Genomic DNA, 288,358 nt, shown 5'->3' with positions numbered 1-288,358 from the left:
ATTTAGTCCTGTTGTTATAAGTATTATTAGTTAATTACTTTTTATTGCTGAGTGGTCGTTTATTTTATAAATACACCACAATTTGCTTATCCAGTGTCCCATGATGGACAGTCAGAAATTTTCTCAGTTTGGGGCTATAATCAATAGGCTCCTATAAAAATTCTTGTTCAAGTACATGTTTTTATTTATCTTGGATAAATACTTAAGAGTAAAATTGATGCTTAATAGGGAAGGCTTTTGCTTAATTTTACCAATTTGGGTAAAATTATATTTTATTTGGGTAAAATTATTATATTATATTATAATATAATATAATATTATATTAATTATATTCTTATATCATATTATGGTAAAATTATTATATTTTTTGCTGAGATTTCTTATCTTCTGATGCATTTTCACCATATTTTCCTTTATGACACTGAGCATAGTTATAACATCTGTTTAAAATCCTTGTTTGCTAATTCCAGTATCTGGGTCTGTTAGGATTGGGATCAGAGATTTTCTATTATATTAAGAACTGATCACATCTTCTGGTTCTTTTGTGTACAGGTAATTTTGGATAGCATCCTGAACATTGCAAATGTTATGTATAGTTCACACCGAATTCTATAATATTCCTCCTAGGAATGTTTTAATGTTTGTCTTTGTTTTACCAGCAATGAGGTCGGTTGAGCTCACGCCGCAAGCTGCCTCTCTATCGGCAACTCGCCTGCCAGCTCAGATCTGCGTCCCTGGCGGCGCTGCCCGGGAGCCTGCAGGCGGAGGGCGCGGAGCCGGGCAGAGCGATGCCAGCAGCCGGCGCTGTCCCTCTCGGGCTCTCCCCTTCCCGCCACCGCCCCTCAGGTTTCAGTGGCCATGGTTGTCCCAAACTCTGTCCTCTGGTTCTTTAGACTAGAGGCTAATGGCGTGTCCGCTCTCTATTGTAAGCTCTTCTGGGACTAAAAGCACCCCCGCCCCAAATGGAAATTCTCCCCCTGCCATTCCCATTGTCCAAGCGTTGAGCCCCTAGCAGCGTCGGCCCGTGATCCTCTGCGGGCTTGTCACTGTCCAGGGTTTATACCCGCTGTTCATAGGCGGTCAGCCTGTCAGAGCTCAGTGACCACACCGAAACCAGAAGCACCACCTCTAAATTTTGAGAAACTGCCACGAGTTGGAAAGAGTTCGGCCCATGTCCGGCCGCCCCACAGCGTGTGGCAGGTCCAGCCCTGTAGGGACTGTGCCGGCCACGGCAGGCCCGCTGGTGGCTGCAGAGCTCCGGACAGGGCAGGGTAACATGCGCCTCCCTGGTAACAAGTTGTGTTGACTATTCTTACATTTTCCTTTGTGAATGTCTTTTAATTTTTAATTTGGCTGTTCATACTTTTATTGTCTATTGTAAAATATATTTATATATTTTGAATGAGTCCTTTGGTCAGACATAAATACACATCTTCCCAGTCTGTGTTTTATCTACTTTCTTAATGGTGTCTTTTGATAAGAGGACATTTTAAATTATGATAGAGTTAAATTTATTATTCTATTCCTTTGTGGATAGTGCTCTTTGTGTTCTATCCAAGAGATTTTGCTTTCCCCAGAGTCACTAGGGCATTCACCTATGTATTTTCTTAGAAGTTATATATTTCTGACTGCTGTTTTTAAAACTATAATTCACCTGAAATAATTTTGTATGGAATGACAAAGGGGTTATTTTTCATTTTTTCCTATACCTATATCTAGCTGCTCCAGCATAATTTGTTAAAAATCTTTCCCATTCACCATTAAATTGACCTGGTGCTTTCGCCAGCGAGCAGGTTCCCACATGCGGGCCGGTTCCTGGACTCGGTCCGTTTCACTACTCTGTCCATTCTCCTGCCGGTGCTCTGCTCCCTCGATTACTGTAGCTTTGTGCTGGGTCTCAAAGTCAGGTAGTGCGCATCCCCCGGCTTTGCTTTTGTTTTCTAAAGATTCTTCAGGCTGTCCTAAATTCCTTGGATTTCCATGTAAATTTTAGAGTCAGTTTATTGATGTCCTTTAAGAAATCTGATGACATTTTGATGGAGATCCTCCCAATCTGAGGAGAATGAACAGCTTACCATTATTTTCTTCCAGCCCATGAACATATTACATGATCTAAGATATCTTTTTTCCTTGCCAATGCTTTATAATTTTCATTGTAGGTATCTCATACCTATTTTATAACATTTGTTCTCATATATTCGCTAGTTTTAATAAAATCTAAATGGTGTTTTTAAATGTTTTCATTGTTGTTGCTAAAATATATACAATCATCAACTTTTCATATATTGGCCTTGTAGATTGCAACCTCGCTAGATTCACTAATTAGTTATATTAGATTTATTTGTAGATTCAATAAACTTTCAACATATAGAACTATGTTATCTGGGAATAAAGACACTTTTACATTTCCTTTTGCAATGTTTTTCTCCACACCCCTGCAGTTTTCACTGGTTAAAACTTCTGTTTTAGTGATGGAGAATTATGGTGGGAGGGGACACCTTGCCTTTTTCTTTATCTTAGAAGAAAAGGGTTTAACATCTCACAATGAAGCATGATGTCAACAACATGTTTTCTATAGATGTTCTTTATCTGGTTAAGTTGCATTTAATTTTACTTTGCTCAGAGTTGGTTTTGTTTTGGTTTTGTTTTTTAATCATTAATGGGTGTTGAATCCTATCAAATATAATTTCTACCTCTAGAAAATGATATGATTTTATTCCTTTATTTTGTTAATGTAAATTACATTGATAAATTATCAAACTATTAAACCAATGTTACATTTCTGGGATTAGACCTCACTCGTACATAATGTGTTATCATTTTTATATATTGTTTATATATATATGTTTGCTAATATTTTATCAGGACATGTTTAATCTATGTTTATGAAGAATATTGGTTTATAATTGCCTTTTCTTGGAACAGTTTTTGTGATCAGGCTAATGCTGTCCTTAAAATTTTATTTTTAAGTATCCCTTATCCTCTGTTTTTGAAGAGTTTGCATACAATTGCTACTATTTCTTCCTTAAATGTGGTAGGGTTCATCAATGGATCCATGTGAGCCTGCAAGGTTTCTCTTTTTTTGCAGGAATATTATTCTTAATTACAAATTTAATTCCTTTAATAAATATAGAGCTATTTAGAGTTTCTATTTATTGTGTGTCAGTTTGATATATTTTGTTTATCAAGGAATTTTTCAATTTCATCAAAGTTGTTTAATTTATTGACATAGCTATGTTCATAATGTCTCCCTGTTATCTTTGAGTGTTTGTGGGATCTGAAGTAGTGTCCTTTCATTCCTCTTGATCTTGGTAATTTGTATTTTCTCACTCTTTTTTGGGGACCTTTAATTATTTTCATTTTTTAAAAATAAAAATAACATTTTACTTTATTTTTTATATTATTTGTTTTGTTTTTATTGCTTTCTGTTTTTATTTTTATCATTTTTCTTTCTTTTTTAAAAACATCTTTATTGTTGAAAGTATTACAGATGTCCCCTTTTTTCCCCCCGTTGGTCATTTTTTCTATTCTACTTTTGGTCTCATTACATCTTTTCTAGGTCTTTGAAATTAAAACTCTCATCATTTATTTTAGATCTTCTTTTGTAAGTGTTTAAAACTGTAATCTTTTCTTCTAAGTATTATATTCACTGCATCTCACAAATTCGATGTTGTATTTTGATTATTGCAGTTCAGAATGTTTTCTAATATGTCTTGTAATTTCTTCTTCGACCTTTGGTTATTTAAGAGTGTGTTGTTTAATTTGCGAATAGTTTGGATTTTAAAATTATTTTATGTTACTGATTTCTTAATTTAATACCATTGTGATCAGATAATATATTCCTATGAGACTGTTTCGTGGGCAGCATCTGGAAGAGATTTGCTGTGCGGGAACAGGTGTGCTCTGGGGCTAGGGCTCCTCGGGGATCTAATTCGTTGCTCACTGCACACATCCCTGTTGAGAGTATTTAAAAACTTCAGTTAGATTATATGGGGCATTTCTTCCCCTATCACTGGTCTGCCAGGCATGAGAACAGCGTCTTTTTCTACAAAGAGATTGTCACTTTCTGAAGTTTAGTTCACTTAATTTTCTCAGCTCTTTGACTTTTTCAGGAAAACAACCCCCTGTAACTGACAGCTTATGCGGTGGTTTGGTCATTAGGTGAGAGGTAGTCCTTGTAGCCTGACACACCTCAGCTGGGAGTGGGCTCCCCTCAGGGGCAGGGGTGGAACTTAGAGATGGTTCTTTCTTTTTATTGTAGTAAACATAACATAAAACGTATCATTTTAACCATTTTGAAGTGTAGAGTTCAGTAGCTTTAAGTACATTCAAACTGTTGTGCACCCATCACCACCATCTATTTCTAGAAATTTTCTATCTTCCGGAACTGAAGCTCTGTCCCCCTTAAACAGTCACTCCCCCACCCCCCCAGTCCCTGGAAACCACCCTTCTTTGTCTCCATGAATCAGACTGCTCTAGGTACCTCCTATTCATGGGCTCGTACAGAATCAGTCTTTTTTGGCTGGCGTATTTCATTTAGCATACAGTGCCCTCAAGGTTGGTCCACGTGAGGGCGTGTGTCAGAATTCCCCTCCTTCTATTTAAGGCTGAGTAATATTCCTTTGTATGTATATACCGCGTTTTGTTTACCCAGGCATCTGTTTTGGGGTGCCTCCATCTCCGATGTTGATGGTGGTGTTAACGCTGCCGTAAATACGGGTCTACAAATATCTATCTGTTCAGATCTCCAATTTTAATTTTGGGGAGTATAAATCTAGAAGTAGCCCGGCCGGGCGTGGCTCAGCAGTTGAGCGTCGACCTAGGATCCAGGCGATCAGGGTTCGATTCCCAGTCAGGGCACATGCCCGGGTTGCGGGCTGCAGCCGATCAATGACTATCATCATTGATGTTTCTGTCTCTCTCTCTCCCTCTCTTTTCCTCTCTCTGAGATCAATAAAGATATATTTAAAAAAAAAAATAAAAATCTAGAAGTAGAATTGCTGAACCATACAGTGATTCTATTTTTAATTTTTTGAGGAATTGTCATACTGTTTCCCATAGAGGCTTCACATCGGGGTTTTCTTAAAAGCAGTATAAAGTTTAATTTTAGCTGGAAGACCTTGAATGTGTGATAGGAGGAGTAGACATTTGGACAGACAGAGCACCTTGTTTTTTTGCAGCCATTTTTGTAGACCGGTGGCTCAAAAACTAAGACAAATGTGTGATTGCATTTTCTAAGTCACACATTGCTAATTGAGTTTCTATTAATCTGCAAGCAATAAGCTCATGTCATTTCAAAGTAGGTGATCGATCTGAGACCACAGGGACATCCTTTCAAAGGGAAAGGATATATTACCCCAACTTGGCAGAGATGATGACTTGTGACATAGTTACATAAGATAGAGAAGAAAAAGCTCTTAATGACAAAGTTACTCAGCTTCTAGGACCCCCCCCCCCCCCCCGCCTCTAGGCTACAGAAATTCTCCGCCTCCCGGGGAACACTGCGCGAGGCTTCGCTCTGTCCCCGTGAGCATTTTCGGAGGAAGCCCGGGCAGCAGGGCCGACGCCCGGAGCAAACCACCTGCGCCGTTGGCTGTGGGCAGCAAGGCTGCCAGGCCGCATCCGGTCAAACCGAGCAAACCAGACACAGACAGACGCGGTGAGAGGCTGGTACAAACTCTCAGGCGCAAAAGGGGAGTAAGCACGAGCTGCCGGGGCGGGCGAAGGGGGTGCTTCTGGACAGAACTTATTTCCAGGGCTGCAAGGATGATTACAATATTTGATCTCTCAATAATCAAAACTGGGTGTTGTGAAACAAGGAATGAAGGCGACAAGAGGAAGCCCTGGGAGCGGAGGAGGGAACCGACTGCGCTCAGGGAAGGAGGGCGCCGGGGACGCAGGAAATCGTAGAGAGCACAGGCCGGGGCGGACGAGGGGTCCTGTGCGGCTGCTGAGAACAAATAAGAAGGAAATAAAGGAGACGCAGGGGCCGTCGGGCAGCACAGTGCTTCCTGAATAATTATTGATAAGCCCGAAGGCAGGACAGGCAACGTTATTGGAGTAAGGTGACTAAACCCAAGATACATCTTGGTGAACGCACTGCGTTTTAAGAATGAATTCTGCAGGCGCCGAGAGCAGGGCGCCTCCACCTCACAGCAGGTACACTGTGGACCAGACGGTTCTCCGATGTGGGGACCGTCCTGTGCGTTGTAGGGGGGCTAACAGCTTCCCTGGCCAGGAGCACCTCCTCCCCGCGTTAAGAGATCCAAAAGTGTCCCCCGAGGGACAAAATCAGCTGGTCGCGAACCACTATAGCAGGGTTAATATGTCACCAAAATGACAGAGTTGGGCTGTTGACCACGTTGACACCATGGCGCCCGCAAGGCCTGGAAAGCGAGGTCCCCTGGATTTCAAGGAGAGAGAATGTGGCCCAAGGACTCTCTGCTCCGTCCAGTCGAGCTGCTCTCATGGCTGTTTTGCCGCCTTAACAACCAGCATAGAAACAGGAGCTCCGCAGTCCTGCAGGAGCAGAAAATCCTCACGGAAAACACAAAGGCCCCGAACACGAGAAGTTCCGCCTCGTCGACGGGAAGCAGCTGAGACGACGACACCCAGGGGCCCGCGGTCCCCAGACGCCCCTCGCGCCCCAGAAACCCCACCGCGCTCATTGCATAGGCCTGAAACCTTAGGACTGTCTTAAACTAACCGTGGGTGAGTGGAAATAGTTATCCAAAATATTTATTGCACTGTTGCTTGTAACGGGAAAACTGAATTGAGCATAAATGTATTAGGATAGAGGACTGATGAATACACTTGTGTGATGGTCGAGTCGTTTTGAGTAGAGTTCTTACTGGTATGGGTAAAACTCTGAGTGTGCTAAAAGAGCAATGTTAAGGCACACACACAGAGGACAGGACGGACGTAAGGTGACTACACCAAAAAGCCACAGTAGCTCTCACTGGGTAGTAGAGGTGTTTTCTTTCCCTTTTCTGTGATTTTTCTGTATTTAACATTTTCCATATTCTGTATTTACCATATTTACTATTACTTTTATAATTTAAAAAACATTTTGAAATAAAAGTATAAACTAAAGAGAGGTTTTCATTGAACATTTACTCTGAATTTGGGGGTAAAATTAAATCCACTCCTATGGCCTATTAGAGTAAATAAAATATTTGCATCGGACCCCCTCTGCCAGTTCCGCTGTTCTCATCTGGGCTGACGCTGGGCATAAGAGCCGGATTCTGCAGAATCACCATGTCACGTTATCACAGTAGTCATGATCATTACGAGCAGAATCCAGAGACTCCAGGACATGCCAGGGAGGCCAGCTGACAGCGACTCCTGCCGCTTTAGAGGGTGGAGCACAGTGATCCCCCGAAGCCCTGGGCTCCTCTGTCTGATTCGACAGCTCACTTGAAAAAAACTTCTCAGCTGCACAGGGAAATCTAAAGCACTGGAAGATGATTTACAACAATTAAATTGGCAAGGAATGTGGCAATAAAGTTGTCTAATGTGTTCCAGGGTGACGGTTCCAGGGAGAGGGTTTAAAATAGCCAAGGGCAAGAAGGACTTGATGCTGAGGGGGAAGGTTCCCGAGCACGGGTCTCGGGTGGGGTGCGCAGGGCGGTCCGCTCCAGGGGCCGACAGGGAGACGGGAGGGGCCGGCTGAATCCCTGCCAGAGGATACAACAGGGAATTCAGACTCCCGTGCCCAGCCCTGCCCACACTCCTTCACAACAATGGTTCTTTCTTCTGCGTTTGAAATGCACACCGGTCGCTTTTCTGCTTCTGCAGATGTAACTAATGAGATCATCTTTGCAGGGCCCTAAGGACGGGTTGCCTTTCTGGGGCTGGGTTGCCCTTTTCTTGTTACTCTTGCTTTCTCTTTTCCCCAGAGCTCGGGCCTCTAAGACTAGTTCCAGTGGCTGGAAACACCATGCCCAGGGCACACTGACCCTGGTCTCCTAATTAGCCTGGGTTCTTGAGTAAGGTGTAAAGGACACAACATGGAGCAGAGGCAAGAGACGTAGCATGGGTGAGAACGACACCTCTATGTTTTAAGCCAGTTACCTGAAGCTGTTGCTGCAGCGGGATCTAAGCAAAGCTGACTGATAAAGGGGGGCTGCGCCTATTGCTGGACTCACGACTCACAGGTCCAGATATGCTCCGATCCTAATGAACTATCTGGAACGCAGCTGGCACTCAACAGATGTTTGAAAGAATTAATGCAGGGAAAACATTGTGTTTCTGGTACCATTTTTGTCATTTGTAGACTGTGAGACCATCCGTCAATTTTGCTGTTTGCCACGGGCATTGTTGTGATGAGTGTTTGTTAAAGCCCAGAATAAGCTATAAAACACTGTATGGATGAACCTACCTATCTAAGTCAGTAAGAACAAGTGTTATTTCTATCCCATTTATTTGAGGGGGGAGGTTAGTTGTTTATTTTCAATATATGCACGAATTGAAATTTTTCTCTTGCCTCTAAAGAAGGCAGGGAGTAGATAAATGGAAGAAAGTGTAACGGAAGTCAAGATGACTAGTGTCTACATCCGGGTCATTTATCAAGCAGCTTTGTGTCCTTAGCCAAGACACATCCCTTCTACGGACCCCAGTTTCTTTATCTATAAAATAAGAGCTATAGTACATTGCAGAGGAGCTGTCTTTCACTCTAACTCTCGGAGGGATTTCATAGTCATGGTCATAGGCATGAGGTTGGGAGCCACAAGACTGATGGTGAATTGATCTGCAGCTTCTCCATGTGGGGGGACTACAGCTATGTCCTGCATGGCCACGTCTTGATCAACGACTGGCCACATATAAAACGGAGGCCCCGTAAGATTATAATGGGGCTGAAAAATTCTTGTGGCCTAGAGACATCCTAGCGAACATAATGTCGTAGTGTAACTCGCTGCTTACATGTTACACCCACCGTGCTGCCAGGCGTGTAAAGGGATAGCACATACAGTTAGGAAACAGTGAATACTTAATAATAAATGACTATGTTATGAGTTTATAGAGTGTATTCTTTCTGCTTATAAAAAAAGTTCGCTAATAACCAGTTTGCCTGCTCGCCTGGCAGCAGCCCCGCACATCTCACAGTTACCATGTCTTGTGATTGCACCATTTTCCTTTGTTTCGCTTTAATCTCTCCTTGTTCTGTTCAACGTGGCCCCTCAGCATAGGAAATCCAACGCTACTGCTGCAGTCAGAGCCCACGGTCAGTGATTGACCTGGGAGCAAAATTAAGCGGTCAAGGGCGACAGAGGTGGAAAAGCGGCGGCGGTTATTGCTCACCAAGCAGGCACAGCCCGTTTCATCGCAGCGACGCTCCTGGGGAACAAGGTCAAGGTGCCGGAAGCTGTTAGAGGACCCGCCTCGTCGAAGACAGTGATACTTACAGAAAGCCAAGAAGGTCCTGTAGCAGACACGGAGAAACTTCCAGTGGCCTGGCCTGAACACAGCACAGAAGCGGATCCTTCTTGGCACAAGGACAATCACAGCCAAAGCGAAGAGTGTGTGTGTGATATTAAAACAAAAGGCCGGGCCCAGCTGCAATGTTGAATTTACTGCCAGCTCTGGGTGGTTTAAATGATTCGAGAATCATTATTTATTACATAATGTGAAAGTGCGGGTGAGTAGTGAGTGCTGATGTGAAGGCAGCTGAGGAATTTCTGGAAACTCTAGATGTGCTGATTGTGAAGGAAAATTACTTTGCAGAGCAGATATTCAATATGGAAACCTCCCTATTCTGGAAAGGGATGCCTGAAGGCCTTTCATCCATAAAGAAGCCAATTCAATGCCAGGTTGCCAGGCTTTTAAGAACAGAATAACAGTCTTGCTTGGGGCCAGGTTGAAGGCTACAGATTGAAACTTTCTGACCTGGCACAGTGAGAACCCAGGGCCCTCATGCAGATCAATAAGCTCACATGGCCTGTGCACCGCAGGAGCAGCGAGATGTCATGGGTGACCCAGCTCCTCCTCCAAGACGCCCTCCTAAATTGCTATGCCAGTAAAATGGAGAAGTGCTGTTTGGAGAACATTACCCTTCAAGATTTTGCTTATTGTGGATAACACTCCCGAATATCCTCATTTTCACAGTGACCTTCATCCTGATATCAAAGTGGTATTTCTCCTTCCAAACACCACCTCTTTGATCCAACCAGTGGCTCAAGGAGTTACAGCAGCTTGTGAGACCTACAGTCTGAGGAGGACCTTTGCCCAGGCTGCTGCTGGAACCGAGGAGGACACTGATGCAATTCCCGAAGGATTACACCCCTGTGACTGCATCAAGAACCTTGTGTGGGCTTCGATGGTGTTGCCAAGTAGTGTAGGAATGGCATCTGGAGGGAGACACTCAAAAGGTTCATCCAGGACTTCAGAGGATTTACCATGGGGGGAGGCAGCGAAAATCAGCAAGGCTGTGGCTGAGATGGCAAACGGCTTTAACCTGGGTGGCGAGGCTGACGCTGGGGGTCCAAGAAATGGTTCCCAAGGCTAATGAGGAGTTCTAGGAACTGGACTAGGAAGGCAACGCTGAGGAAAAGAGAGGGGAGAGAGACTGCGGGAGAAGAAAATAAGAGCCTCCAGGGACACTCACAGTGAAGGCCTAGCAGCTCTGGTGGACCTCAGCAGGCTCTTTAAAGATTTGAAAACACGGACCCCTGTTAACAAAAGGTTTTCATTAACAAAGAAGACTGTTCATGGTTCAGTATCTGCTTACAAGCAAATCTACGATTTAAAAAAAGGTAGCAAACCAAGCAGATCACCATGGACATGTTTCTGAAAAGAGTGACACCTCCTCCAAGAGAGACCGAGGCAGGTCCTTCGGAAGGTATTTCAGAAGAAGGAGATGGTATCATAAGAGATGAGAGCTCCGTGTGAGTTATTTCTCCTGAAGATGCTCCCATGGGACGAGCTGTGGAGGTAGAAGACAGTGATGTTGATGGTCCTGACCTTGCGTAGGCTGATGTGTGTGTTTGTGTCTTAGTTTTGAACAATAAAGTTTAAAAAGTAAAAAAATATATATATATATAATTTTTAACATAGAAAAAAGCTTATAGAATAACGATATAAAGAAAGAAAATTGTTTTGTGCAACTGTACAATGGGCTGTGTTTTAAGCTGTGTTATTAAAAAAGAGTCAAAAAGTTAAAAAAGTTCAAAGTTTATAAAGCAAAAAACTTACTGTAAGCTAAGTAATTTATTACTGAAGAAAGAAAAAAAATTGTTTTATAAACTGAGTAGGGCCTAAGCGTACAGTGTTTATACAGACTACAGTGGTGCTCGGTGGCGTCCTTGCCCCACACTCACCACTCGCTCACTGACTCACCCAGAGCAGGCCCCGCTCGGTGAGTGCCCCGGGCAGGTGCACCATCATCATCTTTTATACCATATTTTTACTGTACCTTTTCTATGTTTAGATATGTTTAGTTACACAAATAATTACCATTGTGTTAGCTATGGTATTTAGCTCAGTAACATGCTCTACAGGCCTGTAGCCTGGAAGCAACAGGCTACACCATGCAGCCTGGGTGTGCAGTGGGCTAGACCATCCAGGTTTGTGCTAAGTGCCTCTGTGATGTTCACACCATGAGGAAATCACTTAACAACACCTTTCTCAGAACATAGCCCTGAAGTTAGGTAAAACATGTCTGTACATCCGCCAAAATCTCTAAATAAAAAGCCCACAACGGTTAATTGCCCAGATGCTTCCAAATGTCCAGATGTTTGGCATGAGACCCAGCATGTGAGTGATTGACTAAATTGCTCCATTTTTCATCCAGACATTTTGGCTTGCTTCAGACACAACGTCTCTCTCCAGACCTGGAAGAGAATTCTACCCAAGTGTCAGAGCCTAAAGTGAAGACCAAGAGAAAAGTATGGAATCCGAGCTCTTTTTCACACACAGACAAAAGCTACCTCGGACTTACGGAGAAGAGAGGCGAAGGTGCGCTCAGTCATCTCTTCCATTACCCCGCTTTGATCTCTCAGCCCAAATATAAGATTCGTGACTCTAGGTGTTTAGGCCCCAAGGAAACGCGGTGAGTAATGAGATCAACAGGCAGATTCACTTCAGTCCAGCCGCCAGTAAGTCAAAGTTACAGACAGAAGCGCTCATCTGAAGGCAGCCTCTCCTCTGCCTGCTTGCTCTAGAAACTGAGCTGTGAGCACGCCTCAGGGCTCATTCGCTTATCCACCATGTACAGAAAAATACCCACATTCATAACATCAGTGTTCACCCAAACGTAAATGGAGAGGGAGGGTGGGGACGAACCCAGGCTGCCCAGCACCCCAAAGCAATGTCCTCATGTCCTAGTGGGGGGACACACTGCAAGTGTTAAAGATGTGAGGTGACTTCCAAACGCCCACAAGAACAGTTCCATACACTGTGAAACGTAATGTGGTTGTATTTACTAGGTGAAAGTAAATATTGTAAAATTATGTTGGAAATAAATAATGGCCATTCATTAATTTTGTCAAGTACTCTCTGAGCGCTGTGCCGGTGCTCCCTGTGAGCAATCTAGTACTGTAATGCTAAGTAACAAACTACCCCAAACCCCTTTGTATCCTGGTGGTAAAGTCAAATTAGTCCCGATACAAGAAATAAGAAAATAGACCCAACTTTTAGATGGGAGAAGCTGCACAATCAAGTTGCAAAGAGCATGGAAACACAGATACGTAGCACCTGGGACATTCTTACAAGCCACCCACCGCATGCCTCCGGATAGTTGCTCGGCCCTCACACTCTCTAATTTCTGTGTGAACTACAGGAATGGAGCCCCAAGCCCATCATCTCCTGGCCGGTATAGCTAATGAGAAGTCAGATTCAGGGAAGATGTTAGCAAGACGGGAGGCAGTGAGTTTGTGCCCTGGCTTCCCCACGCTGGCTGTTTACCTCGATCTAAGGTTAGTCTTCCCCTAAGTGCTCGCACGAGGCAGACCACGTGCCAGATGGGGCCCCGGTCAGCGGGGGGTGTGGGGTTGTAGTGTATTATTCCAGTGGGTGTGGTCAGGCAAGATCTTTTGGCGGAGGGGAGTTTTTACATAAATCTGGAGGATATGAAGGAATGACGTCTGGAGGAAAACAAAGGTGTCGGGTACAGCGATTCAGGCAGAGGGACCTCTGCGCTATAGACAAGACCCTTCCACATGCCACCAGCTCTCCATGCACAGCTGCTCGCAGCGTGAGTGCTCCCGACAAATACGCTGCCACAACCGCCAGCTCAACAGCTCCTGAAGTAAAATGCTCATCTTTCCAACCTCCTGTAATTCTCAGGAACCTCCCTCACCTTATCTGAATGAAATAGCCATACGGGGTCATAATACGAGTTAAATGAGACAACATCTTTTCTTGTGTGGATACCTAAGAAATTTTAAAACATATTTTGCTACATTATGTTTGCTTATTTTTGATTCAAAGTAATATGCACACATGGCAAGTGTAGCAGACACACCATCAGTGCCCCTCCCACATCCCTGGCCTCTGGTCCCCGTGGCTGCCCTGAGGCATCTGCATGCTGTGCCCGAGGCCTTCCCTCCAGAACCGCAGCAGGCCGCTCTGCCCCCTCCTGAACCGTGGGCCAGGGTGTTGGGAAACTCGCACCACCCTGGAGCAGCCATCAGCCTCTGACTGCTGGGGCCTGGTGCCTACGTAACCCCCACTGCCTTGCTTCTCGGGAGATAACTAGGCGGGTGGATTATGCTATTTTAGTTTTCCCTTGGAATTAGCTCCACGGAGCTGGTTTAATGCCCTAGTCTTCGTTGGTTCTCTTTCTTCCCTATATCGTTCCCCCCACTACCTCCCAGTAGACAACGTGCCTTCAAGTCCTGGTTCAAGGTCTACTTCTGTGGGAAATGGAACTAACACGAGAGCAGCTGAAGAGCATAGAATAGTCTCCAATAAAAGCTAAGGATCCCATCCCTCTAAGTCCCACTTCTCAAGGGGAAATGTTTGTTATTGCCTCCTTCAGCTTGTGGTTCTTTATTGGTACCTTCATAACTGTAGATAAAATGCCAATATCTGTGTGTGTGTTTAATTTGATTAGTGTAGATAGTATCTATAGACTCCTTGATATGAAAGATGAATAGTCACTTTATCGATCCCACCCTCGCTCTTCAATACTTGACATGTATATTTCTTATTTCGTTCTGTTATTGGCTAAATTTAATTTTAAAATAATATATTTAAACCCTTAGTTCTCAATAAATCAACTTCTGACAGTATATATTGACACCCCGCTAAGGTGAAAATAGCCCCACGATCTTCTCCGTGCCACACGTCGATGACCTAACCTCCATCAGCTACACTTCACTTCCTGAGTCGAGGTCATCAATAGTCACCTCCTGCTGTGTCCCTCAACCTTCCCTGCTTTGTTGATTTTAAAAGTCAAAAAAACTGTACTACATAAAATTTTTGATACTGAAAGTTGAGAAACTATGTCTACACCGTGGTTTTGCCTTACCCAGTTTTGCTTCCCACAGTTTCAGTTATCTGCAGTCAACCGCAGTCCAAAAATACTCAATGGAAAATTCCAGAAATAAAACAATGCATCAGTTTTAAAATACGGAAATCATGATCCATCCTGCTAGGTTTCACCTGTGATGCGAATCACCTGTGTTCACCTCTCCACACCACGTACAGGACAGCAGGTGTTTTGAGAAAGACAGAGAGACCACATTCACATAACTTATATTATAGTATATTGTTATAATGTCCCTAACTGCGCCTAATTTATAAATTAAGCTTTATCACAGGTACGTATGTATAGAAAAAACACACACATACTATATATAGGGTTTGATACTATCCAGGATTTCAGGCATCCATGGGGGTCTTGGAACATATCCCTGAGGGTAAGGGGGGATGACAATATATATACATATGTCCCAATAATGCACCTGTGTATGTTTTGCAACTTTTAGAATATACTTCAAAATGCTGTGTTTATTTCAATATTATTGATTATATTCCTTATGTTAGGCTTTTTATATCCCTGTGACTATTTTGTAATTACCAATGTGTACTTCTTAATCCCTTACCTTATCGGGGGATTACTCTGTAAGTTTTATATCTAACCACTATGCTGTACACATGAAACTAATATAATATTGAATGTCAACTGCAATTAAATTTTGTTTAAATTTTAATTGTTGTTTGTTTTGTTAATAGTTGTTAAACTCCTACGCGTGCCAGGTGTAGCTAAGTGCTGAGGACACAGCCATGAGCAGAAGACTCGGAGTCGCTGGCCTCAGAAGAACCAGCGGGAAAGGTGAAGCCGAGCGGGTGAAGAACCACCACAGGCCCGCGGTGCAGGTGCCTGGGAGCTGGCAGTGCAGAAGCCTGCTCGGCACAGGAGGCAGGGGGGCCTCTCTGCAGCGGGCGTTTACTCTGGGACTGGAAGGATGGGCACGCGTTAGTCGGCAGGCAGCAGTGGTAAGGTGATGTGTGTGTCGGGGGTGTCTGGGGAGAGAGGAGAGCAGTGTGAAGGGAGTGGGCAGGAAGGAGGTTGTCATCGGGAACCGGCCGGTGGGAAGCCTTGGCCACTGCCCTGAGGACTCCAGCTTTTATTCTAAGCACAGGGAACCCCCCGAAGGGTAAGGCAGGAGTCCAATGATGCCAGGAGGTAGGGCCAACCAGGACGACTTTGTGGCCAATAAATGAGGTCATGGAGATTCAGTTCTCAGCACGGTATCTGGTACATAAGAAGTGTTTAATAAATATTTAGCATTTTTATTTTAATTATAATAATTGGAAAATGATTAAAACTCTCTGAGCTTCATCTGCCTTCCCTGTAACGTGACGGTAATGTCCATCCCAAAGAGCAGATACAACGGAGGGGCCGTGTAATGAACTACGAAGCATAAACAACCTTTGTTAACGGATGGATGTGGGCAGGGTAGGGGCCTCACTTCGCTTTCATCTTGAGGATATTTTTGTAAGTGTGGAAATTGCTGTTGGCTCTGGGAAAACAGACCTGTGCCTGGAGTGCGAGCGGCCCAGCTATGGAGGTGCCGCTGGCTCCTCTGCTGTGGCACAAGTGCTCTTCCTCCTGACGCTCCCCAGCCTTTGCGTGGGAGAGGGGTGCCCGCCAGGGGCCGGGAGGTGAGCACACAGCCGCACGTGGGCCTTGGCACGCTCCCTGCCACCGCCGCCAAAGTACCCAAACCTGAGACCAGCAGCACTGCGGGCGCGGCCCGCGATGGAGGCCCTTAGAAACCCGTGGTTTCTGTTTGTGCCAACGGGGTGTTTCTCCTCTGGTCCCCATTTTCTGCAGGTGGTCCGTTTAATTTCACTTCCAGCCACTACCTTCTGCTTTGATTCAGGGAAGTGCTTGCCTTTCCCATACATTTCAAATTCCAGAGCCCTTTCCACTTCCTGCGCTTTCCGTTTCTCCCTCATTCCCACCACCCTCAAACTCCAGTGCAAAAAATAAAAATAAAAAATACTACAGAATAAAAAATATCCGTGAGTCGGAACCAAATCTGGCATCATTTATACCTGAGCAGGCATTTGACTCTGTGGCCGGAAATGGTTTGCTTCAACACCTGAAGTTTTTTTTTTAATGACCTTATTTTAATGGTTTGATTTTGACAAATCCTGGGCTCCTGCTGAAAGGGATACGTGAGACACCTCATTTCTCTAACTGGTGACAGCAGTTTATGAAGTCTAGGCTAGTTCAAGGAGGCGGAGGTAAAGGCAGTTCTAAGAAATGAATGAGTTTCCAGTTTGGGCAGGCCCAGACGGGGTGAAGGCCGGGGCACATCCCTGAGTCAGGAGAGGAAGGCTTCCCGGAGGAGGTGATGCTTCGCAGCAGCAGCTTAGAGGACGAGAAGGCATGCATCCCGGAGGACTTCCAGGTGGAGGCGGAAGCCCTGAGGCAGGGCTGTAATGAGCAGACAAAGGAGGCTTTGAGTAGTTTTTTTCTAGAAGGAGGCAAAAGAAACACTGAATATAGAGGAACCTGGGCAGCATGCAGGCCCCTGGCCTGACAGAGGGTCGGAAACAGGTGGGGGTCCGCCCAGCACGGCTTGGGTGTGCACTTGGGCGTTTGCCTGTGTGTGCAGATGCTAGTAAGCCGCTTAAGTCTTATGCTCCTCAGGAGGCAGCCACAGTCATCTCATTATCTGGAGGGCTGAAGGGTGCCCTGACACCACGATCTGGGGGCTGTTAGGAAGGAAACCAGGAATTAACAGTAAGGCAGTAAGAACCTCTGAGCTGAGACACCCTGTCCTGTCCATCGAGGGGCCTCAGTTTCCCTGGGAAGCAGTGGGCTGTGGTGACTGAGTCAGACAGGCTGTGTGACCAGGACACAAACCAAAAAACACAACATCTCGGTGCCTTATTTTCCTCATCTGAGAAGTGGGTGTTTTCGAGTGCCTTCAATCAGAATGGGGGTGCCCTCAGTTTCCCACTTGAGGTTAGGAGTCTGAACTCTCAATTACTCTGATGATATACGCAGCCTGAGTCCCCTGCCCACATCTGCTCACCTGTTATTTCGGGCCACAGAGTGATAGCCCCTCTGCCCCTGACCGCGCATAGCCCTCCCCGTCTGCTGGTCGCCTCACTCTGATTTGAGGGCGTCGGCTGCGGACCTTCTAATGCTAACCCTGGGACAAAGGTGTGTCTAGGGAGGCAGGGGCCCTGGCGTTTGCATGTGGACATCAGCGCATCTGATCAGAGGGGAGTGGGCGGCTCCCGAGGGCCAAGGCTGAGGTCTGCTTGGGCGCTGTGCTGGGGCTGGAGAGGGGGGAGGCGCTGCGTCGGGCTGTCGGGCTGTGACGGAGGTTTGGCTTTGTTCCATCTGTAGCTCGTGTAAGTCATGGTCAAGTACGTAAAGCTTTCAGGCAGGTGTAAAGTACAATGTGGCTTATTTGTGTATGAGACCGAGGCCTCAGAAGAATAGTAAAAGTTCATGTTCAAGTCCAGCTGCTCGGCGGCTCGGCGCTTCCTTTCGGTTACTCTCCCACCTCCAAGAGCTGCTCATGCCGCAGGGCGCACTGACTAGGTGCACGGGCCACTGACCCCGCGGCCGTGTGGAGGGTTACATGGAACGTGGGTTTCAGCGGGGAGCCCAGAAACAAAGATGCTCGCGGAGTTGAGCTGTCTCTGTGTCCCGGGCTGGAGCCGAGCCTCCCTCCCGTGCGGACGGGGTGCTCCAGGCTGGGGACGGATAGTCCCCTGCTTCATGCTTGTCAGCCCCCACAGGACCGAAAGCCCTTGAGAGCTGGGGTCAGGTCTTATTCTATAACCTTCAAAACCAAACGTATCCGAACAGCAGGAGGGGAAAGGGCCCCATCACTAGGGCCACTTCTTCTAAGAACTTTCGGGCTTTAACAAGTCCTCACTGCTTCTCCGGTTTTGAAGCTTTGCTTTATTTCCATCCTTCCTCCGGACCTCTCTATGTAATAGACCCTGTAGGCTTAGTTCCTAATTTAAATTCAGATGAACTTGGCTTTGACCACGGGGCTGTGAGCCCTTGGTGGTGGGGTCCTGACAGAGCTGTGGCCCATCACAATGGCCCTGGACCAGCAGAGAGGAGACGCCCCCGTCAGCCTCCAGCGCAGGCATTAGCCCCCCTCCTGCTCAGGACAGAGGCACCCCCTCACACAGCTGGGCTGCACCCCTCTGCTTCTCCTGCACAGAGCTTCTCAAAGGGTCGTCGCCCAACCAGCAGCACCAGCATCGGCTTGGAACTTGGTAGAAATGCAAATTCTCTATATCTCCCGAGACCTCCTGAATTAGGAACTTGGGGGGAGGGGGCAGCGATACACATTTTAATAAGCTCCCGGGGTACTCTGCAGAGCCCTGGAGACTGAGAACCACCATCGATCTCCCAGCACCGCTAGGGCCCGGGCCAGGACCTGCACGCGGGTCCCTTCTGAAGAGCGTGGAGGGGCGAGGAGGCTGTGCGTCCGTCAGTTTGCTGGCAGGACTGACTCTGAGCGAGCTCCTGGCCTCTCCCAGGCCCTCTCTGCAAAGTCCGAGTTTCCTTTTCTTTTCCTGACTTTTGCCTTAAACCTCTGGAGCCATGATTTCAATGAAATGTTGGCGGAATGAGAGGAGGGGCGCAGTCAGCCTCAGGCGGGCACGTGCTCTCTGCTGCTCGGGGGCCGCCCCTCCTTGGGGGAGAGGAAGGGCCTGTGTGCTCACGTGTTTCTTATCAGCCCCACGCAAGACTGTGGGTGACAGAAAACTGTGAAAAGCAAACAGGCCTGACTGCAAACCCGCCTCCTTCCCACGCGTCCGGCTGCTTTCAGCGAACTTTGTGGGTAGAGGTTGAAGATGATGGGGGGAGTTAGAGCGAGTGTGGGAGGGATGCTCCAAGTTCGCCGGGGTGGCTTAGGGGGAGCCTTGCGCCTTGTTCCCCCCTCTGAACTTCCTCAGGCCCCGATCAGGCACCCGGCTGGCCTGGCACCTCGCTGCCACTCACGCGCACCTGGGCAGGGACTCAGGCGGGGCAGTGCCGCACAGCCTGTCCCGCAGGAGAGAGGGCGGCATGCACGGGCGCGGACACAGACCAGCCCGGGGACCCAGCCCGGCCCCCGGCAGTGGCCGTCTCTGAGGAAACGGACAGGGGTCAGGCAACCAGAAACATCACGCACATCGCTCACACTAGCCCTGTGTAGGAGCGTTTAGGCCCCCAAGCCAGTCTGAGAGGGGCCTGTGAATGCTTCCCAAAGGAAGTGAGCAGAATTTCAGGAATAAGCAAAAAGCTGGTGAACAGTCGATTGGGAGACGGGAGTGGACGGGTGCTGGGTGAGAGTGTAACAGGCACAACTAAGGGCGCTGTGCACTGAAGACGGCTCAGGAGGTCGGGCGCAGAGGCCAGGAGGGGCGGGGAGAAGAGGTGTCATGGGCCCCACGGAGGGGCGGGGAGAAGGGACGTCAGATAGGACCCAGGGAGGGACAGGGAGAAGGGACGTCCGATGGGACCCAGGGAGGGACAGGGAGAAGGGACGTCCGATGGGACCCAGGGAGGGACAGGGAGAAGGGATGTCAGATGGGACCCAGGGAGGGACAGGGAGAAGGGACGTCCGATGGGACCCACGGAGGGACAGGGAGAAGGGATGTCCGATGGGACCCAGGGAGGGACAGGGAGAAGGGACGTCAGATGGGACCCAGGGAGGGACAGGGAGAAGGGACGTCAGATGGGACCCACGGAGGGACAGGGAGAAGGGACGTCAGATGGGACCCAGGGAGGGACAGGGAGAAGGGACGTCAGATGGGACCCACGGAGGGACAGGGAGAAGGGACGTCAGATGGGCCCCACGGAGGGACAGGGAGAAGGGACGTCAGATGGGACCCACGGAGGGACAGGGAGAAGGGACGTCAGATGGGACCCAGGGAGGGACAGGGAGAAGGGACGTCAGATGGGACCCAGGGAGGGACAGGGAGAAGGGACGTCAGATGGGACCCAGGGAGGGACAGGGAGAAGGGACGTCAGATGGGACCCAGGGAGGGACAGGGAGAAGGGACGTCAGATGGGACCCAGGGAGGGACAGGGAGAAGGGACGTCAGATGGGACCCAGGGAGGGACAGGGAGAAGGGACGTCAGATGGGACCCAGGGAGGGACAGGGAGAAGGGACGTCAGATGGGACCCAGGGAGGGACAGGGAGAAGAGACATCAGATGGGCCCCACATAAGCCACTGTTGCGACGTTTCAGTCGAATGGACAGTATAGACTTACGACGGCACTTTAGCTGGAGTAGATACTTGATTTGAATGCAGTATTCCTCACTCATCTGTGGGGCACACTTTCTGAGACCCCCAGTGGATGCCTGAAACCATGGCTGGCACCCAGCAGTTTACATACTATGTTTTTCCTATACAAACATACAAACATACATACATTTTTCTTCTTCTCTGGCAGACCCACATGGCCGGCATCACTACTCTTGCGCTTTGGGACCCTTATCAAGTAAATAAGGGTGACCTGAACACAAGCACTGTGATGCCACCATGACCACGGGTCTGATGGCTGAGAGGGCCCCTACGTGACTAAGGGGTGGGTGGGAGCGTGTAAATCACAGAGACTCTGGACAAAGCGAGGACGCTGGCTCAGGGAGCGGTGGAGCCGGCAGCTCAAGATTTCATCACGCTTCTTAGAGTGGCCCACCATTTAAAGCTTACATATTGTTTAGTTTTGGAGTTATCCTTTTAATATTCTCAGGTCACTATTAACAGGGGTAACAAACCACAGAAAGCCACTACTTACAGGTAAAATTGGATGACAGCCAGGAGATCTGCAGTTGGAACAGCTATCCAAAGATAAACTAGACTTCATGGGAATCAAAAAGTTTCTGCTCTGTGAAAGACAGTATCCAGAGAATAAAAAGGCAGGCCAGACTGGGAGAATACATTTGTAAAAGATGTATCTGATACAGGACTATTACACAAAATACCCCAAAAAACTCTTAAAAGTCAATAATATGAGAACATTAATACAGAACTACTGTGGACCCTGATTTGCCAAAGCAATTTTGAGAACAAAAAAACAAAACTGGAGGCCTCGGACTTCCTGATTTCAAACTATATTACAAAGCTCTAGTAATCAAAACAGTATGGTACTTGGCATTAAATGTACATGCTAGGACAACCTGTGGCACCAGAAAAATAAGAAAGCTAACAAAATTTACTGGGGTCATATTGAAAGGATTCAAAAACCAATTTGAATAGCTTCCATGGTCCCTAAGATGGGACAATTTGAACATCAAAAATAATAATAACTATAATGGATTCAAGAATGCCAAATACATTCCAATTTATGAGTTCATATTGATACTAAAGAAATTGGTCATTTTTCCTCCCCATTATTTAGAAAATTTGTAAATAAAACAAAATGATCATGCATTTAACTTGCCTTTTCTATATAATTTGTAGCACTGGATAATTAATTAATGATGAAACAGTGATCTTTTAAGAAATATTCCAGCTAATGAATAAAGAAAGAGTGATAAGATTTGAGTATCACCATTTTGCAAACACTAATGAGTTAATTTGGATTCAGGTTAGAATCAGGGGTGGGGAACATCAGAACTCATTCGGTCTGGCCCTGCCAAGGCAACCACAGGTGGGACTCAAAATTCAATAAGTTCAATGAAATGTCTGACCAAATATAGCAGGCTAACTTTTAAGTTGATAATTTTATATGGCCTGCAAATGATGTTATAAATTTCTAAATGGCCCTGGACAGAAAAAAGGTTCCCCACCCCTGGGTTAGATTCACCTCTTCAGATTTAATTGTCCATTTACAGAAAATAAAAGACTCATGTTAAATCACACTATGGGAAACTCCACAGCCTGAATCTCCAACATTCAAACTATGGGAATTTCCACAGGACAAATAACCTGGTCCCTTCAATACAAATTTGCAAGAAGAAAGATTTGGAAGGAGACTCTTTGAACCTAAGGAGACATATCAACCAGATATCTTGGTCTCAAACTCAAAACAACTTTAAAAAATCATATAAGACATCTGAAAAAATATGAACAATATGGTAAAAATTATTGTACACTTTAAGGGTGATAGTAGTATTATGATTATGCTTTTAAAAACCGATTTTTAAAGGGGAACATTGAAATATTTATAAATAATTTATAAATGATCAATGTCTGGAATTTGCTTCAAAGTATCCAGAGATAGAGAGAAGTGAATAAGGGTAGAGATGAAACAAGATTGGGCAGGTTTTGATAACTTTTGAAGTTAGGTAACAGATACTTTAAATTCATCATAGTTTTCTGTCTACTTTTCAATATGTTTTAAATTTTCTGTAGTAAAAGGTTAAGAAAAACTTGGAAGCAACAAAGATGTCCTTCAGTAGGCGAGTGGATAAATAAAATGTGTAACATTCGGACAATGGAATATTATTTAGCACTAAAAAGAAGTGAGCTACCAAGCCATGAAAAAAACGAAGAGGAAACTTACATGCATATTACTAAGTGTGAGAAACCAATATGAAAAGGCTGTATACTGTATGATTCCAACTATATGAAATTCTGGAAAAGGAAAACTAAGGAGACAGTAAAAAGATCATTGGTTGCCAGGGATTAGCGGGGAGGGGGAGGGAGGGAAGGAGGGAGGGAGGCAGGGAGGGAGGGAGGCAGGGAGGGAGGAATATGTAGGTAGAGGACAGAGGAATTTTAGGGCAGTGAATGTACTCTGTACAATACTTAATGGTGGGTACATGTCATATTATACATTTGTCTAATCCCGTAGAATGTAAAAGACAAGGGTGAACCCCAGTGTAAACTGCAGACTTGGAGAGATAATGATGTGTTAATGTAGGCCAATCAATGGCAACGAAGGTCTCACTCTGGGGAATGTTGATGATAGGGGAGGCCGTACATGTGTAGGAACAGGGGGCATTAGGGAAATTCCTATACCATCTTTTCTGTGAACCTAAAACTACTCTGAAAAATAAATAACTTCTTAAAATACATGCATACAAAAGCAACATCATCAGTCATTAAGGAAATACTAACAAAAACCATCACCAGATACTGCCACATACCTGTTAGAAGGGCAAATAATAACAATAAAAGACAACCAGACTGTGGAGCCACAGGAACTCTCATCGGTCCCTGGAGGAATGCAACAGTGATACAGTTACTTTGGAGAACAGTTTGGCTGTTTCTATAAAGTTAAACATGCACTTACCATATGATGACTAATCCCATTCCTGGGCATTTACCCAAAAGAAATAAAAACATATGTTCACACAAAAACCTGTATGCAAATGTTTATAGTGACTTTATTCAAAATTTCCCAAAACTGGAAACAATCCAAATGTCCTTCAGCTGATGAATGAACAAACCAAATGTACTGCTTCCCTACAATAACAACTATTCACCAATAAAAAGGAATGAAATACTGATCCACAGGACAGCAGGGATAAATCTCAGAAGCATTATGCTAAATGAAGGGAGCCCAGCTTCATTTTTATGACATTCTAGAAAAGGCAGAACTATGGGGCCAGTGGGGTAGGGGGATGCTGACTATAGAGAGACCCGAGGGACTTTTAGGGGTGAAGGAACAGTTCTATATCTTGATTTGCGGTTACAACACGGTATGATTTGTTAAAACTCACAGAACTGCCCCATTTTAAAAGAGTGAATTTGATCCATGTAAATTATACCGGAATTTTTTCAAGTTAAAAATGCAAATGACTGTGAGAGATAACAGGAGGCTAAAAGCCCAATGACATTAAAATGAGGTGCAGGAGCCAAGGTGCCAGGGCGCTGTAGGTGGTGTGACCCTGCTGATTTCGGAGGACAGATGTTAAGGACTGTGGAGTGCTGGGGGCGGGGAAGGAAAGGGAGGCTGAAGGGAGGCTGGCAGGAGACCAGCGGGGCGCGCCGCGGCGACAGGGCCGGCCCTTCCCCGCGCGTCTGGGCACCCCTGAACCACACCATTCATTGGCTAAGGATCCCCGCGCAGCTCATCAGGAGCACCGCGCCCAGCCCCCAGACCCGCAGACCTCCGTGCGCAACATTCTTTCCCTGACTGGCCAGGAAAATGTTGCGAAACCTAAATGCTACATGGGGACATTCGGAGCCCTGCAGCTAAGTCCTGCTTAGTGAAAAGCCTTCCACAGGCCCGTCCCCAGGTTCCTCCCGCGCTCCTGCTCGCGGGGGCCGTGCGGGGAGAACGGGAGCGTGAGAGTCTGACGCTGGGGCTGGGTCCCGGCCGCACCACGGATGGGCTGTGGCTCGTCGTGACGTGTTGGCGAGTCTGTTTCACCACCTGTCAAGTGGAAATATTAGTTGTTTTGAGCAACAAAGCACATTCTGTATTTGAAGGCGTTTTGTAAACTGAGAAATGTTACTTCTGCGGGGCAGGAGGGGCCAGGCGAATCCTCTCGGACCTGACCCCGGGCTCCCCGCCCTCCTTTGGCCGGTGAGACGCTTTGTTCCATCATTTTTACATCGGAGATAAGATCCCGCGCCTCCTCCGGGGACCGGGCTCCCGCGAATGCAGCCCTAACAATGGCCTCGATGGAACAGATAAGCGAGGAGGCCAGCGGGTCTGGGAAGAAAGGGAGCTTGTAGCTTTTCAAGTTCAATGAGGCTTAGGAGGCTGGAGAGCTCGCCACAGAGAGGCCTGTGGAGATGGGCGCCCGGGGCTCAGAGCCCGCGCTCCCCGCGCGCCCCGCGCTCCCCGGGCTCCGACCGCCTTCAGGCGGCCTGGCAGCGCCCCCCGCCCGGCTCGCGCCTTCCTCCAGCCGCTGTTCCCCTCCCGAGCCGGGGTCCTGGGTCTGCGGACCCCAGGGGAGTCACCTGGGCGGGCCCAGCGGGTCAGCCCCGGCCCCGGGCGTCCCCAGCGCGAGGGGTGTGTGCAGACGCCGGGCCTCGGGGGACAGAGCGCCCCAGGCCCCGGGGGAGGCGCAGCCCCGGCCACGCGCCCTCGCCCAGCCTCTGCGGGGCGGATCTTCCCCCACCCGGGACTCTTTCTCCCCCACCCGGGACTCTTTCTCCCCCCACCCGGGACTCTTTCTCCCCCACCCGGGACTCTCTCTCCCCCACCCGGGACTCTCTTCCCCCACCCGGGACTCTCTCTCCCCCCACCCGGGACTCTTTCTTCCCCCACCCGGGACTCTCTCTCCCCCACCCGGGACTCTCTCTCCCTCCACCCGGGACTCTCTCTCCCCCACCCGGGACTCCTTCTTGCCTGCGGTCTGGAGGGCTCGCGGGCGCGCGGGGAGTTTGTAGCGCGCCCGGCTCAGCAGGGGCTCAGCGGGGCTTCGGGGCTGTGAAGGGACCTTCGGGCACCTGCTCCTCAGGAAACAGAAAGGAGCAGGGGGGCTGGAGGTCAGGGTCTGATCAGGCTGCGCAGGCATCGCCTCAAAGCGACATTTACTTAGGATTTTTTCGACCTAAGCACAGAACTTGACCCCCGCCCCCTTACCCTGCGGGGCATTGTACCCTCCTGGCTGAAGGGAAGTCACTGTCCCCTGGGGCCCGAGGCAGCCCTGCCTCCTGGAAACCCTCAGCGCCAGGAGGGTGGCTTCTGTCTGCCTGTCTGTCTGCCTGTCTGCGGGCCTGGATGAAGTCTCCGCCCCCCCTGAGGACCGGGGTTCTGTCCAGAGGCGGCGGTGGGAGCCTGTCTCTCCGTCCCCTCTCTCAGCTGCGGGGACCCCCCTTTGCTAGGCGTGGGGGTGCGTGAGCTGGAGAGCGCTAGACCTTGATATCCCCAAACTGTGCCCCTCCCAGCCCCTCTCACCCCGCAGGGCAAGGAACCTTCCAGGTGCACCCCTTTGACCCTCCTGAAAGACAAGGCACAACGCGCCCGCACTCCAGTTGGGAAGCTTGGGACCCTGGTCTCACGGTCTGGTTTTGCCAATGTTTCCAGTCCTCGGTCTCCCTCCTCCCAGACACTGTGAAGGGCCATTTTCCCACTAAACTCCTGTGATCGATGCTCAGCCCAGGTGGCTGTGCTCTTCCCAGAATTTCCCTGGGGCTAGTGCCCCTGTTCTGGCCACACAGCTGGTTTTAAAACCGAGGAAGTGGCATCAGGTAAACACGGGGCTCCTTCCAGGTCTGAGATTGGGCCCCGGAAACCTCACAGAGCCCTGTGCAGCCGAGGTGTGGGTGTGGGGTATGGTATCCGACCTCTGCTTTGCCCCAGGGACAGAAGCGGAATGAGCATTTATGCCTTTTGAACTAGGAGGCTGAATGCCCCCCCCCCCCAGTGCCTTTTTATCTCCGGGAACTCGTGCTTCCTAGACACTACCACTTGACACGAACTGTGGCCAGAGGAAGCTCAGGGCTTGCCAGGGCCCTGGCACTGGGTGTGGGACCTCGGGACCCTCTCGGACCTCTAGGCTGCGCCTGAGCTTGAGCCACAGCCCATCCGGGGCCTCCTCGTGGGGCTCCTGGGCCTGTGCAGCTATTCCTCTGGGGAAAGCTGCAGAGACACCGGAGGCCACAGCCCGCTTGCCTGTCTGCTACTAGGAGAATCAGCTTTACTATCTTCCAACATGTTCAAATTCAAGTGACCCTGTACGTTAGAGATAAGAAATCGCCATTAGGTCCCTCTCCTATCCTCTTAGGGGCTAAAGTGGAATCAATGGATGTTGCCCAGGTCTTTGCTCTCCTGGAGTTAAATAATGTTAGAAACAAACAGGGCTTCTATTCTTGAGAGAGTGTTACATTTGCTAATAGGTTTTCACAGTTAAGAAGGCTTTTCCCCTTCGGCCCAAAGTTTCCTTTCTTTAAGTTCATTGTATCAGTTTACTCTTTGGATCTCTCTTTACTGTGGCCTGTCCCCTTTGGGCTTAAACCCTAAAGACTCAGTTCTTAGAATTGGTTCTCTGAGCCAGACACGGGAGCCCAGCCCGCCTGGAAGGGGAAACGAGTCCAACCAGGCCAAATCTTTCCTCCTGCACAAACGGGACGAATCCCGGACACTAAGGAGGGTGCCAGCCCGGACCCTGGGCTGTGGGGGGTGAGAGAGAACACTGGAGGTTTTCTCTAGGTATTTATGATCTGAACAATACAAGTCGTTCTGTCCCGTTCATAAGAGTCCAGCACACTCAGAAACACCTCTCTCCCCTGTCCCGCTTCACAGCCATGGTCTCTCCCACCAATACCGCCTGTTCCACTTGGGGATGAAGGTGGTGGCGGAAACCGAAGGCTCGTCGGGGCTGCACTTCCTGAAGCCGTAGGGAGGGGTTTTCTCACCGAGGTCTCCTGGATGTAGCCTTTCCAGCCCCTCTTCAGGGACCAGAAAAAAATCGTTTCATTTTTCAAAGGCATCCTTGGAGTATCGGCTTGTAAGAGGCTGTAGATACTTGGTTCAGCTCCGTGCTTCTGCTGGTTGTACAGAAACGGGGAAACCACTCGCAGACTTGGCCAGAACTCTTTTTGGAGTCTCCTGCCAGCCCTTTCCTTGTACCAGGGCAGCCTTGCTCTCAACCCTTGTACCTCAGAGCCCCCCCTCCCCCCCAGCTCCTGCTCTCAGCACCTCCCTTTAGACTTTATTCCTTTCTTGGCATTTGACTTCTAAGACTTGGAAGGGATGCTGGTAAATTAATTTAACATCAGGTTCCCCTGGAGGGACAGGCGTGGTTACTGTTCATCCCCAGGCTTGCACAAGACTTGTCTGTGCAAAGTCGGTGCTCACTCGACGTATGCTAATGAGAAGCGGCCCTGCTGTTTCAGGAAAGGATGCTGAAGAGGAGGGTCATCTGGTCGCCCTCTCTTCTTCCCTCCCTCCTTCCCTCCTTCCCTCCCTCCCTCCCTCCCTCCTTCCCTCCCTCCCTCCCTCCCTCCCTCCCTCCCTCCCTCCCTCCCTCCCTCCCTCCTCCCTCCCTCCCTCTTTCCTTCCTTCTTTCCATCCTTCATTGGGAATATTACTGAGCATCTGACCACAGAAAACACATGTTTACCTTCCAGAGAAGCAGAAGAAAATGAGACAAACAAGATACTTTTATGAGAATTGCATTCTATTGGGCAAATACAGTAACCAAGACAACAGAGCAATAAATATGTTCAGAGAGTGAGTGCTGTGGAGATCAGCGGGGGTGGCATGCCAAGTGACAGGCCTGCGGTGGGCGGGAGGGGCAGGAGGGGGAGGGCGCTCTCTTAGAACTGTTAGCCCTGGAAGCCTCTCCCGGGTCACCCTGAGCAGAGTGTTGAGGAAGAAGGACCCACCTGCGTGAGGACCTGGGGGTGGGCGGGGCTGCCGAGCAGAAGCCCTTGGCAGGGACATCGCTGAGAAGTCAATAGGCCAGTGTGGCTGGGGACTAACTGGTCGGGACCAACTGCGTCAAGACGAAGCCTTGCAGGCCACAAACACAAGTCTGGACTTTAATGAGTGAGCTAATCCTTCACCGTTGTCCCTTTGAATCTGTCCTGTCACTGCTTTCGGTTTTGTATTAATTATTGTAGCTGTGTAACAGATTGCCCCAAGCCTTAGTGCCTCAATAATAAGAAGAATCATACAGGCATTTAGGATGGAGTCTCCAGCTCCCCTCATCGGAAGGTCTGCGGGGCAGGGTGATGTCCCCAGGCGCCCGCTCCCGTGCTGGGCAAGCAGTTGCTGGAGCCTGTGGGGAGGGGGCGCAGTCCCTATTCTCAGGAGCCTCTCTCAGGGCTGCTGGAGTGTCCTCAGGACATGGAGGCTGCTTTCCTTCCGAGCGAGGGACCCGAGAGAGCAGGCTAAGCTGCAGTGTCTCAGCAGCCACACACCATTGTTTCTGCCATGTCCTGCCAGTTACCCAGGTCAGCCTTGGGGCCTAAAAAGGCTGGGAGGCGAGGATCACTGAGGACAGCCATCGTTCAAACTGGGTGATTTCTGAGCCTCTCCCAGCCTGCTGTCCTGTGGTGATAACGCCCATGGGTGCCCGTGTTCTCAGAGGGACTCCAGTGTTAAGTATGTCACCACGCTGCCGTGAGCGAAGGGCCTGAGGAGGTGAGTGAGAGGAGGACCATGAATCTCACGTCCCCGTAAACCAGACCACAAAAGGTGCTGCTGGGCTTACACCGCAGTGGACTCAGCCCTGACCAGGGGCAGGAAAGGAAAGCTGCCGAGCTCCGTGACTCACGCGGCTGCGACGGCCTTCGCAAGACTGAGCTCGCTGGACGTTCGCCACCCAGCGCTGTCTTCTCTGTTGCCGCTGGGACTTCTCCAAGCCACACGCATACCAGCATTATCAGCGGGGAGATGTCATGAGGGGGCAGGCTGACAGTCTGGCATTGTCCTGTGGGATTTATGACCCTTCTCTCGTTTGTTTTTCCCTGGGGCGGCCGCTACGCCTCAGCGCAGGCTCGTGGGGGACGCTCGGGAGCACCTGCTCTCGGATTGCTGTTCGGTCTCGTCGCCGGCATTTCTGGGCACTTCTTTCCGCTCTTGACTGGCACTGCCCTGGCAGAGTCCCGCGGGTGGAATGCTGTTTTAGGGAAGCCCTGCGGGGCTGGCAGTGAAGTCCTTGTGAGGAGCAGCTGTGATTTGTGGCAAAAAATGTTTCATAGTTGAATTTGCCCCAACACAACTCTTTCTACACCTCAGCTTGGGAGGGAAAACACTGTGAAACCTGGGGAAGGAGAAGAGGGCATTGCGTGCCAGGCACCATTAACAAGTTACAAAAACATTTTTAAGGAAAGACATCATTGAATCACTCACGACTTGTCAGAAAGCCTGGGTTCAAATCCTGGTGTCTGACTCTCTCTGTCTTAGACGGGGCAGCACCTCCATGCTTCGGTTTTCTCACCTATTAAACAGAGGCGAACATCTTTATTGCCTCACACAGTTGCTGTGAGGATCAGATGATAGTTATTTAAAAGCACTTTCAAATGCAGTAAGAGCTGTGGAGGGGAGGCCATATCGGAGATTTGGGACCTTCCCAGGAGATGGGCCATGGACCTAAGTGGCATGGGGCAGGTGAGCATGGGGTGGACCACGTGGGGCCCTGGGGGTCACCTCAGGACGGTGGGTTTCCCTGTGTGCACTAAGCATGAGGATTTTGAGCAGAGGAGTGACATATCCTGATTTATATTTTAACCCTGCCGCACTCCCACTCTGGTGGTGGGGCAAGAAAGAGGTGCTGCCAGTCTGGGTGGCGGGCTGCAGGGGGGGGCGAGGGCACCTGACTGAGTCCGTGGTGTGAGCTGTCCCGTGTGAGCTGCGCCCGCCTCTCCCTCCACAGACTCATCCCCAGGGTGCTGCCGACGTTCCCAGCTGCATCTCAGAAGGTCAGTGGCCCACAGTGTCCCGCCAGGACCACCATTCGGGACTCACTGAGTGTTTGATTCATTGTCCTAGGGCCCCACCTAACATGGCTTCAGACCAAGGGACCCACTTTCCAGTAACGAGAGAGTGACGGGGCACAGGGCTGTGGAAACACACACCACGTTGTCAGGCAGGTGGAACAGTCGGGTGCCGCTTACCGAGCACAGCCGGATCCCCAGCACAGAGCTGACACTCTGCGGAGTGGGGAGCCCTGCCCTTCCAGGCGTGGACTGTGCTCCAGGGAGCCTCAAACTGTGGTCTCTGGGCCAGGAACGTCAGCACACCTGTGAGCACGTTAGAAATGCAGGATCCCAGGCCCTGCCTCAGCCTTCTGTGTTGGGTGCTCCATGGTGGGCCCGGAAGTCATGTCTGGCAAGCTTTCTGGATGATTCGGATGCTCGGATGCTCGCAGAGTTACAGGGGGGCACCTGGTGTCAGATCAGCAACTGGTAGGATACGCAGGGACAAAACCCGGGGGGTGGAAGCAAGAGGGGCTTCTCCTACCCATCCTCCCAGTGACTCACTTGGGAATTTAACTTCCTGTCCCTGGGTCTCCAGGTTCTCCTGGATTCGGGTCCTGGGTCCCGAGGAGGAGGAATGGCTCCCCCAGGGGCCCATGGAAGCACCCAGCAAACTTACAGCTCTGGCTGCCTCCTGGCAGTTTTGGACTTTTTATTCCAGTAGATCAACAGGTGAAGAAATAGTGACTACTGACCCTAACTATTTTGAGGAAACGGGCCTGCCGTTATATAATGGGGGTGCGGGAATTTGTTGGGAACACCAGAGAATCAGAGAAGACCAGCCTGAGGGGAGCAGGAGCACAGGGGCTCAGGCTCCATGGGGGAGAGGGTCTGGGCCACCCTCAGGCCCACCAGGGAAGCCTCCTAAACAGCAGACGCTGGTGGACAGTGAGGAGAGACTAGAGTGGTGCAATGGGACAGGAATGTCACTTAGTATCAGGAGCCTCACCTGCACTGGCAGAGACGACGTGTCCCTTTGTTCCCCTGCTGTCTTCTTCTCTTGTATGTTTGGAAAAGAAAGTGGGACCAGTCACCACCCTGAAGACATAGTGGCAAGGCAGAATGAACTGCACACGAGGCAGGCTGAGTGGGGCCTGGTGGGCTGTAACAGACTGTCAGTGGCCCAGCCGCCACCATGGAGCCCGCTGCCTCAGTGTGCTCCACACGACTGACTGACTTCCACACCCAGCGTCTGTGCCTGTGCCCGGGTATTTTTCTGGAACAGTGGGAAGTCACTCTGCTGTGTGTGAGAAAGGTGGGACGTGCTGGGAATTAGCTCCCCCCGCAGCCACTCCCGATCAGTGACTGATGAGAGTGGGTGTATGACTGTCACAGCCTCCTCGCCGCTCTAGTGGGGTAATATTTGTCAGAATTTCCGTATGGAATTAAGCTCTAGTTGTCCACCAAAGCAGCTGGGTTAGTAAGGCATGTGCATCAGCCAAATTCAAATCAGAAGACAGAGCCACACCGCTGTTTGAGCATGGAAAGTTCACTATAAATGATTAGTAACTATAAGGCGGGGTTTGGAATAGCAGGGACCGAACTATAAAATATAAAGAGATCTCTAAAGAATATAGGAAAAGCAGAAGAAGGGACAACACCTACCCTTAGGGCTGAGGCTGAGCCCCCAAAGAAGGAAGACTCTGGAATGAGAGCCCCTCCCACCACCCGCGCTCACCGGGCGGTGAGGTCTCTGAGGTCCTATGCCATGGAACTTTCTGAAGATTTGCCAGGGAACCCGTCCAAGAGAGGTGCATCCCTCAGAACGCACCTGAAGATTGTCCTGGAGGCTGCCAGGGGGTAGCCAGAGGGAGGTGCTCGATGGGGGTATTCCTCTCCAAAGCTGTGCCAGGGCGTCCCGGGGAGCTTCTGGGCTCTGGGCACCACTGGGCTCTGGGGAAGCTGCCGGTGCTGCAGGAGCCTGGAGAGCGGGGCGCCCGCGCCTGGCGAGCAGACCTCCGCGCCCTCCTCTGCGGCCTCTCACAGGGTGCCTGCTGGCACCCGGAAAACGCGCGGGGCCCAGAGCCTGCGCAGCAGGCAACGACGCGGGTGTGGGGCCCGGGACAGGACGCGGACCGGGCCATCTCCGCGACCACCCCCTTCCTCCCTTCCCGGCCTCACCGCCCCATGCCCCCACCTTCCCTAGATTCCAAATGAAACGCTTGGACTCACGGTTCACTTTTAGGAAAATGGAAACTGTATTTTGAAAATAAAGCTACAAAAGAGAATGCAAATTTTAAAACTTGAAGAAAGCCAAGAGGATTATGTAGTGGATTGGATTTGGAAGGTGAGGGAAACAGAGGCTGCACGAACAGCTCCGATGTTTTTGGCCAAAATGGGAAAAAGTTCATTTTTACAGAGGTCTTTTGATTTATGCTAGACATAGCATAGTTTTGATAATATTGTACACAGTGTAATTCTTTGTTATTTTCTGATTGTTTGTTATTGGTATGAAGAACTACAATTCACTTTTTATATCCAGCCATCTTGTTAATTTAATAATTTATGGCCATATTTGTTTTTAGACTAGTTATGCAATCATACTATCTGTGAAAAATGAGATTTTCTCTTCCTTTACAATCTCTGTTTTATTTATTTTCCTTGCCCTTTTCAAGGTAACGAGATGTCCCCGCTGGTGGTGTAGATAAGTAGTAATTGTATCCCTATTTTGTTCTCAATTTCAGAGAAGAGCTTTTATTATTTTGTTATTGAATATAAATCTTACTGTAGGTTAATTGTACACACTCTTTGTATTATTAAATATGTTTCTATTGCTAGTTTGCTAAGATATATATTTATATATTTTTCCATTGATTTTTTTTTAAAAAAACATGCTTTTATTGATTTGAGACAGAGAAGAAGGGAGAGGGAGAGAGAGAAACATCGATGTGAGAGAGAAACATCAATCGGCTGCCTCCTGCACGCCCCCTACTGGGGATGGTGCCTGCAGCCTGGGCATGTGCCCTGACCCGGAATCGACCGGGGGCCTCTTGGTTCATGGGTTGATGCTCAACCACTGAGCCACACCATCCGGGCTGCTAAGATATTTTTTAACCTCAAACAGATGATTAATGTTATCATATGGCTGTTTTGTCTTTTTGAGATGATCACATGATTTTTCTTCTTTGCTAATTTTCTCTCCAGGGTCTTTCTAAATAAAAACCCTCCATATGTATCTTGAAATCTTCCTGGAATATATCCTAGAAAGTGATGAATCTTCCACTGGGATCTCCTCAAAATTATCTGGAGTTTTTATCATTTGCCTCACTTTTCTCTCTCTTTGTCTCCCTCTTCTAGACCCTCTGCATTCCTCAGTCTTTGGAGAGAACTGGCTCTTACGTGGTGACGTATTGGTGATGTGCTCTTCCCGATCTCAGTGTCTACTGTGTTAACTTTATGTTCTCAGCCCTTCAGTTTCTGAGCCTTTGAGGACTCAACGCACCTTCTTAGCAGAAAAGCCCTTGCTTAAAAACATAATTTTAATTTAAAAGTTATCATACCATTTTATAATTTCATGAACCAATTTTAAAAGTAAAAAGTGAAGTCTTTGATTTCATTTTTAGAGTTTTGGCCTCTATTGGACCATCAAGCCTCAGCCTCAAGATGTGCTATTTCTAATGTAAGTGCCAGAATGCAAAAATGAATCACTAAGGGCAAAACACAGTCAGCTATTTATTTCAAAATATTGTACTGCTATTTGTTGGCTGACGTCAATGGGAATAAATACAGGAGGGGGCTCCAGGTAGGAATCAACTGCACTTCTCCAGGTGGCAAATGATGATGGCTTGGTCCAGACCAGAGAGATAACACTGAGGAGAAGAGCAATAAATGGTTTGAAGGGCTATTTAGGAAGTTGAATTATTTAAACACAGTCCTTGATTAGATTATGGAAAGAACAGAAGACGAGGAAGGGGTCAAGAATAGTGCTTGAGATTCTGAATGGAAAGTGGTCGCATTTTCTCAGAGTTGGAAGAAGAAGCTCATGAGTTTAGTTTTGGACATGCTGACACTGAAGTGCCTAGAGAGACATCTACATGGAGATGTCTGATAATCAGATACTCTGATAATCGTACACAGAAGGCTACACCTCGAGGAAGAAACCTGGCTATGGGCAAAATCTGGCAATGAACCCATGTGGAGGTGCTGACTGAAGTAGATGGATGGTCACTGGGAAGAGCACAGGGTGAAAAGAACAGAACACGGGGCTGAACCTGTTAGCTTGATGTAATCCCATTTGTTTATTTTTTTCTTTTGTTTCCCTGCTTGAGGAAATGCATCCAAAAAGATATTGCTAAGAGTGGTGTCTAAGAGTTTGCTGCCTGTATATTTTTCTAGGAAGTGACCAATAGTGTAACAGTCAACAAACCTTGGTTAGTGCCCATACTATAACTGAATTTTGAATATAATTTGTTTATACATTTTCTAAAGACTAAAAGTATAAACAGTAGTTCTCTCTCCCTGGTAGGATTAAGGATAGCCTTTCTGTTTTTATTTTTCTTTGTAATTTCTAGAATTTCTGCCAAGAACATATTTTTAGAACTTTGTTTCTAGGATTTGACTTTAGTGCTAAGATGATGAATGTCTATTCTGTGTCAATTACAGTAAGTTAAAACACTCTAATAAGATGGCTCAAGAAATAAACAAAAAAATCCAAAAAGAGAGCAGCCATTTCGGCTGGATGGGTACAGAGCTTGAGGGTGAGACTCACGGACTCCGGGTGCACATTAGCATTACCTGGGCAGCTTTCCGGGAGTCTCCCCCGATCCATTAAGTCAGAACTTCAAGCTTAAAAGCCTTAGCATTAGATTGGTTTAAAGTCCCCCAGGTTATATTAGCAGCAGTGAGAACTGAGAATCTCTGAACCTAAATGTACTTTCAGTTGGATACTGTCCCATATTTTGCCTCCCGATTCCACCGTTTCTAGAGTTCCTCCCTGTCCCTTGGTAGCAGAGTGAGGCCTGGGTCTAAGGGGCTGGGGCGGGAGCCAAGGACAGCTCCTTGGGGTGTGACCTGTGCTGTCCCACAGGCCCTCTGCTCAGCAGGGCCTCACACTTGGCTTAATACTCTGGCGCTCTCATCTGGAAATTCCTAATCATTTTATCTTTGAACTCCTGTTTTGTAAATAAAGTTCTGTGGGACCATGGAGCATGCTTGCGAGCAGAAGACACTAGCAGTACACTGCTCCGTTTCCGTGGGACATTCACGATGAGCACAGGCTTCTGGCAGACCCGGGACGCATGGGCTACAGGGACTCAGCCGAGCACCAGCACAACATGCTCTCCATTGAAGCCCGAACTTGTTTCCGCTGCAGAAAGCCAGCAGTGGCCTTGTAAGTGGCACGGGAACTAGGGAACCCTATTACACCCTTTCTTATTCATTTAACTTTCCGGCAGTAGCCACCTATTTACACTGGAAATGACGACTCAGAAGGAAAGAGAAAGTTCCTTTCCTCTGTCCTTTGTTTTTCATCAGTTAGCCCAAAACAGAATTGATACAACCTACAGGTATCAAGAAGTGAACTAAAAGCAGCTGGGTTCCCTGTGCGTGTCCCCACTGTTTGGCAGGGATGACACATATACGCATGTGTGAGCTGCGGTGTCCATGCAGCTCAGCCTTTGCGTCTGCTCTTAAAGCCCAGTACCGAGGTGAATGGTAACATTTATGCTCATTTAAAGGTTTAATATTTTTTACTTAGCACAGTAAGTAGCAAACAACATAGCAAACAACACCATGAGAAGTAGACAAAAACTTCAGGGAAAAGGAACAGGCACTTTTTTTCCTGCTTTTTTGAACAAAGGGCCCCACATTTTCATTTCATGCCAGGCTCTGAAAATTATGCAGCTGGCCCTGGTAGGGGCTGTGGGAAGTCAACCTTAAACAGAAGCCCCCTACCTACGCCCCCCACAGCTCCCACGACCCGACCTGACAGGGGGGCCACAGGCCAGGCCCCGCAGCTGAGGTTGCCCCCGGTGGAGATCTGTCCCGGCGGAAGATGCAGGGACTTCCCTCCACCGCGGAATCCTGCCGGCCGTCTCCAGACAGCCCTGCTGCAGTCAGGGAAGGTAATGAGCGGTTCCCTCCCGAGGATGAGCTGAGGGCGCGGGAAGGGTAGTCATTAGCGGCTCTCTTGTGGATACACTGAGGCCAGCAAAAATGTCTGCAGACAAGTAATTTGACCGGGCGTGTTTTGACAATAAACTCAAAGCAGACAGAAGTGGGGTAGAGAGGGAGGGGAAATGTGGAGGGAGAAGCCATGAACTTCCCATCAGAAAATAACTAGGTTCCTCCTGCTCACTGCCCGGAGCTGCGCTGCAAGAGCCACCCCCCTGGGGAGACAGTGCGCTCCTGGAGAGCCCTGGGCGCACGGCAGGCCCGGGACCCGCCCAGCTCCGCTGCAGGCCAGCTCGGTGAGCCGCAGGCTAGCAGCCTTGCTCAGCTCCTGCTAGCACCCCTCTACGGCTTCCATAGCCTTGAACGTATCCGTAAGCTTAGGAGGGAGTTACTGGAAGGGAGACAGGAGCATCGGCCACCACCTTCCCTCAGACTGGAGGGCGGCCAGGGTAGCGGCCCTCAGTTTGGGCATAAATGGGGGAATGTGTAGACCAGTGAGACTGAGGCGGCGAGCTCTGCCCCAGGGCCAGGTGCCATCTGCAGGTCCCTCAGGCACCTGCTGTGGGTCCTGAAAACCTGAGGCTCGGTTCAGGAGCTCCAGCAGCCTGAGCTAATTATCATCGTCGGTTAGGTATCCGCAGATTAGCTAGAGCAGTAAGACCTGCCGCGCAGGCATAGGAAGGCCCGTCACCAGGGAACTGAAGAGTGTAAACTAATACTTGTCATCACAGTTACTGGCAGGTGGCAGTCCCGGCAGCTGCCTTCGGATCCCCCTTCCTAAGGGCGTGCTCACAGGGGTGTCTGCGCCTTGGGTCTTTGCGAGGACTTAACTTGCTGTGGAGCCCAGGGCACCACTTGGGCTTGTGTACTTATTTATTTCTGTAGCTACTATTTTCTAAGTGGAGGTTTGAACCGCGTGCATGAGAATTTATCAAACAGTGTTAACTAAAAACCCTCCATGTCCTGGGACGTTACTTTTGAAGACTGCGGGCCATCGAGACATTAGAAATGGCCTGTGTCATGAAGCAGCGCTTCTCAACTTGCTTTCATTATTGCTCCTTAAAGAGACAAATTTAAGTTCTCCCTAACAAAAGAAATTAAAAGGATTTTGTCAGGTAAAGTGGAGGCTTGGAGGACCACACCGCTTTGCACTAAGATTTTCCCACGCTCCTGGGGCAGTGCGGTCCCGAGAGCAGAAAGGAGCCAGCGCAGCATCTGGGCCGCAGAGCGATGCGGGAGGCAGGAGAGCGTGAGTCTGGAATGATAAAGTTTGAAATCAGGTTTCCTACGCTCGAAATAAATGTTTCAGTCCTCAGTTTCGTCACCTGTAAATGGTAGGACAATGGCTCCTTCCTCAGTGTTAATGGGGATTAGATTAGACGGTGCTTGTAGCACTGAGTCAGTGCCTGCATGAGGCAAGCGCTAAGTAAATGGTCGCTTGGAACCAAAACCTACATTCGTTATCTATCGCAACATCGTAAACTGCGGATGCTGCGGTTAGAAACAGCAAACATGCTCTCCCGGGCAGTTTCTGCGGGCAGAGATCCGGGGGGGCTGGGCGCTGTGCCTCTGGCTGGGGTGTCTCCTGAGGTGCCGTCAAGTGTCACTGCCTCGGAGGCGTCTTTCGGTGCTGCTTTCCCATATTCTAAGTGACGTAAGAAACAGCACGTGGACACAGCATAACTCCCACAAAGCCAGCGTCAAGGACCTTATTTGTTGTATTACATTAGGTTCTATCCTGTTTTTGAGGACTTGTTGGAGGAAAGTATAAGAAATATCTGTGATACCTGGTGTGGGGGGTTGTTTGTCACTTAAGGATGCTCTACAATGTGTAATAATCAGATGCCCCTTTTCACACTGGGAAAAGTGAATGTAGGATGGTTGTTTCCTATCTCTGGGCATTAGCCTCATGCCTGGCTCTACCATAGGCCCCTGTTTCTCTTTCCCACTCTCTCTGTTCTCTTGGCTTTTTATTTTCTATGTTCTTGTAGACTTCCCTAAAGCCTTTGGGAATGAAACAGCATATGTTAACAAAACAATAGCTATACAATTATACATACACAAGTACATAAAATATAGATGACCTAAGAAGAATACATTTTAAAATTATGTTGCTTAAATTAAATAGAAATAAAAGCAATGCCACTTACAGTATGTGAAACGGGCAAATTTTAGACAATATGTGCAAAAATTTATGAAACACAGCTGAGAGAAAATAAAGAAGACATGGTCTAGAAGACTCAAGATTATTAAGATGGCAATGACCTCCACAAGATTCCAATCAAAATTATATCAAGAATTTTTGGCAAAAATTGACATGCTGATTTAATTTTATGTTAAAATAGAACAGTCAAAAGAATTTTGAAAAATAATGCACTCCTGGATTTCAATTTTTACTATAAAAGCTGCAGTAAGCAAGACAGCGTGGTATCGGTGAAAAGGTAGAAATGTTGATCGGTGAGACAGAATAGAGTCCCAAATAGGCTCGAATGAAGGGGGCCAATCAATTTTAGTAAAACTACCAAGATAATTCATTGGGAAAAGAGAGTCTTTCCAACAAGTGGTGCTGCAACAATTGGCTATCCATATGCCAATAAATAAATAGGTAGATTGATAGGTAGATGGGTAGACAGATAGATAAATGTCAACCCTTACTGCAAGCATACTTAAAAATGAACTCAGAAATGAGAGAGCTAAAACAAACCTGAGAAAAAATAGGCGAATATCTTTGTGAGAAAAATCACATAAGGAAATGCGCTGATAAACTGAACTTCATCATTTAAAACTTCTGCTCTTCAAAACATACTGTTAAGAAAATAAAAATGCAAACCACAGGCTTTTTTGTTTTTGTTTGTTTAGTTACATTTGTACACTCAGACTTTGCTGGTAGGAATGTGAAATGGTATAGCTGGCTTTGGAAAACAGTCAGTTTCCTATAAAGTTAAACAAACACTTACCAGTCTACCCAGCAATTCCTCTCCTTGGCATCTACCCAGGAGAAATGAAAACATATATACACAAAAATCCATGAGTGCCCAAAACAGCTCTATTTGTAATAGCCCATCGCTGGAGAGAACCAAATGCTCACCAGCTGGTGAACGGATGGACAAAGTGAGGGAATGAGCACCCCATGGCCTGACTTTAGAGTCGGACAAGCCTGAGGTTCGATCCGCTCCGTCTTCCTGCTGTCCCCAGTGGGACAAAGCCCCCACTGTCTGCATAGGAGCCCAAATAAACTACTTAGACTCTTGTCTTGCGATCGGGGGGCAATTCAGCCCAAGACAGTTGTACATGGTTGGGAGCTACGATTTGGTTTCAAAGCAATCTTCATCCCATAACTATCCCTAATGGAAATTTGTGGTTGAGAATCTCCAATAACTTTTCTTTTTCTGCTTTTGTTATTTTATTTATTGGGCTTTTTTTTAAAAAAATTTCAATTACAGTTGACATTCAGTATTATTCTAAATCAGTTTCAGGTGTACAGCATAGTGGTTAGACAATCATAACTCTCTAAAGTGGTCACCCTGATATTTCAAGTACTGACCTGGCCCCATACATACTTATTACAATATTATTGACTATATTCCCTATGCTGTACTTTACATCCCTGTGACTGTTTTGAAACTACCAATTTGTACTTCTCTATCCCTTCACCTTTTCACCCAGTCCCCTCAACCACTCTCCTCTGACAAGCATCAATCTGTTCTCTGTATCTATGAATCTGTTTCTATTTTGGTTTTTTGCTTATTTTGTTCTTTAGATTCCACATATAAATGAGATCATATGGCACTTTTCTTTCTCTGTCTGACTCATTCCACTGAGCAAAATACCCTCTAGGTCGATTCATGCGGTCACAAAAGGTAAGAATTCATTCTTTTTGTGGCCGCGTAGTATTCCATGGTGTGCATGCACCACCACTTTTTCATTCACTCATCTGTTAAAGGGTACTTGGGTTGCTTCCATATCTTGGCTATTGTAAATAATGTGGCAGTCAACATGGGGGTGCATATGTTCTTTTGTATTAGCATTTTGGGTTTCTTTGGATATATTCCCAGAAATGGAATCGCTGGGTCCAAGGCTGTTCTATTTTTACATTTCTGAAGAGGTTCCACACTGTTTTCCTTAGGGACTGCACCAATCTGCATTCACACGAACAGTGCACGAGGGCTCCCCTTTCTCCACACCCTTACTAACACGTGTTTGTTGATATATTGATGGCAGTCATTCTGACGGTGTGAGATGGCATCTCACTGTGGTGTTGATTTGCATCTCTCTGATCATTAGTGATGTTGAACAACTTTTCACGTGTCTATTGACCACTTCTAAAGAGGTTTATTCAGGCCTTCTGCCCACTTTTAAATTGGGTAGTATGTTATTTTCCTGTTGAGTTGTGGAAGTTCTTTATAAATTTTGAATATTAACCTGTTATTGGATGTATCATTGTCGACTATCTTCTATTCAGTTGGCTGTCCTTTCAATTTGTGCATGGTTTTCCTTGTTGTGCAAAAGCTTTTTAGTTTGATGTAGTTCCATTTGTTTACTTTTCCTTCTGTTTCCCTTTCCCAAAGATATATCAGAAAAAATACTGCTAAAATAAATGTCTGAGATTTTACTGCCTGTTTTTTTCTAGGAGTTTTATGGTTTCAGGTCTCACATTTAAGTCTTTGATCCATTTTTTTAGTGTATTATTGTATATGGTGTAAAAAGATGATCTAGTTTTATTTTTTACATGTATCTATCCAACTTGCCCAACTAACCACATAGGTGTAGGTTTAGTTCTGGGCTCTCTATTTGGTTCCATTGATTTATGTGTCTGTTCTTATGCCAGTACCATGCTGTTTTGAATACTATAGGATTGTAGTTAGATATCAGGTAGTGTGATACCTCCCCCTTTGTTTTGCATTTTTAAGGTTGCTATCACTGTTCGGGGTCCAAATTTTTGAATTAGCCATTCCTGATCTCTGAAAAACGCCATTGGTATTTTGATAGGAATTATGCTGTATCTGTAGATTGCTTTGGGTTATGAACATTTTAATGATAGTAATTCTTCCTATCCATGAACATGGTATATGCTTCTATTTCTTAATATCTTCTTCAATTTTTTCTTCAGTGTCTTATAATTTTCTGAGTACAGGTTTTTCACCTCCTTGGTTAAATTTATTCCCAGGTTGTTGCTGTTTTATACAATTACACATGGGATTGTTTTCTTAATTCCACTTTATGATACTTCCTTATCAATGTATAAATTGCAACCAATTTACAAATAATTACTTTGTATACTGCTACTTTATTGCATTCATTTATTAGTTCTACTAGTTTTTTGGCGGAATCTTTAAGGTGGTCTATATACAGAATCATGTCATCTGCAAATAATGAGTTTTACCTCTTTTCAATTTGGATACATTTTATTTCTTTTTCTTATCTGATGGCTGTGGCTAAGATCCAGTATTATGTAGAATAGAAGTGGTGAAAGTAAACATCCTGTCTTCTTCCTGATCTTAAGGGGAACAATTATAGTTTTTCCCCCTTGAATATGATGTTGGCTGTGGGTTTGGCATATATGGCTTTTATTATGTTGAGGTATGTTCTTTCTATTCCCACTGTCCTGAAAGGTTTTATCATAAATGGGTGCTGGATTTTGCCAAATGCTTTTCCTGCATTTATTGATATGATCATATGATTTTTATCCTTCGTTTTTTTAAATGCAGTGTATAGCGTTAATTGATTCATTGATGTTGAAAAATCTTTGCATGTGAGGAATAAATCTCAATTGATTATGGTGTGTAATCTTTTTAATGGACTGCTGAATTTGTTTGGCTAATATATATATATATTTTATGTTTTTTAATCCTCACCCAAGGAAATTTTTTTTATTGATTAGACAGAGAGGAAGGGAGAGGGAAAGAGAGAGAAATATCGTTGTGAGAGAGAAACGTTGATCAGTTGCCTCCTGTATGTGCCCCAACTAGAAATTGAACCCATGACCCTTTGGTGCACAGGACAATGCTCCAACCGAGACATTTTGGCCAGGGCTGTTTTGCTAATATTTTGTTGAGGGTTTTTGCATGTATGTTCACCAGCGATATTGGCCTGTAATTCTCTTTCTTTGTGGTGTCTTTATCTGGTTTTGGAATCATGATAATGCTGGTCTTGTAAAATGAACTTGGAAGTGTTCCCTACTCTTGTATTTTTTGGAAGAGTTTGAAAAGGACAGCTGTTTGCTAAAATTTACCTGTGAAGCTATCTGATCCAGAACTTTTGTTTGTTGGGAGTTTTTTATTGCTGCTTTGGATGTAATTTGTCTGTTCAGATTTTCTGATTTCTCTTGATTCAGTCTCGGAAGCTTGAATGTTTCTAAGAATTTTTCAATTTCTTTCAGGTTGCCCAATTTGTTGGCATATAATTATCCATAGCATTTTCTTTTTTTATTTTTAAATCCTCACCTGAGTATATTTTTTCCTGTACTTTTCAAAGAGTAGAAGGGAGAGACAGAGAGAGAGAGGGAAACATCAATGTGAGAGAGACACATTGGTTGGTTGCCTCCAGCATGTGGCCTGATCCAGGCCAGGGATGGAGCCAGCCTGAAACTGAGGTACGTGCCCTTGGCCGGAACTGAACCTGGGACCCCTCAGTCCAAGGATCAACACTCTAAGCACTGAGCCAAACCGGCCAGGGCCGTAGTATTTTCTTACAGTCCTTTGTATTTCCATTATGTCAGTTGTTACTTCTCTTCCATTTCTAGTTTTATTTACTTGGGTCCTTTCTCTTTTTTTCTAGATGAGTCTGATTAAAGTTTTAATAATCTTGTTTATCTTTTCAAAAACCCCTCCTCTTGGTTTCATCTATCTTTTGTATTTTTTATTTTTTTTTAGAATCTATTTTATTTATTTCTACTTTGATCTTTTCCCCCCTTCCTTCTACTCACATTGGAACTCAAGTTCTTTATCTAGTACTTTTAGATGAGAGGTTAGGTAGTTAATTTGAGATTGTTCTTGTTTCTTGAGGCAGGCCTGTATTTTCTATGGATTTCCCTCTTAGAATGGCTTTTGCTGTGTCCCATGGTTTTGGGTTGTCATGTACTTATTTTATACTTAGTTACACATTCACTGCTTGCTTCTTGTATGTGCCCTGACCAGGGATCAAACTCACAACCTTCACGTATTAGAACGACACTCTAACCAACTAAGCTACCCAGTCAGGGCCCTCATGTACTCATTGTCATTTGTCTCAAGGTATCTTTGGATTCCTTTCTTGATTTTATTGTTAACCCATTCATTGTTAATCAACATGTTATTTAGCCTATGTGTGTTTGTATGTTTTTGTTTTTTTCTTGTAATTAATTTTTAGATTTATACCACTGTGATCAGAGAAACTTTTGAAATCCTTTCAATCTTCTTAAATTTATTCACACTATTTTTAAGGCCTAATATGTGGGCTATCACAGAAAATGTTCCATGTGCACTTGAAAAATATGTATATCCTGCAGTTTTAGGATGTAATGTTCTGAATATATCAATTAACTCCACTTGGTCTAATGTTTCATTTAAGGTCACTGTTTCCATGTCGTTGTTTTTTTTCTGGAAGATCTACCCATTGATGTCCACTGTGTATTAAATTACTGTTGATATCTCCATTTATGTCTATCAATATATATTTTTTTAATATTTAGGTGTTCCTAGGTTGGGTACGTAAATGATTCCAAGGGTTATTTCCTCTTGTTAGATGGATCCCTTTATTATTATGTAAGAACTTTCTTGTTTTTATTACAAGCTTTGTTTTAAAGTCTATTTTGTCTGATATAAGTATTGCTATCCCAGCTTTTTGTTGTTGCTGTTTCCGTTTGCGTAGAATATCTTTTTTTATTCTTTTATTTTTAGTTTGTTTGTATCTTTTGTCCTGAGGTGGGTCTCTTGTAGACAGCATACATATGGGTTTTGTTTTCTTATCCATTCAGTTACCTTATGTCCTTTGATGGGAGCATTTAATCCATTTACATTTACTTGAAGTGCTTATTGATAGGTACATATTCATTGCCATTTTATTCTTCTTTTTCTTTTTCTATTTCATCTTATAGAAATCCGTTAACATTTCTTGTAATACTGGTTTGTTGGTGACAGTCTCCTTAGCTTTTTCTTGTCAGGGAAGCTATTTCTCCTTCAGTTTTAATGATAGCCTTGCTGGGTATAGTAGTCTTGATTGTAGGTCATTATTTTTCATCACTTTGAATATTTCATGCCAATCCCTTCTGGCCTGAAATGTTTCTGTTGAGAAATAAGCTGATAGTATTTTTTAGTTTTTTTGTTAATCCACACATGAGGATATTTTTTCCATTACTTTTCAGAGACTGGAAGGGAGGGAGAGAGGGGAAGAGAGAGAGAAACATCAATGTGAGAGACACATAGACTGGTTGCCTCCCACAAGCTCCCCAACTGGGGACAAGGATCAGACTCACAACAGAGATACATGCCCTTGACTAGGAATCGAACCCATGAACTTTTGGTGTGCAGGCCAATGCTCTAACCACTGAGAAACACTAGCCAGGGCCAGCTGACAGTCTTATGGGAGCTCCCTTGTAGGCAACTAACTGTCTTTCTCTTGCTGCTTTTAAGATTCTCTTTGTCTTTAACCTTTTGCATATTAATTATGATGTGTCTTGGTGTGGGCCTCTTTGGGACCCTCTTGTTTGAGATTCTCTGCACTTCCTTGACTTGTGTGTCTTTTTCCTTCACCAGGTTCAATCATTATTTATTCAAACAGGTTCTCAATCCCTTGTTCTCTCCCTTCTCTTTCTGATAGTCCTATAATGTGGATGCTGTTACTCTTGATGTTGTCCCAGAGGTCCCTTAGACTTTCCTCATTTTTTCAAATTCTCTTTTCTCCTTTGTTTGGGTGTTCTCTGCTATCTCTTCCCCACATCATTGAGTCACTCCTCTGTTTCATTTAACCTGCTGTTGACTCCTTCTAGTGTATTCTTCATTTCAGATATTGCATTCTTCATTTCTGACTTTTTTTTTTTTTTATGGTTTCTAAGTCCTTTTTTATACTTACTACCTCTTTGTTTAAATTCTCACTGAATTCACCCATTTTTCCCCTAAGATGCTTGAGCATCCTTATAACCATTGTTCTGAAATCTGCATCTGGTAGCTTGGTTTCCCCCATTCCATTTAGTCTTTTTTCTTGGGATTACTCCTGCTCTTTCATTTGGGGGCTGGTTCCATAAAATGGAGTTGGCCCCAGCAGGGTCTGGTGCCTTCCAGAATCTCCCTTCTGAGTGTGCTGCTTGTGGAGGTAATTGGGTCATGCTATGGTGTAGTCTTAAGCCCATCACCCTGTGTGTTTCTTCTGGGGCTTCTTGAGAGGGACTTCAGTGCAAGTCAATGTCAGACACTGCTTGCAAATGGCTCTGGGCATCCTGTCTGGAGCTACCAGGTGATCTACATTTTATGGCTGCTGTTGCTGGGCCAGGATGTGCATAGGAGGAGCCCAACTGTGTGCCAAGGCTGGCTTCCACCAGGTCCAAGCCCGGGGCAGATCAGCAAAAGGTTCAAGGTACTCTGAGATCTTCCTCCACCTGCTGGCCACCTGTTAGGTGAAGTCACTGGAAGAACCTCTGGCAGTTTGCAAGTTGCGTGAGAAATATTCCCAGTGAGTCACCAGGTAGAGGCAAGTGGTGGTCACTAGACTGACACATATTTAAACTCAGTGCCACTGCTGGGTCTGAGGCCACTCAGGAAAAGTCTCAGGATACACCAAGGCAAGCTGCCACCTGCCTGGGATCCTCCTGTCTTTGTGGTGGTGCGAGGTCTCAGAGAGTCATCAGGGTGAGGCCAGAAGAGTTCACCCAGCTAAAACAGATCAATATTTGGCTGTGTGGAGAGAGGGCCTTAACCACAGGAGTGAAACTGTCCCTCAAGCACAGGGGAGAAAGTGGCCCTCCCTCCAGTCTGCCAGTCTCTTCCCCTGTGACTCTGGCACTGATAGAGCCTCCCTAAGCCTCCTTAACAAGGGCTGCCCTCGGTCCACCAGAAACCTCTGCATTGGGGACCAGTGGTTTTTCAAATGGCGTGTGCCTTTGTTCACAGTAAAGACTGGAGTGCCCTGATGGCATGTGGAAGCAGTAGTTTACAGGCTTTGCTCTAGATGGAAATCTGCCACTGTGACTCTTACTTTGGAGCCCTTCCCTATGATCCCTGTGCATGTGACATGAGACACGTCAAGACTAAAACTGGGAAGGAGCAGTCTCTACACTTCACCCTCTCCTGGACAAAAGCAGCTGTCTGCCAAGGGTACAGTTATAGACAAGTATCTATCATGACACATTTTAAAAATTATTTTTCAATTACGGTTCACATACAATATTATATTAGTTTCAGGTATAAAACATAGTGATTAAACATTTTTATACCTTTTGAAGTGATCATACATAGTTATCACAGTGTTATTGACTGTATTCCCTATGTTGTACTTTACATTCCTATGAATGTTTTTATTTATTTTTTTAAATATATTTTTATTGATTTCAGAGAGAAAGAGAGGGGGAGAGACAGAAACATCAACCATGAGAGAGTCATTGATCGGCTGCCTCCAGCACACCCCCTGCTGGGGATCAAGCCCACAACCCCAAGCATGTGCCCTGACCGGGAATCGAACTGTGACCTCTTGGTTCCTCCAACCACTGAGCCAAGAGGGCTGGGCCCCTGAATATTTTCATTACTGACAATGTGTGCTTCTTAATCTCTTTCAGCTTTTCACCGCCCCCCCCCCCCCGGCCCCCTTCCATCTGGTGACCATCAATTTGTTCTCTGTGGCTATGAGTTTATTTTTGTTTTGTTTAAGTATTTAAAATTTGTCGAGCATCTATGTGCCTGACACTTTACTAGGCACTGTGAGACTAAGAAACAGAAGAGGAGACATGAGTCTAGTAGGAGAGACAAATAAAGAAAATCCAAATATGGAGCCTATAGAGAGGATACCGGGTACTAAGCTAAGTTTGAAGGGGAGAATTGGGGAGGGCTTCAGAGGGCTCTTAAGAGAAGCTTAAGCTGAATTTAGAAGGGTAACAGGAGCTTGCCAGGTAGAGAAAGGGGAGTCAGGGCAGCTGTGTGGAAGAAATCATGAGCACAGAGGCAAGGTCGCCAAGAGCAGACCACACTCAGCCATGCAAACCCCATAGACCGGCTGCGGGGAGAGCTTTGCTATAACCAGCCAGTGGGAGAGGAGAATGAGGGGTGGCTGGGGCCCAGATAGTGCCACCAGTCTGTGCTCCAGAGGTGATCCTGTACAGATGGGTGACACCTGTAGTCACTGAGAGGCCGAGTGGAAACAGGAATTTTCCAACGAGCAGTGGAGGAACCAAAGGAGCCGTGTCCTTGGAGCTGAAGAAGTGTGGAGAAACCCATGCCCACTGCCATCCTTTCTCTCAGTCCCGCCAGCACCATCCACCTTCAGCTGCCCCCAGAGAGCTGCGGCTCCTTCCCTCTGCGCAGGCCTCAGGGACCCCCAGCGGCCGCGGGCCTGGCTGCCTCCGTCTGGGCTGCCAGGCCGCACACCCTCTCCGCACGGGGAGGGCTGTACAGACGGCTTCCACGTTCCTTCCATCTCCCTTTCCTTCTGACAACGTCAGTAGTTTCTGCCAGATGGCCACGATATGTTTTACAAGATCATAGGCAGTTTTACCTGCCAAAGAACTTAGATTTAGTATTTATGGTGTTGAGGAGATTAGCTCCCGAATGCTAATGTTAGGCAGACACCAGCGCTCCCAATCCAGCTCCTTGGTGTGGGTGCAGCTCCTGGAAGGCGCTCTGCTGGGACCCAGAGGCCCCCTGGCCTTTTCTCTGTGTTAGACGGTGTCTTCACTCGCTGCGCTTGTGTTTTGAGAAACGAGGTGCCAAACAGGAGCGGGAGCTCAGGCAGCTGCAAACCTCCCTAATTTATCTCTGTTTTGACTTTGAAAAATTATAAAGTAGTTTCAGGGTTTGTTTTGGTTTGTTTATTTTGTTTGGTTTTTGCATTGAGGTAAAAGTGACGGTCAGGACACTGGTCGTGAACAACTCATCTCACTTCTCTGCTCAAAAAGGCAGATGCCTCCCTGGCAGGTGTGGCTCAGTGGGTTGGGCTTCGTCCAGTGCACAGAAAGACCACTGGTTCCATTCCCAGTCAGGGCACATGCCGGGGTTGTGGGCTCATCCTTGGTAGGGGGCATGCAGGAGGCAGCTGATAGATGTTACACTCTCACATCAATGTTTCTCTCTTCTCCCTTTCCTTCCTCTCTGAAAATTAGTAAACTATTCTTTTAAAAAATATATGTGTATATTTTATTGATTTCAGAGAGAGGAAGGAGAGGGAGAGAGAGAGATAGAAACATTAATGATGACTCCCGCACACGCCCTGCTGGGGATCGAGCCCGCAACCCGGGCCTGTGTCCTGACCGGGAATCGAATGGCCATCTCTGGATCCTAGGTCAAAGCTTAACAGCTACGGGCTAGTAACTATTCTTTACAAAGAGGAGAGGATGCTAATGAAAAGATGCTTCCTTTCTCTCCTCCCTCTTTCCTGCCTTGCCTCCTACCCATGAGCTACTCCTTATATCCAGGAGCATAAAGATGAACCACATGGGGTCCTGCCACCAAAGCTCGCGGTGTCCTCAGGGAGAAAGTCCACACAGGAGCACAGGGGTGGCCGCCGGCCTGGTGGGGACCAGGAGCATCGCTTCCTCACTGCTGGAGACACAGACTCTGGGGCCCACCCACACCCCGCAGCCAGAACCCGCGCTTTAGCCCGACTCCAGGAGCCTTGTGCGAGGCTGCAGATTGAGAAACGCTGCGCTGCGCTCCCAAAGCAGAGGCGAGGCTCCCCGAAGCCTGCCGGCTGGAGAGAGGGGGCGCCTGGGATGCGGGGGCCCACAGCGGGTTCTGCGGGAACAGCAGCCAGCCGTGGCGAAAGCTCAGCGAACACCGAGGGAGCGGAGAAGAGGCTGGAGAGCAGGGCTGGACAGAGTAGGTGGGCCGTAAAGCCAAGGGAGCAAAGGTGAGAAATTCGGGTTCGACCCCAGCGCTCGTGCCTGTGGGTTTCCAGCCCTGTGACGCCGGGGAAGAGCCGCAGCGTTTCATCGGTAAGATGGGGACCTCGACCCCTGCCCTGCTGACCTCCTCAGGCGCTTACACGGATGGACTGTGCTGACATACATGGAGGAGAATTGTAAGTGGCAAAGCACTTACAGGTTTAAGTTTTAATTAAGAAACTAGAAAATGAAAAGCAATCGATGGTAATGCAGCTTAGAAAAGCTGTGCTGGAAGAGAGATCGAGCTGGGTATTGGCCATGCTCTAGAATGGCAGGTCTTAAATCATCTCCAGAGCCCGGGGCACCCCAGGGATTTTCATGCGAACAGGTTGGGCCTTGGCGTTGACGGTGTGCTCGTGACCCAACACTCAGGACCACGGCGCTGGCATGGCCCGGGCTCTGCTGACTGCCGGGTCTGCCTTTCTGCCCCTGAAAATGCCTTTGCCGGTAGTCCTTCACTCTAGCACCAGGCATGGAAGGTGACTTTTTCAGGCCTCTGGGTCAGACTTGGGCTTCTTAGGGCAAAGAGGCTATGAGTGGGAGTTGGGGAGAAGGTGAAGGACCCCTGAGTAATGAAGCAGGTTGGGGGTTCATGGCCACATTTGTCTACATGAAGACTTCATCCCTAGAGGCTCAGTTAAATCTCAGTCCATGGAATACCGTCCAAAGGACTACAAAGCATGAGTACGTGCAGGGTTTGAAGTAAAATCCTCAGTCCCCTGTAGAAAAAACACCCAGAAAATAGACTTCCCTGATGGTCTTTAAAAATGTATATTTTATTGATTTTTTTTTTTTAAGAGAGAGAGAGGGAAGGAGTGGGAGAGAGAAACATTGATGGAGTTGCAGAAGGAAGATCAGTCAGAGGCCTCCTGCACGGCCCCTGCTGGGAATGAGCCCACAGCCCGGGCATGTGCCCTCACAGGGAGAGAACTGCAACCTTTCAGTGCACAGGATGACACCCAGCCAACTGAGCCACACTGGCCAGAGCTCCCTGGTGGCCTTTTTTGGAGATACGACCACCTCAACAAGAGAAGTAGAACAACAGGTCAATTCCATCCTTTAAAACAAAAACATTTATTGAGCTTTATGCCAACTATATGCCAGGTACGTTTTGAACGGTTCACCAGGATGTGACTTTGAAATAATTTCCTGACGAAGTAATTCCCCATCCTCACGCCTTCTCCATTCTTCTTACAAGTCCATCTTTGTCTCCTTCTTAGTTTCTCCTTCCCTCCCTTCCTTCTCTCTCCCCCCTCTCCCTTGTCTCTTTCTCTCCCTCCCTCTCTCTCTCCTTCCCTCCCTCTACCCCCACCCTCCAGCACCCGCCGGCTCTGTAGGCCTGCGCCCGTGCCCAGATGATGAAGATCCTGTCCTTGTCTATGGGAAGGTCACAGACAGCTGGGAAGGTGAGGCACACAGATGACCCATTATAATATCTTCTAGAAAGCAGTGGTTTGGGGGGTGCAGATAAAATGTCAGGGGATCCTGATGCAGGAGAGGTGACTATCAGCTGTGGGTTTCGTCAGTTCTTGGGGAAGAGAAGAACTGAATCAGCTGTGATACTGAATTAACTTTTCTGAACAGGCCAGTGAAGAAGCCACTGGAACCTCAGGTGGGGTGACCTCCATGATGCACCAGAAGTCTGCTTTCAACCCCCCTCTAGTGAAACGCAGTGGGATTTCTTTTCTGCATCTCTTGCAAGGAACTGAAGGTAAGGTGCCTGGCTCCCTCACCTGGACAGGAGCTGTTGCTCTTTTGTGGGCGGACAGAGATGTTTCCATCTGAAGGGCGCTGTGCTGGGGGCCTAGGGCCCCCTTCACACTGACCATCAGAGGTGTGCGGGCCGTGACATCCTAGGGAAAGGCCCTGGGCTTCCGGTGAGGGGGAAGACGTGTCTCTGGCTACTCAGAGCTCATTCCAGTTTCCAGGCTCACTCTTTAAATTACTCAGCAGACATTTGCTGAGTGTCTATGGGGCACTGTCGGGAGTGCTGGGAACACATCAGTGAGCCAGGAAGTCGAGGCTTTTGTTTGGTTGTTTGCTTTATTTGTTTGTTTTGTGAGCTTGTATTTTATTGTGGGGAAGCAGAACGTAAATAAGAAAACTAACAACTAAACAAGAAGTTAAATAACAGTGAGTACTTTGAATACAGTCGGGGTAAGAGCATAGAGAATGACCTGCAAGGCAGAGACAGGTGTGGCTGCCTTTAGCCGGCCAGAGGCGGTCCTGCACGGGGGGACATTTCAGGGCAGCCCTGTGTGATGACTTTGCCCATTTGAAGAGCAGACGTTCCTGCAGAGCCTGAGAAATGTGATTTGTTTCAAGCCTCAGTCTTCTTGTACCTGAGGTGGTGACAATGATGCCGACCTCACGGGGCTACTGTAAAAATCGAAATGGATGTTGTTGGCAAAGCGCTTGGTGCCTCGCCTCCCGTGACTTGTGTCCTCACTCCCCCCCCCTGAAATGGGACTTTAGAACTAGGCAGTGACCTCATCCTATGTCCTCAGAGGTGGCTCCTTAGAGCTCCAGGATCTTGGATGCCCCAAGCCCTCGGGGTTCGGGCTCAGACCCGCAGCCCCATAGGCCAGGGATGTGGCTACTGTTTGGCACTTCACTCAGATGTTGGAAAATACTCAGACACTTTATGTTCACATCTCAACCCCTAGACAAGACAGGATCCAGAATGTGCCAGACTGACAGCCATCTCTTTTTCATGATAGGTGAGTTTGCCTGGTGATCCCTGGTGAAACCATTTGTACATATATATTTTTTATTGAAAACAGCTATTTAGTAATGATTATAAAATATACTGTTTGCAGAAACAGACTCATAGTTAAGAGAACAAACTCATGGCTGCCAAATGGAAGGGGGACTGGGGGGCTGAGTGAAAAGATGGAGACTGAGAAGTACAAATCCGTAGTTACAAAATCATCGCGGTGATATACAACACAGCACACGGAATATAGCCAATAATACTGCATTGTGTCAGATGGGCGCTAGACTTATTGGGGGATCACTTCGTAAGTTATATAAATGTCTAAAAAAATAAAATTAGAAAAATAAATAAAATGTGCTGTGTGTGAGATGAATGGCCTGGTTTTATCTGCACAGATACTCCACAGACAGGTCCTGCTTTCTCTCTTTTTTCCAGGAACCTCGGCTGAGTTTTGTGTTGGGGCAGGAAAGGATGGGGGCATCTTCTAAGGCTGGTAAAACCTTGCCAGGTACGGATGTCCCAGTGTCATGAGGGCCCCCCATAAGGGTCGGACATGCTCTTCTCCCACCGTGGTAACACACAGAGGCTGTGCTGGGGCGAGGGGGGCGAAGGTAAGGCGAGGGCGGCCCCGGGCCAAGGGCACTCCTGCTCTTGGCAGGGCTATGACGATAGGAAAGAGGAGGCCGGGGCTCTGGGAACCCTTGTCATTAGGCAGGATTTCTGACCCTGAAGTATGGGAACAACAGGCTGAGCTGAACTTGAACAAGCCTGAGGACAGGCAAGGAAGACAGGGGGGTAGCTGTGGACACAGGGAGGGCTGCAGTGGAGACAGGCCTGCGGGGGCACCTGGGGCTGTGGGAAGCTCCGCCACGCAGGCACAGGGAAAGGGGACTCCCCCAGCCCGACCCTCAGCCGCCTTCCCCTGCAGCGGCCCGTGTCCTTAAAGGTGACCCCAGCCCCAGCGCTGAGTCTTTGCTCCAGAAAAAGCAATGCTCCAAACCAGAGAATGGGCATCTTCCCAAACCACCTTGCTTCGCCACTTTTAGCAGTGCACCACTTACCCCCTTCCGTCATTTATTGTTTCCCGATAGTCCCCAGTGCCTTTTTGTCCCCCCTTTTTCATATCCCCTTGTCCCTTTTCTTGCTCCGCAGATGCTCGGCCTTTAAAAGCCTCAGTTGCCTTTGCCGCGTTGGAGGCGAGCTGGGGCTGCACGGGAGTCCCTCCCCCTGCAGTCGCCCGGCTCAGGTCTGTCTCGCCACCTTTAGCAGGCGTTTTTGGTGCTGTTTTTATTTTGATGTTACTTAACACTGCTGAATGGGTTTTCTCCTGTGAGAACTGGAGATCATTATAGCATGTGCATCTTAATGAGAAATAAATTCTAATACAACGTACATAACAGTATCTGGTCATGGTCTAATCATTACTCGGGAATATTAGCTGTAATTATTGTTGTAGCTGTTATTGCAGCGAGGGCAGGCGTCTTGATGGGGCGAGGATGGCATTACGTACTTCAGCGTGGTTTGGTTGCTTATTAAACCCGGCCCAGAAAAGCCTCGGGAACACAGGCCTGTGGTTGCAAAGGTCTCTGCCTATGAAGAGGGGAGTGCCTTGAGGGCCTTGGCTCATGCAGTGTGCTCTGTGCTGGGCCGGGGGGCTGTTATGCTACTCCTTGGGAAAAGAAGCTCTACCAGCTCACTGTGGTGACACAGAAAAATGACAGCAGCAGTGGCATGAAGTGATTACAGCCTATGTCCCTGCCCAGAGGTCAAACGTTCGTACCACGAAGAAACTATAGCTCATTGACCCAACACTTAAATCATTTGCAATTAAGGATGAAAGCTTTCCCCCCCCTTAATTGCCCAGTCCCTGTAGTATGAGGGAAACATGGCCAGCTGAGGGACAGTGACTCTGCTTCCCAATAATGAATGACCCTGGAGCAACAGACTTGATGTCTTCAAACCCTGGGGGACTGAGCTTTAGCAGATGCAATAAATGGGTCTTCAAGACCTCCCAGGGCGAGCAGGGTGATAAAAGGGTGAAGGATTCCCTTTCATCATCCAAAAGACCCACAGGAAGCCCTGGTCCCCGCCCCCCAAAGCAGAGAGAAGAATGGAAACATGGCATTTATGCATGTCATTTGGGAAGGGACAGGAGACTTCTGCTCAATAAACCAGAAAATCAGAAACAACATCACATGATGGCCTTGAAGTCCCTGCTTCTTTATCAGGCTGAGACATGAAAAAAACATTCTATGCAGAGGAATGTGTGCATTCTAGAGGGGTCTCGATCTAAAAATCATGAACCTTCTCTTTTAATTCCTGCTTGTCCCTAAAGAAGTGGTTTTCATCTTATGATCTCAGGAGCAGAGGCATCAAAACCACCTGAGAACTTGTTAAACATCAAATACTAGCCACGCCCCTCACCCAGAGCTGCTAAATCAACAACTCTGGGGCGAGGTCCAGCAATCTGTATTTTAAAAAGTGTTCTGTGGGTGTGACATGGTAGGTCCTAGTGGTTTTGATTTACATTTTGCCAATGGTCAATAAGGGGAGCTTCTTTTTATGTGTTTATTGACATTTGTGTACCTCCTTTGAAGAACTATCTAATCAGATTGTTTGCCCATTAGAGAGGGGGAAATGTGTTCCCAGTGATGCTGTGGCTCACCCAAGTGTGAGAACAGTGCTCTCAGAGATTAGCTTCCATTTGTTTGACCTCTGTCTTCTCCACCTGACTGTGATGGCTAAATTTTCCAAAACCAATCAGACTTAAGCCCCTATCACTGAAACATAAGAGATGTGGTCTTGTTAAAGCAGAGGCCCGATAGGAAGATGTCACAGAAAATGGGGGCCAGCCATGCATGTCACCAGCTCCAAGCCCTTTCGCCTGTCGCTGCTGTGTAGTCATTTCGGCTTTGGTGTTTGTCCTTAAGAGGGTTCAGAGAAAAAGAACCCAATTCCTGCACCCAGATGGTGGGTTGACATGTGGCTCTCATGTCTCAGACCCTGATTTTTGCTTGTTTAAGTCCATTTTATAGTTTCTGCTGGGGTGGAATGCTGAATCTCAAAGTGGCCTCTGAGCACACACCTAGTGTTCCCTGAAAGACTCTAACACAGTCTCCCTTCTGACAGCCAACACCAGAAGAGGCGCTGCTGAAGACAACTGGTGCCTGGTCTTCAGATGGCAGAGAGAAGTAGGAAACTGGCTGCTATAATGACAAAGCTCATTTGCATTAAAAGAGGTCATGGGAAAAGATTGAGACTAAAGTGCCCATCTCTTGCCGGGACACTTCGCCAACATCTCTTCGAGCCTGACAAATCTCTACTGCATTATGCTAAGTGAAATAAGCCAGACACAAAATTTCCATTTACATGAGGGACCAAGAGGAGTCAAGTTCATAGACAGAAAGTAAAATATAGGCTAGCAAGGGCTGGGGTCGGGGAGAACAGGGAGTTCTTGTTAATTGGGTATGGGGTTTCCATTTGGAAAGACTAAAAATTTCTGGAGGTAGATGGTGGGCATGGTTACACAAAAATGTGAATGTATTTAGTGCCACTGAACTGAACACTTAAAAATAGTTAAAATGTCAAATTTTATGTTATGTGTATTTTATCACAATTTTTTGAAGGTAAAAAAGATGAACCATGGCCTTGGCATCAAGACTAAGACCTTAACCTGGAGCGGCAGGACTGCGTGGTCACCACCCCTCTCAGCAACTTCTCAAGCACCATGGGCTCCCCTTGTGCAGCGGCCGAGCCTTCTTTGCAATCTTCAAGAGTGTCACATCCTCCTGTCCATGAGCACTGTCCCCACCCTCCTGAAGGAGCTCTCACTCTTCTGTGAGATTCTACCTTAAGCATCTGGACCTCAGTGTCTTCCCTACATATCTTTCTTCACCACAAGACGTTAGGAAACTTGAAGGCAGGGTCATATCAATCTTGTTAATGCTAACTCTCCAAGACACTAGCACAATGTCCAACCCAAAGCAGAAATTCATGAAATATGTATTAAACAAACAATTTAGAAAATGGAGTAGAGCCATTTTGTTCCCAGATAAGGGAACAACTTGCCTGGGTAAAAACCAAGTGGAAGTGTGATCAAGTCCAGAGATTCTCAAATTTTCTGGCTTCAGGATCCCTTCACATTCTTGAAAATTACTGAAGACCCCCCACGAGATTTTGTTTATGAGGTTATGTCTATTGGTATTTATCACATTAGAAATAAAAACTAAATTATTTTAAATGGAAGAATACACAGTGACACATTGCACTAAAGACAATGATGTCATCACCTGTTGTTGGCCTCTGTAAAACTCTACTGCACTAATAAGATGAGAGTGAAATAGGAAAATAACTTCTCATGAGTATTATAAAAATAGTTTTGACTTCACAGATTCTCTGATAGTGTTTCAGTAACCCCCAGGAGTCCCCAGACCACACTTTGAGAGCAGCTCTTCCAATCTTTTAAAAATGGCAATGTCTAACCTGAGTTGGTGTGCTAATGGGTGCTAAGTGCTTGAACTGGGCTTTCTAGAGGCACAGAGTCATGAGAATGTCAAACAGAGATTGGTGTGGCCAAAGCCAAGGTGTGCTTGTATCAATGGTGAGGTTGTAGAAAATTAGTACATTCAAAAAGTGCTCATTGAGCACCAGAGCTATAAAGACGTCTGTGACATAGTTCCTTCCCTTACTTCCCTAGGGGCAGCCTCTGAAACATGTAGAAAGTCTTCTAAAACATGACAAGGACATCCGTTTCCGAAGGAGTCGGTGAGGGGGCCTGGAGGCAGACTCCACCTACTCTTCAGTAACTAATCAGGGGCGTACGGCTGACCTAGCGTAGGAACTACACCGCTGGAGACTGGGATGGGAGCTACGGGAGCAGCAAACACCGGGGCTGAACCAAAAGGTGTGCTGACCTGGCCAGTGTTTGTTAAACTGGCTTGTTGTGCACGTGGACGCAGTGTGAGTGCCAGTGGGGACATCTCCATAATGAGAACCAGTCTGTCACCTCTGAAATGTCCCCCCGTGCAGGACCGCCTCTGGCCGGCTAAAGGCAGCCACACCTGTCTCTGCCTTGCAGGTCATTCTCTATGCTCTTACCCCAACTGTATTCAAAGTACTCACTGTTATTTAACTGGGTGTTTAGTTGTTAGTTTTCTTATTTACGTTCTGCTTCCCCACAATAAAATACAAGCTCACAAAACAAACAAATAAAGCAAACAACCAAACAAAAGCCTCGACTTCCTGGCTCACTGATGTGTTCCCAGCACTCCCGACAGTGCCTCATAGACACTCAGCAAATGTCTGCTGAGTAACTTAAAGAGTGAGCCTGGAAACTGGAATGAGCTCTGAGTAGCCAGAGGCACGTCTTTCCCCTCACCGGAAGCCCAGGGCCTTTCCCTAGGATGTCACGGCCCGCACACCTCTGATGGTCAGTGTGAAGGGGGCCCTAGGCCCCCAGCACAGCGCCCTTCAGATGGAAACATCTCTGTCTGCCCACAAAAGAGCAACAGCTCCTGTCCAGGTGAGGGAGCCAGGCACCTTACCTTCAGTTCCTTGCAAGAGATGCAGAAAAGAAATCCCACTGCGTTTCACTAGAGGGGGGTTGAAAGCAGACTTCTGGTGCATCATGGAGGTGACCCCACCTGAGGTTCCAGTGGCTTCTTCACTGGCCTGTCCAGAAAAGTTAATTCAGTATCACAGCTGATTCAGTTCTTCTCTTCCCCAAGAACTGACGAAACCCACAGCTGATAGTCACCTCTCCTGCATCAGGATCCCCTGACACTTTATCTGCACCCCCCAAACCACTGCTTTCTAGAAGATATTATAATGGGTCATTTGTGTGCCTCACCTTCCCAGCTGTCTGTGACCTTCCCATAGACAAGGACAGGATCTTCATCATCTGGGCACGGGCGCAGGCCTACAGAGCCTGCGGGTGCTGGGGGGTGGGGGTAGAGGGAGGGAAGGAGAGAGAGAGGGAGGGAGAGAAAGAGACAAGGGAGAGGGGGGAGAGAGAAGGAAGGGAGGGAAGGAGAAACTAAGAAGGAGACAAAGATGGACTTGTAAGAAGAATGGAGAAAGAGTGGGGATGGGGAATTACTCCATCAGGAAGTTATTTCAAGGTCACATCCTGGTGAACCGTTCAAAACGTACCTGGCATATAGTTGGCATAAAGCTCAATAAATGTTTTTGTTTTAAAGGATGGAATTGACCTGTTTTTCTACTTCTCTCGTTGAGGTGGTCTCATGGTTTCCAAATTCTCAGATCTCTTAGAAGTTGAGCTCCTGTTTTAGCCCCATATCCAAGGCGACAGTCCAGGGCGCTGGCTGGGGCCTGTGGACTGTCTTGGGGCCTATGCTGTGCAGGGCAGCCAGCACCCAGAGATCACCCAGCCTCCTCCCACACGAGAAGAGAAAACACCTGGGTATGAAAGGATTCAAAACTGGGGCCACCATTTCCCCTTGAGAAACCGTGGGCAAGTCACTGCGGCTCTGTAAACCTTGGCCTCCTGGTCTGTGAGTGGGGACAGTGCCCGTGTCTGTCCCTGTTGCAATAAGCGTTTAAAAAGGCGCCAGTGCGAGCACTTAGCTGACCCGAGGATACCGAGCCGGAGCGCGTGAGCCCCCGAGGCTCTGGCACGTCGCGGGGCTCTTCCAGGGTCGGCGTGGCCACCTGCCCAGAGCGCGCAGTCCTGAGGGAAGCTTGGGCGGGCGGGACAGGGCCCCCCTCCCGGAGCCTGGTTTTCTGTGGGCTGTCCTAGAGAGAAACGAGTTAATGAAGCCAACACTTCCCTGTGAGCGCTCCCCAGGCAGCTGAGGGCTGTCGCACGGTTGAGAAAGACAAAGACTCCAACTCAGTGCGAAAGGTCAGGCATCAGGACAAGCAAAACAACCTTGTGACAAGAGCCGTCCCTGGGAAGCGGTGAGTGACAGTCGCCCGGGGCTCTCTAACCAGCCTGGAAAAACAGGAGTTGTCCTGGGAGCAGGAGACACGTCCCCCTCAAAGCTGGGCCCCCTTTCACCTCCCTCCTCCAGGAAGGCCAACAGGTGACTTCGGCGTAGTCCCCGGGCACGAGGCCACTGGGCTCAGGACCAGGTGAGCTCCTCCCTGGAACACTGAAAAAGTGGCTCCCAGCCAGGTTCGAGCTTCACAGGCCTGAGGCCAGAATCCCAGGATCGGGCCCCAGCGCTCTGGCATCTGGTAAGAGCACCCCTGGCTGGCAGATGGCCGCCTTGTCGCTGTGGCCTCTAGGGGAGGAGGGGACGAGCTCTGGTCTCCTTTTATGAGGGCGCTCATTCCCTCGCAGAGACCCACCTCATGGAGACCTAAGGCTCCACCTCCTCAGGCGGTCACACTGGGGGTAGGGCCCCAACACATGGATTTTAGGGGAGCAGGCCCATTCCGCCCATCAGTTCACCCCAGAGCATGAGTGGACGCTGTGTCCCCCCTGAGGCAGGCACAGAGAAGAGCCAGGGTCTTTTCGGTGGCATTGATGTGGAGGACATGTGACCAGAGTGTGAGGATGCGGAGGTGTGGGTGGTCTCAGCTGAGGGTCCGCTGCAGAAGGAAGGGCTCGGGCCCTAAGACCCAAAGGTGTGACTGGCCGGGAGGGACCCAGAAACTCTTCCCGATTGAAAGAGACAATGAGACACAACAAATAAGTGTAACGTGTGCTCCTGTGCAGGCTCAGAAAGAACAGACACTTGGGCGGGGCCGCTGTCAGGTTCTAACTGTCTCTGAGTCGCCTACCACTATGACGGCTGTTTTTATAGCCATTGTTGCTTCCACACGTGTTAGCCGACATTCTACTGTAAGAAAGAGCATTCTAGTCTTCATTAGTTTATTTATTTATATCAGTACGTGGCTGGCAATCCAAGTTCTTACAGCTTTATTGAGGTACAACTGACAAATAAAATTAAATATATTTAAAGCGCACAATGTAATGGTTTAATATACATATATGCACTTTATGAAAGGATTCTCCCCATCAAGTTAACTAACATCTATAATCTCACATATTTACCCAGTTTTTAATTTTGGGGGGGGATTGTTTTCTTTTCTTTGTGGTGAGAACACTTAAGTTCTACTCTCTTAGCAAATTTCAACTATACAATACAGTGTTATCAACTATAGTTTCTATGTTATACACTAGATCCTTAGAACTTATTCATCCTATACCTGAAAGTTTGTACCCTTTTACGAACCTCTCCCTATTTCCCCCACCCCGCAAACCCTGGCAACCACTTTCTACTCTCTGTTTCTGTGAGTTTGACTCTTTTTTTTGGATTGCACGCATGACACATATGGTGTTTGCCTTCCTCTGGCTTATTTCATATAGCATAATATGAAGTTATCTCAAGTTACAGTATTGCCTCCTCTTTTCAGGCTGAGTAATATTCAGATACATATATATCCTCACATTTTCAAGATCCGTTTGTGTGTCGATGGGCACCTCGGTTGTTTCCATACCTTGGCTGTTGTGAATAGCGTGGCCTTGAGCATGGGCGTGCAGGCACTTTTTCAAGATCGTGCCTTCCCTTGGACGAATCCCCAGAAGTGGGCTGGCTGGGTCATGTGGCAGCTCTATTTTTAACTTTTTGAGGAACCTCCCTACTGTTTTCCACAGTGGCTGCACCATATTGCATTTCCACCAGCAGGGTCCCCCTTTTCCACACCCTCGCCAGCACTTGTTCTTTGTGTTTTTTATAATGGCCGTTCAAAAACCGTGAGGTGATGTCTCCTTGTGGTTTTGACCTGCCCTGCTCTGATATTTGGGATCCTGAGCACCTTTTCAGCACCTTTTCTGTTGGCCATGTCCATGTCTTCTTGGATAAGTAGAAACACTTATCCAGGCCCTTTGTCCACTTCTTAATTGGGTTGTTTTTGTTTGTTTGTTTTTGCTATTGAGTTTCATGAGTTCTTTATATATTTTAGTTATTAGCCCATTATTGGATATGTGGCAGCAATCCAATATTTTTGATGCTGAAGGGAACCAAAGTTTTACCATCCTAAAGCTGCCCTTTTGGAATATTGATTCTAAACTGTTAATTAAAAAACAAAAGACACAGAAAGAACCTCTGACCCTCCCCGCTTCCTCCCCAAGCGATTCAGGCAGAGAAACCTGCTTCAGGAAGGAGAGCTTAGGATGCCGCTTAGTCTAATTGGAGTTAAGCGTGGTCAGTAGAGGGCTTCAGGCAGGAGCCTGTTAGGTAGGTATGGCCTGCGTCCCAGGTTTCTGAGTCACCTGGGAAGGGTTTGTCCAAAAGTGTTTTATATATCCAATGTTGCCTCACCGTCTGGAATTTTCATGCCTATGTGAATTGTCCATGTGCATGTATTAAATGTGATTTTCTCCCGGTAGTCTCTCTGTGTTACTTTAACGATTAGCCCAGCCAGGAGAACTGCGTGGTCCTTCAAGCAGACTTCTACGCCCTTAGACATGCGCTCCTCATCCCCAAGCTCTTCCTGACTTTCCAGCACAGTGTCCAGGGTCATCTTGAATTTTATTGCCCCATCCCTGGATCAGGTCATTCCTGCAAGGTGCCTAGGTTCGTTTTAGTGAAGTACTGAGAACCAGTCTGGACACTAGGTGGGATTGCTTTGGGGAGAGGCGGTGGCTGCTTTGGAACCCTCATAGTGGTCAGAGGTAGGGAATATATGTGCACACGTACAAATATACATATGTGTACACTCGTCTACACGTAATCTATAACTGTTTCATGAGCAGTTATACCCCAAACATCTCTGTGCACTTCAAATCTTTAATAACTTGCAGCGTATAAGTATTACAAACTTATAAAACTAAAACTTGAGTTTTATTATTCATACTTCTTTTACACTTATTTAGTTTTGTGAACTTTATTAACACATTTTCATATTAATTTTAGTGCCTCTAATTTAACATGGCAAACACGGATCGACACCCAAAAATGGAACTTAAACATTAATTTTTCAAAATTAAAAATGTTTACACGACATAAACTTTCAAATGAAGCGTTTGCAAGCCTGCAGCATTTGCCTTTCTGAGCTTTTTAAAGTATAAAATTGCACTAAGACGTTTAAGACACCCTTATGATTGACAAGAATCACAAGCCCACACCAATACTTCCAATTTTAATCCCGCACACAAGGGGCCTTGGCTCAGTCCCCCAGCCATCCAGGCCACCTCAGAGAGTTCCCCTCAGTGCCCAGCTTCCCCAGACACTGGACACAGTGCTGCCACATCCCACAAACCACATTTCTAATGCCATCAAGCACTGCCTTCACCCCCTTTTCTATTCCACATCTGTCCCCTATCTTTACCAGGTGGGTTTTTTTTAAAACTTATCTTTATTGTTGAAAGTATTACCAGTTTGTAACAATAATATTACAGTTGAACATGATTGTGAATATTAGTGAGTTCAGACACTTTTAAATGCTTTAAGTACATGATCTTATTTAATCCTCTTATCATCTTATAAGATAAGTAAGTTTATTTTCCTTTTTGTGATTTAAAAAAAAAATGAAACAGAGTGTTTAAGTTAATAATCTTAAGTTGGTGGAAAACAAAGTTAACATTTTTGCCCAGAAGTCAGGTTCTTAATGACTCTACTATAACTTTGTGGCCTTTATCTCTCCAGCTAGATTTTATTTATTTATACATATATATGTGTTTGTGTGTGTGTGTGTGTGTGTGTGTGTGTGTGTGTTGATTTCAGAGAGAGGAAGGGAGAGGAAGAGAGAGAGAGAAACATCAATGATCAGAGTCATTGATCAGCTGCCTTCTGCACGCCCCCTGCTGGGGACCGAGCCCTGTGACTCCCTAGTTCAAGGGTTGATGCTCAAGCATGAACCACTCTGGCTGGGCTCTCCAGCTAGATTTTAAATGCCTTCGGAACAATATTTTCTTTTGAATCTACTAAGATTATAGAACAGTCAATATTTTAACTGAACCCATTTAAATAAAATGGGATATTTTTTGTATTTTCTCAGGCCAGGAGGACAGATTTAGACAGAGTCTTTAGAAAGCAAAAGTAATAAAATAAGTAGCTCATCAGGCTCAGTGCCTCCTACTGTTCAAGGACTCCTCTCCGGCTCATCCCGTGGCGCCTACTTGCTAATTAGAAGACTTTAGTGAGAATTGTGCTTCCAATTAAATGGCCTTGAAATATGGGGGTAGAATCAAGATTGGCTGGGGGGCTTTAGGATCCAAGCACAGATTGGTCCACCTATAGGTATTTCTTTAATATTTAGACCTGGAGAAGTGAAAAATGGTAAGACAGACAAAATATTGAAACATATGAAAATGTTTTTTCTTTGTTTTATGCTGTAGCCAGGAATATGTGTTCACCCAAGACCAGTTCAACCGCTGTGAATTCATTAGCAGTCATTTCTATCCAACATGTGGTCAAAGCAATGAGAAAACAAGCGAGGCCTTGTCTGTGAGAGACATCTATTAGTAATATTTACTTATGTCCACAGGCTGTTGGAGCAGCAGCAGGACACACTTCAGTACACACGGGCGCAGAGGCTTCGAGGAAGTAGCTACATTCTCGCTGATCCAATTTGAACCGGTTCCATTTTGAAGTTTGTTCAGAATTAGGACGAATGTCTCATGTTGATAGGTGAGTTTTTCAGCAACTTGATTTGACAGATGGGACAAGTTTGGGGCGCATCGTGTCTAATTCAGCCCATGCCAAGGTTCTCTCTTCTCCGCATCCGAGGGGCCATGAGGAAGCTGAGCCCAGTTCTCCCCCTCGCTTGCCCAGTGGAGAGGCGGCCCCCTCTCAGCCCTTGCAGCCCCCCAGCGCCTAGGCCGGCCAGCTGCAGACACTGTGGGGCCACACTGCCCCGAGTGTTTCTCACGGGACTCTCTGCTCCTGGAGGACACAGGCGAGGCTTTATTTATTTTAGAAGCAGACATAAGAGTAGTAACAGCTACTGTTCGTTGAGCACCCACAGAGAGCTGAGTGTTTTGCTTACGCCCATTCTAACTCTCACTCCAGTCCTTCAGGACAGTGTCATGACCATCCCCATGGTCCAGATGAGGAACGGAAGCTTGTTCATAACATGGTCAAAGCCAACACTTAGCGTAGGACTGGGATGTCAGCGTTCAAACCTGGTTGGTCTGAAGCCCGGGTTCTTTCCTCTAGGCCATGCCCCACCCCCAGCCTCTCCCCCACCCTCAGCCCTCTCCCCCACCCACACCCACACCCACACCCACACCAACACCCACACCCACACCCACACCCCAGTGCTTGCGAGAAAGCCTGTCTGGGATAAGATTCCACTTGGGATTGTTGAATGGAATGGAATTAGGCTGCGCCATGAGCAGCCACAATGCCCGGCAGCTCCTGGGACCTGTCTACATTCTAGCCAAACTGGGGGGCATGGAGGTGGGGAGGAAAGTTTTGAAATGGTGGGAAAACTCCAGGCTGGACTAGCATCGGTCACTGAAGACATAGGGGAAGTGGCCAATGCTTTTCTCCTTGGTTGTCAAAATATTAACATGAGGTGCTTACGCTCGACCATGGCCCTCCCTCTGGCTTTACTGCACTCTCCCGCTTGTCACAGTTCTTCCTCCCGCACTCTGGGGGTATCTCTGAAATCCCAGGCCCACTGACCCCTCGCATCCAGCCGTCAGCACACAACCTTCCTTATTTCAGAAGTAGCTTCATAAAAATAACTCACCCACCTTTTTAAAAGTAGATGCTTAGCAAGTAGAGGTGGGACGTCATGAGCAACTCCGGCCTAGAGAGTGCAGATGGAGCACCCCAGGGTGCCCACCAGGGTCAGAGGAGCGGTCCCTGCCTACCTATCTTCTTTCTTTTCTTTTGCATTAAAACAATGAAGGATGAAGGTTTCTTTGTAATGGGGAAGCCTTAGCAATGAAGATCAACACACTCTGCAAATAGCAGCCCAGTTCTCCCTAAAATAAAAAGGCCTTTACCAATGTGATAACAGCTATTCCTCCCATTGTCCTTCTCAGATGACAGGGGGACACCATTTTTAAGATCAGACATCCTATTCTGTGCCAGTGTGCTTGGTAATACAGTTATTTTGGGGGGTATATTGAACATGACTTTATTTTTAAATGTATCTCTTTCTAATTTATTTATTTAGGCCAAAATCCAAATGTGAACGAAAATCCAGATTAGGTAAAGAAAAGAAATGAAAAGACTCCTGCTGAGTCTCTGGGGGATGAACACATTTTCCACACTGCGGTTCAAAATGAGCACCTTCAAGAACAGCGAGCGTTAGCATGCCCAGAATCGGGGCGATGCCGCATTCAGTCCAGTTAATGAAATAAGTCTAATTTGCTTTTTGCCCAGTGCTGCGTGAGCCGGGCTGCAGAGGCGGAATTCCACGGGGTCAGCGGAAGTTCACCTGTCAAAACAGACGGACTGACCCATAAAGATTTCTCCAGCGCCGTCCTCCCGGCCCCTGAGCACCCAGGAGACACACGGGCGGCCAGGGGCCGGCGCGATGGCTCGGCGCGGAGCCCGCTGGGGGTCCCACTCCTGTGGGGGCTGCACCCCTCCTCGCAGAGCCCAGTGCTGCCACCCGGGTGCACCCCAAGGGAAGTCCTGCCCCAAATAGCAAACCCCAAACCATGTTCCCGATAACTGAACCGATGGATGGAGGCTGCACGTAGGATTGGAGGAAGATTTTCTGCTTCGGAAACACAAAATCCACTTTGACAAAATGTAACTCTCCTGACGTGAGCGGCTGGTGAAAACATGGGCGGGAAAGGCAGAAACTGCTGACTCTCCACCGCGAGGGAGGGGGAGAGAGGAAACTAGTATGCCCATGCCCCCCTTAAGAAGCGATGGTGGTTTGCGTTACGAAAGGAGTCCTCCACTTATGAGAGGTTCACTGAATTTCTTTCTAATTTTTAATTAAAGCTGTCCATATGGGAAAAAAGTAGAAAACAATTTTTTTAAGTAGAAAAAATTCTCTATAATCCATCACTCAGAGATAACCCTGTGAGCAATACCACCTCTCAGAAATATTTTTTCCCTGCATATATGATTACATATATATTTTGGACAAGAATGAAATCACATTAAATATATTATTTTGTGACTATTTTTTTACTTAAAACACTTTATGAACATTTGTTCATGTGAAGAAAATATTTCTCCAATATAATTTTTAATGGCTATATGGAATTTCACTAAGTGGGCTTATTGAATACTCTCCGCTGAGGTTCATTTAGTTCTCAGTTTTTACTCTCATACAGAACGCTGTGGTATAAATTCTTTCAGCTAAATATGTACTCATTTCTCTATTTGTTTCTTTAAAATCAATTTCCAAATCTGAAATTCTACTGAAGGGTGTGCACACTTAAAGTGTTTGTTGTTTATTAGAAAACTACCGTCCAGAAATTTGCCGCTGAGATGTGCGATCCTTAATTGCCCTGCTGGCGGAACGCAGGCCTGCAGGCCCGTGGGCTGCTCTCACTTACCTGCTCCCTTTCCCATGGTGCCCTGGCCTATTTTCAGGCAGCCTGCAAATTATAATGAAATTATAATGCTGCTCCGTATAATTGGGAAAGCTTTCAGGAAGTTTCCTATTGTTTCAGAAGATCTTCTTGACCTCATTTCTAGTTGTCTTTTTTTAATTTGGTATTTCCTCAAATATGTGCTTATTTTGAGTTGGCCCAGATAGCAAGCCAGCTCCTCTGGCCCTGTGGCAATCTGGTGAGGTAGCTGCTATTTTCATAGTCATGAAGTTCAATGAAATCATGCTTTTGAATTACTTTTAAGTAACTAACTACTTTTGAGGTCTCCTTAAGGAGACTGTAACTGCATACGGTTGAGGCTTTGTGGTGGTGGCCAGAGGCAGGTGGGGTAGGCATCTTTCTAGTTTGATCTCAGGCCCCTTCCCCAGGCCAGTGAGGCCGGGCTAGCACTTTCCACACTTGGGAGCGGTGAAGTCCCCATTTCCTTATGATAGATCCCTCTTTAAGAAAGGTGTCATATATCTATTGCTTGAAACAAAAGACCTGTCAACTTGGATCTAGCTTCTGGAAAGAGTTGTCTGAGGTAAGAAGTGACTTCCAGGGGACACAGAGAAAACAAAAGACGGACCTATCGAAAACTGAAATGCAGAGGAGATGGACCCTAAAAGGCCTGTATTCCAGAATGTCAGGTTAGAATTAAAATAAGTGTCAGATAACATTAAGATAAAACTAATTTCATTGGTGCTTCACAGTTTTTTTGAATCCAGTAGACTGAATCATTTAAAAAACATTTGTTATTTCTACCTGTCAAAAGTTTGAGGAACCAACATCAACAAAAGACAAAAAAATTTATTTCTTTGCAAGTCTGAAAAGATGTCAGTTTCTGCTCTGCTCATCATTTTTATGGTGTTTTCTGTGCTTTTTTGGATCAAGTTGGCATGTGGCCCAGGGGAGAAGGCAAAGTTATTTGCTCACATTTCTATTTTTTTAAATATATTTTTATTGATTTCAGAGAGATAGAAACGTCAATGATGAGAGAGTCATTGATCGGCTGCCTCCTGCACGCCCCCGACTGGGGATGGAGCCCGCAACCCAGGCATGTGCCCTGACCAGGAATCGAACTGGGATCTGGATCCTTGGTCGATGCTCAGCCACTGAGCCACGCCCTGCCAGGCTCCTCACATTTCTTCAACCTGGTTTTATGCATTTTTTTTTCTAAAGGAAAAATTAGTGCTTGTTGTTACCCTGATGCTAATTTCAATAGGCACAAATTCCAGGCTCACACTGTTGCATTGCTTTTGTCAACAGTGTCATCAGAATGCTTTGGTTTTGCCTGGAAGCCCCCTGACAACACCGAGACACAGGATCAGTTCGGATGTGAAGAGACAATGAATTCCTTGGCAATAACCCAAGGTAAGTGATCTTGATCCAAAACCTCATGCTATCGTGAGGGGGCTTTAATACATTCATGTCTTATACCTTAGGAAACAATAGAAGTCAAAAGGAGATAATGTTTTTGGGAAACTTTATTACTTTTTATGTTAGGAGTTTGCTTCCAATGGGTGAAACACATGAAACAAAATATCCTCAGCTTATGTGAACTAAATACCTTCAAACCTCTAAGGGTACATGACATGTCCTCAGTGTTGTGCAGCGTGTCACCAAAGGGAAGTGTGCCGTCGTCTTGATTTGTGAGGGGCAGCGATTAAAAGGGCAGCTGGCTGTCCAGCCTGCCAGTGTCAGCGCAGCCGGAGAGTCTCTTCTCCATCCCGGCCGCAGCCTTCCTGCAGGGTCCCCATCTACACCCAGGACTTCAGCCACCCCCAGGCCAGCGATGCGCCACCTCATCACAAACACCAGCTGTGCAAATACTAAAATGTTTGTTTTAAAAATTGGTTTTATATTTAGAAATGACATATATTTTGTTTAAAATTAGGGGATGCAGGATATGCAACAGGATTTAAGGGTTATGTTATTACTTTTCTATCATGGATGTTTCATTTTAGGGAAAATTTTTTGAAAGTGCACAATCAGCGAGAACTGTGCAATATGCTTTTGCAATGTCGCATCTTTGAAGACATTTTATGTGCAGTAAGAAAAGCCAAGTAATGGGATGGTGGGGTCAGGGTGGTGAGATAATTAGGGCTGAGGGGCACACACAGGGACTAAGAAGACAGGCCCATTAGGATGTTTACAGAAGGTCTGGAAGGTGGAGGAGAGAGCGTCAGCATACCAGATGTGACATCATGGCTATTAAGGGTTGAATTATATCTCCCCAAATTCGCATGTTGCGGTCCTAACCTCCAGTACCTCAACATGTGGCTGTACTTGGAGACAAGGCCTTGAAAGAGGTACTTAAGTTAAGATGAGGTCACTAAATATGACTGGTATCCTCATAAGCAGAAGGTATTCGATACAGAGATTACAGAGAGGAGACCGTGGGAAGGCAAAGGGAGAAGACGGCCATCTACTGGCCAAGGAGAGAGGCCTCAGAAGAAACCCACCCTGCAGACACCTTGATGGGGAACTACCAGCCTCCAACACTGTGCGAAATGGATTTCGGTTGTTGACGCCCCTGGTCTGTGGTATTATGTTAGGCAGCCCTAGCAAACGCACAGAATGGCCAAGTTTCCTTCTTCCCTGGTTACCAAGCAGTTATTTATATTATCCAAGCATGATGGAACCACACAGAACCCTCACCTTCCAGTGTCCTACCTGACTCTACCTGGTCTCGGCTGTCTGGAACGGCAGCCCGACCCACACTCCCCTCAGGGGCGCCTGGGTGCCTGCACCCCCTCACGGGCTATCAGTCCCGAGACCCCTCCGATGCGACCGCCGGGGCTGCTCATCCCACCCCTGGACAGTCCCCCCAGCTCCTCCCTGACCCATCAACAGTCCTGCCCTCTCCAGTTCATGTTAGTTCTAGGACATATTTCTATGTTTGTCCTGTGAGAGACGAAAGGCAAGAAGATGAAAAGAAAGCTTCCTTTTTGGGGCTCATAAATTACTCCCCAAGCTTTCCAGCTTTCTGGGTGTGACCTTGGGCAGTTGTTTGCTTTGTTTGGGTTGTGTCCACTTTCATCGCTGGGGGTGTCGGTGCCACGCATCCTCTCGGCTGACTCCCTGAGATGGCTGCTGGCCTGCCCAGGACGCAGTGTGGGGGGGGGGTCCTCATTTTTCCTGCAAAGCTGCCATGCTGTCCTCTGTCTACCTGCCAACTGCCTGCTGCTCTTCATGTTCAAAAACATTTTAATTGAGGTAACGCATATACACGATTCTTCCCACTATCTATTTCCCATGATTGTCATCATCAGATCCCTTGATTGTCTCATAACGTCCTAAGACAGGGCATCCTCCATGTGCTATATGCATAGATGTTGAAACTAAATAGACTGCAGGCCCTGCTAAGATATCTCATAAAGAGCCTTAGTTCTGTCCTGAAATTATAGTGGATTTTTATGTCAGTATTTTTACTGGACTGTCAGCCCTTTTAGGACAGAAGCTAGGTCCTGTTCATATTCATATTCTAAACATACAGGCTTGTGACCAACACGTACCAGACACCCCATAAATAGCTGCACTGAACAGTTCCAGGGATACTTTGAACTACACTAGTTTATGTTATTACAGAAGTCCTTTCAGGTAGGTTACGAATATTAAATGGCCTTTACTTGCCTCAGTATTTTATTTCTCTCTTTAGGGCTGCCTTGTAACCCAGGATGGGCGTGGGTGTGCTGGAGAAAAGCATCAATGGAAGTATTGAGTGCTGAGAATTGTGAACAGCTGAAAAAGAAAAACCAGATGCCATTGGTTGTATTTTAGGCTCACTTCCAAATTCCTCTTAGCTTGGGGGCTTCTTGCTTTAAAGTCTACCTGGGTCTTCCTTATAGATTTAGATGGTGACACTTAGGAATACAGATGTGCTGAAATAATATCAGCAGAATAAATTAACCGGGTCCACCATCCATTCATTTGTTCTTCCTTTAGTTCAGCTGAGGACCTGCTGTTCTTAACCATGGCCCCCGGTTGAATTGAAATGCAAAATTTATCCCAGTAACACCAAAAAATGTTCACAAACGTGTACGGAGTTGTAATCAGAGACATCACGTTTGAACAATTAGATCCAGCAAGAATGGCCTCTTCTCATGATCCAGTGTCTCTGTAGAGCATGTGCTTCTCCGATCGTGTCGGTCAGGTTTCGGTGAGGCTGTCGCCTCGAGGGGAAGCGGCCTGCCTGTCCCGGCTGTGCAGGCCCACAGAGAACGTCCACATGATAGCTCAGCCAGGCTTGCCGACTGAAGCTAAAACCGAGGTGTCAGGGAGAAATGACCTGATAAGTGGTGTCCTTCAAGGGTGAAAGGTCTCTCCACTTTCTCTGTCCTTCTGCAGACATCAGCTCAAAGGAGAGATGTAGTAACAGAAGATACAGTTGAGGCGAAGCTGCCAGCTCTTCAGGCGATGGAACTAGACAAGTGTTTCAGATGAAAGAAATCCAGGGGAAAGAGATCTGTTTCCTCAAATTAAAAAAAAAAGAAAAAGAAAAAAAAAAGATGTATCTTTACTGTCAGATCTGTAACCTGGTTAGGATAAAGAATGCTTTGAATCTTGGGTGATAAGTGAGTACTGTGTCTGACTTTGGTTAATTTTTTATGTATAATTTTTTCATTGTTTGTGACTTCCATTCCAATCACCTGCTAACAGCGGGAAAGGAAGGGTGTTCTTTATGGAGAAATGAGAAATGCTTTCAACCCCGCTCTGAGACGCGGCCAGCTGAGCAGCGCCTATTTATCATTGCTGTCGGTTCCCGCTGTCTGTCAGCGCTCCCGCTGCTGACGACGCGGATCCCCCCCCCCCCCCCCCCAGGGCACCGCCACCCCCTCGGCCACTCCCCTGCTGCACCGCTGACTTTGGAACAACGCGGTCTGAACTGTGGGGCTCCACTAATACAGGAATTTCTTTCAACAGACATAGAGTGAACCCTCTGTGTCGCGGGTTTGCATCAATGATTCAAAATCCTGCTTGCAGATGGGGAGGGCGCCGGGATCCACTGTCTAGGCCATTTTCTAGAAGGCGCTTGAGGGCTCGCAGGGCTCCGTATCCGCGGGGGCTCTGGAACCAATTTCCCACGTTCACTGCAGCGCTTTCGATGTTTCCTGCTCTTACTTACAGGCAGGTGCAGTTCAATAGGGGTGGTGCTATCTTCTGGGGAGCATTTTGGGAACTTGTTGGTGGGGAAGAGGTATTTTTTGGTTGTCACAATGACTTAGAGGGTACTGTTAGTATTTAACCAGCGATCTTGGACATTCCTGCCATGGAAGGGACGGGCCCACACAAAAATTGTGCCTCATCTCTCTTGCTTTTTGAACATTCAGCTGGACGGACTTCATGTGGTTGAAAATCCAGTTTATACTCCTCTGATCCTAGAATCTAACACTACATTATATACAAAGTAAATTCCCACATGCTCGTGTATACGAATTGTCTCAGAACGCAGCTATGTAATCAGGGGAGGACTGTACTTTGTTTTGTTTAAAACCCAGTTACCTGTTCACTATTTCAGCAGCAATGGTCCTTGTGGTAATTGAGTCAACAAAAACTAACAACTGAATACTCTGAGCTTACAACGGCTGCTGTCACCTTCAAAGCGATTGTACATACAGGGTAGGAATTGGATGACTTTATTATGTGAATCTTGCCTGAGCATTTACATATGGAAATAAATAGTATTTACTTATACAGTGCTTTAATTTTTTATTTATAATACAAAAATGTGTTTTATTAATTTTTATATGAGCATATGGGTTATATTATCTGCATAAGTAAAATAAAATCCAGGATAGTAATAAAACAAAATGTTATTAAAAAAGTAGTGCTGGGTGTGATATGGTTGAGAACCCCTGTATCAGACCATAACTTCCTTGGAGATCTTCCTTATGTTCAAGGCGAAGGCTAACAATATTTATATCTTTACTACTACTTCGCAACGGAATGATCCCTGCATGGAAGACACCCATATATTTTAATGTTAACTTAATAAGTAAAGCCTGCATTTCCTGTTTCTTGATATTTAAATCCTTCAAATATCCATGCAAAGCTACAGTCCTCCATAAAATTATTTCTACTAGACTACTTTTAGGAGTTATCAGGGAGTGTTTAACAACAAACAAAGTCTGCTTTGCAAGAAATCAGTCATTTTTATAACAAAATTGGAGCTACCTGTATCTGGGAGTGTGTGTGAGAAAGGTCACTTTACAGATGATGAAGAATGAATCACTAAATAAATGGTGTTGAGGCAACTGACTCTCAGAGAGAAAAAGTAGATCCCTACCTCACACAATGCACAAAATCCCTCCACATAGAATAAAGACATACATCTGAAAACCAAAACTTTAAATCTTTTTGAAGACTATATAGAAGTATGTTTTTATGAACCTGGAATAAGGAAGCATATCTTAAGCAAGGCCTTAAAAGCAAAAATCACAAAGAAAAAATGATGAATTTGACCATGTTAAATTTTAAGATATCCAAACTGCAAGACACTATAAAGTTTGCATTTTTGTTGTTGTTTTTGAAATATGTTGTTATTGATTTCAAGGAGAGGAAGGGAGAGGGAAAGAGAGAGAGAAACATCAATGATGAGAAAGAATCATCCATCAGCTGCCTCCGGCATGCTCCCTGCTGGAGATCAAGCCCACAATAAGGGCATTTGCCCTGACTGGGAATTGAACTAGGAGCTCCTGGTGCACAGGATGGGGCTCAACCATTGAGCCACACCAGCTGGGCAAGTTTGCATTTCTTAATGAAAAAAATATTAGCAGTGGATATAACGTTAAGGTATCCAAAATATATACCTTTTTACTCCTTTAAGTCAATAAGAAAAAGACAAAAAATGCAAAAGTAGACAAAGGGAAAAACAAATCAATGAATAGGAAACTTAAATGACCAATAATAGATCTATCAAAAGTTGTTCCACCTCACTAGCAGTCAGAAAAATTAAATTGGAATTGAAAATAGCATAGTTTTACAACCTTTATCTTGAAATAATTAGCATACGTGAAAAATGTGTTAGTAAATATTCAGAGTCTCCAATATAGCTGATGAAAGTGTAAGCTGATAGCACCACTATGGAGGAAAGCTTGTCATCTTTAATAAAGTTAAATTCGAGCAGAGCATATGACTCATCAAATCCATCTCTAGATAATTACTGTTGGTGGAGTGTATTTCAAACTGTTTTTAAACCACTCACAATAAAAAGTATCTTTTATAGGGCAATTCAGTTCATAATACATAAACATTTATAAGTAAAATGAAACATAATTTCATAAAAATTCATTCCCCTTAACTATTTGATACACTCTCGTATTTTTATACTACTCTGTCATCTTCCTTAAAATTTTTTGATAGTGACTTGCTAAATTTAGTTCATAATCCTCTAATGGACTGCAACCAACACACACGGGGATGTTCACTATGACATTGCTTCTTACAGCAACCCCCCCAAGCTCATTCAGAGATTTGCAGATTCTCCGGGACCATAATACAATGATGTAAAAATCACCTACTTTTCTGCTTTCTTTTTCAGCTGCTATAACTGAGGATGAAAGAAATGAAACGACATCTTCAAGGACACATTGAGTGGGTGCTGGGTACTCACCAGAACCCTGTTCCTACTTCTCAACTATTTTGTCTCAAAGACCATCTATTCTCTTTCCTTGAAAACTAGTAAACCATCAAACCACTGATGGTTGTTTCAAAGCCACATATGTTATTTTTTGGCTCTAATAAAATACTTTTGCCGTGGGGCCTTTGAAGTTCTTTGAACTCCTTGGGATAAAAGTGCCAGCCTATCGCGCTGCTGCTGCTCCTTTCAAAGCCCATCTCCGTGTCTTAGGTGCTAATCTCCCGTCCATCTTGGCGCAGGCTTCAGATCTCCCGTTTCTCCCCTGCCGTCCATTAGGCATCCCTTTCTGACCAACAGTAATTCGAACAACTACCTGAGGCCAAACTATCATTGTCACTATAAATTTCTCTTGTAATAGTTCAGTTTAACCATTTGCTAATAAAGTGCCTCAGCTGGCAGACTCTAATGGCGATGGAATTACACCATGATACCAGGTTATGAGCAGCAGTAAATCCACAGAATTAGTTGAAGAGACACACAAAAGCAGGGCTGGGAAATCGGTTCAATATGTCCTGTTGGAGTACTCAAAGGTGAACAATGACATGGTAAGGAGGAAGTATGGGCTCCAGATCACGAGGCCTGCATTGCCCCACCTGGCATCCCACAAGCTGCAGTTCCAGAGGCTGTCACTAAGTGTCTTATAAAAAAATATGTTCTGAGCTCCAATAAGGTTGTGATCTCGGATTAAACATAGTTAAACAGATTGCTTAATTTCTGAGTACCTTAGGAATTCTATTTTTGTTATATTTATTGTGGTCCCCCCCCCCAAATAATCCCCAAATATTTCCATCTTGTTTAATCATGGAAAGTGTTATGTATTTTTCCAGAGTGTCTATTAGCATCTCCTCAAACTATTACTTTGCCTAGTTTCTTTGAAAAACACTACACTAGGGGAAAAAAGGGGCTTAAGAAATAAAATGAGCAACACAGCAAAAAGGAACATAACAAGCTGAAAGCATAAAATAAAATAATGGAAGAAAATTATGGTATTTATAACACTAAATATAAATGTATTAAACACTCATATTAAAATCAAAGATTCTCATATTGGAAAAAAATCAAATTTTAATTTCAAAAGGCATGAGGAAAAAATAGAAAACTAGAAGAACAGGAAATGAAGATTACATTTATATTTTAAAGTATAAACTATATTTATATATAAACTTTAGATTATAAATTTTAAAAGAGGGGGAAGGGAAGAAAGGAGGAAGGAAGGGAGGAAGGAACAAAGGAAAGAGAAAACAAAAAGAGGAGAGAAAACTAGGTTGACACAACTAACATTGGGAATAACAGTATTTAGGACAAAATTAAATTTTAAAATAGGAAAGCAAAAAATAATCCATAATAAAACTATTACAGTTATGGACCTAAATAGTTCAAGTGTCCTAGAATTGAAATATATAAATACAAATTATTATGTATACAAAGATACATTTGCTAAAGTTGTGATCATTAGACTAAATCATTAGACTATAGACCCTTAGACTAAAAATACATGACATAGATTATTTGAATGATATAATTAATAAGGTTATTTTACTCAACATGTTTATATATCAAAATTTTCACCCAAGAAGATATGATTCTTTCCAAAAATCCATTGAACACTTATACAAATAATTGATATACTAGGCAACAAAGAAAACCTCAGTAATTTAAAATATAGAAATTAAAGACAAAAATCCATGAGCGCTGGGTCAATCAGTAGAATGAATTACTCTTAAATATATGAAAGACAGAAATGAATTTTAAAAGATGTTGAAACCTGGAGTGGATCACTAATAGTGAAAGAACTTAGAAAAACTTTCAGATAATCAACAACTAAAAAGGCATCAGGCCCAGATGGGTTTCGGGTGAGTTTTTAAGCTTTCAAAACAGGGAATTTTCATTTTAACTGTTTTAGCTCATCGGAAAAGAACGTTTGTCAGTTCAGTTCATAAGGATAGCTTCATCTTGGTGCACAGCCTGAGAGAGAACATAAACAAATAGATTCTTTATGAATATTCATATCATTACAAAATCCTAAATAAAATACAAGCAAATGAAAGCAAGTACTCGGCTAAAAAAAAGAGGCCAAGTAAAATCACCATAAGAGTGAGATTCCTCAGTATTAGAAAATATATTTACATTGCTCATTATATCATTAGGTCAAAAGAGAACACTCAAAATCTTGTGAAGTGTTGAAAATGGATTAGATCTCCCCCAACTTTATTTATTTTTTAATGTCTTGCCAGCCTCGGGCGAGCGCTCAGGTTGGAGCCTCGGCCTGGGCTGCGGCAGCGGGCATGGGGCGGGGCAGCGCGGGGCGGGGCCTGGCGGGGGTGTGGTTATGCAAATGAGGCGCTCCTAGGCCGCCGCCAATGGGAAGCCCACACAGGGTGGGGGCGGGGCCGCCCGAGGAGCACGCGCCCTCTCGCTCCTCACAGCGGTGCAGCCGCGTGCGCATCTGCGGCGCAGGGAAAGGTTCCACGCATACCTGCGTAGCCGGTGGACACAGACCGTGCGTGGGGAAGGCCGGGGTGCGGTGGGAACGGGGTGCAGGGGGTAAAGGGGGAGGAGGGCAAAAGGGGGGGACATCAGTAATACTCTCAGCAATAGAGATTTTTAAAAACGATTAAGGGGCATGCGCCACTTAGTAAAGGAATGAAGGCCAGTGGTGCGAGACGGGGTTTGTCAGTGAGGCGATGGGATTCGGGTTCGACGGACTCCCCTGCCCAGCTGGGCATGGACGGCAGAGATGCTGTGTGTTCCTGCAGCGGACCCAGGACCTGCGGCCTCCCTCCGGAGCGCTGCTCCCCACTGAGAAGACGTTCGCGGTTAGCCTCCGCCCAGGGCCCCCGCATCTCGGTTAGCCCCCGCCCTCGGGTTCCGCATCTCGGTTAGCCCCCGCCCTCGGGTCCCGCATCTCGGTTAGCCCCCGCCCTCGGGTTCCGCATCTCGGTTAGCCTCCGCCCCTGGGTCCCGCATCTCGGTTAGCCTGCGCCCCTGGGCCCCGCATCTCGGTTAGCCTCCGCCCTCGGGCCCCGCATCTCGGTTAGCCCCCGCCCTCGGGCCCCCGCATCCTGCGGCCGCAGTACAGCTTCTCCATTCCTCCACGTCCCCTTCCCCAATCCTTTGTTTTACATAAAGGAACCGATGTATATACACAAGCGTTTGCATTTTTTTAACTGATTGATTGGTCAATGGTACATTGTTTTTTTAAATTGGTTAATTTAATGATTGACTTTGTAGAAAGAGAGAAAGGAAGGGAGGGAGAGACGCACCGCTGTGTTGGCTTATCTCTGCCCTCGCTGGTCGCCTCTCGGAGGTCCCCTGACCGGAGGTCAACCCACAGCCCTGGCTCGTGGGGTGCTGCCCTGACCAGCTGGACCACCCCAGGGAGGCCAGTGGGGTGTGCCGATCAGCGTCAAATAGAGGTGGGGAAAATAGCAGTTCTGTGAAACTCTCCTTTCTCCATTGGTGGAAACTCAGTCAGCTCCTATCTTCATATTCCAGTAAATTATTTTGCTCTCACTGTTTAACAACAAAAAATAACAACATAAAAATCTGTGTATACCTTGTTCGATTAAAGAATTTTATTCATTATTTATTTTTTAACCCTCACCTGAGGATGTATTTATTGACTTGAGAGAGAGAAATGTTTTTCATTTATCATTATAAAACCAACGGCAATTTTATAACATTTTTGTACAAAGCTGTTACATGTAGGGCAATCTGTCTTTCAGCAGGGATAAATTATTCTGAAAGAAATGAATCCTAGACAGTTTTTCCTTCAAGTCAAGTGTCTTATCGCTTAAGTAAACTTCTTGTTTAAAAATAAAAATGAAAAACGTCTTGGTAAACTAAATATAAAAAGATACTTATTTCAAAATAATACAAATATTTTTAATGGCCAACTATAGCTATAATTCCACTAATACTAGGAATAAGAGTAGAGTAACAACAATTATCACTGCTAGTTATCATCTTCTTACTGTTCTTAGAGTTCATTTCAGTAGACCAGTACAAAAATTTTAAGAGGAACAAATATTTTAAAGGAAAATCAGAATTAATTTTTATGTGTAGATTATGTCATCTACCTGGACACTGCAAGAAAATCCAAAAAGCTTTGTGAACTAATAGCAGTTCTATGGGGTGGCTGTTTTCAAAGTAAATGTACATCAGTGTTTCTATTCAAACCATCAAAACCAATTATAAATACAATGGCCCATTGGCCCCTGGAGCCCACGGAATGGTTTCTGAATAGTACTCCCACTGGAAGGAACCAGAGCTCCTTGGAAAAAGGCTGATTCCAGGTCTAAAGGAAATGCACAAGACGGGACATCTTGTGGTGCCAAAAAGTAAGAAAGATGACAAAATTACAGGGGCTACTGTGAAAGTATTCAGGAACCAACTTGATGAGGCTCCCACTAGCCAAAGTTTGGAAAATTAAGGCATAAACATAATAATAATGGATTGAAGTATGTCAAATATATTTAAACTTATGAGCTCATAATAATATTAAATAAATTGATCACACTTGGCATATTCCATAGTACTCCCCATTATTTTTAAAACTTGTAATAATCAAGCATTTATCTTGCCTTTTCTGTATGATTTGTAGCACTGAGTAACTAAGCAATGAAGAAACAGTGATCTTTTAAGAAATACTCCAGCTAATGAATAAAGAAAAAAAAAGATAAAATTCCAGAATCACGTTTTGCAAGCACTAATGAATTAATTTAGATTCGGGTTAAATTCACCTCTGTCAGTCCAACTGTTCATTTATACAAAATGCAAGGCTCCTGTTAAACGACACTGGGAAATTCTACAGGACAAATAACTTGGTCACTTCAATACAAATTTGCAAGAAGAAAGAAAGATTTCAAAACAGAATTTTTTTATTCTGAGGTAACAAATCAACTAAATGGAATGTTACTTTATTTCGACCAAAACACAAACAAATTTATCTTAAATATATACCAAGGTCCATCCTTAGAATAACACAATTGGAAAAACACAAACACTATAAGATGCTTAATATTATAAGGATTTATTGTCCATTTTCTAGGGTGATGGTTGTATGTCTACGGTGATGGACTTTATGTCTTTAGAGTCTTCTTATTTGCAGATAGGTATTGAAGTATTTATGAATGATTGGCAATTTGCTTCAGATAACCTAGGGCAAGGGAGAAGTGATAAGAATGTAGAAACAAGATTGGCATGTGCTCAAAATGTTTGAAGCTAGACGGTAGCTGCATGCAATTCACAGTAATGTTGTGTTTACTTTTCTATATTTTTAAAAATTTTCCATAATAAAAGATTTTTTTAAAAAGTTGAGTCTGATCTTCATTCTTCAGGCCTTCTTTCCTGGAGTGGTAATGTTGTAACATAACTGTATTTACTCTCTTCTTATCCATGGACAGTAATTTTATTAAAGCAACTTTCTTTATTTTTGTCGACAAGCATCTCTTTTAAGAATTTTGAACATATAGGTTTTCACAGCCCAAAAACTAGCAAACAGAAGTTCATCAACTCTGCCTACTACTAATTGTTAATAATAGTGTTTATATTTCTAATTATACTTTGAACTTTCAAGCAAATAGGCTTAAGAATGATTTTTTGGATACTGCCTTGCTCATAAGTAGAAAATCCTCTGTATTCACAGCATCTAGTACTTTGTCTATGTATATTGAAATAAATGAATGAATAAATAATAAAAACCCAAGAGCAAGTAAATAATTTTATTTAAGAGCAGGCCCAAGACTTTAGCAGACACGACACCAAAGAAGATACATAGATGGCAAATAAGCGTATAAAAAGTTGCTTCACATTAATTGTCAATAGAGAAGTGCAAATAAAACAATAATGAAATACTGCACACCTATTAGAATGGCCAAACTCTAGAAAACTGACAACATCAAATACTGACAAGGATGTGGAGCATCCAGAACTCTTATTAGTTGCTGGTGGGAATGCAAAATAGATACAGCCACTTTGGAAGGCAGTTTGGAAGTTTCTTACAAACTCAATGTGCTCATCATCCGATCCAGCAATCATGCTCCTTGGTATTTACCAAAAAGTTGTAAATTTATGTCCACGCAAAATCCTGTACATGGGTGTGTATAGCAGCTTTATTCATAACTGCCAAAACTTGGAAAGACCTAAGATGTCCTTCGGTAAGTGAATGGATAAATAAATTGCGCTACATGCAGACAATAGACCATTATTCCGTGCTGAGCTGAAATGAGCTATCAAGCCGTGAAAAGACATGGCGTAAACTTAAATGCATGTTACTGAGTAAAAGAAGTTGATTTTAAAAGGCTATATAACTGTATGATTCCAACTACATGACACTATAGAAAAGGCAAAACTATGGCAACAATAAAAAGGTCAGCAGTTGCAGAGGGAAGGGAATAAATGAGCAGAGTACAGAGGATTTTTAGGGCAGTGTAGCTATTCTGCATGATATTATGATGGGTACATGTCATTGTACATTTGTCTAAACTGATATGATGTACAACACCAAGAGTGAACCCCAAGGTGAACTGTGGACTTTGGGTGACTGGTGAGTCAAGGTAGGTCCACCCTTGGTTAAAGATGCACCGCTCTGGTGAGCAATGTTGATAACGGGGAAGCTTTGCATGTTGGAGGGACACGAAGTATCTGAGAAACCTCTGTACCTTCCTCTCAATTTTGTTGTGGACCTAAAAACTGTTCTGAAAAAGTTAAGTCTTAAAAATAATAGGTAAAAATGGTATTGTAGTGAATTCAAATCCTGAAAATTCAAATGAAAATTCATGAATCATAAAAATACTTAAAAAATAGAAAGACAAAACACAAGTTGATAACTACCTGAGACAGTGATAACAGCAGCTCCTTTCTTTGATGATTGTTAATTAATGAGAAGGAAGAAGCATTTATCCTGCCTTTACAATAGAAATATATTTCAGGATAACCGACTAGCCCTGCTAATGAGTGAATACAGAAGAATACCTGCTAATAAGTAAGGAGGACCAATAGCATTAAAATATATAATTTTATAAACATTAATGGAATTATTGATTAGAAAATGATTATGAATCACTGTTAAGACAATTAGGTGAACTGGATTTTTAGATAGTGCACAACCCAAGAGTCACGGGGAAAATATAATTGTACAATAAAAGGATCAGACTTCTGTCATTCCAGTTTATTAGTTGATCCAGCATCTTGTCCCACCTTAGTATCACAAAAGATGGGACAGTCACATAATATGCATCTTCTACTGGGATCCAGCATGAAGTCCACATCACTTCCATGAATTATCCTGTTATAGGTCAAAATATTTGACTTTAATGCATCAAGCTTTCAATTTAACTCCAGTTTAGTAGATATGCAGTTGTTCCTCAGCACCTGCAGGGGATTACTTCCAGGACATCTGTGGAGACCAAAATTTGCAGATGGTCAAGTCCCTTATATAAAATGGAGTAGTATTTGTATATAATCTCACAACATCTCATGTACTTTAAATCATCTCTAGATTACTTATAACACCAAATACAATAGAAATGTTATTTAAATAGCTGTTATAGGGGAGTGTGACAAGAAAAAAGTCAGTACAGATGCACCAACAACTATCGTAGGCCTCACTACATAGTGCATGTCAGCAATGAGATAACATCTTAAAAAATATATATGTATTTTTGATCCATGGTTGGTTGACCCCAGGATGCAGAACCCACACTGAGGGCTGACTGTACATGGGACAGAGGGACAAGCTAAATGATACAATGAGTAAGCAACTAATAATAAAAGGAGAAACGTTCCAGAGCGTGACTGGCCTGATCTCTTAAACCAAGCCTGTGCTTCAGCTTTTTAAATTCTCACCCTAGGACACTCTCATTGATTTTGAGAGAGAGAGACAGACAGGCAGACATCAATGTGAGAGAAAAACATCGATCAGTTGCCTCCTGATGAGCCCCGACCTGGATCCAACACACAAAGTAGGTATGTGCCCTACCGGGAATCGAACCCAAGACCTCCTGGTGCACAGGATGATGCTCCAACCGGTTGAGCCCCACAGGCCAGGGCAGCCAGTGCTGTTTGGAAGAGACGTAAGGAACGTAAGGAGCAACGTGCAGTTCTGGATCGAATACAACTTAGAAACAAACAAAAAACAGCTGAAAATACTTTGAGAACAAATAGGGGAATTGGAATATGGCCTAGCCATTAGATAAGAGGAAAGTTTTTGAAATGAAAAGATGAATAATATTAATGAAAAAGTTAAAATGCACTATGTACAATATGAACTCATTTTGGCATAAAAGTTATAAAAGGATCTGGAAAGAAACCTACTGAGATGTTGAAAGGGGCGTTTGTGAGTAGTGGGATATAATGATTTTATATTCTTGTTTTTATTCTCTGTATTATATGATTTTCTAAAGTGTGTATCTGCTTTTGCAATAATAAAAGGTGATTTAAAAAGTACATGTGTAAAGCACCGCTTACAAGAGTAACAAAAGAAAATATGTAGACTAACTTGGATATATTGTCTTCTTAGAACTTTTGTTATGCTTTTTTACTCCCAATTTTAGTTAGGTAATTTTTTAATCTACATTTTATTACCATGACACTACAAGCACCAGCCATAAAAGAAAATTGACAATTAAGCGAAATTACATAACTTTTGCAGTTTAGAAATAATTGAATAGGGACTGTTGAACAAGGGGCAGAATTTTACCACACGATAACAACTTAATAGCCTTAATATATAAAATGAATTCTAATAAATCGATGAGAGAAAATAAAGCTCCTGCCAACAAAGCCGATGACCCTGACAGCCATGTCCAAGCGTGATTAAGGAGGCAGCACTGGATCAAACTCCAGAGGCAAAAAGCAAAGCTCCTAGGCCGAGATGGGCGTCGTGCATGGCCTGAGCCTCTGAATGGGGCTCCGAGTTCAAATGTGTCCAAAAGTGGCCGTACGCCTGTGTGAATCAGGATGTAGAACGGGGGCAACGCAGTGAGAAGTGGTGAGGGCGGGGGAACTAGACCGCAAAAGGCCCATCCAAGACTCCTCAGTGCAGTCACTGCTATGGTTTAAAGTGGCACTGCTCTAATCTGCCCCGGGGGCCACTAGTTTGTGATTTATGTGTTGAAAAGTAACATGGTCCAAGAAACTCTGGAAAATAGATTTCAGGCACAGAAACATGCATTCTGTGGACAAGTAATAAAAGGGAAACTAAAAATCCCAAAGGTTCCCAGCGCCCATTTCTTAACTGTGCAGATGATACAGAGCAAGTGCTACACATTTACCCTCCAGAAGATTTCAACTGAGTGAAGGAGGTTTTCGGTGGAGACAGCTCTTAGCTGGAAGAGTTAAGGGAGCATGACCGAGGGAAAGAGAAGTTGAGAGGGCATATTGCTGGTTGCAGAATTTACTGAGAAAGGAACCAGGAGGAAGACTTTCCCAAGATTATAGTTATCATTTGTGGGACCTGTTGGCCTGGCTCTAACTAGGTCTCCTACACGTACCTTTTTATTTATAAAAACAGCCCTGTACCGGGTTGCATGTCCACCCAGAACCTCAGAATGGGACCTGATTTGGAAATATGTACTTCGCAGATGTAGTCGGTTCAGGCGAGGTCATAGTGGATTTGGGTGGGACTTAACACCCAGTGACTGCTGTCTTTCTAAGAAGGCCGTGAAAGACCGGGACAGCCACAGCTATGCTCACAGGGAGAGCACCTTGGGACCAGGGAGGCAGAAACTGGAGTAATACTGCAACAAGCAAGGAATGCCAAGGATTGCCAGCAGCCACGGGATCTAGAAGGAATCAAGGAATGATTCTTTTCTAGAGTCTTAAGAAGGAGCCTGGTCCTGCAGACTTGTTTGCAGACTGCTAAACTACCTGTGAGAGATTAGATTTCTGCTGTTTTAAGCTCCGAGTTTGTGGTAATCTGTTACAGCAGCCCTAGGAAATTAACGTAGGCCTGCATTTGACAGCAAAGAGCCTGAATCAGGCTTGAAATGTTGGGGTGGATTTGAACTGATCAGAGCCTTTCAGTGAGAATGCCAATGAGCTTTCCTCTGGAGCTAGACACCTTGATACTAAGTTTTGTGAAGCAAAGCACCCATGCAACAACAGCCAGGAAAACAGTGAGTAAGACAAACTTGCGAGGGGAGAATTAGCCTTACCAGACAATAAGACACACTAGAAATCCTCTAATTAAGAGAGTATGGCACAGGGACCCGAACAGGCAGACAAGTAGTGGCCTAGAGTAGAAAGTCCAAACATAGACTCGCATTCATGTGAAAATGTGTAGTTACCTTTTTTCTACAAATACACTCAGCTCAAAACGTTTCTCCAGTAGGTAACAGGGCTTGGAGGGAAGCCTAAGAGGAGCACTGGTTTTCAAAGGAACCGGGAGAGCCAGGGGCATCTGTAATCAGCTAATGTGGTGAATAGAGGGTCCAGGAAAAGGTGGCATTGTCCTTCCACATGATCGCAGGGCCCCTGGAGAGGGGGCTCACGGGGAACAGCGGATGGACGTCGTGAAGGAGGGGGCTCACCACATGCCCTGGTGGGGAAAATGCATGAGCACCCTAACAAATCCGAAGTAAAGGGGCTAGGTCTGAAAGAGGAGGTGTCTAAAGCCATGGAGACCACCAGCCAAGGTGTAGAATGGTGTCGAAGCTCAGAAGGCTCAGCCAAGGCGAGAACCAGAGTTTTTTACGTGGTCCCCGTTGCAGGAGGCATGGTGGGCAAATGGAAAACGGACGCTCAGTGAGCCTGCTCCCAGGCTGTCCTGAGCCTCCCTGGGGGGCCTGGGGGGCCGTGATCAGGAATCTCCGCACACTGGGGGGACCTGATCTCAGGGGGGCCTGGGGCCTAAGGGTCGGGGCGAACGTGTCCTGTTGGTCACGGTGCAGGAGTGTTTCCCAGGGCTGCCGGTGTCCCCCACCCCACTCACTTGCCCGGCTCCTTTCTCGCCTTAGGCTGGACCTGGAGGGTGGGGGGTCCACAAGGGTGCTAAGAGGGAAGACGGAGTTTAAACCCAACGGTGACGGGCACTGTTTCTTTAAGGCCCAGATGCCACCTCGCGGTGTGGCTCTGGGAAACAAAGGAAGAATGTGTCTCATTCTCACTCTTCCTAAAGGAAAAACACTGCTTTCTGCAAGGCGAGAGCAAGCAGAGGCTGACATGGTCTTCACACTTAAAATGGACTTTTCAAACCTGGCAAGCGACTGACACGGCCTTGGACCAGTTAGTGAGAACTGGTTACGGAAAATGCCAGTGACTCAAATCCCAAGCCCTGCGCCAGGGGCCAGCACTGAGAACTTCCAGCTCGCGTTGTGCTTTGTTTTCACTTTTTTCCATTTCGTTGATGTTCTCAAGTGTAACCTGAGCTGCAGAATAGTGATAAATAGCACAATTCAATGTATCCAAATCTAAAATGAGGCCAAATATAACAATGTTTTCCAATTGTTCAAGAATATATGCTTATAAATGATTTCATAGGTTTGGACTCAACTGACTTTTTAGTAGGATGAAATAAATGCTCTTAAGAAAAGTTCAATTTATGCTCAGTTCTTGCTTAATTCATGCAATAAGGGTAACGCCGGGTCTTTCCTTCTCGAGTAAGCCTAAGAGTGGCAACCTGGAGATAACGGTGGCGGTGGCGGACTGAGCCCTCTGGCTCTCCAGCTGGGAGCGTCCCTTCCCGCCCCCGCTCGCCCTCCCTTCCTTACTGCATGGAGGAAGCCCCAGAGCTCCTTTCCTTGTTCAAACAAAAGCAGCAAGCCCTCCGCTCTCACACCCTCATTTCACTTAGGAATTTACTTTAATCGTAATTAAATTAAAGCTCCTGAAGTTCTATTCAACAACTGATGCAAGGAGGATTCTCAGCAAATAGTTTTCCAAAGCCTGTAATTTGCGTAGTAATGCAACCAGCTCTTCGCTGGGATTTAGAGCAATGACTACTTTTTAGTCCAGCATCATGCCTAAAAAGCATTTTAATGGGCTCAAAATGACCATAAGTGCTATTTGCAAATGCCTGAAAATTGTGGGTAATGATATTTTGTGCAGGAAATCGTTCCCTAAACTAATCCCACACACTCTGCTCGTCTGCCCAGGTTTTGCCTGACTTTGCTCAGAATTGTATAATGCCTTTTTGGGTCACAAGCCAGTGACATTGGTGAAATTCTTCAGGTCTTACTAGGAGATGTTTGACACCAGAGAGTGGGATTAGTTGTCTGAATAACTTAGAGCAACACTATGTCATCTTCACCTTCTACTAAACTTTGGCTGGAAGAGCAACACTATGTCCATACACACAACCAACTGAATCTTGAGCTTGGAGTTCCCACGCAGGTAAGTCCGCCGATCAGTTGAACTTTGTCGGATGGCCTCTGTCAGTTATTGTGTCAGTCGCTGTGACGAGGTGCAGAGATGGCGCAAGTGCCCTGAGATTTGCACAGGGACCCTTTTCCATACAAGACTGTCATAGATGAAGCCAAAACAATTGGGAGATTCAGACAATTCAGTTTTAAAAAAATCACTTGTCATCTGTGTTCCTGCCAGTCACAGATGGCGAGTGTCCTGGCCTATGTCAGTGCTGACCACTGTCAGACCAGGGTGTCTTGTGGGCCAAGGTTGACCTCTACAGACGGACACAACCAGTTAGGTAAAGTGAGGTTCACTCGGTGTCCCTGTGAAAATACATCTTATTGGAAAAGTAAACAAGGGAAATCCTTGAGTTTGGTGAGGGGTGAGCAAGAAGAGTAGAGGAGAATCAGCCAAAACCAGTTGGGTTGAGAGTTGGACTAAATCCTAAATTCTGCTGAATGTATGAAGCCCAGGATAGTCATCACCCACCCGCACGTCCTCATGACTTAACTCCGAAGTTATTTAGAGCCTCCTTAAGGCAGAGATTAAGGTCTACACCAAGCTCTAGCCACAAGAAGCACCCAGTTAATTAACTGATTAGGCATGCACAGTTTTCTAATTTTTCATAATTGTAAAAGATAAAGGAATCCCTCTGTAAGCTTTGTGGCTTGTAACTTAAAGGTAACCCTTTGGCTCCTTTCACTCTATCCTCAGGTTTTGGCTCGATGCTCTGCCCAGAGTGGGTTGTTGGGCAAGTCTGTGGGCGCTGCCACCCTGGCAAGAGGCACATCTGCTTCCAGGAGCCCCGCTAACTGCCCCTTCTGAAGGGGAGCCAATCGTGGCAGGGGCACCCGGGGCCGATGGGATGAGCTAATCTAGGGGATCAGCTGTATGGCGCCTCCGTTTTCCCTGGTATATAAACCACACTTCCTTTACTTTCACAGGACTTCTGCCTTCAGTGGTCTTGAAGTTGGAAGGTCCCTGTGGCAGTCATGAGGGCTATTGAATATAATAATTTTCTTTCCTCCAGACAATCGGCAGGTATGGCTGGGACCTTGAGTTTGACCCATGCAGTACGAATGGAGGTGACACGGGCTACCTTGAAGCTTGTGGAGCTGGTGTGCACTTGACCGCAGCACCTTTTTCTCTGCCACCATGGCCACTGCCGCTGTTCCTGTCAACCGGGCCCAGTGTGCACGATGACACGGAGCAGAGTCCCTAACCAGCTTGCAGTGGACATGTAGCCCGAGAGGGAATAACCTTTTGGGGGTGGGGGTAAGTCTGAGATTTGAGGTTCTTTATTTATTTCTGGGCACAATCATCTATCCTGGCTGAGACGGTCTCATGAGGCAGATGAGCTGTAACAGGCTGGTCACTGGAAGCCGCCCGTCAGACCTAGCTCTGGGGGTTCACACATCATTTTCATGTGGGTAGGAGGGTTCTAGAGAATCATCTTGTTCATAAAGGACTAGATCAACTCATAGAGTTAAGGACAAGTGACTTTGTTGTTCACACTTGCCGAAAACCCCCCACACTTACAGCCTGGTTTCAGGAATTTATTTCTTTTAATAAAAAATAATATTCATTTTGGGCTCATATACATCTTAAACAATTGGGGGATTCAGACAATTCAGTTTAAAAAAAACCACTTGGCATCTGTGTTCCTGCCAGTCACAGATGGCGAGTGTCCTGGCCTGTGTCAGTGCTGACCACGGTCAGTCTCAGAGCAGGGTGTCGTGTGGGCCAGGGTTGCCTACCCTTGCAGCCCAGTGTGCTTCGGCCATGCTGGGCCCTGGCGAAGCCGATCCTGCGTCACCCCCGCCCCTGCACGCTTGCTGTCTTCTCCGGGGAGTTATCACATCCGTGGGCCCGCAGGAGCGGGGCCTGCGCGGGCTCCACCGACCCCTCCGGTGAGCGGAGGGAGGACTTCCTCGCTGTCCAAGCAGCCAGGTGAACATGCTGCGCCCTGGGCAGTGGGAGAGGATATTTACAGATTGCAGCGTTTTCCACTGAGCAAACCATCGGAGAGCATGTCAGCAGCAGGGCCACTGGCTGCGCCCGGGAGAGAATGCTCTGTGACACCGGGGCTCCCGCTCCAGGAGAGGCACGGCTGCTCTCCTCTCAGCACGTACAGTCCTGGCCCCAAATGGGAGCCGAAAGATTCTGGGCCACTGTGAATGCATGGCAGACAAACTGCAACCTGCGACAGGGTTATAGTGATGATGCCAAGTTACGCCCAGACATCATCTAGAACTGGGCAGAGAAGCGTAAAAAATTAGATTGTGAATGGCCCATTCCTTAACTTTAAAATCCTCTTATTATTGCTGAAATGTTTTAACAATGGAAATCAGAAATGTATAAAACATGGAAACAGCATGGGGTTTGGTGCATGGGCCAGTCTTCCTTTTGCAGATTGATTCCAGTGGCTTGACCTGGGATGTCCAGTCTGTCTCTGTCATTTCACGTCTCCCTGCTTCCCAGCCCCGGTGGGATGCCGGCACTGTGGGCGGTCGCTTCGCCGAAACTCATTCATTAAAGATCTGAGGATGGGGGCGGATCTGCTAATCTGTTCCGTCCTCAAAGCTAGTTGGAAGCAGCCGGAGTTTCCACGCCAGATTCTGGTCCACACACATCTCTCCCAACAGCTCTGCCATGTGTCTGTCAGAATGTGCCTTTGGAGTAATGAATCGGTGTCATTAACATGTTGGGCATGTTCCATGGTTGTAAAGCATCCTACAAGGGGAAAGTCGTTGCTGAGGACAGACAAGTTTTATAGCCGCTGATGATTTACAGGCGGGGAAAGCCAGTCTTCAGTTGCCCTTGAGGACAGGAAAGGGCAAGAGACACAGGGAGTCCAATAGACTGGGAGTGGACAGGTCACAGGAGCTAGAATTCGGGGTAAATATTCACAGGTTAGCACGGGACCCCAGGCATTAACCCTCCACTGTCCATCCAAGCTTCTTGCTTAACGAGTGGCCAGGGGGGGTGGGGGGCAGAATCAACCTGGCGGAGAGTGGGGAAATGGAAAGAACAAAACTACAGGGATTATGGGACCTAATTTGTCCATGAAAGAAAGAAATGATACTTACTGATGACCTACTATGTGCCTGGCATGATGAAAATCATATATTCCCTCACCTTTACAATAACCCTATAAAATTACCGTTATGTTTATTTTACTGATGAAGAAATGGAACGTGGATGTTACGTGACTATGTGAGATCCCAGACAATTCCTCTTTTCTTTACCCACAAGCTTAGGTCCCAATTCCATGGATACTCCCCACGTTCTTGTCTTTCTCTGTTCCTTAGAGGAACCAAGGTTCCTGGTATTTTTTTATCCTGGGCTCTCTTAGTACACATACCTAGATTTACTTGCTCCCATAATCAGACATAGATATAAAAATTCAATTAGGACTGGAGAACATAAAATTAAAGTTAATAATCTACTTTACACTCCCCTCTAGTTCCATAGCCCAGAGCTCACCACATTTTAGCACTTCTGTTGAGCTCTAGATAATTTCTTAGACCGCCCTTCCTTGCTTGTCTTTAGAAAGTGCTTTTGGATTCTCTGTTATTAAAAGGGAATCTTAGTGACCTTGCAATAATTGCCCGACTTTCTGATTCCTTACCAGTCCTTTATTTTTAAGTTTTTAGTTCATCTATCGGTTACTATCAGAGCTTTACAATACCAAATATTTCTTGACCCGTTTACTTTAGGGAGCTCCTCCTGACTTACCACTATACAAAATAAAACCCTTAACCGTTCTGCATTCCCCCACCTCCCCTACTATCTGTACCCCACCCTTTATTCACCCCATCATTGCTTTTATATTGTCGTGGTCTACAGCTCCCACATTTCATACTGTCACTGAAAAGTCATTAGTATTTTACCTATAAATGGTTTTTTTAATTTGAGTACCAGTCACTGACATTTAACATATTACGATTGTCTAAATGTCACCTACCGCATATCCAGCTGGTGGTTTTGACCTATGGAGAAGTAAACTCCACCCCTATGCCATCGAACACGTGTCACCTAAACAATAAAGGTTTCAGAGACCAGGAGCCGAGAGGGGTGAAGACTGACCTGTGCGTTCATGTCTTTAAAGTAAATGTTACTTTTTTTCATCATTTAAGCGAAATCATCTAACTTCTTCATTTTATTTTTTGTGATAAATTAATTTTCTTTTTGACCTTACTCTCAGAGCCCTTGACCTTTCACCTGGGTTTGGCTTTCTTGCTGTTTGTATCTACTGGGAAGAGGCCGTTCTGGATTTTTAACGAATTGGCTTGATCTGCTCTTGGAACTGGCTCCTCTCCCTTTCCGGGACCCCTTTATCACGGCGCCGAGGCACCGCCTGCTGGGTGGGCCACACACACTGTGAGCCCCTCTTGTCTGTACCTCCCCTAACCTTGGTTCAGCGGGGCAGAGGCCTTTAGGTTCAAATTTATTTGTTCTTAAATCTGTGAAGACTCTCTTGTTTTATTTGTCTCCATTTTCACCTAGAATCCAGATTTGCTGACGCAGGCTTGAAGTCGGTTGCTTCTACCCCTCTTGGGTGACCAGGAGAGCGCACACAAACATGCACATTTCAAAGTTTTACGATGACATGATTAGGTGTAACTGTAGTTTTTCTGTACTTGATGTCTACTTTTAGTCCGAGAACTCGTGTCTCCTTCCTCTGTGGCAATTCTTCTTAACATAATTTCTTGGCTAAGCGCTTCCCCTCCGTTATCTCTGACCCAACACAAGCTTTACTCTCTATATAAAGTTTCCTCAACTTTTTCTACTGTTTCCTTCCTGGGGTACTTGACTTCAGCAATAGTATATTTTTAATTTCCGTGGACGCTTTTTCCTTTCTGCCGTGTGCTTTTGCATGTCAGCCCAGCAGTGCTTTGTATCTAAACGGCCTTCCGCAGGCCCTGGGAAGAGGCCGGGGTGCCGCTGGGCCCTCCCTGAGCCCTGCCTCCTGGGGCGCTGTTTCTGCCCGGGCCCCTCGCAAGCGGAGTGTGCCTGGGCCCCTGCTGTGCCCTAACCTCTCCCTGAAACGCCTGGCAATCTGATTGCCAATTCTGCTCTCTGAGAAAGAAGCGAGGTTTGTGATGAAGTGACATTTCCCCGCAGCGCCCAGCCCTTTCCTGGGGAGAGCTCTGAGTATACGGAGCGAGGCACCCTGAAGCCCGGGCTTGCTTTGGGGCGTGTGGCAGGCAGGACGGACTGTAATGCCACTGCCTCGCTTCCACCAAATGCCAGGTAAAGAACCTGACTCCGGGGAGCCATGTTTTCCTTCTGAGAGCCTCAAATTCTCCTTCAAAAATGCTTAATTTCTTAAAATGGGATATCCCACAGGTTGGGGTGGGCAAGGGACCTGGCCAGAAACCATCTAAGCAGCTTTTCTTAGAGGATCTTCAGCCAACATCCCCAGTTTCTGCTCCTCCCGCTTTATAAACACGGTAATTGCAGACCTTTGCAAAGAAAACGCTCTGGAGTCTTGGGCAGGGTGTCCCCTCTCCATGTCCTCTGAGCTGGGACTGCCTCGGTGGACCTACTAAGCTTAGCTCTTTTCCAAAACATTTGAAATCCCTAGTCCACTGCTACGCTCCACTCCCCCAAACGTGTCCCCATTGCTAGTGTTTTTGTAAATTCCATGTTCTTCAGTGAATTATAAAGACAGTGAGAAGAAAAAGTGTGTACTCAATCATCCTCTTAAAACCCGAAGCCTCTGAATGATGCCTGACATGCTTCTACCATCATTGACGCCACTTGGGTTTTGGTGCCTTCGCATAGATGTCCAATTTGGTGACTAATGAAACACAGCTCGCAAACTTTCTACATCTTTACTAGCAGGAAGTTACGACATTCACGGTGAGTTAAAAACGGTCTCACATAATTTAAAAGCTCACCTACTTGCCTTTGTTGCCCTGAGATTTGATAGGAAGTGAAAATTATAATCCCCTTTTATTGAATCTTTTAGTAAACATTGGATTGTTTATTTCCACCTGGAGCTGAATGGATATTAATATCACTATTATGACTTGTCAAGAGGGCCAAGGCAATTAATATCAAAGTGGGCAAGACTTAAAATAATTCCGTGTTTCAAAAGTGATAGGGACCTTAGAAAATACTTTGACTATGACTAACTCCTGGTTTCACTTCCGTTCTATTTTTGTGAAATGCTTGTGTCTGGGCGTTGGGACTTAGGTGTAGCCACTGAGATGCATCGGGAGGCACAGTGGACGGACTGCCTTCCTCAGGGTCCCGACTAAACTGGATTCTGATTGATGGTATTTTCTTGCATTGGCCACCAACTTCTAGACAAAACAGACTGTTTCTTACAGGTAGAGTATTTGAAACAGAACTAGGAAGATGATACAGTTGTTTATAAATATTCTAGACTGTGAAAAATTTTAGTATTTAAGGATTTTTTTCCCTGAAAGTTTCACATAAAGGGTTTAGGAAAATTTGGTCCGGGGAAAATTACTAAATCATTATTTTTTACTATATTGGACATAGTTTCAAATATTCTCTGTCAGTATGCCTCCAGAGCATTTTGCAACATGAATTAAAAAACACTCAGAGATCTTCAGTTGAGAAAGCCCTGGGTTAAATATTACTTAAAAGGTGATGTTTTCTAAAAGATTAAAATAAAACATACAGAGAAATATTAATACGAGTATAGGGCTATAATGACAAAATGGATACATGTTAATATATTATCATAAGTAAATGCAGAAGGAATGATGGAAATAGAAAATAACCACTATGCAGCACCGTAAAAAATGGGCCTGACTGCAGTCCCAATAGTTGCTACAATCATTAGGTGAAAAGTTGATGAAAACTTAATGGAAAGATCAGGCTGGCAATCAATTTTAACATCACAAAAACAAGACAGCTAGGCCTAACGTGCCTCAGTTGAGATGCACTGGGAGGCTCTGAGATGCAGTGGGAGGCACTAAGGTGCACTGAGATGCTCTGAGATGCACTGAGATTCTCTGGGAGGCTATGAGGTGCACTGAGATGCACTGGGAGGCTCTGAAATGCACTGGAAAACTCTAAGATGCACTGGGATGCTCTGAAGGGCACTGAGATGCTCTGGGAGGCTCTGAGATACACTGGGAGGCACTGGGATGCTCTGAGGTGCACTGGGAGGCTCTGAGATACACCGGGATGCTCTGAGATGCTCTGTGCCATCGCCTGCAAACAAACAAGAATGGAATCTAATAAAAATTCCAGCTCAAGCCGTCCATTTACAAAAGATAAGAAGATATAGGAGACTGTCAGCCAAATGTAGAACATGCAAAATTCTACAATTCGAGTGACCTAGTTTTTGTCATCAAAATAAATGGGCTAAGGAAAGAAAAGGGGTAGAGGGAGTGTGAAGAGGAAACGTGTGGATTAAAAGGCGCTTAAGAAACATAACATGAAATTATTTAGAGCTTGTTTGTATTCTGATCTGAATAAACTAAAAAGACATGTTTGAAGCAATTTGGGGGAAGAAATGTACAGGGCATTAGATGGTATTAAGGAATTATTATTAATTTTGTTCAGTGTGCTAATTGGTACTGTAGATAATTTTTTAATTCCTTATCTGTTAGAAACACATTACAAGTGAAATAATAGGGTGCTAAGAATTAGTTTTAAATTTTCCAGCACTACAGTAAAAAAATTAAGGGGGGAGGGAGGAATAAATGAAACAAAAATAGAACAAAGTTTTTAAAAGATTTAAGTTGGGTAATGGGTAAGTGAGGTTCATATAATGATCCCAAATTTTCTCTAATTTTAATATGCTTGAAAATGTCCATAATTAGTATTTTTTAAAAATATTTAAACTTGTAATAAGCTAAGCTACACTTGACACAATAATTGAAAAACAAATTTTAATAATAAAGAGACCCTTTCTTACCCTAATGTCATAAAGGTATTGTCCTAGATCGTTGCCATATTGTTTTACATTTTCACAGTTAGAGTTTTGTTATAACCTGAGTTAATTTTTGTGCATGCAGGGATATATCCTACAAAACACCTATCACACACTCCAGCTTTCCCTCTGTTTAATTTTCACATCTCCTCAGTCAGATCGCGAAGCTCGTAAAGGTTCGGGCCCATGTTCCACACCCTCGCCGGCCCCTCGGCCCGCTCGCGTCGCCCCGCACCGGCACTGCACTAAGTCCTCACGCCTGCTCAGTGGAGTCCTCCACGCGTTTCTTTCCCGCAGCTGCATCATCTCTCTCCTCGGCCCGTCACCCGCTCACGACACCCGGTCCCTTATGGAAGGGCACCGTGCAGTGCACGGAGCCGCCTGCATCCTGACCCCCGGCTGCAGGCCGTCTTCTCGCCTGTGGCTGGCTGAACCCGGGGATGCGGGGCCAAGGGGACGGAGGGGTGGCTGGATGCAGCTCTTCTGTTCTTTGTATAAATATTTCTGTGGGATAAATTTCTGAAAGTGAGATTGCTTCGTTAAAGAACTTACCCACTTCAGATTTAAATAAATATTGCTAAATTGTCCTCCTCAGATGTGCCAATTTATATTCTTACCATTTCTGTATGAAACTGCCCCAAATAACTCCTTTTAACCCCAGCGATACTGCTGTGGCCCATGCTGCTGGTGGCAGCATCCATGAGCCCCTTTCTCCTTAGGACAGCAGCTTCGTGCCCGAGGCCTGATTCTAGCGAGGTCACAGGCGGCTGGAATAGAGACAAGTGCCACCTCCTGCGCAGGTGAGTCCCGCGTGACGAAGTTCTGCCGCTCAGCTGTCAGCGGGAGTTTGCTCCCCGCGTCGAGGGCGTCCGCCCCTTCGGGGCCAGCGGGCGGCCCTCCCTTCCCCTGCCTCCGGCCCTCCCTGGCCCTGAGACGCGGCTGGAGCTCTCGCCCTCCTCTTAACCTTGGAGGCGAGGGCGGCGAAGCCGAAGCTGGAAGGAGACAAGGGCCCCAGCGACTGGGTGGGGCCGTGTGACTAGCTGCCTCCAATCGTCCGGCTTCCCGACCTTGCTTCCCTGCGACATAAGGGCCCAGCTGCTTCGGCCAGGCCTACGGTGGCCCTGACCGAGGCAGAGCCCAGCCCCACAGCGTTCGGCTGTGAGAGCAGCGCCTGAAAGGCGGCATCGGCCGGGCAGAGGGAGTCACGGGGCAGACAGGGACCCAGCTGCTGGGGCGGGACAGTGTGTCACCTGCCTGAAGCATGTATTTGGGCAAACTGTTGCTTGTTCAGGGCTGGAAGCAGACCACATGCGGACTGAGGTTGAATTGTTAGGGCCGAGTGCCTGAAAATTTCAGAATAGTTGCCTTCCTCAGCTAGTCTATTTTTTCCTGTTAACCCTCGCCCCAGGATATTTCCCCCATTGATTTCCAGAGAGAGTGGAAGGGAAGGTGAGAGAGAGAAAGAGAGAAACGTCGATTGGTTGCCTCCCACACACGCCCCAACCAGGGCAGGGGCTGGACCTGCTGCAATCCAGGCACTCGCCCTTAACCAGGAATTGAACTCTTGAGGCCCTTTGGTGAGCGGCTGATGCTCTAACCTCTGAGCCACACCAGCCAGGGCTGCTTGGCTGCTCGTAGCACTTTCAGCAAAGTTCTCCTGAAAAGAGAGGTTCTAGGTGGACCCACGCAGCCTGCCAACACAGAGGAAAGGGAATGCAGCTCTAAGTGAGGGGCCCTTGTTCTGCAGCCTACTGGGTTCTATAACGTGGACACTTGTAAGATAGAAAACCCTGCTGCGTCTGTAGTCCAACCAGAAGCAGTGACACAGGATGGTGGTGACACTGCAGTTTTAGCAGAACTCAAGGCTGCTTCTCTGACGGCAAAGAGGGCAGTCAGGTGGTACTTCTCGCATAAGCCCATCATTTCAGGTGCTTCCAAGCAGTATCCAGAGCTGCATCCTGACGGGCAGAACACATAGGCCAGATGAAAACATCAGGCTCAAACTCTAGGTCAGGACAAGATCTTTGGCTATAGTTACTTTTACCCAGAATTGACCAAAAGCAAGTATTCCCAAACCCTACTGCAGATTCTGGTATTGCCAGGGAATCCTGAATCAGGCCTGCAGGAGCCCATGACTGTTAATACCTCACAACCTCTGGGCCCCTGGACTTGCATTTTCTAGAGGTGGTCTGGAGAGCTAGACGGTGCTTGAGGAGGTCATGCTCTCCAATGCAATGGTGCTCTCCGGATGAACCCTTCAGTGGCCAAGTACAGCAACCAACCAGGGGACAGGGGCTGGGGATGACACCAGACAAAGACGTTCCTCCCAGAGTCCAGCAGCAGGAGAGTTCTCCAAGCCTGTTCTCCACTTCTGAATGAGGGGAGCGCGTGGCCCATGCCCCGCAGGGCTGAGCTCCCTGTGAACCAGGGGCTGCTGCCTGGGCCACCCCCCGTTTGGGAGTGGGCCATGTTATTGCCATCACGCTGCTCCTTCTCTCGTGGTGTTGAGAGATCACTTATCTCTAAATAGACAAGTTGCCAGACTGCAGGAAGCAGCCCCTGGAGATGGACATGGAGGACCCTGGATTCTGGACTGGGAGCTAGTAGGTAGCAAAGAGCCGAAGCTTTGCATTTCTCCCTGGCAGAGGACATGAATGGGGCCTGTGAATGATGTACGCTCCCACGATGATTTCCGCAGCCCGACTTTCAACCAAGGCCCAAATCCCAGTTTCTAGTCTCCTTTCCTCCTTAGTAAGATTATCTCCAATTTTTAACTGAGCCTTCACTTCTCAGTTTTCCTTACATATAAATATAAAAATATGTTTAAATTCTGGTCAATGGTACGTGAGTGAGGCTACTTCTAAGAAAAGTCTTTGAGATTACGGATGTATGATCTCTGGCCCTTTCCTTTTCCTCTCTCCCTCCATCTCCATATCTAGAGCTCAGGCATGGCAGTTAGAGTTTGGGCCTGTATTTTTGGTCATGAAAACAGACTTTCATCACAGGAATTATGAACTGAGTCGAAAAAAACATGGGTTAACTCCCTCAGTACCCTGGGACTGCCTAACTCATTTACATAATGAATCAGAGATTTTTTATTTGTCTAAGCCACTATAATGTTTAGTCATCTCTGTCACTTGCAGCCAACCTAATCCTAGTTGACACCCTCCCCAAGGAGCCCTACACAACGCAGGGGATGAGTGGGGAGAAGGAAAGAGAGTAGGGGGGCAGGGAAACTGGAGTTGTCCTAAGGAGTAATTTAATTTCTACCTGACTCCCCATGTTCTCTTAATTAAACCCAGAAACCCCAAAGCAGAAACATACAGGCCACATTCTCCTCTGTGCAACCGAGTCTGCTGAACCAGGCTCAGGGAGGGCTCTGGGGCACCCGAGGCCGACTGCTTCACGGAGGCTGGCCCGGAGGAGCCAATAAGGCAGGGACATGGTGAGTCAGGACATCCGGCTCCATGTCCCCGTCAGCCGTGGGGCCTTGGGGCTGGCAGAAGTCATTCTCTCCAGATGGTGCCTCTTGTTTCAAAGGCACATTCCGAAGCCTCAGCCACTGATCAAAAAGCCTGCTGAACATTGTGCCCTGCCCGGGTAGCTGCAGTGGGACCTAGGGCTGCGGGAAGTGGCTCTGTGGACTTCTGAAGCTGGTCTTACAATGTTTCCTCGGGGCCCTTTCTTTCTCTTCTTTAATTGTTGCCTTCCTCTTTTTCCTTTCTTCTTCCTGACCCCCAGTCTTCTGCTTCTCCCAAACAGGCAAATAGTTCTTTCCCAAACCTGACTCTCTGGCTTTGGTTTGCCAATTACGCACTGACATTCTCTTGGGAGTAAAAGATTCAGAGCTCACTGCCCACTGCTTTGGCCAGTGCGGCTCCCCTGACCACTGGCCAGAGAAAAATATTAAAAACTTGTTTGCAAAGTATTTAAGGGGAAGAAAAACATAAAGCATGAAAGCAGCTAGTATGTGATTGCCTAAGACTGGTCTCTAAATTATCTACACGGTTACCCAGTTTAATATGAAACTAAACCCCAGCTGTCTTGATGAGCTCAACCCGAGAAGGGGGTGAGGTAGGTTTTTGCACAACTAATTCAGTATCTTTGGACCATTTCAACCATGTCTCTGAATGTTTCTCTCATTCCCACACAAGCCCTCACCCTCCACCCCATTGTTGCCTGACTTTGGTGGGAAAGGTAGTGAGGCTGGAAAGCACTTGAAAAGCACAGAACTGCCCATCCTCCTCCCTTCCAGCGGCTGAGTGTTCTGAGACCTTCCCAGCTGCAGCATTCGCTAGCCTCGTCGCTCTTGGTCCGCTCTCCTCAGTTCCGCTGAAGTGATCAGTACAAATATGATCTGTATAAAATTGTATATATGTGTGCTTGTATATATGTATATATATGTAATTTTCAAGTAATTATTTTACTTAAAATCCATCTACTGCTTCCTGTGGCCCACAAGCAGCATTTAAGGCCTAAACCCCACTTGTTTTCTCAGGCACATCTCCGCCCACATCCCTACCAAGGAAACGTGAGTACCAATGTGTGCTCACATTGACTTTCTTGTCCCTCCTAAAATATACGATAGTATTTCATGGCTCCTTTCTGTAAATACTGAGAAAGACTGACTAATGCACCTAAGGTCACACAGAATGAAGAGGGAGAGTTGGGATTCAAATACAAGCAATGACAGGAGATCACATGCACTTTTCCTGTGGGCATCCATGGGATTAACCAGTTACATAGGGATGTGTTTCCAGGTCTTTGATGAAATGAACAAAGCTGCAACAAACATCAGTGGTTACTCAATCTTTTAATGCCTCCGTGATGGTTTCCTTGGAATAAATGTCTCTACGCGGGATCACCAAATCTAAGGGTGCTATACATATTGCTACAATCTTTGTTGTGGGCAATTTTGTAATACACATATTTAATCTTTTTAATCTCACTATAGAAAACAGACTATCATAATTTTTGATTTGTAATTCTTTGGATACTAAATCAAATAAGCTTTTTATCCCTGTGTGATTTGCCTATTTATATCTTTGTCGATTTAAATTTTCCAGTATTAGTGTAGCCTGGAAAACTCTTTATATATTAAGGATATATATCCTTTGTCTGTAATAAATGTAACAAGTACATTTATGACAGCAATGTGATTTGACTTTTAATTTTGTTAAGGTGTTTTTATTTAAATCTCACCATTGACTGAAACAAGAATGTCTAGACTGAGTGACAATCAACAGACTGGATGTTTTCACTGAACCTGGCTATTAGTCAATGGCCAAATCCATTTCTATAGTTCACAGTTCCGCAGTGGGCGACATATGTGGCTCCACATCCAATTCCCTGGACTAGGCTGACTGACTCACTGGGGCGATTCCTCTGTACCAAGGAAATGGCATTTAGCACACTGCCTCGCTCTCTAATATCAAACCCATCGATGAAGTAAGTTACATTACCCAGCATGCCCTCCTGTGAGGTTCTTTTCATCTCTGGCCCTACTAAGCTCTCTTCTTCAGTGAATCGTTATCTCTTTACCTTCAAAGATATTTCAGTTCCTACTATGTGCTAGACATTGGTCAATAAACAAAACAGACGAAAATCCTTTTTCTCACAGAAGTATATTTCTGTGGGTTTTATTATTTTTTATAATAAATAATAGACATAATAAATAAATGAATGTTATAAAATGTTAAAAGGTGGGAAGTAGTTTAAGATGGAAAAATTAGAGTAAGGGGCTAGAGAGTAAGTTATGTAGGTATGAGTTGAAATATTAATAGGGTTGAATATTTAAATAGCAAACAATTTGAAGGAGTTAGCTATATAAATAGCTAAGGGCAGGAAGTTCTGGGTAGGAGAAAACACCAGTGCACTGTCCCCAAGGTGAGAATATACCTGGTATGTTCAAGGAATAGCAAGGAGGCCAGCGTCCGAGAGGAGAGTGAACCCGAGGGAGAGTTGCAGGGGCTGAGATCTGAAAGGAATCGGGTGGTTTTCCGACAAGGCCTTGTGTGTCATCATAATGCCTGTGCTTAGTGCCTAAGTAAATGGGGAGCCACTGCAGGCTTTAGAGCTGAGAAGTGATACCATCTGGCGAATAGTTTAACAGAACCACTGTAGTTTCTGAGGTTGGAAATAGATTACTGGGGATACCAGGGTAAAAAGAGAGAGTATTTAGAAGGTTCACGTTGTAATCCTGTCAAGGGGTGGGGCTGGCTGGGAGCACAGCGCTGGGGACGCAGGTGGAAAGTGGCCCGGCTCTGGATGTGCCCTGAAAACAGGGCCAGCCGTATTTCCCGGCCCTTTGCATGTGGGTGTGAGAGAAAGGAAACTGTGGTTCTGACCCTAGTCCTCCATGCCCACTTCCTGCCCCCACCCCCCTTTCTCTTCGTGCCTGGTACCTGCTGTCTGAATAGCAGCAGGGGGTTGGGGTCGTCTCAAGAGCCAGCACTCAGGGGATCCAAGGAAGCTCCCCCATTTCCAGGAGGTGCAGCCCCTGGGTCTCGAGGGCAGAGACTGGCAGTAAGAAGGCAGCGTATTCTCCCTTCGCCTGTGGCTTTTGTTGCAATGAGAAAACATGAGCACGTGTGGGGGGGGGCGGGGCGGCGCCTGCCTGGTGCCTCAGGTCAGCCGGGCGGCCTGCAGAGCGCAGGGCTCGGACGCGGTCCTCAGTGCTAATTTCCCACGGGGGTCTTCACCCGCCTGGGGCTGCCCTGTCCTCAGGTGCATGGCGGGGGGAGCCGGGAAAGGTGAACCGTGGCTGGTACAGTGAAGCCTCCACATAAGGGACTAATTTGGACGACGGGGTGTCTGTTAAAGCCAAAATCTGTCATGTAATAAAGTAGGTTTTCCAAACGTATATGCTAAAAAACTGACAAATTAGTTTACCTGTTTTTACTTAGGTAGACAAGTTTGCATAATTAAAATTAAGTATATATGGAAAGTTTAATTTCACAGAAAAGTTTTCTATATGTATTACTGTAATTTTAAATTTATACTAAACAGGTCCAGTAAGTGTGTGCATCCACCAGTCACCTCGAGTAAACAAATGCACGAGGCTGGGGAGGGGCTTAGCGCACGTGGGCAGCTGTTAAAACTGCTGCAGAAAGTCACACCACCAACAGGACCAATTACCACGAACAACGCAGTGTGATCACGTGCTAATCATTCGCCAAATACTGTTTACAAGTAGTGACTCTTGGATTTAAATATGTAAACTATAGTTGTAGATATGTAATGTTTATTTATGACTGCAAAATTACTACAGTGTTTTTCCAACATATGGCCTATTCCCTAAAATTTGTTTAAAATAACAGTGAATTAATAACAAAAAATAACCCGTTAATTTACTTATAAGCAAATCTTGGTTAAAAGCATTTTAAAATTAACAGGGTGTTAATTTTCACATATGACATATGCACAGGAAATTTTGTTCGTTAAATCTGAAGTCTGGCCCAGTCGGTGTTGCTCAGTGGTTGAATGTCGACCTTAAAGCCAAGAGGTCATGGTTAGATTCCCAGCAGGGCACAGGCCTGGGTTTCAGGATTGATCCCCAGTAGGGTGTGTGCAGGAGGCAGCCGATCAGGGATGTTTCTCTCATTGATGTTTCTATATCTCTATCTCTCTCTTTCCTCGCTCTCTAAAAATCAATAAAAACATTTAAAAAATCTGAAGTCCATTAAATCGAGGTCCGCAAAATCGAGGGTTTACTGTTTAGATTATACCTTTTTCTTAAAGATTCATCATATTTTGCCCGGCCCAGCATGGCTCAGCGGTTGAGCATCGACCTAGGATCCAGGCGATTGGGGTTCGATTCCCAGTCAGGGCACATGCCCGGGTTGCAGGCTCGGTCCCCGATCTGGGACGTGCAGGAGGCAGCCGATCAATGACTCTCTCATCATTAATGTTTCTACCTCTCTCTCTGCCTCTCCCTTCCTCTCTCTGAAATCAATAAAGATATATATATATTTTTAAAAAGATTCATCATATTTTGTTGCCTTTTTCTTGTGAATTAGAACATTTAAACTGGATCTTCCTGTGGTAAGTCATTCAGATCCAACGAATTTTCAGAAGCACATCAATCGCCACTGGAAACCATAGCTGCCATGTGCAGCAAATGGAAACATTTTTGTTTGTGCAGCAAATGGAAACATTTGAGCTGTTGCTCAAATTTTAACTTAATACAGCTGTTCATTGATCATAGCAATTACTTTATGAAGACAAATTTTGGGCAACAAACCTATTTTTATACCTTCCTAAGTGGTTCTACTGCTTTATGCTGTTCCTTTGGAGCTATTTTACAATCACAGTGAGGTTGGGGACATGGGACGGAGAGTCCCCACATAGCCCTCATCCAGCCTCCCCACTGTGGACCTTCCCGTCACCACGGGCTGTGGCCGAAATGAAAAACCATTGCGTTACTTCGGTGCATTGCTATTTGCACGTTCCCTTAACTGCAGGCCTTGTTCAGATTTCACTAACGTTTCCCCTTAGGTCCTCTCTGCCCCTGATCCCTCTGGGTACCTCACTGCATTTAACGATCGTGTCTCCTTAGTCCCCCCGGTTCCCTCTTCATTCCCCACGACCGTGCTGGTCAGGCCTTTGGTAGCATGTCCTGCTTCTGGTTTGTCTGCGGCTTCCCTCGTGGGCAGCTGGGGTTCGGGGTTTGGAGAAAGACGACTGCAGAGGTGAGGTGCCCGTCTCAGGGCGTGACTAGGCTCCGGGTGTCCTGTCACCAGGGCGGTTACGCTGGTTATCTGGTGCCAGCAGCATTTGCCAGGACCTCTCCACAGTTGCTCTTTGGATCTGAGTCTGGTCAAGGTGCAGCCACACTCAAAAGCGGTGGGAAGGGAAAGAGGTACTTTTTTTGTTTAAGCTGGGGATTTAATTTTTTTCTTTAAAAAATGGGAACATTCAAAGAAGGAAATGAATGTGTCTTCTGACTGGTTTTGGTATCACAGGCATAGAGGAGACTGTCCTCCTTAACAACCTAGCACAGTTTAATCCCTCAGGAGGAGTTGCCAGTTATCTCCCTGTTTTCCAGATCCCCCTGAGAAACTCAGCTTCATAATTCTGCATTGCACCAATTTGTACCTTTCCTCCCTTGGCTGTGTAAAATGTAAGTGAAGACTAAATCTTGGTTAAATGACTAAAAAGACAAATGTCTTTCATGAATCTTCCCTTTTCCTCCCCTCCTGGAGGGAAGGCATCAGATTAAATTTTTCGCCTTCCTCCTCGCAGTCACTGAGATTGTGACTAATGCTCAATAATGCTTTTTATCAAACCAGACCCAATCAGTGATGGAAGAGCTTCTGAATAATCCGCAGTTCTCTCATCAAACCCTCAGACTCCGTAAGTGCCAATAAAATTGGAACAGGAATTCAATTCCATGGCTGAGTCCCAATGACATTTTCTCACAAAGATTCATAATAATCACGATCACTGGAAGCCTTGGCAATTCATTTCCTATTGTTCTTTGTGGACAGGCTGTTAGCTTTGGATTTTGCTTTGTTTTGTTTTGTTTTTTCAAAAACAAAGAATAATACACTGACTTTTGAGAAAAGCACAAAGTTAATGAAATGTTACCAAAAGGGATAGAAAAGAGGAACTCAAAGGACAAATTAAATTCTGTCCCTTTTTAGCTTGGAGGATGCCAAGTTTTGTATTTTAACAACCATTCTTTGTCATGTCCAGAGGGAGAGCCGCCCATGGAAGGAGGGAGGCTAACAAACTCTGAGGCAAGACTGAGCTCTTTCCCCCTCAAAGATGAAATCTAGGACCCGGTGGAAATGTTAGAAAATGTATATATGAAGAAAGAAAAAATTTCCATAATCTTGGACAAATGAGAAAATGTATATTGTTTTAGATTTGGGTGGTCTCTTTTGTATTTGTCTAGAATGGGGGGGGTGACTTTAACAGGGAGGAAGAACTTATCCAAGGGGCTGAGAAAGTGAGAAGGAGGGGGAGGGAGACCCAGGAAGTTATTTTCAAACTGAGTGATATTAACTGGTGATACCCCTTCTTTACCCAGCATGACTCCCCACATCAGCTGGGACCCCTGGGACCAGGCCCTGCAAGGCAATTTTGGAAAAAGCAGAAATAAAGATATGGGCTCAAATGGCATCTTGGAAAGAGCTGTCAGCAACTCTCTCTGTTGTCTTTTTCTTTCTTCCGCTGGTGGTGGGAGTGGGGTGGGGTGGAGTGGAGTGTGGTGGGGTGGGGTGGGGACCATCACCTCTCATTTGCTGAGATGAAACCTGAGCACCCCTGAAGATGTGAGCTGTTCCTCTCTGATGTGTGACATGGACAGGGACGGTGCTTGGCATCACTTTGATATAGCTGAGAAAATAGTCATGATGTGGCTCAATGGTCAGCAAACTACGGCCCCTGGGCCAAATCCGGTTGTTTTTGTAAATAGCACTGCACTGGAACACAGCCACGACCATTCATTTGCATGCTGTCTGTGGCTGTTTTGTGTCACAGTGGCAGATCTGAGCAGTTGCGCAGAGACCTAATGGTTGCAAAGACTGAAGTATCTGATCATTTACATAAAAACGTTTGCCAACCCCCGTGGCATAGAGGAAGAGAAAACAAACTTGGAGTTAATATATCCAGCTGCAGGTCCACATCTACCTCTCTGAGAATGTGTCTTTGAACAGTCACTTTTCCTCCCTATCTCTCCATTTCTTCATTTGTAAAGAGCTCTAATTTCCTCACAACATCCACTCTGAAGCCCTGTGGAAAAGGCGGCCCCGGGTCTGCAAGGGAAGGAACAGCCCGTCCACAGATGGAAGCACGTAACCAGTGATGTGGAGAGGGCGGGCTTGTCCATCCTTTACTCATTACCTCTTTGTCTTATGTTCCAAACATCTCTCATAAACACCGTGAAACTAATATTAAAATCCAGACTGATCTATACATTTTAACTAAAGAGTTGAGCCCATTTACATTAGTTGTGGTTTCTGATAAATTTGTACACATTTCTACCATCTTATTTTTGCTTCCTCTCTGTGCTTCGATTAGACATCTGTGCCCAGTCTTACATCATATGAATCCATCATTTTTTTTACATTTATTGTTGTGGCAACCGTCTCCACACAGATGTACCCTAGCAGCAGTTCGTCTCAGCTGTCCGTTGCGTCTTTCATCACTTCTCCCAGGGGCAGCTCTGTTGCCACCCCGTGGTTAGCTCCAAGCACACGCTCATTCTGACTCCTGCACACGCCTGGAACTGTCGAGCAGCGAACGCCCTCTGGCCGATAGGTGATGGGCAGAAACGAGCAGATAAACACTCCCCTCTCCCATCCCTCAGGTACATGCTGGAGAGGTATCTGCCTCAGGGCTTCTCCCAGGGTGTCGGATGAGATTTCAATGATGATTACCTAAATAATGCAGCCTCCCAGTGGCTTTCCATCCTTCCCTGTCTCACCCTTCCCAGCCCCCACTGCTGATCTCTAGGCCAGGTCCCAAAATAAACCGCCTGTACACAAGCTTTCATTTCAGGCTTGGCTTTGGGGGCCACCCACAAAAGGATATCTTCTCTTCCTTTATTTCCTTTTTCTTCCTTTATCTCATTCTTTTGAAATGATTGAGGCATTTTCCTCCTTATTTCACCTTTTCGCTTTAATGGTTTGAAAATTATATACCACATTTATGTTATGTTACCACAACATGTTATGTTATTTAGTGGTTACCTTTAAAACTTTATTTTCTTTCCGAAAAATACAGGGAACTTTGACTATTTTAATTCTAACTGACTAGTCTCACTTATATGGTATTATTGCCAGTATTTGAACTCTACTTTTTTAACTCAATAAATTGGATATTGTTGTTGTTGTTGTTTATGCCATTAATAGCTGTTTACATTTCCCCTGAGTACCATTTCCTTTCCTTGGCTTTCATTGTATTCTCAACCTTCCTTCTTCCTGAAATAGAAACATTGAAAGTCCCACAGGTCTGTGCCATCAACTCTCTCAGACTTCACTTGTCAGAAAATGTGCTTGTTTAATCCTTGTTTTGGAAAGGTAACTCAGCTGGAAATGCAATACTAGGTTGACAATGATCTCCTTTCATCACTTAAAGGTATTATACCCGGTCTTCTGGGTGTCTGTTGCTGATGAGAAGTGAGATGTTGGTTTGCTTTCTTTCTTGCATAAATGATCTGTGCGTTTTCCTCTGTCTATTTTGTTGCACTTAGTGTTCTACTATTTCACTAGGACATGTCTAACTTAAGGATTTCTTTTCTTTTGCCTGCATAAAGGTTATTCTGCTTTTTAAATCTAAGAAGTCTTACTTTTTATCAATTCTGAAAATTTCTCTACCATCAAATAGCAAATATTACATTTCACTATTTTTTATTAAACTTCTGGAACTTTGATTAAATGTGTGTTTTACCATTCTTGCTCTTTCTTCAACATTTCTCAATATCTTTCATTTCTTTAGGGTATTTTTCCTCTCTGTGACGCATTCTGTTTAATACTTTTAAACCTTCCATTTCATTAACTCACTCTCCAACTAATTCAATCTTCTGTTTTCTCCTTTTATTGAGTCTTAATTTAAATATATATCTGTTCATTCTATGTTTTTTGAAATAAAGATATTTTAGTATATTTATTTATGAATCAGCTTTGTTGTTTTTGATAGTCTCTTGCTTTTTTATGAATTTCTGTAAGCATATCAAACATACATATTTTATATTCTGTATCCTGTATGTTCAACCTGAATATTTTAAGGTATAGCTCTGTAGCTGGTTCTGCTTACTCTCAATCAGGACCCTTAGTGGCTTTATGTGTTTTATTATTTTTGATTGTGAGCACATGTCTGCTCAAACTCTGTTAGCGGAAATTCTTTAAGGCCTGAATTGAGATTATTTGTCATGAAGACACAACATTTGCTTCTGCCAGGTTCCCTGGGCTACTGCAAAACCTGGTTCACTCATAAGTGAATTTTAGGTAAAAACTTCAAATTATAGGTTATGGAGCCATGTAAATATTGTGAACTCAGAGTACAAACCCATGTGAGGCCAGTCATGGTCCTAAGTTCTTAGAGGAGAACTCTCCCTACTTACCTGCCCATCGAGAGCCAAGCCCAAGACATTTCACTTTTTCTTGGGGAGACACCATTATGCCCCCCTGATATATGTTGGGTTCTCTGATATGGCTCCTCATCCTGCAAAAGCCAAAGGCTTTGTCTCCTCCCTGACTTGTGGGCAGTTATTAATGCCAAAGCTCTAGGTTTCTCAAGTCAGCAGTTGCCCCAGGGACAGTGGTGACTCCTGGGCTCTCTTAGTACCTTGAATTCATGTGACCAGATTTTTCCTGCCTTCAGAAGAATATCCTTGCTTTATTACAATTTCACCTGTGAATTTAAAACGTTCTTAATAAATATTTTTCCTAGAGTTAGTTTGGTACTGAGAGTTTCAGGATTGCTAGTTAGTCTACATATTTCCAGAAATGAGTTTCCTGAGGACTGGAAATCACAGGTTTAACAGTTCAACAGCTGTCTATTCCCAATACGCTCCTGTCCAAACAGGAGAAATGCCCTTTCGGGGGTCAGAAATCTTTAACATTACTATGTAAGTGTTTTTCTTTCTTATAGAAAACAAAAAGAAAAACATAAATGTTTTTGCTGTTATTAAGCAAGATAGGCAAACCGTAAGTTCATGTACAAAAAATGTTTCTTATCTACAACAAGCAGGAGAATATGTTGTGTCTATAATTTCCATGTTTAAAGCTGTGTTTGTTTAGAAATCATGCTTGATATTATTATATATACTACCTATATCTATATATAGATATATGCTTATACATAGATTATATAAATATGTAGTATATGCTTACATATAGATATATTCTTTATATATCTATAGATGAATAGTATATATACTATAAATCTTCATACTATCTATCTCTATCTATCTATATCCGTATCTACACATACATATATGTAGAGAAAGAGAGAAAAAACTTCCCTTCAGTGCCCCCAAATAAATTAGGAAATGGAGATGTAATTGGTTATAACCACAATTTCTGCCACAAGGAAGAAGAAAATAAAATGGGTCAGAATATCTCTCCACTACTTGAACAATTGCCCAGTTGCTCCCACAAAGGTCAGCTATGTGGTTGTAGAATAATCCTACTTGTGTCCCCAGCCCCATCCTGTTCTGGCTGTTAAATGATCTCCCTTTTGGTGGAACACTAAAAGTATAAAGTTAATATCTAAATGGTGGGCAGCCTCCCTCTGGGTCATAAAAGGGAATTTTAATAAGGAATACAGGGAACCTTCTGAGCAGAGAGAGACTGGTCTAAGGTTTTCTCCTAGAATTCTGAATTTCCCCATCTTGTTACAATGAAAAGAATCAAAGAGCCTTTATCCCAGAGAAGAGAAATATTCCTAATTTTCCAAGTCCTACACCCATTCCTGCCCCACCACCAAAATGCACCCCTCCCGACACTCAGAACCATGATGGTCAACTGCGTTATCTTCAAGGCCCAACCCATCACGTGAGGGAAAATTCCACGAGAAAACCCTTCCGTGGGTCTGTCATTGCTCATACCATGCCCCAGATGCTGCACGTTCCTCAGAGTGAGGTGATGGTCCTGTCACAATCAGCGTGGCTGTTCTTAACGTGCCATCGGGGGTGCAGGGCCCTTTCTTTCCTGTGAGCTGGTGGAGAGGACAGGGGTGGCCCTCAGCACGCTGCATCTCGCTCTCCTTTGGGCTACAGTCTTCTCAGGTCGGTGCATGAATAGGTGTTGAAGTGAGATGCCCAGAATATTTTTTTCTCATGACCTTGAGAGGACAGACACTCCACAGTCTCCTTGACATCCGCTCAGCTCAATGGGCTGTCCCGCCACATGGACACAGCCCCACAAGCTTCCAGCTGGCCCGGTTCGGCCTGCCAGTCCTTGTCTTTCTTTGGGCATGCATTTTGTCCAGCGGTCTATGGAGATCTATGTTTAGGAGACATTACGGAGAAGAATCAGAACCAAATGAAATATTGTATAAGTTCAAATGTCCAGGAGTAAAACTGAAAGAAGGGAATATATGAATTAAAAACTGAGAAAAAAGAATCATTGTTTCCCAGATTGACTAAACATGAGAAGACGAGCAAGAAATGTTGAAAAATGTGAAGATGGCCAGAGAACCACTGCATAATTTTGCACAAGTCACCTTCCCTCGTCTGGACATCAGTCTCCACGTATGAATTATAATTGAACATTAAAATCCTTAAGACCCCTGTCCAGCTCTGACATTGTATTTTCGGAAGGAAAACAAGTGGATCTACAATTTCTCTTTCACCCAGTCAGAAATCCCCTAACCAAAATTAAACAGCAGGGCGCGAGCCCGAGTGGGCCCTGTGATCACAGGTGGGGGGCTGGGCCGAGCCGGGCTAAGGGCTGGGCCGCTGGGGCCTGCGAGGGCGGCTCAGGTTTCCTGGTCCCAATGGGGTGCGCCGCAGCGGGATTAGCTCTGCCTCCAGCCTGCGGCTAATGACTGTTTGTATGGCAAGTCTGCTGTTATGCCGACAGAATGCCTGTGAAGACTATGCTTGCCTTTTGGGGAGCGGCCGCGTATTCCTCCTCGATGCAAAGCTGTTTAGACAACAGGAAGACTCCGAGCACGTTGCTTGACCCCCGTGGCGCAGCAGGCTCTGCGCGTCCGTCGCTCCGATGCTCGAGGCGGTTGGCACCCTGCGCCACGGGTACCTGGGCTCACTGTCCCCTCCATCACTGTCCCAGGAGTCTCTTTCCCTTTCTTTCACTGGTGGGAAACCTAGAAAGAGCTCCTATACTCCCAGGGGGAGGAATAGATGCTACACCAAAGGTGATTTCGAAGTTTCTAGTACAAAAGGAATTGCTATTGTGCCATTCCTGAAAATTTCAGTGGCTTCTTATTGCCAGAGAATAAAGTCCAAACTCTGTTACATGTAACCGCACTTTACATGCCTCCAGCCCAGGTTTCAGGGTCATTACTTAGTGCCCATCTTCATTCTAATCTTGCTTCAGCCAAATATGAATTTTTAATTATTTTAGATCACGGCTGGGGGTTCAGCCTTCATCATCTTGGCTCGCTCCCCCGCTGCAGCCGGAAGGTCCACCCATCAGTCCCCCTGCTGACGTCACCTCTGTTCCCCCAAGGGCAGCCTAAAGGTTCTTCGTGCACAGTTATCGGCGATCCACTGGCTGTCTTCCCTCTCATTTGCTCCCAGAGGTCGTGCTTTGCGGGGGCATGATTTGCGTGTACTTTGCTGCCCCTGGGAGGCGCCGAGCCTGATGAAAATGAGAGCTGTGCCTTACTCACATGAGCCGCACATGGGGCCTCACAGAGCAGGGGCCCAGGGCTGCTGAATCAGCACTGTTTGCATTGTTTTGGATTCAAAACTTAATTTTGACCCAAGAGACCAAAGGGGCTTTGATGTGGACCCCACACCTCTCTTGGTAGACTTGTGACTCAGAGATGCTAAGGACATATGCGGTTCACTTTGATGCCTTTGACGGAGATAATGCAATAAAACTGTGGGCACACTTCACATTCCTGCTTTAGTATTTGCATTTTCTGACTCAACCTGCTTTAAAAAGTAATTATGTTCTGGTAGGCTTGGAATTTAGTAAGTTAGTCACTTAAAGCAGGTTGAGTCAGAAGCAAGTTGTAAATTTTAGAGGGGAGCTTCGGGGCTTAGGTGTAAGGAAAATTACTCCTTTCTGACTAGGAATATAATTACGAAGATTCACACAGATACAGAGAAAGACCATAATCTTCCAAGTCTTTTGGGGTCCCTGCCAAGTTGCATGAAAGAGAAAAGTTGAGATCTAAAAAGAAGCAGGGGATAAAAGCTTCTGAGGAGTCAAAGAGAAAAGAGAACTGGAGAGACAGCAATAGTGGTTCTCTTTGAAGCGAGCCAGGGGGACCCAGAGAGGCCACCAAAGCTGAGAGCCCGAGAGAATTTCAGCACCAAGGAAGGCTGGTGAAAGATCAGGAGCAAGCTGGCTGCTCGCACCTAGATATCCTCATGTCTCTTAAGACTGGCTAGAAATATCTTTTCAAAACTATGACATTTTACGTTTTTTACTAACCTTTCTGAGAATGTTCTTGTTTCTTGCCTCTCGGAAAACCTCTCCTAAAATTCTCCTCCCAAGAACACAAATTTAAATGTCTGGGCTCGTTCCAGAGCTGGGATGAGGGTGGGGGCGAGGAGAGAGAAAGAGGAGCCGCCTGCGATACTGCTGCTAAGGCCCCCTTCACCTCTCTCCCAGGCTTCGCATCAAGCACGGAAGGGGAGCTGAGTTAGTGCTGCCTGCAAAACGCAAACGTGCTGGACATCCCAGTGCGAAAACGGGACAGTGCCCTACCAACAGGGAAGACGCATTTGACAAAAAGAAAGAAAGAAACTTGTGGTCAGAAATATTGATTCTAGAGGCAGAAATGCTAAAACAGGCGTGCAGATCCATTCCGGGATGTCACAAAAGGCGCTACACTATGAGCCCAAACCTCTGTGGCGGGCCTGGCTGTAGGTAATACGCCCTTAAGAGTATCATTGAACACCAATGCACGTGCGCCCTCGGGACGGCCTCTTGCATCAGCCACCGCCTTCCCTCTCTGCTTACGTGAGTGCAGTAACCTGCTGGTGAGCAGTGGCGCTCCTTTGGGCTAGTACGAGCCCCTTGCACTTTCCCCCGTCTCAGGGTGTAGAGGATGCCGAGAGCGCACATGTTCACTCGGGCGCCCCAACCCTTCTGCTTTTCTGTGGAACCTGTAGACATTGCTTACCCACAGCTACAGATGCAGACGGCGCCGAGTCCCTGAAGACGGCCTTTGGAAGCTGCAGTCTGATCCAAGGGAGAAAAGATTCTCCAAAAATATGTTAAAACACGTATGCAACGTAGCAGATGCTTATTTTAAAATGGAAGGGAGAGCTAGCAGCAGCATGTTTTGAGTGAAGTTTATTAACCCTTCAAGACATTTCTTTGGCTGTAAAATGCGGGTGGTAACAATACCCACGTCGCAGGGTAGTGGGAAATATGTGAGAACACGCAAGGTGGGTGAAGCGTACAGCAGGTGATCAGTCAGCGGCAGCTGTTGTTACTGTAGGAGTTTAAATGTAGCTGAGATGACTTGGAGAAGAAGGTGTGGCAGCTGAGCCACGTCGTGTTAGAGAAGAAACCAGAGAGCGTCCCCGCAGAGTCCCTGGAAGAGGGTGCGGCCGTGGCGGTGGGGAGGGTGGGGATAGGAGTCAATGTCGGGGGCTGTGAGTAGAGATTCCGGCTGGAATGCAGACTTTGCCCAGAGATCAAGGCCGGGTGTAACGGGAGCAGAAGGATGGAAAGCAGATGTGGGGGTCACGTCCAGGGTGACTTGAATTCCATGTGGGGCAGCTTGGCTTTCTGTTATAGGCAATGGACAACTACTAGAGGTCTTTCACTCCAGAAAAAAATAACAAAAGCTGTATTTTTGAGACACGAATCTCACTAACATAGGAAGGTCGAACTGGGGTAGGGAGAGGTCAAACGCTGAGAGACCATGGTCATGGCTCGTTGGTGACTCTGGCGGGAAGACCAAACCACAGCTAGTAGCGGATTGGGTAAGGGAAGGGGCAGGATCCAGATTTCAAATGCAGGCGACTAGGGGAACAGATGATGTTGGTGCCGTGGCAGAGGCCTGAGAAGGGCTTTCATTTGCATAGAAGAAGGGATGCTAGCAAAGGAACATCTGCCCCGGCCTCTTTATCAGAGCCAATAGCAGTGCCTCGCATTTCTGTTTTAGCTCACTCTAAGGCTCAGAGCCCATGTTAAATGTTTTGTCCAAATTGTCTCCTTTCCACCTCGCAAAACCAGTAAATAAGAGTTATTGTTAGTATTCCCATCTTACAAATAAAGAAAAGTAAAAATAACAAGGATTATGTAACGTGCCCAACATTATAAGACCTCTAACCAGGTGGAAAAGCCGGGATTCTAACCCAGAACTCCACTGCTCATTGCGCCTTCCTGCGCTGCTGGGTTCTGGTTCGAGATGTGCTGTCTGCGTTTTATGCCCAGATTCCTAGCATCCTGAGACACAGCTAAAGTCATATTGAATAAATGAGCCAGTGGAAACTGTGGAGGCAACTGGATTTGTTGTAGTGAAAGTACAGGGGATGGAAAGAAGGTTGAAACCTGGCTATTAGGATGTGTCCACATTTAGAGCACAGGCTTGGAGGCAGGAGGCTGGGTTAACGTTCCCCTTGTCCTGCTTATTAACACCCTGAGCTTTAATTTTCTCATCCTTGGTATACGGATAATAGACCTACCTCAAAAAGCTCTGAAAATCAGAGCTATCAGGAACAAATGTGTTTAGTGACCTGTAAAGGAATTGATAAGTATTAGGTATTATGGAGAATCAGAGAGAAGGAAGTGGGACCGAGGAAGGTCATATAGAAAAACCGTGCCCTGGCCGGTGTGGCTCAGCGGGTTGAGTGTCGTCTCGGGCACTGAAAGGTGGCTGGTTCGGTTCCCAGTCAGGGCACATACCCAGGTTGTAGGTTCGACCTCTGGCCGGGGTTCAGACGGGTGGCAACCAATCGATGTTTCTCTCTCACATCAACGTTTCTCTTTCTCTCCCTCTCCCTTCCTCTCTCTCTCAAATCAATAAAATCATATTTAAAAGAAAAAAGAAAAACTAATAGGCCCAGGAAGGGAGACTCATAGCACTCATATCTTGGATGCTGAGAAAGGAGAGTTGCAAGGAAGACGACAGGGCAGAGGGTTCAAAGTGGTGAGAAAAAGCTGATGCTTAGTAGATCTTTGGTGACCTCGGGGAGAATGATTTCTGTTGAAAGGTGGGACAGAGCTAGATGCTTCAAGATTAAGGAGAAAGTGGGTGGTAAGGAAATGGGGGCTGTGGGGTGTAGACCACTTAATTAAGAAGCGTACAGTTAAAGCAAGCATAAAAACATGGCACAGTAGCTTGAGGGGCAGCTTAAATTATTACCGTTTCCATGATGTAGACATTTTAACAGGGATCAACACCTTCCACTGAAGGGATTAAGCGCTGTTGGTGGAATTTCAGTCAGCCAGAAAGCGGGGGAGCGTTTCCTTCTGTGACACTTTGGGGACTTTCCAAAATTCCTGAAACCAGGCGGGGACTGGCACTGGCCTCTTCTGCCTCTCGGGCAGGGTCCTCCTATTCTGCACTCCGACGACTTTATATCTTCATAACATTTTAACAATATTTTCAATGGTTTGCTGACAGTGATGAATCCATGAAGTAGACCTCACAGGGCTGGGAATAAAAGCACAGTTATCTCAGAGGCCCACTCCCCTCAACTCCAGGTTTCCAAACACCAAACTGCGTTAGGAAGTTAAGGGGGGAAAGATTGTGAGTTGTAAACAGCTCTCACACTCTTCATAAATTTTAGTCCATAGGAAAAAAGGTAGGATTGCCTTTAGACCTCTTCCACTAAGCATTTTATGAAAAGGAAGGCAGTGAGCATTGCTTTCAAACTCCCCTGTAACCTCGGTTCCAGCCGTCCAAGCACCCTGCCCCAGCGCACGCTTCTCCAGTCCGTGCTCAGCTGCTCGGTGCCCACGCTCCTGCCAGGTGCCTGCGCTTACCCCCTCCCTGCAACGGGCTCTCCATCTCCTCCCCCACCTGCTCTAATTCCGAGTCTATCCAACTAAAAGTCTCGGTTCAGTTCTTATTTACCTGCCAAGGTTGGCCTGACAAGTCTCTTTATGGGATTTTTCTGAGGATTTTTCTTCTCAGAAACCCTGCGGATTGACAGTCCATGCCACATCAGCTCTGACTCACATGAAGTTTTACTTGATGTCTGAATTATCCCATGCCTGGTCTTTCAGGTTCTTGCCTATAGGTGCCATTTCTTACCATTCCACATCTCCTACATCCCTGTCTAAGTCTGTGCACTTAGCAGATGCATTTTTGTGTATCGATTTGAGGATGGTATAAGGAGGGGGGGTAAATTTAAATGCCAGGGCCTCCAGAGAGGTCTGCCACGGTGCTGATCTGATAACGGTGAACCCACCATGTCTTAAAGATGCTCCCTTGGGCTTCCACTTCCCGTCATAGAGAGTAAGGGGTGGCAGAGGGGCGGTGACCGTGGCCAGGGCTGGGAAGATGGGCTGAAAAGTAACAAGGAGCAGTTGTCCCCTTAGATGCTGAGATGGCAGGAGGGCAGCTTGGGTGGGAAGGCTGGACCTGCCCGACTCACGGCTCATCCTTCTTCAACGTCCCACGTAGTTGTCTCATGGCAGAGATGTCACTTGCTGCCTTCAGGTGTGCGACGACATCAAGGACGAGGTGGGTCAGGGTGCAGCGGAAAGGCCGTGCTCCCTGGCCGCTGATGGCCACATGGATCCCTTGCCCCTGGTCCTTTCTCTCCTCCCCTCGGGCCTGCGAGGCAAGTGGGTGAAGACCGAGGTTTCGCGTCCTGCTTCCTGGGCTCCCGCGTGTTTTCCAAGGCTTAGCGTTAGTCAGCCTGAGAAGCTCCCGTAAGGAGAGGCGATGGCGCCCGACCCCCTCTGCTACAGGCTGAGTGGCTCCGGGCGCGGCCCAGCCGTCCGACGGCCCAGCTGTTGGCCGAGATGCGCGTTCGCTCCCTCGAGTCCGGGCTACTGCTGAGGCCGGCGGCCAGGCTGCCACAGAGAAGGGTCAGCGCAGAGCAGGGTCAGTGCCCGGCCCGGGGCCTGGAATAGCCTAAGGCAGCCGGGCCACGCTGTAGCAGGCACCGGCCGTCGGGCGCCAATCATGTGACACCCGGAGAAGCGAGTGGGACGGAGAGACTCGTGGGGAAGGGGGGTGAGTCTAAAGCTGGAAGAGGGCGTGGGCCGGGCAGCCCGCGGCCGGCTCTGGGCGCGGGGCGTGGAGGGCTGCAGGGGACCCCAGGGGGCCACCCAGGGCCCTGCTGGCCCGTGTTGACGGAGGCTGAGCCCCAAGGACTGCACAAGGCACTGGCCGACAGATCCGTATTCTCACTGCACCGCCCCTTTGTGGCTCTTCGGGACGCTTTCTGGTGACAGCGGCGCTTTGCCATTGAAGGGGCTGATGGCAGCGACGGAGAGCTGGCACTTACGCTCGGCAGAGTGCAGCAGAGGGGAGATGGAAACGGTGGACTGAGAGCTGCAACCGTGTCCGGGGGGAGTCCAGGAGAACGCGAGGTGTGCCTTCAGGGGACCTTTACGGGCACCTGGCCACGGGGACCCCTTTCTCAGACTGCTCGCGGTGTGGGGAGCGCTCCTCTCCCGCTGTGTGGAGGCAGCGTGTGGCCGTGTCCCTCCGGGGCCCCAGCCGGAACCCCACCTCCAGGGCCCCAGCCGGAGCCCCACCTCCAGGGCCCAGCGATGACCCTCCCTGCTCCTGAGCACGGAGCCGGGCTGCCGGGCTGTGCAGGTGAGGCCTCCTACCAGCCAAGCAGGCTCTGGTATTTAGAACAATTTTTAAGTATTGGTGTCCTGGAGGAATTTTATGCAGAAATATATGTTTCAGGATAGACTATTAATAAGTGCAATAGCAAAGATAATGCAGTTTTATGTTAGAGGTTACTTTATAATTAAAAATATTTTCTGCACCTTTGGTCTCTTAAATCCTTTCAACGCCGTCATGAGACACAGCAGGTGTCATTTATGACTCAGGCCAGTGAATGGCTCAGGGTCACCCCAAATTGAAGTGGCAGAGTTGGGACTTAGAATCACAAGGATTTTTTTTATCCAGTGTCTCTCTGTGTTATTACCTCCCAGAACCTTAAGGGGGACAGGACTTAGCTTTGCTACAGGAACAACCTCCCTCTGCCTGAGAGGAGCCTCCAAGCAGCTGTCCTCAGGGGCATTGGGCTGTGCTGTTTTCCTTTCCCTGTCACCTTGATTCCCTAGAAAAAGTGAGAAACTAGTCCTTCATTAAGATGAACTCCCATGTTCCTAGAACTGGGGACTGAGTGGTGTCACCCACAGCCAGCCAGGACCGGACACTGGAAGGGTGTCACACAGCCAGTCATGGAGGGGTGTCACACAGCCAGTCATGGAGGGGTGTCACACACACACAGCCAGCCAGGACCGGACACTGGCAGGGTGTCACACAGCCAGTCATGGAGGGGTGTCACACAGCCAGTCAGCACCGGAGACTGGAGGGGTGTCACACACACAGCCAGTCAGGGGGCTGTGCCCGCGCTGGGAGCTCTGCACGTCACCTGTCATCTGCAGATCCTCACAGCAACCAGGCAGGTAGGTATTTTTCCCTAAGTGGAGGGTGAGGAATGTGAAACTTAAAGTGATAAATTACACGCCCCCCCTCGAGACCACTGTGCTGATTCAAACCCAGGTTGGCTAATTCTCAGTCTCCCCTCCCTGGTGCGCAGTTTGCCAGGCAGGCGGGCCTGGCTGGCAGGGGTGGACCGAGCCCGGGGACCCAAAGCCCTCCTGGCCAATGGCCCTCCCGGCGCAGACCACCCCCGGAGCTCCCGCCTTTGTCTTGTCCGGCCCTGGGAGGCTCTTTAAAGTGGAGTCTGGAGCTGCTGTGCAAGGCCAGGGGGTTCAGTGCTTGGGAAATAGTCTGAGACACTTGTTCAGGGCTCAAGTCTGCAAAACCAGCGAGTCATACGCAGGACACAGAAAGTGTGGGCTTCTTCACCTGCCACGTGGAAATAGAAGGATCCCCCACTGCACAGAGCCACTGTGGGGATTAGACATCGTAGGCAACGAAAGGCCTGTGGAACGGAATGTGTTTGTATTTTTACCCCTAACAATCCACAGATTTCCCTGCTCTTCTTTCATTGCTCATTTCCAGTCAATGCAAGGAGAGCGGGAAAAGGCTGTTTGGAGCCAAACAGAATGGTTGGGAACGCTGACCTGGTCCACGGAACCCAGTGGAGCGGTGGGCAGATCTTCCTCTGCTCGGCTCCCTCTCACTCCAAAGCCCTGACATCGCAGGAAGCTTTGTTCAGGGCAAACCCTCAACACCGAAGCCATTAGGCCTGTAATTTACCCCCTACGAGAACATGAGAAAATGTAATCAAATAAATATTATTGTTTTTCCTTCCTTTCTTAGCAAATTACCACCTTCCGCTCCTCTCTTCCCCGAAGCTCTGCGAGCCGGGCAAGTCTGGAGCTGACCTCCCCGCGGAAAAACCTTTTAAATCGAAAGGCTGCCATCTGTGAGAAGTTCCCCATCCTTAAGCCAAGAAAACCCCTTTAGAAAGCAGGAAATCGATGCCAATTTGGCTCCAATGAAGGCACTCCATTGGATTATAAAATTCCACATGGTAATTTACACGTGTGCCATCAAATGTCAGTGCCCGACGGAACGTACGCCGAGGCCACCGGGACAGAGCCTTAACACCTTCGTCTCCCTGGGGGACTTCCGAAGAGTGGCACCTCAGCCTGTGAGCAACGTGTGGGGCTTTGGGAGAAAGAAAATGAGGGAAAAGGCGGAAGAAAATGAAGGAAAAATGAAGGAAGGGAAGAATGCAAGTGCCTTTCCTACCTAAACACGTTCTGTTCCGATGCGCGTGTCTCCTAAGTATAGACCAGGATGTGCGGCTTTGTCGCAGCGGTTCCCCTCTGGGCAACTTGCCTAATGAGGGTGGATTCCACCAGCGCCCCGTGCGGGAAGCGAGGTAGCAAGTGGCGTTCGGCAGAGAAATGTTTGGAGGGGCTGCGCTGAGAACTTCATCCTGCGGAGACGCCAAGACGCAGAGCAGCAGGTAATGAGCCGGCTTCCAGCCCTCCCCTCCCCTCCCCTCCCCTCCCCTCCCCTCCCCTCCCCTCCCCTCCCCTCCCCTCCCCTCCCCTCCCCTCCCCTCCCCTCCCCTCCCCTCCCCTCCCCTCCCCTCCCCTCCCCTCTTCCTCCCCCTTCCCTTGCTCTCTGCCTCCCTCCCTTTCCTCTTTCCTACCTTATAATGTTGTAAAGTCATGTAATAAGCATCCATGATCCTGCCATCCCCCCAAAAGTGGGAGCTGGGCAGCAACCTACCTATAGCCATGCCTTTTCCGAGTCCTGTGCTCACCATGCCCTTGCTGTCCCTTTTATGTACATTTAATGTACTTGTATGTGTTTCTAAGAATACTATGAACACACTGTTTTTAGCTGCATAAAAAATATAGGGTGTCCCCCCAAAAATGTATACACACACTTTTGAATATACAGGCAGTATTTATTAAAATACATTTCATTTTCAAAATTGAGCTATCAGCTGTTAAAGTGTGTATCCATTTTGGGGGACCTCCTGTACATAGGGCTATATGTAGTCTTCACAGACTCACCCTTTTCACTTAACAGTGTGTTACTAAGAAGCATCTAGATTGTTGCATGTCACTATACGTGCTGATCTGGGAACACACAATATTCCATTGTATCAATATAGCAGTTTATTCAGCTTCCCTTCCTTAATGGACATTTGAGTTGTGTCCAGGTTTTTGCTACATAGTAAACAGTCTTGTACATTTCTCATGTGTGCTTGTTTCTCCTACTGTACATCTAGGAGTGGGACTGCTGAGTTATTGGGTATATGAATGTTCAATTGCAGGAACAAAAGTCTCAAAATTATTGCGCCTCGGAGAACCTACAGATCTATATCTTCTGCAGCACTAGATATTGTCAGCCTTATAAATTTTGTCAAGCAGATGAGTATAAAAGGATATCTTGTCATCATGAATTGCACTGTCATCATCATTAATGACATCAAACATCTCAAACATGTTTGTTGACTGTGTGAATTGCCTGTTTAAAGACGTTTGCCAATTTTTTAATTTGTTTTATTACTTACTTACAAAAGTTAATTCTTTTTTGTATGAATGCTTTATTTCTGTGCTTTGCGAATATCTTCTCTCAGTTTGTAAGTGATTTTCCCGTTGCAAAGTGTCTTTTAATTAATAATTTTTAAAAAATTTAAATTAGCCAAATCACCAGTGTTTTTTTATAGTGCATGTTATTTTGTGCCTTACTTAAGAAAATGATTCTTACCCCCAGGTCTAAATGATATTTATAATTTCTACTAAGTATTTTAAAGTTTTATTTTAACATTTGAATCTTAAATTTATTTCAGATTGACTTTTGTATATGGTTGTGACGTAGGGATATAATTTTCCCACACAGGTAACCAGATTTTCCTGCTCCATTTATTAAAGTCTCTTCTTTCACTACTAATCTGAAATGTCACCTCTCTTACTATCAAAACACTATGTGGCCTATTATTAGGTTTTCTTTTCTATTCTACTGATCAACTTGTCTATCCTAGTGCCAATACCAGACCGCTCCCAAAGCTATAACTTTATAAGAAGTCCTACTCCATAGGGCATGCTCACTGCTTATCTTTTTCAAAAATACCCCTGATAATTCTTGGCCCTTTATACTTGAATATACATTTTAGAATTATCTTGCCAAGATAATTCATCACCCTGAAAAATTCTGTTGGTGTCCTGTTTCAAAACACAATGAATCCATAGATTATTTTGGGGAATAGTTGCACAGTCATGATATTAAGTGTTATCAGTAAGCATGGCTTATTTTTATTTTTAGTATCTCAACACATTTTTAATAACTTTTTTCTGTAGACATGTTATAAATATGTTGTTACTTTTGTTCCTATATGCTTACTATCCTCTGATACTACTGTAAATTATGAGTTGTTTTAATAAATTTCCCAATTATTTGTCACCAATGTTTTGAAATTCAATTGTCTTTTGTATATACATCATACAGGAAACATGTAGATAGGAGGAGTTGCAGGGTGCTGTTTTTTTGGGGGGTTGAATCACTGCAGTAGTTTCATAAGCACTGGACTTCACCGTGGCCTAATTTGGCTCCTGAGCTCTTCTGGACCGAAGATCAAATACAGCAGGTGAGAGGGAGGTACGTCTTTGTTCCAAGGCAATGGCAATGTAGAAGCAAAAGAACTCTAGTAATCACTTTCTGTTTTATTCTACCCTGGCCAACCTCTTACACACACACACACACACACACACACACACACACACACACACACACCCTGCATCACCCCAGAGTTTATTATAGCTTCCTCCAATTCCTTCTATTTTCCTTCTTTGGTCTCTACACGCTTCCTCTTAGCACAGGAATTCTGCAGTTGTTTGAGGTCAGCATCTCGGCTGGACTCAGAACTGGAACCTCAAAATGATTACCTCCAACCCCTTCATTTTACAGAGGACACTAAAGCCAGAGAAACTATGTGGCTGGCACACAGCCCGTTAGTGGGGGCACCAGGGCTACCTCTCACCTCAACTGTGCACTGAAAACCGAAGTCACCTTAGAGTTCTCTCAATGTTCAGTCAATTATTATAGCAAGTTCAATATTACAGGAATGTTAATTTCTGACCCTAATTCATGCCGTCCATTTTAAAGGTACAAGCTTCTTTAAGTCTCTCAAGGGTATTAACCATAGTCCAAGAAAAAAATACTAGGAATTGCATATACCGCAGACACAGCTTCCTGTGAAACTCGCTGAGTAGTAAAGACCGTGAAGAGCAGCCCACAGACTGGGTGCAATTCCAGCAGCCACAGTGAGTGCTTCCGACCCTCCTGAGCAGCAAAGCCCATGGACACAGACTCTGCTGTTCACAGGCTGCAACCAACTCCGAGGCTTAGCGTCTGAAGACTCACTGACAGCAACTTATGTTGTTTGTTGTTGTTGTTTGTTTTGTTTTTCTGGGAAGGAAACCAGGTTGAAATTATCCAAGTGTTAGTTGAGGTGGCAAGACTGACCTCGTATTAACATCCTTCCATAAGCCCTATGCCTGAACCCTTCTCCCCTACCCCAGAGAAAACAAGCTGCGGAGGAAAATGTGTCCCAAGAAGGGGACTCTAAGATGATTTCCATAACAAACACCCACACTTTCCTGGAGGATTTTATTAGCTTCCATCTCCAGCAGTGAAAGCTCTGTCTGTGAAATTCAGAAATGAGAGTGGGGATCAGACGCTGGTGTTTGTTGAGAAAACACACATTCCATCAAGTAGGACACAGCCCCTCAGAGCTAAAAAGGAACTGAGCTGCCAGATCTTCGTTCATGGGCTTCAGTCCCTTGTTTCACAACAGCCTTCTCTCTGTACTTTCTGTGGAAGCATCAGTAAAGGACAAGCTTTCCCAGGATCCGAGGTACGAGGCCGCCTACCCAGCCCACCCTCCTGTGACCCACCTGTGGACACTGACCTCCTGTCCTCAGTGACTCAAGTTGCTTTGTGTTAACACCATCCCAACCTGCTCAGCTGCCAGGTAAACAGCTCAGAATCAGAACGTCAGGTGGAGAATCTAAGAAGAAAAGGCACTTTCTGGGGACTTGCCTGGTAAAACCAGACTTTCACAATAGCTAGCCGTCTTAAGCCTTGAGGGTAGAGCTGTGCGTGTGCACAGTCTGTTCTCTCTTGTTTATCTATATGAAATAGGTTTCACAGTATCTTAGAGCTAGAAGGGCTCTTAGGGCTCACCTAGTACATTTTTTTCCTTTTATGCATGAATAAGTGGCGATCCATGGCAATGAAGTCATTCATCCAAGGTGACTGAAGTACCAAGAAACAGACCTAAGACGGGGCCTAAGTCTAAAGTGTTTTCCTTCATGAGATGCTCTCTCTGGTTTCTCTCATTCACAGAACTTCACCTTCTTTTCCTTCTTTCTACCAGGGCCTCTCATCTCTTTCCGCCTTTGCTGGAGCCCACACTTCAAGCACATGGGCAGTCTGGACCCATGCGAGGACTCCGCCCAGAGGAGAAACATCACCAACAAAAGTTATGTGCGCCTGGCACTGGCTGTATACACTGCCATTTTCTAGACCCAGCTCCCATGTGCATCTCTATTGGTCTGGCCAACGGAAACCCAGCTGCTTGTCCCCTAAGTTGTGGTCACTGTATGTAGTCACCTATTCAGGACACCTTTACTGAGCTACTTTGTTCCGAGCACTATGTGCGGTGCAATGGCTGCTTTTGAGGAGCTCACAAACTTAGAGGAGATTCAGAGAGAAAAAGTAATAATGATTTTAAACAAATGAAGTGGTATATTCACACAATAAAACATTACTTAGCAAAAATAAAAGGAGTAACAATAAATACAACAGCATGAATGATTATTAAAAAACACCCGTACAGATCAGACCTCCACATATGCTGAAGGAGAAACATGCTTATGATTACAGTTATATAAAGCTCTAGAAGAGTCAAAACTCAACTGTCATGACAGAGAGCAGATCGGTAGCTATCGGGGTGGGGAGAAGAGAAGGTCGGATATTGACTTGAAATGGACATGAAGGGAAATTTCTAGTACAGTGGAGATGATCCAGATCTTGGTTGAGCTGGTGGCTCCATAAGTGTTATCACTTGTCAAAACTCAATGGAGAATTTTGATATGGTCCCGCCTCTCCAACGGACATAAAACTCAGACATAGGGAGGTAAAGGGACTTGCACAGTCATTAGCAGTGACTCAGAGAAGAAGCCAGAACATCTTAGGTGCCTCATTTATATCAGCTTTCCTATCGCCTGTTGGCTGCAGGTCTTCAAATGAGGAGCCTGAGCTCAGCTGACTTAATGTGACTCTTTCACTCAGGTCCTGCTGAGACCAGCAAGCCCTTGTTGCTCTAGAACACAATGTACAACAGTGAAAGGAGACCTACAGGAAGAGATCATCTAAATGGTGTCTCAGCGTTATCATTATCACCATTATCATTGGTTTTGCAGCAAATACCATAAAAACATAATCTAATGTGAACTGGGATTTTCAACATATAGAAGAAAAAAAAAAAAAATTTATATATATATATATATATACACACACACACACAATCCAGTTAATTTAAACTCTCTTCTAAAAGTCATCACGAAATTCTAGAAGTAAATGTTCCCAGACTGAAGCAGACTTACAGATAACAAGGTCTCAGAATATAGCACATTATTTTTCTAAGAAAACACCACACAGAGACCCTTTGGTAAAATTTCTTATTTCAAAATGATAGACTAGTGTCTTCAGAATCTAGGGAGAGAAAAGAAAAGGTTGTCATCAGCCTTCTCTTTCACTATATTAAGTTCCAGAAAGTAATAAGAACAAGGGGTGGGGACAGTGGGCAATAACTAACGGACGTCTGATTATTCGTGTGGAAGAAAATGGAGAGAAATTCCCCGCCGTCCAAGCACTCAGAGGGGCTCTACACTCAACCCTACCCTACCCCGCCTCCAAATTCTCTGGAGGAAATTTATCCAACGGACTGAATAATGAATAATCAATAGCATAAGATAAGTCACGGAGAGAAATCAAATTAGGAAACCAGAAAGTAATATAATAAGCATTGCTAACATAGTGATGAGAAAATATGTCAAAAATTATTGAATGAGAATATTTATAATAATTATCATCATCTGGATTTAAAATTATTCAAACACGTGATGGATACTTTGTGAAAACGGGAAAAGAGTGTGCCAAGTCTCTTTCCTTCCGCTAACTGCTCTAACAGGCACGATTCCGTTGCTGTTGCTGTTTCCTTTGTTTATCTCAACTGTCGCCACCATTGGCAGTGAAGCTGGCCGCGGGCTCCGGGTCACGGGGGGAGAAGTGCGCGCCGCTGTTCGACGTGCCCGGCGCTGCTCCCAGTGCTCCGCGTGGGTCGTCGCAGTCCTCGTCATGACCCAGGGCAGGAGTTATCCCTGTCACTCCTACACTGCAGACAAGAAAACCCGGGGAGGTTGCCTTCCAGAGACCCACGGCCAGTAAGCAGAGGGGCTGGAACTCAAACCAAACCCAAGGCCTGGCTTCAGCCGCATGCCCTTGAGCAACACCTTACGGATGCGTAGGTAACAGCGAGAACCGGAAAAGCAGAGGCGGGAAGAGGAGAGGGAAGGCGCAAGGGTTGGGGAGAAAGGGAAGGAGAGGAGGCCGCAAAGAGGTGTTTTCAAGGGCACAAAATATATTAGTAATTGCAAAAAGGGGGGAGAAGCGGGAGCAGAAGAAAGGGGGGAAGAGGCCTGAGTTCCTCCACCGGGGTAAATACTCAGACTGTTTTGAAAGACTAACAAAACAAGGAACTCTACCTTAATGATATTTATACAACTCCTACATTTTACACAAAATGGTGCCGATACTCATTCTAAATAAACTGAAAAGTTGAAGGTGTGCTTTCTACTTCCACAAACCACTACAAATGGAATGCGAAAGAGCACGGTTAAAACACCAACACATAAATGAGACGGAATGTTAAGATTTATCCACATCATCCAAGAGTAGTCACGGAAGTGGAGCAGAGGCAGGAAAGCAGAGCGATGGGCAGAAAGCAAATACGAAAACGGGAGGCATCAGTCAACTCCAGTTAAAAGGCAGCTTGTCAGGAAGGCTAAGACAGCAACACCCAGCGAGACAGGGCTTACACGAGACACGGGGAGACAGGTTCCGCTGAGAATAAGTGGGTTAGTCAATGCAAAGAGTAAGGGGTGGGTTGGCCATCTCAGAACAGAAAGAGAAATATTCTATAACGATAAAAGGTAAATTCATCAGGAAGACATAATACTCATCAATGGTATGCATCTGCCAGGTTAAAGCTACATCAAACAAACACTGGCAGAATTAAATTAAAAACACTAGATAATTTCATAATCATTGCGAGGAAGCTTTAACATCCTCTCTCAGCAATTGATAGGCTAAGTAGACAAAAATCAGTAACTCATACAAAATCTGAACTCCCTCTCAGGTAGATAGGTAGGTAGATAAGGTGATAGATCGTACATGCATGTGTAGACACATAGACGAATAGGTACATAGGTTAATACAGACAGGGAAGGAAGGAGGGAGGGAGGGAGGGAGGGAGGGAGGGAGGGAGGGAGGGAGGGAGGGAGGGAGGGGGGAGGGAGGGAGGGAGGGAGGGAGGAAGGAAGGAAGGAAGGAAGGAAGGAAGGAAGGAAGGAAGGAAGGAGAAAGAAGGAAGGAGAAGGAGGAAGGAAGGAAGGAAACCTAGTCAACAATATGGAACTTATTAAACAAATTAAAATTAAAGTACAATACATATCTCTTAATGAGATGATGATATATATTTCACATTAAATATGTACATAATGAGGTGAGAGAATTATGCTGCAAAGTGATCTATAAAGTTTGGGGGGGGTGTTTTTGTTTTTTTTAAATACATCTTTATTGATTTCAGAGAGAGGAAAGCAGAGAGAGAGAGAGAGGAACATCAATGATGAGTCAGTGATCGGCTGCCTCCTGCACGCCCCCTGCTGGAGATCGAGCCCACAACCCGGGCATGTGCCCTGACAAGGAATCGAACCTTGATCTCCTGGATCCTGGGTCAATGCTTAACCACTTAGCCATGCCAGCTAGGCTAAAATTTCTATTTTTGAGAAGATGTATGTGTACCCATACAAAGAAAAAGTCTTAAAGATTATGCTTCTAAATGTCAATCATATTTATCTCATGGAGGTGGTATTCTAATCCATTTAAATGATGTTCTTCTGGTTTGTAATTCGTGTAAAATCAATACCCGTTTTTTTACGTGGTGAAACATCAGCTGAATAGCCGCTCCCTGATTCCAGTCCCCGGGACACGGGGCAGCCTTTCGTGCAGTCGGCTCTAATTCCTGAACAAGGTCAGAAGGATTACTGTTCATGCCGGTTAAGGAATTAAGGAGAACTTAGAGGAGCTCTGTGAAAGGGTGTGGGAACCGCTCCATTACCTGAGGTGAAAAGCAGGCGGGGAGGTTCCCTTTGATCCCGGTGCCCTTGCTTTCAGCCTCCCCTGGGTGGATCCGGAGCGGGCGAGGCAGCCGGTACCTGCTTGCTGCCCTTTCCAGGGTGTGGCTGGGAAAGTGGGAGCTGGCGACACCCACCCCCAATTATCCTTCCACCCAAGAAGGTCACACCTGTTGACCCATCTTCCAAATGGAAGGAACGTGGGCAGCTGAGCTAGGAAACACGGGAAGAAGGCCGAGTTTCTTCGGGGCGCCCCCCCCTCCCCTCCCCTCCCCTCCCCTCCCCCCCTCCCCTCCCCTCCCCTCCCCTCCCCTCCCCTCCCCTCCCCTCCCCTCCCCTCCCCTCCCCTCCCCTCCCGCCCCGCCCTTTTCCCCTGTGCATTGCTCTCGGGACCTCAGATTCTCTCCTCCCCGCTGTAAGAAAAGCGGCCTCAAACCTTCATTCTAGTTAAACCATCAGTATTTGCCTTTTGAGGGAAAAGCAGAGAAACAAGCTTCACAGAAAACAAATGAATGAATTTCTAATGAAAAAAATTTAAGCACCAACTTTTTGGAGGGGTTGTGATGTTGTGGATTAAAAAACCTAAAATACCTGTGCTTCTGGGCCTGCAGCCTCAGCAGAAGGAGGTGGGGATATAACACTGTAGAGCCAGCTGCTGCAGGGGGGTCATCCTTCAGGGGAACTCTTACCTCCAGGGAGCATCTTCTAATGATTTTGACAAACTAAGTGAGGAGCGTGTTTCCTAACTGGATCCAAAAGTGCCTCCTGGAAGCCCTGCGCCCCCTGATGAGCCCACGTCCTCACAGTCAGGCAAGTAGCCAGGTGTTCTCGCTTCTGTTCCTAACTTATTCAACCATCTCCTCACCACAGGATCAGCAGCAGGGGGGTGCTTTCCACAAACAGTTTAGGAAATAGTCCTTGATGTCAGGTCACCAGGCAAAGCTCAGAGGTGGTGGCGGATCGCTGCCGCCTCCCCTTCCTCCGTCACAAGGCAACGGTTCGCCCTTACAAGGAGCTGTCAGGTGCAGGTCCTTCCAGCCCTCTCCCTGCCTCACTGCTGCCAGGGCGGCGGGTGCTCGTCAATACCACCCTTGGTGACTGATTAGTTCAGTCTCCCGTCGCTATACTGTGATCATTTATCACAGGGCAATCTTGCGTGACACAAAATATGGTCCCTTGTGACTGCTCGCTCTCCAGCACTCACTGACAGCCAATGAAAATGACACCACCTGCCAGCACCAGCCATAACTCAGCCTTGTTTTCCAGAAAACCTTCATGGAGCGCTGGGAAATAAGAAACGCACTGCCTGGAGCTTACAGCACAGCCTAGCCGGTGTGTTCAGATAAATCAGCCCAACAAATGGTCGGTGTGTCCAGAAAGAAAAACCACTCAGTTTTCCCACACATTTTACTGCATAATTTAAGCAAATGAATTCTGTGCAATATTCCTGTTTAGTCATAACCAAGAGGATGACCAATATTACCTTCACTGGGCTTGGTTTCAGAAATAAGAGAGTAAATTTCTACCCTGATGTCATTCTCAGCCGTCCCACTTAAACAACTAAAGAGGCCTACCGTTGCTTGAAAAAAATGCTCATAAGAATGATAGTTGATGACGATGATGATAATTGATGATGACCCAGCTTATAGGATGCATTCTGCTCTGCAAAATGATAGCACATTTATTTTTCATTAGATTTTTACAAGAAATTCTGTGAAATAGATAATGCAGGCAAATTATACATTTCTCAGATGAATAAGTGACTCCTAAGGATCTGACTTACTTCGCATTATACAGCCTCTGGAAGGGTCAGGAGAGGAGAATGGTGGGGGCTAAGCCCAGGTCTGATCACCCAGCACAAAGTCTCCTGGTTCAGCTATGCTTCTGGGCTACTTGAAAAATGCAGCTCGACCTAAGTCTTCTTCATTTTACAGATCATGAAACAGATTGAACATAATTATCATTACGGCAGGATTTGAAAGCAATAGATCTGTACAAAATGAAGCAAAATAAATTACTTAGCCAAAACTATTTTACACTTATTGAGAAGACAAGGTAAGCAGCGGTCAAATTATTTATTTCTGAGTACAGTTTAAACAGAACAACTACTATCCACTAGTCACTGAGTCAGATATTGGGGCACAAAAATGGTGTCAAGGAGATTCCCCTAGTTTAATATTACACTATAAATCCTAAGGAAACAGGGCATAGATATGAAGATTTCTTACAGGTATTGCATAGCCCAGAGTGAAGTGATGCGGTCATCGTCCAGTCACCTGAATCGAGGTTGACAAGCCAAAAAGCCCAGTTTCCCAAAGAGACAACGTAATAACCCAAATCACAGAATTCATGGGAAATCCATGAGGGACACTGTTACCTCAACGGTTCTTCCACACACAGGTCTAAAGAGGTTTGTGTCTGTTAAAATGGTGTGAGGCAGTTACATGCGCTTCCCCTGTGCCCTTGGGCAATCAGGTGTCTTCTCCCACTGAACTATGGGTCCCTCTTATCTACCTGGTACCCCAACAGTTAGCCTAATGCCTGGCGCATAATCATTTTTTAAAAATTGATATATAATTCATGCATCATACATTCACGAATTAAAGTGTACAATTAAGTGGTTTTTAATTTATTTACAAGGTTGTGCAACCATCACCACAACCCAGTTCCAGAACTTTCTCATCACCCCAGAAAGAAACACTGTACCTGTTGCCGGTAACTTTCCACTCCCCTCTTCCCCCAAACCATGGAAGCTACTAGTCTGCTGTCTGTCGTTATGGATTTTCCTATTCTGCATATTACATGTAAATAAAGTCATAAAATACATGAGCTTTGGTAACTGGCCCTTCCCTTGGCATAATGCGTGCATTATTAAACACCACGCTGCAGTGTGTATCAGGACCTCCGTCCTTTATGGATGTATAATACTCTACTGTGGGGATGTGCCACATTTTGGTTATGGGCATTTCAGTGTTTCCACATTTTAGCTACCATAAGAGGATTTTATTTCTACATGTTAACATCATATATGAGATGGCGATAGACTATTCAACCTCATTAGTCATCACAGAACTAGAAACTAAAAGCAAAGCAAGAGCATTTTCCAGTTGCCAGATTGGCCAGGGCTTCCTGTGAGGCCGCGGGCTTCGCCGTCCGCTGGGTGTCAACGTGCAACCTGCAGCAGCGTCCTCAGGGAAGCTGGGAACGGGCCCAGGGGCCCCGACGTGGCCACGCGACCTCACTGCCCTGAGATGGGCTAAGGGTCAACTATAAAGCAGGAAAAGTCTGTATTTGTGAAGAGAGCTACTTACGATGATGAGCTATAGGAAACAAACCTAAGCACTCCACATCAAACTGTTTAAAGAAGTGGAGAAATAATTAAATGGTACATGGATTTTAAAAATTACAATTTGAAAGAGTTCTGATCGCATTAGACAGTTTTTGCCTATTCAGTGAAAACAGGCATAATACAGTTGATTTCAACCATGTGAAAACTTCACGAAAGATAGTAATTTGAGAAAATCTACAAAAATGTTAGTATGAATTTTCTGAGGTGAGATTATGGGTGATTTTTATGATGCTAGGAATGGAGAAAAGAGGGAAAATCTTAGACATAACTGCACTTACTATGTCTAAAGTTAAAAAGTGTTTAGGTACATGGGACTTAGCTCTCCTTTTAAATTGTAAGTCCTGAGAGGGCTTAAGCAGCACCATTTCTGTGTTAGGCATACAACAAAAATTTTAATTAATAGAAAAAGCACTTTTATTACACCCCATTTAACCCATTCAGCCATGTATACTTAGAACAAGTATTCCCAGTAATAAAATATTCAAGAACAAGGTAACAGATGAACAGCAAACTGAACAATGTAAGGCTCTGTAACTCTTTTCCACAGGGCCATCCCGAAAGCGGCGGAGGGCGTGGGCCCGCTGCAGGTGCTGGCCTGCTCCTCGGCAGCCACGCCAGAGGAAGGGCGCCGGGAGCACCAGGTGTTCTGCAGATGCCCACGGATCCCATGACAGTGGCAAGTGGTTGATTCGTCACCTAGAGGGTGAAATAGGTCACACTTAGGTCCTTTCCATGAGCAAAGTGGCAGGTGGGAGAGGGTATTCTAGTCATTGGGGCAACTGAACAGTAATTGACTCTACGGTTATGCAACTGTTAGAAGTTGTGAGTTTGTCAAAGCTTTAAATACATTTGCCTCAAGCATCTTTTTTTCATTATATTTAAACATTCAAGTTCCTTTTATGGAAAATGTACTCCCACATGGTCCTAATTCACTTCTACTCAACTTATCAAAACATTATCCCATAAGATTCATTTTAAGTCCAGAAAATTATCTGAGCTTCTTGTACAAGGCTGGTATTAGTTCTTCTCATAAACAAGTTCTTTCAGTTACTGGTTTTGCATGCCCTTCAACTTCGCATGTGTTTGCGTGACTTGAGTTTAAGTCCAAATTGAATACCTTTGAATTTGAGCTGCAGCGTTATCCAGATAACTCAAATGCAAGTATCTGCGTGGTTCAAGTGATTTCAAGTAAAGATGGGTATAAAATGATGCACTTTATTTTTTGTTGTAGACAAATCAAAGAGTCAAAACCTTAACTCTTTCTATGTACACAGCAAAGTCATGTTGAGTTACCCCTGTGAAATGGTAATAGATAAAATTAATTATTAAAATTTATTTTGTGCTGGGGCTTGTGTCATGGCTTTACAAGCATGTTTGCATTTAATCCTCAGATAATAAGAGGCCAATATTATTTTCGTACCATTTGACAAATGAGAAAACTAAGAAAAAAAATTATATGTCTGCAAATAAAGGACTCACACAAGAATATTCACAGAAGTGTTATTTGTAATAGCCCCAAACTGGAAATAACCCAAATATTCACCAACATATGGTCAAATTCTGGTATATTCATAACAGGGGATACTACTCAGCAATTAAACAAACAAACCAAGAAACAATGAGCCACTACTACGTGTAACAACTTGGATGAATCAACATATCTTACTGAGTAAAGAACCCAGCCAAAAATATATAAATATAAAATATAAAAATCATAGTGTATGATTCTATTCATATGAAGTTGTAAAACTAGCCTATAATAATAGAAATCAAAAGGGGATAGATAAAAAATATGAGGGAACTTTCAGGAGTGATAGAAATGTTGGTCAAGATGGTGGTTACAAAGGTATAGTGTTTATCAAATGTTTGTCAAAACTCACTGAACTATGCATTTTATTTTATGAAAATCATATCTCAAAAAAAGGTACTGATAGGTGATAGAGATAGGTAGATGATGATAGATAGATAGATGATATGGATAGATAGATGATAGATAGATGATAGATGATGATATAGATAGATGATAGATGATGATAGATAGATAGATAGATAGATAGATAGATAGATAGATAGATGATAGATGATAGATAGATAGATAGATAGATAGATAGATAGATAGATAGATGATAGATAGATAAATAGATAGATAGATAGATAGATGATAGAGCTTAGTATTGGAAGAGCTTTAGCCATTTCTTAAGGTTATACAGTTATAGGGGAAGTGAAATTTGAACACAATTTGAACACAGGGAGCCTGACTCTAGTCTGATAGTTCATGACATAATCCATAAGTATATTTGGCAGCAGCTACATGCAATATATTTTCTTATGTGGTGTGGGGATAAAAGAAGTTCAATTAAGTGTTAATACATGTAAAGTGCCTATTACAGTCTCTGGCATAGAGTAAGAGTTTGAAAGTGTTAACTGCCATTATCATAAGATATGAGCCTTGGCCTCAAAGCAATAATAGAGCACTTGGGGAAACAAGCCATTAATTCATAAATGATTAAACAACAATACAAGAATCATAGTTTAGTGTAAGAAATGGCACATGGAACTACCTAAAGCAAAGGCCAAAAATCTCAATGCGCACAGGTGCCAAGAAGCTTAACTAAAGTACAGTAGGGTGTGGACAATGGAGGACACAGCTCCCATCCAATGCCCCAGCCATGCAGCACCAACCTGTTGCCGCCACGTGAAGATGCCAGCCTCATACTGACAAGTCTATTTTAAAAGAACTCAGAAATTTAAAGTTTATGTGAAATCTTTCAATTTTTTCATGTTGGCTACTAATTCAATACTTTAAAAAGTACACAACTTTTGAGTTATGAGCTACAAAATATGGCCTAAAGCATAGTATTAGGATACTCTTAGAGGTCACCGAAACATCTGTTTCCCCCTTACTCATCTACTCACCCTCAATCTTGAAGAGGGAATCTGGCCCAGAGAGCTGAAGTCACTTGCCCAAAGTCACCCAACTAATTAGAGGCACAGCTGGGAATTCCATCTACACAGACTTCAGTGTTGAAAAAAAGTGGCAAAGCTCTCCATATCTCTGTGAGTTTGGTTTCCTTGGACTGGACTACAGAAGGAAAGCTTCAAAAGGGGATGAGCTTGGAGTAAGATTTGGATAGAAGCACTGCAAGTGAGGGGAATGTCATGGTAAAAGCATTGAGACGAAGCTCAGAAGGTGTTCAATGGACTCTAAGGGCATTCCAGTTTGAGGTGGGAGCTCTTGAAATGGCCTAATGAGAGTCCTGGGAGCCACAAAAGTTTTCTGTCTTAGGCCACTCTCCATGGGGACCATGGAAGGTCCATAGAGCCGAAGGGCATAATGAGAACAAATGAACTTTCCCAGGGCAGGGGGTGCAGTCTTCATCTCCACTGCCAGGAGATCCCATAGGCCATGCCCTTCCCCACAAATAAAGGGACAGAAATCAAGAACTATAATTGGTCTAAAGAATAAGCATTACACTGAGGATAATTTATCAGTCAAACTCATGGAACCAGGTTCAACCCAAATTATGCTGTTCCCCCTCCACCAAACTTAGCTGGGTTCTTGGAGACGCAATTTTAGATGTAGATTTGCAAGACACCCTATCTTAGTAAATTGTGACCCTGTTCCAAACATTTCTATTCCAGATGTATGAAGACACAGAGATTAGTAAACCTAGGTGCTCTCTACTCCATAAGTCCCTTTCACCATTCATTCAACAAATAATTGTTGCATGTTTACTATATGCCAGAAACTGTGTTAAACCCTGGGGATTCAACGTTGACTTAAGGCAGACATGTTCCTCTTACTCATGAAGCTTAAATGTCTACTCATGGAGACAGGCATTAATCACATCCATCAAATAAATGTAAAAGTACAATCTGATAGTGCTATAAATAGTTATTGCATGGGTTCTAAGAACATTTTGTAGGAGGATTGAGGCGTAGTCAAGGAGATCTAAAAAGACCTCCCTGAGGAAGTGGTGATTTAACTGAGCTCTCAAAATTAAGGAGACATTTTCAAAGCAGTAAAAATAGAGAATCCAGATAGAGGAAACAGCTGTAGTCTTGTGTATACTAAGCTCATACTGGCTTACAAGAACAGACTGCTGAATTTTCAGAAATTTTGCAAGCCATTTGATGTTGTGTTGGAAATTTTTACACCATGAACATTGGCAAAGGCTACAAAGATAAGGGATCTTTTGGGGGAGTGGTAGATTTTTTTTGCTTTTATTTTACAAGGAGCTAGTTTCTTTTATTTCTCTTTTTTAAATCTTCACCTGAGGGTATACTTACTGATTTTTAGAGAGAGAGGAGGGAAGAGAGAGAGAGAGAGAGAAACATCGATGCGAAAGAGAAACATCAATCAGTTGCCTCTTGTACTTGCCTGACCAGGGGGTCAAATCCGCGACCCAGGTATGAGCCCTGCTGGGAATGGAACCCTCCACCTTTCAGCGTATGGACAATGCTCCAACCACCTAAGCGCCCGGCCAGGGCCAGGAAGCTCGTTTGTAAACAATTGCCCTCACACCGTCAGAAGTACTGTGCTTGGGGAAGGGAGACAGAAAGAGCCAAGCATCAGGAGTGAGAGGAGTGAGGGGAGCGCCAGGAGTGGCGATGCAGGCGGCGAGGCGGGGGCTGGCCCAGGCACAGTGACGACGCCTGCTTGCTAAGTATTTCAGTTTTAATTTTAAGAGTAATGGGAAGCCACTGAAGTATTTATAAACAGGATGAATAATTTAAGCAAATCATGAGTTGGATAAGATCCATCTGGATGTACTTTGGAGACCGGATTGCAAGAGAGCAGGAGAGGAGCTGGATGACCAATTAGAAGGCAATAGTAGTCCAGGAAGCAGAGAACTCTAGCTGGGACTAGAGTGTTGCCCGTGGAAATGAAGAGATATAGCAAATTAAGGACATTAAATAGATAAAAGTCAATAGAATATGGTGAAGGACTTCACATGGGAATGAGCTGATATAAATTTTATGATGGGACGTATGGTCAAGACCCTTCACAAAGACAGAGAATACTGAAGCACGATTAACATTTTTGGCGTCAAGGAGAAAGATAGGGAGTTGCTTGGGGACATGTTTGGCTTGATGGCTCTGAGACACCCAAAGGGGCATGATGAATGAGAGAGCCGAACTGGAAGAATAGAATCATGTAGGAAGAGCATGGAGCAAGGAGAATTGGACTTAAAATTGGAGCTTTCCGGAATTCCCAATTTTGAAGACATTGTCAAGTAAGATGAGCCTGAAAAGGTGAGCGAAAAAGACCAACCAGGATCATGTTACTCACGGGTTTAGCATTCGCCACTGTCCTGTCAGTGGGAGCCAAAGGACAGACTGAAGAGGGCGGAGGGAGGCGGAGAAACGGGGACAGCGATTATGAATGACACTCTCAGGGAAGTTAGCCTGAGATGAGTAGAAATATAAGGTCCCAAAGGCCGGCTGTTCTTTTGTCTTGTCTTGTCTTGTGTTGTTAAGTGAAAGAGATACTAAGATTACTAAGTACAGCCCGGCCGGGCGTGGCTCAGCAGTTGAGCGTCGACCTGGGAACCAGGCGATTGAGGTTCGATTCCCAGTCAGGGCACATGCCCCGGTTGCGGGCTCGATCAGTGACTCGCTCATCATTGATGTTTCTCTCTCTCTCTCCCTCTCCTTTCCTCTCTCTGAAATCAATAAAGATATATTTAAAAAAAAAAAAAAAAAGATTACTAAGTACAAAAACCCTGCCATAGCCCAAGTTGAGGAGATCTTCATGTAGGAAAGAAAATTGGACAGTCAGAGGAGGGGATGTGGCCCCCCAGGAAGAGGCCCAGAACCTGTGACACCTTTGGGTCGAGGCTGGACAGGAAACCGACACGCATTCCTGTCTAGCGGCTTCTACTGTATCTGCAAAGCTTATAGACTACATGCCACATCTTCACCCGGGGGGAGAAATTGGACTAAATGCCCCCTGTAGTTTCCTGCTGAAACATCTTTGAACCCATAATTTCAACTGTATGTGTGTTGAATTTCTCTGGTCTTAGAACCTTAGAAGCAGAAATTAATGATCTTATACAACCTGCGTTTCAATGCACTCCCTGCATGTGTATTAGGCAGCCAGTACATATTCACGCTGCTGAGCACTGGGAATTTAAAGATAAACAACTCAGAGGTAATGGAAAACAAATATTTATACAGTTAACTCATATAATTGCAAGCGCAGCAACAGAAAGATTGACAAAACTGCAGTTTCCCAGAGGGAGGTGCTAGTTGGTTGCAGGATCAGGAAAATGATCCGGATTTCTAGTGTCCAAGTACAATGCCTTCTCCACTCCCCATATATAATCTTACTCTTATTATTCCACAAGAAAGATTTTATGTGTCAATTTATTTGTGTAAGCCACAGAGATAATATAATCTTTCGGCCTTCTTGTTAATACACCACCATCAGGAATCCAAGATCAACACTCATATATATTATAGGCTGAGAACTATATGATTTGGATTCTCATATAAACCACTCACTTTCCTTTAAACATTAGTTTGGAAACCATTAAACAGTAGATGGCCAGCACCCCACATCCGTTATTTGCTGGAATAATTCTACTTTGCTGTGTCCATATAAGGCCACAGAATCAGCCACAATTTTGTTAGATTTTTTGTTATTGCTCCCTAAGTCACAATTCTAACCTACTAGTCTAAAAGCAACCAAAATGTTTGACCATTTTTTGGTTCCATATCTTTTATTCAAAGGTTTATTTTATATTTATTTATTTATTTATTTACTTATTTGTTTTTAATCATCACTCAAGGATTTTTTTTCCATTGCCTTTCATGGAGAATGGAAGGTAGAGAGAGAGAAACATTGATGTGAGAGAGACACATCAATCGGTTGCCTCTCGAATGCACCCCGATTGAGCCTGCAACCGAGATATATGCCCTTGACTGGACTCGAACCCAGGCCCCTTCAGTCCAAGGGCCGATGCTCTAACCACTGAGCAAAACTGGCTAGGGCTAAGGGTTTAAAAAGTAAAATTTTAGTCATTGATGTTTTGATATCATATGGAGTAAAACTGCATTAAAATGAATTTTTACCTTTTTTTCATTTTATTCAGAAATCCATCCAATATTTACCGAAGACCCACAATTGCCTGGCGTGAGACCACTGCATCATGGGTAAAAGCAAAGGAGACAGTGTTGGTTCTCCGGAAACTTGTGGTATAAATCCAGGGATTTAATTCTGAACCTTTCCAAACCTTCCATTTTTATTTCAAAACAGACATTGGCACTTTTACCGGGGAAAACGGCAACGCAACGTGAAATTTATGCGAAGCAGGCATATAGGCCGCGCTGCGGAAACTCTGAGAAAGTCGAGGGGTCCTCTGATGGGCGGCTCAGGAAAGCTGCTCAGCAGAGCCTGGGGTGAAGGGGAGTTAGACGTTTGAAAACACAGGGAGGACTTTCCAGTGCAGGGTTTCTGCCTTTGCGGCAGTTACAAAAATTCAGAGTCATGTGGCAAATGCCACCGCATTAGCCCAGATAAGAATTCCACTGTTACTGTTTTTCCATTGGGGAACCACTGAAATGTGGCCCTGTGGGTGACTGGATTTAGAATAATTTGTTGGAGCAAATTAGAACCACAGGCTCCCTCTGAATTTTCCCTCCTGGTTGCTATGACTGAGGCTCTCCGGGCCCAAGCAGGCAGCGAGGGAGAGCCTTGGACGCCTGGGCTCCCGCAGCTTCCCCCGCTCCCCACCCTGGGCGGTGGGCCGGAGGTGCCCGTGTCCTGCAGGAGGGAGCTGCATGCCCAGGGCAAGGTGCACACCCCTCATCTGAGTTAATGCTTCCAGGGGCACCCCGCACCAGGCAAACCTTACCTGCCCAGGCCCAGTTCCTGAGACGGGTGGGGCGAGAAACAGCCTCGCAGGGCACTTGGGGGAAAAGGCAACAAAGCAAAGAAAGAGATGAAGTTTTTGAAAACCAAGTGTTAATCTGACCGTGGCTTTTCAAAGTGCCTTCAGCATTAGTAGGTCGTTCAATCTTTGCCAACAGGCCAGGAAAAAGTGAAAAGGGGATAAGAGCGGTCACGGTCCTGCTTAACGTCACAGGGCAGGGAGATCCATCAGGGCAGAGCGGCCGTGATGCGAGAGCCACAGGCCCCAGCCCAGGCTCCGCGCCCCACGGCGCCCGGCACAAAGCTGGGCTCGCTCGCCGTCTCCCGAGGAACGCAGCTCACCAGAAGCTGCCTGAGCCACCTCCGCACCTGGGCTTTACTTTTATGATCTGAGAATATCGAAGCTTGATCTCCGTTCCGTTTCCCATCAGAAACTTGAAAACTGCCTTTCCCATCTTTGGGATGCTCCTTTCTCTAGGCCACTCTGCATAATAAGGCTTCCTGGGCGTTTCCTCACGTTGCAGGGTCGCCAGTCCCGCGTCATCGGCCCCGCTTTGGTCTTGTCCTCCTGAAAGGTGCCCAGAGGGCTGAGAAGTGCATGGAATCGGTCAAGTACCCGTCATACATGTAAACACACTAATCAGAAGAGCGGCCTTTTTTTGTCAGCACTTTCACTTTTCTTATGTTCTTTTTCATCGTTTTTATTTTCCCTTGGTTTCAGGTGTCCAGCTTGGCGCTTAAACAATCACATGCTTTCCGCAGTGGTCCCCTCGATATTTCCAGCACCCTCCCGGACCCAGCCCTAGGTATGGCGGTATTGTTGGCTGCGCCCTACGCTGTACCTCACCGCCCCGTGACTACTTTGCATCTACCAATTTATGCTTCTTAATCCCTTCACCTTTTTCACCCCATGCCCCAGGCTCCTCCCTTTGGCAGCCACCAGTCTGCCCCCTGTGTCTATGACAGCACTTATAATTCATGTCTTGAAATATCAATCGAATGTTTGATGATTTGCACCAAATGAAAGGGAGACAAAGGTGCTATAAAATTTGGACACAAGCGAAGCCCTAGTTTGACACGATGCTGAAGACACCACAGCAGACCCGTGTTTGCGGGCCTGGGAGCGCACACGCATTCCTGCATTCCCCCCTCCATTCACTTATTTAGAGGCCAGGGTCCAGCCGGCCCAGGGGAAAACTAAGGAAGGTCATTCATGCTGCCGATTCCAAATGTAAAGTTCGAGGACCCTTTGCAGAGGGTATAAATGTCAGTCATAAACTTGGGCAGAAAAAATAAATACAGTAACTCTTAATTTTTCTGTAATTGAACTTAATAAAACTATCAAACCCCTTTCTGGTGATGAGAGAAAGTGGAAACTTTCACTTCAAGATAAACTCAGTTGCTTCTAGACTGTGTACAATCTCTTTTGGATAAATATCCAATCCAGCCAGAATTTCCTCCATCATCGCCGACCTCCCTGTCTCCCTGGCAGTGACCTGAAGTCAGGTGTTGGCAGGTGAGGGTGCCTTGGCTGCCACCATCTGTCTCAGTCTCTCCAGAAATCCCATGCTGGTGTGGTTCTCATGTTACCAACGAAATGAAGAGACCTCAGTTCTTATGTTCTTGAGGGAAGGATTTCAGCCAAGAGACAAAGTGCTGCAAAGCAAGCAGGAATTTATTGGCTGCAGCAAAAGCACACTCAGGACGGTGAACCAAGGAAGGGCTTAGCATAGAGGAAGTGACAGGAGAGCCTGGGCAGGGCTGCTCTGGCTCACTGGGAAGTCAGAGAAAAGGGGGCCTTGGAGACGGATTCAGGGGCTTGGCCCAGGACGAGCTGTGGCTGCCCATTGCTCCCCTGGTTGCAAGTCTCATGGGGTCCCTTAGAGTTTAGGAGATGCAGCCTGTGGGGGAAGAAGAGGGGAAAGAGAATGGCATGATCATACACCCCAGAGGGTTTTTCTCTCTCTCTTACAAGTGGAAATCCTAGGGGAGGTCTCAGGGGAGGGTCTCAATAAAATACTCATGAGCTTTCCAGGTGTGCTCTTTCACGGTTGTGGCCTCCACTGATTGGTTGGCACCAGGACAGGGGACTATTAGTCAATGTAGCTGGTCCTGAGGCAGCCACAGTGTTACCTGTCTGGTTTTGCTGCTTTTCTGGGCCTGGAGCTAAACTACAACTGAGGCCTAGGTGTTATCTTTAGGGAGGAAACGCTCAGGCGTCTAAATTGTATGACCAGGGATATACTGGAGAAGGAAAGGTTACCTTGGAGGCAAGGTTCTTGTTTTCCCACTTTTGCCCCCTTCTAGGCACACGGGGCTTTCTGCCGTGGTGACCAGGACCTGGCCCATTGCCCTTGCTCTGCTCATGTCTGGCCAACTACCTACCACACTCCCATCTGTGCTTCGTGTGTGCCCCCCCTCACTGCTGAGTGCACACACCCCTCTCTGGTACCAAGTCTACCCCGTATTTACTCATCCCAACAGTGAGATCTGTGCAGGTCTAGAAACCTGGAGGCGCAGGAGGCTCCCATGTCCCCCCTCTTCCACTCTGAGGTCCTGGGAGACCCAGAGGACAGAATTTAACTGGGTGCACTCTTCTTAGAAAGCCACATCTTCAGTCCTGTGTCATGAGGTCCTACCTCTTAAGCTCAGAGAAGGGGACCCATTAAGAAGCTCCTGGGTTTCTCGGACTCAACCTGAGATGGAAGGAAGAGGTTGCTTTTGCTCTGTGGCCCCAAAATTCTCTCAGGCTTCTCAGTTCTCCCCCGGGACTTGGTTCAGCAGAGAAGTTTGTACACAGTCCCTTTTCAGGTGCTGCCTGGCACCTAGCTGCTAACCGCATCCTCTCTAGTCCCTCCAATTGCCGCCACTCCCCTGTGTCTGGTTGGGGTTGGAAAAGCCCTTTTCCATCACCGAGCACCATGGTGTACGGAGAAATTCTGTCCTTCACGTCAACCAGACCCCGAGTCATTCTGGCTCCAAAAGCTCGCTCTTCAAGAGCCCAGCTCTTGGCACAGGAAGCTCCAGGGTCCAAGACAGTGTCTCTATTACTAATTGTTATAAACATTCAGAATTGAACTGACATCTTCATTATCTTTATTCTGGAGTGTGTCTGTCTTTTACCCTAAAGAAATGTGGCCTCAGAGTCAAGAGAAAAAGCCCCGAGACAGCATGGGAACAGCCGGAGAGGAAGGCCTCAGCTATCGCCTTGGGGGTTCAGGTCTTCATACCTGTGTCACACCTGAGGGCTGATTCATTGATCCAGCAACACGGGTTTCATATTCAGTTACCCATCTTGCAAGGAAATGTCACAGTCTGTGAGTGGTGAGGGAATCACTCAGGGCCCCGCTGAGGAACATTCACCCCCCAGTGACTCGGACGGAGGCGGCCCAAGGGAGGGCTGGTTACAGAGGCCCCTGCAGGCTGATGAAACCAGCAGGGGCACTGAGGCCCCAGGGCCTAGCAACGGGAGGCATGCTGCCCCAGGGCTGAAGAGGCAACCGAAGGGGTGAAGGCTGGGCCCAGGACTGGGGGAGCTGCCGTGAAGGAACCCCCGTAGCGGAGCCGCGATTAAGGAGAGACACACCATCGGTCACTTCCGGAGCCTGAACACACAGCGGGGAAGAGAAAGAATTAATCAACCTCACTCTCCTCTTATCCTCCCGGGTCCCCTGCCTTCTGAGGACCACACCCAGCCAGGTGCCAGCCTGCGAGCAAGTCCAGGTGAGATTTCCCAGGGCTCACACTCTCAGGGCGCAGAGAAGGGTGCAGAGGTCTCGCAGAGGACAGGAGGGAAGGAAAGTAACAAACCTGGTGAGTAGCATTCAACACCCCATTTTATTTTAAACATTTTTAAATGTATTGATTTGAGAGATGAGAGAGATAGACCTGCTGTTCCACCTACCTATGTATTCAATGACTCATTGACAGCCTCTTGTATGTGGCCTGACTGAGGATCGAACCTACAACCCTAGAGTCTCAGGAGGACACTCCAACCAACTGAGCTACCCACCCAGGGCCAACACCCCATTTTAAATCCTTGCCTTCTTGCCCCTACTCTGTCCTGAATTCATTTGAGTGGCTTAAGTGGAAAGGTTGTGAGCAATCACCACTGAGCCTTCTTCCAGACTGAGTCTAACAGGGGATTTTTAACCATTTTTGGTGGGTTACTACCACCTAGAGAATTTTTAAAATGCACTTGCCACACCAAAAACATACAATGTCAGAGAGATCATGTAGCTCTTGAGGCCCACTCCTGGGTCCCCCAGAGCCCCTGACGCAACGTTAAGGCCCTCTGCTCCAATAAGACTGATATTTCAGAGACTCTTTCCATCACACAGCTGAGGAGCTGAGTGCAGGGAACGAAAACATTTCTGTCCCTGAGAGTCCATAACTGGATAGACAAATTTTTCTAGTGCCTTCTGAAGGTTATATAGGGAAGAGAGCGGCTTAAATGAGAGACTGTTAGCTTAAAAAAAGGGAAGACCATCGGATGAAGACTTCAGTTCTATTTAACAACCATTCACTGCCTGCCTCCCATGCACTGAGAGCTGCAGAAACAAAGGGCCCCTATACAACTATACAACTATATGTTGCAGCCTTACCCCACACTCTCAAGGTTTTAGGCAGCACTTATTAATACAAAGGGAAAGAACCCAAGTGTCCATTGATGGATAAATGGATAAACAAAATGTTTACATACAATACATACAATAAAATACATACAATAAAATATTATTCAGCCTTTAAAAAAGAAGGAAATTCTGACACATGCTACAAATTGGATGAACCTTGAGGACATTATACTAAGTAAAATAAGTCAATCACAAAAGGACAAAGACTATGTTGCATTTATATGAGGTATCTAAAGTAGTCAAATTCCTAGAGACAGAAAATAGAATTGTGGTTGCTGGGGTCTAGAATGATAGAGAAATGGGAAATTTTTTGATGGAGTTTCAGTTTTGCAAAAAGAAAAGAGTTCTGGTGATTAATAGCACAACAATGTGACTATATGTAACACTACTGAACTGTACGCCTAAAAATGGTACATTTTATGTTATATATATTTTACCACAATTAAAAATAAAAAATAATTTTAAAATGAAGAAAAAAACAAAAATTATTTTTTTAAAAAATAGAAAGTACTAAGAAAGAAATGATGCAATTCTCCAAAATTATTTCCAGAAGATAGAAGCAAAAGAATACTCTCTAACTTAATTCTATAAACCAGCATTACCCTTGGGGGAAGAATGAGAACACTTAGGCTCTCGCCACCTTCTCCCAGTGAGGGCCCCAGTTGTGTAAACATGCTACGGCTAGGACATAGCAGAGGACATGCCGGCTGACTCATGTCCCACCCGCCCTTGTCTGAGAGCCACCATTGCTGTGGGCCCCAGAAGACTGGCCCAGGACTTCCCGAGGTGCGGTTCAGGCCTCCAGGGTGTGGATTGTCCCCCGGGTACTGTGTAGCCCTGTTGCTGGCAGAGTAAAGGGCATGTCCCATCCTCCTTGGGCTCCACAGTTTTCCTTCGGACTGTCCAGATCTAGTGTGAACCTCCCTGGCCTTGACTGTTGACATTGCACCCTAATGCCCAAACCACACAAAGACATTACAAGAAAACTATAGGCAAATATCTATCAATACATAGATGCCAAAATCCTCAATAAAATATTGACAAGTCAAATCTAACAATGTATAAAATGTAGTGGGATTATCCCAGGTATTCAAGGCTGGTTCAATATTCAGAAACCAATTAATATAATCCATCATATCAATAGGCTAAAGAACAATTTCATAATTATATCAAGAGATGGAAAAAAAAATTGACAAAATCTAACACTTACTTATTATAAAATCTCTCGGTAAACTATTAAGAGAGAGGGACTTTCTCAACTTGATAAAGAGTATCTGTCAAAAACTTCCAGCTAATGCCATACTTAATGACTTTAAGAAACTTGAAGTTTTTCCACTAAGATCAGGAACAAGACAAGGATGTTCCCTCTCACCACTCCTTTTCAACATCGGACTGGAACTTTTAGCTAACGCAACCAGACAAGAAAATGAAATAAAAGGTATACAGATTGTGAAAGAAGAAATAAATCTGTCTTTATTTGCAGGTGACATGATTGTCTATGTAGAAAGTGAAAAAGAATTGACAAATGAAATTCTTGAAATTAATAAACAAGTTTAACAGGGCTGCAGGCCCCAAGGTTAATAATATACAAAAGTCAGCTGCTTTCCTATATGATAGCAATGAATAAGTGGATTTGAAATTCAAAACTCTGATGAAAAAATATTATAGAATAAAAAGAATGGAGTGATATTCCATGTTCATGGATAGAAAAGCTCAATACTGTCACAATGTCAGCTCTTCCTATCTTGGTCTATAGAATTCCAAACTCCCAGCAAGTTATTTTGTGGATATTGACAAACTTATTGCAAAGATTTTGTGGAGGGGTAAAAGACCTGGAAGAGACAATAAGATATTGAAGGAGATCAAAGTTGGAGGACTGCCACTACTCGACTTCAAGGCTTAATATAAAGCTATAGTAATCAAGACACAGTGTGGTAGTGGTGAAGGAATAAACAAGTAGATCAATGGAACAGAACAGAAAGCCTTCATCATTGATGCACAAAAATATAATCAACTGATCTTTGACAAAGGAGCAAAAACAGTAAAAGATAGTCTTTTCTGACAAACATACAGCCACATGGGAACAAATGAATCTAGACACAGATCTTCCACCTTTCACAAAAATCAACTCAAAATGGATCACAGACCTAAATGTAAAATTCGAAACTATAAAGCTCCTGAAAGATAACATGGGAGGAAATCTAAATGACTTTGGCTTTGGCAATGACTTTTTAGATTCAACACTAAACACATGATACATGAAAGAAAGAATTGAGAAGCTGGACTTAATTAAATTAGAATTTTCTGCTCTGCAAAAGACACTGTCAAGAGAATAAAGAGAGATGAGCCACAAACTGGGAGAAAATATTTGCAAACAACACGTGTGATAAAGAACTGTTACTCAAAATACACAGAGAACTCTTAAAACTCAACAATAAGAGGATTTGGAGCAACAGGAGCCCTCACTCGTTGCTCGTGGGAGTGCAAAACGGTGCAGCCACTTCGGAAGACAGTTTGACAGCTTCTTACAAAACTAAACATACTCTTACCATAAGATCCAGCAATCACACTCCTTGCTATTGACCCATAGGAGTTAAAAATGTATGTCCACAGAAAAACCAGTACAGGGATGTTTATAGCAGCTTTGTTCATAATTGCCAAAACTTGGAAGCCACCAAAATGCTCTTCAATAAGTGAATAAATAAATAAACTGTGGCACAGTCACACAGTGGAATATTATTCAGCACTAAAAAGAGATGAGCCATCAAGCCATGAAAAGACTCGAAGGAACCTTATGTCCATATCACTAAGTGATTGAAGCCAATCACATGACATTCTGACAGAGCAAAGCTATGGAGAGAGTAAAAAGATCAGTGGTTATCAGGGGTCAGGGGGAAGAGTGGGTGAATCGAAGGAGTACAGAGGATTTGGGGGGCAATGAAACCACTCTGTATGAGACTATAATGGTGGGTAAGTGATTATTTGTCAAAATCTGTAGAATGTACATCAGGACTCAACCTTAATGCAAACTTTGGACTCTAGTAATTAGAATCAGTGTAGGCTCATCAGTTGTAACAAAGGAACCACTCTGGTGAGGGATGTTGATCGCAGGGGAGGCAGTGGGGGGCCTGGGGAGGAGTACCTGGAAAATCTCTGTAACTTCTCCTCAATATTGCTGTGAATCTAAAACTTCTCTAAAATAAAAGTCTAGTTTTTTAAAGAGGGAGTAAGAAAAAAGAAAAGAAAAAATCGAAAGTAGAACATGACAATTTTTACGATAACCTTGCATCAGAAAATCCGGCTGAGCCCGGCTGGGCATGGCTCAGTGGTTGAGTGTCGACCTAGGATCCAGGCAATCAGAGTTCGATTCCCGGTCAGGGCACATGCCCGGGTTGTGGGCTTGATCAATGACTCTCTCATAATTGATGTTTCTGTCTCTCTCCCTCTCCTTTCCTCTCTCTGAAATCAATAAAGATATATTTAAAAAAAAAGAAAAGAAAAAAAGAAGATCTGGCTGAGGCTGAATGCTAAGCTTTCATGGACGTGGCATTTCCACTGTGACTTTGGTTTTCACCCTCCAAACAGAACAGCTAGTCTGTGTCTAATCGTGTTTGTCTTTCCCCCTGCAGTGATGTTTAACAGCCCCCTAACCACCGAGATGGTCCCATAAAATTTTATAACAACAATTTCTTAAGCGAAATTTCCATTCAGTCTGTTTGTGGGACCTTCAAAAAAGCCAGAGAAAATCAGACTGATATAACTCAGGGCATTTTCCCGGGGCCTAATTTAATTTTAAACCTGTGATTCCTCTGCAGGGCAGATAATTTCCTGCTCCTGCAAGACAGTGAGCTCAGGCTCAGAACCAAAGAGCGCCCTGAGCCGGGTTCCTCTGGGACACAAGCTCTGATCTGAGAGTGGGACACCTGACACTGGAGGTTGGCCAGCTTGACCCCCCCAACCGCCAGGCCCCTGCCCGTGCCAGGGCCGAGCAGTGCCCGGAGGCCTCAGTGTTCTTTCAGGGGGCGGGAGCGCGGAGCCCAGCCCCCGGGGGCGCCGGCCTTCACCCCGAGGCCCTCACCTGCGCTCTCGCCGGGCCGGGGGGCCGGGGCCGGGGCTGACCGCGCCGAGGGCAGCGCTGTCCGCGATGCGTGGGAAAGGCGGACGGACCGAGCGGCCTCGCGACCGTGCGTGGGCCTGGGCCTCGGCCCGCCCGGGGGTCGCCCCCACCTGCCACCGGGGCCTCCGCCGGGGTCCTGCGCGTGGGCGTCGCCTCGCGGGGGTAACTCGGGCTCTGCCCGGGCGGGGGCCGCTCCTTCTGGGGGGGGGGGTGGCGCCCTCACTGAGACCCCCAGTGCCCAGGAGGCGGGCAGGGCTCGAGGCCCCGCAGGTGCTGCCAGGGGGCAGCTCGGGGCGGGGGGGGCGGGGAAAGCGGGGGCAGGGAGGGGCGGCGGGGGCAGGGGGGGCGGCGGGGGCAGGGGGGGCGGCGGGGGCAGGGGGGGCGGCCGGGGCAGGGGGGGCGGCGGGGCAGCTGGGGCTCTGGCTGCGGGTTTCATCCTGGAATGGAAGCCGTCTCTAAAATTATAAACCGAGTCAGCTCTGAAATCATAATACAAGGCCCTAGAAAAGATTGTAGAAAATGTTGACTTTCTACATTTTCCCCAGTAACGCATGAATTGTCTCTGGGGTGTGAGAGTAACCAAAGGCCCTTCTCACCATCTGTGGGATCAAATGCAAGATGCTCAAGCTATTTGAACTTGGTTTTCTCTTCAAAAACAAAACTACAACAACCAAAAGATAATGGTGATTGTTTTATTGAGATATAATTGATATGTAGCTATGTATTAGTTTTAGGTTATGGTATAATGATTTACCATACATATCTATTGTGGTGATTTTAATAATTCCCATCCGTAACACAGGCCTATTGCAATTCAAGTTAACAAAGGAGAAAGTCGTTTCAAAGTGGTAAAATGCTTCTTAAATCTAGGGAAATCACAAATATTTGTATATCTGTGCTGCACATTTTATAGAGAATTAATTCTGTTTATCTTCTCAGTAACCCTGTGAGATACTTCCATAATTATCCTCAATTTACAGATGGAGAAACCAAGGCCCAAAGAGTTTCTTCCCCAAGGTCAAAACACTTATAAAGCACACACTTTCCATGGCGCTGTGTGATTTTAAAATTTTGTAAGCCCTGGCCAGTGTGGCTCGGTTGGTTAAACACTGTTCTGTGCACCAAAAAGTCACCGATTCAATTCCTCGTCAGGGCATCTACACAGATGGTGGACTCGCCCCTCTGTCAAGGTGCCTATGGAGGCAACTGACTGATGTTTCTCTCTCCCTCTCCCTTCCTCTCTCTCTAAAATCGATAAAAACATTATTTTAAATAAGAGAATGCTACAGATGACGAGTGGCCTGAGCCCTATGCGTCATCGGCCTGGAAAGGGCAATCTAGGGACCTTCCAGGGCTTGCTCTGGGCTCAAGGGACCACTAGTCCCTGTTCCACTGGACGGTGAACAGCTCACAGGTGATGAAAAGTGCTGGCTGTTGACTGCAATTCTCCCACGAAGCCTTTGGAAGTGGCTTCTACTTTCTGCCATCGTTGCTGATTTTCCTGCTGAAAGGTGTGATCACATTTTCAACCGTTAAATCAGGAATTACAGTGGGTATCATTAATTTGAAATTATGAATTTCCTTCTCTGTAGTGGGTCCAGAAAACACAAATGATGTGTTAAAGGCAGGGTCATGCAAGGCAGGTTAAAGCAGCTAGGGTAAGCCTGCCCCACAGGACGGGAAACCACAGCCCAGCAACTGACACCCCAATGACCGTGGGCCTTTGCTGCATTACAAACAGGCAGAAAAATGCACTAATAAGCATGGCATCCACGTACACATTTACTAGTTTATTATATTTGTGCAGAACTATTTCCTAGAGGGAGGAAACATTACAGATAGGACTGCAGCTTCCCTCTCCCACTCCACCCTTTTTCCCTCTCTCTCTTGAGTAACTACCATCCTGAATGTGGCATGTATCATCCAGTACTAGTTTCCCAGGGCTGCTATCACAAAACAGCACAAGTTGGTGGCTTAAACAACAAAACACTGTCTCCCAGTTCTGGAGGCCAGAAGTCCTAAATCAAGGTGTCAGCAGGGTTGGTTCCTTCTGAAGGTTGTGGTTCCAGCTTCAGGCAGCCTCAGGTGTTCCTTGGCCTATAGATGGCATCCTTCCTGTCCTCACATTTTCTTCCCTCTATGCATGTCTAGCTCTGTGTCCAGATGTCCCCTTTTATAGAGACAGCAGTCATATTGGATTAGGGCTTACTCTAATGTCCTCATCTTAACCTGATCGTCTGCAAAGACCTGTTTCCAAATAAGGTTACATTTATAGGTACTGGGGTTAGGACTTCAGCATCTTTGGGGGGACACAATTAACACATCACACATCTCATGCACGGTTTTGCACTCGATGTGATCAGCTCTTGCTCATTGATGATTCTGTTGACACTAAGACTTCTAGCATTTACAATCAGAGCAGCTCCTCGTGTAAGTTCAGCATAATTATGTGTGAAAACATGTAATGGAGATAAATTCTAGTGTAAATTCCTCCCCAGCTGGCACAGTAAGGCTCAGTCCTACACCATGAAGGCTCAGCCACGAAGCTTAATGCACCTCACCCCCCAGGAAGGATACAGAGGAAGAGGAAGCGGGGGGTTATCCCTTCCTGCCTCGGGGTCCGGGGACAGAGTGGGCACTGCAGGTGATCACCCCCGGACGGCAGTAACAAACTCCAACATCTCATGATGATTTGCACAGCAAAGGTTGCTTCTTGCTCTTTAAAGTCGGATACAGGACAGGCATCCTGCCTCCAACCTGGCGCTCTGCGGTTCTTAATTCTGTGGCTTCTGGAGAGTCGTCATGGCACAAGAAGGGACATCGTGCGGGCACCCCGGCTCTTAGCCATGCCAACCTGGAGGCGGTAATTGGCCCCAGCTAGTCACATGGTCCGCAGAAGAGAGCGGGGACTGAAGTGTTTGATGAGCACTAATTGTCTCATCGACAAAGGGAAGAGAGACAGATGTGTTTGCTCATGCTTCCCCTTCAGCAATGGAACTTCAAAAGAGAAGACAGTAAGAACAGCCAGACAGGTGTGGACAAATACAAAAATGGAAGGAGATCCGGGCCATAGCCTGGAAATGCTGCTATGAAAGCCACGGCCCTTTGTGTGTGCCGCGTGGCGTGGAATATGGGGACAGCCTGTGGGAGGAAGGTGGCCGCATGGACGAGCCCGCTCTTACTCCTGTTACCCAGGCTGCCTGGAGAAACCAGAAGATTCTGAGCTTCCCTGGGCCCCACTAGGGGAGATGGAGATTACGAAAAGGCTTGTGGGCCCACGGAAGCCTGGCATCAAGACAAAGGAGCTGTAGCGTTCAGGGTATTTGCAGCCAGAAGCCGGCGGCCCAGACCCTCAGTTCGAGAGGCAGCTGCAGGCTCACATCAGAGGTATCTCGTCCCAAGAAAGGGCTGCGTTGCCCACGTCCCAGGCCTCGGCTCCACACGGGCCTTTCCATACCTACAGGATTAATTAGGAAAAAGGAAATCATGAAAAAGGAGAAAAACATAGGAAAGACCAAGCCTTTTCTCAGAAGAGACTGAGTCATCTGAAAAGCTACTTAAATTGGAAGCCATTATGACACCAAACACTGGCAAATTTAATTTTTCCTTTTTCCTGGCACAGTGAAGGGATTCTGAGAAAAATCAGACACTTTAGAGAAAATAAAGACAGGGAAATGTCTGTGCATATCTAAATACAGTGAAAGTAAATCTGTGAACTTGCAACACATGCTAATTTAATTACTTTCCATGGAAGAATCTATCATTAGTCATATATATTCATAGAAAAAATTCACTTCCATTGAGTTCTTCAACTTGAAGGCAACGTAGCTGATGGTTTCCTGGCTTCATCTGTCATAGCTTTGGGGTCTCATGTTTTAAGGCACAAAGCCTCAGCAGGGGATAACGTGTCATTAACTATTTGACCCATGGAAGGACTGGGACCCCAGGGCTGACAAGGGGGTCATCTGAGCAGGAAGAGATGTTAGGACAGGAAAGGCTTGCCTCATGCTGGAGGAAAGTGCAGAAACAGCCTAGAAGCAGGGCAACTCCAGGCAGAAGACTGATCTTCTCAGGTTGGAGTCCTGCATCCAAACCAACAGGACAGTGCTCAGAGACGCTCCCACTCATCAAGTAACAAACAAATAAACCGCTCACATACAAGGGGGCGAAACGTGGCTATCAGAGTAAATCCATGGGTTTTGATAGGTAACAGATTTAAAAGGTTGCAGGGATATGATACAGATGCTTAAAAAAACCCAAAAAACTGAAGAATCCTAGACTATTAACCAAGACAGTGAGTGTTTATGGTAAGTTGTGCTGATCAGATCACATCTAAAACACTAATCACAGGTAAGAGTCACGCAGATGCCCCAGCTCCTTCACTCGGGTGGGGCGGCTCTGAGAGTAAGCTCCTTAAAGTGTCCCAGACGCACTGAGCAGGATTGGCCCCCAAGTTGCCCACAGCAGGAACATGCTCATGGACACATCTATAAGCTTCCTCCTCTGCTCCACCTAACATCTCCACTCCCTCTTGTGCCTGCTAGGGTCACCTCCCAAATCGCCACCTGAATTCCAGTCCTCATCTGAGGATCTGCTTCTGAAAAGCCCAGCCTAAGACACTACCATGTGGAGTTGCAGGTGTCACATTGAGGGAAGGATTGTGACAGGAGAGGTTGTACCCAATGTGGAGAGGACCAGAGAGGAAAAGGCCTGGAAATGATGTCTTAAGAAGGACAATTAAAGATATGAAGGACATTTAACCTTAGGAAGAGGAGACTGAAGGAATAAAAAGATCTCTAAGTGTCTGCAGTCCTGGTAGGTGGAAGAGAGGATGGTGGGTGTGTTGATACAGAGGATGACCACTGACTGGGGATTTGGAGTATCTAAGTCTCGGCAAGCTGGGTGCTTCAGTCCTAGGAAATGGTTATGCCTTGGAGACAACAAATATGGCTAAAAAAAGCCAAGGCCTTAATAGATTTAGAGTGTTCAGAGTGGAGATTAATGTTGCCATAAAGGTTTTTGGAATGTTGATGTTTTTAAGATCAGATTACTAATCAGGCAGCAGCCACAAGTCTGATTTTCTTCCTTAATCACTGAGGACTCACTCCTTCAGCCTTCTGGATGGCTACTTTCAATGAATTCACTGTGTTCCAACATTTCCAAGGGGCTTACTGGCTGTTGGCAGCCTCCCACTGTGAGGATGAGCAACATCATCACCTCCTTTCAAGAAGCATAGAATAAAGAGGCAGAGCTTAAAGAAAAGGCAAATGCATCCAGACACATTAAAAATTTAAATTGTTTAGAACTACTATGAGCACTGGAATGTGAATCTCTTATTAGTCACTGCCACTTAATATTTATGATGCATGAGTTATTACCTATAAATATTAGAGTAAAATATCAAATGAGACAATGTTAAATAGAAATCAGGAAAATTTTACTTAAAAATTAAATAATATTAAATTTTTTTCAACCTAAAAAGGTAAATCAAAATGTGTTAGAGAAATTAAAATACCCTAACTGAATAGATCATGGAATTAATTGCTTAGGATAAGTTTGGTGGCAACTCATAGAAAATTTGACTGTGTCTTATTTCATGGAGACACTTAGCACTCACTTAGCAAGGAGTCCAGTGTTGGCCCACTGACTCGAACATATCATCAAAGTCTCAGTTCTGCTGTTCCTTCTACTTCACATCCTCAGCATCTTTGCTTTCCTCCTCCCATTTGTAACCTCATGGTGGAAAGATGGTTGCCACTGCAGCAAGCATCATCTTCTCACAAAATAACGTCAAGTACCAAGCATGAATGCTTATAGCAGCTTTATTAGTTATTCCTAAAGCTTGGAGCAATCAAGATGCTCTTCAATGAGAACATAGATGAACAAACTATGGTACATCCATACAATAAAATATTATTCAATATATATTTTTTATTTTTATTTTTTAAATATATCTTTATTGATTTCAGAGAGAGGGAAAGGAAGAGAGAAACAACAATGATGAGGGAGAGTCATTGATCGGCTGCCTCCTGCATGGCCCCAACTGCAGACTGAGCAGGCAACCCGGGCATGTGCCCCGACCGGGAATCGAACAGTGATCTCCTGGATCCTAGGTCGATGCTCAACTGCTGAGCCATGCCTGCCTGGACACTATATATATATATTAAGTGAGCTATTAAGCCAAGAAAAGACATGGGGGAACTTAAATGCATATTGCTAAGTGAAAAATGGTCAGTCTGTAAAGACTACATACTGTATGATTTCAACTATATGACATTCTGAAAATAGCAAACCAATGGAGACAGTAAAAAGGTCAGTGGTGGTCAAGGGTATAAATAGATGTAACACAAAGTTTTAGGACAATGAATTATCCAAACTATTCGGTAATGGATACTGTAATAGCCAATACATGACATCATGCATTTGTCAAACCCATAGAATGTTCAACAGCAAGAATGAATCCAAATGTAGGCTGTGGACTTTAGTTAATAATAATCTGTCAATATTGGCTCTTCAATTGTAACAAATGTACCACATTAACACAAGGTGTTAATAATAAGAAAAATTGTGTCAAGTTTAGGGTTTGGGGTGGGTACCTAAAACTCTGTGTTGTATGTGCTCAATTTTTCTGTAAATCTAAAACTGCCCTAAAAAATAGTCCATTAATTATTGTTTAAAAAAAATACAATATGGAAATGGAGGAAAAGAGGTCAGAAATTTCTCCCCATATTTCTCTTCCTTTATTACAGAGAAACATATTTCCTAGAACCCCCTAACACATGTTCACATGTCTCTAATAGTCTATTGTTTGGATTTGGATCAATTCCAGCTGCAAAGGAGTCTAAAAAATAATTGCCTGAGAAGAAATGAGAGTTCTGGAGAAGATTGGGAATGACTGTTGAGTTGGAAACCAACAGAGTCTTGCACTGAACCTGTTCCTGGAGATGATTAAATGATATAGTAAGAATTCTAAGTCTCAACTATTAATAACATTAATTTGAAGGGAGGATGGGACATTCAGTTTAAGTTAAAATAGGAATAAAAGTTCACAACTGAGCTTTCTATTTTCAGACGAAACTAAGCCATAAAATCTAGATTCTTTAAAAGAAAGAAAATCTTATACATGTAAAACTTAACTGAAAATCAACTTATTGTGAAAATCTTAGAAGAATTTCCACAATTAAAAAAGCATCTGGGACAAAGATGAAATCCCAGTCTGCCACTGCTGTAGTTCCCAGTTGAGAATAAATACATTCATCAGTAGAAATGAGATTTATTCTTCTCACACTGGCTACTGCCCAGCTCAGTGATGGAAGGTGTGTACCAACCAGAAAACTGAAAACCTGTCTCTCTCCACAGGAGAGATGTTACCTAAGGTATTTTGGGCTATGCAGGTACTGCTCTAACCACCACCCCATTCTGCACCCCTCTAGCATATTTCTACCTTTACTTTGGATTGATGATACCCAATAATGAAACAGAGCTGGGGAAAAAGTGAACTGAACCAATTGTCTCTGCCTTTGGGTGCTATAAACAAGCTAAAAAGGAGCAGAAACACAAATAAGTAACAGAGCAGAGAGTTTTTGAAATCTCAGGTTTTTATTCATTTTCTTCTAACAACAGAACAATATAGATATTTGCTCGCTCTTATCTTATGATTTGAGAGAATTTAAAAAGTTAAGTGGAGAGTAAAAGGATTTAAGAACATTTCATTCATCCTATTTAAGGGAAACACCAGTCCCAGGTAAGCATCTTTTTATTTAAGAATGAGACTATTAAATATGGGGCCTGGGGGAAGATGTGGCCAAGGTCAGACCAGTCAACAGGACAAGGATTGGTAAACTTTAAAAATGATTCACTACAGGAAATGAGTACATTTGAGAAATTATCTGATTTGTGTTCTAAATAATTGTTTTTAAACCCAAACATATACACTAGCACACAAAAAATGATACAATAACAAATTTTGGAGAAAACACAAAGGAGAAATGGATAACATAAGGAAAGACAAGAAGAAAAATTAAAATGTGGTAACAAAATCCAAATGTGTATTAGAAGCAATACAATCCAGAATTAACACTGGCACAAAAGGAATTAGTGATTTGGAGAAAAACCTCAGGAACTTTCTCAAAATATAATAAAAACTGAGACAAAATAAAGAAATAAGTGACAAAAAAAACCAAAGAGAATATTCAGTTTATGAAATAATTTTTATTTCTGAACAAGATACTGGAACAAATAAAATGCAAAGTAACTTTTCTAGTCAAGAATAGGTTAAAGTCTTCAGATTCAAAATTTTATTAAGTACCAAAAAAAATGAATTAAAAAACATAAAAGCATATCCTATGAAATTATTGTATTTTAAAGGTAAAGGAAAGAGCTATACATTTTCCTAAGTAAAACCAAACGATGTCATTCATAAAATAATTTTGTTTAAAGTGTTAAACTGAAAATATCTTCTCTATAATGGTAAACACTATAGAAGAAAATGAGGGTAAGACCTGTAGGTTCACATGGTGGAAAGCCTGTGACCCACAAATTAATTATCTAGACCTGGAGGATTAGGAGTTAATATAAGATATTGAAGGCTACAGAAAAAATACCATTTGTGTAACATTGCTTTTAAAAACCCACCAAGATATAAATCCATAATTTAATAATGCATCAAAGTATGGAATTCAAGAATGAGAACATTATGGTATTACAGCCCTGGTGGGGAAGTATTAAAACCTGTAAAATATAAAATTAAAACATAGACTATAAATGTAAAACAATTTTACAAATAAAAGCATAAGCTTACAGGAGATTACACAATGATTTAATAATAATTTCTTTTGTGTTGAAAGTCACACAGTATAACCACAAAAGTCAGGAAAGAATTTCAGACAAGATAAAGTGAAGTGAAAGCATCCAGAAAATTCAGTTTTACATAGAAGAAGCAATGTATATTGCCATTCTTGATACAGATCATTAGTAAAATATAAACTTAAGAAGGGTTTTTTAAATCCTAAAATACCTTTTTTAATCCTAAAATAACAACAGGATGTCACATAAACAATTTGGCAAAAATATTAAAAAGACACAAGAGAGGGGAGATAGAAGATGTTGATGTAGGTGGAAGTTGAACTCATCTCCTCCTGTGATCTCATCAAGGTTACAACTAAATTCTAGTACAGTCAACCTGGATAACCATTTGAAGACTAGCTGAACAGAAGTCTTATAACCCAGGATACACAGGAGCTATGTCATGAAGATTTGTAAGAGAGGCAGAGACGAGAAACAGGCTGACCCTGCACCCACACGGGGCCTTTGAGAATCCAGAAGGATATCTCAGCTGCAAAGGTCTCCCTTGAGGAGTGAGGTTCTCATCCTCACACAGAGCCCCCCGGCCTGGAGCACTGAGTCCCAGGAAGATAAACGCACATAATGTTTAGCTGTGAAAATCAGCAGGGATTCCATCTGCCCCGTGAGAAGGAATGCTGCTGGAAACCCAGGCATCCTCCTAAAGGGACAACACACAAAATCTAGCTCACAGGCAATCACCCTCGGCTCCTGCAGAGGGACAACAGCTTGGAGGGTGCAGAAGTCATACTGGGAGAGTCTAAATTGTGGGGCTTTGAGGAAAGAGCTTGAGGGAAAGCCGCCAGTGTCCTTGTATTGAGTCCCTCTCCCACATTGCCCACAAACCCCAGTTTTCCTGGATTAACCACACATCACCATAAGACATTAGTCTGGAGAGCTACACTAGCCACACCCTGATGACTCCCAAAGTTGCCTCCCTACCCAGCTCTCACATGACTGGGCTCTGTTGGCAGCAGCCAACCTGGCCTGTGTTGCAGTCTTTCTTAAAAATCTCTTGAGGAATTCCAGGCAAAATGGTGTGATGGGAGGTGCCAGAGACACACAGGGAGAGACTGAGTTGTGTGACTTCAGGAGAGAGCCATTCTTCCCACACACACAACTGCCACCACCATTCCTGTTTTGGTTCTGCCGCCCCACATAGCTGTGAGCTCTGCCAGTGGCCAGTCTGGGCCCACATTGCTGTTCTTCCTGAAAAACTCTTGAGAAATTACTGGAAAACTTTAGGGATGCTAGAGATGCAGAGGGAGACAGTAAATTTTGTGGCTTCTGGGCAAAGCCATTTTCCTGCATTCTAGACAAGTGCCACAATTGCTGTTCAGAGCCCTCTCACCACATGGCCACATCTTAATCTGTACTAGCGTGATGAAGAACCCTACAGGCTCAACCCTGATAACTCCGCAAAACCCTTCTCCACTGCTAAGGTCCACAGGATCCAGGCAGGTGGCAGCTGGCCTTGGTATTACCTGAGACTTTTGCTGAGTGGCCCCAGACTCAGCACTGACAGCAAGTGTGAATCTGTAATAACCTGGTAAACATCACTCTGCCTTACTTGGTGATTCCTTGAGAACCTAACTCACCCAACTTGGCTACTGTCTGAGGCTTTTTCAGTGGCTAAGTCTAACAAGTAGCCAACAGGCAGTGGCAGATCTTGGGATGCCTTGGGCCTTTTGTTGACCAGCCCCAGCCCAGCACTGGTGGTAGTGGGCCTTGGTATGCAGCTTGGCCCTCCCCTGCACACCCAGCCCTAGCATAGACAGCTACAAACTGCATTGTTTTGTGGCTCTTAACAGGAATCTCAGGGCTGGCCACAGACAATGTCTGACATTGACCTGTACTGGATACCTTCCCAAAAGGCCCCTAAACTAACCCACCTGGTGGGAGCTTCACACCAGAAGAAACTACAAATTGGTTAGCTACCCAGTGGCACACCCAAAAGAGGTCTCATCAGAGGCCATACACTGCTGGATGAATTCTGCTTCATGGGGTCATATCCCACATAGCAGCTCATATAGTATGGTTGTGGCCAATCCTCATAACCAAGTAGTCTGAGGGTCAACCCCTTCCATAAACATTCAGACAACAATCAAGACTAAACTAAAACAGGAGGGCTCACACAACCTATACAAGGAACATTCCTGGAACACAGAGCTCAGGTGATCAGGAAGATTGCACCACTGGGTCTCACGAGACATCTACTACATAAGGCCACACTACCAAGACTGGGAGACATAGCAGATCTACTAATGCACAGAAACAAACACAGAGAGGCAGTCAAAATGTAGAGACAAAGAAACATGCCATTAATGAAAAAAAGAAGACAAAATCCCCCAAAAAATAACTAAATGAAAAGGAAGCAAGCAATCTACCAGACACAGAGTTCCAAACAGTGGTTATAAGGATGCTCAAAGAACTCAGTGAGAACTTCAAGAGCATAAGAACCACTCAGAAAAGAATACAATAACTTAAATGAAGAATACACTAGAAGAAATCAACTGTAGAGTAGATGAAGCAGAGAATTAGATCAGCAATTTGGAAAACGAGGCAACAGGAAACACCTAACTGGAACAGCAAAAAAGAAAAAACAAAAACAATGAGGATAGTTTATGAGACCTATGGGACAACATTAAGTGTAACAACATCCACATTAAAAAGGTACCAGAAGGAGAGAGAGAGCAAGGGATTGAGAACCTATTTGAAGAAATAATGACTGAAAACTTCCCTAACCTGGTGAAGAAAAAAGATACAGAAGTATACGTAAGTCCAGGAAGTGTAGAGAGTCCCAAACAAGACAGACCCAAAAAGGCCCACATCAAGAAACATCATAATTACAATGGCAAATGATTAAAGACGAAGAGAGAATCTTAAAAGCAGCAAGAGAAAAGCAGTTACCTACAAGGCAGCTCCCATGACTGTCAGCTGATTCCCAACAGAACCTTTGCAGGCCAGAAGGAATTGGCAAAACATATTCAAAGTGGTGAAAAATAAGGACCTACAGCCAAGGCTACTCTACTCAGTAAGGTTATCATTAAAATTGAAAAAGAAATGAGCTTCCCAGACAAGAAAAAGCTGGAGTTCATCACCATCAGACTGGAATTATATATATATAAAAAAACCAAAACAGTTAAAGGAACTTCATTAACAAGAAGAAAGAAAAAAAGGAATATAAATATTTATAATAAAAAAAACAATGACTACATACCTATCAAATATCACTTTACATGCAAATGGTTTAAATGCTCCAAATCAGAAGACACAGGATAACTGAATGGATAAGAAAAGAAGATCTATATATACGCTGTCTACCAGAGACCCACTTCAAATCAAAAGACACATGTAGACTGAAAGTAAAAAGAGAAAAGAAGGTATCTCATGCAAGTGGGGGAAAAAAAAAAGCAATACATATTTCAGACAAAAGAGACTTTTAAACAAAGACTATAATAAGAGACAAAAAAGGACATTACATACTGATAAAGGGATCAAGCCAACAAGATGATATAACCCTTGAAAACACTTGTGTACCCAAACACTGGACTGCATAAATATATAAAGAAAAAATAATGAATATAAAGGGAGAGATTGACAGTAATACAGTCATAGTAGGGGACTTTAACACCCCATTATTATATTTTTCCAGACAGAAAATCAACAAGGGAATGGCAGCCTTCAGTGACACATTAGACCAGATGGATTTCATTGATATTTTTAGAGCATTTCAGGCCAAACCAGAGGAATATACATTCATTTCAAGTGCACATGAAATATTTTCCAGGATAAAACATATATTAGGTCAAAAAGAAGTTTCAATACACTTAAGAAGATTGTAATCCTATCAAGAATCTTCTCTGGTCACAATGGTATGAAAGAAGAAATCAATTACAAGATAAAAAGTGAAAAACACACAAACACATGGAGGCTAAATAACATGTTACTAAACAACGAATGGGTTAACAATGAGATCAAGGAAGAAATCAAAATATACCTTGAGACAAGTGAAAATGAAAACACAATGACCCAAATTAAGAGACACAACAAAAGCAGTCCTAAGAGGGAAATTCATAGCAATACTGGTGTACCTCAAGAAAAAAGAAAATCTTGAATAAACAATCTAACCTTACAACTAAAGGAACTAGAAAAAGAACAACAAAAAAGACCAAAGTGAGTAGAAGGAAGGAAATAACAAACACCAGAGCAAAAATAAGTGAAATAGATTCTAAACAAACAAACAAAAACATTATAAAAGATCAATAAAGCCTAGAACCAGTTCTTTGAAAAGATAAGCAAGATTAATAAACCTTTAAATAAACTCATGAAGAAAAAAGAGGACACAAATAAATAAATTAAAATTCAGAAATGAAAGAGAATTGACTACTGCAACCACAGAAATACAAAGGGTTGTAAGAAAATACTATGAACAATTACATGCCAACAAGTTGGATAATCTAGAATAAATGAATAAATTCCTGGAAAAATACAACCTTCCAAGACTGAATCAAACTTAAAAATGGCAAAATCTGAACAGATGGGTTACAATCAACAAATTGAAGCAGTAATAATAATAAATAAAATAAAAAAACAATAACAAACAGAAGTCCTGAACTTAATGGCTTCACAGTTAAATTTAACCAAACATTCAAAGAATCACCTATTTTTCTCAAGCTACTCCAAAAAATTATCAAGCTCATTATACAAGGCCAACATTATCCTGATTCCAAAACCTTATGAAGACATTAACAAAATTAATAATAATAATAATAATAATAATAAATTACAGGTCAATATTCCTGATAAATATAGATGCAAAAATTCTCAACAAAATATTAGCAAACCAAATTCATCAACTTATTAAAAAGATCATACACTATGATCAAGTGGGATTTATTCATAGATGCAAGGTTGATTTTATAGCCATAAATCAATTAATGTGATATACAACATAAACAAAATGAAAGATAAAAATCATATGATCATATCAATAGATGCAGAAAAGTCATTTGGCAAAATCCAGAACCATTTATGATAAAACCTCTCAGCAAAATGAGAAAAGAGGGAGCATACCTCAACATAATAAAAGTAATATATGCCAAACCCCCAGTCAAGGTCATACTCAAGGTGGGGAAACTAAAAGCATTTCCCTTAAGATCAGGAACAACACAAGGATGTCCATACTCACCACTCCTATTCAACATAATAATGGAAGCCCTTGCCACAGCAACAGACCAGAAGAAATAAAAGGTACCCAAATTGGAAAGTAAAAAATAAAACTGTCATTATTTGAAGAGGACATGATACTATATAGAGAGAATATTCAGAAATTGGTTGCATTTTTATACACCAACAATGAATTATCACAAAGATAAACTAAGGAAAAAATCCCATTTAAAACTGCATCAAAAAAAACAGAAAACAAAATACCTAGGAATAAATATAACCAAGGATGTAAAAACCTGTACTCAGATAATTATAAGACATAGAAAGAAATTGAAGAAAATACAAATAAATGGAAGCACATCCCATGCTCATGGATAAGAAAAATTAACATTGTTTAAATGTCTATACTACCCAAAGCAATCTATAGATTTAACGTGATCCCTATTAAAATACCAATGGAAGTTTTTACAGAACTAGAACAAATAATCCAAAATCTTATATGGAAGTACCAAAGATCCCTAATAGCCACAGCAATCTTGAGAAAAAAGAACAAAGTTGGAGGTACTACACTAACTGATATCAAACTACACTACAAGGGTACAGTAATCAAAACATGATATTGGCATAAAAACAGACACATAGGTCAATGAAACAAAATAGAGAACCCCTAAATAAACCCATGCCTATATGGTCAATGAGTCTATGAAAAATGAGGCAAGAATATACAATGAGGTACAGTCTATTCAATAAATGCTGTTAAAAAAAATTGGACAGATAGATGTAAAAAATGAAACTAGAGTACCTTCTTACACCATATACAAGAATAAACTCAAAATGGATTAACCATCTAAATGTAAGACTCAAAACCATAAACATCCTAGAAGAAAACATAGGAAGTAAACTCTGACATTTCTCTTACTAATATTTTTTCTGATGTATCTCCTCTATCTTGGGAAACAAAAGAAAAAATAAACAAATTGGACTGCATCAAACTACAAAGGAAACCATCCACAAAACCAAAAACAACCTACTGAATGGGAGAAGGTATTTGCCAATGATGCATCCAATAAGGGATTAATAGCCAAAATTTTTACGATCTCATACAACTCAACACCAAAAATAAACAACCCAATTAAAAAATTGGCCGACAATCTGAATAGACACTTCTCCAAAGAGGAAATACAGATGGCCAATAGACATATGAAAAGATGCTTAGTGTCACTAATTATCACAGAAAAGCAAATTAAAACCACAATGAGATATCTCCTCATACCTGTCAGAATGTCTATCATCAATAAATAAACAAGTGTTGACAAGGATTTGAAGAAAAAGGAACTCTCATGTACAGTTGATGGGAATGCACATTGGTGCAGCCACTGTGGATAACATTATGGGGGTTTCTCAAAAAATTAAAAATGGAACTGCCTTCTGATCCAGCAACCCACTTCTGGGTATATATCCAAAGAAACCCAAAACACTAATTCAAAAGAATATATGCATCCCTATGTTCATTGCACCATTATTTACAATAGATATGGAAGCAACCCAGGTGTTCATAAAAAGATGAGTCAATTAAAAAAAAGTAGTGGTACATATATACAGTGAAATATTACTAAGCCATAAAAAATGAAATCTTACCATTTGTGGCAACATGGATGGAACTAGAGGGTATTGTGCTAAGTGAAATAAACCAGACAGAGAAAGACAAATGCAATATTATTTAACTTATATGTGGAATATAAAAGACAAAATAAGAGAAGAAACAGAATAGAAACAGACTCATAGATACAGAGAAAAGATTAATGGTTGCCAGAAGGCAGAGGTTTGGGGGACTGGGTGAAAAAGATGAAGGGATTGAGAAGTCCAAATTGGTAATTACAAAATAGTCATGGAGATGTAAGAGTACAACCTAAGCAATATAGTCAATAATATCGTAATAACTATGTATGGGTCCAGGTGGGTACTTAAAATATCAGGGAGGGTCACTTTATAAAGTATATGGTTGTCTGACCAATATGCTGTAAACCTGAAACTAATGCAAAATCATACTGAATGCCAACTGTAATTGAAAAATAAAATTAAGCCCGGCCGGGCATGGCTCAGTGGTTGAGCGTCTACCTAGGATCCAGGCGATCGGGGTTCGATTCCTGGTCAGGGCACATGCCTGGGTTTCGGGCTGCAGCCAATCAATGACTCTCATCATTGATGTTTCTATCTCTCTCTCTCCATTTCCTTTCCTCTCTCTGAAATCAATAAAGATATATTAAAAAGAAAAAAAGAAAAATAAAATTAAAATAAGAAATTAAAAATAGACAAATAAAATATTAACAAAAAGAGACAAAAAAAGACACAGGACAAAGGAAAGAAATAAAATAAAAATCAAACATGGGTTGGTATAATAAATGCATATGGGTTAACCTTTCATTTGTCAAAAGAAATACAATTCAATTATGATCAAAGTGCATGATTCAGAAGTAAATGAAGTAATACAGAAAGAACAAAGAATGAGTACAGATATATTTGGTAAATGCAAACAAATAATCCAGGTGGCCCAAGGCTAATTTCTCATAAAGTAGAATAGAAGGTAAAAAGCTTTACGTGGGACAATTCATTCACTATCAAAATATAAAACACACATGCTTCTTCATTCAGAAATTCAGAAAGGTGCAACAGCTCCTCTCTCTCTCTCCCCCCTAGATTATTGCCATCAGCTTAGAAACTTTATTTAATGTCTCTAATCATAATAACAACCAAAATAAAACCTCCTCAGGTACATTGCTAAGTACATTATTTCTTTCCTCCATTGCCAAAATTCTCCAAAAATGGAGATAAGTTTGTGTGCTCCTGAAATCAGATTTGCTTTTACCCCAATCTGATTTCCGTTTCTACCCAGCCACCCAAACTGTTATTACCTACATTACCAGAAATAAAATTATGCCAAGTTCAGTAAGATCATTGTCATCTTCATTTTAGCAAAGGCCTCAGCAGCCTTCTACTCAACACTGTCCTCCTGAAACCTCTCACTCCTTAGTCTGGTGACACTGTGCTCTGCTGGTTTCTCCCCACTTCTTGGTCCCGTTTTGTTCATTCTCGTCTGAAGCTTCTTGTTTTAATTTCTAACAGCTTGAGTTATTTATTCAGGGCTAGGTCCTGCTTGGGCTTCTCGTCTCACTAGACTTTCTATTTGATCTTTACATTTTGCTCTGCTCAGCTTTCACCGTAGACCAGTGTCGTCTAACCCACATTTCCCTTCTGAACTTGACCAGCATCATCAACCACGACAACCTGAGAATGTTTCAAGAGTTTACTCTTGTCTAGGAAAGAACTCTTTCCATCTCACCCTCAATTCAGTTCCATCTATTGTCTGCTTTTTCTCCATGTGTGACACCACAGTATCTTTGTCCCTTGGACTAGAAAATTTAGAATCATTCTTAATATATCCCTTTATTTTCACATTTAATCACTCACCAAGTTCTCTTGGTTCTACCACCTGAAGAGTTCATGAATTTATAGGTCAATTTCCCTTTCTATTAACATATACCATATATCATAGTATCATCATTGCTCTGCAGATTGGTCTTCCTTCTATCATTCTTGACCACCTCCAATGTCATCTCCATTCTGCATCTATGGTTATGTTAAACAAACAAATAAAAACAAAAATGAAAAGAAATCTCACGATAGAGGTACTATCATTCCAATGGCTATCATATTGCAGTATATAAATGTATCAAATCAACAAGTTGTACACTTTAAATTTACAGTGCTATAAGTTTAATATATTTCAATAAAAACTTTTTTAAGAAAAGGAATCTGATTATGGAGCTCCCTCAGTGAAAGAACTTCAATGGTATTCTTAACCACACTCCTGTGCTCTGGGTTCATTGTGGTTATCACTACTTATAATGATAAAGTCATTGCTTTGTTCCCTTGGTTAATGCCTGTCTCATCCACTCAGCTGTAAGTTCATGAAGTGAGGGAGTATGTCTGCTTGGTTTATCAGTATGTACCAATCTTCAGCTCAGTGCAGGACACAAACCAGGTGCTCAAGAAACAGTTTGTTCATTGAAGTAGTATCACTGTCATAATTATATTACCGTGGTACTGAAATAATGAGATAGCATGTTGAACAGAATATAAAACCAAGAAATAAATTCAGATACAGGATATTATTTATTATTTGATGAAGACAATTTACAATGGACAAATTGTTCAATATGCCTTTCTAGGAGGGGAAGAAATGCAGGGCAGAATTGGGCTGAATTGCAGAGCTGCTGCCGTGGTCCCATAGCCGGTGCTGTGGTTTAAAACCAGGAGGGATATCTCAAAGATGGAGGTTTCCTGGAGGAGCGAGGGGTCCCAGTCCCACATCAGGCCCCCTGGCCTAGGGTTCCAGTGCTGGGAAGAGAAGTCCCCACAACTTCAGGCTGTAAAAGCCAGTGGGGATTGAGGCTGAGGGAGGCTGAGGCTGTTGGAGTCCCAGGCAGTTCCTCTTAAAGGACCCACACACGGACTTACTCAGACTCGCTCTCTTTGAGCTCCAGAGCAGCAGCAGCAGCTAGAAAGGAAACAGGGACATTTGAGGAGGAATTAACTTTCCTGGGATCAGAGTGAGAGCTGGAGGAGCAGCTTTCTCTCAGACAGAAGTGCTGGCAGAGGCCAATACTCCTTTGATGAGCCCTCCCTCCACAGAACCAGCAGGCAAGAGCCAGATCTGAATCTCCAGCAACCTGGCTCACACCTTTCGCCTTGCCCTGCTTACAAGCTCATCCAAGCCATTTCCAGTGGCTTTTCTATGCAAGTGACTTCTCTTGCCTCAGGCTTAGCACTTTCCTAAAATCTCTCAAAAAAGCAGCAGCTGGACTCAGCATGCCCCTTACCTCTCCATAAGTGGCACCAAGCCTGGCACTAACACCAGCCTGCCTTGGTTCACAGTGTGGCCTCTCTGGGCACCTCTAAGTCCAGCAGAAGTAACAGCCATCTACAGATTGCTGTGTAGCTCCTGCTGGGTGGCCCAAGGCAGGGCACAGGCAAAGGCTGACTTCGCACCTCTTGGGAGGTCCCAGTGACAGTGCACTTGGTGGTCAGCTTCAACCACACTGGATTACAACCGTACCACATCCACAAGTGACACACTCGATGAATACCAAAGCTCCACTGAAGTAAATCCTGCTCCATAGGGGTGTCTCCAGCACAGCAGCTCTTTGGCTGTAGTTGCAGCTGGTCCTCACAGCCGACTAGCCTGGAGATCAATTCCTCCCAGTGATGTCAACAGCAACCAAGGCTCAACTACAACAAGAAAGTGCACAAGGCCCACACAGGGGAGCACCTAGAAGGCCCAGCTCAGGTGACTGGGGAGGCTGAGCCACTGGACCCTACAGGACACCTACTACACAAAGCCACTCTACCAATTCCAGGAGACACAGCAGCTCTGCCTAATACATAGAAACAAACACCTGGCAGCAGCCAAAATGAGGAGAAAAAGAAACATGTCACAAAGGAAAGAACAGAAGAAATCTCTAGAAGAGGAACTAAATGAAATGGAGCCAAGCAAGCTAACAGATACAGAGTTCAGAACTTTGTTTATAAGGATGCTCAAGGAACTTAATGAGAATGTCAAGGATCTTAGTAAAAATTTTAAGGAAACTAGTGAGATCATCAACGAAATAAAAAAGAACCAGTCAATATTCCTTTCTAAGAGTGATGGAGACTCGGGGCAGTATAGGGTGGAATTGTGGAAACCAGGATCCAGGAGCAGTGTTTAAAACCAGGAGGGATTTCTCGGCTGGGAGGCCTGATGTGGGACTGGGACCTCTCATTTCTGGCTACACTAACTGAAATGAAGAATAACTTACAGGGAATCAGTAGTAGAGTAGAGGACACTGAGAATCAAATCAGCAATTTGGAGTATGAGGAGCAAAAAACACCCAATCAGAAGAGCAAAAAAATAAAGAATCCAGAAATATGAAGAGAGTGTAAGGAGTCTCTAGGACAACTTCAAGCGGCTCAACATTTGCATTATGGAGATGCCAGAAAGAGAAGAAAGAAAGCAAGAAATTGAAAACCTATTTGAAAAAATAATGACAGAAAACTTCCCCTATCTGGAGAAAGAAATAGACTTACAAGTCCAGGAAGCACAGAGGGTCCCAAACAAGAGGAATCCAAAGAGGCCCACAGCAAGACACATCATAATTAAAGTGCCAAAGGTTAAAGACAAAGAGAGAATCTTTATTTTTATTTTTTATATATCTTTATTGATTTCAGAGAGAGGAAGGGAAAGGGAGAGAGAGAGATAGAAACATCAATGATGAGAGAGTCATTGATTGAGCCCACAACCGGGGCATGTGCCCTGACCGGGAATTGAACCCTGATGGCCTGGATCCTAGGTCAACGCTCAACCACTGAGCCACGCCCAGCTGGGCCAAAGAGAGAATCTTAAAAGCAGTAAGAGAAAAGCAGGTAGTTACCTACAAGGGAGTGCCCATAGGACTGTCAGGTGATTTCTCAACTGAAACTTTGCAGGCCAGAAGAGAGTGGCAAGAAATATTCCAAGTGATGAAAAACAAGGCCCTACACCCAAGATTACTCTACCCAGCAAAACTATGATTTGGAATTGAAGGTCAGATAAAGAGCTTCACAGATAAGAAAAATCTAAAGGGCCATCACCACCAAACTAGTACTACATGAAAAGTTGAAGGGTCTTCTTTCAGAAGAAGCTAATGAACAAAAGAAACTGACAAACTAAACAGACCCAAAGACATTGACACACGCAACAGACGATCATATTTCAGAGGAAAGAGGGACGGGGGGTGGAGGGTGAGAAGAGATAACCAAAGAAGTTATATGCATATATGCATAACCCATGGACACAGACAATAACAGGGTGAAGATCTGGGAAAAGGGTGGAAGAGGGTGGAGAAGGTCAATGGAGAGAAAAAAAATGGGACAACTGTAATGCTTTCAACAATACAGATAAATAAATAAATATATAAATAAATAATAAAATCCAGATAGATATCTAGGTAGAGGAATAGATCAATATTAAAGCATAAAAGTAAGTTTCAAAAAATCTTTTTCAGAGTCTTGCAATGCATATTATAACAGTATTTATCCAGCTATAAAATTAAAAGATCTGAGAATATTTATAAATATTTTCTTCCTTCATTGAAAGTTCCGAGTTAAAGGAAATATAAATTGACTAGAAAAATTGTTGGATACTCAGAAAGCTGTATCAGAGCAAAGACTGTCTTTACTGACATCCACAGACTCCATGGGTGGCAAAGGAAGCGGCCGTAACACAGAACGTGCACTTTGGTTCAGTCATCAAAATACTCTCACCCTCTATCATGTTCCTGACATCAAGGAGGACACGGGAAGGTAAAATAGAGTTTTTAAGTTAGGCCTTGAAAGCGTTGCTTGGAAGTTAGGATGCAGTCGGGCATCTGTTGATTATTTTATGTGAACCACCTCCTCCATCCAATAGAGCTGATTTTTTTTTCTTTTCCATTTTTTGCAACATCTCAATGTACTTATTTTCTAGACGGAACCCAAGACTCAAACAGCCACAAATGTCTGCTGGGCTCACTGGTTAAGAACAGTTGGTGGTTTGCAAAATATAAATAGAAGAAACTATAACCAGTTTCAGCCAGTCTGACGCCACTAAAAAAACCTGATGAATAAATAATGAGAGTATCCTGCATCTTTCATTAGTTCGGATCCGGAGCCCTGGACTCGTGGCACTCACACAGTCCCGGCATCGCAGCACTTACAGCCACAGTCAGGCGCAGGAAGCTCTTGCCGCCTCGGTTTGAGGCTTTGGGGGAATTCAGGGCTTCAGAATGTTACTTTCCTGAGAAGGAACTCCCAAAGGACATTATCCTTCCTCAGTGGAAAGTGCCCTGTACTTACCGTGGGTAAATGAACGCGGTCTTCTTTTTGAAATTTCCCCCTCTCCTGCACACTCTCTCCCTTGGAGAGCTCCCCACTCTCGTTACTGCAACCTTGGGTGACGTGGGGGTGCCCCAGGGTGGGCGTGAGGGGCTCCATGGGTGGGGCTGCAGTTACAGGCCACCTGCTTTGTTTAATAACAAAGAGACTGCAGTCAGGTAATTTAAGTTATTCACCTATTTAAGACGCATAGTATACATGGCTACTTTGCTTGGTAGGACATTTTCTCTTTTCTTTTTTTTTAATCCTCACGCAAGGATATTTTTCCATTGCTTTTCAGAGAGTAAGGGGGGGGGAGAGAGAGAGAGAGAGAGAGAAACACTGATGTGAGAGACACATCGATTGGCTGCCTCCCACATGTGCCCCAACCAGGGCAGGGGATGGAGCCTGCAACCGAGACACGTGCCCTTGACAGGAATCGAACCCTGGGGCCCTCCAGTGGCCAACGGTCCAGCCACTGAGCCAAATTGGCCAGAGCCTTGGCAGGACATTTTCACATACATTAGCCAACCAAAGCCTCACAGAAATCCATAAATTAAAGAGGGCAAGTAACATTCTTATTGGCATTTTGCATGAGATTCTAGAATTTAAGAAACTCTTTCAAGGCCACACAGCTCCGTACATTCCAGAGACAGTAACAGAATTCAAAGTGTCAGCTCTTAAGTTTGGTGGCTCTCTCTTCTCTCATGCTGCCCAAATTCAATTTATTCATTCATTTGGCAACTTTTATGGAGCGCCTACTAGAAATCAGGTCTGTTCTAAGGACTGGAGATCTAGCAGGGAGTAAAGCAGTAAGGTCCTTGCCCTTGAGGGGCTCCCATGCCAGCAGAGTGGGGGTCAGGGATGGGGGCGAGCTGAGAACAGAAAACAAATGGGCAAAAATAAATAAATAAAACGACAGAGGATGTTATACGGAGAACAATAGGGAAGCGGGGCTATTTTAGTGAACGTCATCAGAAATTCAGGATTCCTTGAGGAGGTGACATTTGAGCTCAGCTCCAAATGACAAGAAGCCAGCCCTGTGCAGACCCTGGGGAGAAACAGTACTGGGAGCAGAGCATGGAAAGGAAAGACCCTGAGGCAGAAGCAAGATTAGCACCTTCCCGAGACAATAAAGTGACCAGTGTAACTGGAGCGTAAGAAAACAAAGAATGCCCACTGTTTCTAAGGAAGCCGGACAAGCAGGGAGGGTCTTCTCGGGCAGCCCTGGCTGGTTGGGTGAAGGGGCTTGGACTTTCTGCAGGGGGAGAGCACTGACTGATTTGAGGCAGGAGCGAATACGTGAGGAACAGTTTTCAAAGATCCCTCTGGCTGCTGGGTGAAGCGCAAGACAAGAGTGGAAAGAGGAAGGTCAGTCTGGAGGACACCTGAGCTGTCCAAGAAATGACGAGATACGTGGAACAGGGCAGGGTCGCAGGGTCAGGAGAAGCCTGCTGATTTGGGCTGCATTTTGGAAGTAGAGCCGAGCAGACTCACTGATGGGTTAGAGCAGCGATTTTTAGCTGGTGTGCCACACAAATTTTTTAAAGATGCAAAGCCTGCCTATTTAGTGAGGCGCACTGACCTCTTTCCTTAGATGGCCAAATTAAAAAATGCAAACAGCACACACAGCAATAGCCATTCAACGCGAATGAATCAAAATCATGCCTATTTTTGTCAGATCAGCAACAAAGATATGTTTCGGTGCACCTCAGAACTTCAGTAAATCGTTTACGTGCCGCGAGATGAAAAGGGTTAGAAATCGCTGGGCTGGATGGTCACAGGAGGGGGGAAGAAAGGATCCAGGATGGCCCCCGGCACACCGCCTTGGCCATGAGGCTCTGCGCTTCGTGCTGATTCCTGCACCTCTTTATTCAACAAGTAGCTACCCAGTGCCTGCTGTGCACCTCTGCTGGGGCCGGGCCAGGCCAGCCCCCCAAACGACATGGTCCGTGCCCCCAGGGCGGGGTCGGCGCTCGTGGGTTGGCCCTTGGGAAACAGACAGAGGAACCCCTGCAGTCGGGGCGGGGGCTCTGCGATGGGCGAGGGTCTCGGCACCACTGGCTCTGGAGAGGGGCGCGTACGGCTCTGCTGAGACCCCGAAGGTGGGGGCAGGAACTGGACAAGCAGCAAAACATTCTCTTCAGGGAAACCCCATGGGCAGGACAGGAGGGAGGGGCGCTGAGAGAGCAGAAAGTCAGGCAGGATTGCTAGAGCTGAGGGGGGTGGCAGGAGACGGTGCCGGCGAATAGACAGGGACTGCAGACAGGGGAGCTGGCCTCTGGGATAGCTGCAGGCACGGGAGCCGTAAGCGGCTGGCACGTGGGGATCAGCTTCCGTGGGAGAGCGTCATCTGCTAGGTCTGAAGGGGCAACTGGCAGGGTTGTTTACAGCACGACCCCAGGTTTGTTAAAACTGGGAAAACGTGGATATGCATTTGTGAGAATGTTTAAATAGGTGTTTTAAGAAGGTGTAAAAAGACAACAAATTGATAACATCAGTGACCTCAGAGGTGTGGACAGAGGGAGGGACTTGTCGTTTTCTTTCTGTACCTTATTATGTTCAAAAGCACATATTTCTTATGTAAGTATTTTCAATTTTATCAAGGAATCGTTTAAAACCCACAAATCTGGCCACCATGTGGAGGACAACTGGGAAGTGGGCCAGCCGGGGGGAGCTGTGGCAGTAACAGGGGCCCGAGAGGAAGGCGGGCTCACCCCGGGGAGACAGAAGGGAGAAAGGTCGCCTGATATTCAGGCGGTGGTGGGAAGCATCCCCAGACCTTGGAGGGTAAATGTCTGTCGGGAGTCTTCAGTGATGCTTTTCACTGAAACAGAAACAGGCTTGTGGAAAAAGTTAGCAAGTTTAACGTTAAGTTATGCCTTGGAGGGGTCTAGGAGGTTATGTACACTTGGGAGGCATCCCTCACTGACGTTCACAGGCCAGGCGTACTGAGCAGGAGGAGGCTTGGTGTTAAGTCTTGGGGAGACCCCTTTGTAGGAGAGGGGCAGGGCCCCCCCACAGGAGAGGGTCAACCCCCCCTTGTAGGAAAGAGGCAGGGGGCCCTGCAGGGGAGGGGCAGGGGGGTCCACAGGAGAGGGGCAGGGGGCCCTGCAGGGCAGGGGACTCCCCCACAGGAGAGGGGCAGGGGGCCCTGCAGGGCAGGGGACTCCCCCACAGGAGAGGGGCAAGCAGCAGCTGGAAAAGAGACCCAGCATTTACTCTAAGACTAATTGCTGAGACCCCAGAAATAATCACTCCACAACAAAAAATAAATTGCGTACTAGAGCATTTGCCTGGATGTGAATACACTTGAGTCCCGTGGGAAGATGGAGTGTTTGCCTGGATGCAGCGCAGGGCCAGCGCCACCCTCCCTCCCGTTCCTCCCTCGCAGCGACAGGTAAGACACAGGGGAGGGAACGGAGGCAGCGCTGAGGAGCAGAAAGCGGTGCTCACGGGGGCCCAGGAGTTACTAGAATCCTAGGGAAAGGAAAGCGGGCGAGATGTGAGTGAAGGGGGACCCACAGTGAAGCACGGGAAGGGCGGGCTGGGGGAGCCTCGAAGGAGCCACGACTTCCAGGACGCAGAGTCTGGCCATTGGCAGCGGGACAGGGCATTGAGGGCGGGCACAGTGCCCTGGGGGTGGGGACGAACCTGTGGCCGGAAGACTAACCGACTCTGGGAACTCTCTGTGGCAGCGCCAACCTCCTCCCCTCCCCCAGGGTCCCCAGGCTCTGCCAACCCCTCACCCTCCACGGGCTGTCTGATGGGGAATTGTACATACAAAGAAGAAACAACAAACTGGAATCTGCACGCCACTTGGAAATGGCCAGCTGGGAACCCGCCAGGTCAGAATGCCAGGTGTGGCCAGAGTGGTAGAGAAATGTAGAGCCCTGAACGCATTTATTAGGAGGGGAAAAACTGAAGATAGGAAAATGTCTCCTTTCTAAAAGGAGCCAGAGCCAGACCTGTGAGGAGGAGAGGGAGTCCCTGTGTCCAGTGTCCTCTGTGGCCTGCGATGTGGACAGCTTGCCTCTCCCTCCCGGCCTCTCTGCACCTCTCGCCCCTCTCCCTCTTCTGACGTGGCTTTGCCCTCCTAGGGTGGTCAGCTCTCAGTAGGTGCGGAGAGGTGTGTTTTGTGTGTTAAAATACACACAACATAAAATCTACTCTCAGAGCCATTTGTAAGTGGCGTTAAGCACATTCACACTGCTGTGCAACCATCACCACCACCCATCTCCAGAGCTCTTTTCATTTTGCAAAACTAGCTCTGTCCCTATCAGACGTTAACGCCCCATTCCCTCGCCCTCAGGCCGGCATCACCATCTCACTCGCTGTCTCCCTGGCTTTGACCACTCTAGGGACATGTATAAGTGGGCTCACATGGTGTTGGTCCTTTGGTGACCGGCTTATTTCGCTTAGCAGATTGCCCTCAGAGCTCAGCCAGGCTGGAGCCTGTGTCAGAATCTCCTTCCTGTTTAAGGCTGAATAATACTCCTTTGTACGTCTATCCTAAGAGACTAACCTCTCATCTGTATTTTAAAACACTCATCCCACTTGGCCGAATTTCAGGTACCGCAGAGAAGCTGAGGGGCTGGCGCCTTTGCCCAAAGCTTGCCAGAGAAGCGAGAGGGGTCGGGCGCTCACTAAGACCTCAAAGCAGCTTCTAGGCCGGCCTCGTTTCCCCTGCTCCAAGCTCGCCCGTAACTGCTCTCCACACTCAGCTCTTATTGCCGTCATGGTCGGGGTTTTCTTCCGTTCCCTGTTCCTCCCAGGGGAATGTGACTCCCTGGGTGACCTCCTCCAGGCTAAAGCCTGGGGTGACCTACCCTCCCCTGAGGCCTGGGCTGCTGCCTCCTGGGCGCTGGGCTGAGATCAGAGGAGCTGGGCTGTCAGCACAGCTGCTGGCCTGTCCCCAGCCACCAACTGCGCTCCCCTCGAGAAGCGGGGCCTCAGGACCTCGCAGCTCACTCTGAGAAACTTAGCAGGAGCTCTGTTGAAGAATCAGCCCCATTGTTCCCCGCACACTTTGAAGATGAACACAAGACATAATGCACGTGTGAGAAGTGCCAAGTTAAACCAATTAGTACCCCAGTTGCTATGCAAATGATCTCAGTAATAGGGGAAAATTACTTCTGCTTATCTCATACCTCTCTGTATTTCTAAAGTGCCCCAAACAGGCCCACTGGGAATGTTTTCCAGGGAGCCATCATCAAATTTGATCCCTCTGCTGTTGTTTGGAGTGAAGGCATTTTCTAATCCAAATAAAAGTGTCACAAGGAACAACAGGAGGGGCGGAAAAAGAAACACTATGGCTTTGTTTTGTATTTTTAAAGCCAATCAAGTATGAATTAAGGCTAATGGCTTTTGGAAGGGAAATTGGATACAAAACAGAGATACCAGGAATTGTATCTACTAATTTGAGGTGCATTTTTGTTTTTCAGTCCTTGGAAATGCTCTCCACTGAGCCCTTGCAGAGGCCATGGATCTCCTTCCTGGCCCACTCTGCCTCGAGCAAGCTCCCCACTGCCCACGGAGCCCTGCGCCCCCCGAGGGTGAGCAGGGCCAGCGCCCCAGCGCCCCACCCTCGGAAAGCATCTTCTGTGATTCATTCTCCGGCTGTTTCTGCAGCAGTAAAGGTGCCTATAACCACTGAAGCAGGAGTTAGCTGCATATAGCTCCTCCGTGGTGGGACATAATCCATGAAGGGCTCCAAAGGGATTCAAAAAATATTCATAACCGAAAGAAGCCCCTCCCTCAAATTTTCGAGCACCAAGGCCGGAATTTGTATGGTTTCAGTTATTTAAGAGTAACCGTGAAGGTTTATGCCACGTGACAATTTGTAATTTTTTCTGAGTCAACAATTGGAATCACACAGGAGAAAGGCGGGGAGCCGGAGGCAGGGCGCCGATTCGGACAGCCTGCTCGGGGCCAGCACCTGCCTTGGCTGGGCCCTGCCGGTTCTGCTGGCAGCGAGTCTCAGGAACTCCTGAGGATGGGAACGCACCGTGTTTCTTCTGGAAACGCAGGCTGAGGCCTGAACCTCCAGGAATGCGGCCGCTGCTGCTGGGGGCGGAACGCGGGAAGGAAAGGGTGGCACCGTCTTCAGGACAGCGCTGCTGAGCGCGCTCACTCCCGCGGGGACCCCGCGCGTCGCGTTTGCAGTCTGTCCTCCCTGTGCCCCGAGGTCCCGCCACAGCTCCTACTGTCAGGTGGCCTTTCACCGCACCTTTGCTGTGCGCTGGCCACGCTGACCCTGCTCCCCACCCGGCAGCTGCCCAGCGCCAGGGGGGGCCTTAGGGACAGAGGCTGGCGTGGGAGAAAGAAGCGTGAGCAGCAGGGCCGTGTTTCTCATCTGAGCTGAGGCATGAGAAAGCCTGTGGGCCCCCAAATGTCCTCGGTGGTGACCATGGAGACCATGTGCCACGGGGTATCAGGGCAGCACTTTGAGCTGGAAGCACCTGGAAGTCTTTTTCTTTTTTTATTTTATTTAAAGGCTGCTTAGGTAAGCTTTATTTATTTATTATTGATTTGAGAGAGAGAGAAGAAGGATGGGGAGGGGAGGAGAGACATGGATTAGCTGTTCCACTCATTCATGCATCATTGGTTGATGCTGGTATGTGCCCTGGCCGGGGGTCATGCCCACCACCTTGGTGCCCGGGGAACCCTGCTGCAACCTACTGAGCTACCCGGCCCGGGCCTGGAACTCCTGAAAGCTTCCAGAACCACACCAGACGTGTGAGGGTCAGAGATCGCCTCTGATGCGAGTCCTCTGAGATTCAGGGTGGTTCCTTACTTACTGCAGCATGATTTGCACCTATTCCTCCTAATAAAAGTGCCCACTATGTACCATAAAGTTATAAAAACTGACTAATAAAACATTTTTGTGGAACAAAAAAAGGTGAGATGTTTAAGAAAAATTACATTTATGAAGTCCAAAGGTATGTGTGTGCAGTGTATGTGGTGTAGGTGAATATCCTGTGCACAAACTGGCCGAGAGCTGACAGGGCTGCCCCCAGTCCTCTCCCACTCCAGGCCACCCTTCGCAGTACATCTCAGGAAATATCTAAAGAGAACAAGCGGGAAACAGAACTGAACTGGGCCTTGTTACGCCCCTCCGAAAACGAAACCCTCCATAACGGGCAGAGAAAGTGCGGGCTCCTCAGCACCTTGCGCTGTATTTATTCATTTCCAAAGGGAAGTGAGGCAGGGTCTCCCGTAAAGGCTGTTGAATTAAAGAGAGTCAGGAGCAGAGGTGGAGAAGTGGCATTTATAGCCCTGGGAGGGCACTTTCTGGGCTACAGGGCAGAGTCCAGGGGAGGTTTCTAGATCACATCAGGGGAGCCAGACACCTAGGTAAAACGCGCCCTGTGGGCTGTAATTAATTCAGGTGGTGGAAAGGGAGGCAGCACCCCTTTCTTAAGGACTGGAGGCGTTAGCTCTGATCACACACTGCCATTTATAGTTTTCTTCCCCATAAAATGGGGGTAATAATAGAACCTGACTCAGCAGGTTTTTAGGAGCTTAAATGAGATAAGGCAGCGGACACAGCCCTCAGAATCGGGCCTGCATTCCTTAGCACTCAATAAATACCAGTTTGTATTGCTTTGTCTAATTAGTTATTATTGGCCTTTAAAAGGCAAAACTGAAAGTATATTATCGGAAAGGTCAACGAAGATCCAGCTGACAAAATAGGCCTTGAGCTGGGCCAGTGGGAGCGGGGTGTGGGGGCAGGGGTGCTGCTCTGCCTCTGGGGAGGTGGGAACAGGACTGGAGCAGATTGTGGGAGATGGGATGTTACTGGGGACGGGGGTGGTTAGGAGATAAGACTGGAAGGAGAGCAGCTGGCCCAGCAAAGGCTCTGAGCTCATTAGGAGGAGGAGAGGTTAGCAGGTTGGAGGGAGTCTGATGGGAACAGGAACTCACTCAGCAAATGACCAGGCGGTGAGTGGGTGGGAAGTCTGCCGCTGTTGGTGACATTTTGACGTATATTTTGCCTGAGAAGCGAGGCATTCTGATTTGTTCTGTAATAACCAGGAAGCAGGCAGGGTCTGGCCCAGCAGGTGGAGTGATTCGCAGTGTGGATGAGAAGGACCCGGCGGTAGGCCGGTTGAGGAAACGGTCAAATCCACCACGGAGGTGGCGGGAGCTTTGGGGAGGACCGAGGTCTTGGGAGCCGAGAAGGAGCAGGTCCAGGAAAAAGTGATGAGAGGAAGGGACGTAGGGAATGAAGAAATACAGAGCTTTTCAGGCACTTGGTTTTCCAGTCATCACAGCCCGCCCTAGAGGAAAGACGGACTCAGCTATTTCTCTCCTTTTGCCCAGAAACGTTGGTACAGACAGAAATATACACATACGTTTATCTCCCCTTCGAACAGCTTCATGTCTCCTCTGTTGGTGCAGATCCCGGTCCTCAGCTCCTACCCCAGCCTGGACCCCCAAAGGAGCCAGTGATTCTCTTTGCCCCTTTGGGACCCACTCTTAAGGCTATTGGGCGTTTCCTCCCAGACTGCCACTCCAGGCAATGGGACATGCTACACAAATAGTCAAAACCGGCCCTTCCAAGACCCCTTCCCTCAGCTCACTCTCTCCTGGGTAACAGGAGCCAATCAGTAAAGGTAATGCTGCGAATACATTAATGATCCTGGCAGGTTCACGCATTTTCTCTCTAATGCAATTTATCTGCATGCTAACTGGGTGACTGGAGGCAATTGTTCACCCCAAAGATGCTGGGGGTCTTTGTTACACCCATAATAACCATCATGACTTTATTATTTTCTCTCTCTGGGACTTAATTTTTTTATTTGTTAAAAGAAACTGCATTATGCCTAAGATTCCATTTACTTCTAAAACTGAACAATTTCTATTCTGCTCTGTGGCCAAGACAGGGCATTTCTGGCATCCCCTTCCTGCAAAGGATGCATAGGTGTTACAGAAATGTTTTGCCCCAATAAGCTTAATTTTAAATAAAGAAATACTCTGTCATTCCAGGCTGCCTGATGACATGGGGAGCTTAAACCTGACCTGTGAATTTTAGCAGAAACCAGGCTGGAAAGAAGGATGGGAAACAGTTTTGGTGCTACAGTCCTTGAGGCCGAGGGAGGAAGCACGCCATACTAGGAGGTTCAGAGTTGATAACCTTCTGTGATTGTTTTTAAGTATTATTTAAATTATCAGCTTGTACCAAGACAGCCCATAAAGAGCAAAGAGATTAAGGCAAAACAAAAAATCAGAAATAGCCTGGCAGGTGTGGCTCAGCTGTTGAGCATTGACCTATGATCCAGGAGTTTGATGATCGATTCTGGGTCAGGGCACATGCCGGGGTTGCAGGCTCAATCCCCAGCAGGGGGCGTGCAAGAGGCAGCCGCCAATCAATGACTCTCATCATTGATGTTTCTATCTCACCCTCTCTCTCGCTTCCTCTCTCTGAAATCAATAAAAAACATACTTTTTAAAAAAATCAAAAACAAAAACAGAAACAGATTAAACATCTAGAGGCTACTGGATATACTGTGATATATTCACACAATGGAATAAAACACAGGCAGGAAATGAATGCACTAAGCAACAGCAACACCATACATGAGTCTTAGAAGTACAATGTTGAATGAAAAGAGCAAATCCCAGAACTACATATGGTATACAAAGCTCTAAAATAAGCAGAATTAAATATAGGTGGATAAAAAAATAAAGCACGCACACATACACATAAAGATGAAGTACAGGCATAACACGTTTAAAATATAGGGTAGTGGTTACCTCTTGTTTTGTTCCAGATCTTAAGAGCAAAGTGTTCAGTTTTATTCACCATTTGCTATGATGTTCACTATAGATTTTTCATAGTTATCCATTATTAGTTACATTTCTTTCTGTTCTTAGTTTGCTGAAAATTTTTATCATGAATGGGTTTTAAATTTTATACAGTACTCTCTTGGACACATGAGTTGATCATAAAATGTTTTCCTTTATTCGGTTAATCTGGGGAAATACGCTAATTGAGTTTTATTTATTTTTTAATTTTTATTTTTTTATAATTTATCTTTATTGTTGAAAGTATTACAAATGACCTCCTTTTCCCCCCATTGATCCCCCCCACCCTATACCTTCTCCCCCAGGCCTTCACTGCACTACTGTGTGTGTCTATGGGTTATGCATATAAGTTCTTATATTAATCTCTCCCCACCCACCCACCCCCACCTTCCCTCTGAGATTCATCAGTCTGTTCCATGCTTCTATGTCTCTGGATCTATTTTGTTCATCAGTTTATATTGTTCATTAGATTCCAACATATGAGTGAGATCATGTGACACTTGTCTTTGTCTGACTGGCTTATTTCACTTAGCACAATACTCTCCAGGTCCCACCATGCTGTCTCAAAGGGTAAGGGATCCATCATTTTTACAGCTGCATAGTATTCCATGGTGTAAATGATCGAGAAGATGCTTGATATGATTTCAATCTTCTTGAACTTGTAGAGACTTGTTTTGTGTCCTAACACATGGTCTGTCTTTGAGAATGTCCCATGTGTACTTGAGGAGAATGCATATTTTGCAACTTTGGAGTGGAATGTTGCATAAATGTCAATGAAATCTGTCTGATTTAGTGTGTCATTTAGAGTCACTGTTTCCTTGTTGATTGTTTATTTTTTTGTCTGGAAGATCTATCCAGTAAAGTCAGTGGGGTGTTAAAGTCCCCTACTATGATTGTATTGCTGTCGATCTCTCCTTTACAGGCAGACCTTGGTGCACATCTTGGTCATGTCCAAACACACCCAGCCCCAACAAAGGAAACCAGAAGCTGTGGAGTGTGGAAAACTTCAAACAGGGTGCTCAAGGCCAGTCACAAACAGCGTCTGACATTGACCTGTACCAGAGACCACTCAAAAGACTGGGAGACCTAGCAGATCTACCTAATACATAGAAACAAATCCAAACAGGCAGCCAAAATGGGGACACAAAAAAACAAGCCCCAAATGAAAGAACAAAAGAATTCTTCAGAAGAAGAGTGAAATGAAATGGAGATAAGCAATCTATCAGATATAGAGCTCGGGATACTGATCATAAAGATGCACAACAGCATGAAAAAAGATATAGAAACTATGAAGGCTCTTCAATTTCCTATCCACCTGAGCAAAGATTGACAACAAAGGTTCTCCTAGATTCCGCCATTGATGTGTGTTCACTGTAAAGGCCTCTTTCGCTTGGGACCGTCCCACCACTTTTTATTTTTTTACCTTAGGTCCCTGGAAGACCAATTCCTTACACAAAGTCTGAGACGGCGTTTGAGCTAGGTCGTAGTTCGTGGGAACATTGTTTTAAACACACTCCTTTGAGGGTTGGCAGGAAGATCTGGGGAACGAGAACTACTGTAATCTAATCTGGCCAATGGGAAGCATAAATCACTGCTCTCTGTAGTGTACATGACCTTCACCCCAGTATATTTTGAAATAATTACATGAGAGTTTGTCAGCGGTGTCTATAGGAGGGTTAAAACAGAATTTATAATTGAGTGATCTGTTCACCCTTGGATGTAGCTCAGTGTCTTGAAATAAATTTGCAGTTCAAATAATAAAGTCTGAAATTCCTGCAAAGCAGCCAGTTCATTCACAAAGTCATTAAATTATATCTAAAATTGGATAGAACAACCATCTAGCTGGCCTGCAAACTGAATTTTTATGATGACTGAATATTTTGTCATGATACATCTAGCCTTAATCAAGTACCTGCTTAATTTCACTGATATTTTTTTTTCAATTGAACGGCAGATCTTATAGCTCATGTCAATTCATGCTGTACATAGACAAGTGCAGTTGTCAATTTTGGTTAAATGTGAATCCAATCTTGATTGCCTCTTTGTGCTAATGATGTTTTTTGGCAGCTCTTGATGTAGAGATGCTAAGGTAGGAAAAGAAGTCTAACTTTCTTTGTTGACTTTAAAATTAGAATTTATCTCTGTCATTGTTCTTAGGGCCTGTGAGATAAAGTTGACTCAAAAACATGTAACTACAGACCCAACTATACACTGTTTACAAAAGACACACCTGAAATATAACCCAAGCCACCAGTAATTTTAAAAAAGCATGAGTGGTTGTATTAATGTCAGAAAAAGTAAGCTTCAAGAGAAGGAGTGTTATCAGAGATAATTTCATAATGATAAAAGCAAAATCTGAGAGAATGTCAGAATAGACTGATGTATAATTATAGTTGGAAGCTTTAACAATTCTCTTTCAATAGTTGATAGAACAAGGATATAAATAAGAATATAAATGATTTGAACATTCAACCTAACCTGACTGACATTTATAGAATGATGCCCAATCATAGTAGGACATCAGACATTCACCAAGATAGACTATATGCTGGGTCATAAAGTAAGTATTAATAAACATCAAAGTACTGGATCATACAGAGTGTGTTCTTTGACTAAAATGGAATAAAATTAGAAGTTAGAAGATAGTTGGAAATTAGAAGATAGTTGGAAAATCACTGGCTATTTAGAATATGTGCCATATACTTTTGAATAACTCCTGGGTAAAAGAAATCATAAGGGAAATATTTCCAGCTGAATGATGAAGGAAAGCACAGCTTATTAAATTTGAGGGATGAAGCAAAAGCAGAGTTTGCAGAAAAATTGTAGTTCTACACACTTATATTAGGAAAGGAGAATGCTTTGCAACCAATCACCTAAACTTCCATTTTAAGAACTGGGGAAAAAAGAGAAAATTAAACCCAAAATAAGTGGAATGAAAGAAATAATAAAGATAAGATTGGAAATTAGTGAAATATAAATTGAATAAACAATAGAGAAAAATCAGTAACACCAAAGGGTGGTTCTTTGAAAGATTAAAAAAACTGAAACACCTCCAGTTAAACAGCTAATAAATTGCTGCTCCTCTAGCTAGACTTATAAAAGATGAGAGAAAATGCAAATGACTGATATCAGGAAGGAAGAAGGACATCAATATAGATTCTACAGATATTAAAAAGGTAATGTAATATTATGAGCAAGTTTATATCATTAAATTTAACAAGTTAGATGGCACGAGTAAATTTCTTAAAAGACACAAATTGCCAAAACAGACACACAGAGAAATAGAAAATGTAAATAGCCTCAAACGTGTGAAATTAAATTTAATTAATAATAAAATCTTTTCTCAAAGAGAACTCCATGAAAGATGGCTTCCCTAGTAAATTTTATGAAAAAGTTCAAGAAGAAATAATTCAATTTTATGTAAACTTTGAAAATGTGAAGTTTGCATAACCCTGATTCCACAAGCAGGTAAGAACATTACAAGAAAACCAGACCAATATCTCTCACAAACTTAGACTTTAATATCCTTGACAAAATATTAGCAAATTGACTTCAGAAGTGTATAAAAATGATAATACATAAATGGACTGTAAGGTTTTTTCATCAAGAATGGAAGACTGGTTTAACATTAAAAACTCAATTAGTCTGGAAGTTCTATCCAGTAAAGTCGGTGGGGTGTTAAAGTCCCCTACCCTGACTGTATTGCTGCTGATCTATCCTTTAAAGTCCTCCAGAGGTTTTTTCTTTTTTTTTTCAGCCTGTGTGAGTCTTTTGTTCTAAGGTGGGTCTCTTGTAGACAGCATATATTTGGGTCTTGTTTTTTTATCCATTCAGCTGCCCTATGTCCTTTGATTGGAGAGTTTAATCCATTTATATTTTAGGTTATTATTGATAGGTACTTATCTGTTGCCATTTCATTTCTTTATGCCTATGTTTCTCGTTCTATTTCAACTTATTACAGCAGTCCCTTCCACATTTCCTGCAATGCTGGGTTGGTGGTGACAAACTCCTTCAGCCTTTTTCTGAAAGGGAAGCTCTTTATTTCACCATCTATTTTGAATGGTAGCCTTGCTGGATAGAGTAGTCTTGGTTTCAGATCCTTGTTTGCATTACCTTCAATACTTCATGCCATTCTCTTCAGGCCTGTAGAGTTTCTGATGAGAAATCAGTTGACAGCCTTATGGGAGCTCCCACGAACTACGACCTAGCTCAAATGCTGTCTCAGACTTTGTATAAGGAATTGGTCTTCCAGGGACCTAAGGTAAAAAAAAAAAAAAGTGGTGGGACGGTCCCAAGCGAAGGAGGCCACTATAGTGAACACACATCAATGGTGGAATCTAGGAGAACCTTTGTTGTCAATCTTTGCTCAGGTGGATAGGAAATTGAAGAGCCAAAATCATTGGAAATAAAGCCTCTGGGGAAAATTATTAATAAAAATTACTCTGAAGCTTTGATACTGAAAAATAGGGGATAAATGATGAACCTCCTACATATAGGTTAAGGGTCATATTGAAGGTTACATAAAAAAAAAACTAAAAAAAACCCTCCTTTGAGCAGTAGAAATTGATGTCAATGGATGTTCATGATCAACATCTACGGTCTGTGGACACCTGTTGGATTCTACCTAGATAATGAAGTTCAGTTTTTCGTTTCTCATTCTGATGCTTCCTGAAATAGGTAGAAATCTCTTGGCTGGTGGCTGCTCAGGGTACCAGTTCTGCCTTAAGTTTAGTCTGAAATCTTTTGATTTAGAAATCCTACAGTGAACATAAAAGAAGAATGTTACCTGTCACAATTTTTGAAGACAAATCAACTAAAAGTAGCAGGGCAAGTTGTAGTACATACAGAAACCTTCAGGGAGTGAACGGGGACCTTTGTCCAGTGGTCCTTGGTTCCTAACACTGAAAACTGTTTCAAACAGGCTTAACTAAGCCATCTGAACTCAGTCCATATTTCCCAATAAACATAAGTAATTCAGACCATTTCTAATTCCTGCTGGCTGAATCTGATACAGTGATGCGTGATGACATACAGTGGTACCTCCGTTTTCCAATGTCTCCGTGATGAACATTCTGGTTACGAACACCATAAACGAGGGAGAAAATGCTTCAGTTTTCGAACACGTCTCGGAAGTTGAACATGCCCCGCAGCTTACGCTGAGTACGAGATCCTGAGGCCTAGCTGTCAGCTGTGGATCCCTCGGGTTTTCCAACTCTAATGGTCTTCTGGAATGGATCACATTAGAAAACCGAGGTACCGCTGTAGAGAAAAGCATAAGGGCAGAAGTCAGAATCTGAACCAGCTTCCCCTTTTAGTTCCCTGCAGTCCCTGTTCCACGTAGCAGGGAGAATAATCTCGAAATCACAAGTCAGGGGGCATCACCCACCAGCTTTGCACCTTTGAGGAATCCCCTTTGCTCTGCTAACCTAAACTTGTCCTATTCGTCTCTGTTGTTTGAACAGCCCCAGGCTTTGCAGCAGCTGGTTTCGTTTTCATCGGAACACTCTTTCTGGGCTATTTGAACGGCTAGTTCCTTCTTATCACTCAAATTTCATCTTCTCAAAGAGAAAGTCCTTAAAGTAACACACCTTGACATACTGTCATCACACATCTTGATTTAATTCAGTCTCTTATTACCGTTTGTGACTTGACCATTTACCGTTTGTGACTTGACCATTTCTGTGTTGCTTGTCTCCCAGCCTGGAAGTCAGGCCCTTGCTGCCCTGTTCCCCCTGAGCCCCGTAGAACACCTGTCACACAGTTGCCGCTCAGTTAAGGTGTCGATTACATGAATAAAATTTTCCTCAAACTATATGACTATAATTATATCTGAATTCTTCTCTGGAAGTGAGGGCAAACATATCCTTGCTTAGGACTTACAAGAAGTTGTTATTTTCTCTTCTTCACTGCCTTGCCCACCCCCCGAAAATAATCAGTAAATGAGGGAAATAAGTTGCCTATGGGGATCACATTTTTTAAATATGTTTTTAAAATTGATTTCAGAGAGAGGAAGGGAGAGAGAGAGAGAAACATCAATGATGAGAGAGTCATTGATCGGTTTCCTCCTGCACGCCCCCCAATGGGGATTGAGCCCACAACCCGGGCATGTGCCCTGACCGGGAATCAAACTGTGACCTCCTGGTTCATGGATTGACGCTCAGCCACTGGGCTACACTGGCCGGGCAAGGATCACATTTTAAGATTAACACAGGACAAATTGAATCACAGATAAAACCAAACAAGGCAGACAGAATAGCTTCCAGCTCTTCGTACCTTGACCATATTTACATATCTAAACAATTTCTAGTCAGCAGTGTAGTTGATCAGTCTTGAAGGAGCTGGAGGCGTACACTGGCAGAGCCCGCCAGCACAGGAAACCCCGTTAGCTCTCTGATTCATCATTTTCCCTGGGCTGGGCTCCACACTGGGCAAGCAGCCTCGATTATAACTTGGTCCGATGGTGTTTGGCTCTGCATACACGGAGAAAATATGCTGACTACACACACTTTGAGTTGTCCAGTGGCTGTGACAGTGTTCTGTCATTGTAAATTACTAGATCTGCATCCTGGGTCTTTCTCAGTCCTGAGTGCTTTTTTGTTTCAATCAGTCAATCCCTCCTAGCCCATCACCTACAGTCACTCAGAGGAGCACTCCTTTGGTCCATGGAGCAGAAGGTTGGGTCCTGAGCCTTGGTTGCTTAGTTTAGGGATGGCTCAGCCTCCCTGGGGCAGGGACAACAACTATAATTCAGTTCTGGTGTATCCATAAAGCAATCAAGTGTGTGCTTAGGGCATCAGCAGAGAGGGATCACAAGCCCGTGCACACGCACACACAAACACACACACAAATAATAATAATAGAAGTAATTTAATATTTTAAAATATGCTCCAAATAGTCTTCATCAAAGAAATTATAGCATTATTGGAATTTCTTCCAATTATTTTACAGTTTAGGACAGTTTGTATTTTGAGTGGGTGGGGATGTGGAAGAGCAGGGAAGGGAGGTCTCCATATTACTGTTAGTGTGTCAGCCGACAGCAAACCTTAGTCCAGCCCAGAAACGCTTCAGGGTGGCCCTCGGTGAGCTCAGCAGCCTCATGGATGCAGAGGAGGGTGAGGCCAGGGTGCTTACTCCCCGGAGCTGGACGGGGAACCTTCCTGATGTCTGCATTCGCAGTTCACTGCTCCTTGCCCTGCTTACCACACATCTGACCCCTGCCTGCAACCTACTTCATCTTCTCCTGTCCTAAGACTTTCTGCAGGGCCCCGTCTAGGGGAACCCTAAGGTTACTTCCAGGTCTAGCCTTCAGTGATTCTGGAAGAGACTGATGGAATGAACCACCCACCAAGCTCTGCTCTCAACTTATACCCAAGCGAATATCATAGAAAGGAAATGTCCCCTTTCCCTCCGCCCCACTCTGGCCCTGGACCACAATTTTCAAATTTTCACCTCGCTTGAGGACAGGGACTAGTCAGGGGTGAAAGCATAAATATTTTGAATAGTTTGAGGACATGCTGCAGCTGCACAGCTGGGTGCCCAATTCCAGGCTCCTAAGCTGCTTTCAGAGCAACCTAAGTGCCTACATTATTTAAGGCCCTGCAGGGAACTACAGAAGCAGCATGGTTAGTGATGGGTCCAATCAGGGCAGAGACTCAGTCAATGCGGGAGCGCTTGGTGAGGCCTTTGTCTGCACAGCATGCTGATGAAGACGATGGGAACAGAGCAGGCAGGGGACGGATGGGGGAGAGGGAGCAAAGTCCAATGTGAGGGCACACGGGGGCCTCCCTCCTTCTGCACCATCCAGGAGGTAGTGGCGTGTGTCCCAGGGCTTAGCACAAGTCAGGTACCCAAAATGTTTATTCATTGTCCAAATGGGATAAGTGAAATCAAACCAAGAAGAGACTCCATTGCCCCTTGTTAAGGAAAACACCAGTGGTCTCCTAAAGAGAAGAAAACTCTCAGAGCTGGGTCTCTTTGCTGAACTTCTAGAAATATTTCTCCTAAATGACCCACAAATGTGGAAGTCACAAAGAAACACAACTTGGATCTTTTTTCCCCACCACTGTGAGGCCCTTCCCTTTGGAGTGGCGAGCCAGGCCGAGTGTGGGAGGGAACCCCAATGTTGCTGGCAAAATGCGCTCTCGGTCCCAGACTGCGAAGAGTGCAGATACTGCCCACGGAGCCCACTGGCCACAGTCGCCCACACCAGGTCAGGTGACCAAGCATCCAAACTGCTGCGGAAGGCAAAGAGGAGATCAGCTCCTTTCTAAACGTGTGTGTGATTACAACCCTTCAGAAGTGCTTTCCTTCTGAAATCAAACCCTTTATCCATGAGAAAGGTAAACTATGTGTGTAACCATTTCAAAATGATCACTTGATTCAACAGACAAAAAAATTAGTTTTTGCTTGATATGAACCCCTGTGATGTCCTCTGAGCGGGTTAGCACTCCATGCCCCACAGGCACTCATCACGAGCCTCGTGACTCCTTCCCACTAGGCCACATCCTGGCTTTTATTTCTGTCTCTGCTTAGAGAGAATCTTGGAAGAAGAGACGTGTCTCATCCATGTTTGCATCATCGGAACCGAATCCAGGCCGGAATACGCAGAAGGCAGTCGACAGTGTTTGTAAAGCTGAGTGTCAGAAAATCTGAAGGGAAAGAAGGGAACGAGGGAGTGGCTGGGAGTGAGTGTGTGGGAGCAGGGAGGAGCTGAGTGCGCCGAGGTGTCCAAGCGCTGGCTCCGGCAGGTGAGCATCTGGATTCTGGAAAACGGCTCCATTGGAGCCGCAGGGAAAATGGGAGAGGTGCGGGAGAGGATGGATTTATTTCACTTTTGCCCTGCAGACTCCCCAGTGTCCGGGGTACCCAGCCCACGTGGCCAGGGAGTCTGTGCTGTGAGTAGACCTTCCGCATGCGCGCTGGGTGCCCGGCGCAGCAGCTCTTTGCCAAGGAAGGCTGTGGGGGGCAGCAGGGGGCCGGTGGAGCAATGCCGGAGCCGTGTTGTGCAAATATGAGCCAGCACTCACACGTGAAAAAGAAAAAGAAAGGAAACAGAGGCCTGTGGAGGCTCTGCCCAGGCGGCACAGGGCAGAGCGCCAGCTCAACAACTGGCCACCTGACAAGAGCATACGTGTGAGGGTCAAAATGTTATTTCAGAGAGGCATTAAAACCTAATTTATTCATATATACCAGCATACCTTGGAGATAGTGTGGGTTCAATTCCAGACCACCTATGATAAAGCAAGTATCGTAATACAGCAAGTTGTAATCTTTTTGCTGGTGGAAGCTCTTGCCTTCAATTTGTAAAAAACGCAGCATCTGTGAAGGGCAATGAAGCGAGTAGGCCTGTGTCTACAGGCTCCGATGGCGGCCCCACTGCCTTCCATCCTGCACTGTGAGACCCAGGCCCAGCCTCGGCCAAGCCCATCAGTGCTCCTCCCCACGTGCTCACAGGGGATGTGGCGCTGCACCATCAGTACGAGAACCAACTACGAGAACCACGTGCCTGGTTGGCCTGTGTCCACTCCAGGAGGGCCTTGCGAAGAACAGCACATGAGATGTCTGGGGTCTGTTCTGTCGCAATCGCCAGAACACCAAGCACGTTTATGTTGTTTTGCAGACTCACAGAAGTGTGAAAACCGAGCATAGAGAGAGCACGTGTCTCCAGCATCACCTGCTTCCTAGAATTCCTTGCTTTTTTTTTCAGTACTCAACTGAGAGCCCTCAATACATTTTTGTCATTTCCTCCTATTTTGGCAATGAGGATATTATTAATGCCACTGTATTTGGACAGAATTTCCCTTTTAAACATCAGATCAAACCAACAGATTAGCAACTCAGCTCCACTGAGTCCGGCAAATGACAATCGTTTCTCCAAGTTTGGGAGGCAGGTTGCTGGAATAGCTCCTGGCTCTTGGTTGAGTTGAAGAGGAAGGCCGGACGATGCTCATGCAGTCTTACATCCCCAGAGAGCCTTAGGTATGTTTTTCCTTCATCAAATTCCTTTCACGTCTATCATTGCATTTAATCTCATGATGTTCCTATGAGATAGTTAAGGTTCTCATCAGTAAAGCATGATTTATGTTTGACCTTGGGCACAAGAAAAACAAGAAAATCGCTGTAGAATTTGTTTACAATCATTTATGAAGCATGAATTATGGCATTAGAGAAATGTTCAAACTGACAGCCTTTAAAAGCCAGTCAGTATTCCTCATTCTATTCACATGGCATCCAAGTACCAGGAAAGTGAAGTGACTTACCCAAGGCCACACAGCCAGCAGAGGCCAAAGTCTATTCTAATTCCAGACAGCTGTTTTTTGAACCTAAAGATAAGATGACTACTGAACAAAGCTGGCGAGCCATCTGCCCAACAGCGGAGTGGACGGAGGTGTGGCTAAGGCATTGCTGCCGCATCACTTGGCGGCCGGGCAGCCTCTGCGTCTGATGCCACCGGGGGCACAGCACTGTGCCTCCTGCCACCCAGCTCTCCACAGGTTGTTCCTAGTTTCCCAACCTGCATCTACTCAACTCTTTAAAAGGTCTGCTTTCTTCATTTCACACTAGACTTCATTTTTAAGGCAGGGTTTTGAACATTATTTTTAAATAGCTTTATCGGAAGTGTATTTTACATATTATAAAATCCATTTACTTAAATTCAACAGTTCAATGATTTTTAGCACGTTTAGTGAAAGATGCAGCCATCACCATAAATCAGTTTTAGAACATTTCATCCCCTAACTAGGTCCCTCCCTCCCCTTTACATTTAATCCCCATTCAAAGAGTTTGACCTGCCACGCGCTCTCCCTCCAAAGAGCATTTTGCACCCGTGAAGGGGATATTCTCACTGCGCTGGCTTATCTCCCAGAGACGGCTCCTGGGTTGCTGCGCTAGGAGAGTAACCCCCATTTAAGCTTTGAGATGTGAGTCTCTCCGCCGCCTTCCCAGAACTGGGTGGGCACGACTGCTCGTTTTTCTGGGTGTACCCCTCTCCTCACCTCTGTCTCAAGGTCATCTCTGTTTGTGTGGCCAAGGGGGTAAGACCTAGAGATTAGGAAGGTTTTTCCAAATCTCCTTCCCACTCAAGAAGCTCTCCCCCTTTCCCCATCCGACTGGCTCAATGCTTAGCCGTCGGCCTTTGTCCTTATGAGCCGGAGGGAGCACGCGAGGAGTGCGTTTCCTGTGGCAGCCTCTCTGGATGACAGGCTAGCTCTTCGGGTCACCGTCACTTGCTCTGCCCCAGTTCCTCCCTTATAGCATTATCAGAATGACACAGGCTCAACCATCAGGCAATGGCCAAACACATCATCAAAGACACATTTCTAGGTAACCATTAAAAATATATGGAGAATATCTCATGATGTAGAAAAGTCCTTGTGATACCATATGAAAGCGGACACAAAATTACGTACAGAGCCTGAAGCCGTTGATAGCCCGTGTGTTTATGTCTGTGTGAATCTGAGAGTGGCTATCAAGTCTGGACACAAAAAACAAACACCAAAATATTAGCAGTGGTTACCATGCATAGCAGGTGTACAGGTAATTTATACTGACTTATTTATTTTTATTTTTTAATTATTTATTTATTTATTTATTTATTTATTTATTTATTTATTTAATATATCTTTATTGATTTCAGAGAGAGGAAAGGAGAGGGAGAGACAGACAGACAGAAACATCAATGATGAGAGAGTCATTGATCGGTTGCAGCCCGCAACCCGGGCCTGTGCCCTGACCGGGAATTGAACCCTGATCTCCTGGATCCTAGGTCGACGCTCAGCCGCTAAACCATGCCCTGCTGGGCTACACTGACTTATTTCTATTTTTCTGAAACTTTCAAACTTTCCCCAATGGACACATAACACTGTCCTAAAGAGAGAGAAAACCGTAAGTGCTACAATAGAAAGGATGAGAGGCTCGCTCCCCGGGCTGAAAGAGCGTCTCCCTCCGGCCGGCGCGGCCAGGTGCGCTGTCAGCACCGGGCCCTCCTCGCTGCCACCGCTGTTATTACGGAGCTAATCACAGTGTGCGGACTCCTTCCTCTGCACTAATCACCCGCCACACCTGGGAGGCGGATCTTGCTGAGGAGACGCGGAATCCCGGCAGACAGACAGCTTGGCCTGAGTTCAGAGACGAGCGAGCCAAATGATCAAGGGAGCGGGAGGATTGTGGCTGGCGAAGAGATGAAAGGGGCTCCAGTTTTATAGCTCCGCCGAGCAGAGGCTGGGGGCGGGGGGACTTGAAAACAGACCCCAAACATATGAAAATCATGAGCAACGAAGAGGAGGAGGGAGCCGAGCGTAGCCGGGCCCAAGCTGCTAATGGCAGGCTGTGGGGAGCGGAAACACAGCACATTAACATCAAGGCGTCTCCCGTTGGCACGGCCCGTCCAGGTTCCGCGCCGACCCCCACGGGAAGGGGAGCCCCGCCACTCAGTAAGTAGAACACGATGTTGCCTTGTTCTGGGAAACCCTCTGGCTGCACAGAGCAGGGTGAGCCTCCAGTTCCACATTCCTGAAGGTGAGGAGAGGCCCTTCTGGTTAGAGGCCCAGATGCAAACTGCGCCCATCGATCACAGGCGGGCGCTCCCGCCGCGGCCGCCCGGCGTCTGCAGCCCCGAGGGCTGCCCGCTCTGCCGCCCTGGCCAGGGCCTCGCTGTGCTTCATCTTCCTCACGCCCAGTCTTTCAGAGGGACCTCCTCAGAGGCCCCCGTTGCCTCGTTTTGCACTAAGTGCAGCTGAGAAGAGTAGCTAAACAAGAGACTTGATCTTTGCCCTTAATGATCTTTCACAATAACCATGAGGTCAGAGAAGAGAACCTCTCCTGGGTGTTGCCCACAGCGCTCTGGCACCCCCTGAAACCCCGGGGGGCCCGGAGCCTGAGGAGTGTGACAGAGCAGGGCCACTCTAGCAATGTCGAGGGGGGTCCATCAAACGCACGAGATCATGCCCAGCAAGGTGAAGTGTCACTACTCCATTGTTCAGGCGGCCAATATTCATGACCATCCCAAAGGAGGAGACCCCAACATGACCTCCATACCAGGAGGTTCTGAGCAAGATTCCACCAGATTTTTCTCTCAAGAAGATAATTCTGCTGAAGTGAATGTGGAGTGGGACAAGGGACAAGACACAAGGAAGACCTGTCAGGAAGCTGTGACAAAGGGGCAGGGGCGGGACAGGGAACGCTTGAATAAACCAGAGGCAAAGGATTGGGGGAAAACAATGGATGGCAAATGCCACTCCAGAGTAGAACCCACCAAAGCTGGTGGCCACTCTGACGTCAGGGCCCAGGCCTTTAGAATCACAGGCCAACAGGTGTTGATTCTAATTAGTGCCTGGAAAAGAGAAGGAAAGCCCCAGGGTTTCTGGAGAGCGGGAGGTGTGGTTTAAATATGTTGACTTTAGAGTTTGAGCAAACCCTCTCTTTATTTCAGGAGGCAATTAGAAATGCAGTTCTGGATGGAAAGGGGGAAGAAACATGGATTCATGACACAACCCACACAGCAGCGGCCGGAAGGGGTGGGGTCACTCAGGGAAAGGATACATTGGGGATGAAGGGGTGCTGAGAGGAATCCCTAGGAGAAGGTCTACTTTTTCTTTTCTTTAATTTTTTCTATCCTCACCAGAAGATGTTTTGTTGAGAGAGAGAGAAGCATCGATGCGAGAGAGACATCGATTGGCTGTCTCCCGTTACGCATCTGAACCGGGGATTGAACCCACAATGGAGGCATGTGCCCTGACCAGGAATCAAACCCACGACCTTTCGGTGTATGGGAGAACGCTCCATCCAGCTGAGCCACACCAGTCAGGGTGAGAAGGTCTACTTTTAATGGAGTGTATTTGGGACAGGGAGCGTATTCACAGGAAGAATTGACAAAAAATATCCAGGAGTGTTCAAGAGGTGGCCTATAAAGAGAAGCCACCGAATTAATTCATTTTCATTCAATATACACACAAAGAGTTCTCTCTGAGCATCAGGTACTGTGTGCTTCTGGGGGTAGAGAAAGGGATTTGAAACGGGCCATGGTATCTCGATGCTCACAGTCTCATGAGAGGGACATGCATATGAGAAGATGCCTGCAGTTATGTGACATGAGAGCTCTAGCAGAGGATGGGAAGGCCCAGGGAGAGGACACCATGGAATGACAGAGGCAGGGACTGGAGTGGTGGTGGCCGTCAGTCCAAGGAACCCAGGACTGACGGCCACCACCCGGAGCTCGGACACGTGAGGAAGGAAGCCCTGCTGACACCTGGACTTTTGGCCTCCAGAACTGTGAAAGCACAAATTTCTGTTGTTTTAAGCCTCCCAGTTTGGGGCCCTTTGTTCCAGCAGCCCTAGGAAACCATTATTCTCAGGTTCAAAGCCCCAGTCTCTGGCTGTAGGTTCAAGCAGACCGTGAGAGCCTTGTGGGGAATTGCGCAGGTGCTGCAGGAGGGAGGGTGACAGTCCTGCCGCGCTGCCAGGCGCTCCGTGCTCCGCGGGGCCACAGAGCAGCTCTGAGCGGCTGGAGCTGCGTGGTCAGCCCGCAGCCCACCCAAGCCGAGGAACTGGCCACAGAGCCACCTGGCTGCCTCGCTTCTTGTCTGTGTTTTCTCCTAACAGACCGGGGTTGCTTTATTTCTAAGTAAGAAAAGGAGGAAGAATCTTAGATATAAAAAAGGACCCCAAAGCAACTTAGTCTAAATTTATCTTGTGTGTCAACCTCTGCCCAGGAGACTGAGCAGAAGGCCCAACGGCCTCTGCGGGAGGAAAGCAGCGGCAGACTCTGTTCCCCCGTGGTAGCCTGTGCATCACGCAATAGTCCAGCTCCTTGGGAAGCTTTTCTTCATATAAAGCCAAAGTACACCTCCCTGGACCCCCCTCCTTTCATCTCCTCTCCCCTTCTGAAAAGATACTGGACAAATCCTTATAATGGTTTCCAAATATTCAGACAGTCGTCTCATGTAACCCCTTTGAGGGCAGATGCTCCCAGGTTTTCTGCGAGGACATGAATTCCAGACTTCCTTCACCCCACCAGCTTCTTCTTCCTAGAAAAACTGTCCCAGATCCTGAGATGTAATGTTCTTCTGAAAAAGACTAGTTTCTGCTCTGTTCGGAAGGATGTTGAGCACCCAGTAAATCCTAGGCATTGTCTTTTAAAGGAAACAATATCAGTGTATCTGTTCAGTTTTATTCCAGGGGGTCCCCTCAGAAAGGAAATAGAAACTTGTGTGGAAGCTCTTTTCATCTATCCACAAGGGAGGACAGCTGTCTGAGAACGCAATAGGCTACCTCCCGGAACCCAGTTTCTCTACTTAGAGGGCTCTGTAGACCTTTGTTTTTCTGGTGTAGTGGGGAGCAGGGAGTTTGTTCAAGGTTCTAGTTGTACCTGCTCACCTTTGCTCACCAGTCCTGTTTGCAGATACAAAAAGCTGGTGATGGGAAGAGAAGATTGGGGTGCAGACAGGAGTGGTTGACCCTACTTGGCATGGTGTCTTCAATGTCTTCTTCAGGGCTGGAGGGGTCAAAAAGGCCTGGAATGGGAGCTTCTACATTGGACCTGTCTAGAGAAGACTGACTCAGTCCTACACATTTGGGGCAAAGTTCTTCTTCCTGGATGGTGTACTTTAAGAAACGGATTGTTTCCTTATGATTAGCTGGGGGAAATACAGAAGGTTAAGATTTCAGAATAGGGTGGGAGGAAGGAGGAGGCAGCTTCCTTTCTCAGGTCAAAGGAATCTGCCCATGGTTCTGAAGAACTTACCAGGGGGTCTCAGTGAAGCATGGAACACAATGACATCTCACTCAAGTATGGCCTGTCTCCTGCACATCTACATCCTGGGACCCTTGTGGAAGGGTGGCTATGGCAGGAAGAGACTCAGGTTTCAAGACCCCAAGTCCTCTCATGCCTCGCTATCATCCACCAGCCATGAAAATAACTTCTAAGGCCTGGCCAGGTGTGGCTCAGCGGTTGAGCGCCTACCTAGAATCCAGGCAATTGGGGTTCGATTCCCGGTCGGGGCACATGCCTGGGCTGTGGGCTCGATGCCCAGTCAGAGGCGTGCAGGAGGCAGCTGATCAATGACTCTCTCATCATTGATGTTTCTATCTCTCTCTCTCCCTCTCCTTTCCTCTCTCTGAAATCAATAAAGATATATATATATTTTTTTAAAGAAAATAACTTCTAAGATATTCACAGAACTAGGTAAAATGAGGAGTTAACCAGTTAGCAATGGGGAACGTAAGAAGGAGATTCTCATCAATGGATCTGACTCTTTGGGGCCTATTATTAAAAGCTTCCTGATTTGAGGTGTCCCAGGCTTAAGATATGAGGAAGGGCTAAGCAATGGGCCATGGCCTTGAAGGGCATGCAAGGTAGACCTGATTCTAAAAGGATTTGAGTGTTGGAGGAGGTCATTGAGAGAACATAACTGCCAGTTGACCTGACAGCTGGACCCAGGCAATCAGATGTTCCTCACCAGCCCCGTCCTTGGAATGTATGTTCCACCCACCATTTCCATAGCCATTTTAAAAATGCAGCTTTGAGAGAGCAGTGTGTTTTTGAGACCATCTGGGATGAATGTGTGATGGAACTGAGTTAAAGCCTCTATATAAACTTTTAAGATTTTGGTGGGCAGGTGTGGAGATCTACCCATCTTGCTGCACCCAAGACAAGCCTCATGTGTAAATCCCCTTGCTTATTGTACCTGCTGCCTACCGATCTGTAATGGTCTGCCGCTTTCTTTCCTCACTTCCTGCCCTCCAAGTACGGGGACCAATTTGTGAACTGACAGAGAGAACAAAAGAGCAACTCAAGGATAGGAGCAGGAGGAAAGTAGTAAACATCAATAATAAAGGAACATGTGTGTGTGAGCACATGCACACGAATGTGTGTGTGTAATTTTAAATCCAGGAGTTAATTCCTTAAAGAGATTAAGAAAATGTACAAAGGAGTCTTTTCTCAGTTTTTGTTGACTGTCATACTCTATACTCTGGCTTGGGGAGTGAAGAAAATTAGAGATCTTTGTATCCAGAGAAAATAAAAAGTTTGTTGTTTTTCTTTTTTCAAAAAAAAAAAAAAGGCTATAGTAAGAGACAAAAAAGATGATTACATAATGATAAAGGGTTCAATCCATCAAGAGGAAATAACTCTTGAAAACATTTATGCCTCCAACAGAGGAGCACCTAAATATATGAAGCAAACATTGATGGACATAAAGGGAGACATCAACAGTAATACAATCATGGTAGGGGACTTTATACCTTTTTATATCAACAAATTGATCTTCCAGACAGAAAATCAACAAGGAAGCAGGGTTGTTAAATATAGATTTAATTGAAATTTTCAGAATATTACACCCTAAAACTACAGGATATACATTTTTTCAAGGGCACATGGAATATTTTCTGGAATAGATCCCATGTTAGACCTTAAAACAAGCCTCAATAAATTTAAGGAGATTGAAATCATTTCAAGCATCTTCTCTGACCAAAATGGTATGAAACTAAAAATCAATTTCATAAAACAAAACAAAACACAAAAAAACTAAAAACACATAAAAACCTGGAGGCTAAATAACACGTTGCTAAATAATGAATGGGTTAACAATGAGATCAAGAAAGAAATCAAAAGATACCTTGAGACAAATGAAAATGAGAACACAACAATCCAAACTCTATTGGACACAGCCAAAGCAGTTCTAAGAGGGAAATTCATAGAAATGATGTCATACCTCAAGAAACAAACAAAAAAATTCAATTAACAATATGACATTTTACCTAAAGGAATTTAAAAAAGAACAACAAACAAAGCTCAAAGTGAGTGGAAGAAAGGAAATAATATAGATTAGAGTGGAAATAAACAAAATCTAAAACAATACCAAAAAAAAAAAAAAAATCAATGAAACCAAGAGCTGATTCTTTGAAAAGATAAACAGGATCGATAAACCTTTAAATGGACACACCAAGAAAAAGAGAGAGAATACTCAAGTAAAGTCAGAAATGAAAGAGGAGAAGTAACAACTGAGAGCACAGAAATACAAAAGATGATAAAAAAAAAAATACATGAACAATTATATGCCAACTAACTGAACAATCTGGAAGAGATGGATACATTTTAGAAACATACAAACTCCCAAGACTGAATCAAGAGGAATAAGAAAATCTAACAGACCAATGACATCCAATGAAATCAAAGCAATAATTTGAAAACTCCCAACAAACAAAAATCCAGGACCAAAAATTACTTACAGGAGACATGAGACTGTATACAGAGAACCTTAAATATTCCATCAAAAACCTACTAGAACTGATAAATGAATTCAGTAAAGTAGCAGGATACACAATAAATGTTCAAAAATAGGTTTCATTTATATACACCAAAAATGAACTATCAGAAAGTGAAACTAAAATAATCTCGTTTACAATTGCATCAAAAAAAAATAAAATACATAGGAATAAATTTAACCAAGAAGGTAAATGAGCTGTACTCAGAAAATGTAGTAAGACATTGAAGAAAGAAATCAAAGAAGATACAAATAAATGAGAGAATTTACCATGCTCATGGATAGGAAAAATTAACATCATTAAAATGTCCATACTACCCAAAGCTATCTATAGATCCAGTGCAATTCCTATCAAAATGCCAATGGCATTTTTCACAAGAATTAGAACATATAATCCAAAAATTTGTATGGCAACACAAAAGACCCTAAATAGTGACAACAGTCTTGAAAAAGAATAACAAAGTGGGAGGGATCACTCCACCTAATACCATACTGTAATCCAAGGCTATAGTAATCAAAACAGCATGGTACTGACATAGAAACAGACACATAGATCAATGGAATGAATAGAGAGCCCAGAAATAAATCCAAGTCAATACAATGAATTAATAATCAATGACAAAAGAGGCAAGAACATACAATGGGGTAAAGGCAGTCTTTTCCATAAACGGTGTTGAGAAAATTGGATAGATACATGCAAAAAAAAAAAAAAAAAGAAAGAAAGAAACTAAACCACCAACTTACGTCATACACAAGAATAAATTCAAAATGGATTAAATACTTAAATGTAAGCTAAAATTCCTAGAAGAAAACATAGGCAGTAAAATCTCAGACATTTCTCAGCAATATTGTTTGTGACTTACCTCCTTAGGCAAGGGAAACAAAAGGAAAACAAACAAATAAGACCACATCAAACTGAAAAGTTTTTGCACAGCGAAGGAAGCTATCAACAAAACAAAAAACAACCTAGTGATTAGGAGGAGATATTCATCTATCGATGGCACATCTAATAAAGGGTTAACATCCAAAATTTATAAAGGACTCACACAACTGAACATGAGAAAAACAAACAACTCAACTAAAAAGTTGACAGGTAACCTGAACAGACACTTCTCCAAAGAGGACATACAGATGGCCAATAGACATATGAAAAGATGCTCAGCATCACTAATCATCAGGGAAATGCAAATCAAAACTGCAATGAGATACCACCTCACATCTGTCAGAGTGGCTACCATCAATAAATCAACAAAAAACAAGTGTTGGTGAAGATGTGGTGAAAAGGGAACCATCATGCACTGTTGGTGGGAACACAGACGGTGCTACCACTGTGGAAAACAGTGAGGAGATTCCTCAAAAAATTAAAAAGAGAATTACCTTATGACCCAGCAATTCCACTTTTGGGTATATATCCAAAGAAACTGAAAGCAGTAATTCAAAAGAATATATGCACCAAAATGTTCATTGCAGCATTATTTACAATAGTTAAGGTAAGGAAACAACGTAAGTCCCCATCAATCGAGTAGTGGATAAAAATGTGGTGCATTTACATAATGGAATACTACTCAGCCATAAAAAATAATGAAATTTACCTTTTGTGACAGCATGGGTGGACCGAGAGGGTATTGTGCTAAGTGAAATAAGACAGATAAAGACAAATATCATTTGATTTCATTTATATGTGGAATCTAAAGAACAAAAGACAAACAAAATGGAAAGAGACTTATATATACAGAGGACAGACTGATGGTTGCCAGAGGAGAGAGTGGTTGGGGGGTGGGGAGAAAAAGGTAGAGATAGAGAAGTACAGATTGGCAGTTTCAAAGTAGTCACAGGGATATAGAGTACAGCATAAGGAATGTAGTCAATAATATTGTAATAACTATGTATGGTCCAGGTGGGCACTTGAAATATCAGGAGGACCACTTTGTAAAGCATATGACTGTTTAACCACTATGCTGTACGCCTGAAACTAATGTGCAATAATATTGAATGTAAACTGTAATTGAAGTAAAAAATAAACACTGATTGAATTCAAAAATAAAAGAAAATGTACAAGCTCTCAGCCAAAACCGAGAAAATAAATTTCACTGTCATACTTAAGAAATGGCATATACCCAAGAAACAAAGTAGACTGAAGATATTTTTATAAACTAGCTGTGAAACTTTATACTAATTAGTTTGAAGTCTCAATATAATGGGTGGTTTTCTATAAAAATATAAATTATTGAAATTCACTAGACAAGTAAAAAAACTGAGAAAGAAATGAAAAATACTATAAAAAACTTCTCCAAACAAAGGCCAAGGAAGCATGTATGTAGTATAGTTAGTGATATTGGAGCTCAATTAATATCACTGTCTATAGTTTAATAATAGTATTAAACTAAAATAAGCCCAGCCAGGCATGGCTCAGCGGTTGAGCGTCGACCTAGGATCCAGGCAATCGGGGTTCGGTTCCCTGTCAAGGCACATGCCTGGGTTGTGGGTTCGGTCCCAATGACTCTCTCATCACTGATGTTTCTGTCTGTCTGTCTGTCTCTCTCCTTTCCTCTCTCTGAAATCAATAAAGATATATTTTTTAAAAAATTAAAAAATAAAATAAACACTAATCAAAAATGAAATGCATATTTTTTACACATAAGAGAAAACAGAGTTTCCATATCTGCTACATTAAAATAAATTAACTAATAAATTAATTTTTAAAATACATTTTACTACTGATAAATAGGCAAAGAAGATGGATGTAAATGGTAATGTATTTATATGAGAACATTCAAGCTTATTGATAATCAAATAAAAGCCCTAGCCAGTAGCTCAGTTGGTTAAAGAGTTGTCCTCATGCACCGAGGTTGTGGATTTGATCCCTGGCCAGGGCACATACAAAAATCAACCAATGAATGTGTAAGTGGAACAATAAATCAATGTCCCCCCTCCCTTTCTCTCTCCCTTCTTTCCCCTCTCTCTCCCTTCCTGTTTCTCTAAAATAAAATTAAAGTTAAAAATCAAATAAAAAGAATGAGCTATTATTATTTTATCTATCAATTATAATTTTTAAATAAAATATCCAAATTTGTATGAGGAAGCATTTATACCTTGCTGGTAGGTGTGCAAAATGGTTTAATCTTTCTGGGAGGCAGATAGGTAATTCATATCCAAGAGTCTACAATTTTGCATTTCCCTTTACCCAGCAATTTCTCTTTAAGAAATGTATCTTGAGGAAGGACAGTGGCTAGGCCTAAGGACTTAGCTCCAAGGATGTTTGTTGTTTGCATTGTTTATGGTATTTTATATTATATATAAAATAAGTATCAATCTTATAATCAGCCTGCATAACAGTTCTGTTTAAGAATAATTTTTATCATGAAAAATATGTTACAAAGAAGCATGTTCAGTATGATTTCAATTTTTAGTTTTTAAAAGAAAGAAAAATAAAATGTGTGAGAGAATATATATAAAAGGAAAGTATTAGACATTTATAAAATATTTCTGTTCCTCCATGTGGTGAGATTTGAACAGCTTTATATTTTCTTTGTGTTTTGGTTTGCTTTTTGCTTCTGCTTTTTAAAAAACGTTCTCCAGTGTAAACATGTGTTACTTCTGTAATGGAAAGGATAACAGTTATTTTTTTAAAAAAATGTATGGACTAGTGTATGTTACAGGAAATCGCTGATTTTCAGCACCTACATTGAAGAGTCTTCCAATGTAATATTCTGTTCACCAGAGTAAAGGGAATTTTCCTTTCATGTGTAGAGTCAGAGATAGGCAAGAACTCCCTCAGCTTTCATTTGATTTAGGGGTTCAATTTCTTAATCCTGCCACCTCCCCCACATTTTTACCAGATCTGGGAACTATAAAAGTGTGCCAAATAAAATGGAAGCTCTTCAGTTGTCTTATTTTCCTGGGTCCTAAGAAGTCTTCTGATTGAACAAAAATCCTGCTGACTGTCAGATGTTTCAATGAACACAACAGTTATACCGCATACAACAGTGTAAACTAAACGCATTCAGGACTCCCCCAAGTTGCAGAGAAAGGCTGGGTTCGAAGAGTTGCCTTGGTCATTGTCACTCAGAAATCTCCCGGGAGCTGGAACTCGGGGGAAAGAGGCTTCTCGTGGCTGAACCTGCTTTCTGTGCCATTGACACCCCAGGGAAGCAAAAATCAAGGGAAATGGGAAAATGACTACAGTACTTGAAAATTAGACCTGGAAGAAAACTGCTTTTTTTTTTTTTAAATATATCTTTATTGATTTCAGAGAGAGGAAAGGAGATGGAGAGAGAGAGAGAAACATCAATGATGAGAGAGTCATTGATCGAACCCACAACCCAGGCATGTGCCCCGACAGGGAATCGAACCCCTATCGCTTGGATCCTAGGTCGATGCTCAACCCCTGAGCCACGCCTGACAGAGCAAAAACTGATTTTGATTACTTAGTCCTAGAAAGAGAAGGCTCATCCGAAAGCCACTGTTTTCAAATATCCGAAGAATTACGATGAAGAATAAAAGTAAATGAGATTTTAAGAGATGTGAGGATAGAAGAAAACCTCTGGCAGCTGATTAAAATTTATGGAATGCTAGAGCAGGCCACGGAAGGATGTGCCAGCGTTTCTCTCTTAGAAATTCTGAGAGACAGAAGAGTGTCTGCGGGCGGTCGTCCCCAGCGGTGGAAAAGGGTGGTAAGGAGAATTATAATGAATCGCTCTCAGTACCCATCTGTGCAGTCCAGTGCCTACCCCGTGTCCTTGATGAGCTCACCTGCGTGCAGCAGACAGGTGCACACGTGGAGGTCACGGGGTCCTGAGGAGGCGGGAGGCCACAAAAATGTTGAACCATTTTGCAAATGTCTTGGGATTAGCACGAAGTCTTTAACTATTTTTCAAGTGTTTTCAGATCTGCTAAAATCCAACTGTGGTTTGCCCCTGAGGACTTTTTCATCTAAATGTTTTATGCTTGTTTATTTTAAGAAAAACATAGGTTTGGCGTTTCTGGGTCCATTTACATTTAGCTCATTACATGGGTTTGTAAGCCTGTTCAGTGTCCAAGATGTCTTATGGGATTCAAAGGAAGTTGCCTCTCGGTTGAAGAGTTACGTTTGACCAGCGTAAAACAGAAGCAAACTGCAAAAGGCTTTTGGTTGAGCTCTCGCTTCTCCAGAAACTCGAGCAGAGTCTGAATTCGGCAATCCTCCAATGGTTCTTAAGTTGCATTTGTGTTTAGGTATCAGTGTTTCCCTCCCATTGTCTGGGCTGAAACCAGTAGGTTGCTTGAACATAGGAGAGTGTGTTAGAATTAGAACTGATGTGAGATAAATGGTCTTGTTGGATGAAGCTTTGCTAGGAAACATGCACAAGTCAAAAGTTCAAAACATCAGCTTGGAAGAGCCCTCATCTGTTGGTTTTCCGATCTCGTTTTCGTTCAATGCCAGGTTAAATGGCCAAATGTTTAACTGTGAAAATGTCAGTCATTCAACCTTTATGCCTTTGTTCATGCTGTGTGCACTGAACTGTGTTGGCTAGAAAGTTTATGAAACAGATATAATAATATATGGTCCATGCAACCTTAGGAGGCAGAGTTTATAGGTGCAAAGCAATTAACATACAATTAACTATGAATTACATGGTACAGAGTTCAAAGGTGATAGAAATTCATGGGAGAAAAAGATCTGTTTAAAGATATGGTTAAACATAAGGTGCCCCAAGTTAAACATAAGATGGCCTTAAGTAGAATGTATACAGAGAGAGAGAGAGGTGTCTAAGCAGGACGAATGCTATTTATAGGCTCGTGGTAGGATGTGGCATGGCTTACCAGCCCAAGGAAGTCTTGGCCATCATGGCCAAGCAAAAATGTTTATTCTTGATGCAGAAATCCTTAGGGCACCATTGTTGGTTTTGAAGCATTAAACATGGAAAAAGCAGTGCTTCCTTGGCCTGTGTTGCTCAGCGGTTAAAGCATTGGCCTGTGGGTTTGATTCCCAGTCATGGGCACATACCTGTATTGCAGGTTCAATCCCTGCCCCAGTCCGGGCATTTGCAGGAGGCGACCAATCAATGTGTCTCTCTCCCACTGATCTCTCTCTCTCTGTCTGTCCCCCTCTTGCTTCCACTCTCTCTAAAATAAATGGAAAAAATATCCTTAGGTAAGGATTAACAAACAAACAAACAAAGAAAAAGCAGTGCTGCAGCAAAATTAATATAAAGGGAGTGTGTAGGATGAACCACAGGCAGACTTAGCTAAAGTCAAGGAACCCAGCTATATAGTAGTTGGAATGATCTAGGTACAAAGCGTACATACAAAATGCTGGTAATCTCATCTCAAATAATGTTTTCTCTGGCTTTTGTAGTAGGACAACAATAGTCAGACATTGGCAACATCATATCATTCAAAATAATAGCTAAAAGTCCAGAGGTATATAGACTTCAGGTGTTGCTTGATCCAGAAATTCAATGATGTCACCTAGATTCCAGTTTCTATTTCTCTCTCTTCTCTCTGCCTTTTACTATGTCAGCTTCCCCCAAACTCTGGCTCCTCTCTCAGGAGAGCACTGAATGGCAATTCCTTTAAGAAAGAGGAAGAGGGAGAGGGAGAGGGAGAGGGAGAGGGAAATTGTCTTCCCAGAGCCCTTAGCACATGTCTCCTCTCAGTTCCTTAGTGTAAAATAAAATGCTCATCACTGAACCAAAGACAGTGACCAGGGCAATAGGATGAGGGAATTATATTAAGCCAATTAAGGTTCACCTTGAGCTGAGAGAGGGGTCAATCTCACCCAAAGACATATGGTTTTAAAATTTGAGGTCTCAAATGAACATGTGAAGGCAATCAACAGCTGTCCACTACAACATCACTTAACTGTTGTGTTTGACTTCTTCTGCTATACTGTTGCTCCCAGAGACACAGGGGCAGTCAGGTGCTAGGACCAGGAGACCATCTAGCCAAGAAGGCTCTGTCCAACATAGCATCCAGGTAGTCTTAGGAAGCATATAAGGGAGAAGGTGCCTCTCAGCCCAAGCAGAGGCCCTGTCTTATACCCTATGCTAGTTGGGGAGGTGTGGATACAACAGAATCCAGAGATTATCAGCGGCATACATGTGGAGATGCTTCTCATTGATTTAAGGGGAAAGTTATTAAGATCATCAGAAGGTCCTGAAGTAGGTCATCATGAAAATGAAGCAAATAAAACTGGCCATGGAATTGCAGATCTTATAACAAGGGTAGAATACAATTCTCTATCCTGCCACTAGTACTCATTGTGGTGCAGCACAATACTTTCATAATAGTACTGACAGTAACTAGACTGTCCCTAACACCCCAGCCCCATACTGCAGAACTCTCTCTAGGGCTGTAACCAGTACCCAAGGGCCCATTCTTCTCCTGCCCCAGTGTATTACTTCTGCCTTAGTTCATTACCAGATATTTCCTCTCCTTGAAACTCATCTGTCATGTTCTTGCCCATCAACACAGCCTCCGCAGCTCTTCCTGCAGTGGATCCCCATCCACATGGCATGGCAGTTTCTGGAGAACTTCATGTCATCTGCCAATTTAAAAATTTCATGGTGCCTGTCTGTCTGGATCATTTATTTTGGAAGGAGAAATAAACAAGACCAATACCCACACCCATCTCTGGGAACAGTCTATTTTCCACCCACTGGGCACCAAAGCCAATTTTTGGTGACTTATAGCTGTGCTCTGTGTAGTGCTATTTTCACTTTGTGCCTTTGTACCTGGAAGTGTTACAAATGATGCTTTTGTTTGTAGGTGCAACAGTCACAGGGCAGCCAATATAAAATAAGACAGGTGTTTGCATCATAAAACAAATCAATGGCCTCAAGGGGGACTTGATGCTCCCCTGCTTTTTTTCTGATTTCTTCAGATGCATGGTACCCACCAGGCACCATTTACTCCACCAGGGAACAGCTGGCTGAACAAGACCAAAGAGAGCTGTTGGCTGGATGCTTCTATTATGATGACTCAACAGCTTAGCAATAAATAATAATAAAAAAATCAGCCTTAACCACTCTTTCCAAATGCACTCCAGCCTGTGAATAGTTTGCAGTTTTCATCTGAGTGCACAGATCCCAAGGCTGGCTTTTCCTGCAAATGCCCCAGCAGCAATTAAAGACTAAATAGGATTTACAGATGTTGGTAATATGCAAGCTAGCCAGGGAAACACTAATCTAACCAGATGTGTGGGCAGAATGAAAGCAATCTTAGCACCTGAAGATTGAATAGATTGGAATCTAAAACTGGGGGGTGGGGGGCAGGAAGTGGGAGGTGTGCCAGGATAGGAGGATACACAGTTTTGCAAGGTTCCAGCTTCATTACCAGGCATTTAGCAATGTGAAGGAAGACTAGAAGAATGAGCTGTACTTAGAAAAACAGCATCTTATTTGCAATGTCATTCTAAGTACATCTGTCACTATAGAGGAGATGGTGCTTTGCCCAGGAAGAATCTACTACTGTTTCTCTTAACTGACAGTCTTCAGCTTATATCCTGTTAAGATCTAAAATACAGCTTGACCTCAATACAATCTTTTGTTTACTTATTATTAATATCAATGAAAACACTAATAAGAAAAGTATGCATCTTTCCTCGTAACAAAGAAATGCAAAATAAAACAATAATGTACCATGTTTCACCTGCTAAAGAGACAATATATATTTTTTTAATAGCATGATTCAGTGCCAGAAAGAATGCGATATAAATAGATACAGTTTCTGGAAGACAATTTAGCAATACATATCAAGAGCTTAGTGACTTCTTTGGCCTAGTAATTTCAATTTCAGACGCTATCCTACAAAAGTAATCAAAGATGCCAATCATAGTACTACGAAAATGATCAATAGAAAAATTCAATCTAAAGTCCTCAAAGGGGCCAGGAGCATGCAAGGACAGAGGAAAGACAGTATAAAAACACAGCAAGAAGGTAACCATCTGCAAGCTAAAGAAGTAGGCTTCAGAATGAAATCAAACCTGCAGACACCTTGATCTTGAACTCGTAGACTAAACTGGTTGTGGCAGCTGAGATACTGGAACCTCTGATAAAAGCAAGAGAAGGGCGATGGCAGCTGCTGCTTGAGTTGACAGCAGAGTGGGGAGGTCTTGCTTGCAACACCTCCCAGAATCACACTGGAAATTACAGCTAAATTGGGGAACAATCAGCCTGAAATACTAGCTGGAGACCATCTGAAAAGGAGACTTTTGACTGAGGATGGTAGAAGCCACATCGAAACAGGACCTTGCACAATGTGACCGGAGTTGAGCCTCAAAGTCAGCCAGCCTGAGGGCTGATCCCACACATGAACAGGCCAACAGCAATCAAGACTCAATTACAACATCAGGGCCCACATAATCCACACTGGGACATTCCTAGAGCATCCACCTCAGTAGATCAAGGAGACTGTGCCCCTGGGTCCCACGGGACACTTACTATATAAGACCACACCATGAAGACTAGGAAGCATAGAAGTTCTACCTAATACATAGAAACAAACACAAAGAGACAGCTAAAAAAGGGAGACAAAGAAACAACTGTTAAATGAAAGAAAAGGAGGAGTCTCCAGAAAAACAGCTAAATGAAATAGAGGCAAGCAATTGATCAGATATAGAGTTCAAAGTAATGGTTAAAAGGATGCTCAAACAAATTAGTGAGAATTATGAGAAACTTAGTGGGAACTACAGCAGAATAAAAATAGAAATAGAAACTATGAATGAGAACCAGTCAGAAATGAAGAATACCATATCTGAAGTCAAGAATACCCTGGAAGGAATCAAAAGTAGCTTGAATGAGGCAGGGGATCAAATCAGTTACTTGGAAGACAATATAGAAAAAACAACACACAAGTAGAGCAATAAAAAGAGAAAAAGAATTGAAAATAATGAGAATAGTTTAAGGAAACTTTGGGACAACATGAAATGTAAGAACATCTGCATCATAGGAGTACCAGAAGGGGAAGAAAGTCAGCAAGGAATAGAGAACCTTCTTATTTTATTTTTTTAAATTTTTTATATATTTTTATTGATTTCAGAGAGAGAAAAGGAGAGGGAGAGAGAGAGATAGAAACATTAATGATGAGAGAGTCATTGATCAGCTGCAGCCCACAACCTGGTATGTGCCCTGACTGGGAATCGAACCCCAATTGCCTGGATCCTAGATCGACGTGCAACCGCTGAGCCATGCACGGCAGGGCAGAAAAATAGAGAACCTTCTTAAAGAAATAATGACAGAAAACTTCCCTAACCTGGTGAAGGAAAAAGTGACACAAATTCAGGAAGCACAGAGAGTCCCAAGTCAGGATGAATCCAAAGAGACCCACACCAAGACACATCATAATTAAAATGACAAGTGTTAAAGACAAATAAAGAATCTTAAAGGTAGCAAGAGAGAGACAGAAAGTTATTTACAAGGGAGTTCCCATTAAACTGTCAGCAGGTTTTTTAACAGAAACAATTTAGGCGAGAAGGGATTGGCATGAAGTATTCAAAGTAATGAAAAGCAAGAACCTGAATTCAAGACTACTCTATCCAGCAAGACAATAATTTAAAATTGAATGTGAAACAAGAGCTTGCCAGACAAAAAAAAAAAAAAAAAGGGTAAAGGAGTACATTACTGCCCAATTAGCATTGCAAACAATGTTAAAGGGACTGCTTTAAGAAGAAAGAGAGACAGAGAGGAAGAGAGAGAGAGAGCAGAACATAGGTATAAAGAAAAAGGGCAATAAATAAGTATCTATCAATAATAACCTTAAATGTTAAAAGCTCCAATCAAAAAACATAGTGTAGTTGAATAGATAAGAACACATTACCCATATATATTCTGTCTACAAGAGACCCAACTAAGAAAAAAAAAGATACACACAGATAAAAAGTGAAAGAATGGGGGAAAAAACATTCCATGCAAATTGAAATTAGAACAAGCTAAGGAAGCAATACTCCTATTTGACAAAACAGACTTTAAAACAAAGGCCATAACAAGAGACAAATAAGGTCACTACATAATACTAAAGGGACTGATCCAGCAAGAAAATATAACCCTTGTAAACAAATATGTACCCTATATGGGAAAACCTAAATACAAAAACAAACAAACAAAAAAGCACAGCAACTCTTGGTGGAGTTTATGGGAGAGATTGACAGCAACACAGTCATAATAAGGGACGTTAACACCCTACTGACATCACTGGATAGATCTTCCAGATAAAAAAATAAAAAGAAACAGAGACCTTAAACAACACACTAGACAGATGGATTTAACTGACATTTACAGAACATTTCATCCAAAAGCAGCAAAATATATATTCTTTTAAGTGCATATGTGATATTCTCAAAGATAGACCACATGTTAGGACACAAAATAAGTCTTAACAAATTCAAGATTATTGAAATCAGCCCAGCTGGGCATGGCTCAGTAGTTGGGCATCGACATAGGAGCCAGGAGATGGCGGTTCAATTCCTGGTCAGGGCACATGCCCAGGTTGTGGGCTCTATCTCCAGTCAGAGACGTGCAGGAGGCAGTCTATCGACGACGAGTCTCTTATCACTGATGTTTCTATTTCTCTCTCTCCTTGTCCCTTCCTCTCTCTGAAATCAATAAAGATATATTAAAAAAAAAAAAGAATATTGAAATCATATCAAGCATCTTCTCAGATCACAATAGCATGAAACTAGAAATAAACTACAATAAAAAACCTCAAATATTTAAACACATGGAGGTTAAATAGCATGTCATTAACAATGAATGAATGGGTTACCAATGATATCAAGGAAGAAATTTTAAAAATAGCTGGAAACAAACAAAAATGACTAACCAATGACCCAAAATCTATGGGAAAAAGCCAAAGCAGAGAGGTAAGTTCATAGCAGTATAGGCCTACCTCAAAAAAGAAAAAGCTCAAATGAACAACCCAACACTGCAAAGAAAAGAATTAGAAAGAGAGCAAGAAAAGCTCCGAGTAAGTAGAAGGAAGAAAATAATAAAGATCTGACTGGAAATAAATGACATAGAGAATAAAAAAAAAAAAAAATACAAAAGATCAATGAAACCAAGAGCTGGTTCTTTGAAAAGATAAACAAGATTGATGAACCTTTAGCAAGACTCATCAAGAAACAAAGAGAGAGGACCCAAATAAATACAATCAGAAGTGAAAGAGGCAAAGTAACAACTGACATCCAAAAATCACAAAGGATTGTAAGAAAATACTATGAAAAACTAAATGCCAACAAATTGGACAACCTGGGTGAAACAGACAAATTCCTAGAAACATACAATCTTCCAAAACTCAAACAGGGAAAATCAGAAAATCTGAATAGGCAGATAGCAACTAATGAAATTGAAGTAATAATCAAAAAACTTCCAGCAAACAAAATTCCTGCATCAGATGGCTTCATAGGTAAGTTTTACCAAACAGTCAAAGAAGAACTAACACTTATCCTCCTCAAACTATTCCAAAAAATCCAAGAGGAAAGAACACTTCCAAGATCTTTTTACAACGCCAGCATTATCCTAATTCCAAAACCAGATAAAGACACTCCAAAGAAAGAAAATTATAGGCCAATATCCCTGATGAACATAGATACTAAAATCTTCAATAAAATATTAGCTAATCAGATCCAACAATACATTAAAAAGATCATACACCACAACCAAGAGGGATTTATTCTAGGGATGCAAGTTTGGTACAATAGTCGCAAATCAATAAATGTGATACATCACATAAACAAAATGAAAGGTAAAAACCCCATGATCATAGATGCAGAAAAAGCATTCAAAGAAGTCCAACACCCATTTATGATAAGACTCTCAGGAAAGTGGGAATAGAGGGTCATACCTCAATGTAATAAAGGCCATATATGAAAAACCTACAGACAACATCATACTTAATGGGCAAATACAAAAAATGTTTCCCTTAAGATCAGGAACAAAATAGGGATGCCCACTTTCACCACTCTTATTCAACATAGTACTGGAAGTTCTAGCCACAACAATCAGACAAGAAAAAATAAGAGGCATCCAAGTCAGAAAGGAGGAAGTGAAACTGTCATTATCCACAGATGACATGATATTGTAAGTAGAAAATCCTAAAGATTCCACCAAAAAACTGCTAGATTTAATAAATGAATTCAAAGTAGCAGAAACAAAATTAACATCCAGAAATCAATGGCATTTTTATACACCAATAATGAACTCTCAGAAAGAGAAGCTAAAAAAAAAATGCCATTTACCATTGCAACAAAAAATAAGATGACTAGGAATAAACTTAACCAAAGAAATAAAAGACCTGTACTTGGAAAACTATAGGACATTGAAAAAATAAATAGAGAAAGATACAAACAAATGGAAGCATATACCACGTTCATGGATTGGAAGAATTAACATCATTAAAATTTCCATACTACCCAAAGCAATCTATAGATTTAACACAATCCCTACTAAAATACCAACAGCACATTTCACAGATGTAGAAGAAATATTCCAAATATATATATGGAACCAAAAAAGACCCCCAATAGCCACGGCAATCTTGAGAAAGAAGAACAAAGTTGGAGAGATCACAACACCAGATATCAAACTATACTACAATGCCATTGTAATAAAAATAGCCTACTACTGGCACAAGAACAGGGATATAAACCAATGGAACAGAATAGAGACCCCAGAAATCCATCCATGCCATTATGGTCAATTAATATTTGACCAAGGAGGCAAGAACATACAATGGAGTAAGGACAGTCTCTTCAATAAATGGTGTTGGGGAAATTGGACAGGTACATGCAAAAAAATGAAACTAGACCACCAACTTGTACCATACACAAGAATAAACTCAAAATGGATAAAAGACTTAAATGTAAGTAGCAAATACATAAAAACCCTAGAATAAAACATGGGCAATAAAATCTCAGACATCTCAGGTAGCGGTATTTTTGCCAATACATCTCCTAGGGCAAGAGAAACAAAGGAAAAAATAAACAAATGGGACTATATTAAACTAAAAAGCTTCTGCACAGCAAACGAAATAATCAACAAAATGAAAAGGGACCCAGTGTATGAGAGAACATATTCACCAATGATACATCTGATAAGAGGTTAATTTCCAAAATATATAAGGAACTCATACAACTCAACACCAGGAAGACAAACAATCCAATCAAAAAGTGGGCAAAGGACCTGAATAGACACATCTCCAAAGAGGACATACAGATGGCCAAGAGACATATGAGAAAATGCTCAATGTCGCTAATCATCAGAGAGATATAGATTAAAACTATAATGATGTATCACCTCATACCTGTCAGAGTAGTTACCAAAAATATATCAACAAACAAGTGCTGGTGAGGGTGTGGAGAAAGGGGAACCCTAGTACAGTGCTGGTGGGAATGCAACCTGGTGCAGCCCCTGTGGAAAACAGTATGGAGTTTTCTCAAAAAATTAAAAACGAAACTGCCATTTTATCCAGGGATCTCACTTTTTGGTATATATCTTAAGAATCCTGAAACACTAATCAGAAATAATATATGTACCCCTATGGTCACAGCAGCCATATTTACAATAGCTAAGATCTGGAAACAGCCCAAGTGGCCATCAGGAGATGAGTGGATGAAAAAGCTGTGGGACATTTACACCATGGAATACTATGCAGCTATAAAGAAGAAGGAGCTCTTACCCTCTGAGACAGCATGGATGGACCTGGAGAATATTATGCTAATTGAAATAAGCCAGGCAGAGAAAGACAAGTATCACATGATCTCACCTATATGTGGAATCTAATAAACATAATAAACTGATAAACAAAATAGGTCCAGAGGCCTGGATACATGGAACAGACTGACAGATCTCAGAAAGGAGGGTGATGGGGGGGATGGGAAGAGGTTAACCAGAGAACATATACGAATATAAGCATAGCCCATGGACACAGAGAATAGTATGGTGAAGGCCGGGGTGGGCAGGGGGCTGGGTGGAGTGGGGCAAATGGAGGGAAAATGGGGGACATCTGTAAGACTGACAACAATAAAAAATAAATAATCCTCAAAGGGAGGGGAAATTAAATATGGTACCTCAATAAATTAGACTATTATGCAAACAGTATACATTCTGTGTTTACATGGCCTTACAAATGCTTGTTAAGTAATTGAATAAAGTAACTGAACATACACAAAATGGACTTACCTTAAGAAGTTCCAGTATGTAGGCATGTATATGATGCTTTTCAAAGTAAAAGAACATTTTTCTTTAAGCAGTTCCTTATTTTTCTAAATTTCCTGAAAAATGTTTATTGAAAAAATTATAATTTTGAAAAATGTCCTTCCTTATTTTATTTAAATAACAAAGATGTCCTAACCCAATAAATTAAGCTCCCTTGAAACTATTTCATTCATCAAAACAAACCTGAAGATGCTCCCTCCCGAGGTTTTTGTCTTTGAGAATACAACCTGCGGATGCCCGGAGTGTGGGTCACATCCCCCCTGGCTTGCCAGGCCCTGGCCCGCCCCTCCTCACAGCTGCCTGTCTAGTCAGGAAAAGGACCCTCAGTCTCCAGGGAGTAGGGCCGTGGTGGCTTGGAGAGGGAGCATTTTTAACACTTCTTGTCTGATGCTCTGCATCTTAGCATCATGTCTCCTGGACTGCGAGCCAAATCTCTGTATCCCAGACCTGATAGCAGGACTTCTGAGGCATCCTCAAGAATCACTGTCCATCCGATCCCTTCTGTGCCCTCCTGCACTGAGTCAGTCCTTTCATTCCCACCTCTCCAGAACCATGGGTCCAACTTAGTTCTTACTGGCCCTTGGCTCATGGTCCACCTAGTCCCTGCAATCAGTTGTCCCCCCAAGGTTACAAGGATCCCAATCCCCCCACCCCCTCACCCCTGGCCCTCCTGGGATCCTTCAAGCCTGCTCTCTGGTGGCCTTCTGATAAAATGTTCATTCTTTGGGTGGATTCTGCCCATCCCCTGCCTGGCTGGACTCTGTCTGGGGGCCTATGGAAAGGTAGGAAGCTCTTGGACCACCCTGTGGACTGTGGTTCTGTGTCAGCCATTCCCAGTGGCTGACAACGGTGGCGTTTTCTGAAGACTTCTTGCCATTCTACCCAAGTCAGTTCTAAAGGAAGTCCATTCTCAGCACACATATCTTTCATTTATTAATGCAGCTTATTGGACACCTAGTCAGAACTCCCATGCCAGATATTCCTAAAATAAATGCTTGAGTTTCCCAAATATATTTTATAAGAAACAAGCAGGATTCAGAGCTACTGTCTGCCTTTGGGTGAAAGGCACGCGGAGGGGACGCTTCCCTTCCCTAGCACTGAAGTCGCGAGGAGGCGCGGCCCAGGCCGAACAGGGGCCTTCCACGTGGCGTCGGTGTCAGAGGTGTTGGGCAGAGGCTGTGTGCTCACAGCGGGGAGTGGAGGCAACAGGAATGGACCTGGAGGCGGAGTGAGACGAGGGTTTCCCTGAGGGCCTACGACCCCCAGTCAGGACTCAGCCTTCAGACAGGTTAGGCAGTGACCTCCCCCGGGGCCTGTGTCATTAATATTGCACAGTATTCCCTGGGTGCCTCCTCTGGACCAGACAGCATGGCCACGAGACGATCACTACAGAGCTCCTGCCAAGCTTAGCCCCATGAGAAATACCTGCTGACGGGTGTGCCCCCCGTCATTGGGTCCAACGGGACAGTATTACCTCCTCTCCTGTTAATGTTTACTTTAGAAACTGGTGTAGCTCTTGGATAAATAATGAGAAGGGTCAATGTAAAAGGAAAGCTGTGTTTTACTCAGCTCTTACTACATGCCAGACTCAAGGCTGGGCGCTCTATACATGTTACCTCCACAGTCCGCTATTCCCAGGGCTCCCCGTCTGTAGATGGGGTGGCATTAACATTAACACCTGAATACCCCTGGTGCTCAGGGCTCCTGCTCCATGTAAGAATTCTAGTCCCTTACAAATACCTTATAACTTGAGAATTTCTGAGCATCTCCAAGGAGGATGCTATCTAGTCCCATGGCCCAGACCTGCTTGCTCTTATATTGTCGTCTGCAGCTTTAGTCTCTTCCCCTCCCTGGTAACCGCCCCTGTAAGACTGGCCTCCGCCACTCCACCCAACCCACCCCCAGCAGCCAAGGGGAAGCCGCCCGCTGGTGAGACTGACCGCGGCTGTCCCAGGGTCGCAGGGCGGCTGCTGCACAGGGCCCACAGGGCCCACAGGGCGGGGAAGCAGCGGAGCCTCCTTGAGCCTAGTGGGGAGCCCGCAGCAGAGACGCGCGCACCTCAAAGTCCTGCCGATGTAAAGTCCTCGGCTTTACTTGCACAAAAGCACACACTCTTGGCCACATTAGCTGTGAATCGAGGTCAGATTAGTTCAAGAATCTGAGGCTCATATTTTGCCTTGTCTTAGTTCATACACACAGTGCTTTGTCTCCAGGGGAGGTGGACGTGCCCCTGAGGTGTCTGGCTTGGGGTAGTTTCAGCAGGTGCATGCTGGGAAACCAGTTTTCAGCACTTAAAACAAACAGACTAACAAAAAACCCGACCTGTGATGATTTCCAGTTTTTATAGCGTAAACGCTGCTGCTGTGGCCAGCAGCCCAGAGCTGAGCTCTGCTGTGCACGCAGCGGTAGGTGGGGCTCCTCTAGCACCCCGATGGCCGTGACGGACAGGGCCCAGCACTGCCTTTGGCGACAGGCCTGCACACCCGTCTCTCTGTCTGGCACCGTGTTCCCTCATAGAGAGCTCTCCCTAGGGCTCTGCCATCGCCCCACAGCCTGCTGTCTACTGCCTCCCGCTCCCGTGCCCCGGAAACATATCAGACATGACCTCGTATCCTGAACATCAACTGTGGAGACAACTTAAGTTGAAATGTGTCTCCTACACCCACTCAACCACTGTGACCCTCAACTCCAGTTCGGTAAGCTAAACAAGCAGGCTTCCTGTGTCCAAACAATCAAGAAAACAAACAAAACCACGTCACCCCCAACTCAACTCACTATGAAGCTAGCTCTTCATTCCTTGGATGAAACCTAAGGCCTTTCTGTCTCCTGCTGTTCTTTGTGGGTTCACTGGATACAACCCAGGTGCACGATGGATTCTCTGGTCCTTCAGCTGGTCACTGGATGGCAATTTGATGCTGCGCCAGCCTCCTTCTGAGATCCACTGTCCTCTCTGAGTGACCCCCTTAGTCAGAGCCTAAAACCTCTCCAGGATTCAGCCCAGCAGAGACCTTATTTCAAGTCATTTACTTGCTCACAACACCTTCAAGAGACGCAGCAGTGTTACCGTTTGAACAAAGCAGGAAGCCTGTACTAACAAGAAGAACCCCATGTTTTGAGCACCTACTATGTGCCAAGTCCTGGGCCAAGGTATTTATAGGCACTAGTTTATTTATTTTATACAGCAGCTGACACATGAGGCCTTGGCAAGTTTTATACCCATTTTAAAAATGTAGACATGAAGCCCTGCCGGGCATGGCTCAGCAGTTGAGCATCGACCTAGGATACAGGCAATTGGGGCTCGATCCCCAGTCGGGGGCGTGCAGGAGGCAGCTGATCAATGACTCTCTCATCATTGATGTTTCTATCTCTCTCTCTCCCTCTCCTCTCCTCTCTCTGAAATCAATAAAGACATATTTTAAAAAAGAAAAATGAAGACATGGAAACCTGGAGACTCCAAGTACTTTGCCCAGGAGTAATCGGAGCTTCTGGCTTCCTCACTTCTTGGTTTGGCAGGAAGGGAGGCTGATGGTCCCCACCTCACTAAAGACAGAGACTTTAGTCAAGGACCATATGATGCTAGAAATGTTTGATTTGTGCTTGGCCTGTTTCTGTCAGGAGAAAGAAGTCAACAACAACTACATCCTCAGGGACCTGCTAAACATTTCCCTGTCACAATTATGGTCCATCAGATTTTAGGGGGTTTGTACTTAACCATTTGGGCAGGTTTTTCAGAATAAAGGCTGTCTTACCACTAAGTATACTGTGCAAATCAAACTTAAATTCTCCTGAAATAGATGTGGCGATGGTGGGCAACATCTCCCATCAGAGACGTTCACACTGAAATCCTCAGGTGACCTCAGGACTCGGGGGAAGCCGGTCACCCTGAGCTCCACGGGGCAGGAGCTCTTCAGCCCCACATTCTGGGCACCTGGCATTGCGCCTGCTACACAGTAACTGCTTAAGCCATGCCTGTCGAATGAATTTTGGAAGAACTGTACCAAGGTTTAGAGTAATTTCTCAGTTTTCTCTGTCATTTCTGAAAAAGAAGGTCAATGTCAGGAGGTCAAGGTCAAGAAGAGCCAATGTCTCCTGGCCTCATTTATAACTTCTTGTTTTTTAAAATCCTCACGATATACTGAAAAAATATTCTTATATGAAATAAATAAAATCCGTAAAATTATCAGCCTGCCTCAGATGTTTAATAAATTGTTTGAGGTGACCCAGGTAAATGTAGCCGACAGCTCCGGGTTCAGATCCTGGTTCCCGGCCTTGCCCCTCTCAGGGTTGGCAGTGAAGACGCAGTTTTCCCATTTAACAGGAATCACAGCAGCGTTACTTATAACAGCCAAGACCTGGAAGCAGCCCCTGCCCATCAGTGTGAGTGACAGAAAAGCTGTGGCACATTCACACCATGGAATGCTACTCGGCCACAAAAAGGAGGACAAGTTTACCCTGTGCCACGGCCTGGATGGACCTGGAGAGCATTTTTCTAAGTGAAGTGAGTCAGAGAAGGACAAGTACCATATGATTTCACTCGTATGTGGAATCTAATGAACAAACAGAACTAACAAACAAAATAGAGGCCGACTCAGAGGGAGCGAGCAGGCTGAGCTGGGGGCGCAGGCGCAGGGAGCTGGAGGGGTTGAGAAAGAGAGAGAATAACTCATGGACAGTGATGACAGTGTGGATTGCGGGGGCACTGGGGGGGGAGGGTGTAGCGGGGGATAAATGCTGATGGAAAAAATAAAATAGATATTAAAGAGACTCTGTGGCACAGCTTTCCTTGCATTTGCCGGAGCTCTGAGTGATTGTTGACAAGGTGCATGTACATAAAGGATGTCTCCCTGCTGCCCTTGGGGACAGACACAGGGACAGCCATCGATCTGACTCGTGTCACCCACTCTCTGCCAAGGGCGCTGACAGAGAGCTGGTCCCATAAAACGCTACTCTCCCTAGACCTGACCTCGGGAGGCCAAATGGTCAGCTGGGGCTCAGTCCAGGGACCAGCACGCGCTCCAAAGGGCCTTCCTCTAATTTCACGTCCCGATGAAGCCGCGATGAGGTCTGTGAGGGTTTTTCTGCTAGGAGACCTGAGCCCAAGAAGACAAGATGAGCTCAGGTAGTGTGAAATGTGCAGAGCAATGTGGATCCTGGAACAGAAGAGGGAGTTTGCTAAAACCTGGGAAACCTAAATGAGTATTAGCTTCAGTCAATAATAATGTATCGACACTGGCTCATGTGTATCACACTAATGGAAGATGCTAAACAGAGGAGAACCTGGGTGTGGGGTGCATAGGGACCGCACACTATCTTTGGAGTGTTTCTGTAAACCTAAAACTGTTCCAAGAAATAAAGTATATATGTAGATTATATATATATAAGAAATTGTGTGTGTGTGTGTATATACATATATATGGGGGGGGGAGGATCTCCAGAGTTTACAGTCATCTCTTACTTCTCCTCAGTATCCAGTCGGTGACAACCCTTCGCTAGTGTGTCTGAGAAGCTAGAACCCGGTTCTGTTTTCCCTCTGCCCCTTTCTGTACCAGCTGCCCGGGAATGCCCGCTTCTTGTTTCAGGCCCCTAAAGAGTCAGCAGACCTGGGGGCCTGATTGGCGACTGACCCCTTGCTGTCCCAAGCCTCTAAAAGCCTGCAATCAAGTATTGAGTTTTCTTTTTTGCTTTGGCTCCACAGTCTTCTCAAGTCCTAGGTTTTTGCACATAGATTTCTACTCAAGGCTCTGCCCCTCCCATGCATAAGCCCAGTTCTGGCTGTGGGTTGCCACCCACAGGTCTCAGCCTCACTCTCTCCCAACCCTTCCCTGCCCCTCCCAGCCCCTTCTTGCCTCTTCCTGCCTCTCCCTGTCTCTTCCTCTCCCTGCCTCTCCCTGCCCTCCCTGCCCCTCCCGGCCTCTCCCTTACAGCCTGGTACCCACCTGCAGCTGTGTTTCCTAGGAAATGTGTTCTCTGTGTGCCAGTAGAGAAGAGATTATAAAATCTCATCGGGAGGGAAGTTTTCCTTCCTGCTTGAACCCCGTATTGTGAAGAAACATGAATTCCTTAATACTTTCTGTGCAACACAGGTACCCCCCCCCCCCATGGCGCCTGGGTCACACCCCAGCCCCTCCGTTTGCGTGTGGCTCTCTGCCTGGAGAGGACTCCCTCGCCCCCTGACCTGGAGCAGTGTCTGGCCTGTCACTCTGTCACCCGCTTTGTCTGCCTCCACCGGCATTACGCCGCCTCACTGGGTTAATGTTTCACTGTTAACTTGCGCATCTTCCATCTCCTACCACTAAATGGAAATTCCCACAAGCAAACATTTTCCTCTTTTGTCTGCTGCAGTTCAACTGTTTTAGAATCATCTGGGAAGCTTGAAAACCCCACATACCCAGACCACACTCCCAGAAGATTAAACCAGAGCCCCTGGGGACAGGGTCCAGGTGCTGGGGGGTATTAAAGCTTCCCCAGTGTGATGGTTCATTTTACATGTCAGCTGGGCTATGCTTTGTGCCCAGTGTTTTTGGTCAAATACTAGTCTAGCTGATGTCCTGATGTGGGGTGGGGAGCTCTTTAATTAGTGCAAGGCCTTAAGAAAAGACTGAGGTCCTCCAACCCCACTCCATCACCCCACTACCACCACCAAACTCAGGGAGAGGGAATTCTGCTCCAGGTGCCTTGGGACTCAAGGCTGCGAGGGTAGCTCTTCCTGGGGCTCCAGCCTGCCCTTCAAATTTCAGACTTGCCAGCCCCACAACCACAGGACCCAATTTCTTAAGATAAATCTCTCTCTGTATATACACATCCTGTTGCTTCTGTTCTCTGGAGAAGCCTCACTAGCACACCCAGTGATTCACGGTTGGGAATCGGTGACCCAGGAGAGTGTCCAGGGCATGGCAGGCGGGCAGTCAATACTCAGATGAATGAATATCTGTTCAGTTTTCCCTGTAATGTGTAGACTGCAGTGGATTCTGGGAGATCTCTTCTTGGGGACACTCAGACCCTAAAGCCTACGGGATGGAAGAGAGGTGGTGGTCAGAGTTAGGAGGCTTTATCCAGACATGGAGCTCAGCCCTGGCGGGTCAGCACAGCTGAAAAGGGAGCCAGAGCTGGTCCTTCCTCAGACAGGGAGCAAACAGCCAATCAGAGATCCAAAAGGAAATCACACCTTCAAAATAAACAAGATTCTGTTTCTTTCCACTTTAAAAAACAAACATGAAGTAGATGGAGTCAAGGATAGATTGTGACTATCAGCTTTTAAAAGTTGGTCTCTAAACTGTATGGAGGTTTCTCAAAATATTAAAAATGGCACTGCCTCAGGACACAGCAATTCCACTCTGCGAGTAAATCGGAAGAAACCTGAAACACTGATTTGAAAAAATATATGTACCCTTATGTTCATTGCAGAGTTGTTTAGAATAGCCAAGCTCTGGAAGCAGCCCATCAATAGATAAGTAGAAAAATAAGCTGCAGTACATATATATGCAGTGGAATATTACTGGGTCATTAAAAAGAATGACATCTTACCATTTGTGACAGTATAGATGGACCTAGAGGGTATTATGCTGAGTGAGATAAGTCAGTCAGAGAAAGACAAATACCATATGATTTCACTCATATGCAGAATCTAAAGAACAAAATAAATGAATAAATGAAAATAGAAACAGACTCATAGATACAGAGAACAGACTGATGGTTGCCAGACGGGAGGGGGGTTGAAGGACTTGGCGTGAAAAAAGTGCAGGGATTAAGAAGTATAAATAGGTAGTTACAAACTAGTTACAAGGATATAAAGTGCAGCTTAGGAAACAGAGCCAATAATATTGTAATAACTATGGACGGCGCCAGCTGGGTACTGGAGACACTTTGTAAAGTCCATGACTGTCTAACCACTATGCTGTCCACCTGACTCTAGTACCGGATAATATTGAATGTAAACTGTGATTGAAAAATAAAAGTTAAAAAAATAAATAAAAGTAAATTTAAAAAGTTGGTGTCTAGAATTAAGACCTGTTTTGAATAAGAATAAATGATTGGATTAGAAACATCCATCCCGCTTTCCCCTTTTAGACCCACCAGGCCCAGCTACCATGAGCTTTTCTAAATGCCTGTTGAGATGGCCAGTGGAAAGCTGGATCAGCTCAGAGCCGGAGAAAAGGGCTGTCCATAGGTCTGCCTCCGGAAGGGAATTCTCCAAGGGATAGGGCAGGGGAGACCAAATTGCCAGAGGGTGTGCAAACCCACAGTTGGCCTTGTATGAAGGAAACCATCTTGGGTGGCAGCTGACGCTCAGAGCTGCACCCTCACTGAGGACCTCGCAGGGAGGGAGAGGGGAAAGTGCTGGCCTGGGAGCACTTCCCCGAGAGCCCCCAGGGCCTGATCTTGGGAGGGCCGGCTTGTGGGCGCAAGCTCGCTGTGGAAGGGGCAGAGATGAACACCGTGGGTGCACCGTGGCTGCCCAGCCCCTGGAGCTCCGGCTCTGCAGACGGGGGCTGCGATGGCCCCGCAGAAGCCTCTCCCCGCAGGCTCCAGCCAGCAGTGAGAGCGCAGCGGGCCGCCCCTGCCCTCTCGTGCGTGGAGCCTGCAGTTTTCAGCGGGGCTTAAGGCTGACAGAGTCCATCTGAGCTGCTGAGAGTGGGGAGACACAGGCCCACGCCCAGGGCAGCCCCATGCTGCTGGGGGACAGGGAGTGAGCATCGGCACTTAGAAAGAAGTGGCTGCCAGCTGAGGGGTGGGGCCCTGTACCCCAGGAAACAGACTGACTTCTAGAAACAAGGGAAAGATCTCCACAAAGTCTGTGATTCTGGAGAAGGGACGTAAGATGACAATCATGTGGGGCACACAGAGGAGCCCCTGCCAGGTCAAGACCAAAAGATGATAATTGAGAAATATCAGGTGTGCCCTCCTGGAGGCCTCACGTTTCCCTTTACCCCTGACGGTTTAGAGAGAGGGACCGCCTTCCTGGGAAGACAGAACACGCTGCCCAAGGGGGCAGCTCCAGAGTCTGGAAACAAGGAAAGGATGGGATGAGACTGTGCCTGTGACAGCAGCTTCCGTTGCTGTCCTTTCCTTTCCCGTCCCTGGCCCCTTCCCGGGTGCATCCCAGAGGCTCCCAGCAAACGCAGACCCCAGGCGTCTGCTTGCTTCTAAATGCGTGGTCACCGCTGGGCTTCCTAGAGGCGACAGCAAAACCTTACGGTCTCAGCAAACTCTAGCACCGATGTCTTTTTAATTTGTTTGGGTTTTGCCTGTTTGCTCACCTGTTATTATGGTTTTTTGTCTTATTTACCAAGAAAAGAGGAAATCACATTTTCCTTGGAACTCAGAAATGGGACAGCAAGGTTAAAGGGGAACGAGCTACCTTAAAGTCACGGAGAATTTGAAGCAAATTACTGTGTATAGATCTTTATGCAGATAGAGCAGCCTATGGAAACGCAGCGAAGGGCAACGCGTTCCCATCCCAAAACTGGGGCAGGGGAAATTAGAAACAACTAAGTTAACCGATTATTAATTCTAATGCTGACAAGTGGTAGAGAATCCACGATGCCTTGGGGGTTGCTGGCGACCAACCCCCGCATCCTGCTTTGTCTGAACAAAGGCCCCGCTTTCTGTCCTGCGCAGCATCGCCAGGGAGGGGCCAGCACCAGGCCGGAATGGTTAATGCTACGGAGACGGAAAACGCCTGAAGAAAAAGCAGATGGCAGCTCCTTTTGCAGGAGCCACATAATTTCATGGTGCATTTTCTCCTCATGGCTTCACTGAAATTCAAGCCCAGGGGCCAGTTCTTTCCAACAGCGGGGATGGGCTCAGGGGACAGGAGGGAGCAGCAAGGATGGGGGAGCCTTGACAAAAGGTGGGGCAGGAAGATCTCTGCTTCCTGGGGAGTGGCCGCTGCTTCTTCAACCAGTAGCTTTCCGGGCTTGAGCCCCACCAAGGCTCATGACGGCCACACCAGGCCCACGACTGTTGGTCAACAATCTACTTCCCTCCCAGTCACCTCATTTAAATTCCCGTCCCGTCGGCTTGGTGGAGCTAGTGAGGTGACACGAATGGAAGGTCAGTGGCCAGCTTACACATAAATGCCCCTTCATGTCAGCACCGGGCCACTTAGGACGTAAGGGCTACATCTGTGAGATCCCCCAGGAGATACTGGCTGAGTAGCTGCCCTATAATGTGTAGTAGGTGGCACGTGGGAAATAAGTGAACTGGGTCCCTAGAACAGTGGTCCTCAAAGTGTGGTCCCAGGACCAGCAGCACCTGCACCAATGGGGAACTTGTTAGAAATGCAGATTCCCAGGCCCCATCCCCGACTTACTGAGTCAGAAACTCTGGGGTCAGGGCCCAGCGATGTTTCAACAAGCCCTCTAAGGAATTCTAATGTGCACTGAAGCTTGAGAATCGCTGGTATAAAATAATCCCCAAAGTCTTCACGCTCCATGCATAGAAACCGAAAGTGAAGGTAAATTTTATCCCCTTAAAAAAGACTCTGGACCACCCTTAGTGGCTTAGTTGGTTGGAGCGTGGTCCTGTACACCACCATGGTGTGGGTTCAGGTCCCGGCAGGGCACACGCCTGGGCTGTGAGTTCCATCCCCGGTGGGGGTGCTAACAGGAGGCAACCAATCATTGTTTCTCTTTCTCTCTCTCCCTTCCTCTCTCTCTAAAATCAATAAAATCATATTGATTTTAAAATAAAATAATAATAATTAATATAATTATTAATTCTATTAATTAAAATAATACAATTATTTTAAAATAATAACAATTAATAATAATTAATAACAATTACTAATAATTAATAAATAAATGTAAAATCCCTTAAAAAAAAGACAATGGACCAATGTCCATTGGTGGGTGAATGGATAGACAAAAGGTGATGTATACATGCAATGATATATTCTTCAGCCTCTAAAAGCTGGGAAAATGTGATGTGTGCTACATGGAGGAACCTGAAGGACATTATTCAGAGTGAGAAAAGCCAGTCACAAAAGGACAAATACTGTACAATTCCACATCTGTGAGGTACTTAGAGTGGGCAAACTCATAGAGGCAGAAAGTAGAATAGGTCACCAGGGTAGAGGGAACAGCGAGCTACCTGTAAATGGGTACAGATTTTCAGTTGATTAAATATTCTGAAGACTAATGATTAGTGGTGGTTGCACAACACACACACTCAGTAGCTCAAAGTAAGGGGACAACCCAAAGATTTAATACAAACTCTCTTTCTCTGAAACCAATTTGTGCCATAAAACTTTTAAAAAATCATTTCCGTATTTTCTATAAAATTTGAAGAATATTGCATCTCCAAAATGAGAATAATCTGGTTATTAAAAAAGGAGGTACTGTGATATGAAAAACAACTTTCTAGCATTTCGTAATAAATTTAAAGACCTAAAAAAGATGAAAAAACCACAATGAACCCGCTCGCACTCACAAGCCCAGATAAGAACACAATGAACCAAAGCCTCAGCCCTTCCCTGCATGTGTCCTCTCCGGGGCTGAAGCATCTGGTTACAATCTCCAGCTGTGATCCCCAATCTTTAAGCATCGAGGTGGCCGGAAATAGATCGGATACTTAGGAAGCTATAGAAATACTTGTGATAAAATGGACAATGATTTGTTGCAGTTTTCATATTTAATAGACAAGTCTAACTCATTCTCAAAAAATTTAAAAGATGCTCCTTGACCAAATAAAATTTACTTCAGGAATGCAGTAGAGTTCCTTTGTTAGAAACTCTATAAAGTTTCATAATGTCAACAGGTCTAAGAAGCCAAAATGCTCATTGTAAAAAATACTTATAAGAAATATGATGAAATATAACATCCATTTCTTATTAAGGGGAATGCCCATCATAAATCACCAGTCAGAATATTCTTTTTCAGTGAAACATGGGTTATAGCAACATGACTTGACAGAATTCTAAAGCACCAGGTAAACATTTTGTAAGCTATCCCATCCTATTTGTGGACGGTAGGCACCCAGGAAGTCTGAGAGAGGACACTAACATTTATTCAAACTAGAAATGCGGTGAGTTGTCAATGGTAGAACACTGTGCAAAATGTAATACTGTTACCACATACCAACAATGACTAGGTACAAAATACAGTTTATTATACTTTAAAAATATAGTTTATCAATTTAAAAAAATGAATACCTAAAAATAAATTTTAAGAAATGGCATGGTTTTACTGGGATAGACTTTTAAATAGAAAGATAGAAACATGCTGTGTACTTAAAAGTAAACCTCACTGTCTCGCTTGGGCCGCACCTGTACTAAACCTGGGACAATACGGAGAAGGTCAGCAGGGCCCCTGCGCAGGGCTCACACGCAGAGGTGCGAAGCATCCCTATTTCTTCCTTTCTAGAGACCTGCTGCAGAACACAGTGCCTGCACAGCACTAACAATACAGTCTTATGCACCTCAAAATTTAAGAGGGTAGATTTCATGGTAAGCGCTCTGACTAAAAAATACAAAGCAAAACAAAACAATCCAAAGGGACACCAGGGAATCTGGAAGGTGTGGGTATATGTCTATCACCTGATTGTGCTGCGTATCTCCAGACTCATCAGATCAGACACATTAAAAATGTGAACTTCGTTATATATCAGTTATACCTCAATAAAGCTGTAAAAAATTTTTAAAAGTAAACTTCACTATTATTGCAATGTCAGTTATCACTAAGTAGTAGGCAATCTCAATAAAATCTCAATAGATTATTTTGAAATTGGAAAAAATGATACTAATGTATATTAAAAGACTAAATATATGAGAATAGCTGATTTTTTAAGTAGAGTAAGAAAGGGATGTTTACATGTCACAAACAGTGTCTAGAAGCAAAATAGACAAATATTAACATAACAGAACAAAAGAATCAAGTATGTATTGGAATTTACTTACTTACTTACTTATTTCCCCCCTTTACTACCCCCTTTCCTCTGGTAACCACCATGCTGCTCTGTGTCCATGAGTTCCACTTTTATATCCCACATATGAGTGAAGCCATACGGTTCTCAGCTTTTCTGACTGACTTATTTCCTTAGCATAATATTCTCAAGGCCCATCCACGTTGCTGCAAGCAGCAGCATTTCATCTTTCCTTGTGGCCGAGTGGCCTTCCACAGCATGCATGTCCCTCATCTTGTCCATCCAGGACTCTCTGGAAGGACACTGTAGTTGTCTCCGTGTTTTGGCCACTGTGACTAATGCTGCAATGAGCTTAGGGGTGAATATATCTTTGTGAATACATGTTTTTTAGTTTTTCAGGTAGGTACCCCGGAGAAGGATGGCTGGGTCATATGGTAATTCTATTCATAATTTTTTGAGAAACTTCCACACTGTTTTCCTTAGTGGCTGTGCCAGTCTGCATTCCCACCAGCAGTGAATGAGGTTCCTTCTCCTCCACAACCTCTCCGACACTTGCTATTACCTGTCTTGCTGATAATACAGCCACTCTAACAGGCGCGAGGTGGCCTCGCATTGCAGTTTTGATTTGCATTGCCCTAAGAGCTAGGGAAGTTGAGCATCTTTTCATGTATCTGTTGGCCGTTTGTATGTTTTCTTGAGAGAAGTGTCTGTTCAGGTCCTCTGCCCATTTTTTAATTGGATTTTTGTTTGTTTGCTTGGCATTGAGTACTATGAGTTCTTTATATTTTCTGGATATAAACCCCTTGTTGGAGCTGCTGCTTGCAAATCCCGTCTCCCATTTGGTCGGTCGCCTCTTTGTTCTGTTCGTGGTTTCTTTTGCTGTGCAGGAGCTCTTTAGTTTGATCTGGTCCCACTCATTTACTTTTGCCTTCACTTCCCTTGCCTTTGGGGTCAAATCCATAAAATGTTCTCTAAGACCAAGCTCTATAAGTTTAGTACCTATGTTTTCTTCTATGCAATTTATTGCTTCAGATCTTATATTTGGGTCTTTGACCCATTTTGAATTAATTTTGTACATGGGAACAAACTGCAATCTAGTTTTATTCTTTCGCATGTGGCTTTCCAGTTTCCCCAGCGCCATTTACTGAAGAGGCTTTCTTTTCTCCATTGTGTAATTCTGGCTCCTTTGTCAAAAATTATTTGCCCACATACGTGTGGTTTTATTTCTGAGCGCTCAGTTCTTTTCTACTGGTCTGTGCCTTTGTTTTTTCCTGACAATATCATGCTGATCTGATTGTCATAGTTTTGTGTTATAATTTGAAGTCAGCTAGTGTGGTACCTCCAGTTTCATTCTTGTTTCTCAGGACTGCCTTGATTACTCAGGATCTTTTGTGTTTCATACAAATTTGATTATTTTTGTTCTATTTCTTTAAAAAATGACATTGGGATTTTGATGGGGATTGCATCTGACTTGTACAGAGAGAGAGAGGGAAGGGGGAGGGAGAGAGCAACATGGGTTTGTGTTCCACCCACTCACGCATACATCAGCTGATGCCTGCATGTCCCCTGACCTGGGCTCAAACCCCTGGAGCCTTGGCCTTTGGGATGACACTGACCAACAGGGCTATCGGCCAGAGCGTCAAGCTCTTTTCATAATGCTTTGTAGTTCTCAGTATATGGGTCCTTCGCATACTGTGTTAAGTTTATTCCTAGGTTATTTTATTCTTTTTGTTGCAATTGCAAAAAGAATTGTGTTTTTGTTTCGTTTTTCATTTCTTTTTCTGAAGTTTCATTTCTAGTATGTAGGAAAGCAGTGGATTTTGGTACATTGATTTTGTATCCTGCAACTTTACTGTATTTGTTTCTTGTTTCTAATAGTTTTTTGTGGAGTCTTTAGGGATTTCTATGCACAGAATCATGTCGTCCACAAAGAATGACACTCTTATTTCTCCCTTCCCTATTTGGATGCTTTTTATTCCTTTCTCTTGCCTGATTGCTGTGGAAACAGTTCCAGGACTATGTTGAAGAACAGTGGTGAGAGTGGGCATCCTTGTCTTGCTCCTGATCTTAGAGGAAAAGCTTTCAGTGTTTCACCATTGAGTATACTGGCTGAGGGCTTGTCATATATGGCCTCTGCTAGGCTCAGGTACTTTCCTTCTATACCTATATTCTTGAGTGTTTTAATCAGAAATGAATGTTATATCTTATAAATGTTTTTTCTGCATCTATTGATAAGTTCATATAATTTGTATCTTTGTTTTGTTAAGGTGGTGTATTTCCTTGATTGATTTGTGTGTGTCGAACCATCCTTGTACCTCTGGAATGAACCCTATTTGAGCGTGAGGTATTATTTTTTTAATGTAGTGTTATATTTGATTTACTAGTATTTTGTTTAGGATTTTTACATCTGTATTCATCAGAGATATTGGTCTGTAGTTTTCTTTTCTGTGTGTTATCCTTGCCAGGTTTTGGTACCAAGGTTATGTTGTCTCATAAAATGTGTTAGGAAGTGTTGCCTATTGGAATTTAAAACTAAACATTCATCATTGTAAATCCATGGGAAGCAATAGATTATTTAATAAATGATGTGACAAAAACTAAGCATTTAGGAAGTAATAAAGTTAAATTTCTTCCCCATACCCACACTTCAAATAAAATTCAATTGGCTTAAATACTAAAAATTAAAATCAAGAAAATAGAAATTAAAGAAGAAAACATGGATAATTTTTTATATAACCTTGACTTGGGGATGGCTGTTCTTGGAGGGAATGAGGTGGTTATCTTATGCATAAAATTTAAAAAGAAAATCTCTGCATGTCATAAATTATCATAAATAAGGTTACAAGGCAAATAATATTGTTTTTGGGAAAAACTGCAATACACATGCCTAATAAAAGCCTAATGTTTCCAAATTATAAAGAGATTTTAAAAATAAAATTACAAGATAAAATTCTCCAGTGGAAATATGAGCAAAGATAAAAAGAGACATTTCATACACACACTCCTCACACTCACACTGCACAGGTAGGCTATTAACAAATTAAACACTTAGTCTCATTATTAATTAAAATGCATGTCAATACACAATGATACATCATTTGTAGTCTATGAAATTGGTAATAATAAAAAAGAAAGAGAATATCCAGTGTTGACATGATTGCAACAGGTGTTTATATTTACTTCTGATCAAGTTAAGTACAAATTGTTATACATTCTTAAGTCTATAATAAAAACTGGTTTTAAACTTTCAAATCTTACAATAGCGATTTAACTTCTAGAATTTAATCCTATAGAAATAATCAAAATATGTGCACAAGCACTCATGCTATAATGATGGAAACATAAGCCAATATTTCTTAAATTAAAAACAATGAACACATTGTCACCCCAATAAATTTAAGAAAATAAATTAATTAATTAAATAAAAACAGTGAACAAATATATGAATGAATATGCAGGAATGCTTAGCCCTGAGCTGTTAGTAACACTAAAGCTGACTGAAAACTGGGATGATGACCGAATAGTCCAACAAATGAAGACAATGCAACCATTTTAGATGCTATTTTAGAATAATATTCAATGTCATGGAAGGAAACTTAAAGTATATATATATATATTTTAATACTTTTTAAAAATATATCTTTATTGACTTCCGAGAGAGGAAAGGAGAGGGAGAGAGAGATAGAAACATCAGTGATGAGAGAGTCATTGATCGGCTGCTTCCTGCGCTCCCCCGACCGGGGATCGAGCCTGCAACCCGGGCCTGTGCCCTGACTGGGAATCGAACCTCGATCACCTGGATCGTAGGTCGAAGCTCAACCTCTGAGCCACGCCCGGCTGGGCAGTATATTTCTTAATATATAATAAATACAATACCTGTTGCCATCTAAATAAATAAAAGATAGAAGATAGATAGACAAATGATAGGTAATTTTATAGAAAAAGACAGAAGGATATACACAAAAAATTCATAGTTGTTATCTCTGAAAACTATGATTCAAGTGTGATATTATAAAATTAGTACTGTGTGAGCACTTTCAGCCCTTCTCTCTCTCAGGCCATGGGGGAGGATTCTAGCCTTGCTGCTCCAATCCCTCCCCATGCCCGTCCTCTGAGGAAGGCTCTCCCACTGCCTCAGGGAGGAAAGAGGAAAGGACCAAAGGAGGTTGGGCCAAAGCTGCTGAGATGTGGGATTGTTCTGAGGAAAGAGGCGAGGACCTGCCGAGTATGTGAAGCAGGCATTTGGGAACAACTGGGATTTCCAGGAGAATTGTAGTTGCTTATTTGACTCCTTTTGCAATTAACAAATGCAAGTATAATATGAGATATGCAAGTATAATGTGTCAAAAGTATAGTTTTGTAGTCACTCAAATTTTCTTGAAAGTTGAAATTCCAATATAAAATGTGAAATTGCCTGTGGCGGAGACTGCTGTTTACTCAAATCTGTGTCCTCCAGAGGCTCGCGGCTAGACTGCATTTCCCAGCCTCCCTTGCAGCTAGATGTGGCATGTGGCTGAGTTCTTGACAATGTCACATGGGAAGCAGTGATCCCGGCCACTTCCAGACCTTACCATAAAAACGTTGCCCCATATTCCTCCTTGTTTTTTTGTTCTTCTGCATAGATAGCGTGGCTCATCCTAAAGCTGTCGCTGAGTGACCGCACAGAGCGGCGCACCCACCTCACAGAATCAGCCCCCTCCTCTGTCCAGGACCAGCTCCCAGCGCAGGACCACAAGTGAGCAAGGAGCAGACGTCTGCTGTGTTAAGCTACTGTGTACTTGGACCCACTTATTACGTTTGTTGTGTGACCTCCATTAACACATCATCATATGCAGATTTTCAAGATAATGGCTGAGAAACTATTCCAAAACCCTGGAAACTCCTTACCCACTTCAAGAACTTCAGAGAGTTAATATCAATATAAGAAAAACCAGGAAGCAGGATGGGGAACAATTTCTATGTACAGAGGCGTTGCTGCTCTGGGACATGCAAGGAGAGAAATAGGGACGTTTCCACCTCCCAAGCCCAAGCCTACAGTGGGAGCCTTCAGGAAGATCATGCACAGAGCCTTAAAGTGTGGTCTTCAAAGTGAGAGACAAGGCTAAGCGTCTGACTCACACTGAAGACAGTTACAGCAGGCTGTGGGGCAGCCTGGCCTCCCCCTGCGTGTCCAGAAAGCAAGGAAAGCAATGAGCGACTCCTCCAGGGGCAGAGCCAGAAACGTGTAGCCACATGGGGTACCCCAGAGGGGTTTGCGCTGCTGTTTTCAAGAGGACCTCTGCAGGAAGAAGCTAAGGCTGGATGCCAGGATCTAGGAAAATGGTGCCAAGCAGCCACCTTGAACAGGTATGAGTTGACCCAGGTCAAAGGAAATTAAGAAAGAGCAACACAGCAGGGAGCTCTGAAGGGCTCAGCAAAGTCCCCACAAGAGCAAGAGGCATCGCTGAACATCGGTCAGGTGAGAAGAATGTGAGATGTCACATTACCAGTTTCCTTCACCGTCCTTATGTGCCAGCCCATTGGCACTGAAGCCACTAGTCTAGTTGGAGGAGGCGAGGGGAGGGAGGGGGAAACAGAAAGAGAGAGAGAGAGAGAGAGGAGAGAGGGAGGGACCAAGGAAGCCTTGTCTCCGTTGCAGGAGTCCAGCCTGGGTAAGGTGCGCGGGAAGAAGACCTCCTAAGCTAAGTTTGCGGTTCAATTTTGCCTAGGAATGTACATTCTAATTCTGCAGAGAAGCTGCATGGGGCCTTAGAATGATCTCTGTGGGACTTTCTATTACCTGGGCATGAGCAGGGTCACGAATGCCAGGGTTTTCATCCGACAGGCCGGGGCGAGAAAGAGCAACGCACTCACTGAACAGAATTTACAGGGACCGTAAGGGACAAAGCTGCATTTCAGTTACGTCATGAGTCACGCTTGCTGAGTAAAGATCATGAGTTCGAATTATATTGAAATGGACTTCTGGTTGCTTAACAGTTTTGATTCTGTGCCTTTGTTTTCGTTTGTGCCCTTGCCCTGGGCTGGGAATCCTCCGAGAGGAAGGCCTTCTTGAGTCAAGAATGGGCAGGTAGGTGGGAATTAGGCAGCTAAAGAAGGGGCAGGGTTACGTGGAGGAGATTCTGAAAGGAGAGGACAGAATGTGCAAAGACTGTTTGGTGAAAGGGCACGGCCACTTTAAAGAACCGAAAAATCAAAACTGATAGGACAAGCGATTTTGAAATAACTGACAGACAGCACCACTTAGCTCAACAAGGCGTGGGGCATGGCCAAAGCAGTGCTCAAGGGAAGCTGTACAGCCTCCGATGAATTATTTTAAAAGACAATAAGACCACAATAAGTTAAGGATTCAACTCAAAAACTGAACAAAGTAAATTTTAAATAAAGGGTGTGTGTGTGTATGTGTGTGTGCACAATTAGAAATACTAATAGTTGCTCATAGCTGAGTTTTCATCAAAGCCCACTTTTTTTAGGTTGCAGATCTAAGAGCATAGTTTTTTCTTAAACATTTGAACACAGAGATCAAATTTTGTTTATGAATCCAGTAATTGCCTCAACACTTAAAATACCCACCTACTCAATTTTTGGTTTATCGACCTTTAAATCGGATAAATGTTTCCTTAAATAATTCATGATATTTATTAGCTTGATGAATTAAAGATCTTCAAGTGTTTTAAATTATAATCATAACAATCATAATTTTAATAACAGATTTTGTCAAGCACACTAAACTTTTAGCAAGTTTACATGCCTATCAGGCTTTTAACCCTTTTAAGTTTAAATATTCGAAATGTTCAGTTTAGTAAATTAAATGGTCTTAGGGGTTAGGCATTTCTAACATTTAAAATCAAAGTATACACCAAGAAGTATAACATGATGAAAGGCCATGCTACACTTGAATCTAATCTCACATTGGGTTTAATCATTCCTATTTAAATATTCTTATTTATTCAGTTAAATGATCATTTTGAAACATACACAAATATGAAATTATTTTGTACACCTAAAAAATAAAATAAATGAGAGGAACAGAGTTATCACGTCACAGAAGCTGAGATTTCGTGGATTTGGGTTATGGGTTAAAAAGCTGGGATTGGGCTGAATCCTGAGGTATCCTCTAAGACTTGAGCTTCACTTGTTAAGTTGGACCCTGTTCTGTAAATAGAGTGACACCTGTCAAGTCAAGAGGATATTTAATGCACACTCTTCATCTGGGACTTCCCCATCAGTTTCGAAGGTACTGTCTTTTCCTCAAATGATGTCTCCTTAAAATTAGAAGGTACTTCTTAGACTTTGAGTTTGCATGGGCTTTTCCAGGCACTCAAAACCTTCCCTTTTCTTTGAGACCATCCACATTCAATTTTCCATCCCTTGAAACTTAATGAGTCTTCTAATATTACAAGCTCTAAGGTGAAAAGTCCAAGCCCTGAAACCTAACCCATTTTTTAACTGCCATAGTCAGTGTTCTCCAGGGAAACAGAACCAATAGATCTATTATCTATCTATTATCTATCTATTATCTATTTATCTATCTATCTATCATCTATCTATCTATCTATCTATCTATCTATCTATCTATCTATCCATCTATCATCATCTATCATCAACCTACCTATCTATCTAGAGAGAGAGATTTCTTACAGGAATTCGCTCGGGGCAGCTTTGGAGGATGAGGACTTCCAGAATTTGCCACCTTCCAGCTGGGGAGCCAGGAAAGCCCATGGTGTGATTCAGAGTCCGAAGGCCTGGAACAAGGGGACTGCTGTGCTGGAGTAACTCTTGGAGCCCAAAAGCCCAGTATCCAAGGCAGGTCAAGGAGAGGAAATTCGCCCTTCCTTCACATTTTTGTTCTCTTCAGGGTCTCAAGGACTGGATAATGCCGCCCACACTGCTGAGCCGGGATCTTTTTTACTCAAATGCTCTTCTCTTCCAGAAACACCCTCATAGGTATCCCCAGAAATAACGTTTTACCTGCTATGTGGACATCCCTTAGCCCACTCCCAATGACACATAAAATTAACCACCACAGTAACCATTACATAATCTCCTGTGGCAAACCTGAAATGTACACCTCAGATTCCCAGATCAGCTATTGAACCAATTTTGAAAGCAATATTCGCATAGCTTCATTGTTTAAAAGACATTGTTTTCTGTAAACTTTATGGAAAATCATGCATGGCACACTCATATAATCTCTTCTCTTGAGCACATAAAGTGCTCATGGCTCCCAGAGACCTAACTTGTATCAACCAACCCCAATTATTGCCTTCACTGTGATCTCTCAATGGTCATAACTTGAGTAGGGGATGGGTGGAAAGGGAGGGTGTAAGCTGGCCCCTCTGTCATTTTCAGCTCTGTGCCATCCTTGATGTTCCAGCCCCACCCTGGTTTTCTCTGCACCAAAACATGGACTCAATTACTTTCCAGGGAGCCTTGGTTATTCCTCACTGGAATTAATGGCCAACATGGATCCTAGTATATGTCTATGAGTGTTCCACATGTGGGGGAGGGAAATTTTTCCCTCTTTTTCATCTTAATTCTTCTGGCTGGTCTAATAATCAAACTGACATGAGACTGATTAACATGGAAAAATAATGAAATGTATTATGTATGTACATACAGGAGTTCCATAAGAATATGGGGTTTGAAGACATGTTGGGGGGAGCTAAAGAGAAAGGAAGGTTGTGGTTTGGGACTTCAAAGGGAAGGAAGGCGGTTCTCGTGGAGATGGAAACCCAAATGTTTGGTAAATAAATGTTTTCTGGGCCATCTTTAACAATGGGACACGGAGAGGGCTTTGGTCAAAGCACACCTTGTTCATATTAAACCCTAATTATCTATGATGATGGCCCGCTTCCTGGAGCAGGTCCTCTATCTAAATTCTTTTAGTAAAGGGAAGGTCAAAGATTCTTCCTGAGTCTTTATTTTTTCTTTTCTTAAAAATAACCAGCTTAAAATAGTCAATATCCAAAAATGGCACATTTTGGGGTGGCAAAATTCTGACCCCCACCCCCAGCCCATCCATATACAAGAACTGGGAAAGATACTCCTCTTAGACCTCCTTGGTGATCCAGACAAAAAAGGTAATTCTCCTCTAAAAGAGCATGAATTCATGTTGATGTTCAATTTTAACTAATTTTACTAAGTTCTAATTTAATCTTGTTTTCCTATCATTTTTACTTTTTCCACTTTTAGCAACCAACTTCTCTACAACCACTTTATATCATGTTTAAACTGTAACATCATTTAAATTTTAGCAAGCTTAATTTTCTAAAAAACAACAACACTTGGAGATGCTTAAATTTGCAACTCCTTCACCTAGGCTAAAATTATACCCCTACTTTTCACAATCCTTTCATGTCCCATTCAGCATCATTCTTCAGTTCACAATGTTGACAAAAAATAGAAACCAAATAACCCCAAAAAGAAGACAAAAGGAATTAATAAAGATAAAAGCAGAAATTAATAAAGCAGAAAACAAAAACAGAACAGCTGCTTCATAAAATTGCCGTCTGGTTCTTTGAAAATACCAACAAAATAGGTAAGTCTTTAGGAAGTCTAACTGAGGATAAAAGATAAAAGAAAGAATTAGATGACGTTTACAATGAGTGTGGGCGCAGCTGCAAACAGATGGGATTTTAAAATTTTTAAATGATAAACCTAGTGAATGGGAAGGGTTTGGGTTTATGCCCTGGCTCTGTTTTTTGCTGTGTAGCCTTAATAAGTTCCTTAACCCCTATTGGCCCATTTACTTATTTACCTGTTTATTTGCCTCTGTTTTTATTGTTGACACTCTTACCTGTGCCCCCATCCCCCCCTTGCCCACGCCCACCCAGCCCCTCACCCCCTGCTGTCCGGTTATTTGTGAGAGCGGGCAGGTGTCCCTGATGCCTGCGGGGACGGCAGGGGAGCTGAGCCAGCCCCGTGACGCTCCCAAGCAGGGCCTGCGGCGGGGAGCGGCTCGGCCTGCGGCCCGCATAACTCCTGCTCCCTCGCACTTGGCACCTCTGCTCTGCAGTTTGCAGCCTGGACCCCTCCTGTTCTCGCAAACCCACGTCCAATCCAGAAGCCAACCGAGTCTTTTCTGCACGCGGGATACCCGCCCTCACGCTCTGTTGCTGTGAACCGCGCTCCAGGCGCCTTTCGGGAGAGCACTGTGGAGGGAAGCGACAGCCAGCGGCGGCCTGCCCGAGCTGCCCTCCTCTCCCGTGGTCTATTGTCCACGTCGCAGCCGAAGGGGACCTTCTGAAGAGCAAATCAGGTGACGTCAGTCCTTGGCTCGGGTGGTTCTCTCTCCCTAGTAGTAGCCAGAGTCTTAAAAATGCATCCAAAACCGTATCTGATCTTGCCCCGCGCCACCCTCTGACCTCACCTCTCACTGCTCTTGTCTTCAGCCTCTCCGGCCCCGATGTTCCCTGTCCTCGCTGTCCCTGGCCGCAGCCTGGCCCGGCCTGAGGGCCTGTGCACGTCCTCTCCGTCTCCCTGCAGCGCTGTCTCCCAGGCAGAGGCGCCACTGTCTCCCTCGTTTCCTCTGGACGTCTTCTTTCCTGTCACTTTGCCAACACTCTAAAGCAAATGTCCCTTGAGGATAAAATTTCTCAGCAAACTAGACAGGGAAGGGAACTTCCTTCACCTGACCAAGGTTATCTACAAAAGCTCCTAGTAGACATACTAACATTTAGTTATAAGTATCAATCTAAGGAAACGCCAGGTTCACAGAGAGGGAGATGGACTTTTCCCCCCCAGTTTTGTTCATTATAGGAAAAAATTGAAAAAAACATACATTTATGATAAGGTGAATATTTCATATACTATTAAATGTTTTGCTGCATTTACAAAGAATAAAATAGGCCCACACTTTTGCTTGCAGAAGGATCCCCAAGCATGTAGCAGAGTAATTTATAAAGTAACCATTCTAATTATTTAATAACCATGAAGCAAAGCCATCCATGTCTGCCTGTCCTTCCATGTGCCTGGAACTGACCAGCAGACGGTAAGGAAGGCCCTCCGCCAAACTGGTAATAATGAGAGGTGGCAGTGGACGGGCCAAGGGAGCTTTGAAATCTCTTTATTTGAAATGTCCTGTAACAGGAAGGTATTTATGAATTATTGGTGTAGTAAACAAAGAACTAAACAAGAGGGAAATCTGAATAGTGAAAAAGGAACAAGTTGATCTTGTGATATGAACACTTAGTGAAGCACCCAACTCAGCTTGGGCAAGAATTAAAAAATGGGGAGATGAATTTCCTCTGCTGTTTGTAGAAGGAGAAACTCTTTTGTCTGAACCTGAATTAGGACAGGGGATCAGGAGTGGGGCCTGGGAGGGAGAGCAAGGGCATCATTCCCTGGGTACCCTGGGTCCTCAGCTCTTTAATAAAGTGGCGGGATTGCCCCAGCCCACCACCCCTACCTATTGGAGAGGGGTAGCAGGGGGGCTGTAGCTCCATTGCCTCCTAGACATGCCTTCGAATGAGCTCCACCATTGTGGAGTCCTAGCAGGGACCCCTGGGCTGGGCGGGGATGGTGCTGCGCCACGCCCTGCAGGTGCCTGACAGGGCGACCAAGATCCCTCCCGGGAATGTCTCTGGAATCTTTCCCGATGCATTGCAAATGCCACCCCAGGGAGAAAGCTGAAGTCTACTGAGAACATCAGACTCACCAAATCTGCAGAAGACTTGCAGATGAGTCAAACTCAAACCTAAACTTGGAAGCCACAATCAACCATTATTTTCCTGACACGCAAATGACATGACAATGTCCCTTTTTGGAAGTTTCACTCATAGCTATCTATTCATCTCGCTCTCTTTGTCTCTTATCAAAACATTTCATCTGAATTTCTCAAGGGTAATTTAAATAACTCTTATCTGAACATCATTGTAAACTGAATTATGCAGCACACCCTGTATAACATTTCAGGTTAAAATAAGATCTATTTGTTAATAGACCTCCTGCACCACCTCCCCCTAAAGTACCAAAGTCTTCCTTCCTCTTGCTTTAAAAGCCTTCCTTTAGTCCGGTCTAATTTTCAAGATCATTTCCAAGCAAGTAGCCTTGAACTTCTACCTTAAAACATAATTTACCACTTCTGCAAAACCAAGGCATACCTGTTTTAATTCCTTAACGCATTTAATTTATTCTGTATGTTTGGACTTACTGGCTCACTTTCCTAAACTCCCTGGGGGCCAGCAGGGACTCACTGTCTAAAGTGGGCTGGGAGGCACATGGTAGTGACTAAGCAGCATCTTGATGTTGTTCCAAACAACTGATCAGTCCTAGAAAGAAACTGGGGTAGGGAGAGGGAGAGGAGGGGAAGAGCAGGAGGAAAGGAGGGGGGAGGGAAGAGGGAAGGAGAGGAAGCGCAGCTGAAATGATTCTGCTCTTTTCACTCTTTCTGCTTGCTGTTTAGCCAAGAATCAAACAAAAGGTGGTGTCTCCTTATCAATTAAATGTCAGGCCACATGTTCTGATTGCAGTACTGAGTCTATGGTTCATGGTGCCAAAAAACTACTCAACCAAGCTTGGTTTTCCTTCCCCTTCTCCCCTCCCTTGCCCTTTAGCTGAATGATTTTGAACAGCACAGTGGACATTGTGCTGATCCCCCAACATGCTTTCCACTCCCCCTCAATTCTGGAACCTCAGTGGTGCTTTAGGAAATAACCCCAGTGGCAAGAATGAGATAAGTATGGATTGACCAAAGCCACTGATGGATCAGTAACCCATCAGATTGGTGGAGTGACCTGGACTAAAACCACCCAGAGCGCGGCATTCTCCCGGCACCGGCTGTTTCTCCAGAGCGCACGCAGGACCACTGATGGAAGGGGAGAATTCTACTTTAGGATGGGGGAATGAGCTCTTTCTGTTTCTTCTACAATTGTGAAGGGAGCCAGCCCTACGCAGAAGCCAGCATTAGGGGTGGCAAAGGAAAGGGACCATAACATCTTGTGTGTTTTTTCTTTTTTTAGAAACAAAGGCCAAGTTTCTTCGTTCATTTCCTACATTTGAAGCACTCCTTGATGACACCCTTGGCCTGAGACTCTTCGCCATAGTCCACAACCACCACACAACTGCAGCCAACCACTCATGGGGTTCACATGACCCTCCCCTAGTTCCTTGTCTCAGCCTCAGCGAGGTAGACTCTGTGTTCAGCACAATGGCCCCCCAGCCTGACACACTAGCTCATCACAGTTGGCGGCAAGTGCACGCAGGGGGACAGGGGGGCAGGAGGCCCGGCAGCTTCGGGAACTCCGAGCGAGGCCGTCGTGGAGGAGGGTCTTCAGCCCATCTTATAAAGCAGCAGGAATGCCCACTGCAGTGGCCTGGCACTGTGCTAGATGCTGAGATATTTGAGAGACACACGAAGATCGTATGTCAGTTATAAGGGCAGAGACACACGCAAATGTTTAAACGTAATAAATGTTGTGAACAAACTAAAAGGCATCTTACCCAGTTTGATACATGATAGGAGATGGAGGGCAGAAGCCGCAGGGCAGAAACAGTACGGGAGGGCTTCTCAGGGGAGAGGATGTCTGAGCGAAGCTGTGGGGAAATGAGGAGCTGACAAGCAGAAGAATGCAAGGGCACCCCAGGCCCGAGAAGCCCGGAGCAAAGGCATGGAGGCAAGAAGGAGGCCCACTCCGGTCACCGGGGGGAGCTGGCACGGGCAGGACCCTGAGGCGTATCGCGTGGAGACTGCGATACAAGTAGGCAGAGGCCAGGTCATGAAAAGCCTCGTGCAAAATTCTAAACAGTTTTGAAGTTATTTCTAGGAAAATTTTATGATTTAATCAAAATATAGTTAAGGTAACACTAGATGATGAACCGAATAATTCCTTAATTTAGTAGACTAACACGACAAAAAGGTATTTGTTATTTATGCTACAGCCCAATTCCTTATGTGTTTCTGGTGGCTGGCTTTCCTCCAGGAAAAGGTTCAGGGACCCAGACCCATGAACACTGTGAATCCACAGTGTTTGCACGAAATTTCTAGGGTTGCTGTGAATGAGGAAAGAACCTGTCTAGGAAAGCTCACAAGTGCTTAACTGTTCCAGCCCAGAAAAGACACAAACATCACTTCTGCTCATACTCAGCTGGCAAGAACTAATCATATGGCTCAGCCTAACCTAAATGCAGTGGGGGTCCCAGGATATGTAGTATGTGGCCCCTGCCTCTGAAGGTGGCCACTTCCCTGCAGTCTTTGGTGGTCACTCTGTCTGACGGGAGCAGAAAGCATCACGATTAGGTTAGCGTTTTAGGGATCCCATCTGTGGCAGGGCAGGGGATGAGTTAAAGGAGTGGGAGAAGAGAGGGGGGGAGCCCCAGAAAGAGTCTGTGGCTCCCATCCAGGTGACAAACGGCAGAGGCCACCTGCTACTCCAGCTCAGGAGTGTTCAAGATGGAAAGGAGTCAAGAAACACTCAGGAGATGGCAATGCCAGGACTTGGTGTCCAAATTCAGGGTGACATTCAGAATGAGGAGCAAAAAAGTGGATGGGTTGACTTTCCAACTTGGGATACGGTCAACAGGTTGGCACGGAGTGTAAGGGGTAGAGCAATTTTGGAGGTCATGAGCAGAGAAGAGGGATTATTAAAACAGATTTAATTTTCATGATGAGCTTGAAGTTATCTGGTAGATATGTTAAACATGCATTTTGTAAACCTATGCCTGGAACTCAGAGAAGCCTAGGTTGGTAACATAGGTTCAGAATTATAGGTATGGATATATACTATATAGAGCCTCTTTAGATTTGAAACTCAGATGTAGCTGGCCATTTGTTGCCCTGGAGTCCTCATTCTTTCTCTGATACCTGCTATTTTCTTTCTAATCAACCAATCTCTTAAATATTATTAAATAATCTTCCCCAAACTCATATTTTTTACTAACTGCATGATTGTACTTTACAATATATTTTTTCTTAATTATAAAAATACCATATATTTATTGTAGAAAATTTTTGGACTTCCAGTCAAGATGGAAAGATGCAAGCTCAGCATTTTCCTCCTTTAGCCCCATCATTCAAAACATGTGCATTTTCTTTTCTTCTCTTTTTTTAAACTGTTCATTAAGGAATATATATTTACATTTAAAAATATGAAATTTCAGAGTTTACAATCAGAGATAATACACTCAGATACTCAATCTTCCAAGGGACCTGGATAGGATCTGTGCTTTAGGAGAAGAAGTTATAATTCTCTGTGGAGGAAAGGATAGAACTTTCTCAATCCTAGGAGCAGACCTGTAAATTTCTACCCACTGGGCCAGGGTCTGGACCTATAAGTGAGCCACACCCTACGCCATGGGTAGAAATAGTTACTTGTGAGAAGTTGGAACCCTAAGCTATATTATGTCAGTTAAGATATGAACTCCCATTACACACCGTGAAACAGAGCTCTGAGTTATGAAACAACTTAAATATAAGAGTCTACCTCATGACCTCCTCAAGGCTGAGACAGAGACAACTTTGCAATCCCTCCCCATCCCCCAACCCAGGATGTCTTGGCAATCTAGTTCACAAGCTGGATTTCTGCTAAAGATGAGCTCATGGTAAAAAATGACAAAACACACATGGAAACAGTCTCAAAGGAGAGTCAATAGATGAAAACCCAATCAATAAACTTTAAGAACTAGAAACAGTCCAAACAGCATATTTAATCAATATGTTATAATTGTTTAAAAAATAGAGATAAAGGAAAGAAATTAATCTTTCATGCAATAATAACAAAGATCATTTGAAACAGTTTTTAAAGAACCAAGTAGAAATTCTGCAAGTAAAACAGATGATGAATATAATTTAAGATGCAGTAGAATTGTATATAATAGAGTATAATGTTCATGAAGGCAGAGTTTGTTTGTTTGTCCTGTATGCTTCGTTTCCTTTTTAAGCCTAGAATTTATATTAGTACCTGACATATATATGCAATCAATAAATATTTTTTAATTAATTAATGGGATAAACAGTAGAACTGGCAGGGACAAATTAATGATTTGGAAGATAAAACTAGAAAAATATCACACAGAGGACATATAAAGAAATAAGAAATGAAAGAAAGAATAAAGAGAGAGAGGGTAAGGAGGAAAGGAAGAAAGGAAGGAAGAAAAAAAGAAAAAAGAAAGAAAGAAAAAAGTTAAGAGACCTGGGCAAAACAAAAAATATTTCAACATAATTTAATAGGGGTTCCAGAAGGACAAAATAAAAGGACTGGAGTAGAGGCAATATTAAAAGGGATAGATGCTCTCCAGTAACTTTCCAGTATTTAAAATGTATAAAGACTTAAAAAATAATAAAAGAAAAGTTAAAAAATGGGCAAAAGTTATTAAATAAGAGACAAATCACTGGAAAAGGTCCAAAGTGTTAATTTGTGTATGGAAAGATACTTGAGTCCATTAGTAATCAGAAAAACTCAATTAAAAACAGTAATTGCAACTTCCAGACAAGATGATGGTGAATGAAAGTCCTACAACTACAGAATTAAAGAAGAAGCCACATCAAGACTGGTAGGAAGGGCAGAGACATAGAAGGATTTGTCCCACACCCATGTTTGGTGTATAAAAATCAGGAGGGATATCTCAGCTGTGGAGGTCCCCCCTAAGAGTGAGGGATCCCTGCCCCACACCAGACCCCCCAGCCCAGGGTCCCAGTGACAGGAAGAGAAGTCTCCATAACTTCTAGCTGTAAAAACCAATAGGGATTGAGGTTAGGGGGAGAGAGAGGCTGTCAGATTCTCAGGCAGTTCCTCTTAAAAGGCTCATGCACAGACTAACTTGGACTCACTTTCTTTAAGCTTCAGTGTGGGGGCAGCAATTTAAAAAACACCAGAAACACATGGGGAGGAACTGAATTGTTTGGGATCAAGGAGAATTGTGAGTCAGCTTTCCCCCAGACAAAGTGCTGGCAGAGGCCATTGTTCCTTTGATGAGCCCTTTCCCCATATTGCCAGCAAGTAGAGGCCATATCTGAGTCTCTGTCAACCTGGCTATCACTGTTTTCCCACCTTAGTGATTCCTTGAGGCCCCAACCCATCCATCTTTTGAGTCCACCGAAGTTGTTTCCAGTGTCTTTTCCATATGAATGGTTTGTCTTGGGTCATGCTTCAAATTTTCTTAAAATCTCTCAAACAAGCAGCATCTAGCCTTAGCGAGCCCCATACCTCTAGCTAAGTGGCCCCAGGACCAGCTCTAGCAATAGTCAGCCTTCATTGACAGCTTGGCCTCACTTGGGCACCTCCAAGCCCAGCACAAGAAGCAGCCACCTGCAGATCACTTTGTAGGTTATGCAGGTGGAGTTGGCAGAACACAGGTGGTGGTGACCTTGGCCTGCACCTCCCAGGAGGCTCCAGAGCCAGCACACCCAGTAGACAGCTTCAGACCACATTGAAACACCAATACCCAACCACCTGCACAAGTGACACATTTAAGGAGCAGACTCAGTGGGTACCAGAGCCTTGCTGAAGTAAGTCCTGCTCTATGTGATGGGCCCCTATACAGCTGATCCTCCTCCATAGTAGTCAGAGGTCAGTGGTCAGTGGCCACAGCCATTCCTTGCAGGTGGTCAGCCTGAATAAATCACTCCCATTGACTTGCCAATAGCAATCAAAGATCAACTACAACAGGAGAGTGTACATATGGCCCACAAGGGGACTGGAGGGCACACCTTGAGTACCCAGCTTGGGTGATTGGGGAGATTGTGCTACTGGACCCTATAGGGCACCTACTACATTAGGCCATGCTACCAAGTCTAGGACACATAGCAACTCTACCTAATACATAGAAACAAAGACAAGGAGGCTGCTAAAATGAGGAGACAAAGAAACATGCCCCAAATGAAAGAACAGAACAAAACTCCTGAAAACACACACACACAAAAAAAAAACTGAATGGAGACAAGCAACCTACTAGATGCAGAGTTCAAAACACTGGTTACGTTCAATGAACTTAGTGAGGATCTCAACAGCATAAAAAAGAACCAGTCAGAAATGAAGGCTACACTAATTGAAATAAAGATTAATTTACAGGGAACTGACAGTAAAGAAGATGAAGCCAAAATTCAAATAAGCAATTTAGAATATAAGGAGGAAAAAAAACAGCAAAAAGAAAAAGAATCCAAAAAAAATGAGGCGAGTGTAAGGAGCTTCTTGAACAAATTCAAGCATGCCAACATTTGCATCATGGGAAAGCTGGAAGAAGAAGAAGAGAGAGAGCAAGAAATAGAAAAAGTATTTAAAATAATAATGACAGAATACTTCCTTAACCTGATGTAGGAAATAGACATGCAAGTCCAGGAAGCACAGAGTCCCAAACAAGATGAACCCAAAGATACATCATAATTAAAATGCAAAAGGTTAAAGACAAAGGGAGAATTTTAAAAGCAGCAAGAGAAAAACATTTATTTACCTACAAGGGAGCTCCCATAAGACTGTCAGCTGATTTCTCAACTGAAATTTTGCAGGCCAGAAGGTAGTGGCAAGAAATATTCAAAGTGGTGAAAAGAAAGTACCTACAACCAAGATTACTCTACCCAGCAAAGCTATCATTTAGAGCTGAAGGTCAGATAAAAAGCTTCCCAGACAAGGGGAAAAAAACAAAGGAATTTATCATCACCCAACCAGTATTATATGAAATGTTAAGGGGTCTTTTTTAAGAAGACAAAAAATATGAACAAAAAAATGGCAGTAAATACATATTTATGAACAACACAACCTAAAGGTAAAATAAATGAACAAGCAGAACAGAAACAGATCCAAAGATACGGAGAATGTTTTGACTATTGCCAGCTGGGAGGGGGGCTGGAGGGATGGGCAAAAAAGAGGAAAGGATTAGGAAGTACAAATTGGTTGTTACAGAATAGTCATGGGGATATAAAGTACGGCACAGGGAATATAGCCAATAATATTCTAATAATAACTATATATGGTATCAGATGAATGCAAGATTTATTGGGATGATCCCTTATTAAGTTATGTAATGTCTAATCACTGGTATGTACACCTGAAACTAATATAATAATTTATGTCAACTGTAATTGGAAATAAAAAATGATTAATAAAGCAGTAATTAGATATCATTTTACCCATCAGATTGGAAATAATTAAATAACTTTGTAACATCAAGTGTGGGAAAATGACAACTTTTATACATTGCAGGTAGGACTATAATTTAGAACAATTAATCTTGATATTAACTAGTCTAGCTAAAGATGTGCACCTTAAAACACAATGAGTTAGTTTCTAGTCTCTACTCCAGAGAAATTCTCATCTGTGTGACCAGGGTAACATTTACAATAAAGTTGATTGTCACATTTTACTGCCCTTCAGTGAGGGAATCTATAAATGAATGGTGGTGTATCTGTACCATGATATTGTTATAATAGCTAGTAAAATAAATGAATTGGACCTGCATGTGTCAACAGGGATAATTTCAAAGACACATGATGGGAAAAGAAGTGCGACTAAGCTGCAGTAAAACAAAGCCGAAGTGAAGTACTAGCTGAAAATCACATGAAAGGAGGGAGAATGGAAGCTGGAAAAATGGAAAGCCTGCTTATTTCTTAACGTGCTCAGGGACAGGATAGAGATAGTAAGTTTAGACTTTGCTAACAAAACATAAAGTTCAATATATGTGTTGATAATTTTAGGGTGGCAGCATACCAATGCCATGTATGATTTCCAAATCTATACAAAGAGAAAGGGAGGGGACTATACAAGGTTTTATTAATTCAACTGAAGAGTATCAAAAACTAACCAAAAAAGAAAAAAAAAGTATGTTAATGGAAAACAGAAATAAAAATATAAATAATCAAAATAAGTGTTAGTAGCTTTATTCACACACTAGTCAGAGATTCTCAGATTTGATAAAGAAAATAATGGATATTATGCTATTTATGAGACATTTCACCCCTATTAAATAAGCTATACCTAAAGTTCTAATAAAAGAATAGAAGAATATAAACAAAGAAAAATAAACAAAACAAGCAAATAAAAAAACAAAAACACTACCAACAATAACAATAAAACTGAAAAAAGCAAAAGGAAGTTGGTACACCAGAGGTAACATTCAATAAAATTGAAAGCAAACTAAAAACACTAAGAATTACAGAAAGGAAAATGTAAGTCATGAATAATGCCAAGTGCTGATAATAATCGCTAATATATTTGTATATATATTTCAGGAATTATAATTCTGTTAAGCGTGTTTTTTATTATTTGTTTTAATCATTTATTGATATATTAGATTTCATCATTCCTGAGAATTGTTCAATGCCATGTCTACTACTTTCCAAAAGGTCTATAATTTATGATTTTTGTTGTCAGACACTAATGTCCTGTCTAAATTTTTGCTGGTATAAATAACCCTGTAATGAACATTCTCTTGCATAAATCAGTATGCAGTTTCCTACACAGCTTTACATATGTCTTTAGCAGAAAAGAGTATGAGAAGTTAAAGATACGTAGGTAGGAAATTATTTGTTTTTTGACATTTTAGGTTACCCAGTGTGATGACTGTCATGAAAGGGTTGGGTGTGTTTAGATATGGGGACAAATCTTCCCCCTAATTGATGGAGATGCCCAGAAGGGACAAGAGGAATTACCTTGGCCCTTTCTCCCAACTCTCCCAACTTCTGGCCGGGCTATAGCGTGGTCCAGCTGCCTAGTGAAGGCCTCTGCTGATACAGAGGTGGAAAGACAGAAGCCCTGGCCTGCTCAAGCCCACTCACTTCTCAAAAGACAAAATGTGAATGGACAGGAAGGCCAATGTGACAATTGCTGTAAGGGAGAGCCCCAATCAATCTGATGTGGCTTTTCAGACTTCCATTTCTTTTTCACTTAAATTAAGGGTAGAGGTTGTTAAGATAACTAAATTATTGATTGCATTGGTTAATAAATACAAAATAACTAAGTATCAGAACTACTCAATACATATATGTAGTCTCTAGAAATATTCTTTTCAATTAAATGTGTCTAGGATTATTTCAGTTTCTTAAACGGCAATGCAGACTGAATCCCTGACGTCCCAAGTCTAATCCATGTGTGCAGTGCACAGGGCCTGAGCACAGCATGGCCCTACGGCCGCCTGGCACTGAGGGCTCGCCCTGCACCTGCAGGGACTGGCCCTGGGTGAGGGATGTCCCAGTGACCTTGCACTGCCAGCAGGGACTTCCTATCAGTGATATATAAAGACTCCATGGCCCATTTGATATTTTGTTAATGAGCTAGTTCCAGAAAGTGCTAAGATAAAACCAGGACTTGAAGAAAAGTTATAGCCTTTTTTTACAATGAAATTTCACAGCATTGGCTGAAAACAAGGCAGACGGTGGAGAAAACAAGCAGTGCCAAAAGTGATTTCACCATGAACACCCCTAAAATGTGGTCCCCCACTTGTAGACCTGCCTGCCAGAAACGGGAGGAGATTTCTGCACAATGGGGAGAACCGAATTCCCTGTAACCCAACGCCATCACTCGGAGGCTTCAGGCTCATTGAACAGGGTTTAAAATCGATGAGCAGAAGTTGGGGGGTCGCCAGGAAATAGTAATATTCCAATAATGGTCTTTACATTAAAAACAGGCAGTGAGCAACCAACAGGTATTTCTGAGCACTGTCCACCATCGGCCTGAAATCAAAGGTACATGTAGAACAATACTAGGATGTGTGGTTAGCCACCTGCAGTTAGGTGTTAGGGAATTTTTGAAAACCTGTGTAGCTAAATCACCAAAAACCAAACACAATGTGTATCAGGCTGAGTCGATTAGCTTGCCAGGCAAGGACAGCTGCCTCACTCTGGAACGAGTTCGGCAAACTCCCCAAATGGGTATGTGTTGGGGTGTGGGAGACGTACACAGGCAAAGCAGGATTCTGAAAGGTTCCCTTTGACTGGTGACAGAGGGAATGAAAAGTCCCCTTGGTACTGATCACTTTTTACAGGGCAACGACACAGGGCCAGCTCACACGAGGTGCAGGTGAGCTGCGTGAGGCTCAGGCGGTCTTAGCCGTGGCACTCAGCCCCTGTGCACCGTGCAGGGACTGGGCAGGGGTTTCCTCAGCGATAGGGAGCCCCTGAAGATTCTTGAGGAGGGGAGCAAATGATCAGGATAGTACTTTAGAAATACGACCAACCTGATATCCCACTATTGCCCAACATACACCTGTTATTTATCACAAAGGTAAGACAGGCATGGTGCTGGTGTCAGCGTCAAGAATGACTTTGGTTTGCTTCACCTGATTTCCACCCCTTGGTCATATTTTTGAGCACTAATTATGTATGGACCTGGGACACATTTGAACATGGGTTCTATCCCTGTACAGTGCTCTAGAACACCACGTGGAACGTAAGCTGGTGGGCCAGCTTGTCTTATAAGGGACCCTTTGGGCTGGGCAAGTTCAGGCCGGTGCCTGGGAGACAAGGGTGCAGGTGGTGCCTCTGAGCCAGCAGGGCTGGGACAGGGCTGAGGCTCCAGAGCCGGGGCTGATGGGACCTGTGGGGAGGGCGAACTCAAGGAACCGTTGGGAGATGACGCCAAAGCTGGCAAGTGTAAGGACATCCCAGGTGAGCACTTGGGGTGCAGCATGTCTGCCCCTGGTGCCTGGGCTTTACAAAGCTCAGAGGGCCCTCTTAACGGGCCTGGGGCGGCCAAATCGTGATTTACGGACATAGTTTCCTTCAGACCAGACTGAGAGCTTCTTCAAAGGAGCCCGTCTACTCATCTTGTGCCCCGAGCGTCTGGCACGTTGACTCACAGACTGGGATCCTCAGTGCGTATCAGTTACACTTTATTAAAAAGCTTCTTTCTTCCACAGTCAGAAACCAAAGGAGATTCGAGGTGGAGGCAGTCTCTGCCCCGCTTAAAGCCGCAGGTAACGCTCTCTCCCTTCACCTCACGCAGCCTCTGACCCTGGCCCCAGGGAACACCAAGTCCTGCCCAGGCCTCTTCCTCCCCCCAGATGTAAGTTCTGCCTTCCCGGGCTATGGGCTGCTTGGCCCCCACTGGGGTGTCTGCGCTCCGAAGGGCAGGCTTCCTTTAAAAGAGCCACGTCCCCTTCCTGGTGCAAATCTAAACCATGCCAGACACAGCTTTATAAACACACCCAGCCGAGCCGACCAGGGCTTCCCGCCGGAGATTAAAGCAGCAAACGGTTTCCACACCTGCCCTGGCCTGGGGACAGCTCACGCTGATGGGCACGGGAGAGGCCTGGCTGGAGCCAGCGCTGAAGGCGGGACTGCCCACGGGAGCCCTGAGGGAGCGAGTCCTGCCACCGGCCACTGCCCCTTCCACGGCAGCAACCCCTGGGACACACGGAGGGGGCTCAGTCCCACATCCTTGTGAGTGCACACTGCCCGCAGTGCACAGGGGGCAAATCGCTATTTACTTTTACCAACTTTATTGAGGTGTGATCTACATATAATAAAGTACAGCCGTTTTAGCTCTACAGCGTGGTGAGTTTTGACAAGCGTATGCTAGTGCCACCAACACCGTAACCAAGACAGAGAACACTTGTGTGGCCCCGAGTGGCTCCTCGTGTCCCTCTGCAGTCCAGCCGCACCCCCGGCTCCAGCCCGGCAACCACTCACCTGCCTTTTCTAGAGCTTCACGCAAACGGCACGCTGCAGTGCGTGCTCTTCCGTGCCTGGCTTCCTGCGTGCAGCCTGACTCATCTGTTCTCACGTGTAATGGTAGGTGGCTCCTTCGGTAATCCTGAGCTGTTTTTTGGGGTGTAGATATTGCAGAATCTCTCCTGCGTGGTGGCCATTGGGGTTGTTTCCTGTTTGGAGCTGCTGTTGAGTAAAGATGCCAGGGACGCTCCTGTGCCAGTTTCACCGGCGCGTTCTCACGTTCTTGGGTAAATACCTGGACGGAACTGCTGGGCCGCGTCCAAAGTGTGCGTCTAACTTTGTAAGAACCGATAGCTGTTCTCCCAGGCGGCCGTTCTGCGCATCCCCACCAGCGATCTGTGCAGGTCCGGGCTGTTCGGCTCGCTCATCAACGTGGCATCGTCTGTCTTTTTTTTTTCCTTTTAGCTGGTGGCTGTTGTTTTAGGTTGTATTTCCCAGATGCCTAATAATGTTAAACGTTTTTTTATGTTCTTATTGATCACGCACATAGCTTTTTTTGTGGAAATGTTTGTTTAAATATTTGAGACAAGTTTCTTTTAAAAAGCCTTGGACATAATGGGAAGACTCTGGATTGAGGGCCAGAGGACTAGTGTGTAAATCTTAGCCCTATGGGTGGCTGCGTTACTTTCAGAAATGATTCACAGGCTGTAGGTATCAGTGTCTTACTGTTACAACAAGGAAAAATGACTGTATTATCTTCAAAGTTCCTTTTTCCCCCAGAGACTATAGCTACAGTCTCCATTTCTTCATTAGAAGACAGACACATCCTCGGGGCTCAGAGAAACATAGCAACAGATGTGAAAACAGAAAGGGACACTGGCAATCTCCTCCAGCTCCTGCCTAAATTCCACACCGAGAGTTTCACATTGTCAACATCAGACAGCTATTCAACGGCATAGGTGCAACTAAACCCGGCCTCCTGGCTCTAGGAACTATTGATATGAGTTTGAGAAATAGGCATATATTCTACCTCTGATTTAAGAGGAAATTCTTGGGAGTAAGAGCTGGGTAATGTGACTTTGTTTTTGTGTGTTTTTGTTTTTAACCAAAATGAGGATATTCTCATTCATGCCCCCAGCATTCATAGGAGCAATAGACGGGAGTTAATATGAAGGACCTGAGGGGCTCTGAGCCCAGGCATCCGTCTGGGGAAGCTAGGACCCTGGTGCTGCAGGTGCACTCCCATTAAGACACAACGCCAGTGTCCTCAGCCCAGGCAGCCTGGTAACAGAGCTGTGGCTGCTATAAACACTGCCATGCAAATTGCATTTGCACTCTGGTCTATAGAGTGGGTTCTGTAAACTGACAAGTACTTAGGGGAGAGTATATTCCCCTGTAATTACGGCACGCCATTCCCATGGGCGTTAATGTTTACAGAAGGATAGTTAACTTAGCACAGGATCTGGGATCGCAGGGCTGTGTGTGCCATTAGCTGCAGAGCTGAGGAAGGCATTTCCATGGCCGGCAATGTGTACCAGTGCCGGGGGACAGTGGCGGCTTGTTCTCAGGCTGGGGCAGAGCCCCTGGACCTAGTTTGCATGACCTCGAGTCCCCTGATTGCTCACCCAAGACCTGGAGCTTCATTCTCCCTGAACAACCCCAATTAATGGACTGTGGTGATTGGTCTTACACTGAAATTCTGTCCTGTTACTTGAGCAAACAGCAAACCATGTAGTTACACATTTGTTTGTAACTTTCCAAGACCCCTAGGAAAGAAGGGACCATTGTAAACCTTTGAAACAGAACCCAGACATGCTGAGAGGCTTGGAGATTGTTTCAGTAACACAAAGCTGCTTTTCATCAAGCACTCAAGGGCTAGGAAGAGGGGCAGGACACGGTGCTTTTGTTCCCAAAGTCTGCAATCTATCGTTTTTGGATAGACAAGGCCGGCATACATGAAAAATTCAATGAAGTACTGGAGGGTGTAGAGGTTAGTCCATGAGAGGTTCAGAAGTGGACAGGTCGCTGTGCCTGGCTAGATGGAGGAGATGGGCATGACCCTGGATGGGTCTGGGGTTTGGATAGCGAGTGGATCAGGGTGGAAAGGTGTTCTGGTTGGAGCCGAGTCCGGTCTGACTGCAATCAGGGATGGAAAGCATGGGTCGTGCCAACAGGTGCTGGGCACAGGAGAGAGCGAATTAGTAGTCCTGTGTTGGCTGGTTGTTCAATACCCTCCAATGTCTTCTTAACTCCCTCACTGTAAAAACCACAGTCCCAGCAATGGCCCTGCACTGTAGGCCCCCTCTCCCCATTATGGCCCTGACCTCAATACCTACCTCTTCCTCTTCTGCTCACTCCACTCCGCCTGCGCTAATGTTCCTGTTCCTGCAACACTGGAGGCAACTTTCCACCATGGCCCTATTGTATTTTCTGTTCCCTCTGCCAGGAATGCTCTTCCCGTTGGTATCCACATGGCTTCCTATCTCACTGCTGTCTTTTATTTAAATGTCCCCTGTTGGCGATCCTTCCCTAATAACTCAATTTAAAATTGCAGTAGCCCCCACCTTCACCCTCTCTACGCTCTTTCTCTGGTTCATTGTTTCCCTCAGGCACTTCATTATCTAACATCACATATTTATTAACTTAGTTTATTGTTTCTTTTCCCTCATTAAAAGCAACCCATGGGGGCACAGAATTTTGTCTCACATTCACTGATGCATCCCCAGCACCTAAAATGGTCCTTAGAAGCTCAGTAGGTATTTGCCCAGTGAACAGATAAGCAAGTGATTTTTTAAAACACGGATATGACACAGGAGCTGCCGTGGGTGCACCAGGGACGCACCCAGCAGGATGCGCGGCGCACGGAGCAGGCCACAGGAAGGTACGTGATTTTGGCAGCTGCCCCTATAGGACAGGTTACGGCAGGTATTAGCTGGCACTCCTTTGTTGCAAGAAACAAAAGTTAAACCTGGCTTAGGTTAAAGTTAATTTACTGGAAAGGATCAGGAGCTCACAGAACTGACTAGAGGCCGGAAGATCAGGCTGGAGACAGAGGAGAAAGCAGCCCTGGGGACCAGGGGCAGAGACGAGACATCTGCTCTGGCAGGGACCATGTGGTCAGAAGGCTGCAGATGAGGGGAAGGCCGACGCTTTTCCCTTGTTCCTCTGCTAAGGAATTTAGTTCCATAAAGGAGCACCCAGTCGGCCTAGGCTGGGTGGCACGCCTGCCTTGCCCCTCCTCATGAGGATGTATTGTGCTTTGATGGTCCCACTCCATTGTCTTTTCCTACTATCACCCCAGTCTCTTCCCCCCACTATATAGAGTTCGGTGGGATTGTAATCACAAATTTCTCTCTCCTCTGCCAAGGAGTTGACCTGTTTTTGTTGTCTGTGCTTTTACTCAGAAGATAAAACCTGGGGAGCTGAATAAACAAAGAGATTTCATTCTCATGATCTTTTGAGAGCTTAACTTAATGCAAATAACTTTGAAGTACAAAAGACAGTGTTTACAAAACACTTCTACATCTACTGTGACATCTGAGTCACAACATTTCTGTAAGGTAGGTAGGTATCGTCTTCATTTTATAGATGCACAAGCTGGTGAGGGAAGAGTTTGAACAATTTATTCAGATTCACTCTGCCAGGTCTTTTTAACATTTAATCCTGTTATCCTTATGGCCAGCGTTTATGAGCACTTGCTATGCATTAAGCACTATTTTGCACATCACGCATATTAACAATATTAATTCTCCCAATAATCCTACAAGGTGAGTACTAATATTCTAGTTAATAGGTGAGACTGAAGTAGGTCCATGTAACTTACCCCAGGTGACATTTATAAAGTGCTAGAGCCAGGCTTCTATCCCTGAGTCTGTACCATGAGCACTGTGCTACGCTGCCTCTCAAATTTTATTAAGTAAATGTCAGTGGATGCATGCGACATCAACAATATCTATGTTCAGCCAAAATTCCAGAAAAACTCAGGTTTGTGTGATTCAAGTTTATAGGTTCCAAGAATGCACAGTGCCTCTCCCATGGTGGTCATTCACCAAATATAAGTTGAATGAATGAATGAATGAATGAATGAATGAATGAATGAATGAATGAATGAGTGAATGAGTGAGTGAATGTCTTTCCCTCACAACACTTTGCAGCGAGAGGCCTTGTCTTTCAATTAACACTGCAGATGCTAGAACTTAGAAGGTTTCATTCTAATGATTGTTGGTACATTTTTTTCTACTTGATGACCATACGCTGGGTTCCAGGGAGAGACAGATCGCTTATGTGACTTCTTCCCTTCACTATGCTGATTCCTGAAGCACGACATACTTAGGAAAGAAACTAAGGATATCTTCATTCTCTGATATTCTGAATCTAGTCTCATTCTGAGCAGAAAAACGTCTCCTGACTTGGAAAACAATCGAGTAGCACATTCTTTACGTCATCCCAATGGATACACTTACATGCCAGCTTTGGAAGCTCATGCTGATGGGTGCCTTTTGCTTGTGAATGTTGAAGTAAGGGAGAAACAAGTTCATTTTTACTTTTTTAAGCAATTAGATATTTAGTCTTTTCAGCAGCATCTTACAGAAAAGCAGGAGTGGTGTGACTGAATTATAGGAAGGCTGAAGCAGTAAATAAAAACCCAGGAGGCAGTGAGGGCGAGAAACAAGCTGACTGTCGCTGCCTCTCACTGGCTGTCCCCGCCGCGTGTGATGGCTCCGGGGGAAGAGCCGGCAGGACGCGGCCCTCGCTTCCCGGGCCTGCGGCTGCGGCTTCTGTTCGCAAAGGCCCAGGTTGGCCTGTGTGTAACACACGCCTTCTTGAAATATCTTTCAGGGCAGAGTTCCAACGAAGTGAATTTGATTCAGAACGGCCCGATCTGGGGGTCAGAAAGCCCTCGGGGAGCTTCGGTGAGGGTGCCCCCGCGAGAAGCTGAGGCTCCGGCAGAATGACACTCGGGGTGAGAAACGGAGGCGCCACGAAAGACGCGAGGCAGGGCCCAGTGATCCTCCACCACCCAAAGCTTTCGTAGATGTTCAATAGCATGCAGTCCTCTGAAAAAGCTACACCGGAACCAGATATGTGCAGGCACAACCTGACTGGTAGGCAGTAGGTGACCAAGTAAACGTTTGGATTTTCACATTCCTTTAAGGGGCTGCAAAATGTACTAAATTACCCAGGAATAGACTATATTATCAGTAGTAGCTTTAAAAAGTTATGCCCCACATAGTAGTTATATTTCAAACAGATACAACTGCTGATAACTGGATCGATGGCAGAGGAGAGCTGAAATGTGACCCATGGGGATTTACCAGCCCCAGCCGTCCCTAATCATTCTGAAAGGACTCAGAATGGGCAGGTCAGCAGCTGCCTGGATGACAAGATCAAGTCATTTAGCTACATTCAGGCTAAATACCTAGCATCGCTTTAAAAAATGCAAATCCGTAAGTTCAGTGCAGCTTACAATTTAGATCAATTCTCCTTTACTCACACTAGGATATAAATTGGCTTAGGCAGAAATTATCATTATGCTGAAGGAATGGAATGAAGAGTGGAGAAAAGAAAGGAAACCGTTGCGGAGAGATGGGTCTGCCCTATAAGAAGCCAGAGAACACTAACTCTCATGCAAGATTTCCATGATTTTTTTTTTAGTTTTACTTTCTGTGTGTGAAATCATTGACTGTAAACCCAAGTCATTAAGATTTTCATGTGTAATTCGAGTTTGATAGGTACTCTGTGGTACGAGTTGATACATGAAATAATTGCCAATGAGAAGACGAGATTTTGGTTATACTGTGCAAGGACAGTTTTACTCCAAGGACAGCATTAGGTTTATTCTTGGAAAAACACATGAATTTAGTTTGAGAAAAAACTCTCAATAAGGGCCCCAGAGTTTATGAGTAAACCATTCCATCTTTAGGCCTGAAGTTTCACACCTCCATGGGCTCTCTAAATATCAACAAAAACTCCAAGGACTTGATGGAAAAATGGTGTTAAGTCTCATGTTGTTTCAGGAATTTCCCAATATGCACTAAATTAAGTTTTGGGCCATATGAAGCTGAGTGGTAGGAAATCGCTCCATTGGACACAGATGGCAGCCCTAATGCTCCCAGCAGCTGCTGCACACACATGAAATCAGATTGGGATTAACACTCACCTTCAGAGTGGTCCCACCCGGACCCAGTGGCTTCTCTGTAATGTACACCAAGCTTAGCTATGTCTCTGGAACCACATGACCTCACAGGTCTTGGGAACATTTGATCCAAGAAATCTGAAACTGGGCAGAAATCATAAAGCATCAGGTACATGTTAAGCAGGAATTTATCTGCTTTTTGTCTGAAGTGGCCTCACATCCATTCAGCTTTTGTCTGACTCAGAGTGAAATATTTATAAGCAAGCTGCTTTCTAAGACAGAGTTACAGGCCTATTCAGGTTTGGTGTGAAATGTCTCTGCCCGTTGGCCACCTGCTGAAACTTAAATTTCAAATGCAACCAGACCTAAGCTCATCTGTATCATCCTGAGTTTTAGCACTGGTGTCAGTCAGGATGGTAACCAAAGTAAAGTTTACAGTGAATTCTAGGTCACGTGCCAATGTAACTGGTTATTGGCAAACAGATTAAAACATCAAATTTGTGATTAATCGAGACCCCCAAAGACCCTTTTAGTCTTGCCCTGGGAAAGGGATACTTCCTTTCGTGAGTTTGCAGTTTTACAACTTCTGAAACTTTCTTTGATATTATTTTCAGAACTTTGGCTCAATCATTCAATTAGATTTACAAGGATATCTTTGAAGGACAGACTTGATTTTTAGAAATAGCCAAAGGTCATTCAGAGCTCAACTTGTTGATTTAGGAAGATCAAGTTGGGTGATACCAATATATATCAAAATGAGGTGTGACTGTCAATTAATAAGGTGGATTTTATTCTATGGCTTACACATGTGGTCTTAAAGCAATTCCAAAACTTTTTAAAATAATGCCTATATTGTAGCAATTAGAATCTTTAAATTTTGAAGTGTTTGTTTAAAAATAAAGTTTTATTATATAATACTACAGTTTTCTTATGACCTTAATAAAGGCAAACTTACAGAAAGATATCAGAAACCTTTCCTTGAGGTTAATCAGCAAGAAATAAGCAACTCAAAATTCCCAAAGCCTAACTCTGATCCTCTTCAATTTTCAAAATTATTAGCCAAGACCTGACATTTTCTTTGCTTTTATGTCTTATGAAAAATCTATTAACCAGTTTAGATTTCCTTCTATTATTACCTTTCATTATCCCAAATTTTATGGCTCATCTTTTGCAGCAAAGGCCAAAAGAGCAGTAGCTAAAACCCAGGTAAAGTTTATTTCTCTCCCATTCCACTAAAGGTTGAGTAGTCCAAGGCTAGTATGGTGACTCCAGAATTCTGGAAACCTAAGATCCTTCTGTCCTTTTGTTTTCTTTCCTTCACAAAAGGCTTCCAGCTTGTCATCCACGGTGGCTGCGCCAGCACCAGCCAACACATCCACATGCCCGCAAAGGATGAAGGAGGAAGAGAAGTCCCTTTTCTTTCAAGCATGCGGCCTGTACATAAGTTGTGTGCACTATTTTGTCCTTTTGTGTCAGTTTTCCTGGCCAGAAGTTAGCTGCAGGCAAGGCTGGGAAACATAGTTTAACTATAACCAAGTATCCAGCTAAAACTTGTGATTTTGTTACTAAAGTGAAGAAGGAAGAAGGAATATCAGGGAAAACAAGTAGTCTCTGACGCACAAACTCTTTTGTAAAATTTTATTTAATGTGATAGTTTTAGCAGTGCCTTGAGGAATTAGAGAAAGGGAGGTGTCCACATTGGGGTAAGAACAGCAGCCAAGAGACACTAGTCATGAGACGACAAGAGTAAGGTGTGTGGGGCACTTGGCTGAGGCGAGAAGTGAGAGGGAGAGTCGGGATAGATTTGTGAAATGGCTAAAATTTCCTCAGGAAATCCCAAAAATAGCTAGACTAAACTTTATGCTGTCTGTCAGGATGGGCACAGTCTATTGGTGTTTAGATGTTAAAAGAAAAACAGTCCCAGAAAACTCAAGAGTGCGGGAACATCTAGGGTTAAGCTAGTGCCCCTATTACACAATGTTCCCAGTACTGAAATACCAACCTTTCATTCATCAAAGCAAAAGCCCATTCGGACATGTTTGTTTTTTAACAAATGGTAACAGACCAGAAAGGGATGGTGGTTAAAGAAAGAATAATTTAAGAGTATTTAGAATTACTAGGAAACAAGTTGGAAGGAATCATTAAACTCCTTGGAATACTTACTTGGCAAGTGCTTTGGAGTTAGCACTCTAATTACTCCACAAAGTGAAAGAAAGAAAAAAACACATTTAATAAACTTGAGACCAAGAAATTCCACCGCATATGGCCCCATCAGCACTTTCTGTGGATTGATGTATCAACTCAGGAAATACCTCTTGGCTGGAAGGCGAGATTTTTCTCTTCTGGCATCAGTACCTTAATATTTATGAGAATATTTCTCTCATTGCTAAGATTTTCCAAGGCCAATTGTACCCAGAAGCCCAGAACAATCGTGTGGCTGACAACTGTCCACTCTGTGTGTGTGTGCTGATAATTATTATTGTATATATTAGAGCACCTTTACAAGAAGACCCTTACATTAAAAAATTGCTATCATGAGAAGTATTCTTCAGCTATATCCTCCAGCAAGCACGGCGGGAATATCCAAGGAGAGGAAGCCCGAGTCGGTGAAGAGACGCATGAACCCCCTCCCGCCAAGGGCTCTGATAAGAGCTGTCGGGAAGACTTTCTAGAGGGTCGTGATTAAAACCTCAGTTATGCAGCAAGCCAACCAGTGGTCAACTGGTGGTGGAGAACACGGCGTGTCCTGATACCCCAAGTCCTGTCGAAGGAGAGACGAGAGCAGGAGGGGCAGCCGAGCAGGAGGGAAGGGGAAAGACGACTCGACCGCGCTGGAGGGGACAGGGCGCCCCCGGTGAATCGATGGACCAGGACGGTTAGCGGTTTTGAAGAGACAGAGCAGATGGAACCAGATCCAACATATATAAACAAACTACAACCTGAACAGGAAAGCACAGCTCAGAATATATGCGGGTGGAGCTTCTTCGGGGGACCAAGCAGTTCCGAGGGACGGCGAGGCCGGAGCCGGTGGGCGCAGAAGCAGGAGCCGAGCCCAGCTGACCGGGGCCGGCCCTCTGCCCCCCTCCTCTTCAGTGCTATCAGGGGCAGCAGTCGTAAGGGTAACAGGGACAGAGCAAAAAGCTAACAGTCCCCAAATGTAGTAGCCCCAGAAGACACAGGCACTCTCTGTACCTGAAGACAAGCCACCAGCCCCCTCCTAGCGATGTCAGGGGGTGACAGATAAGGGGGGTGGTCTCTTTTAAGGGTGACGAACTGCTCTGAAATTGATTGTGGTGATGGTTGCACAACTCTGTGAACAGACTGATAGCCCCCGAATTGTATCGTATAGTATGTGAATGGAGCTGTCACCAAAAAACAAAGAAAAATCCCTCTGTGAACTAGTCATAGAAGAAAACTTCCTAACCTAATACAGGCGAACCATCAGAAAACTGCAGCAAATATCAAATCATGTTCCCACTAAAACCAGAATGGGATGAGAAGGTCAGCTCCTGCCGTCGCCCAGGACTGCACCCGGCCTGCGGTCACGTCGAAGCATCGGGAGAGGAGAGGCAGCGACCCTCAGGCGGGGGAAGGGGGGCAACGCTCTCGCCTGACCTTTTCAGATGGTGGTATTACCAATCTAGCAAACTTCAGAGAATCAGCCCAGAACTCTTAGATCGATAACAGGGTTCAGCAGAGCAGATGGATACAATATCAACAGAGCGTTTTCTGTACCAGCATGAACTGGCTAGAAAACGTTTTAGGAAAAAACATTTTGTTTTGGTTTACCACAGCTACAGGAACATAAAACCCCTAAAAGTAATGCTTGAGACCCATGTGCATAAATCTATATATTACCAACGCGCATAAAAGAATGAAAGAAATGGAGAGATACACCACGAAGATTTAAGTTCTGCCCAAATTAATAGACAAATTCAAATAATTTTTTCTTTAACTTTTTAAAATCTGCACCTGAGGATATGTTTTTTATTGGTTTTGTGGGGGAAGAACATTGCTGTGAGTTGGGTGCCTGCACTACATGCCCGGACTGGGGCTCGAACCTGCAGCCTTTTGGTGTAAGGGGTGACGCTCCAACCAACTGAGTCACCAGCCATGGCTCGGACAAGTCTTCTCTAAATCACTGGGAACGTTTGGCATGGAAAAAGGGGATTCTAACGTGTGTAATGAAGAGAGAATGCACCGGAATAGCCACAGCCAAAGGAAGCTGAGAAAGGGAACAGCGGGAGCCGTGCCTCCCCGTGTCAGCTTCACAGGACCCTGCCCCCCCCCCTTTGCCTGAACGCTCGGAGCCTTTGGATCCATTAGAAAGGGACTGTGTTCACGTCTCACTTGTAGTGCAAGTTGCCTCTTACCCTCTTTCCCAGAATATTTGTCTGGAAACGTCAATGTCGTGACACGCTAACTTCTGAGCTGCATTTACAGATAATGCATTACTACTGATTTGGGTTTGGGGGGAAAAAATGAAAAGAAAGAGCACTGGACTACTTTATAAACAAGAGACACGAGCCAAAGTCAAAGTAAACTGAGCAGCTCCTCGGGAAAGCCAGTGTGTGGGCCTTTACGAGTCACTGCCTCCCCTGGAACCCAGAGAGAGGCCACCAGGAGCTGGCTGAGTGACCTCCCTTATCACCACCACACACGGTGGTCAGTGTCATTTGCTTCGTTGCTCTGAAGGGGTGGAGGTAATACCCTTACAAAACTGGGCACTTCTGGCCCCAAATCTTGTCGCATTCCCTGCTCCTTGGCCCAGGCGCCAGCAGGTGTGGCCCCTTCGGTGATCCCCACTAACTCAGGCTGAGCCTTTCTGTTTTATTTGAAACAGATGCACAGAAAGACCCTCAGAGGAAAATAGGTTTTTCTTGATTTATGAAAAGATTAGCTTTTGTATAATCATTCACAAGAAACGGAGTGTAAATAAGTGATAAAGCTAAGTGGTACGTGTCCCCAAGGCGCTCTGTTTGGACCTCTATTATCACATTTGTCTGCAATTATTTTAATTATTTGTTTACATGGACCAGCCTAGGGCTTGTCAAATCAGAGACACTCCATAAATATTTGTGGAAGAGATGAGAACAAATGGGGAAGAAATTCCCACGTTACAGGACAGCGGGGCCTTCTATCTAATCAGCACATTTGCACTTACTCTCGGTCTATCACTTGTAAATGGGTTTCTGTTTAAAGTCATCGGCGGTCAGTCGGGACCCCTCAGACTCTGACACTTGGGTGCCCTGCCCAGGTCACCCTTCTGGGGGCTGACAGGATCCAGAGGGGCCGTTATCTCCAGAGCCCTCCGCTCCTGCAGCCTGCACAGGGAGGCCTCCTGGCCGCGGTCCCCGCACCGTCCCCGCACCGCCGGCGGCGAGCTCGCTTTCTCACGGCCTCGCTCAGCATCTTCAGCCAAAATATGCGCGGCAACGCCTGACGTCTCGTTAAACTAGTTACACTTTCATTTCCTTAACCAGGCTGCGGATATCCCATTACTGTTAAAATTAACCTCCGGCCCGCAGCGGGCCTTCCTCAGACGCGGACTTTCCTCCCGACGGGTGCACACAGGCCCACCGCAGCCTCCGCTCCCTCGCTCCCTCGCTCCCTCGCTCCCTCGCTCCCTCGCTCCCTCGCTCCCTCGCTCCCTCGCTCCCTCGCTCCCTCGCTCCCTCGCTCCCTCGCTCCCTCGCTCCCTCGCTCCGCTCCGTGGGCAGAGCAGGGCTTCCCCGCGCGCACTCCGCGGCAAGTTCCTGTAGAAGCACACTCCTGCCTGCCAGCTTACAATTGTTTCCAGTTTCCTATTAAAATGCCTCTTAAAGCAGGAGAAAGTGAGAAACTCAGAGTCCTATCAACCAGCATGACACAGGCTCTGGGGGGATGTCTGCTAACTGAGGAGGCAGTGGAGCCAGGCCCGGAAACTTCTGTTCACAGGACACTGTCGCAGTATCTGTCCCCTCAGCTTCTTACCATCTCCCCAGAAAGCAGGGCCGTCCGAGCCGCCACGGACTTTACCAGAACATATAATTGTTACCTATTTAACGAATAGCACAAACAGCAAAATAAGTACTAATTTGTTTAAGCAAAATGCCCGCTAATAATAACAATTATTATTATTATTTTATTTTTTTACACATGGCCTACTTTCAGCTACTTATTTCCATTCAACATTCAGATGGATGGACATCTGAGTAGCCATTTTCAGATATAAGAGCGCTTCTAGGTGTCAACAGCCTGACAGAACTTCAGAGCCCTCCATGGAGGAAAATAACTCCCGGCAGGCACAAGGCAGAGACGGGGAAGAAAGAAAGAGGAAACAGCAAAGTATGAGGAATGAAAATGTTCCCCTCCTCGAATCCCACCAGGGAGCCTGACACACTTAACACAAAGTCCAAAGGCTCTGCCTGGTGGAAGGAGGTCTGCTCACAACCAGCACCTGCCTCTCCCAGGCCTCCCTCGTCTCTGGGATGACTTCTCCTAGTACTGTTTTCCCTATTGCTCCTGCCCCGGCCACATCTTACTATTCCTCCAAAGTGCCACCTCTGCTCCTGCCTCAGGGCCTTTGCACTCACCTCTACCTTGCCAGGAACCCTTTCCTCCTCAAATACCCAAATGACTAGCTTTATTCATCTCAATGATCACTTTCCAGCCCAGCCCCCCTCATTACACTGCATTACACATTACACTGTATTCCTTACCCTCTTCATAGCACCTTTTCACTCGTGACTTCACGTAAATGAAGAGGTAAGTGTACGTGTGTGTCTGTGCATTTTCTGTCTGCCCTCCCTGGACTGTAGTTCCAATCGGGCAAGGACATTGAATTGTTCACTGCTGCCTTCCTTTGCCTGGAACAGTGCCCGATATTCAACAAATATTTGTTAAATTAATACATAAATCAATAACAAGAATTTCAGGATTGCTTTAATTATCAACCTATCCAAATCATAGTCCCAGGAAATTGACCGTCCTTCCCACCACGGCTTTCCCTTGTTAGCCCTGTGTACGCTGGCACATAATGTGTTCTATGTTATCAAATTGATGTATGTGGAAATCAGCTGGCATAAAGGGAAACAATATCATCGTCTGAGTAATACCACAGGTGTGAAAATCAGCTGCACTCGTGCCATCGGAAAAACTGGGAGAGACACCACCACCACATCATCGAGAACCCACTTTACAAAGGCTGGGAGGCAACTTGGGCCGGTCCCAGTCAGGGGCGGTGAGTCTGCAGGGTCAGGCAAGGAGCCTGAATGAGCGAGCGAGCGAGCGAGGCAGCCCAGGAGCAGCAGGAGGGGTGGGCACTGCAGGGGGCCCGAGAGCGCAGAAAGGGGGCGAGTGGCCACCCGCAGCACCAGGCCCGCTCCGTCAGGCTGTGAGAGACCAGCGTTGCCAGATCTTCCAACATTTCAAGAGAAAATGGAAATACAATTTTTATGTGAAATCACAGAGCAACTAATTTTTTAAAAATAAAGCAATGAGCTGAGGCAATTCTTCCTGGGGATGAGGTCCATTGGCCACCAGTTTATCATTTCTGTTCTATAAAAATAAATAAGATGTAATGCCACTGGGTTTGGGTGGGTTGAGGAATTTGTTTAAGTCAGTGCGCCCAGCTATTGGGCACCCCTAGCACATGGATATGATTGAATTTACTTTTTTATTACTTGGTCTAATTACACAACAATCATAACTTCCTATTGAAGTATTGTATACATACAGTCTGTGCAATTTATTTTCCCAAACTGAACACATCTATGTAATAAGTACCAGATCAAGAGGCAGAAATCACCGGAATCCCGGTGCCTTCCCTCCAGAGGGTCCTTGTTCATGACTTCTTTCCCTTAGATTGGCTCGCCTGCTTGTACTTTATACCAAGGGACTCACACAGCATGTGTGAGGCTTACTGTACCAACATTATGTTTGTGAGATCTGGCCATGCTTACAGTTCCAGATGGTTCCATCCCATTGCTCTACGGTATCCTGTTGTATGAAAACTGCACATGTCTACATCCATTCCATTGCAGGAGGACATTGGAGTTTCCACATTTATTACAAATAATGCCGCTGCCAGCATTGTAGTATATGTCTTTTGGCGAACATATGTGTGCATTCCTGTTGTGTATATTCCCATAAATAGATTGCTGAGCATGCATATGATTAGTTTGATTGACGCTATAAGACATTTTACAAGGTAGTTGTATCCAGTTACACACCAATGTGCAGTGTTGCTCCACATTCTCACTAACACTTAGTATTATCAGTCTCGTTAATTTTGGCAAGAGTGGTGGGAGTGATGCAATAATGGTAACACTGTGCTTTTAATTTGCATTTCCCTGTCGACTAATGAAGCTGAGCACCTTTTCATATAATTAGTAGTCATTTTGGATATTACCTTTTCTGAATTATCTGGTCAAGTCTTTTCCCCAATTTTCTTTTTTTTTTTTTTTAAATCCTCACCGGAGGATATTTTTTTCATTGCTTCTCAGAGAGAGTGGAAGGGGGGGAGAGAGAGAGGGAGAGAGAGAAACAGCAATGTGAGAGAGACATGCAGATTGGCTGCCTTCCACACTTGCCCTGTCACCCTGACTGGAGCTGGGGATCAAGCCTGCAATCGAGGTACGTGCCCTTGGCTGGAATCAAACCCCGAACCCTTCAGTCCACGGGGCGACGCCATAACTACTGAGCCAAACTGGCTAGGGCTAGCCCATTTTTCTATTGGCTTTTCTGGCCTTTTGGTAATGATTTGTAGAACTTTTTGTTTATCTGGCTAAGAATCTTTTGTTGAGGGAGAGAGTTTTCCCACTCCATTGGCTGCCTTTTCATTATTTTTATGGTTTTGTTTTTTGCATTCTGGTTAAAAAAAAGTCTATTCCTCCACCAAGGTCATGAAGGTGTTCTCTGAGTTGCTTTTTCCTAAAAGCTTTATTGTTTTACCTTTCACGTTCAAGTCTGTAGTCCATCTGGAACTGATTCTGTGTATGGTGTGAGTTAGGGGTCAACATGGTTTTCTTTTTCCATATGGTTACCCAATTGACCCAGCACCATGCTTTGAAAGACCACTTGTGCCTCACCATTGTTTTTTAATTTCCATACTGCTGACTCGTGTTGAATTGGTGGTCAACCAGACAGTTCAGGGGCTTTTTGAATGGACCGCCTTAAACCAGGTCTCCTCCATCCTGCACAAGCGCTTTATATTCCTGTGTGTTTGTTTTACCTAAACAGGAAACCTGATGTTTATTCTTGATAAATCTCTCATTCTTTTCAACGTATTATTTCCACTAATCAGAAAATTTATAAAATTTTATGCCACCATCCAATATATTTGCTATGTTCAACAAGATTTAATAAGAATATTTTATTTTTTTAACACAGAATACTTAAAATATTGAAGAGGACCAGGCTTACGTTGTCCCCATGCCAGGCCTCTAAGGAACGTCATCTAGGTAAACTGACTTACTCAACAGTAGCTTGACAACCCAGATAATGGGACAACTGCCTGTATATCATCCAACCATGTTTACCTCTTGACCCCACGACCTCCGTGATCATCTACTTTCAGACCTACTTTGGGTCACAAATATACTTTCCCCAAATCAGTGACTAAAATGCAAAACAATGTCCAGTTGGCAACCTAGCAGCACAGCAGTATCTTTCTCATGATCCAGGAAGCAAAGCTTCCCAATAGAGCGCGAACTGTGCCAGCTCCTCTGCAAATCAGGAAGCCCGACGAACTCCTAGCCAACCGCAGCACACAGGCTCCCTGCCTCTAAGCCTCACCTCACACATTTACCACAGTAACATCTGTCACACAGCTGTCAGCACCCTCATCCCCGTCCTGTGGCAAACCAGTGTTCTCGGGGGACCTTTTGGGAGAACACTCCCAGCCCGTGGGTTTTTGGAGAAGTTGCTCCAACCATACTCTCCAGTGGTAAACTTCTTTCTGTAAAGAGCCAGGTAGTAAATATTTTAGGCTTTGCGGGACACAAAGTGTGATGCATCTACTGAAGTCCGCCATTGTAGCACAAACAGCCACAGACGTGCCACACGCGCGCGCAGGGCTATACTCCCAACGTCTTTATTTGCAAGATGGCAACGTTTGCCAGGCCCAGACTTAGACTAAGCTATTTGGCACATTTCATGCCATTTGGCCATAATGATTGGTTCGAGTCAAACTAGGATGTATAGCAGAAACAACATTCCCACGAGGGAAAGCTAAGTCAGATTTGTTTTTAATGGCGCTCCAGCTGGAGGGCAGGGTAAAGAGCTCAGGCGGTCCTGGTTTCTCCTCACGGCCGGGGAGCCCCTGAGGACGCCTGGAACCCGGCCTGACAGCGCGGAGTGCGGTGCCGAGCCAGAGCCCGCTCGGCTGCCCCGGCTCCACTCCACACTCGGCCTCCTCCAGGGCTTCGGAGAGGCATTTCCGGGCAGGTCTGTTTTCCTGAACTCTGGTTGTTTTGAGGCCCTTAAGTGAACATGGCAGCAACATGCTATGCAAACAAGCAGACTATACGCTTGGAAGGTTTTCAAAGCCAGCCATGTGCATGGCAGGCCTGGGTTGCAGCTTCAGGAGGGCTCCCTCTCCAGGGCGGGGCTTTGTTCCGTGCAGATGTCAGGAGGGGCCTTCCTCTCGAAGCCCACACAGGGGGAGCCCTGGGAGAGCCCAGATCCTCCCAGACGGCCGGGATCGTGCAAGATGTGCATCCCACCTGGAGCCACCGCCTCCCCCCCTCGGGGGTCCTTCCAGGACTCTGGGACTGGAAAGGCTCACCCATCCAGGCTGCACCCCAGTTCTTTCATTACCAGGGCTCCTTCCCAGAATGATTTCAGCTGTTGTAACCTTTGAGAAACCCATAAAAGGGGGAAATGTGCGTACTGAAAAGAGGGGACTGGAGGCCGAGGCTCTTTACTACGGAGGAGAAAACTGAAGTACTTTAACCCATGAGTTTCCCATTTGTGAGGGCTTCGAAAGGATTGGTCATGTGGGGATAAAGAAAAATTAAACTCCTGGGAGCAGAAGCTGTGTCTCACTGCTGTATCGGGAACACCCAGCACCCATCACAACGCTGGTGCCCTGCAGGTGGGCAGCGAGCGCTCTAGGATAACTGAAAGAAAACCAGTAGAAACAGGGATTTTAAAGGGTGGAGCACATACGTTTCCCTCTTCTCCCTTCTGTCCCCACATCAGTTTTGTACTCACTTCATATACAGCAACTTTAGCTGTGGCCTTTTACTTTTTTTATATATGTTTTATATCTCATATATGTTTTATATCCCATATGATATTTTCGGATTTATGGAATTTTATTTTTTTTAACTGTTGTTTATTGTTGAAAGTATTACACATGTTCCCTTTTACTCCCCATGGACCACCCTGCACCCCCCAGGCCTTCACCACAGTATTGTCTGTGTCCATGGGTTATGCAAATATGCATATAAATTCTTAGGTTAATCTTTACCTGCCCCTCGCCCTCCTCTACCTCCTTCCCTCTGAGATTCCAGCTGTGGCCTTTTAAAACTGACTCAGTGATCAGCTGGGGAAGGTGGCAGAAAAGGGGGGGAGCGAGCTCATTACAGGTTTTCTAACAGAGGGTCTGCACTGCGTGTTCGTGTTTTAATGGAGCAGAAAGCTCACTCCTCCGTTTCCCGACTCTAAGGAGCTCCCTCTCCATGCAGCCTGATTAATCATTTCTAGCTTAAGATCTTTCAAAGTACTCCCTGTACTGGGGGAAGAGAGTGGAAGGGGTTGAGGTGTGGGAAGGGCGGGAGGAACACATGAAATAAGGCCACAGCGGCGCTCCCGGGGACAGCGCAGCACCGAGCGCCAGCCGGCGTCCTCCAGGGGGGCCCGTAGGTAGCAGAAGACAAAGTCACACTTTATTGCTCTTCTTACCTGAGAAAAATAGCAAGTGGGAGATTGTTTTCTTTTTTTTTAAAAAAAAATTTAAGATCAAAAGTGAATTTCCAAATTTACAATAGGGGGAAAGAGGCATGCTGATGCAGGTACTCCTAATGTTTAAAAATGGTCAAGAAATTATGGCCCGTGACCCTTCTCCCCAACGCTCCACTTTCGCAGCTGTTGAGAACCCGGTGGACACTGAAGCATGGGACAGGTCCCAGTGTCTCTGGTGCTGGGCCTCTAACCTCAGGTGGCAACAGGCAGGATTTCCCCGTTTTCTGTTTTTATTGAAGTGAAATTCATGTAACATAAACGTAAGCATTTTAAAGAGGACAATTCAGTGGCATTCAGGGCATTCCCAGTGTTGTGCTACTATCCCCCCACTTAGTCCTGAGGCCTTTTTATCTCTCCAAGAGAAAGCCCCCCCTTAAGCCGCGTTCCCATCCTTCCCGGGCCCCAAACCCTGGCAGCTTCCAGTGTGCTTTCTGCGTCCAAGGAGAGAGCTACGCCGACATTTCATAAAAACGCCACCTTCGCGTGCAGCTGTTTCATCTGGCACGTTTGTCCCCATTATAGCCTGGGTCAGCACGTCTCCCGCTCATCACTTAATAATATTCCACCGTATTAATCAATGTGCCGCTCACCTGTTGATGGACACTGGTTTGTGCCCACCTTTTGGCTGCTGTGAGTGCGCTGCTGTGAACGTCGGTGCACGAGTAATTGTCTGAACATCTGTTTTCAGCTCTTTGTATAGATACCTAGAGGTGGAACTGCTGGGTCACATGATGATTCTGTTCAAGAAGCAACAGCCTATAACACGTTAGTAAGGGGCCGTCTCGCGGAGCACTTCTTGCTGAAGGGAGCTGGACATTCAGAGAAGCTGCTCCCTGCCTCTGAGGCCTCCTGGGTCGCTGGAGGGTGAGCTCACGGGACAGCATGGGAAACAACAGTCCAAGGCAGGATAGGCTAGTGCTCATGAAGGAACAATTTCTCTAAAGTTCCGTGGGAGGGGAAACACCCCGGGGCTGGACGCCGGTTACAGCATCTCATCGGGGCTGACACTGAGGAAACGGCAGGGGAAACAGCTTTGGGAACCTTAGAAATGCCCTTCATCGGGGGAAATGGCCTGCACCGAGCCGAGGGGGCCCATGGCTCCCCGGACCACACCCCCCCCCCGCTTTGGTCCTTCCAGGGTCTCCTGAGGGATGAAGCTGGGGAGGTGGGATGGAGCCTGATGGGGGGCGTGTGTGAAATGAGAAGCCACCAAAGGCAAGGAGATGAGGAAACATCCCTACTCAGTGGGGTCCTAGCAGATGAGAGTGAAACAGAGGCAAGTGAGAGAATTATTACAGCATCCTAAGTATGACGTGACAAGGACCTCCTGGATGTGCCACCGGAAGAGCAAAGAGGTAAGAGTCATAAGGAAAAGGTAAAAGACTTCCCATGCAGCACCTATGATGGACCAGAGGCCACAGCGGGAAGAAAAGGCAAGGCAGAGAGAACGCCTGAAATCCCAAGATAATTTTCCCATCATAAAGGTGGTGACTTTTAATCAGCCCATGACTTATCTTTCCATTAAATTATTATTTAGTAACATGAACTAATTATTAAATTGTTAATTAAATTGTGGATGTATTTCATTATTGAATTGTTGATTTTTGTCCCAAGGCCACTAAAGACAGTGCTTCATGTCAAAAAGCAAACAGTGCCAGTACCAAACGACTCCGGATGAGGAAAGGGCTTCGTGTCCGTGTGTCTTGTGAGACCACTGGCTTTAACACTCAGGAACCTGAGCCTACTAAAGTGCCCCACATCTTCTGAAGCTAAGAAATCAGGAAAAACAATTATGGGAACTTTGACACTGGCAATTCTAACTAAAAACAAACAACAGGCCTCCATACCTGCTAACACCTACACATCCACAGCGGTTCCTAGAGACCTGTGTTGCTTCACTCAGAGCAAAACAGATGTGATTCAGATCTTGCTCTAGTTCCGAGTTCCAACAGTGCCACGCGAGGCTCTGAGGGATGAGGGCCTGCCCCGGCCTCTGTGCCTAGCACACCCCAGAGCGAGCCTGCAGGAGACGGGGCCTCACAGCAGGCTGATGGATGAGCCCTCAGAAAACCTGCATACCTCCGCCTTGCAAAATACCATGAATCACATTAGAAAATGGGCACCACCAAACTGAGAATATTTGCAACACACATAATAGGCATAAATTAACAGCATCATTAGATATCAATAAGAAAAAGGAAGGTACCAGACTTGAAAAAGAAATGAGTAAAATATATGAACAAGCAGTTCGCAGACAGGACAATACAAAGGCCCATAAGGATTCCATTTATTTGTAAACAAAGAAGCTCAAATAGTATGATACCATATTTGTTTGTTAAATTGGCAAGATTTTTTTGTAATTCAAAAGAAGACTAAGGACCCCCAGTTGGTAAGTATACTAACGAGTAGACATGGTTACACACTGCCAAGGAAAGTGTAAATTATTACAGCTTTTCTGGACTTACTCTGGTGAGATGGTCCAAGTGCCTGGAGTAACGTGAGTACCCTGCATCCCAGCTCTGCACTGAGAAGTGTGAGCCAAGGAAAACATCGTGGATGCTCCTCAGACACATTTGACATCAGTAGAAAAGTGCAAACAGCCTGAATAAAAAAGCAGAGACGATTCTAAAAACGATGGATACATCTGATGGGTACTGTGCCGCCGCGGAGGATGGAGGCCTGAAGCTTTACCTGACATGCTAAGATGGGGCAACAAGAACTTTGTAATGGAAACTATAGAAAAGTAAGTACATTATGATTCCATTTGAACTAAAATTATAAATAAATGAATATGTATACATTCCATTCACCTGTCTTACATTCTTGTTATGTTTATGGAAAGAAAAAATACCAGAAATGTGCTAAATGTTAATAATAGATATCTGTGAAAGGAGAAGTTATGAATTATTTTTTATAACTTTTCTTCAAGTAATACAGATTTGTGTAATAAAGATAATAGTGAATACAAACAAAAAAAGGCTACGCACAACCTTAATTCTGGTTCTGCTGAGTGTCCACCGCCCTCTTCGACCCAGCGGCCAAGCCTGGCTTCAGGCCAGGAATGAGACCCCTGCCTTAAGCATCCTGGGCTGGAACCCGTCCTTATCACTTCTTCCCTCTGGCCCACCCTGTGCCTCCCCCTCTGGCCGCTCCTCTAAACAAACAGTGACACTGAGGGCGGGAGGCCTCCGAGGCCTGGCTGAGTGTGGTCCTGGGAGGGCAGCTGGGGGCTGTGCTCAGCATCTGTGCCTGCAAACCGCTGCCCCGGGAAGTGGGAAAGACCTCACAGTAGCCAGACCACTCAGGAAAGGGTTCAAACCAAACATGCCGAGTTCGGCTTGTGGGTCAGAAACTTGCACACCTGGGAACTGGGTGCGCTACCACGGGAGCGGGGACAGGCTCTGGAAATAAAGGGGGCCCATGCAGTGGGGCAGAGGAAACCCCAAAGCTGCCAGTTTGGCTGTGTGTGTCTATGCAACAGGAACGGGCATCTAAAGTGGCTGTGGACAGGTGGCAAGGGTCCCTTCCTCTGAAATGTGGACCATTTCCATGACCAGGGGCAGATTCTTCACCCAAACTGTCTCCTCACAGGCCGGGGTGCCACTGAGAAGTCTCAGGGCACAGAGAATGGTGCCAGTCATCATTCCCAAACCCAGGGGGAGAAGGCTGGACCACGCAGACGCTGAGATGTGGGGGCCCCGCCCAGCCTGGCCTCTCAGCCGCACCCTTTGGTGGGACGTGGCCTGCTAGATGCGACCAGCCCAGGGAGCCGCCTCCTGTGCACCCAGCTGCTTCCTTCAGCTCTCCCACTACACGTTCCGTTACTCAGAATCCTGGGTACCACATACCCTGAGAATGATTCTAAAATTAGAACTATACAAGGTCAGAGTGGGGAAGCATCAGGGAAGATCTGACTCCATTTATAGACCTGGCGAGAACTGCGGGCGAAAGGAGAAGTGAGGCCTGCGAGTCCCCACCAAGAGCCACCGACCTGGCCCAAAGCTCCCGCCCGTTACCCCAGCCGCTTCCTCCGTGGCCTGGCTGCTCACTGTGGTTTGTGGCCCAAATGTGTCAGGTCACCTGTGAGCTGTTTAGAGAAGCAGAATCTTTCTGAGCCTCAGCTCAGACTCTGCAGCGGAGCCTGAATTTTAATAAGACTCTCAGTCACAGTAAAGTCTGAAAGGCGCTTCTCTGAGCAGCGGTTCCCACACTTTGGTGAGAGGTAGGAATTCCCCTGACACCCGTTCAAACTCAGATTGCTGAGCCCACCCTCAGTTTCTGATCCAGTCGGCACAATGGGGTGTGAGACGCTGCATTTTCACCCAGTTCCCAGGGCAGGCTGACCAGCAGATCTGAGGACCCCACTATGAGAACTTCTAGGTTCTCCTCTGCATGGCACTGACAGTGAACTCCCCCAGGGCGAGGAGAAGGGCCTGTCCGTCCAACAGGCATCCTCTGGTCTCTCTGAGGTCCGCAGTGGGCGGCCCACTGCTGGGGCCTGTGCCCCGGACATCGAGGGCGGGGACACAACTCGGCAGCGCTCTCAGGCGGCCCCGGGGCTGGAGAGGCTGCGCCCGCTCCCGCCCTCGGTCTGCTCTCCCGGCCCAGGCTGCGGGCTCCTGCAGAACCTCCCCGCCTACCATGGGCATCTCCGGGAAATGTTTCGAACTCGTGTCAGCCTTCCGACTTTCCCTTATTGCTTGCCTCGATCCTCTCTGCAAGGGGGAAATGAACGGGTCAGATGCCAGCGACCCCTTTACAAATGAGAAAAGCCACTGGGAGAGAAAGCGAAGGGCACTCACCTAATTGCCGACAAAACGGAAATGAAAAAACCGTTTCTCGGCTCTTCCTTCATTTATTTCCCCCAAGATCGTTCACCGCCCTTTTGGGTTCTACTGGAGTGAACATGGCGAAGGTGTCTCTCATCAGACTCCAGGTGGGGCAGGCACCTCGATTGCTATTCCAGACGAGAGAGAAAAAGCTATTCCACTGATTTTACACATAAGACAGAGAGAGACATAGAAATGTTGTAAACATGCACACAAAGCGAGTGCCGCTCCCAGAGCCGGAGTGCTAACAGCATATTGACCCAGCGTCGGTGCCTGAAGGATCAAAGACTTTCAAGGGAGGGACCATCCCCAACAAGAGAAAATCTGGTACTAATTTAACTCCACATTTTGCCATTCGTAAAATTATAGGCGGTGCCCAAACTTTAAAAGCGCTTTGCTTCAAAAGTGCAGTTTTAAGTAAGTTTCTTGAAGTGCAAAAGCCTACAGAGCATTTAGCACATAGCGGGCACTTAAGATTGATGCGTTTCTTTGAAAGCTGCAGTGATGTAAATAGGCGAAGCCTTTCCCAGGCTAGTCCATAAAGTCCGACTTCACCCACAGGTATCTGAAATGCCATCTACCCCTCTGACAGTGTCCTTTCAGGGAGATTGTATTTCAGCTCCTAATCCAAAGCGTGTAACAGAGGATTCCTCATAACTGTCTCTCACTGTGCTTTAATTGCGTGATTACTCGTCTGTCTTCCCATCTTGAAGGCAAGAAAGGAGGAACCGTGCATGCCTTTGTCCCTTACTGTACCTGTGTTAGTGCCTGCTACAAAAGGATATTTAATGGATGAATAAATAAATGCTGTTCCTTGAGCTTGCAATGCTGTGACAGGCTAAGACCCACTCTCAGCCGTGAAGCCAAACCTCCCTTGACCTCCATCAAAGTCAGATACCCACTCATGTCAAGTTCTTTCCCTAATACCCGGTGCTGTCCTAATCACAGGAATGACCACACTGTATTTTAAATGCCTCCTCATTTCCCTCAAGTATCATTTTTCAAGACTACTCCCACATGTTCAGTCTACAAATTAGCTTTCTTAGTCCCTCATTCTTAACATAGAACAGATACAAGGCAAACGTTTAGGCCGAAGACTAAAGCAAACAACTAGAAACAACATGTAGGAAACAAAAGGCAGGGAAAAGAACAAGGAAATGGAATTTTATATGTAAATGAAGGAACATTCAAACAAAAGAAGAATCTTAGGAATAAAAAAATAATATAAATTATAAACTAAAGGTTGGAAGGTAAAATCGTACATATCTCCTAGGAAAGAGACCAAAAAATGGGAAAACAAGAAAAAGACTATAAGAAAATTAGCAGAGCAGTCCATGGAATCCAACATCTCAATAACTAGAGCTCCAGAAAGAGAGGGCAGAGAAAAGAAAAGTAGGGAATCAGCAATATGATCAGTAAACTCTTAAGGAACAGAAATGAAAATGTAACTGGCCAAGTGGAAAGGGTAGGGTTGACGAAATTATACTTTCATGCAGGCAAACCATGGGGAGATTTCAAACACTAATGACAAACCCCACAAACTTCCAGACAGAAAGAGGTAAGTCACAGTCAAAGGGTCGAGGCTGAGAACAGCTTTGAACGTCCCAACAGCAGCACTGAAAGAGGACAATGGCGCTACATACTCAGAATTTGGAAGGGGGGTGAGTGCAAATGCAGATTTCCACAGGCAGCAACCAAACCATCACCACCCAAAGCAAGTATAATATAGAAATTTTTAGACTTGAAATACTCCAAAAACTTCACCTCCCACGGAATTTCTGCTTAAGAGGCTTTTCTTCACCGAAACAAGAGTCTAGATGGATCTGATCAAGATACAGAAGCAGAATACGACACAGCAGAGCAGTGAGGGCGAGTTCCAGGAGAGTCCCGTGTAACTGCTAGACACCAATCCAGACGACAGCTGGTCCAGGACGGGGCAGACTTCAGAGGCAGGTCACTGAAGGTCCCCATGACCATTCTGCTGGTATCACCTTAACTCGAACAATCACTGGAGGGTATGCTTTACCAAACAAAGAAGCTAAACTATGAGACCCAAGGAACAGCAAATTCAATCCAGAAGAAAGACAAAGGTAATTCCAAAACTTACAACAAAGAGAAGTAATAGTTCAGGATCAGAGATGTATAGTTCAGATAGAAAAAGGGAATTAAGAACTATATCTAAGGAAACAAATGGAGACAGATGAATTTCTGATGTAGTTGACCTTGTAGGAAATTCCACTGAGAAGCTTTGGGAAAGTGTGAAGAAAAATTAGCAATAAACACAAAGAAAACCAAGCAATTAAAAATAAATATGAACAAGTGATCAGGTGGAATTCAGAGGCTCAGCCTGATCTTGGGCACATAACGTCTAGAAAGATATTCTAGTGTGTCACGTCCCCAGGTGGAGAAATTTCTGGAGTACAAAAAAGATAAATTCAACAAAATGAACATTGAGATGTTTAGACAGTAAAATTCATTAGTTGAAGTTATTTAATAAACTAGAATAAGTGTCCAGTCTCTAATGACCCTTTATAGAGCTTGTACCCTAACAAACCTCATACCACGGTAAAGTCAGACCTGGTTTTGGACAGAAGACTCACTGCAGCAGAGACGTGGAGTAAGAACTGAGGTCATCTCAAGGTCATAACTCCAAGTTCCACCCGTGGTGCACAAGGTGGCCTCTGAAAGCACAGCAGAGACAAGAGGACACCTTGAGAGTGAGGACAAAGGGATCATTGCTGTTAGCATGGACTTCTCCGGAGGGAAGTGTCACCGTACGCCTTCCCTCACTGAGGCGAGCATTATCTTGAGTGGCCACCATGACCAGAGGGCCTGGGACCAACACTGACAAAGTAGCCTTTTTCTTTGCACTGCTGGGGTGACATGGAGTCACGAGGTGTTTCCTAGTTAATAGTCATATGCTTGCCACCTGCACCATTTTCGTGTTACCTGGGGACCACCTGTGATAGAATTTACTTAGCCTTTTTGTTTAAACCAGACTAGCTCTTTAACACTTAAATATATTTATTTAAAAGGTAGATTTATGTCATGGCCATAGAGCCCAGCCTCCCGGGTGGCCCCCATGCTTCTTGTCTCCTTGCATTCACACCCCCGTGCTGTCCCTTCCTACACAGAAGCGGCCCGGCCTATGTGACAAATAAGACACTGCAGGAAAGCTGGAGTGTGATTTCTAAGCATAGGCCCTAAAGCACACCATGATTCTGCCTTGCTCTCTCCTGATCACTCGCTCTGAGAGAGGCCAGCTGGTGGGCTGAGGCCATTCAAGCCACCCGTGAAGAGTTCCATGTGGCGAGGAACCAAGGCCTCTTGCCAACGGCCGTGAGATTGAGCCACTGGGGAAGCAGGCCCCCAGCCCCAGTCAGACTTGCAGGTGAGAGCGGCCCCGGCTGACGCTGTAGCTACAGCCTCGGGAGAGGCTCTGGACTGGAATCCCCAGCTCAGATGCTCCTGAGTCTTCACCAGAGAAGCCGAGCGAGGTAACGTTTATGGTTCTAGGCCACTCAGCTTTGGTATATTTCTCACGTGGCTGTGAGTAACTAGCACACTTCCTATAACAAGAGAACGAAAACAAGCCAGCGCTGCTTTATTTTCCTTAGAGGCTGTTCCCTGATGAAGGCCTGGAGCCTGAGATTTGTCATCTCTTAGTGAAAGGAGACAATCAGTAAGCATTCGAGCTAAAGACTAGTCCAAACACAGGCTGCTTCTCCTTAAGATCTCCTTTGCTAAGAAAGTAGATCTAAAAAGTTCTCATCACGAGAGAAAAAAGTAATTCTGCATCATGATGAATGTTAACTAGACTTATTGTGGTGAACGTTTGTCAAAAAAAAGACTGCTCCCGAGATGACTTGGAGTAGATAACAAGCTTTAGCTTCTCAGCCACTTTCCCCCAGGGTACATTTGCATGTAAAAAAAGGCTACAAGAATACTCAAAATTAAATGGGACAAAAAAACCCACATGCAGGCACATGCATGCACATGCACATGCACATGCACACACACACGCAAACACACACAATCACATAGGGTTTGATGTGGAGAAATAGGTTTTTCAGCTGAGCGTTTCTTGAGAGGAGGAACTACAGCCAGTTCATCCTTGTGTTCTCGGAGTTCGAGATGGTGTTTGGAATAAAGTTGGTGTGATCAGGAAGAGAAAAAGAGAACTGGAAAGGGCTGTCTTCCGGTGTGGCTCAGTTGTTTAATTTGACATCTTGCACCAGCTACAATGATTTCAGGGAGCAGCGATGCTCTGTGTTCCACACCTGGAGACGGGCAGATGGTGGCAAGGTCAGGGGACCATGTCAGAGTTTCTAGGCCCAGTGTTAACAATCTCTAGTGAGGGACTTTGGCATGTGACTTCTGCCCATGAACCTCAATCTTCTTTGTCAAAAGAAGATTGGACCAGCTGATGCCTGAGGCCCATTTTAGTTCTTACAACCTTAATTCTGGAGGGGACCCATGACATACATAACAGTACTACTTACCAGAGCATCGGAAAACACATATGGCAACCTGCAGAAAGCAGTCTGCAAATTGCTCTTTATGCAGAGCTCAAAACATTTTTAATGTGTTTTTCTAAGTGTCAGATTTGGTAATTCAAGATATAAAAATATAAATTTAGTCACATGCTCCCATGTAAAAAATAAACAGCGTTCCTGATTTACTCATCAAAAGCAGCTCTGATCACTGCTAAAAATAAAGCCTGTAGCCTGAGTCACATCTAAGGCATAATAATTAAATACCAAGAAGCAGAAGCCAGAAGAGAGTGAGGTCTGATATCCTTCCAGATGTGCATTTTCCACTGAGTATCAAAGTCACAGAGTTTCTGCTTGAGAGCCAACGAGGCTCGGTGCCAGTCTGAGCATTTTCTTTTCACCTGCAGAAAGCTAACCTGCTGGACCTGAAATTCTGAAAGAGCTGAGCTCATTTTCCAGAGAGGCCTAATGTTTTAATGACCCTAAATTGACTCTAATCTACCTATGAACATATGTGTACACACGGCGACATTGCAGCCTAGTATTATTTTCATAATATGTCCATCTTATTGGGTCTCACATCTAAGAAGAAGGCAATGAGGTATTTCCCACTGGGTAGCCTTGGCCTCCATCAGCTAAACATCCCCTGCTTAACATCCATTTCAGGGGTTAACGACGCCACAAGGTCACTGCCTCCATTTGCTAGTTTTAGTGTGATGGGGGAGGGCGCCTGCGGGGGAGGGGGTTTCTCTCATGAGGTCTTCAGAGAAAACCATATTTGAGGATTATGTACCACTCTAAAAAAATAAATTTTGGCTTGACTGTCCTTTCTGTGTTTAGATGGAAAAGTAAAGCATCCAACTTGGCTAAATTTAAGGTCAGAGCTTATAAGACTTAATTCAGTAAATATAAATAATAATAGGCCTTAAGGGAATGCAAAGGAAGGAGAGAAGAGAGAGGAAACAAGAACAAAGATGAGTGGAAGGAGGAGGGAGTGGGAGCAAGAGTAAGAGAGAAACAAAAATAAGGAACCAAAGTGATGCGGGAATGAAGAGAAAAGCTCAGAAAGGAAAAGCAAATGCTGCCCTGCTCATCAGCAGGCAATGACCTTCCCATGACAGCATCTGCGTGGAGAGCCGTGGCGAGACGCCCAGAAGCAATCAGCCGGCCCTGGCCCCACAGTCCCGGCGAGGGGTCTGCCCAAGGTCACGCAGTCAGGGCAGAGCCATGTTTGACGTGGCCCCTCTTCTGCCCACTCAACCCAATGGGAACACAGCTCACGTTGAACTGTTGAAGGAGCCCCAAGTGGCTCTTCAGACAATCACACAATTGTCCTGATCCATCTTGAGAAATTAAAAAAAAAAGTTAGTAAGCTTGTTGAAGACAGATGAAATTTTACCAAGAACTCATCTGCCCACATTTCTAGAGTAGCTGTGAACCATTCATGGACGTCTTCCAAGTCTGTGCAGGCCAGGGCACCTCTGAGGGCACCGTCTGCTCACCGTCTCGGGAGAGCACAGGCTTCTTCTGACATCCCTCAGGGAAGCCTGGAAATTGGGGTAACTGTAGAAGGATAATGTACTGAAAGATCAATTTGCGTTTGTCTTCTCTATACTTTCTTCCCTTCCATCCCTAGTTGGTGGCCAGCGTGTATTTCCTTTCCTCGGGGACTTTTAGAAGGTGGAAGATCTTGAGCTGCAGTTCTGTCTTTTATGCAGCCTAAACTTTTTGACGAGATTTAGCTAAGTGTTGGAAAAGAGAGAGGGTGAAGGGAGTGCCTTCCGCGGCCAGCAAGATGGGAGAAAGGTGGTTTGGGATCACCCCGAGAGGAAGAGGCTTGAGTCTATGTGGCCTCCCAGTGAGTAGGCAGGCACTCGGAGGGGACGCCTACGTGCTACAGAAGGGCTCTGGCCATAGGACCTGAAAGGAACTTGGGGCTGGGACAATGGGCATCTCGGTGGGATGGACAGTCCATGAGCCCAGGGCCCACTCTATATTTTGGTGCCACTTCAGATCGAGTAGCCGAGGCCATCGTGCCCAGCTGTGTGCTCTGTGTCCTGCCTGGTCGCCTCCCACAGTGGCAGCAGCAGCTGGAATACACAGTGCACGCAGCTCGCTGGGCTCTTCGCCACCATGCAGGTGCCCCACCGCCAGGAGGAAGTGTCCTTTCCAAGCACGCCCAACGCTGCCACCTGGCCCGGCGGTGGCCCTGCAGCCCAAGCAGAGAGGCTCTCCTGTTACTAGAGCAGGATGGCCGGGAGGGGCTTGCAGGCCGAGGCTCTGCATTTAAAGCAGCGGCCAGCCTTTCTCACGGCCAGGCTTGGAAGGGTGAGCACCTGCCTGGCAGCCTTTCTGCAGCTCAGAAGCACATCTGACAGGTGCGGTGTCCCTGACACACACGCCGCAGAAGGTATAGAGATGCCTCGTTAGTTCTCGCTCCCGCAGGAGGGCAATGAGACTTGCTAGGTGAGACTCCACCTGGGGAAGCTGGAGGCCATCAGACACACCAGCAGCTGGGACAGGGTGGAGGGGCACGTCCCAGGAGAGCTGCTCTTTCACTGTCAGAGGCGCACATGGGCCACTGTTCATCCAGGGACCCAGAACGGATGTCATCCTGCTTTCGCGGCAGCAGGACCTCCGGTCTTTGACCCATGTAAATCTCAATTAGCCAAAATTATTCAACTGTGTCCAAGCTCTGTCTTCCTTTAAAACCCCTAATTGTGTGAGAGACACATTCCTCTGCGGCACGGCCCCCACCTCCCCAATCTGACCGCCCCACCCCCAGCCCTCCCGAGGGTGTCTTTAGCTTTGTTTCTTCTCTTAATGAGCTCTGCCAATCATGAAGGAAATTCCGCTGCAACCTTATTACTCTCGGCGATCTTTCACTCATGAGCCAGTGAGCCAAGCAAATGTCCCCACTTAAAACAGCTTCCAATTCCCAGGGCCAGCCAGGCACTGAAAGATCCCATCAGCCTCCAGGTCCACCTGCTGAGAAAACACAGTCAGGCACATGCTCAGGAAACATAAAGGGATGTTAATGTTGTACCCCAGCAACAGTGAGCAAACCTGTGAGGCAATGACTGCATCTGCTTCCCCGCGTGGGCCTCCCTCCTGACCTCCGTGGACTAAGTCATTAGAGGTACAGTCACACGATCCGGAGCAACGCTGGAGACTCATTTGGATTCCCTATCGGTGAACTCTTCCGAATGTCCGCATGCTGATTTTGGTGATGTGACTGAATATCTGTTTCAGTTCTGGCAGGATGTGAGCATGACACACAACCAAACTGGGGTCTCATTACTGATACTCACTCGTGCAAATAAGACCTCACCCTCGAAGTCGCACTCAGTGACCCCGCCGACAATCTCAAGGCCAAGATCCAGGTCAGCATAAGCATCGCCCCTGGAAGCAGAAGCCAGATACATCCGGGCTGACGGCAGCATCCAGAAGAATCCACTCTAGGCTGACCTAGGCTGGGTAAATGCCAAGTTCTTAGGTTCACTTCAGGCTTTCGAGGAGAAAAAATGCATTTAAAGAAATCCTAATTACGTTCATTACAAACAAATCAAAATAAGACATTAAGAACAAGCTAGTTTTTCCTTTTGCTCCTTAAACCACTTCTTTGCCTCTTATGAAACCACATCAGACAAACAAAACCCCCACGGAATAAGCAGAACTGGAATTCCATTAGGCAAATGGAAAGAGCAAATGCTAATTCTGAAGATTCACATTAGGTCACTTGGCTTCATTCTCTGTCTATGGAAAGCAAGAAAACTCCTTCCTTTGTTTTCTCTATTCTGTGATCAAATGCTGCTAGTTTACAGGTCAAGAGAAACCTGGCGTTGGGGCTTAGCTCCCTGCCACAGTGAGCCAACCATTTGCCCAGCTGACCTACTGGATGTGGGGCTGGGGCAAGAGCCACTGGGAAGATGAGAAGGCAAGGTGCCAGGTGGGGGACATGCTGCAGGTGCTGCAAACTGCTCTGTAAGCTGTGCATGATCTTGGGGTGCCCGGGGTAGGGGTGGGAAAGCACCAGGGCCATATGTCACTGCAGTGGGACCCTGTGGGCCCCCTGCTGTAGACCAGACCTTAACACAAACTACCCAGGAAACGCTGCTGCAGCAAAGCCAGGTGTAACTCAGCCCCAGTTTGCAGCAGGGCAGGGACTGAGAGTGAAGCAGAGAGAGAACTGGGGCTAGAGCCACCTCTGGGGTGCAATAGCCGTCATGCTTTGGCTTTTCCGGATCTAGCACCTGTGGACCAGCAGCAGCAGCAGCACCTGGGGGTCCACTGCCAGTGCAGAACCTCAGGCCTCCTTCAGGCCTATCAGTCGGAACCTGCATTTTCTAAATGTGATTCTTCTGCACATGACAGTTCTGAAACACTGGCCTAAAACACAGCTGAGTAAAAAGAAACAGGAGCCTGGGCCTCTAGGAAAATAAAAGGCATAACCAGAGAACAGGAAGATATGAAAATTTAAAATCTCAGGGTCAGATATCTTTTTCAGTTTAGAGAAGAGTTACAAGGCCAAGTTGAGACAGTCTTTCATAAAATAGAACAAATAGAGTTAGACAATAGGGGGGACAAAACAAAACAAAACAAAAAACCCTGGAGATTTCATTCCTCTAATAAGGAGCTCAAGAAAAGATTGACATAGGACACAATCAGGATAGAATTACCCAAAAATAATAGAGAAAAATTCCCAGAACTGCAGGACACTATCAGATCAGAAAGATCCACCAGGCACCTAGCACAAGGGATGGAGAAAGACACAAACTAAGAGACAAAAATAACGAGATGATCTTAAAAGCTGACCCGAAGCCTTCAAAATTCTAATGGAAAATGATTTCCAACCTAAAATTCTACACTCAGCCAAACTATTAGTCATGTGTGAAGACTAAAGATATTTTCTAATATATGAGGAATCCAAATACACCTTCTGTTCTGAGTGTCTTTTTTCCCCCCAGAAAGCTACTGAGGATCTTTCATCAAAATGAGAACATAAATTAAGGTGGGGGTGACTGAGGATGCAGGGGTGGGTTTCTAACACAGGAGAGCAGTGAGAGGAGCTCCCAGGATGGAAAACACTGGGACAGCTCCAGGCAGTGGGGCACAGAACACGAGGTACAGACTGAGCAGAAAGCGGAGAACTCCAAGGAAACAAACAGCCCAGAAAGGAACTATTGGATTATCTGATGCATTTAAAACATATTTTTAAAAGTCTTCCTGACTCCAATGAAAACAAAGAGTTGTAAGAGGAAAAAATATATACGACTAGTACAGTACAATATTTAACTCAGCAGTAGCCATTTGTAGATGGTCACAGAACCACAAATATCAATAATGATGTCACTAAAAAGTGTAATACAATTTTGTTAAGAGGAGAAAGGGAGTGTTCATAGGTTTGGGGTGTGGTGGAGGGCAAGAGGGGATGAGCGTAACAGCGCCATATCACTGTCTGCCACAACGTGACACCACAGACATCTTCTAAATTAGTGCGTCAGGAAGGGGCCCGTCACGTACATTTAGAAATGGAGAGGAGAGACCATGAGAAGAGCGGGAAGTTTCCTTCCTGGGGAGCAGGCCTGGGATGTGAGTGAAGGAACGGCCTTGTTTCTAATAAATCTTCAAGCACTACTTGAGTTTTAAATATATGAAAATAGATACCTTTGGTAAAATAAAGATTAATTTAAGGAAGGAGGAGGGAAAGTGGAAAAGGTAGAGGAGAGGGGACAAAAAGGAAAAGGGGGGAGGAGGTCATTAGAAAATTTCTGTTCTAAAGAATAAAGTCCAGGTCTTATGGGCTCAGTGACAAAATGATCACGAACTTTGACCTGTGCCTTCCAGACGCCCATGGAGAAGCCCACAGACATAACCGTGGAAACACTGCCCAGGGCCAGCCGCTGGACAGATAGCTGTGCCCCTGTGTGACACTGCAAGGAATGCCTGCTGCACAAGCACAAGCAGAACGGGATAAAGGTGTCACCTTCCGCAGCTGCCTTCCTGGTCCCGGTCACTTCAAAGAGTTGTGATCACAAAGAAAGGGAAGGTCACCACCAGAGCCTCATCCCACCCCGCTCACCACCTGTCAGGGTGGCCTTCTGCTGGCTGCTCCCTCTGGGTGACAAGGGGCTGTGGTCAAGCTTTCCTCCACTTCCTGAGCAGTTTCGGCATGTGGACAACCATGTTCCCCAGTTTCCAGCTTAAATATGGCTGTTCCCTGTTTGCAACAGTCCTTTAGTCTGTCCCTTACAATTTAGAAGGAGTGATGTAGGTCAGGGGTGTGTTAACACAACTGCCCCAAGCCGGAAACGTCATAGATAACTTTCCTCCTTCTCTTTGGACTTTAGAACTAGACAAAAATGTGTTGCAATCCTGGCTTTACCACTTGGTAACCTTAAGAAGTCACCTCACCTCTCTGCACATTGGTTTCCTCATCTGTAAAATGGGAGACACGAAAACACCAACCTCACAGGTTGTCAGGACTAAGAGAGATAATATGCATAACATGCTAATATGCATGAAGCACAGGAACTATAAAAAAGTATTATAACTAAAACAAATGAACTGGATGAAAGAAGGTGAAAGGATTAGCCTAACCCATAGACACAGACAAGAGTGTGGTGAGGGCCAGAGGGGAGAGGGGCTAGGGAATGGGTGGAGGGTGGCAAAGAGGGGGGAATGGGGACATATGTAATAGTATCAACAATAAAAATAAAGGTAACAAAATAAAATTACATTTTATTAAAAAAAGAAGCATTTACCAAGAATTTAACACCCGATAAAGTCAGAAACTGTACAAAGTGCCCAATTTTTTCTCACAGTTATCCCATCTCCATTCAAGCAGATGTCTCTCCCAGCATTTATTTCTGAGCTTCTCTGGAAACGTTTCTGTTGAAATGAACCCCACCCCTCTTCTGGGCTTAAGTACCCCCCAGCCTGCAGGGTGCACCTTCAATGCGTCGGTCTAACCTTCGCTGGTCAAAGATGGGGTCAGATGGGGTCAGATGGGGTCAGAAGATGCCCACTCTGGATTGAAATGCCTGCCTCAGCAGCCTGCACCAGCCCACACTTACAGAGAAAGAGTTTCCTGAGGGTGGAGATGCCAACTAGAAGGCCAATGAGTGGCCACGAAAAAAGAAGCAGGAGTGGCCATGTGCCCAAGACCCATTGTGGGAATGGACACAAAAGTGAAAGGCCTTAACATTTGAATTTGTCTGCTTCTACAGGAAGATGGTCCAGCAGCCACCTTCCCAGAGGACATGACAATACAGATGCTTTGCAACTTACTACGGGGTTAGTTCCCAATAAACCCATCATGAGTTGAAAATACCATAAGTCAAAAATGCATTTAATACAGCTAACCTATGGGACGTCATAGCTTAGCCTAACCTACCTCTAACACGCTCAGAACACTTACATTAGCCTATAGTTGGGCAAAATCATCTAACACAAAGCCCATTTTATAATGAAGTTTTGTAGTTTATTGAATACTGTGCTGAAAGTGAGAAACAGAATGGTTGTATGGGCCACGTAGCACTAGCCACAGAAGAGGTCAGAGTTCAAAGTTCAAAGTACAGCTTCTACTGAATTCGTATCACTTTTGCACCCCTGTAAAGTCGAACATTGCCTGTCAGACCGGCATAAGCTGGGACCCGTCTGTACTGAGTGCTTACGTGTAGCATATGCCAGTTCTCAATGCGCTCTCTCCTTCCTTCCCTCCTCACAAGTGCTCTGAGAAGTTATTGGAGCAGGTATGATGTCCTTTTAAAGATGAGAAACTGAGGCTGAGAAAGATCAGGAAATTTTCTTTAAGTTCCTTTGGCCAGTAAAACAGGGCGGAGACTAAAAACTCGACCTTGATGCAAATCCCGTGGCCCTCACCCTCCAGGCAGGGGTGTGCGGTCCGGCTGAGAGCCCTGGAGGTGAGGATGGGGAGCGGGCCGGGACTGCGTGGCTTCGCAGCGGACTGGGACAGGAGCACCCCCTCCGCCCGGCTGGGGTGGTGTCCCCCGCGATAAGGGAGACTGGAAGGAAGAACGCTGTGCAGAGGGCACCTGGGCAATGGTCCCTGGAGGACACGTGGAAGACCCAAAACACTGTCCCGACTAGAGTGGCTTGGGTTGGAGCTCCGCCAAAATACATGAGGCGGGACTCCGTCACCTTGTGCCACGTGTAAGTCACTATCCTAAGAGCCTTGTGAGTGGAGAATTAAGAGGTTAAAGAACAGTTTGGTCAATTGATCCAAACTGGATTATGAAGCAGAGGCCCTGACTAAGAGTTTCCCCTGAGTTTGAGGATGATGCTGAGGGAAGGAGCTGCAAACACTGATCCTCAAATGGCTGGTCTGGGCTGGTCCAGAGAAGAGTGTTCCGTGCAAACCATTTCTGTGATTTTGATGAGCAAACCCCTTCAAAAACTGGCTCTGTGACAGGGCTAATGTCAACAAGAGAATCCCAATCATACGCCTTGCCTTCTTCCATTCCTTATTTTGAATCTTCGAGGCCTTGAAACTGATTTATTTCTGACTAGTCAAAAAAAGACAAATACAAATTATTTGTTCAAATAAGTCACATTTCTAGTGAGCTGTACTAACCACTGATGTGTTATGGTTTGGATGTCAAAGGTCTTCACTTCCAGTAAGGACAGTCATTGTTTTTGGAGATAATCTAGTATAAATTCCCTTGCACTACGTGAACATTTCTATGTTTATTTATATTTTTTAATATATCTTTATTGATTTCAGAGAGGGGGAGAGGGAGAGAGATAGAAACATCAGTGATGAGAGTCACTGATTGGCTGCCTCCTGCACGCCCCCTGCTGGGGATGGAGCCCACAACCTGGGCATTTGCTCTTACTGGGAATCGAACTGCGATCTCCTGGATCCTGGGTGGGTGCTCAACTGCTAAGCCACACCTGGCCAGGCTATATTTATTTTTTAAAATCAAAAGACATTTGGTTTCAGAGGGAAGGGGGGACGAGAGATTAACCAAAGAACTTATATGCATATATGCATAGCCCATGGACAGAAAATAGTGCAGGGAAGGCCTGGGGAGGGGGCAGGAGGGGGTAGAAAGGGTCAATGGGGGGGAAAGGGGGGACTTCAGTAGAACTTTTAACAATAAAGATAAAATTTTAAAAAGACAAATGGTAAAGAGAAGGTGCACCGAAGGTCGTAAGAACAGAGCAAGTAGGAGAGGAAAGAAAGCGCGAGAAGCAACTCAAGCTAAACAAAAACAGCGGAGGCCTGAGGAAACAGCCGCCGCCACGTGCCTCAGCAAGTACAAGTGAGTGGGAAATTTGAATTAGCTCAGCGGGAAATTAAAAGTGAACGGGAAGAAGAAGGCTCAAGGGAGATCTCGGAGACCAGGGAGAGGGCGGATAATACCTTGGAAAAGGAAAGGATGGAAGCGTGAAGTTTAAGAAGAATCGCCGACCCAGACAGAGGCACTGGGGGCGCAATCACCGACGGCGCTGGAGAGGGCTAGGGCCCAGGATTAGGGGAAGGGAGCCCCGGGACTGAGGTGTGGCGGAGAGGCCTCCAGGAGCTCGCCCCACAAAGCCAAGGGTGCAGCAGTGACACGCGTGACAAGTACAGAGCCCTCGGCTGGCCTCCGTGACAGTCGTGCACATTCCAGCTCCCAAATGGCCTCCTTGTAGGCTCGCCTGGCACCCCCGCTGGCTGCCCGAGGACTGGGATCTAAAGTGAACAGTGGTGAGCACCCGCCTAATCCCCGCAGCGGGCCCTGGTCTTCATTACTCGCTATCAGCAGCCGCTGGGCTGAGCCCCGCCGGGCAGCTAATCCCTCCCTGGACGTCGGTGCGTTCCCCAAGTGAAAGCGGTAAATCTTCACCATTCCTCCTCCGGACTCCTGCTCATTAGAGCAGCGAGAGACGCTGGGCCCTTTAATAACAGACCATCAGCCACACTCCCACGGCGGGTCCCGCGGCCGTCCAACCGCCCCGCTGGGGAGGGGGTGCTTCCCTCCCCGGGATTCCAAGGCCCAGAGACATCCCTGGAATGCTGGGGTCTGGTCCCGTGGCTTAGACAAGACGAAGGAAGGGGTGATGGAACCCCGCATAGCTCAGCCACCCTTAAGGGTTCAGTAGTGCACCTTCATTCCACCGGAGAGGGGCCGAGACGCCAGACATTGTTCCCCTGTGAGGAAGACGACAGGCCCTCAAAACTGTTGGGGCATCTCCAAAGAGGGAGCAGACTAAGCCCCTTGTAATCTGTTGACAGGAGGCAGAGCTGCTCCTGTTTGCCGCTCCCTTTCCCAGTAGCCAGGGATGGAGAGCTCGGAACCCCTTTAACTTCTGTGGCTCTTTCTCCCCGGCCAATGCCGCAAACTCTTGCCCGGTAACATCGCCACTCTGTCCATCCCAGAGCCCAGCGTCGGTTCAACCTCACAGCCTCTGACTGGAACAAGTCCCACCGCCTCTGACTGGTACCTTCCTCCGCCTGCTGTCCCCCGACCCAGGCATCCCTCACGCTGATGTCTTCCTAAGGCAGAGCTTTCTTCCCTTCTCGGAGAACCTGAAGGGGGGTGGCTCTCCTTTACCTGTTTCTAACTTCTGCACCCTTTGTGTGGAGTCCAAGGGGCTCCATCACCTGGCCCATGTACATTTCCACTGTATTGCCCACAGCTCCCCTTCAAACACTCTCCACTCCACACTGACCGTCGTCCTCTGTCCCCTGTACACACACCTGGCCCGCCCACCCCTGGGTCTCTGCCTGCCTTTGTTCTCCATCTGGAACTGTCTGCCCAATATTTGCTGAGGATGAAAGATTAGAAAAAATAGATTAGGGTGTAGATTAAAGCAGCCTAGCTACAGGCCAGAACAGCAGTGTCCTTACCCTACTACCTTCTCTAGCCCAACACGCATGCAAGACCGCACATGCTCACTCACACATAATCACACACATATACACACATGCACACCGACACGCATTCTCACCCACACATGCTCATGCACACATACACGTTCACATACATACACATACACATGTATGCTCACACACACATAATCACTCATGTATCCTCTCACACACACACACACACATGCTCATGGACACACCAAGACAATGATCTCCATGTTCCAAACTAAAGGCATGCTTGCAATCAGTCTAATGCCACAGCCTGCAACTCCCGCACACTGGGAAGGAGCCGGGTGTGGGGGTGCGAGGTATATCAGGTCTCTTCTACAGTCTCCCTCACTGTGTGCACAGGATATGCTTAGTGGCTTGGCAGAAACAAACTGGTAGTTCTGGCTTTGCCCGGGGTGGAGTCTGCTGTGTTCACTTTTGGCTCGTTCCCTGTGGGGAACTGTTTATACTGAGAAGTAAATATGGGGTAATAAGCAGAGAGGGGAGTGTGGGGGTGACCTTGGAGTTTCCCTGCAGCTGTGGAAGCATCTGCAGCATCAGCACTTGGCCTTGGGAAGGCACTGTGGGCAGCAGGAGAGCTATGAGCCCTCTGGGTCTCTCCGACATCAGGACCCATCCCTGCCCTCTGTGGGACTGTGCTCCATCTATCCCTGCCCTCTGTGGGACTGTGCCCCATCTATCCCTGCCCTCTGTGGGACTGTGCCCCATCTATCCCTGCCCTCTGTGGGACTGTGCCCCATCTATCCCTGCCCTCTGTGGGACTGTGCCCCATCTATCCCTGCCCTCTGTGGGACTGTGCTCCATC

The sequence above is a fragment of the Miniopterus schreibersii genome (genome assembly GCF_964146895.1).
Source record: "Miniopterus schreibersii genome assembly, chromosome: 16".
Classification (NCBI taxonomy): Eukaryota; Metazoa; Chordata; class Mammalia; order Chiroptera; family Miniopteridae; genus Miniopterus; species Miniopterus schreibersii.
Note: the sequence above shows the minus strand (reverse complement) of the source record.